This window comes from Anomaloglossus baeobatrachus, chromosome 5, assembly GCF_048569485.1.
Source record: "Anomaloglossus baeobatrachus isolate aAnoBae1 chromosome 5, aAnoBae1.hap1, whole genome shotgun sequence".
Taxonomy (NCBI): Eukaryota; Metazoa; Chordata; class Amphibia; order Anura; family Aromobatidae; genus Anomaloglossus; species Anomaloglossus baeobatrachus.
In genome coordinates, this window is record NC_134357.1 from 55498679 (window position 1) to 55723193 (window position 224515).

A 224515-nucleotide genomic window follows, 5' to 3' on the forward strand; every position below is an offset into this window, starting at 1 on the left:
CCAGACGCGCCGCTTATTGGACGGCGTCTCTGGGAGGAGTGGCCGACTGGGCTGGCCACCGCCTCTTGATGTATTACTATGTAAGCCGGAATGAGCGCACGCATGCGCAATGGGGTAATTCAGGACCTCTTGTGACCAGACCGAAAATTACATGCGCAGTGAGATCTTTGGAGACAGAGTAGCCAATGAATTCAATTGGTTGCTGGGTCCATGTGACCATGATTGGCGCCGGTTTTTAAACCCTGGACATCCTGTGATCTGGGCGCACAGCCATGGATGACATCTCTGTCCACATCTTTTGTTCATGATACTTCAGCCTCCTGATGATCCTTGTATCCTGAAGGGGAAACGCGTCGAGGCGATGTGAAGCATATCCTAAAGGGAAGTAATCATTTTTTCCTTCCCTTGGGTGTATTTTATTCACCTTTATATGCTTTTGTAATGTTTATCTGATTGTCTTTGGACGCTGCACTGTTTTGCATGCACCTGCCCAGATTGGGGCTATGCAGTGTCTATTAAGATAAGTTATATTGGTGATGATGTTTTCCATGTTTGATGGCCATAACATATCAGGACAGGGAAGGGCGTGAAATAATCGTCTGATGTAATAGTGTATACATTAATCTTGGGTGTGATTCCCTTAATCTGTCCTGTTTAGCTGTTCTCAATCTTTGGAGGCAGCTTGTAGTTTGACATATTGGGATTAATAATTACCAATTTTGTGTATGCATGAGTACTGTGGTTTGGCCATCAGGAGTGTAATTAAAATTTAATTCACTAAAGAGTTAGGGCTTAGTGAGGGTCAGCCGACGTGGAACGGGGGCGCCCAAAACAGTTACGGTGTCAAACCCTCCGTTGGCAGGTAGGAGCAAGGTCCCCTTTAGGGAAACTTTAGGGACCCCATATTTTCCAGCTCCTCCCCTCATGTGACCCTATGCGCACAATATCACTGGGTGTTTGTTCAATTTTAATAATATATTAATAAAGTTAGTCATTTTAATTGGAATTTGAGGTTTTTTCCGTTTACACATTTGAACTCAATCCAACCATATAGAAACTGTTTTTTCAAATTGTTCTATGGCGGGTTTCCTGTCTGGATCTGTTGGGGCAGATATTTGGCTGGAGGACGCAGTGCAGGCCTTCTCTACTGAGGACACCAGCGCGGGGTTAAATTCACCATCTTTAAGGAACACATTTAGAGACTTACAGGATCTCTATTCAGAGAACTTGAGGGCCTGGTGGGAGGTAAAAGCCCTAGAAAATTACATTAAACAAAATATTGTTCCGAGGGGGTTAAGAATAAACATCAATCCCGCCCCTAGATTACATGATCCCGAGTTTCTGTCCAATTGGGAGAGGGAATCAATAGCGTCTTCACTTAAATTTATGCAGCTGCTCCTCGATAAGGAAAAATTCAATTATAGCGAATCACTGACCAAATTGGACATCTTGAGGAAAAAGGCCCTTGATTTAAAAGGGGATCCTGATTTTGGGAGGAAAGAGGCCGCCCTACAGACTAGCATTGAAAAATATCAGGCGACTTTGAAGAAACGCAAGCATAAACAATTTTTGCGTGACTTCAACGATTTCAAAGACAAAAGAGCTTATAATTTTACAGCAACCACTGAGCCAAAACCATATACGGACGTCTCTTCCTCAGATCAAGAATATTCTGATACTGAGAGAACGGGATCTTCTTTTATTGGAGAACGTAGTAGAGGGAGGGGTTTTTCAAATAGACCGCCATGGAGACAGAGATGGCGGAATCCGAGAGGAAATTATCCCTCCTATGGTCCAAACATGGATTCAAGAACCTTCCAAGGTCCACCACAGTCCTCTACGGGCTCTACCTCATCTCATGTGCCCTCGTTGTCAGCTGCTCCCTCCTCCTCTTTTTTAGAGAAAGGGGTTCCCAATTCCTACAATCTCAGGAGTCGGGAACAGTCCAATCAAAGAACTTGAATGACACCCAGGTGATAAACCTCTCCTCATGCACACTAACGGGTGAAATGGTCTCTGTACTCAGAAGGGGGCTGTCTTTTGTGCCCACACAATCTTTTGATAAATTCGCTTGGACGAAAGACATCAACCTCTTCTGTAGGAAATTAAGATGGAAAAATTTTTTTAAAAATAATGACCAAGAGAAGTGTAGGCAATTGGGGATTGAGGTTTCAGACTGGGAGGGGGTGAATGTCCTAACGGACCTCCTGGAAGAGGGTGAGCGTCATAGGGGATGGGGACCATTTACTGATTTAAAAAATAAGAGCCAGAGGTTACCACCGTCTAGTGAGTTATCAAGCATTGATATTTTTTTGAAAGTGGTGGAGGATGACATCTCTAGAATTCATGGTAACATTGACATTTACAATCTCAATGAGGGGGAAAGGGAGGCCCTGCGATTACTTAAGAACAATCAGACTATTATTGTAAAGCCTTCAGACAAAGGCGGGAATCTTATAGTTATGGATCATGAGCCTTATCGTAGTATGTGTCGATCCCTTTTAGATGATCGGACTACGTATGGGATACTCAAAACTGATCCAACTAATTCTTATTTACTTGAACTTATGGTCATTTTGGATCAGGCTTTGGAAACACATCTGATTTCAAAAGATGAGCATGAGTTCATGTTACCGATTAAACCCGCAGTAGCAACCTTTTACGCACTCCCCAAAATTCACAAGGGGTATCCCCCACTTAGGGGGCGCCCTATAGTTTCTGGGGTGGGGTCAATTACCCAAAATGTGGGGATTTACATTGATAAAATCCTCAAACCCTTCGTCCTCACTCTGCCATCATATATCCGTGATACTTCGGACCTTCTCTTAAAAATCGATGGGGTTACTGTGGAGCCTGGGATGTTTCTGGCATCCATTGATGTGGAAGCCCTTTATAGTTCAATACCACACACAAAGGGAATAGCAGCAGTACAACATTACCTGCGGTCGAGGGCAGTGTATTTACAGGCCCACAACACCTTAGTGCTGGAACTCCTGACCTACATTTTGACGCACAACTATTTCGTTTTTGACGGCAAGTACTTCCACCAGTCCAGGGGCACTGCGATGGGGAGTTCTTGTGCCCCATCGTATGCAAATCTGCTCTTGGGCTTGTGGGAGGAAAGCGTCATTTTTTCCGATGACTCCCCCTGGTGGATCCCATTGATCCACTTTTGGGGGAGATTCATTGATGATATTTTTATTATTTGGTCAGGAAGTAAAATGGACTTCCATCGGTTCATTAATGAGATTAACAGTAATGAATTTGGTCTGGCATTTACAAGCGAAATTGATGAATCCTCACTTTCTTTTCTAGACATCTCCTTTTCCGTGGGTAGCGGTGGACACCTTTCCTCTAGGACACATAGGAAACCCACCTCAACGAATAGTTTATTGAGGTGGGATAGTTTCCATCCGACTCCCCTGAAACGTGGTATTCCAAAAGGGCAGTATCTCCGCATGAGGAGAAATTGCTCGAATAAAAATGATTTTTTCGATCAATCAAGAGATTTACAAAGCCGGTTTCGGAAAAGAGGTTACCCCGATGAGGTTTTACGGGGGGCCTTCAATTATGCCCGTTGTAGCGATAGAGAATCTCTCCTTCAACCAAAGGCAAAAAAAGAAAAGAGTGAGGACATCATTAGAGTCATCGGCACTTTTGATTGCCAATCAGAAAGGATTCACGGGATACTCCGGAAACACTGGGGAATCCTCCTGGCAGACCCTGATATCTGTGAAGATATTGCCCCCCACCCATCTATAACATACAGACGGGGTGTTTCGCTTAGGGACCAACTGGTGCACAGCCACTACCAGAGACCCACTTCTCCTGGGACCTGGTTGGATAGAAGACCACTGGGCTGTTTTAGATGTGGAGATTGCAAATACTGTAACTGGATTGTGCCTTCAAAAAGTTTTCTTAGCGCAAATACAGGTAGAAAGTATCCTATTAAAGACTTCTCCAACTGTAAGACCACTGGTGTGGTATATATGGCCACATGTAAATGCCCATTAAACTATGTGGGTAAGACCACAAGAGAATTACGCAGACGTGTCGGTGAACATCTGGGGGACATCAAACATAAGAGGGATACACCCCTGGCCCGACACGTCTGGGAGGTCCACCAAGGAGACAGTAAATCAATCTCTTTTGTTGTAGTGGAAGTCATCAAGCCTGGCCCTAGGGGGGGTGACTTGGACAAAAAGATTTTGCAAAGGGAATGTCGCTGGATTTACTACCTCAAAACACAAGCTCCGTTGGGGCTAAATGACAGATTAACATATTCCTCATTTCTCTAAAAGGTCCCCCTTACATTTAGATTTATAATTGGGTTTGGTCAGCCCTAATGTCGCTTAATTGTTAAACAGAATTTATTATTGATAGGATCCTCTTGGAAACCCCTCCGTCATTGCCCTGTGAAAGGGGATATACGGTTTATAAATATCTTTATCATTAGGTATTTTTCCTTGGTTATTATAGTCTCTCTCCTAGATCCACTTATGGGTCTGGACCTCTCATTAGGAGGGCTTTCTGGTCTGGTCAATATAGGGTTAACAGCATTAGTGGAGTGACCGGCGCTTTGCCGTTTCTCTCCCTTAAATAGACTGTTGGAGGAATGTGGCATGGGTGTCAGTTAAATGACATCTTGTGTCTACGTCCCCCTCTCGTCATGGTACCTTCTATGCGCACACTACTATATGGAACCTAGCGAGCATGCGTAGTGAAGCTCTTTAATTCCTGCCCCGGGGACGTCTCATTGGACGGCGTCTCTGTGGTGGCTTGTATAGGAGGAGTGACGGATTGGTTTGGCCTCCGCCTCCTGACGTACAGGTTAAATCACGATCCAAGCTAAGATAAGCGGACGCATGCGCAATGGGGTAACCCAGGTGCGCGACTTATTGGACGGCGTATATGGGGCGAGTTAGAAAGGGGTGGCCGATTAATCCGGCCACCGCCTCCCGACCTGTAGCCTGTATCGCCATCTAAGTTGGAATAGGGTAACCCAGACGCGCTGCTTATTGGACGGCGTCTTTGGGAGGAGTGGCCCACTGGGTTGGCCACCGCCTCCTGACGTATTACCATGTAAGCCGGAGGGAGGCAACTCAGACGCGCTGCTTATTGGACGGCGTCTTTGGGAGGAGTGGCCCACTGGGTTGGCCACCGCCTCCTGACGTATTACTATGTAAGCCGGAGGGAGGTAACTCAGACGCGCTGTTTATTGGACGGCGTTTCTGGGAGGAGTGGCCGACGGGGTTGGCCACCGCCTCCTGACGTATTAATATGTAAGCCGGAGTGAGGTAACCCAGACGCGCCGCTTATTGGACGGCGTCTCTGGGAGGAGTGGCCGACTGGGCTGGCCACCGCCTCTTGATGTATTACTATGTAAGCCGGAATGAGCGCACGCATGCGCAATGGGGTAATTCAGGACCTCTTGTGACCAGACCGAAAATTACATGCGCAGTGAGATCTTTGGAGACAGAGTAGCCAATGAATTCAATTGGTTGCTGGGTCCATGTGACCATGATTGGCGCCGGTTTTTAAACCCTGGACATCCTGTGATCTGGGCGCACAGCCATGGATGACATCTCTGTCCACATCTTTTGTTCATGATACTTCAGCCTCCTGATGATCCTTGTATCCTGAAGGGGAAACGCGTCGAGGCGATGTGAAGCATATCCTAAAGGGAAGTAATCATTTTTTCCTTCCCTTGGGTGTATTTTATTCACCTTTATATGCTTTTGTAATGTTTATCTGATTGTCTTTGGACGCTGCACTGTTTTGCATGCACCTGCCCAGATTGGGGCTATGCAGTGTCTATTAAGATAAGTTATATTGGTGATGATGTTTTCCATGTTTGATGGCCATAACATATCAGGACAGGGAAGGGCGTGAAATAATCGTCTGATGTAATAGTGTATACATTAATCTTGGGTGTGATTCCCTTAATCTGTCCTGTTTAGCTGTTCTCAATCTTTGGAGGCAGCTTGTAGTTTGACATATTGGGATTAATAATTACCAATTTTGTGTATGCATGAGTACTGTGGTTTGGCCATCAGGAGTGTAATTAAAATTTAATTCACTAAAGAGTTAGGGCTTAGTGAGGGTCAGCCGACGTGGAACGGGGGCGCCCAAAACAGTTACGGTGTCAAACCCTCCGTTGGCAGGTAGGAGCAAGGTCCCCTTTAGGGAAACTTTAGGGACCCCATATTTTCCAGCTCCTCCCCTCATGTGACCCTATGCGCACAATATCACTGGGTGTTTGTTCAATTTTAATAATATATTAATAAAGTTAGTCATTTTAATTGGAATTTGAGGTTTTTTCCGTTTACACATTTGAACTCAATCCAACCATATAGAAACTGTTTTTTCAAATTGTTCTATGGCGGGTTTCCTGTCTGGATCTGTTGGGGCAGATATTTGGCTGGAGGACGCAGTGCAGGCCTTCTCTACTGAGGACACCAGCGCGGGGTTAAATTCACCATCTTTAAGGAACACATTTAGAGACTTACAGGATCTCTATTCAGAGAACTTGAGGGCCTGGTGGGAGGTAAAAGCCCTAGAAAATTACATTAAACAAAATATTGTTCCGAGGGGGTTAAGAATAAACATCAATCCCGCCCCTAGATTACATGATCCCGAGTTTCTGTCCAATTGGGAGAGGGAATCAATAGCGTCTTCACTTAAATTTATGCAGCTGCTCCTCGATAAGGAAAAATTCAATTATAGCGAATCACTGACCAAATTGGACATCTTGAGGAAAAAGGCCCTTGATTTAAAAGGGGATCCTGATTTTGGGAGGAAAGAGGCCGCCCTACAGACTAGCATTGAAAAATATCAGGCGACTTTGAAGAAACGCAAGCATAAACAATTTTTGCGTGACTTCAACGATTTCAAAGACAAAAGAGCTTATAATTTTACAGCAACCACTGAGCCAAAACCATATACGGACGTCTCTTCCTCAGATCAAGAATATTCTGATACTGAGAGAACGGGATCTTCTTTTATTGGAGAACGTAGTAGAGGGAGGGGTTTTTCAAATAGACCGCCATGGAGACAGAGATGGCGGAATCCGAGAGGAAATTATCCCTCCTATGGTCCAAACATGGATTCAAGAACCTTCCAAGGTCCACCACAGTCCTCTACGGGCTCTACCTCATCTCATGTGCCCTCGTTGTCAGCTGCTCCCTCCTCCTCTTTTTTAGAGAAAGGGGTTCCCAATTCCTACAATCTCAGGAGTCGGGAACAGTCCAATCAAAGAACTTGAATGACACCCAGGTGATAAACCTCTCCTCATGCACACTAACGGGTGAAATGGTCTCTGTACTCAGAAGGGGGCTGTCTTTTGTGCCCACACAATCTTTTGATAAATTCGCTTGGACGAAAGACATCAACCTCTTCTGTAGGAAATTAAGATGGAAAATTTTTTTTAAAAATAATGACCAAGAGAAGTGTAGGCAATTGGGGATTGAGGTTTCAGACTGGGAGGGGGTGAATGTCCTAACGGACCTCCTGGAAGAGGGTGAGCGTCATAGGGGATGGGGACCATTTACTGATTTAAAAAATAAGAGCCAGAGGTTACCACCGTCTAGTGAGTTATCAAGCATTGATATTTTTTTGAAAGTGGTGGAGGATGACATCTCTAGAATTCATGGTAACATTGACATTTACAATCTCAATGAGGGGGAAAGGGAGGCCCTGCGATTACTTAAGAACAATCAGACTATTATTGTAAAGCCTTCAGACAAAGGCGGGAATCTTATAGTTATGGATCATGAGCCTTATCGTAGTATGTGTCGATCCCTTTTAGATGATCGGACTACGTATGGGATACTCAAAACTGATCCAACTAATTCTTATTTACTTGAACTTATGGTCATTTTGGATCAGGCTTTGGAAACACATCTGATTTCAAAAGATGAGCATGAGTTCATGTTACCGATTAAACCCGCAGTAGCAACCTTTTACGCACTCCCCAAAATTCACAAGGGGTATCCCCCACTTAGGGGGCGCCCTATAGTTTCTGGGGTGGGGTCAATTACCCAAAATGTGGGGATTTACATTGATAAAATCCTCAAACCCTTCGTCCTCACTCTGCCATCATATATCCGTGATACTTCGGACCTTCTCTTAAAAATCGATGGGGTTACTGTGGAGCCTGGGATGTTTCTGGCATCCATTGATGTGGAAGCCCTTTATAGTTCAATACCACACACAAAGGGAATAGCAGCAGTACAACATTACCTGCGGTCGAGGGCAGTGTATTTACAGGCCCACAACACCTTAGTGCTGGAACTCCTGACCTACATTTTGACGCACAACTATTTCGTTTTTGACGGCAAGTACTTCCACCAGTCCAGGGGCACTGCGATGGGGAGTTCTTGTGCCCCATCGTATGCAAATCTGCTCTTGGGCTTGTGGGAGGAAAGCGTCATTTTTTCCGATGACTCCCCCTGGTGGATCCCATTGATCCACTTTTGGGGGAGATTCATTGATGATATTTTTATTATTTGGTCAGGAAGTAAAATGGACTTCCATCGGTTCATTAATGAGATTAACAGTAATGAATTTGGTCTGGCATTTACAAGCGAAATTGATGAATCCTCACTTTCTTTTCTAGACATCTCCTTTTCCGTGGGTAGCGGTGGACACCTTTCCTCTAGGACACATAGGAAACCCACCTCAACGAATAGTTTATTGAGGTGGGATAGTTTCCATCCGACTCCCCTGAAACGTGGTATTCCAAAAGGGCAGTATCTCCGCATGAGGAGAAATTGCTCGAATAAAAATGATTTTTTCGATCAATCAAGAGATTTACAAAGCCGGTTTCGGAAAAGAGGTTACCCCGATGAGGTTTTACGGGGGGCCTTCAATTATGCCCGTTGTAGCGATAGAGAATCTCTCCTTCAACCAAAGGCAAAAAAAGAAAAGAGTGAGGACATCATTAGAGTCATCGGCACTTTTGATTGCCAATCAGAAAGGATTCACGGGATACTCCGGAAACACTGGGGAATCCTCCTGGCAGACCCTGATATCTGTGAAGATATTGCCCCCCACCCATCTATAACATACAGACGGGGTGTTTCGCTTAGGGACCAACTGGTGCACAGCCACTACCAGAGACCCACTTCTCCTGGGACCTGGTTGGATAGAAGACCACTGGGCTGTTTTAGATGTGGAGATTGCAAATACTGTAACTGGATTGTGCCTTCAAAAAGTTTTCTTAGCGCAAATACAGGTAGAAAGTATCCTATTAAAGACTTCTCCAACTGTAAGACCACTGGTGTGGTATATATGGCCACATGTAAATGCCCATTAAACTATGTGGGTAAGACCACAAGAGAATTACGCAGACGTGTCGGTGAACATCTGGGGGACATCAAACATAAGAGGGATACACCCCTGGCCCGACACGTCTGGGAGGTCCACCAAGGAGACAGTAAATCAATCTCTTTTGTTGTAGTGGAAGTCATCAAGCCTGGCCCTAGGGGGGGTGACTTGGACAAAAAGATTTTGCAAAGGGAATGTCGCTGGATTTACTACCTCAAAACACAAGCTCCGTTGGGGCTAAATGACAGATTAACATATTCCTCATTTCTCTAAAAGGTCCCCCTTACATTTAGATTTATAATTGGGTTTGGTCAGCCCTAATGTCGCTTAATTGTTAAACAGAATTTATTATTGATAGGATCCTCTTGGAAACCCCTCCGTCATTGCCCTGTGAAAGGGGATATACGGTTTATAAATATCTTTATCATTAGGTATTTTTCCTTGGTTATTATAGTCTCTCTCCTAGATCCACTTATGGGTCTGGACCTCTCATTAGGAGGGCTTTCTGGTCTGGTCAATATAGGGTTAACAGCATTAGTGGAGTGACCGGCGCTTTGCCGTTTCTCTCCCTTAAATAGACTGTTGGAGGAATGTGGCATGGGTGTCAGTTAAATGACATCTTGTGTCTACGTCCCCCTCTCGTCATGGTACCTTCTATGCGCACACTACTATATGGAACCTAGCGAGCATGCGTAGTGAAGCTCTTTAATTCCTGCCCCGGGGACGTCTCATTGGACGGCGTCTCTGTGGTGGCTTGTATAGGAGGAGTGACGGATTGGTTTGGCCTCCGCCTCCTGACGTACAGGTTAAATCACGATCCAAGCTAAGATAAGCGGACGCATGCGCAATGGGGTAACCCAGGTGCGCGACTTATTGGACGGCGTATATGGGGCGAGTTAGAAAGGGGTGGCCGATTAATCCGGCCACCGCCTCCCGACCTGTAGCCTGTATCGCCATCTAAGTTGGAATAGGGTAACCCAGACGCGCTGCTTATTGGACGGCGTCTTTGGGAGGAGTGGCCCACTGGGTTGGCCACCGCCTCCTGACGTATTACCATGTAAGCCGGAGGGAGGCAACTCAGACGCGCTGCTTATTGGACGGCGTCTTTGGGAGGAGTGGCCCACTGGGTTGGCCACCGCCTCCTGACGTATTACTATGTAAGCCGGAGGGAGGTAACTCAGACGCGCTGTTTATTGGACGGCGTTTCTGGGAGGAGTGGCCGACGGGGTTGGCCACCGCCTCCTGACGTATTAATATGTAAGCCGGAGTGAGGTAACCCAGACGCGCCGCTTATTGGACGGCGTCTCTGGGAGGAGTGGCCGACTGGGCTGGCCACCGCCTCTTGATGTATTACTATGTAAGCCGGAATGAGCGCACGCATGCGCAATGGGGTAATTCAGGACCTCTTGTGACCAGACCGAAAATTACATGCGCAGTGAGATCTTTGGAGACAGAGTAGCCAATGAATTCAATTGGTTGCTGGGTCCATGTGACCATGATTGGCGCCGGTTTTTAAACCCTGGACATCCTGTGATCTGGGCGCACAGCCATGGATGACATCTCTGTCCACATCTTTTGTTCATGATACTTCAGCCTCCTGATGATCCTTGTATCCTGAAGGGGAAACGCGTCGAGGCGATGTGAAGCATATCCTAAAGGGAAGTAATCATTTTTTCCTTCCCTTGGGTGTATTTTATTCACCTTTATATGCTTTTGTAATGTTTATCTGATTGTCTTTGGACGCTGCACTGTTTTGCATGCACCTGCCCAGATTGGGGCTATGCAGTGTCTATTAAGATAAGTTATATTGGTGATGATGTTTTCCATGTTTGATGGCCATAACATATCAGGACAGGGAAGGGCGTGAAATAATCGTCTGATGTAATAGTGTATACATTAATCTTGGGTGTGATTCCCTTAATCTGTCCTGTTTAGCTGTTCTCAATCTTTGGAGGCAGCTTGTAGTTTGACATATTGGGATTAATAATTACCAATTTTGTGTATGCATGAGTACTGTGGTTTGGCCATCAGGAGTGTAATTAAAATTTAATTCACTAAAGAGTTAGGGCTTAGTGAGGGTCAGCCGACGTGGAACGGGGGCGCCCAAAACAGTTACGGTGTCAAACCCTCCGTTGGCAGGTAGGAGCAAGGTCCCCTTTAGGGAAACTTTAGGGACCCCATATTTTCCAGCTCCTCCCCTCATGTGACCCTATGCGCACAATATCACTGGGTGTTTGTTCAATTTTAATAATATATTAATAAAGTTAGTCATTTTAATTGGAATTTGAGGTTTTTTCCGTTTACACATTTGAACTCAATCCAACCATATAGAAACTGTTTTTTGCTACAAAGTATTAACTTAAAGGGGACGAATAATATTGCATGCCCCAATTTTTAGTTATTTATTTTTTATAAAAGTTTAAAATAAGCAATACATTTTGTTCACCTTCACAATTGTGTCCCATTTGTGGATTCTTCACCATAAAATTAAATTCTTTTATCTTTATGTTTGAAGCCTGAAATGTGGGAAAAGGTTGAAAAATTCAAAGGGGTCAAATACTTTCGCAAGGCATTGTGTGTATATATATATATATATATATAAATTTTATTTTTTATTTTTATTATTTTTTTCAGGAGGAGGCAATTTGAACGTTTGCATTTTTTATTTTTTTTCCCATATTTTTTTAAATTTTTTTTAACTTTTTACTGTAGTTATTAGTCCACTTAGGGAACTTGAAGCTGCAATGATCAGATCGTATTGTACTATACACAGCAGTGCATCAGCACTACTATGTTTAGTGAAAATCACAATCTCTAATGGACGCCAGCTAAACGATCTCTTTCACAGGAATATCATTAGTGTGATAACAGCCCATTGGTGCCCCACAATCACGTCAAAGGCGTGCCAGTGGACCCTCAGAATGACGTGCCCTTCTGCCGGTGCATGTTAAATAGCAATATCAGAGATTAATTAACTGGTTACTTCAGCCATTATCTACCTTGAAAGATGTGGGCTCAGTGTCCAAGCCCGAATCATAGTCAGGGAGCCGGCATGCAGCACATGGATTAGGCAACATGTATCCGCTTTCAGGTTCCTTTTAGCTATGCTTTTGTATTATCTATGTAATGCAAAATACTTGCGACAAATTCAGCATGCGATATAGGTGTGATGCACTGCAGGACGAGCACGAGGTGGTATTATTTCTAATATTGGTCTTGGTAAATGAACAAATGTTGTTCAAGATACTGATAAATTAATATTTGTTACATGTATACAGATGAAATTTGGTAACCATATACGGTAACTATTATTTGGAGGTATATTGTACATAGGAAATCGTCTTATAGCTATATTACTTTGGACACTATATGTCTATTAAAATATAATTTTGAAGGGGAAGGTTTAAATTATTTTTTGGGGTGGAGGGGTAAGTCATACACCTTTTTAAAGGAAATCTGTCAGCAGGTTTTTGCTACCTTATCTGAGAGCAGCCTGATGTAGGCAAGGAGATTCTGAATGCAATAATGTATCACTTAAGCGGGCTTTACACGCTACGATATACAGTGCCTACAAGTAGTATTCAACCCCCTGCAGATTTAGCAGGTTTACACATTCGGAATTAACTTGGCATTGTGACATTTGGACTGTAGATCAGCCTGGAAGTGTGAAATGCACTGCAGCAAAAAAGAATGTTATTTCTTTTTTTTTTTTTTTTTTTTTAAATTGTGAAAAGTTTATTCAGAGGGTCATTTATTATTCAAACTCTCAATCCACCAGAATTCTGTTTGGTTCCCCTAAAGTATTAAGAAGTATTTCAGGCACAAAGAACAATGAGCTTCACATGTTTGGATTAATTATCTCTTTTTCCAGCCTTTTCTGACTAATTAAGACCCTCCCCAAACTTGTGAACAGCACTCATACTTGGTCAACATGGGAAAGACAAAGGAGCATTCCAAGGCCATCAGAGACAAGATCATGGAGGGTCACAAGGCTGGCAAGGGGTACAAAACCCTTTCCAAGGAGTTGGGCCTACCTGTCTCCACTGTTGGGAGCATCATCCGGAAGTGGAAGGCTTATGGAACTACTGTTAGCCTTCCACGGCCTGGACAGCCTTTGAAAGTTTCCACCCGTGCCGAGGCCAGGCTTGTCCAAAGAGTCAAGGCTAACCCAAGGACAACAAGGAAGGAGCTCCGGGAAGATCTCATGGCAGTGGGGACATTGGTTTCAGTCAATACCATAAGTAACGTACTCCACCGCAATGGTCTCCGTTCCAGACAAGCCCGTTAGGTACCTTTACTTTCAAAGCGTCATGTCAAGGCTCGTCTACAGTTTGCTCATGATCACTTGGAGGACTCTGAGACAGACTGGTTCAAGGTTCTCTGGTCTGATGAGACCTAGATCGAAATCTTTGGTGCCAACCACACACGTGACGTTTGGAGACTGGATGGCACTGCATACGACCCCAAGAACACCATCCCTACAGTCAAGCATGGTGGTGGCAGCATCATGCTGTGGGGCTGTTTCTCAGCCAAGGGGCCTGGCCATCTGGTCCGCATCCATGGGAAGATGGATAGCATGGCCCACCTGGAGATTTTGGCCAAGAACCTCCGCTCCTCCATCAAGGATCGTAAGATGGGTCGTCATTTCATCTTCCAACAAGACAACGACCCAAAGCACACAGCCAAGAAAACCAAGGCCTGGTTCAAGAGGGAAAAAATCAAGATGTTTCAGTGGCCTAGTCAGTCTCCTGACCTTAACCCAATTGAAAACTTGTGGAAGGAGCTCAAGATTAAAGTCCACATGAGACACCCAAAGAACCTAGATAACTTGGAGAAGATCTGCATGGAGGAGTGGGCCAACATAACTCCAGAGACCTGTGCCGGCCTGATCAGGTCTTATAAAAGACGATTATTAGCTGTAATTGCAAACAAGGGTTATTCCACAAAATATTAAACCTAGAGGTTGAATAATAATTGACCCACACTTTAATGTTGAAAATTTATTAAAATTTAACTGAGCAACATAACTTGTTGGTTTGTAAGATTTATGCATCTGTTCATAAATCCTGCTCTTGTTTGACGTTTGCAGGCTCTAACTTATTTGCATCTTATCAAACCTGCTAAATCTGCAGGGGGTTGAATACTACTTGTAGGCACTGTATCTAACGAGATGTCGGCGGGGTCACGTCGTAAGTGACGCACATCCGTCATCGTTAGTGATATCGTAGCGTGTGACAGCTATGAACGAGCAGAAATACTCACCTTCTTGTTCATCGTTGACACGTCGCTCATTTTCTAAAAATTGAACGTCTGGTTATTCAATGTTTCCGAGGCAGAACACATCGCTCTGTGTGACACCCCGGGAATGATGAACTGCCGCTTACCTGCATCCGGCAGCAAAGCTGAAGGAAAAAGGTGGGCGGGATATTTACGTCCCGCTCATCTCCGCCCCTCCGCTTCTATTGGCCGGCCGCTGTGTGACATCGCTGTGACGCCGAACATCCCTCCCCCTTCAGGAAGTGGATGTTCACCGCCCACAGCGAGGTCGTTTGGAAGGTAAGTACGTGTGACGGGGGGTTACTGCATTGTGCGACACGGGCAACAAATTGCCTGTGCCGCACAAACGATGAGGGCGGGTGCGATCGCACGACATATTAAAACGTGTAAAGCAGGCTTTAGATTACTGGGTGCAGCTGTTCTGACACAAGTTGAGAGAGCTTCCCCATCCATACCAGGCTCTCAATAGACAGTTAGGTGTCAATCACAACCGGGGGTGTACCATACTGCCATGCGTGCGACATTGTAGTCTGAGCAATGAAATGTCCTGCTGCTGATACAAACATATCATATAAACAACAGATCAAACCTTGACAAGACAGCCATCCCTGAATTCTATGTGTTAACCCTTGCAGCTTACTATCTTCAGCTTGCATATATAAAAGCTGTTGAAAGATTCCCTTTAATGTGTTAGAGTATGTGCCCATGAGCAGTAATAGCAGTGTTTTGGATGCAGCGTATTTCTGCTATGTCCAAAACACTGCATTGTAGAATAGAAGCACAGTGGATGGTATTTAAAGAAACCCTGTGCCAACTGTGCTTCTTGTTTCCTCAGCGAGCCGCAGCATTTTAGTTTATGCTGCGGACACGCGAGTGTGAACCCTGATTGTGGGCATGGGATGCTATGGTTTCTAGCGGACAGCATAAGCGGCCCAGTAAAAGAGGACACACTGCATCCAGGACATAGTATGTCCTGATCATGTGCACCCACCCTTGTCTGCCACAGGTGGAAGAGATAAGCACCCTGAATGAGAGGTCCCAACATTACAGAGAGTGAAGCAATGGTACAACCACAAATGGGAGCAAGAGGCTTATTTCTTTGAATGAACAGGGAATCTGCCAACAACTCAAAGTTAGACACTTAGTGTGAACAGAATCACATAGGTGACAGACAGATAAATGTGCGAAAAACTATGATGCTGTAACTGTGTGACAAGGGCTCAAGAATGAAAAATGGTAGACAATATCTATTGCATGGTATCAGTGCCAAGAGAGTTGACTGATTGAAGGGGCCCCTAAGGAGCCCTGTAGATATGTGACATGCTTTACTGTGAAGGAGAGAAAAAGACTGAGTCTGTGTTAAGGAAGTGCTGCAGACATGATTGCAAGCAGACTATCACAGATATAAAATTTCCACCGGGTTTCTACTTCTGTTCAAGTCATTTACATCTTAGACTTGTTGCCTTCTTGTCATGTGATGTTCAGCTCTGCACACACCTGCAGGCACGGCGTCGTCAGACACTGTTCACACCACTGAGTCTAATAAGCAACCTGAGGTTTCTTTATTGTTCAGCCAGAGCCGAGTGTCGGCTGGGTCAGGTTCACTGGTCTTCAGTTCTGCAGCAGTTAATTCCTGCAGAATTGTGAGCAGGACCTAAGAGCTCAGTTTGCTAATTAGCACATGCAACTCTCTCCTTCTTATTTAAAGCACGGTTTCCTTCCAGTATATGTCGATGATAGCTTCAGCAATTCCGGTCTTCGTGATTCTAATGGTGATCCGTGTTGAGTTTTTGAGTGGTGTGAGCACTGCCTGTTATGCGTTATTTCCTTCCCCTTTTCACTGTTCCCCTGTACACATATTGTCTCTCCTGTGTGTTCTGAGTGCTGTGTGTATGAGTTTCCATTCTCCCTTGTCTGTGTCTTTTGTGGGGTTTTGTCATTGTGTTTTCTGCACCGCCCTGAGGGAGTGGGAAAGAGGGAGTAAGATCAGGTCTCGGACAGGAGTTAGGGTTACGTTGGGGGCTCGGACCTGGCTACCATCAAGCCTACCTCCAAGATAAGGAACAGCGCATGGCCCTAGGGGCCCCTGTGCTGTCATTACATACATCGTGACACTTCTAGTGAGTAAAATTTACTAGTGCTTTTGTTATCCTGCATTGTTTTTGCCATCTCTGAGTGGGGAAATCACTTTGGACATTGAAGTCCAGTGTATCTGTGGCGCCCCTGACCTGGTCAGGCACCACTGAGTACTGCACCCATGCTGGGGACAGTACAATACAGGTAATCCAGAAGGCTGACCGGGGTGTGGAACACAGGCGCATAGTGATCAGGTCTCACACATGTACCCATGAGAGGACCCCTGGGGATCCCAGGAGGGGGAAAAGCCTTCACCTTCACTGGAATAGTGAAGGGGGCCAAAAGCCTCCATCTCCTCTCAAGGGGTGTGGTAAGAGAATCTGGTTGCTAGGTGGCGTAGGCAGGCACAAAAGGGAAAAGAGAAGGAGGAGTAAACAGTCTAGAGTCTGCAGCAGAGTGTGGAGGAGTGAGGAGCAGGAAAGTGAAGCTCAGACAGGAGCAGCAGTGAAGGTCCCAGATGTGAGCCAGGCAGTGCAGAGTCCAGGGAGCTCGAGTGAGGAGCAGTTCCCGTGGGCTGCTGTAGTCTGACAGCGTCCGCGCAGTGGCTACCGACGGGGGAGAACGGTCAACTAGGAGGGCTACCCGAAATCCATCTTCAGCTAGAGAGAGAGCAACGGAGTGGGAAGTAAGGAGACTGCTAGAGAGTACCAGGCCCAAACGGGCGGCAGATCCCGAAGCGGAGATAGATCCAGCTTTCTTTTGCTAAACCTGCCGGTGTGGGGCTCTCAAAGCCCACGCCACAACACCACAAAAGCCGCAGCCACGTAGCCACAGTTAGGGCCCATAGGTCACAGGAGGCAAGCAGCTGGAGTGGCCTGGTCCAGGCGACAAGCAAACGGCAAACGAAGGGGAGAGAGGCTGCAGCATCTTCCCTGGGTGACCCCCATAGGGACTCAAAGTCGGGGTTACCCCAAACCACCAAGGGCTAAGGAAGGCGAGTCAGTAGTCACCCTCACAAGTCAGCCTGAAGGACACCTGGTTCCCACTTGGTTCATCCCAGCTACGCCCGGGTCACTCACCCTGCCATCAATTGTGAGTAAAAACCCTGAAAGACATCCTGCCTGTGTTGAGTCATTCTGCGCCTTGTAGTTCTACACATCTACACAGGGCCCTGGGGCTTGCCTCACTCTCAGGAGGCTACTACAACTGGCTGCACCCACCATCAGCCCCAGGCATCCCTTAACCTGCAGTGGCGGTCCCCACTGACCGCAAATCTGAGAGTGGCGTCACGACAAACTACATAGAAGATTCTCCTACCTGTGACAAGATCCAGCTGCGTGGAGTCCCTGAAGGTAATGCACCGACACAACAGCGTTTGCGGGGCTCCACATCTGGCGTCACGAACAGGATTAGGACTAGACCTGTCCAGACAGGTGACCATGTGCCTGGGCGGTCCGCTTGAAAAATTGGAAGCGCCGCCATATTGCCACCATGAAAAGCGCGCTGAAAAACAACAGCAGCCCGCGCTGGGAGAAGTTACCGCCCACGAAGAGGTGGGGCTACCCAGAGATCCCCTGCAGAGTTCTGACCTCGCTTGTGAAGAGAGCGGAAGCGTCCAGAGACGGCGGGAAGGAAAGAGAGCCACAAGCCTGCTGCTGCAGAGAGAAGAAATGGAGTCCGGACGTGGGTACCCAGAACCAGGCTCTGCTGCCTGGTGGTGCCGGGAGCTTGCTATCTTCTGCGATCAGCTGGAGGCCAGGATTATGCGACAGCTCAGAGAGGAACGCATGGAGCTTCTGGAGATGGCTGCGGCGGTTCGGACCTACGAGGAGGGAGCCGCGCGACGCCTGCCAGATCGAGCGGCGACGACTCAGATCCCGATGGTGCCACCGATGGGTGAGTCCAGAGTTGCCCCGGCCAGCGCAAGTGCTCCGACCCCTGCTGCTACGACCGCGGTCCCAGAAGAGGCGCCTGGCGCGGCGACGCTGAGCGAGGCCGCAGCCACGCTAGGTGCGGCCCGCCAAATCCAGGCCGCCGCAGCGACACCCCGCCTGGCCCGCAAAGGTCCGACTGCCACGGCGATACTCATCCGTGCCGCAGGTGTGACGCTGACCCAGGCTGCCACCCTGCTGAGCCCAGTCCGCCAAGACCCCACCGCAGCAGCGACGCTCGTCCGAGCCGCAAGTGAGATGCTGAACCAGGCCGCAGCCCCGCCAGGTGCGGCCCGTCAAGCCCCGATCACTGCAGCGATGCCCAGCTCCACCTGCACGGACCCCATCGAGGATGCGACGCCAATTCAGACCGCGGCTGCAATGCCCAGTCCGGCCCGCCAAGAACTGGCCGCAACAGCGACGCAGATCCAGGCCGCCGCCACGCCAGGCTCGGCCCGCCAAGACCAGGCCGCCGCCATACAGGGCGCGGCCCGCCAAGACCAGGCCGCCGCCATACAGGGCGCGGCCCGCCAAGAGATTGCATCACCATTTACCCCGGCCTGCAAGGCCAGAGCAGACACCGCTCCCCAGCCTAAGGAAGTCCCTACTAGGAAATCCCTGATAGGTGAAGACTCCGCATACTGGCAGCTGAAGGCTGACCTGGAGGTGGTGGACCGATACATGATCCCTCCGCACACCCCTAAGGCAACCCCTGCAGCAACCACGCTGAAGAGTCCACCGCCTGGGCCAGCTGAGGAACACTCATCCCCGGCGCTGCCACGACCAGAGTGCAGCGAAGAACTAAGGGGGAGAGGAGGGCAAGAAGCTGAGGAGTTGCCCCCGGAGCCAGCAGCAGTGCTAGTCCCAGAGCCGGAGATGCTGCCATATTCCCGCTGGGACGAGGAAGACCTGACACCTCCTGCTGACGAAGAAGACCTGACACCTCCTGCTGACGAAGAAGACCTGCCCAACCGCCCTACCTGGGAGCTTGTAAGCTGCACTTCGCAGAATCCAGCCCGCAAGACACAGCGCCGCAGCAGAACTCAGTTTTCCCCTGCACCGCCATCCCCAGAGCAGAGAGATGACATCACGGCCAGAGACCTACAAGAAAAACGGTTCCTGAGAAGAGCCAAAGCACAGATCAGAGGACCCCTGCGTCGAGGAATTGTCGAAGATTTCAGCCTCAAATCAGGATACGGCTTTATAGTATCACCTGGTGTGAAGGAAGGGATTTTTGTCAATCGAAGGGATGTGAGAGCCCATTTGCCCAGAGGACACCCTGGAAGAAATTTGAAGATAGGAGACTCAGTGGAGTTCACTATGCATCAGGGAGAAAGAGGCTGGTATGCCCTAGATGTTGCACCATGTCCTAGAAGTCCTTGCAGAAGCCCTGCAGTCACAACAGAAGATGAAGACAGAGACACTGAAGAAGAAAGAAAATACAACGAACCCACAGACGAAGAAAGAGATCAAGAAACCAACAGGTGCCGCAGCCCTACAGGCCCAAGCCCTGGTATGGAAGAGTAGAGGAATCTGCATAAAGTAAAGCATACAGCAAGTTAAAGTTTTGAAAAGTTGGAAGTTTTGCAACGTTTACGTTTAAGTATGTGCCCACATAAACTTGTGTGAGAAAACCATAAACCTTAAGGCTATGAACTGGCTATAGCCACAAACTCTCGCAGTGTAAATAGTTACACCAGTGGCACCACCATCAGAGCCAGCCTGTTTAGGGGCTTGGCTCGTCTGCAACCAGGAGGAGCCCGTCCGTATATAGGGCCTTGGCTCGCCTGCGACCAGAGAGCATGCCTGTTTATGGGGCCTGGCTCTCCACCACAAAGAGGGTACCTGGTCAGCACCAACTGTGGAGGCCGCCTCTACATCCTGCCAGAAGCGGCTGAGGGCGCGGATCCACCAGGCCAGGTATACCCTGAAGACCACCAGCCCATGAAAGCCGCCTCTACATCCTGCCAGAAGTGGCTGAAGTCGCGGCCAACGTGAAAGGGTTTTGGGTGGGTTAACGGACTTGTGGGTGGAGGGTGGTGATGTATGGTACCTGGTGCTTTTAAAAATGTTTTACATGTTTTAATGTTTTATGCATTTTAAAATGTTGTCTTGCAGCCCGAGGACGTGCTGGTGATAACTAAGGGGGAATGTGGCGCCCCTGACCTGGTCAGGCACCACTGAGTACTGCACCCATGCTGGGGACAGTACAATACAGGTAATCCAGAAGGCTGACCGGGGTGTGGAACACAGGCGCATAGTGATCAGGTCTCACACATGTACCCATGAGAGGACCCCTGGGGATCCCAGGAGGGGGAAAAGCCTTCACCTTCACTGGAATAGTGGAGGGGGCCAAAAGCCTCCATCTCCTCTCAAGGGGTGTGGTAAGAGAATCTGGTTGCTAGGTGGCGTAGGCAGGCACAAAAGGGAAAAGAGAAGGAGGAGTAAACAGTCTAGAGTCTGCAGCAGAGTGTGGAGGAGTGAGGAGCAGGAAAGTGAAGCTCAGACAGGAGCAGCAGTGAAGGTCCCAGATGTGAGCCAGGCAGTGCAGAGTCCAGGGAGCTCGAGTGAGGAGCAGTTCCCGTGGGCTGCTGTAGTCTGACAGCGTCCGCGCAGTGGCTACCGACGGGGGAGAACGGTCAACTAGGAGGGCTACCCGAAATCCATCTTCAGCTAGAGAGAGAGCAACGGAGTGGGAAGTAAGGAGACTGCTAGAGAGTACCAGGCCCAAACGGGCGGCAGTTCCCGAAGCGGAGATAGATCCAGCTTTCTTTTGCTAAACCTGCCGGTGTGGGGCTCTCAAAGCCCACGCCACAACACCACAAAAGCCGCAGCCACGTAGCCACAGTTAGGGCCCATAGGTCACAGGAGGCAAGCAGCTGGAGTGGCCTGGTCCAGGCGACAAGCAAACGGCAAACGAAGGGGAGAGAGGCTGCAGCATCTTCCCTGGGTGACCCCCATAGGGACTCAAAGTCGGGGTTACCCCAAACCACCAAGGGCTAAGGAAGGCGAGTCAGTAGTCACCCTCACAAGTCAGCCTGAAGGACACCTGGTTCCCACTTGGTTCATCCCAGCTACGCCCGGGTCACTCACCCTGCCATCAACCCTGAAAGACATCCGGCCTGTGTTGAGTCATTCTGCGCCTTGTAGTTCTACACATCTACACAGGGCCCTGGGGCTTGCCTCACTCTCAGGAGGCTACTACAACTGGCTGCACCCACCATCAGCCCCAGGCATCCCTTAACCTGCAGTGGCGGTCCCCACTGACCGCAAATCTGAGAGTGGCGTCACGACAAACTACATAGAAGATTCTCCTACCTGTGACAAGATCCAGCTGCGTGGAGTCCCTGAAGGTAATGCACCGACACAACAGCGTTTGCGGGGCTCCACATATCCATACTTTAAAGAGTCCACCACACACACAGTCCATATAGTTTCATTGTGACTAGGAACTTAAAGTACAGTAGTTCTCTTCTAGTGCACATGCCACTAAGGTTTTGACAAACCAACTACATTTTTTTAGAGTGGCAGTATTCCAAAATTAAAGAAAAATATTGCTTAATTCACCCATTCAACCATTATTGCTTAACAAAGGCCCCAGTTGGACTTGAAGCATTTCAACAATAGGTAAATAAAATATCACTGTTTAGAAGTTCTGCCTCCAGTGCCCAGGATCAGTTCCACTAGTGATCCTGAGTTTTCGAAGCTCTGTTTTTTTTCCTCCTAGCTCCAAAATGCTGTGCCAAAAAATGTCAAATAATAAATACATTATTTTTTCATTATTATTATTATTTTAAAATAAAGATTCACTTTTTATTAATGCCATACTTACGTTCTTTAATCCAATTGTTATTTAGTTATTTATTATTGATCATTAGATTGTGTAGTAATTATATTGGAAGTACAGTTACTTAGAAAGCTAATTTGTGACCCAGAAAGTAACATTACAGGCAATCAGGGAATGTGAGCATCAAATAAATAAGACTTGGTTGTTTGTTTATCGAAAAATGAGGTGGGTCTCACTGGGTGGGCTCCCACCACCTCATCCAGACAATACAAGCTTGGGCTGTCTAATTAGACTGGTTAAGAGCCAGGCAAGAGAAGTCTTATTTGATCCATGGTGTCATTTCCCTCTTTCCTTAGCATCTCACGTATCTACATCCAATTTTCCACGTCCTCCTTTCATTATCCACTGTCTTAAAGTACTACTTGAAAATAATAATCTTTATTTCTATAGCGCCAATATAGTCCAAAAAATGTAGACGCTTCATACAATTTGTTCTTAAAAGGGGTTTCCCAAAAATCGAAAGCAATAAGCATCTGATCAATACATCATTACAAATAAGCTGAGCAGCAGCACTCAATGTCAAGCAGCAGCTGCAAAAGCAAACAGGATTCTAGGGTGTGTAAAAAGAGCGATTAGATACCGTGATCCCAGCGTATTATTACCCCTCTATAAATCACTTGTAAGGTCACATCTGGAATACGGGATCCAGTTTTGGGCTCCACATTTTAAAAAGGACATTCAGAATTTAGAGTCAGTTCAAAGGCGGCAACTAGACTATTACAAGGAATGGAGACCGCCCGTATGATGAGTAATGGAGGCCGCCTGTATGATGAGTAATGGAGGCCGCCCGTATGATGAGTAATGGAGGCCGCCCGTATGATGAGTAATGGAGGCCGCCCATATGATGAGAGGTTGAAAAAGTTAGATATGTTTAGCTTAGAAAAAAGACATCTCAGAGGAGATCTCATTTATATGTATAAATACATATGTGGTCAATATAAAGGACTGGCACATGACTTATTCCTTCCAAAGACAATACTAAGGACCTGGGGGCACTCACTGCGAGTGGAAGAAAAGCGATTCCGACAGCTAAATAGGAAAGGGTTCTTTACAGTTAGAGCAGTCAGACTGTGGAATGCCGACCACAAGAGGTAGTAATGGCAGATACTATAACAGCTTTTATATCAGGGGCTGGATGATTTCCTCACTACACAACATTGTTGGTTATGAATGACTTAGTGACCAAATGTAGAACTGGTGGAGGAAGGTGGAACTAGATGCACCTAGGTCTTTTTTCAAGCTAAGTAATTGTAACCGAAGCCTTTTTTCAACCTTAGTAACTATGTAACTATTTAACTATGTAATAAGCAGTGTGGACATCACAATGAATAGAATAGTTGTCATGGCTTTCAATAAGGTATTACCGTAATTAATATTTTTTTCAAAAAAGAAGGTCCAATTAGAAAACCCAATCAAAATTGCTAACTATTTTTAGAGATACTCCTTGATAAACATCTCTTACTTTAAAACCATGAAGGATTTTGCCTATAATTGAAATTAAAGGGAACCTGTCCCCAGATTTGTCCCTTCTAAACTGTGGCCACCACCAGTGAGTCCTTATATACAGCATTCTAGAATACGGTATATAAGAGCCGGGGCCGCTCTGTATAACATAAAAATCGGCTTTTATTATAGTTACCTGCAGGGCCGTCCGGTCCAATTAGCGTCGCTGGTTTCGGTCTGGTGCCTCCACTCTGCTGGTGATCGTTGTTCTCCTTGCTTTGTGTGGATGACACATTCTACATCATCCACAGAGTCCGCCATTGCACTCCTGCGCATGCGCACTTCTTTCTGCCCTGCTTCGGGCAAAGCAAAGTATTGTAGTGCACAGGGAAAGGTTAAAGACCACCCGCGCATGGGCACTACATGCGCCCACATAGGACATGTCATCCACACAAAGTAAGAAGGAGGATGGTGATCACAAAAAGATAGAAAACGCCAGACTGAGGCCACAAACGCCTGTTGGACCGGACCGCTCCACAGTTGAGTATAATATAGTATATTTTTTATGGTATACAGATCTGGGCACTAATATATACAGCATTATGGAATACTGTATAAGTACTTACTGGTGCTGGCCCTTATAGGGAACACATCTGGTCACCCGTTCCCTTTAAACTTACCGGCCTATAGTACAGTGTTAAAAATTGATCCAGGGACCTAGTCTGATTGCCGCATGTGGAGTCATAGAAGAATTTTTCAATTACTATAAGCAAATTTCATCTTCCTTATGGCATTTTTTAGAAAAGTGCCCGATTGCCATACTGAAAGTACAGCTCCTGGGAGAAAATTCATTTAATCTCTTCCAGGAGCCACCAGCTGTCAGCCATGAAGGTGTGCCGAAGCGGCTACAGTCACCACTCAGTACACAGTGAGCGGTGGCTGTAAACAAGCCCTGGTACTTTGACTGACAGTCAATAGCTCACACTTCAGTGCATCTGAGTAGAGATAACTGTCAGCTGGTGCCAGGGTGTGCTTACAGCCAATGCACTCAGTGCTGTGAGCAGTGACTGAAGCTGCACTGGCACGCTTATATGACTGAAAGCTGGCAGCTCCGAGGAAGAATGAAGTTAATTTTTTTCCCAGTAGCTGCACTTTCAGTACGGCAGACAGGCACCTTTCTAATCCTATAAATCTGCAGGTTAACTCTATACCTGTAGGTTAAAAGCATTACCTTTAGTACCCAAGAATGAGCTTGCTTAACTTTTATCCCAGTCTGTTGTATTGTTACATCTACGGCTAGTTTCACACTTGTGTTGTGCGGCATCCGTCGCATTGCGTTGTGTGATGGATGTAACGGATGCGTTGCATATAGTGGCACAACTGATGCGACGGATCCTGCAAAACAACGGAATCCGTTGTAGCTTTTTTTTTCAGCAATTTACTCAACTGAGCATGTGCAGTTGTGTAAAAACAGATCCGTCACAGGAATCCGTCAAATGATGGATTCCGACGGATTCCGCCACCATAGGCTTCCATTATAAAAATTAACGGACGCCGAAGGAATCCTGCACATTGCGTCTTTTTGACGCTCTGGGAAGCGCAGAAAAACGATACATGCTGCGTTCTTTCCGCCCGGCGGATGCAACGCAGCGTCGGCCGGAGGATACAACGCAAGGCCATCCGTCGCAATGCGTCATCAATACAAGTCAATGGGAAACAGCGCACATCCATTAATGGATGGATGGATCGCTGTTTCCCAAAGCGGCGGATTGCGACGGCTGCCAAACAACACAAGTGTGAAAATACCCTAAGTCCTTAGTGAAAATATTTGATAATATTAATTTTAAAATCTGTTAAAGAGTCGTAGTTTCATATTACTTCAAAAACGTTTTGAAGATTGTGCAAGGGGTTTGCAAAAAATAATAGCATGTCATCAGTAAAATTGCAGTCTGTACCTCCTCTGTCCCTCACTTGATGTATTTGAATACTTATTTTCCAATGCAAAAAACAGAGGCTTTAAGGCCCCGTCACACACAGAGATAAATCTTTGGCAGATCTGTGGTTGCAGTGAAATCATGGACATATTGTTTCATTTGTACACAGCCACAAACCTGGCACTGATTGTCCACAATTTCACTGCAACCACAGATCTGCCGCAGATTTATCTCTGTGTGTGACAGGGCCTTTACTCTTCTCTGCTTTCTGTGATGGATTTGTTATCTCAGATTAAATATTAACAGGCATTAGATACAGTACCACATACTTATCGGCAATGTTGTAATGAGGATTGCAAAAAAGTATGGAAGACTGACAGAATAATTTTTTTGCAAGATTACTCAAACAAATAGTTTGTTGCCTCTGTGGTGCCAGGGTTCAGTATGTGATCAAATAAACAAATTACTGGGGGTGGGAAGGTGATGTCTCAGCTGTCGATGTCCATGTGAGAACTAGCTACTGAATAAGTGGGAGATGGAAGCTCATTAATAATAAATTAAAAGAACATGCTACAGGCAAGGCCGCCACTAGCAATTTCAGGTCCCCATACTGGCAACATTTTCTGGCCCCCTTGAGACTCTGCCCAGGTTCCACCCCAGCTCCGCTACCACCCCTCAAACCTTCCTCAGTCTCACCGCTATGAGTAGATATATATATATATATATATATATATATATACTAGAAGGTGGCCAGATTCTACGCATCGGGTATTCTAGAATTTACGTATTGTGTAGTTCATGTATGATTTTTGTTATATATATATATATATAGAGATGTTGTTGTGTGTAGTTACCAAGTGTTTGTGTAGGGCGCTGTACATGTTCTGGGTGTTGTCTGGGTGTGGCGGGGGGTGAGAGCGGTGTTGTATGTGTGTTGCGTGTGTTGCGTTGTTTGTGGAGCGCTGTGTGTCTGTAGCGTTGTGTGTGTGTGTTGCGCGGTTTGTGTGTGTGTGGTGTGTTTTGGGGGGAGGTATGTTTTGTGCAATGTGTGTGTTGTGCGGTATGTGCGTATATTTGTGTGTGCCGCGGTGTTTGTGTGTTGGGTGTTGTGTGTGTGCAGCGTTGTCTGTATGTGTGGGTGTCTGTGTAGGGCAGTTGTTTGTGGTTCCCAGTGTGTGTGTGTGTGGTGTGTTGTGCAGTGCGCGCGTGTGTGTGTGTGTGTGTGTGTGTGCATCAGCCTCTCTTCTCTCAGCCTACCTCTCCCAGCCTCCCTCCTCCCAGCCTCCCTCAGCATCAGCCTCCCTCTCCCAGCCTCCCTAAGCATCAGCCTCCACCAGCATCAGCCTCTCTCCTTCCAGCCTCCCCCAGCATCAGCCTCCGCCAGCATCAGCCTCTCTCCTTCCAGCCTCGTCCAGCATCAGCCTCCCTCTCCCAGCCTTCCCCAGGATCAGCCTCTCTCCTCCCAGCCTCCGTCCTCCCAGCATCAGCTTTCCCCTCCCAGCCTCCCTCAGCATCAGCCTTCCCCAGCATCAGCCTCTCTCCTCCCAGCCTCAGCCTCTCTCCTTCCAGCCTCCCCCAGCATCAGCCTCTCTCCTTCCAGCTTCCCTCAGCATCAGCCTCCCCTTCCCAGCCTTCCCCAGGATCAGCCTCTCTCCTCCCAGCCTCCTTCCTCCCAGCCTCCCCCTCCCAGCCTCCCTCAGCATCAGCCTTCCGCTCCCAGTCTCCCCCAGCATCAGCCTCCCCATGCATCAGCCTCTCTCCTTCCAGCCTCCCCCAGCATCAGCCTCCCCTTCCCAGCCTTCCCCAGGATCAGCCTCTCTCCTCCCAGCCTCCTTCCTCCCAGCCTCCCCCTCCCAGCCTCCCTCAGCATCAGCCTTCCGCTCCCAGTCTCCCCCAGCATCAGCCTCCCCAAGCATCAGCTTCCACCAGCATCAGCCTCTCTCCTTCCAGCCTCCCCCAGCATCAGCCTCTCTCCTTCCAGCCTCCCTCAGCATCAGCCTCCCGTTCCCAGCTTTCCCCAGGATCATCCTCTCTCCTCCCAGCCTCCTTCCTCCCAGCCTCCCTCAGCATCAGCCTTCCCCTCCCAGTCTCCCCCAGCATCAGCCTCCCCAAGCATCAGCCTCCACCAGCATTAGCCTCCACCAGCATTAGCCTCTCTCCTTCCAGCCTCCCCCAGCATCAGCGTCCCCAAGCATCAGCCTCCACCAGCATCAGCCTCCCTCGTCCCAGCCTCCCCCTCCCAGCCTCCCCCAGCATCAGCCTCTCTCCTCCCAGCCTTCCCCATGATCAGCCTCTCTGCTCCCAGCCTCCTCCAGCACGCCGTGCTCCTCTGCCGACACTCACACACCCGATCGCATCCACTCACACACACCCGATCGCATCCACTCACACACACCCGATCGCATCCACTCACACACACCCGATCGCATCCACTCACACACACCCGATCGCATCCACTCACACACACCCGATCGCATCCACTCACACACACAGACACTGACGATATCGCACATACGCGCTTATACTCACAACATCCGGAGGTATCACATGCTTCTGGCCATGTGATCCTCCCGCAGGTCCTGGAAGCTAACAGCACAGTACCGCCGCCGAGAAGCAAGCGATATCCCAGGATGTTGTGAGTATGTGGATGCGATGTGATGTGTGAGGTGTGTGTGAGTGTGATCTGATTTGTGTGTATGTGTGTGCTGTTATGTGTGTGTGCTGTTATGTGTCTGTATTTTCCGCCGCTGCAGGACCTTGATGTGTGGATGCGATGTGATGTGTGTGTGATGTGTGTGTGAGTGTGAGCCGGTGTACACTGGTAACTATGATACACATCGGGTAACTAAGGGACCTTAGTTACCCGATGTTTATAATGGCTACCAGCTTTCACGGCCTCCGTCAAGATCCAGCATCGCAAGGTTATGTCTGGCGCTGCCGGGATCCTGACGAAGCCGGTGTAGAAGCAAGTGATATCCCAGCATGTTGTGATGTGGGAGGTGTGTGTGAGAGTGAGTGTGAGAGTGAGTGTGATCTGATGCGTGTGTGTGTACTCACCTGGGAGTCGCGGCTCCGTGTCAGTTGGGCCAGAGCGAGCGTGCATTGCGTGAGGGGGGCGGGGCCTGCAGAGAGCCGGGGAGAGAGGCCAATCCGTGTGGGGGGGCGGGGCCATGGCGAGCCCAGCGGCCAATCAGCTTTGTGTCACCGTAAGGACACAATTTCGGAGCATGACAGACAGACAGACAGACAGACAGAATAAGGCAATTATATATATATATATATATATATATATATATACACACACACACACACTGGCCAAAAAGTTATTCCAGAAAATGAGGTACACCCTTTACACTGCCCCTCTCCATAATACACCCTCTACACAATACATCCTCTATATCACCTCTCTCCATAATATCTCTCATACATTGCTTCTCTGTATAATATCCCCCTATACACACACTGCCCCTTTGCATAATATCACCCCATATACACTGCTCCTCACCACACTTTATTAAGAAATAAGTAGTGGGCAATGGAACTTAGAAAGTTAAATGGTCTAAGTCTTTGTGTAGAGCAAAAGTATTTTAGTTCCTAGAGTCCTGGCATTTTTTTATTGGTGTATAAGATTTATTATATTGTGAGCCCCAATGGGGACAGTATTGCCAATGTATGTAAAGCACTGTGGAATTAATAGCACTATATAAATGAATAAATTATTATTATTATTATTATTATTATTATTATTATGCATCTGAATTGGAAGGGGTCATCTGTGCTGGGGGAGAATATATAGGCAGAGGTAGAAAATTATTTAAGTAAGGAATAACATTGAGGACAAAGTAGAAAGAAAAAGGGGTACAGGAAGAAAGGGGCAGGAGTATGTCTGTATTTTAGGAGGAATAAAAGTGCAAAAAGAAGAAAGAAGATGAATCAATGCCTTCAAAATATGTTGCTAGAGAAAGATGTTATCATTACCATGGATGGTAAGAAGAACAAAACAATCAAATATGGAACAAATAAAGCCAGATACGTCACTTGAAGCAAGGATCACCAAGTTATGTCTTGCCACATCCCACGAAGAGAGAGGTTACTGGAGAAGGACATCATGGTTAGAGGTATAGAAGAGACAAGGCAAAGAGGAAAACCAGCAACCCTATGGCTTGATACTATCAGAATTACGTAGGAGAAGACCCTGGTGGACTAATCTAGCCTTGCACAAGATCAATATTCCTGCAGAGCGCTCAACCATTAAGACACTATGGCTCGAGATCAAGATCAAGGCCGTTAAAAAAAAGAAAAAGAAAAATCAGTGCAAGTGTAAGGCCTTGTGCGCACTAGGCGTTTTTGCCGCGTTTTTAGCGGCGTTTTTGTGCTGAAAACGCAGTGACATTGCTTCCCCAGCAATGTCTATGGGTTTTCAGAAGTGCTGTCCGCACACAGCGTTTTTTTGTAGCTGCGTTTTTGTGATGACCACAAAAATGCAGCATGTCAATTATTTCTGCGTTTTCCACTGCGTTTTTCACCCATTGAGTTCAATGAGATGTTCAACAACGCAATGAAAAATGCATATAGCCGCGTTTCTATGACTAAAAACGCAGCTATAAACGCAATGGGTGGGCAGTAAAGTGATGTGTACAGGAAGAGGATTCCTTCTGTTGGTAAACACAGAAGCATGAATCCTCCCGGTACCGCCACCGCTGCCTCCACCTCCCGTCCGGTGCCATGTCAGCTCCGTGCGGCGCCATGTCTGGGCGGGAGGTGGAGGCAGCAGCGAAAACCAAAGTGAACAGTAGAAAAATAAAAATAATGTCATATATACTCACCTGTCTGCAGGGTCCCGGTGCCATGCCCGCTCCCATCTCCTCCCGGTACCGCCGCTCTGCCTGTGTGCAGTCTCCCCGGGGCAGGACCTTGCTTGCAGGACCTGGCGGTGGATCACCTGATGCAGTCACCTGACGCATCAGCTGATCGTAATTCTCGCGAGGTCGCCGGCTTTTTCGCGCACGGCCGGCTATCAGCTGATTCTGCCGTCAGGGGATTTCATCAGCTGATTACCGGCAGCTGCTGCAGCGATGGGACAGGATCAGACTCTCATCCGATCGCTGCAGGAGCTGCCGGTAATCAGCACAGACGTGAGTATTTATTTATTTTTTTTTTTTCTACTGATGCATCAGCTGATTGTATAATCGGCTTTTATACAATCAGCTGATGTGTGATGTGATTCACGTAGTTTAACCTGACACATCATCTGATCGCTCTGCCTTCCAGCAAACCGATCAGATGATATTGGAACCGGATTGGACGGCGCGGGACCCTAACCCAGGATTACTGCGGAGGGGGGTTCTTTATTTCAATAAAGATGGAGTCACTAATTAATTGTGTTGTGTTTTATTTCTAATAAAAATATTTTTCTGTGTGTTGTGTTTTTTTATCATTACTAGAAATTCATGGTGGCCATGTCTAATATTGGCGTGACACCATGAATTTCGGGCTGAGGGCTAGCTGATAATATACAGCTAGCCCTAACTCCATTATTACCCAGCTAGCCACCCGGCATCAGGGCAGCTGGAAGAGTTGGATACAGCGCCAGAAGATGGCGCTTCTATGAAAGCGCCATTTTCTGGGGTGGCTGCGGGACTGCAATTCGCAGTGGGGGTGCCCAGAAAGCTTGGGCACCCTGCACTGTGGATTCCAATCCCCAGCTGCCTAGTTGTACCCGGCTGGACTCAAAAATTAGGCGAAGCTCACGTCATATTTTTTTTTTTTAATTATTTCATGAAATTCATGAAATAATTAAAAAAAAAGGGCTTCTCTATATTTTTGGTTCCCAGCCAGGTACAAAAAGGCAGCTGGGGGTTGGGGGCAGCCCGTACCTGCCTGCTGTACCCGGCTAGCATACAAAAATATGGCGAAGCCCATGTCATTTTTTTTTTCTTTTTGGGCAAAAAACTGCATACAGTCCTGGATGGAGGATGCTGAGCCTTGTAGTTCTGCAGCTGCTGTCTGCTCTCCTGCACATTGTGCGATGTGTCATTGGGATGGGCTGTGTTGTGTTATTAGCCCAGTTATGTGGCCCATGCATCATCAGACGAGCGCACATTGAATACCTGACAGATACCACTTGCATTGGCTACCACTCATTATTAAACTGGATTCTTTGATGTTGACGCCGCTGTAGCACCCACGGGACAGAGGTTAACTGTACTCTCCGCCGGTCCGGTGATGTCAGGTCTGGAATGTCACAGGTGGCCCTAGCCGGCTTCGTGGCACCAAGGTGTACAATAAAAGGGATGATGAGGAATGGATGGTGGATGGGAGTAGTTGTTGTCTCGTGACGCCACCTGCGGTATGTGGCCAGGGATTAGCCACCGCTGCGGTCGCTGTCCTCTGGGGCGGGTGATGTCGCAGATGGATAGTTCAACTTCCCGTAGGTGAAGCTAGGCCCCAGGGAGGATGATAGAGATAGTAGTGGCCGTTTAGCGCCGAAGCGCTGGACGATGGTGGCAGCAATAAGAGGCTAAGTTAGCAGCTGCGTGTCCAGGTCTTTTTACTCACAGTTCAAGTGCTTCCCTCAGGGTACCGGTCACTGCCGTCATGGGCCCCAGCTGATCCCGGATTCTTTGGAGGTCAGTACCGGTATGGTAATCTGTGGGCCCTTCCTTCTTTAAAAGTTGGATCCCCATGGCCTGAAGCTACTTGGGGACCCCGGTTCCTGTAGTGTTAGCTCCCATCCCATATGCAGATGACGCTGGTCCGTGATGGGGCCTGACCATGCTCACGACTCCGGGATCCTCTGTGCCACTGTGCTCCAGGATCTTATGGGGGCCAGAGGGACATACAATCCCCCTGTCCTGCAGATTCTGGTGGTACATTGTGAAGTCTGTGCCACCCTAGGGCTCTGCACCCTGCACTCACCGGTCCCGAGGGAGTAATGAAGCTCTCCCCTTGGTGACCGTATTAACCGAAAAACCCATCTGCTCTTGACCTCTCCTGCTGGAGAACTCTCAACTGTTGTGTCAGCTCCTAACTCCCCCTTGTGGCGCTCCTCCCCTGGTTCCCTGTCACTAGTGGGTGGCAGCCCCAATGTTTGGTGACTACCTTAAGAACCGACCCAATGGGGAGGGCAACTTGACTGTATGTATGAGATTGTGTGTAGTGGAACCGATACCAACCTCCTCTGGACCCAGGATGAGTACCGCACCTTAAGTGAGGTGCAGTACCCTGTGGCGACTGAAGCCTCAGGGGTACCACACCACCCCCTGATGAAGGCAATGCTGAAACACGTTGAGTTGTGTGCGAAATTATACACTGATAATGATGGTTGTAAGCATGCCCCAGCACTGACTGACAGACAGCTTTCTACTGATACACGGCTGTCATTTAGTGCCAAGGTATGATTGCATCCACTCTCAGTGCTGTGAGCAAAGACTGAAGTTGCTCCATTCATGTCTGCATGACTGAAAGCTGACAACTCCCATGAGAAATTCATGAAGATGGTGATTTAAATCTAAGTCTCCTGCCCCCGCTCATTCTTTAGTAAAACACAATTTTATGTTTTTCACCTGTAATGCCCCTTTTATTTGTTTTTTTCTTAATGGGTTTGGTATTGTAATATCTGAAAGGTCCAATAATTATAACCATGACTTATGTGTCCCACACCTTGGTTACATTATGCTGATGCATCCATTTGTATTGGTTCTTCAGTTTGACATTAATAGCAATATCAGACCTGAGAGGCCCCCTTTCATGTTAACCCTCTGAAAAGACAAAAGGTTACTCCCTCCTAGATAAAAAAAAAAAAAAAGATGTTCAAACTCAACAGGTGCCATGTTTTCTTGACCATGAAAACTGTAAAGCTGTGAATTAGACCTCAGGAGGCTTAGATGATTCCTTAGAGGAAAATACCATGACCGTATAGAATTTTTGTTTTCAGTGTTGACAAAGTTTGATCTTGATTAGTAGGTAAAATGTTCCTCTTTAGAAAAAGTTGGTTTATGTTTAATGGATCTGTATTTTATACATTTCCTTTAGTTTACCCACACCCCGCCTCTTGACCCACATCCTCTCATTTCCTTCAGTTGGAATCCTTTTTCAACTATACTGAGAAACAATTTTTTGTATCTATTTTCTATTTTTCGTAGAATTAATAACCTTATGTACAGGATGTATACCCTGATAAGTCTGGAGAACAATGCCTCATTTATCTGTAAAATTATTTTTTTCACATCAGCTCAACTAAGTTGCATTGCCAGAGGCAAAAGACAAAAGTATGGCTAATCCTATGAAATAAATGCAGTATTTTTAAACCATCTATGCACTATATATTGATTGAGCAAGAAATCAAATGACTACAAAATATGAGACGTGATTTTATTTTTCTTTATATTTTTACACAGGTTTATTATTTATTATGAGTCTATTGCATTCTGGTGTTGGGTTGAAGGTAATGATGCAGTATTCAGGACTGCCAGGTCTTATCTTGAATTTTCAGACTTATCTGTAGTCAAACAAATAAATGACAGATTATACATTATATAGAATAGTAGAGTAGTGTTGCATCATTATGACCTATACTAGCCAACATTTATGAATGGTTTTCTGGAGGTGTAATCTATATAGGCCACTCTCACACCCATATGACGACATCCACAAAAAAAGCTTATTGTAAAAAGAGGTTAAAAAAAGGCTTTTGTGAAATCTGGTATAATTACCAAGTATTCCAGAAGTCATATATATATATATATATATATATATATATATATATATATATACATACAGTATACACATACACACAGCGGTTGAATGAGTATTGAGAATGTCAACAATTTTCTAAGTAAATGTATTTCTAAAGGTACTATTCACATGAACTTTTCACCAGATGTCGCTACCAACCCCTCCAGTCTACGCGGGCAAATACATCGGACCATGTACCAAACCATTGATGTCCATAACTTAAGTTATGTATAATAATGAAAAGTGATACAGGGAAAAAGTATTGAACACCTGAAGAAAGAGAGGTGCAAAAAGCCATGGAAAGTCATGACCCCAGGTGAAATCTATCAGCAATTAGAAAGCAATCCTGCCACTTAGAGAAAAATAATATCAGCTTGCTTAACTGATGGCCCATGAAAAGGTGTCTCATTACCAAGGTGCCACACAAGAAACATCTCATGATGGGTAAAACCAGTGAGCTGTCTCAGGACCTTCACAATCTTATTGTTTCAAAACATACTGTTAACATTGGATACAGAAGAATTTATAAACCACTAAAGGTTCCAGTTATCACTGTTGGGGTCATAATACGGAAGTGGAATTTAATCATAAAGAGGCCATGACTAGGTGCTCATTTCAAGATTGCAGACAGAGAAATTAAAACAATTATCAGAAAAATGTGTCCAAGAGCCAAGAGACACCTGTGGAGAGCTACAGAAACCTGGAATCAACAGGTACAATTGTTTAAAAAGAAAGAACAAAAAAAAAAAAATAATGCAGTTAACCTCCATGACCTGTTTGCACACTGACCACAAAAGACTCCAAAGCTGAACTAATAGGATTTTAAATTTTTCTCAACAACATTTAGACAAGCCTGTGAAATATTGGTAGAGTATAGTCTGGTCAGATGAGACCGAAACTGAACTCTTTGGATGCCATAATACACAGCATGTTTGGAGGCCAAAAGGCACTGCATATCACCCCCAAAACACCATCCGTCAGTGAAGTTTGGAGATGGAAACATCTTGGTTGGGGGCTGTTTTACAGCATATGGCACTGGTAAACTTCAGATGATTGATCATATAAACAGTCCTAAATACCACACTAGGTGTATGACAGCTGAATATGCAATAAAACCCAAACCAAAGGTAAGTGTAGTACCCCAGGTAAAAAAGAGAATCATGCATGAAAATCTCAATATTACAAAATATTTAAAAAAACAATAAAAAAAACAAATGCTAAAAGACAAACAACAGGGATTGCCTCATTGAAGTATGGACAAATATAGTGAGACATTCTTGATAAAACTCTGATGCCATTTAACAGGATGATGAAGATGGAATGAAGGTGGACATTTTAGCAAGTTAATGATCCCAAACATACAGCATTAGTTTCAGAGAAATAAAATTAAGTCTCTAGAATGTTCCAGCCAATCACCTGACCTGAATCCAATAGAAAATTAATGGAAGGAACTAAAGCTCAAAGTCCATAGAAGGAGCCCACAGGAGTCTTCAGGATTTGAAGAGTGTTTGTGTGGAAGAATGGACCAAATCCCAGCTGAGCAATGCATGCGACTAGTTGCTCCATACAGGAGGTATCTTAAAGCAGTCATCACCAACAAAGGCTTTTGTTCGAAGTATTAAATAAATTTCAGTAAGCGTGTTCAATGCTTTTTTACTTTTTTACTTCCAGAAAACGAAAAGGATATAAAATTCTGATTTCACTATACTGGATCCTTTTCTCCCCCAATAACAGCTATCAAGTATTCTTGGGGTACCCCCAGACACAAGAGATCATCAGAATTTACTGAATCAGTATCCAACATCTGCTAACAGGGATTTTTTCCTACCTTTATACATATTAGGTTATTGGCTGATCTCATCATAATCTGTGACATTTATATAGTGTTTTGGACCATCTAGATACTTATGTGTCAAACAGAAAACACTGTTATAGAACTTTAATTGTCTGAGTAATTTACCTAAAGTGTAATATTATGTAGACAAATTGAAAATGATCCTATAGAATAGATCTTTTAAAATTAAGTGTGAATTTACTTACCGTAGCTGCAAGGATGGTTGTAATCTACAGTGGCCTGTTCATCTGGGGGACAAAAGGAGCCGCATTAGGTTCTATACTGTAATTTTATAGGGGTGTGTCTTAAGTTCTTAAATGGGTAAAATTGTGAAATAATTGTAAAAATTTGCCACTTTTCAATTTACCTTTTAATAAAAATCCTCTCTGTTCTCAAGACTGAAAGAATTTTTTAACTCTATAGAGTATAACCAAGGTTACCAGCCACCCTGCAGTCTTAAGGGGTTTTAGATGCAGCGGTATCGCTAGCGAGCATACCCGCCCCCGTCGTTTGTGTGTCACAGGCAAATCGCTGCCCGTGGCGCACAATATCGTTAGGAGCCATCACACGGACTTACCTGCCTAGCAACGTCGCTGTGGCCGGCGAAACGCCTCCTTTCTAAGGGGGCGGTTCGTGCGGCGTCACAGCGGCGTCACTAAGCGGCCGCCCAATAGAAGCGGAGGGGCGGAGATGAGCGGCCGTAACATCCCGCCCACCTCCTTCCTTCCTCATTGCTGGCAGCCGCAGGTAAGCTGTAGTTCGTCGTTCCTGTGGTGTCACACATAGCGATGTGTGCTGCCTCGGGAACGACGAACAACCTCAACAATCAACGATTTTTTGAAAATGAACGACGTGTCAATGATGGACGATTTGGTGTGTATCTTCCATTGTTAATGGCCGCTCGTTGGTGTCACACGCAACGACATCACTAACGATGCCGGTCGTGCGTCACGGAATCCGTGACCCCGGCGATATATCCTTAGATACGTCGTTGCATGTAGAGGGGTCTTTAGAGTGGCTGGTTTCCTAGGCATTGAGAACTTGCCACTTGAAAGTTTCATCCTTTAGAACCTGCTCGTGTATATCTGAAACTGGATGGATCACTGTATTCGGCCAGCTTCAGTGTTCCTGTGCTTCTCCTATGCTCTAGAAGCAAAGCTTTATCTGCTTGCAACTTGGGAAAGTTTTCAGTCTGGAGCTGTGGCTCAGCCAAGCCTTGGTCTGATCCATCAATTTTCAGGAGCTGACCATACTCCAGTAACCAGGAAGCCATGAGGTAGAGGAGCAATATGCTTCAGAAGATTAATCATGAGAAAAAAACCCTTTAAGATTTACCATCTCTTAGTCATTGAGTAAAGTTGAAGACCAACAGATGATTCGTCAAGTTCATCATACAACCCTACAGTTTTTACCCAGAAAAAGGTAAGAAACCCAATAATTCAGCACTAGCTTAGAAACAGTTTAAAATCTCGACAAAAAAAAATAGGCTTACCTGTCTCGTAATAATCGTAGACTTTTGCTGTAGCTGGTTTTAGATCCTTCACCTCAATGTCCTGCTCCACCGTGAAGGAGAGGTTTACTGGATTGTGACCAATCTATAAGGAGAGAATATTCCAAAAGCAATAAGAAAATAACTAATACATGCAGATGTTAACTTTCTTTGGAAATAATCTAATAAATAGACAGGACAGAAGGTCATGGGTTGAACTTAATGGACTTAAGTGTACCGTCAACTTTAAACGCTATGAATCTATGAAAATGATCTGTAATGTACTGAATGCACTGCTAGCTTGGCAAATCCAAAATTTTGGGAATTAGATTTTTTTGAGACAAGAAGGGGTTAAACAATATACATTATACTCACCTGACTCCCGACCTGGCAGATCCTTACTGGTTACTATAATTTGTGTTTTCATTTGTAACCCCTTTTCTCTCGGTTACCTATTATACTTTGAGGTTTTGAACATAACAAATCGAGTTTCGATTTGGGCCAATTTTATTCAGATCTGCTTACCGATTCTAGCGAATCTGTCCTAAACAAATTTCAGGAATGTCTCTCCTCTCTGTTACTAAACATTAGCATTTCTGGATCGTTGTTATGGAAGGATCTCAGATGTTCTTAGAAGGAACACAATGGCAAAATGAAAACTATAACAATGACGGATACAGACCTGGTCCATGTACAAAGTCACCAGGTCAGTCTGGATCTCACTTCTCTGTATTAACTTGTCCTTTTCCAGCTGTGAAAAAAAATGAGTGTTAGGACTAGGACAATGACAGGAACACAGTCATAACTTCAAACAAACCCGATATTCATCTTTTTTTGGGGTTCATCATTATTTCTACCTATGTGACACTTGTCTATCACATCTGGATTTTCATTGTAAGAGAGTGCAAAAACTGAATACATCAAGACCAAATTTAGACGTCCGTGGAACACTTTCAATGTAAGCTGTATGGACTGGCCGGGGCTCTCCCAAACCCAACTCATCAGCCACATAGGCATATATGAGGCTAATTAATTCCGGTAAGGAGATCCAAAGCCAGTCTGTATACAGACCATGTTTGATTTGGTCTAAAGCTGGAAATTTGACACAGTCCATAGACAAGAGGTCTACTGTTTCTGTCACAAAAAAAAAATCAGACCCTTTATGCTGACAATTACGGTAGTTATATACTATTATTCCTAAAATATTAAAGAAAAATATACATATTTTATTACTTTCTTTTACTATATAAACACTGAACTAAGAACAGAAATGTATTAGAAACTTTTAGGCTCTAAAATCTCTAACAAGATCCAAATCTACCTTGTGTAATTTATAATACTAGTTTCTATTTAAAGGCATTGTCCAGTAATTTTAGATTGATGACCTATCATTAGAACAGGTCATCAATATTAGATTGGTGACAACCAGCACCCCCACCACTCACCTATATCTAGTGTCAGCAGCGGCAGGTAGTGATCAGTTGCAGAGCTGCACAGCTTTGTCTACTGTTAATGGTCACAGGGATATGAGAGGATATTTAGTACCTAGTTGCGGCCACTCTGTAGCTCCACAGTTGATCACATTCTGCCACTACCGTCACCAGGAAGAGCTGATCCTTATAAAATTACTGGACAACCCCTTTAAAAGGTAGGTGGGTCTTTGGGCACCTTTCTACACATCACTCCTACTTTTGCCCACCCATAACTTTGCCTCTGTCATGCAATGACAAGCAGGGTTTAAGCAAGAACTAGGGAAATCCCCAGCAGGAGCCACGACACAGGGTACACAGTACAAGGCAGGCCCCGCCTCTAGGAAGAGGGGAGCGGTGACACCTCCTAATCTCACCTGAGGCTGTACCCTGCACTCCCTAACAGCACTATACAGGTTTCATTCAACCTGTAGTCGAGTAGGATACCTTGAACCCTAGCAAGCCCTGTATTCAATCTGGCTAGTGAGCAGGCCAGTGAGAGCACCAGTCCCAGCACTAGAAATAATACAACACAGGGGTAAATAGACAAACAAGGGAAGAACGACAAAACCACAAACTTGAATGCTGCAACAACACGGCTCCAACAACTGAATACTGGCGGCAGTAATCCAGCAGCTCCTAGAGACATGCGGTCTCCTGGGTGGTTACCAGAGATAAGAATCTATTTCCAGCAAAAGCTGAAGGATAGAGTGACTACTTAAAGGAGATGGGAGTGGTCACAACCATATGAGGTGATTTAGCTAGAGGCTGGTAGCAGGAAAAACTGACATTAACTCATGCAGTGCCAACAGAAACCAAAAACGTTTATATGCTGATCCACACAAGAATGGGTGAAGAACAGATCATAGAACCATCACACATCTGTCAGCAAGAGACACTCGTCACAGCCTCTTTCAGAACTTTTCGAATACCTTGCTTTAGAATATATTAGAATATTGAACAACAGGTCCATAAAAAAACTCAAAGTCCATTCTATGCTGCAGTGCAGCCATTTTCCCCATTTTTCAATAAGATCATTTCTATAACTTACTTTCCTAATTGTGAATTTTACAGGAATATAACCAGACAACATCTTGACTTCAATGACGGCCATGTTAGATTTCTCCCGAGTGCCGGTATAACTGTAAGCATAAAAATCCAGACATGACAAATATAGTATATTCATACATTCATTATAGGTTATGTTCTTTTTTGTTACCTAAAGGTTAGGCTGCCTTCACACATCCGGTTTTTGCTGAGCGGCACAATACGGCAGTTTGCAGAAAAAACGCAATAGTTTTTTTTGGCCTTGGTTGCGTTTTTTTCTGCATAGACTTGCATTAGCGCCGTATTGTGCTGCATGGCCTTGGTTGCATCCGTTTTTTGCCAGATATTTAGCCCACGCAGTGGCTGGATGGAACGTTGCCTGGCACTTTTTTTTGTGCGGTGTGAGACTGTGACCGGGGTTATCTATGACGGCCGGTATGTCTCGCCCCGGTTGTGCTCACTCCATGATAATCCACTATAGGGTTAATGCTGTTTTCCCTACAGGCTGAAGGGAGGGATAAATAGATTCAGGAACAAGGGCAGGTGTGCCGGGTGTGAGGGAGTGATCACATCTCCCTGAGTTCTCTGCCGGAAAGGCACATATGTACTATTATGGACTTTTTCTTTGGAATAAACCGTGTGCTGTGAACCTTGGTGCCTGGATCCCGTGTCTTCTGCAGCGCAGCCGACGACGCTACCTCACATATGGTGAATCGGCGGGCATGACAGCCGGTGAGGTGTAGCATTCATCCCTGGTGACCCAGCTGCGCATGTCCTGGATTCGAGCGGCTATACTACAGCCCAAACCCGGCGACGCCATGGAGGACATAATAAAGCATTTGGCTCAGGCTAATGCACAGCAGCAACAGGCTAATGCACAGCAGCTACAAACCAATGCACACCTGCTCCAATCCTTGCAAGTGCAGGAAAAAAAATTCCAAGAACAGATGGATCAGGCCAATGCACGTCAGCAGCAAGCCTTGCAATTGCAGGAAAAAAGGCACCAAGAACAGATGGTTCTCCTGGCCAAGTCGATCCGTGCCGGACCGGCAGCAACAACCCAGGGACCGGGTGACGACGGCAGCGTCCGGAAAGCGGTGAGACAAGCGTTGCAAAAGATGACCCCGGGTGATGATGTGGAAGCGTTCCTGGCGGTGTTTGAACGGGTGGCCGAGCGGGAAAAGCTGCCGACCCCGCAGTGGGCTGAGGTATTGTCACCTTATCTGACGGGGGAACCCCAAAAAGCATACCTGGACCTCTGTACCGAGGACGCCATTGACTATGTGACCCTGAAAGCCGAAATACTGGCTCGGTTGGGGGTGAATACCTATGTACGGGCTCAGCGGGTAAATCAGTGGTTCTATGAGGAAGCCAAACCCGTACGCTCCCAGGCCTATGACTTGTTACATCTTGTAAAAAAGTGGTTGCAGCCTGACACTCTGAGCCCGGCGCAAATGGTGGAAAGGGTAGTAGTGGATCGTTTTGTGCGCACTTTACCCGTCACCGTTCAACGGTGGGTCGGACAGGGTGACCCGAGTACCCTGGACCAATTAGTGTCCCTGGTAGAGCGGCATGTGGCTACGCAGGACTTGATACGGGACACTGAGACTTTGCGTACCGCCCGTCGGTCCGGCCCCTCCAAGCCTAGGGCCAAGGACCCACCGCTGACACCGGTGAGGGAGTCCGCTACCGTCCCGTCTGAAGCCGCACCCTCCGTCCCTGAGGTCCGGAAAACTATGTACCCTAAACGACAACTCGTCAAGGGGGTGTCCTTCCCTATTAGATGTTGGCGGTGCCAGCGGGTGGGACATATGGAAGCCCAGTGTCCACTCACCACGGAGCCCATGGATTGTGGGGTTACCCGGCGGGGTTCAATGTATGCTCAGGTGGTGTGTACCGCTGACCTGGTCTACCCAGAGACTGAGCCCCACTTGTGCCAAATTCAGGTGAATGGATGTCCGGTTACAGGCTTGTTGGATTCCGGAAGCTTAGTGACCCTTGTGCGATCAACCCTAAGGGCTAAAGTAAAGGCCACCGGACGTACCGTGGGGGTGGTTTGCATACATGGGGACCGCCGAGACTATCCCACGGGGATAGTCACCATCACAGCACCTTGCGGTCAGGTGCAACATGAGGTGGGACTTATTAATACTCTTCCCTATGATGTGATCCTAGGAAGGGATCTGCCCTATTTTTGGACTTTATGGAAGGGACCTCCTAAGTCCCCTCAGATATTGGTCAGTCCGGGACCTGAGCCCTACAATCCTGAATCCGGGACGCCTGCCGTAGGGGTCCCCATGATAGGGACAGGATGTGAACCTGATAGGTCACCCCTAGAGGTATTGGCAGGAGAGGCTGAGACGGTCGAGCCCATCCCGGAGTTGGAGGCGTCCCCGGATACGTTTGGGACAGCCCAACTCCAGGACCCTACATTAATACATGCCCGGAGTCGGGTGACAGTAGTTGACGGGGTGGCACAGCTGCCTGGTGCCCAGGTAAGATACCCCCATTTCGCTCTTAAGCAGGATTTACTCTACCGGGTAGATGAAATACGGGGCGTAGGGGTAGAGCAGTTGGTGGTGCCCCAGCCGTATCGCCGGCGGGTCCTCGACTTGGCTCATAAACACCTGATGAGTGGTCACCTAGGGGTCAAGAAAACGCAGGAGCGAATATTGCAAAGGTTCTATTGGCCCGGGATCTTTGGGGAGGTAAAACGGTTCTGCGAAACCTGCCCGGAGTGTCAGCTTACCGCACCCCTGACCCACTTTCGCAGTCCGTTGGTACCGTTACCCATTATAGAAGTCCCTTTTGAACGGATAGGGATGGATCTGGTGGGGCCCCTCGTAAAGTCTGCTCGAGGGCACCAGCATATCCTAGTGATCGTTGACTATGCCACCCGGTATCCAGAGGCGATACCTCTCAGACATACTGCAGCCAAGCTTATAGCTCGGGAGTTGTTTGCTGTGTTCTGCCGGGTGGGGTTGCCCAAGGAGATCCTTACGGATCAGGGGACCCCATTCATGTCTAAAGTGACCAAAGAGCTATGCCGGCTACTCCAGATCAAGCAGTTGCGTACGTCTGTGTATCATCCTCAGACGGATGGTTTAGTGGAACGATTCAATAAAACCCTGAAAACCATGCTCAAAAGGGTGATTTCCAAAGACGGGAAAGACTGGGATATGATGCTTCCCTATTTGATGTTTGCCATCCGAGAGGTGCCACAGGCATCCACGGGGTTTTCGCCTTTTGAATTGTTATACTGGCGACATCCCCGGGGATTGTTGGACCTGGCAAAAGAAACCTGGGAGCAGGAGCCCACCCCCCATAAAAGTGTGATTGAACACATTTTGGGTATGCAGAACCGCATAAGCGAGGTCATGCCAATTGTGAAGGAGCATTTACAGGAGGCTCAGGCCGCGCAAAGCGGCCGCTACAATAGACAAGCCACCGTGCGGACCTTTAATCCCGGGGATCGGGTGTTGGTATTGATTCCCACGGCAGAGTAAATTCCTGGCTCAGTGGCAAGGCCCCTACGAGATAAAGGAAAGAGTCGGGGTGGTTAACTATAAAGTGTTGCAGCCCGGTAGGCGGAAACCTGAACAAATATACCATGTCAACCTATTAAAACCTTGGCAGGAACGGGAAAACCTGATGGCTGTTTTTTCCCCACCTCCCTCCTCTTCGGGTCGTTCACATCCGGCTCCAGCAACCTCCGGAGAGGACGAACCGGAAGTAAGGATTGGAGAAGCCCTCACCAAGACACAGAGGCGAGAGGCCAGACGGTTGGTTCAGCAGAACCCCGATGTCTTCTCCGAGCTGCCCGGTAGGACCAGTCTGATACGACATGATATTGTCACCGAGCCCCACCTGAAGGTACGCCTGAAGTCATACCGGGTACCGGAGGCTCGACGACAAGCCATATCAGAGGAAGTAAAGTCAATGTTACGCCTGGGGGTCATCGAAAAATCCCGGAGTGAATGGGCTAGTCCGACTGTCCTAATACCAAAACCCGATGGCTCCTTAAGGTTCTGCAATGACTTTAGGAGATTGAACGAAATATCCAAGTTTGATCTCTACCCCATGCCCCGGGTGGATGAGCTGATTGATAGGCTGGGACAGGCGCGATATTTTACCACGCTCGACCTGACCAAGGGGTACTGGCAGGTGCCACTAACGGAGTCCGCCAAGGAGAAAACCGCTTTTGTTACGCCGGAGGGTCTCTTCCACTATGTTGTCTTGCCTTTTGGGTTACATGGCGCTCCGGCCACGTTCCAGAGGTTGATGGACTTAGTGCTGGAACCCCACCAGGCGTATGCATCAGCGTACCTTGATGACATCATTATTTACAGCTCCGATTGGCAGACCCACTTGGAACAGGTACAAGCGGTGGTGGACGCGCTTCGAACAGCCGGATTGACAGCCAATCCCAAGAAATGTGCGTTGGGACTCACGGAAGCCCGCTACTTGGGCTACGTGATAGGCCAAGGAGTGATTAAGCCCCAAATTAACAAAGTTGAGGCGATCCAGAAGTGGCCTAGACCCCTGACCACGAAGCAGGTTAGGGCCTTCCTGGGTATCGTGGGGTACTACAGGAGGTTTGTAAAAGATTTTGCGGGACTATCAGCCCCCTTGACGGACCTTCTCAAAGGCAATAAGTCCGTCATGGTGCGCTGGACTCCGCAGGCCGAGGACTCCTTCCGGGCCCTGAAGGGGGTCCTGTGCGGACAGCCCGTTCTTGTAAACCCTGATTTCCGGAAAGAGTTCATAGTACAGACTGACGCCTCGGAGGTCGGCCTGGGGGCAGTGCTGTCTCAGGTGGTTCAGGGGGTGGAACACCCCGTCACCTTCTTAAGTAGGAAGCTCACCCCTCCCGAGCGGAATTATAGCGTAGTGGAGAAGGAGTGCCTGGCGATCAAGTGGGCCTTGGAGTCCCTACGCTATTACCTGCTGGGACGTCAGTTTCGCTTGGTGACGGATCACTCTCCACTGGTCTGGATGAGGTCCGCCAAGGAACGGAATGCCCGGGTTACCCGGTGGTTCCTTTCTCTGCAGAACTTCCGGTTTACGGTTGAACATCGGGCCGGTAGGTTGCAGGGCAACGCCGATGCCTTGTCCCGCGGCCCGTGTTTGATGGCAGGAGTTCAACCCCGCACGCTTGAACTGAGGGGGGGGGGTATGTGAGACTGTGACCGGGGTTATCTATGACGGCCGGTATGTCTCGCCCCGGTTGTGCTCACTCCATGATAATCCACTATAGGGTTAATGCTGTTTTCCCTACAGGCTGAAGGGAGGGATAAATAGATTCAGGAACAAGGGCAGGTGTGCCGGGTGTGAGGGAGTGATCACATCTCCCTGAGTTCTCTGCCGGAAAGGCACATATGTACTATTATGGACTTTTTCTTTGGAATAAACCGTGTGCTGTGAACCTTGGTGCCTGGATCCCGTGTCTTCTGCAGCGCAGCCGACGACGCTACCTCACAGCGGCGAAAAAAACGTATCGCGCCGGATTTGTAATGCAAGCCTATGGACGCCGGATGCGGCGTCCCACAGCAAAAACCGCATCCGGCCGCCATAGGTTTTTGAGCCGGATTGAGCCGCACTGCAAAAACCGGATGTGTGAAAGCAGCCTTAGCAGTTTTGAGAAAAGTTTGCTTTTTGCCATTGTTTTTTAAGTAGATTTTGAGCAATTACTCTATATGGTGTAAAAGATTGAATAAACGCTAAAAAGAAAAAACTCACGAAGCATTGATAAGAATTTCAAATTTTGTCACAGGATGTTCCAGACATTCTCTTCTTGAGGATGATTTTACACTTAATGAGAAGGTGGCCGGACCTTTTGGAGGAGGGACATTGTATCTCAATACAGCCTGTGAGTTAATGGAATAATGTCAAAGGAGCAATTTCCCATAAAAAATGTTATAACATTTTATATCGGTTATATAAAAGTATGATATGATACTTGACACTGGCACTGTAATGAAGAAAACAGAACACTGCATATAATTGCATTAAAGTATCATCCATCAGTGAAGGAGTAATTTTCCGACTTATTAGGCCATGTTAGGCGGATTGATGAAGCAACATTGTTGATGCGTAACTATTAAATACAGTGCCTTGCGAAAGTATTCAGCCCCCTTAATTTTTTTTCAACCTTTTCCCACATTTCAAGCTTCAAACATAAAGTTAAAAATTTTAATTTTATGGTGAAGAATCAACAACAAGTGGGACACATGTGTGAAGTTGAACGAAATGTATTGCTTATTTTAAACTTTTTTAAAAAATAAAAAACTGAAAATTGGGGCGTGCAATATTATTAGTCCCCTTTAAGTTAATACTTTGTAGCGCCACCTTTTCCTGCGATTACAGCTGCAGTCGCTTGGGGTATGTGTCTATCAGTTTTGCACATCGAGAGACTGAAATTCTTGCCCATTTTTCCTTTGTAAACAGCAGGAGCTGAGTGAGGTTGGATGGAGAGCGTTTGTGAACAGCAGTTTTCAGCTCTTTCCACAGATCCTCGATTGGATTCAGGTCTGGACTTTGACTTGGCCCTTTTAATACCTGGATACGTTTATTTGTGAATCATTCCGTTGTAGATTTTGCTTTGTTTTGGATCATTGTCTTCTAGGAAGACAAATCTCCGTCCCAGTCTCAGGTCTTTTGCAGACTCCAACAGGTTTACTTCAAGAATGGTCCTGTATTTGGCTCTATCCATCGTCTCATCAATTTAATCATCTTCCTTGTCCGTGCTGAAGAAAAGCATACCCAAACCATGATGCTGCCACCACCCTGTTTGACAGTAGGAATGGTTTGTTCAGGTTGATGAGCTGTGTTGCTTTTATGCCAAACATATCGCTTGGCATTGTGCCTAAAAAGTTTGATTTTGGTTTCATCTGACCAGAGCACCTTCTTCCACATGTTTGGTGTGTCTCCCAGGTGGCTGGGAGACACACCAAACACTTTTTATGGATATCTTTGAGAAATGGCTTTCTTCTTGCCACTCTTCCATAAAGGCCAGATTTGTTCAGTGTAAGACTGATTGTTATCCTATGGACAGACTCTCCCACCTCAGCTGTAGATCTCTGCAGTTCATCCAGAGTGACTATGGGCCTCCTGGCTGCATCTCTGATCAGTCTTCTCCTTGTTTGATATGAACGTTTTGAGGGACGTCCGGGTCTTGGTAGATTTGCAGTGGTATGATACTCCTTCCATTTCAATATGATCACTTGCACAGTGCTTCTTGGGATGTTTAAAGTTTTGGAAATCTTTTTGTAACCAAATCTGGCTTTAAACTTCTCCACAACAGTATCACGGACCTGCCTATTGTGTTCCTTGGTCTTCATGATTCTCTATGTGCTTTAAACAAAACACTGAGACTATTACAGAGCAGGTGCATTTATACGAGACTTGATTACACACAGGGGCTTATTATCATCATCGGTCATTTAGGACAACACTGGATGAACTTTTGAGTGAGTTTGCTGACCTGAAAGTAAAGGGGATGAATAATATTGCACACGTCAATTTTCAGTTTTTATTTTTTTTTAAATAAAGTTTAAAATAAGCAGTACATTTCGTTCAACTTCACAATTGTGTCCCACTTGTTGATTCTTCACAATAAAATTTAAATTTTTATTTTTATGCTTGAAGCCTGAAATGTGGGAAAAGGTTGAAAAAAAATCAAGGGGGCCGAATATTTTCGCAAGGCACTGTATATCTAGAGCTCTTATTGGCTTTGCAAAAGAGCTTCCTAGATGTTTGCCAAGTCTCAGCTGTGCCTTCAAGAGTAGCTGAACTTTTAAACCAATGTTTCATAGAGTTGATCGGTGGTTGTCTTGGTCACCCCGATAAACCAGTCAACACATGGGGCAGAAGCACTCATCTTTTTTGAGCATGATCCAACTGAGTGGCCTATGGAATCAATGACTTTTGTTTAACCCCCTCAGAACTACACATCGTTATGCTTGTGGATATGCTGAGTTTAAGGGGTGCTTCACACACAGCTAGCTCGCTGCCGAGATCGCTGCTGACTCACGTTTTTTGTGACGCAGCAGTGACCTCATTAGCGATCTCGCTGTGTGTGACACTGAGCAGCGATCTGGCCCCTGCTGCGAGATCGCTGCTCGTTACACACAGCCCTGGTTCGTTTTCTTCAAAGGCGCTCTCCCACTGTGACACACAGATCGCTATGTGTGACAGCGAGAGAGCGACGAAATGAAGCGAGCAGGGAGCAGGAGCCGGCATCTGGCAGCTGCGGTAAGCTGTAACCAGGGTAAACATCGGGTAACCAAGGTGGTTACCCGATATTTACCTTAGTTACCAGCCTCCGCAGCTCTCACGCTGCCTGTGCTGCCGGCTCCGGCTCTCTGCACATGTAGCTGCATTACACATCGGGTTAATTAACCCGATGTGTACTGTAGCTAGGAGAGCAAGGAGCCAGCGCTAAGCAGTGTGCATGGCTCCCTGCTCTCTGCACCTGAAGCTGCATTCCACATCGGGTTAATTAACCCGATGTGTACTGTAGCTAGGAGAGCAAAGCTAAGCGGTGTGCGCTGGTAACTAATGTAAACATCGGGTAACCATACCCGATGTTTACCTTAGTTACCAGTGTCCCCAGCTTCCAGACGCCGGCTCCGTGCAAGCGCAGCGTCGCTTGCACGTCGCTGCTGGCTGGGGGGTACCTTCACACTTTAGCGATGCAGCAGCGATCCGACCAGCGATCTGACCTGGTCAGGATCGCTGCTGCATCGCTACATGGTCGCTGGTGAGCTGTCAAACAGGCAGATCTCACCAGCGACCAGTGACCAGCCCCCAGCAAGCAGCGACGTGCAAGCGACGCTGCGCTTGCACGGAGCCGGCGTCTGGAGCTTAGCTTTGCTCTCCTAGCTACAGTACACATCGGGTTAATTAACCCGATGTGTAATGCAGCTACATGTGCAGAGAGCAGGGAGCCGCGCACACTGCTTAGCACTGACTCCTTGCTCTCCTAGCTACAGTACACATCGGGTTAATTAACCCGATGTGTAATGCAGCTACATGTGCAGAGAGCCGGAGCCGGCAGCACAGGCAGCGTGAGAGCTGCGGAGGCTGGTAACTAAGGTAAATATCGGGTAACCACCTTGGTTACCTGATGTTTATCTTGGTTACAGCTTACCGCAGCTGCCAGATGCCGGCTCCTGCTCCCTGCTCGCTTCATTTCGTCGCTCTCTCGCTGTCACACACAGCAATCTGTGTGTCACAGTGGGAGAGCGCCTTTGAAGAAAACGAACCAGGGCTGTGTGTAACGAGCAGCGATCTCGCAGAAGGGGCCAGATCGCTGCTCAGTGTCACACACAGCGAGATCGCTAATGAGGTCACTGCTGCGTCACAAAAAACGTGACTCAGCAGCGATCTCGGCAGCGAGCTCGCTGTGTGTGAAGCACCCCTAAGTCTATGTTTGGAAATAGAAACAGAATCTCAGGTGTATAGGGTACACAACCCAAATTATCATGAAGGACATCCCATAAGAACACCTTACCATGACTAGATCAATAGCAACCACTGATGAATAGGCTCATTTTTCACAATTGGTTGAGTTCATATAATCAAAATTTTAGTTTTCTCCTCACCTGAACAAAAACACAACCATTTCCTGTTCCCGTCACAGTGTAGTCTTCAGGTACTTTAGATAGTGTTGCCCTTTGGAGTAGGAGCCGGTTATTCTTGTCCACGTGAAACTGTTCTAGAAATCCTGACTTGGAACTGACCGCCACATTCACATCTCCTTTATTAGAAAATGTCATCTCTCCATACTTGGCCATAGCCTGAAGAGCCACCACCGTGTCCTTCAAAAGAACAAAAAGGATTTAATTTACAAGTACAAGGAAGGATATACTAAATGTAACCGGCATATAGACAAACTTCTGATACATTATACATACATGACAGAAGGTATAATCCTTGGGATCACTAACTTTCTCAACCTCAATGTTGTCACAAAGAGTACATAGAAAAAAATACCCTGGTGATGTCATCAACTTTACAAGGCCATCTCCGACATAAAAACACAGCTTGGGGGTTCAAGTGCACAAATCAGTCTGATGATTGTGCCGCCCCCGTAGCAGCAGCCGGGCTGCTCGGATCTGGGTTCTCAGTGGCTCGAGGGTCTCCGGACCTGGGGTCGTGCGGCCATTCAAATGAAGGGGGGGCTATTTACAGGGAGATTGTGATAGAGTTTGTGACGCCACCCGTGGTATGCGGTAACTAGAGGGGGATACCGCCGCTGCCATTGGGGAGTACCCGGGTTGATGACGGGGGGAAGCTAGGTGTTGTAACCCTCCACGGGTAGGGGCATGCCCCGGGACTTTGTATAGGGTAAAGGCCGTGGGATGCAGGGGTCACTTGCGTACTCACTCAGTCCATTAAGCTGACACCGACAACTGGGTAAACCAAAGTTTTGTACACTGCTGCCTCTGAGGGGAGCTAGTTTCGGTGCCGTCCCCAATGGTGTTGCCTGGTGATCCATGATCTGCCTCCTGGCACTAAGTTTTCTTCTCTGGTGGTCCCGGTAGTGTGAAACTTGCCGGGTCCCACTCCCCACTATGACTAAGTGTGGGACCTTGCTCTCAGGGTTCACGCTTGGGATTTTCTGGACCGTTTTGAGTGGAAAATCCGATCTCCCTCGTTGCGCTAGTACCCCAATTTTGGAGCAGTTGGGAATGAATCTTGAAGGCTCCGTTCTCCACAGGTAAATTGTCAGGTTGCCTGAAGCTACTCCCCGACCTAGGGTCAACGTACCCCCTCGTGCCTTGGTCCCAGCCCGGTGATGGTGCAAGGCCGCCGGCTGTCCTCCTCGACAGATCCGTGCCCCTTGCCACGATCCCCTGCGACCGGGGTCCACTCCTCTAGGCCCATACCAACGTCTGACACCTAGACAGCTTCCAATGGGAGTCCCCACTCCCGACCTCCTCAGAGCTCCTTACTGCTCGAGGTCTACTTCCAGACTGACTACTCACTACACTCCTCACCTCCCCTTCCTGACCCCCCCCAGGTAGGAGACCCCTGGTGTGTTTGGTGGGTGTGATGCAGGGTGTATCTAGGACTTTTGATTAGCTGATGTAGGCAACACCATATGGTTAGGGACCCATAACCAAGAGGGAGGTGGGTACTGCACGGTAGGACAGAGTGTAGGATACCCTGTGACGTCCTGATAGTCCAGGGGCGTCACATGATCACACTGGTTCATGTGTCTTTTTCATAGGCAAATCAAGAGATTTATGAGCAAGCGTCAGAGATTCCTTCTTGCCTAAGTGGTACTACTTATTCTTGAGAAGTCTCTTTATAGTTCTAAAGTCTTCACCTATTATACCTGCATATTATATAAAGTTAGCTTATAAAACTACAGCGGGTCATACACATTAGAAAACAAAATCACTAGAGAATTTTATTTGAAACAATATTTCTTGTCTTCTGGACTAACCTCATGCCCCAGAAAAGGATTGGGCATGTAGAAATCCTTTGTTCACCAACAGAAAAAGTCCAATCATAGTTTATTTGCCCCTCCTTGTGAACATAAACATGTAGGCGCTTTCAACTCTACTATGGATGTTTACGATGGAGGCTGGTCGAAACAATTGTTGTCTGAAAGAGTGTTTGATAGACATCAACTGCATGTGTGGGAATGGCCAGCACTTTTGGGTTTTTTCACACTACAAATGAGTCTTCCATTAGAAGGATATATCGGAACTATTTTTGATGCACACTGGCATTGGGTATGCCAAATAGACAACCTTTTGGCACATGCAGAGAGAACATAGACCTACGGATACTCTTGTAGAGCATATACACATGTATGTATTTTACAAAGGTGATGAAAATACTACTTTAGCTTGTTGAGCTGGACAGATGGCCATGATTAAACCCTAGAAACTCAAACATTTCTTCAGCTTCAGTTTATATAATAAAAGCTTGCTGTGTTTGTGCTGCCCCTGCAGCGGTCGAACTGCTCGGATCCGGGGTTGCTGTGGCTCGAGCATCTCCGGACCCGGGACTTGCAGCCGCTCAAATGTAAAGGGGGTATTTACAGGGGATAAGAGTTCATGACGACACCACCCGTGGTTTGCGGTAAGGGGAATACCACCGCTGCCGATGGGAGTACCCGGGGGAGATGGAGTAGGGCAGCCACTTGACTTTCCCTCAACGGGTATGGGAGGCCCTGGGATTCTGGATGGTGGAGGTGTAGGGAAGAGCATAGTGCAGGTTGGACGCAGAGGAGGGCAGCGTTCTCACTCAGGCCGTTTTGGTATTGATGCGACCATAAAGTAAACTCTGACACAGAATTAAACCAAGTCTCTGGGTGCCGCTGCCACTTCAGGGGAGCTCGTCCGGGAGTCCGCTTCTGTTGGTATTGCTGATGGTCTGTAACTTTCCTCCATGCACTGTATTTAGATGTTCTGAGTGACCCCTCGGCTTGAAGCTGTCGGGGTCCCACTTCCTACTGTTAAGAAGCTGTGCTCTCGATGGCTGAAATTTGGGATTTCAGTGGGCCGCATAAGCTGGAAAGCCCTATCCCCCTCGTTGTGTTGGTGCCTCCAATCTCTGAGCTCTTGGGGAAAGTTCATAAAGAAACTATCCTCCACAGGTGAAATATCAGGTTGTGTGATGCTACTCCCTGATCTAAAGTCTAGTTTCCCGCCGTGCTTGGTACCGGTTCGGTTACTAGATACTCCGGTGCTGACCGTTCTCCAAAACTAAGTCTGAGTACCCTTCTCCAATACCCCGACTCCTCCAGTCCCAGACCACCATCTGCGACCTAGCCATAGTCTCCCAGGGAGCTAAAACTCCCTCCGCTCCTCCTGGTGTGCCTGACAGGGTGTGGTGTGAGGTGTGGCTAAGATTTGGATGCTGATGGAAGCAATACCAAAGGTTAGGATCCCAGAACCATGGAGGGTGAGTTCTGCATAAGGACTGTGGTGTAGTTCTCTGTGACACCCTATTAAGGTCAGGGACGTCACATGTTCACCAGCAAATAATTTACTTATCTTACCTGTGTAGAAGCGTAGCCTCCATATGCATTCTGCTGTTTGCTCAACCAATTCACAATCTGTGAAGCTTTGCCTATGTCTGGTGTTGCACCAGACAGAAAAGCCAGGAGAACATAGGAGGTCATCTCCACCTCTGCCGAGGGAGCCCGGTACCAGTATGAGACCTCAGAGGGAGGAGCAGAATCACGCTTCCAGTGTAATTGTCCATCTGTAAGGAGTTAAGCAATTTGTGAAATTCTTCAAAAGATATTCCATACAATAGGATTATATACTGCTACGTCTGTAATTTTGACCATAGAGAGATGACATATTAGTCATCTATATATATAATTGCCTTATTCTGTCTGTCTGTCTGTCTGTCTTGCTCCAAAATTGTGTCCTTACGGTGACACAAATCTGATTGGCCGCTGGGCTCGCCATGGCCCCACCCCCCGCACGGATTGGCCGCTCGCCTCGGCTCTGCCCCCCCACGGATTGGTCGCTCGCCTCGGCCTGGCCCCACCCTCCGCATGGATTGCCCGCTCGCCTCGGCCCTCCGCACGCATCGCCAGACATAACCTTGCGCTGCTGGGATCGTGACGGAGCCGGTATACGCTGGTAACCATTATACACATCGGGTAACTAAGGTCCCTTGGTTACCCGATGTGTATCATAGTTACCAGTGTACACCGGCTCCGTCACGATCCCAGCATCGCAAGGGTATGTCTGGCACTGCTGGGATCGTGACGGAGCCGGTGAACGCTGGTAACCATTATACACATCGGGTAACTAAGGTCCCTTGGTTACCCGATGTGTATCATAGTTACCAGCGTTCACCGGATCCCGGTACACATGTGCAGGGAGCCGGCATTATACTCCTCTCTCCCAAGGACTACTCCTCCTATTATAGTCCTCCTATTATACTCCTCTCTGAGTATAATAGGAGAACTATTATAGCATGGGGGATGGAGCACGATGGGGAGTGCGCAGCATGGGGGATGGAGCATGATGGGGGGTGCGCAGCATGGGGGATGGAGCACGATGGGGGGTGCGCAGCATGGGGGATGGAGCACGATGGGGGGTGCGCAGCATGGGGGATGGAGCACGATGGGGGGTGCGCAGCATGGGGGATGGAGCACGATGGGGGGTGCGCAACATGGGGAATGGAGCACGATGGGGAGTGCGCAGCATGGAGGATGGAGCACAATAGGGAGTGCACAGCATGGGGGATGGAGCACGATGGGGAGGGCGCAGCATGGGGGATGGAGCACGATGGGGTTGCGCAGCATGGGGGATGGAGCACAATGGGGGGTGCGCAGCATGGGGGATGGAGCACGATGGGGAGTGCGCAGCATGGGGGATGGAGCACAATGGGGAGTGTGCAGCATGGGGGATGGAGCACGATGGGGGGTGCGCAGCATGGGGGATGGAGCACGATGGGGGGTGCGCAGCATGGGGGATGGAGCACGATGGGGGGTGCGCAGCATGGGGGATGGAGGACGATGGGAGTGCGCAGCATGGAGGATGCAGCACAATGGGGAGTGCGCAGCATGGGGGATGGAGCACGATGGGGAGTGCGCAGCATGGGGGATGGAGCACGATGGTGGGTGCGCAGCATCGGGGATGGAGCACGATGGGGAGTGTGCAGCGTGGGGGATGGAGCACAATGGGGGTTTCGCAGCATGGGGGATGGAGCACGATGGGGGGTGCGCAGCATGGGGGATGGGGCACGATGGGGGGTGCGCAGCATGGGGGATGGAGCACGATGGGAGGTGCACACCTCCCCCCAACACACACAACACACCACACACACACTGGGAACCTCAAACACCGCCCTACACAGACACCCACACACACAGACAACGCCGCACACACACAACACCCAACACACAAACACCGCGGCATACATAAATATACGCACATACCGCACAACACACACATTGCACAAAACATATCTCCCCCCAAAACACACCACACCCACACAAACCGCGCAACACACACACACACAGCGCGACAGACACACAGCGCTCCACAAACAACGCAACACACATACAACACCGCTCTCACCCCCCGCCACACCCAGACAACACCCAGAACATGTACAGCGCCCTACACAAACACTTGGTAACTACACACAACAACATCTATATATATATATATATATATAACAAAAATCATACATGAACTACACAATACGTAAATTCTAGAATACCCGATGCGTAGAATTGGGCCACCTTCTAGTTTATAATAATTAGACATGAGCGGAACATTGGAAATTTCAATTCGCCGCTTACGCAAAATTTTCTTCCAAAATTCATGTCTCGAGTGAATAAATTCATGCAAATTACAATACAGAAAAGTTTGTAATTGCTAATAAAATACACTTGAATAAGAGGATAGAGAGAGAAAGAGAACTTCGCTGACCACAAGAACTTACCCTTTAGAAGAGAAAGAGGACCATCATGATTATAAAAGCTTACACTCTACAGGAGAGAGAGAGGACCCTGATGATCCGAAGCGATTACAATCTACAGAAGCGAGTGAGATAGAGAGAGGGAGAGAGAGAAGACCATGTTGGTTAAAAGAGCTTACACTTTACAAGATAGAGAGAGGACCCCACTGACCATAAGAGATTACACGCTACAGGAGAGAGTGAGATCCTGCTCGTATCCTGATCGTAAGAGCTGACACTCTACAGAAGAGTGAGGATTCCGCTGACCATAAGAGCTTATACTCTATAGGAGAAAGAAAGACGACCGACTGACCATAAGAACCTGTACTCTACAGGAGAAAGAGAGAGACAGAGAGAGGACTCCAGTGATCATAAGACCTTACACTCTATATGAGAAAGAAAGAGGACCGACTGACCACAAGAACCTACACTCATAACTCATAATCATAACAGCTTACATTCTACAGGAGGGAGAAGACTGTTGATCAAAATAACTTACAATTTACAAGATAGAAAGAGGACCCCGCTGACTACAAGAGATTACACTTTATAGAAGAGAGAGGAACAAGTTGACCATAACAGATTACACTCTACAGAAGACAGAGGGAGAGATAGGACCCTGCTGACTATAAGAGCTTACACTCTACATGAGAAAGAGAGAGGACCCACTGTCCATAAGAGCTTACACTCTACAGAACAGAGAGGAAACCGCTGACCATAAGAGCTTACACACTACAGGAGAAAGAGAAAGAGGACCCCACTGACCATAAGAGCTTACACTCTACAGAAGAGAGAGGAAACTGCTGAAAATAATTGCTTACACTCTACAGGAGAGAGAGAGACTTAACCAATGACTCTGGAGAAAGATAGAGGACCCCATTGACCATAAGAGCCTACACTCTACAGGAGAAATACAGAGCACCCCCTGATCATAAGACATTACACTCTACAGGAGAAAGAGAGAGGTCCAACTAACCATAAGAGCTTACACTCTACAGGAGAGAGAAGACTCTGCAGATTATAAGATCTTACACTCTACAGGAGAGACAGACTTAACCAGTGATTCTGGAGATGGAAAATGATTCTGTTGTACAAATTATGCTCCAATGTGAACCGCTCATCTGTGATGTCCCAGGTACTGACCTCCACGGTACAAGATGTGATAATCTGTTACATGTCATAGCTACAGGGCATTATGGGTAGGCCGCAAAGGCAACGCTAAATGATGTTATTCCACTGTGTTATGCTTCCGCAGTGTGGTAAATTGTGGAGGGCAAGTATTTGTTTTTCATTGCAAACAGCAAATCACATTTCAAAGTGTTTGACATGTAAATCATTGCCCATCTATACTTTTTCAGCAGCTGCAGGGTATACAGTACTAAACATTTCGAGGCTCCAGCTATGGGGCAACATAATACAGATCTCAGACATGGTACACCATTTTTTAAAATGTGACAGTTTTAATTCATTTTATTGGTGTACAGAAAGAGGTTCTGTAGCAGCTTTGGTGCATATTATTAGGAATAATGACATTTATTGCTATTAGAACATTTGAGGTTACGGTAAATAAACCCAGTCCTAATGGTTTTCTACGATCATGGTACTCCTCAGAGACGTCTCATATTCTTATAACTTACAATATATGGTAATTTGTCCCATAAATTAACCAGTATACTTGTGGATTTATATTTGCTCACCTCCTCGCACGGCTTTTTCCTCCAATTTTTCCATGAAAGATTCTCTGAGTTCAGTCTCTCCTGACAATGAGAAGGTGTAGGCCAGCAGAGCCTGGGTGTACACGTTGCTGACATTCACAGAGGCCTTCATCAGACAGGAGAGAGCATTGCTCAGTAAGGGATCCTGAGAGGAAATTAAAAAAGAACGGAAAATATTTAAAAGACATACATTTCTAATGTAACTGTACTAACAATGGATAAAATATTGTTAAATTGTACAAGTGGTTTGCCATGGTACTTCATGCCACACAATTACAGCCAAATTTTTCACATGGGGGAGGTTGAAAATGCATTAGTGATACGTCAAATTTGCTTTGTTCCCCCCTGCTTCATTAGGGGGGAAGAAAGCACATACTCACATTACATTACACATTACATGGTAACAACCCACATTGCTGTAGTAGCTAAAACCTAGGGTCTATGGCAAATATTATTATTATTATTATTTATTATTATAGCACCATCATTTCCATGGCACTTTATATGTGAAATGGGTGTACATAATAGGGACAAGTACAATAATCATAAACAATACAAGGCACAGACTGGTACAGGAGGACAGAGGTCCCTGCCCGCGAGGGCTCACAGTCTACAAGGGATAGGTGAGGATACAGTAGGTTAGGGTAGAGTAGGTTGTGCGGCGCTATATCAGACTGAGGGTTACGGCAGGTTGTAGGCTTGTTGGAAGAGGTGGCTCTTCAGGTTCCTTTTGAAGCTTGTCAAGGTAGGCGAGAGTCTGATATGTTGTTGCAGAGCATTCCAGAGTATGGGGGAGGCACGGGAGAAATCTTGGATGCGATGGTGGGAAGAGGAGATGAGAGGGGAGTAGAGAAGGAGATCTTGTGAGGATCGAAGGTTACGTGCAGGTAAGAACCGGGAGACTAGGTCACAGATGTAGGGAGGAGAAAGGTTGTGGATGGCTTTGTAGGTCATGGTTAGTGTTTTGAACTGGAGTCGGTGGGCAATGGGAAGCCAGTGAATGGATTGGCAGAGAGGGAGGTCAGGGAGTAGTGGGGGACAGGTGGATTAGTCGGGCAGCATAATGTAAAATAAATTGTAGGGGTGCGAGACTGTTAGAAGGAAGGCCACAAAGCAGGAGGTTCCAAGAATCCAGGCGGGAGATAATAAGGGCATGTCCTAGGGTTTTTGCAGCTTCTTGGGAAAGGAATTTACGAATCCGGGAAATATTTTTGAGTTGTAGGCGGCAGGAGGTAAAGTGGGCTTGGATGTGTGGCTTGATTACAATTTTATGATTCATTAATTTTTATTAGGCTTACAAATTTTGTAAATAAAACAGTTATAATAAAAACAAAATAAAACACATTGCATAGCATTACATCATGTATATGAAACACTAATAATATAAACATATCCAATAAAAGAAACAAACAAATAATAAAATATTAAAATTCGTAATTAGTTTGTTAAGAAAATTGTTGGACTACATCCATCTCCTGACATATTATTTGAAAATATTATACTATGATGATAATTTTAATACTTATTATCCATTGAAGCCACCCATGGTTCGCGGTAAGGGGAGTACCACCGCTGCCGATGGGAATACCCAGGGGAGATGGAGTGGGTCAGCCAGATGACGTTCCCTCTACGGGTATGGGAAGCCCCGAGACTCTGGATGGTGGAGGTGTAGGGGAGCATGCTGCAGGCCAGGCAGGGAAATTCAGGGGAGAGCAGCGTACTCACTCAGGCTCTATTGATGTTGGTGCGACCTTTAGGCAGACTCTGACACAGAAGTAAACCAAGTCTCTGGGTGCCGCTGCCACTTTAGGGGAGCTCATCCAGGAGTCCGTCCCGTGGGTATTGCTGATGGTTCTGGACCTGCCTCCATGCACTAAGTTTAGACTTTTCTGAGTTATTTTACGATAGAAGAGGCAGGAGGCACCAGAACCTAGATGGTCAATGGAATCTGGATTGATGGAGAACTTGACACCTGTTTTCTACCAATAAATGAGTGAAGGTGTGAATGACATCAAAGAAGTCCCATCTTTTCAGAATTATAGGACTGTGAAGATCAGATAAGTCCTAATTTGTTCACTTTGCAGCATTTTTCAATTGACTTTTAATGTGAATCTGTCACCAGATTTGTCCCCTATAAGCTGTGGCCACCACCAATGAGCTGTTATATACAGCATTTCAGAATACTGTATATATATTTTCCCAGATTTTGAAAATAACTCATCAAAACCCCCAGTGTATGCACAAGGCCTTAAACCAAATTGAGACCATTCAAAAAATATGATTTTAACCCCTCTTGCAGTAGTAAAATGTTATTGTCTCAAAACTACGGTACATTTTGGCTTGTAGTGAAATTATTTTCAAAACTTTATACCTTACCTGTCGAGATACATTGGCCTCCAAAATGGCAATAGTTATATAAGCAGAGAGAGAAATTTCATCTTCTACTCCTCCCTGAAATACAAAGTTAGGGGATTATCAATTTATTTTTTGGTTACAATACTATTTAGAAAAATGCTAAACGATACATGTATTCTTTTGTATTTTATGTTTTATTCATTCTTTACATAATTATGGAGTCAGTTATTTAGGCCTAAGATGCACAGCATGAAAATCGGAGAGAGTGTAATGTGATAAAACATCGCATTGCATTAGGACCAATATTACTCTATGTCCCAGCACCCATGAGCGATTAGTTCTCAGCCCTAATCGGACCGAGAAAACAATCGCAGCATGCTGCGAGTGTAATGCGATCCTTGTTTCTCTCACACCCATTCAAGTCTATGGGGCGAGAGAAAGATCTCACTGCACTCGCAGTACACCGGTGTAACGCGAGTGCAGGGCAAGAATGGCAATAGCCGGCAACAGAGGAGAGAGGGAGATTGTAAAAACATTAAAATTAATACATCTAGTTATCAAACACTTTATAATAGGACATATTATAAATGTTCACAATTCTGTCTATATTGGAGGGCATAGCTTATTGATAACAGTTCTTATAAGGAATAAATATTAAGGTATCTGTATTGAACATAGATAAATGCTGACATAGTATGATATATATATTCTATCTGGATTTTTCCAGGTAGAGTATTACATCATGTGTAACTGTTCTCAACAGAATAACCCTATATGGATTGGGACAGCTATATATATAGACACGGTGGGAGGGGGCAGAAGGCTCTCACACTTGCACATGTCAAAGCTGACCCAGGATCCATCCATCCATTCACCCAAGAAGTAAGACATGCCTGTCAGGTCTCCAGCATGACTCTATTCAGGAACCAAGGAAAGATGGATGAAGATTTCTATTGATTAGAATGGACTATTATTAACTCTTTACGTAAGCTAACGAAGAATATTATTTTTCCTTTCTGTAACTGAACTTTGGCAACCAATTTATTAGATACATCTATTTATTTTTCTACATTTTTTTGAAGTTTTGTCTTTCATGTGCCTTATCACGTAATTGAAGAAAAATATATTTAAGGGTATATTTTTAACAGAGATAAATCCCTCCCTCCCCCCGCAGCACTGATCCGCCCCTCCTCAGTGTCGGCCCGCCCCCCGCAGCTGTGGTCTGATTGCTTGATTGGACCTCAGTCACAGTGACACTTGCATGACTCTCGGCTCCCGCTGTGCTGCCAGCGTGAGCCAGGTGTCATGCAAGGATCACAGTAGTCCCCCGTGTGGCCCCGTCCTTACTGTACAACTCTCACCTGGACTGCTTTATGTGCAGAGGTCACTGTGTAGGGAGGTGGGGGGAGAAAAGATGAGTATTGTCAGTCTCCTAACTTTTTAATAAAAGTGTTTATTGTATTTATCCTTCCCTGTGTACACAGCACCAGGCAAAAATAATACAAATTGTGTATAGATGAAGATTATACCCACAAAATAACTTCACATGGTGAACTATATAGCCACATAGATGTAATGTTGTGAAATTAGCATTGCTTTTCCATGACTGGATCAGTATATTTCTAAATGTCTATACTTTTCTTAATTGACTCTTCAGGGAGGAAGGAGACGAACTCTAGCACCACTGATTAGAAGTAGCAATCCTAAAAGTCAAAAGTGGCCCTTTAATGACCCTATTCATATGACTTAGTATTTAGTATAGTATAGTATAGTTTAGTATAGTGTTTAGTATTTATGCCAGATCAGAGCCTCAATTTTCAGACACGGTGTTTGCTTGTGATTGCCCCATGTCAGGGCAAAGTATGAGATCTGATCTAGCTGTATGAGAAGCTATAGTGGGGTCTAAGGGGAAAACTTTTCTCCTTGCAAAACAATCTGTCTGCCTGTCTTATATCTGCAATGCTCCTCTGGGAAATATGCAAATTGTCTTCAGGGAGAATCTTCAGTAAGAAACAAGACAATTCTTCGTCTCCTTTCTAACTTGAGACAAAATGTCACGCTGTACTCTAAGATGTACAATAGCAGTACAGCGCAGTAATGTGGGACTGAGAGGATTCCTGAAACTATCTGAGAAGGTAGTTAGCTGGTAAACCACTAGGGGGCGTAAAAGTGGAGGAAACGTATGAGCAGTGAATTCCCTAGCAGTGGTAATATTAGTCAAGCCCACCAGATGGCAGTAGAATCGTCAGAAAGCCGTATCACAACATGAGGTCTTGTAAATACACAAGGGCAAAGTCTAAACGTAGTCAGAGGGAAGCAAATAGTCAGTAGCCGGGAAATCAGAGCCTAGAAGCGAGGGGGAATGGGAAGACAAGACAGAATAAAGGTAAACAGATAAGGAACGAACAGGGAGACAGCAGGAGAGACACTGATGGAAACAGACAACAGAGGAGGTTAACAGGTCAGGTGAACACGGAGGTCAGTAGGGGGCAGGGCAGACAACAGGTCACTCAAGAGCAGAACACAGCAGAGCCAGAAATATCACTGGCGAAGTCCAAGAGAAACAGTGCCCTAATAAAGCAGCCTGACCTCCAGAACGAGGCAGGAAGGATTAACCCCTAACGTGACCTGCATCAGAAGTGAAACTAAAAAAAAAAAGGCTCAGCTCCAGCTGAGCCAGGAGTCAATCATGACACAATATTAATATTTCCCAGAGGAGGATTGCAGCTATAAGACCCCTAACTGACAGACAGATTGTTTTGTCAGGTCTCCGAAAGGAGAAAGGTTTTCACCTCAGACTATACTTTTCTTAGTATTTTTCTTTTTATTATTTTATTTGGACATATACATTTTTATTACCTTAGCATAAATATATTTGAAGGTTATGCATTGTGTTTTTGCTGTCTATGTTATTTAAACCCTTGTGCTCCTTTCCTAAACCTAGTGATTATATGATTACTGGATCCAGAGGAGGAAGCACTCTCAGTGCTTCCGAATCTATATACATAAGCGTTTGTTCAGTGTTGTATATACAGCAATCAAGAAGGCAAACATGATAAAAAAAAAACATCTACCTTCTCTGTGGGTAGTCTGGCTGTGTGTGACAAACAGATCACAGCTTCTACAGCTGCACAGCTTACTGTAAGCTGTTTTCTCTGTATTGATGTTTTAGAACATCAGTGCAGAGTAAAGTGTGGGCTGACCCCAAATAGCTAAAGTCTATGGGTGGTCAAGAAGTAGTTCTAGCAAACCTGGCAGACTATTTATCAGAGAAAATATACTTTAAAGATCTGGCAAGGGACCATATCCTGAGACAAGACTAGTTCAGTTCCCCCCATCACTCTGTCCTCTGCTCACCTTCATGGCATTATTGAAGAGTCTGCCCACACTGCGGAAACATCCGGTGTCTTGCTGGATTTTCTTCAGCCAGGAGAAGGAGTGGTTCAGGTGACTTTCATCTATGAAGATATAGGGTCGAGCTTTGCTGAAGGACTTCACTACAAAACCAGTCAACCTGTAGAAACATATTAATTTCTATACAATAATAAATCTCAAAGAGTAACCACCACTTTAATTTTTATTTAATTAATCAGTAGTAGACATGTATATATGCAGCTGTGTGATATATCTTATCAGAGAAATCTGCTTAATTGTCCTCATCGAATGGCTCTTTCTATCTTAGCTCATGGATAAAATCTGTGTTCAGTGAAGACAGATTTTCTCATTACTGAGATAGGAGATGACAGTTGGTGCTTTCAAAATTCTATAAAACGGGAAAATCTAGAGGCCGAAATAGAGACTCTGCTGCAAGTTCTCTATTGTTCCAAATGTAGCAGAGAAAATGCAATATCAGACATAGAAAAAAGTCTGGAAACATCTAATCTATTATACCTCCTGTTAGTTAAAAAATATTTTCTTTTAAAGGTTGTCTGGGATATAAAAAAAACGGCCTCACTGCTGCAATTTGGTAATATCATAAAATAGAAAATCCATTGTTGCTTAAGGGGTTCCGTTGAGATTGGCACTGAAGACGTCATATCCATCATTCCTGTGACCTCTGCAGGAAATCACCTGCCTCAATGGTAATATTTATATACTAGAAGGTGGCCCGATTCTACGCATCGGGTATTCTAGAATTTACGTAATGTGTAGTTCATGTATGATTTTTGTTATATATATATATATATATATATATATATAGATGTTGTTGTGTGTAGTTACCAAGTGTTTGTGTAGGGCGCTGTACATGTTCTGGGTGTTGTCTGGGTGTGACGGGGGGTGAGAGCGGTGTTGTATGTGTGTTGCATGTGTTGCGTTGTTTGTGGAGCGCTGTGTGTCTGTAGCGTTGTGTGTGTGTGTTGCGCGGTTTGTGTGGTGTGTTTTGGGGGGAGGTATGTTTTGTGCAATGTGTGTGTGTTGCATGGTATGTGCGTATATTTATGTATGCCGTGGTGTTTGTGTGTTGGGTGTTGTGTGTGTGCAGCGTTGTCTGTGTGTGTGGGTGTCTGTGTACGGCGGTGTTTGTGGTTCCCAGTGTGTGTGTGGTGTGTTGTGTGTGTGTGTCTTGGGGGGAGGTGTGCACCTCCCATCGTGCTCCATCCCCCATGCTGCGCACCCCCCATCGTGCTCCATCCGCCATGCTGCGCACTCCCAAACGTGCTCCATCCGCCATGCTGCGCACTCCCAAACGTGGTCCATCCGCCATGCTGCGCACTCCCAAACGTGCTCCATCCGCCATGCTGCGCACTCCCAAACGTGCTCCATCCGCCATGCTGCGCACTCCCAAACATGCTCCATCCGCCATGCTGTGCACTCCCAAACGTGGTCCATCCGCTATGCTGCGCAGTCCCAAACATGTTCCATCCGCCATGCTGCGCACTCCCAAACGTGCTCCATCCGCCATGCTGCGCACTCCCAAACGTGCTCCATCCGCCATGCTGCGCACTCCCAAACGTGCTCCATCCGCCATGCTGCGCACTCCCAAACATGCTCCATCCGCCATGCTGCGCACTCCCAAACGTGGTCCATCCGCCATGCTGCGCAGTCCCAAACGTGCTCCATCCGCCATGCTGCGCACTCCCAAACGTGCTCCATCCCCCATGCTGCGCACCCCCCATCGTGCTCCCAGCCTCCCCCAGCATCAGCCTCCCCCTCCCAGCCTCCCCCAGCATCAACCTCCCCCAGCATCAGCCTCTCTCCTCCCAGCCTCCCCCAGCATCAGCCTCTCTCTTCCCAGCCTCCCTCCTCCCAGCCTCCCCCAGCATCAGCCTCCCCCAGCATCAGCCTCTCTCCTTCCAGCCTCCCCCAGCATCAGCCTCCCCCAGCATCAGCCTCTCTCCTCCCAGCCTCCCCCAGCATTAGCCTCCCCCTCCCAGCCTCCCCCAGCATCAGCCTCCCCCAGCAGCAGCCTCTCTCCTCCCAGCCTCCCCCAGCATCAGCCTCTCTCCTTCCAGCCTCCCCCAGCATCAGCCTCCCCCTCCCAGCCTTGTCCAGGATCAGCCTCTCTCCTCCCAGCCTCTCTCCTCCCAGCCTCCCTCCTCCCAGCCTCCCCCAGCATCAGCCTCCCCCTCCCAGCCTCCCCCAGCATCAGCCTCCCCCAGCATCAGCCTCTCTCCTCCCAGCCTCCCCCAGCATCAGCCTCTCTCTTCCCAGCCTCCCTCCTCCCAGCCTCCCCCAGCATCAGCCTCCCCCAGCATCAGCCTCTCTCCTTCCAGCCTCCCCCAGCATCAGCCTCCCCCAGCATCAGCCTCTCTCCTCCCAGCCTCCCCCAGCATTAGCCTCCCCCTCCCAGCCTCCCCCAGCATCAGCCTCCCCCAGCAGCAGCCTCTCTCCTCCCAGCCTCCCCCAGCATCAGCCTCTCTCCTTCCAGCCTCCCCCAGCATCAGCCTCCCCCTCCCAGCCTTGTCCAGGATCAGCCTCTCTCCTCCCAGCCTCTCTCCTCCCAGCCTCCCTCCTCCCAGCCTCCCCCAGCATCAGCCTCCCCCTCCCAGCCTCCCCCAGCATCAGCCTCCCCCAGCATCAGCCTCTCTCCTCCCAGCCTCCCCCAGCATCAGCCTCTCTCCTTCCAGCCTCCCCCAGCATCAGCCTCCCCCTCCCAGCCTTCCCCAGGATCAGCCTCTCTCCTCCCAGCCTCCCCCTCCCAGCCTCCCTCAGCATCAGCCTTCCCCTCCCAGTCTCCCCCAGCATCAGCCCCTCCCAGCCTTCCCCAAGATCAGCCTCTCTCCTCCCAGCCTCCTCCAGCACGCCGTGCTCCTCTGCCGACACTCACAGATCCGATAGCATACACTCACACACACCTGATCGCATACACTCACACACACCCAATCGCATACACTCACACACACACACACTGACGATATCGCACATCCACGCTCACACTCACAACATCCGGAGATACCACATGCTTCTGGCCATGTGATCCTCCGGCAGGTCCTGGAAGGTCACAACAGCGCAGTATCGAGGCCGAGAAGCAAGCGATATCTCCGGATGCTGTGAGTATGTGGATGCGATGTGATGTGTGTGTGAGGTGTGTGTGAGAGTGAGTGTGAGCCGGTGTACACTGGTAACTATGATACACATCGGGTAACCAAGGGACCTTAGTTACCCGATGTGTATAATGGTTACCAGCGTTCACAAGGTTATGTCTGCGATATCCCAGGATGTTGTGAGTGTGTGGATGTGATGTGGAGGTGTGTGTGAGAGTGAGTGTGATCTGATGTGTGTGTGTGTACTCACCTGGGAGACGGAGCGCCGTGTCAGTTGGGCCAGAGCGAGCGTGCATTGCGTGAGGGGGGCGGGGCCTGCAGAGAGCCAGGGCAAGAGGCCAATCCGTGTGGGGGGGCGGGGCCATGGCGAGCACAGCGGCCAATCAGCTTTGTGTCACCATAAGGACACAATTTTGGAGCATGACAGACAGACAGACAGACAGACAGAATAAGGCAATTATATATGTAGATACAGTTCATTAACAGGAATCTGTCAAGGGATTTTGTAGTACAATACTAATGTTATGTTTACATAGGGTTTAAGGAGACCTTTCAGGATCAGTAACTTTTATTATTTTATTACTCTAATTTATCCTGTTATCTTGCTGTAAGCTCCTGTTACGGGCAGAGAGGGGTTTTGGGGGGAACGTCACTCACCTGGGGGGTTCGCTGGCGCTCGGGTCCGGTGCTTTTGCTCCTCGGTGGCTCGAGCACGGGGCCGGACCCGGGGCCTCGAGCAGCGCCTCCTCGCCCACGAGTGAAAAGGGGGAGATTTGGTGGTGGGTTGTCGGTTGTGACGCCACCCATGGGGTTGTGGTGATGGTGGGCACCACCGCTGCTGGTGATGGGGGTTCCCGGGAGCGATGGCGGGGAGCAGCTGAGGTGGTGGCCCCTCCATGGGTAGGGGCTGGTGTCCCGGGGCCCGGTAGGAGGGAGCGTGCTGCAGGGCGCAGTGCTGCGGTGCGGTGCCTGATGGCACTATTGTACTCACAATTGAACCACACAGAGTCACTGGTAAACTAGAAACTGCCGGAGTCCGCAGCCTTCGGTACGGAGTGTGTTTAAGTCCCACACACGGTGCAGCAGACCCCTGTTCTTTCCATGCAGTCAGGTGCCTCTTTCTCCACTCTTTCTCTTTCTTTCCTCCTCGGCCGGGAACGGGGAGTCCACTCCCTTGCAATGATCCGGGATCTCTTTCGATACCGGCGGGCCACTACCCTGCCCTGGTCACCTCAAGTCCCTTCCACACTAACAGCCTGCCCCGGCCCTTTTGGAGCACGCTTCTGTAGCAGCCCGGGAGCTACAACTCCGGACTCCTCTCCTCTCCCTCTCCCCACACACTCTGCTCCAGCCCCTCCTCTGCTGCTTTGTTTTGCTCTTACCCTGGGGGGGGGGTGTTTGTCCTGCTGCACTGGTGTGGGATCAGGTTACCAAGGAGGAGAATGGCCTGCACTTTGCTGGATTTCTGCAGGCTCTGTGACACCCTGGTTTTGCCAGGGCATCACACTCCCACTCCCTAGAATTCACTGTCTTCTGCAAACTAGTCAAGTGTATGAAAATACAATCTGCATATTCACTCCTCCCCCCACTCAGGTCCAAGTGCATTCTCTATCACTGCTGAGGGGTGTGAGGGGGCAGCAGTGCAAATTCTGTTCAGATTTACTTTCACTGATGCCAGCACTGAGAGGTGGGAGGGAGGAGCAGGGCATATGCAGCTTGTATTTACATACACTTGACTAATTATTACTTCACACTGAATTCTATGGAAGTTACAACAAGATAACAGGATAACTTAGAGCAATAAAATGTACTGATCCTGAAAGGTCTCCTTTAGGCTATGTTCCCACAGGGCTTTTTTGTTAAGTTTTTTTCCTGACCAAAACCTGATTTTGTGGCAGGAAATCTCCTTTGAGTCATCTGCGTTTTTGGTGCGTTTTTGGTGCGCTTTTTATGCGTGTTTTTTAGTGGCGTTTTTGCTGCAGATTTGGTGCGGATTTGCTGCTTTCTTTCTACAAAATGGGTTGTATCAATGAAAAAATGCATCAAGTCTGCAGCAAAGAATTGACATGCTCATTCTGTAAAAACCTGACCAAAAACGCAGGTATTTGACAAAACAGTCATGAAAAAAACCCGATGAGTTTGTGTGTGTGTGCATGAGATTTCAGAAATCTCATAGACTTTGCTGGGACTGTAAAAAGCAGCTTTTTATTAGCATGGATTTGCATAAAACCAAGGCAAATATGTGGCTAAAAAACGCAGCAAAAACATACCAAAAAAGTCCTGTGTGAACATAGCCTATAGGGGTTGTCTGGGCTAAAGTGATAAGTCTGCGGTCACTCGATGTGACTTCAGACTTATGAATACACGCTGTGCACTGCAAGGATTCGCTGGTTTCTGATCCGTCAACGGCGGTCACGTGACTGCGATTGTGTGCTATGTATATTTACAGACAGAACCAGACTAGTGGGCCTGGCTTCGCTCTATACAAATGTATTGAGTGAGGCCTCGCCCACTGGATGGCTACATCTACTAGTTGGATGCGCCCACTCCATACACTTGTATAGAGCGAGGCTGGGCCCACTAGTCAGGTTCTGACCGGGAGCATGCATAACGCACAATGGCGGTCATGTCACCGCCGTTCCTGGCTCAGAAGCCGGTGAATCCTCGCAGTACACAGTGTGACTGCAGACTTATAAATTTAGCCCGGACCGCCCCTTTAATCCCTATTTAAAGATAACAATATTGTACTAGAGATTACCTGACAGATTCCCTTTAATACGATTCAATGATTAGGTACAGCAGACACTGAATAATGATCATGGGTCCATCTCTACAGTCCTGGCAGGGGCTATCAGAGAGGTAGCATTTGAATAGCAGGGAATGTAATAGATAAGTAATGGCTACTTTTTCCTATTTTGACCCATTTACGGCTGTTTAGCCATATTTTAAAATCCCAGAAATCCTCATTAACCCTCTTTAAATCCAACTCTGCAAATTCAACTATAGCAAAATAGACGAACCATGTGTTTCCTTCTTTGTCCCTCTTTCCAAAAGCGCTGTATGACCCATCGTCACGTTTGTATGTAAGCTGCCGCTGATACCCTGTGAAAAGCAAGAAATAAATCTTTATACTATATACATCTTCCATGTAATCCATATTCTACTGTGTAGGATTTGTATTAATGGAATTTATTGGCGTCGGGAAATAAAATGTAATACAAATCAATGTAGAATTTCTCACCGCTCTCCATGAATTTCTTGGCTTTGCTCTGGATTTCATTATTGAGTTGATGAGTTTTCTCCAGATATTGCAGGATGAAGATATTAGGAGCAAAGAGGACCATGTTCTGTTCTCCACATCCATATGGCATGGCCAGGAGACGATCAAGGTTCTGCATGGCCGTGCCCATGAGATCTCCTGCAGGGTGATAACACAACTCCTATATTACTATAAATGCTAAGATCATCAGTGCATAAACCTAGTCTGCATCTGCCCACTGTGCAGCCCCTCTTTGGTCCAGTGTCCTTCTTATTTTGCTTTGTCCCAAATGAGTGTTGTATATACAGATTTTGAAGCACTGGCAGTGCTTCCTCCTACTGTGCTAGTGATTATGTGATTGTTAGGTCTCAGAAGTAGTAAATAGCTGAATCTGAGAGGAGCAATGAAATAATAGGACAAACAAGACCTAAAATATAACATTTATTAGATATGCATAAAATGAGCGAAAGCTCATAAGGTGAGTAAAAACAGTAACAAGCACACAACCAATAGTGGTGCTATTGTGACGCCCTGGGCAAGCCAGGGGTCACAGGTCACAACATCACATGCACCCCACATTCCCGGCAGGTACACCTAGGCTAACCTAAAATCCTTGTTGCCTTCCTCCAGGGGCTGATGTCCACACCAGGGGGTGGGCCAGGCGGTTGGCTCCACCCACCGAGGAGTTCACAGCCCTGGAGGTGGGAAAACCAGGCAGTCAAGCTAGGGAAGTGAAGGAGTAAACAGTGAAGTGGTAGAGGAGGACAGTGACAGAAAAGTGTCAGTTAAGAAAGCCTGAAGTTTGTCCGGGTGTGTGCCCCGGAATGAGACAGCAAGGTCAGCAGACGGCGGTGATAGTCTGCAGGGGGACTGCTTGGAGGTTGCTGGAAGGACCGCGGACGGGTGGTGACCCGGTGGTACCGGAGCAGTATACGAAGAACAGTCAGCACCAGGGCAGGGGCCTTTCGGATCCCGGCAAGGCTAGGAGTCGCCATAATTTGCCAAATCCGTCAGTGAAGGGGACCTCTGTCTCCTAACAACCAAGTCCCGATTGAAGGCAACAGTCCGACCGTTAAGGGGAGACACCGCCACTGCCAAGGCACCAGTTTCCCAGGGCCAGCGCCTGCGGGCAAGAGAGGGGCTCCTCCGGCTCATGTCCAGGCCGGGGAGCGGGTAACCGGTGGGAACCCATCGCTACCAAAAAGACTTTACATAGGTGCAGGGAAGAGACCGTCACCGCTAACTGCAGGGAACATCAGCACTGTAACCGTCCGAGGGACCCGTCCAACCAGCCGTTTGTTTACCGAGAACTGTGTCGTGTTTACTGGCTGAGTGAGTACCTCCATGCCGTGCGGCACAGCGCTGTCCCTGCGCCCCTGCACCTCCACAGGCCCCATACCCGCCTGTCCACCATACCAACCCCATCACTGGGTCCCGGGACCACCAAACCCCCTACCCACGGAGGGGCAAATCAACAACTGGCTGCTCCATACCATCACTCCCGGGCTCCCCAGAAAGAGCAGCGGTGGTGTCCACTTAATCACCACAACTGTGGGTGGCGTCACGGACAATAAACTATCCCAAATCCCAATCCCCTTTCACTCACAGGCGAGGAGCGCCGCTCGAGTCCCCGGGATCCGGCCCATCGCTCGAGCCACCGAGCAGCAGCAGCAGCAGGCCGCAGCAGCCGCAGCGGCAGCCGGACCCGAGCAGAGGGAGAGCGCGGCGTCCCCTCCTCCGCCCGCGACACTATACACAGGGCATATATTAAAGCCCAAGTCAAGCCGCGGCACCTTTGAAATGGTTCACTATGACTAGAGTTGAGCGCGGTTCGTGGTTCGTGGTTCTCCAGTTCTAGGCTCGAGTGATTTTGGGGCATGTTCTAGATCGAACTAGAACTCGAGCTTTTTGCAAAAGCTCGATAGTTCTAGAAACGTTCGAGAACGGTTCTAGCAGCAAAAAACAAGCTAAATCATAGCTTGGTTTCTGCTGTAATAGTGTAAGTCACTCTGTGAATCACACTATTATCACATTTCAGTGTATAGTGTGCGTGAACAGCGCCTTCAGATGACTGCTGTTTTTTTTTTTTTTTCTTTTCTTCCTTCCCTAAGCGCGCGCGTCTTGTGGGGCGGGCCAGCATGTCAGCCAATCCCAGACACACACACAGCTAAGTGGACTTTGAGCCAGAGAAGCAACGGCATGTGTGATAGGATGTCCATGTCACATGTCCCTGCATTATAAAACCGGACATTTTCTTCCAGGACGTCATTATCTGCCTTCTGCGTCTTTGGTGTCAGACATCACTGTCGCAGCTCCGTCCTCCTGAGTCCTATAGCCGATACAGCTGTATGCGCTGCATACACAGCGTTAGACAGCTTAGGGAGAGCACTTTATAGCAGTCCTTTTAAGGGCTCAAACCGGCAGGGTCAGAGAGCCATAGGTGACAGGTCCTGCAAACAGCAACAGCGTCTGTGTAGCCAAGGTCAGGGATTTCCTCCCTGCATTTCACCATTAGGAGGGAATAGAAAGGCAGGCTTCCTTTCCTCTACCCAGAGCACCACAATCCTGCCACTGTACCCTCTTGTCCTCTGCACACTCCAACTCATTATAACTAAGCCATTATACTAGCAAACACTCAGTGTACCTAGTTGTATCCTAAACGTGGCTATTGTACTTTTGTTTATTCACAGTATTGGAACGTTATTTGCAGCACGTCTGCCTGCATTGCACACTCAAACTTTTTTAAACTCAGCCATTATACTAGCAAACACTCAGTGTACCTAGTGGCATCCTAAACGTGGCTATTGGACTTTGCTATAGTCCCACTAGTGCAAAGACATTTGCAGAGCACGTCTGCCTGCATTGCACACTCCAACTCATTATAACTAAGCCATTATACTAGCAAACACTCAGTGTACCTAGTGGCATCCTAAATGTGGCTATTGGACTTTGCTATAGTCCCACTAGTGCAAAGACATTTGCAGAGCACGTCTGCCTGCATTGCACACTCAAACTTTTTTAAACTCGGCCATTATACTAGCAAACACTCAGTGTACCTAGTTGTATCCTAAACGTGGCTATTGTACTTTTGTCTATTCACACTACTGCAAATCTATGTGCAGCACCTCTGCATGACAACCTCCTGCTCTGTTTTTAATAAGCTATAATGATAGCACAAAATACTGCCATTTAGTGGCATCATAGAACTGGCTGTTGTATTCCATTAGTGCCCCACTGGTGACAAGCTATTTCTAGCACCTCTACATCACACCCTCATGCACATTTTGATACGCTAATGTTATAGCAAACTCATGGAATTCATTGCTGCATTTCATAATTCGGAGGGATAGAAAGTCAGGCTTCCTTTAGCTTTTCCTTCTGTTCATAGACAGCATCTCCAAGACAAATTTCCCCTCCACGTCTAAGTGTGGAGAGTCAGCTAGTGCGCATGCGTGTGCCGATGTACCCCAGCTGAAGCATAATTACAGTGTTTCGCGTAGTGAGTATGCTCAGCCTGACTGTGTTATTCCTGACGCTAAGTCTTCTTTTCGGGATACAGCGCATGCTCCCACACTAAGTGTGAAAAGCCTCTTTGCACAGGTGCTTGCATTCCGTGCCGGGTCTAAGTCCTGTTTTGTGCCTAGACACCATGCTAAAGCTGATAGTCTTTTTTCAGAGACTGTATTTCATGCTACTGAGCATGCTCAGGCACTTCCTGCATCAGAGACTAGGTCCGGTAATGAACTCTTTGGCCCTGGCCCTGATGTGGGGGTCCCATATAGACCACAGGGCATCAGGTGTCCTCCCAAATAGCTTGCAGAGGCCCACACCTATGACTTGTCACCGCATTATTGATGGTCAGACGATGACTGGTGAGGTGTTTGGGTCATGGCAGCCATGAGGTCATAATTGAAGTTGCGTTTCCAAATAGGACGCTAGTTATGCCACTGATGACGTGTCACTCTACTTTTGTCTCCAGGAGGTGCATTGTGGTTCACCCTGGTTTGGGGCGGACCCAGGTTATAAAAGGGGCTGGAGCCAACAAGGAGGTGCGCAGTCTTCTATTATGCTCCGAAAGAGCACACCTCCATGTGTTGAACCCATTGCGGCTTTAGGCCAGAGGTAGGCAGGGATAGGGTGGTGGATGCAGGCCACCACCACAGTTGGTAACGCAGAACGGTTAAGACCAGCTCCTGTCCTAACAGTCCTGCTTGTGCAGCCCAGTGGCATTAACAGGCCTGCTGCTGCTGATGCGCCTGCTGTCCACAGGTGTGGCCCCTACGCACACGGTCAGCGTACTCAATGGCCCCTGTGTTGTTAACAGGGAGTTCCTGGGCTGGGTGGGCATGTGGACCCTGTGACGCTAACAGGGCTCACAGTCTCCAGATCCGAATGGCGTCTAACTCGGTTCAGGCTACTATTAGTTTCATAGCCACACAGCTCTGTATCCTCCACCAAACCTTCCAGTTGCCAACCTCTCCTTTTCCATCTGGGAGCACGGTGGACACTGACTGCTGATGGGGATATATACCTTTCTCTTTCTTTTCTTATTAATTTTCGTTATATAGCGGTAACATAGTATATACCACTTTATCCAAATCTGCCAGTCCCACTGTAACAGATGTTGTTTCTTCAGCAAATGTTACAGTTGCTTAACCACCAAATCCACGGACCAAAACTTTTTTCCCCTTTCCAACACACCTGTTCCCCTTTCCAACAGCATCTGTCCTTTTTCAACTCATTTTGGGATATGACCAAAAGTGCAACTGTGCAGGGACACCGTACTCAACGCCATCTCAGCACAGCAGCCATCCCTCGGTCCCTCCCATGTGGACAAGTAAAAGACCATTTCCTCCTATCCATGACAAAGCGTTGAGATTCACTCTGTGCAGCACTGGTGTTTAGTGGAAAAGTAGATCTAAGATTGCGTACCACATTCTGCAGATACTCCTGTATACGTGCGTCTATTTCTATGGCAGGAATTAGTTCGCCAAATTTTGTCTTGTACCGGGGATCTAACAGTGTGGCAACCCAGTATTCAGGATTACTTCAAATTCATACAATCCGAGGGTTATGTAGGTAGTGCAGCAAGAAGGCGCTCATGTGTCTTGTGCATCCAGGAGGACCAAGTCCTTGGTGTGTTGGTGGCAGAGAGGTGAGAATCGTGCATCCTTCCTCTGCCCTCTACCCACAACCTCGCACAACCGAAATGTGAGCAAGCTCTCACTCATCTGCTGAGTCTTCCATGCCCATCGCCAGTTCGTCCTCCATTTCTTCATGGGCTCCTGCACTTTCATCAACACTTTTTGCTGATACTATGCGCCCTTGTTAATCCCTCTCCCTCACCATGACTGCCGCATAGGTGCCGCTGACCATCTGGACCTCGTAGATCTTGTTATCCCTTCCGCATATGACTCCTCCTGTACTTCCTCCCCTTCCTCTTGTCCCAACACCTGACTCCGAATAATAATTACAGTGTGCTCCATCATGTAGATGACCAGAATTGTCACGCTGAGAATGACATTGCCAGTGCTAAACATCTTCGTCGACATTTGTGAACTGTGTAGCAGGGTGCATAGGTCCTTGATCTGACACCACTCCAGCAGCGTGATCTGCACCACCTCTTGATCAAGTTATCCCAGGCTATATGTCATACCGTATTTCAGCAGGGCTCTGCGGTGCTGCCACACACGCTGCAACATGTGCAGATTCCAATTCCTGCGTGTCGGAACATCGCATTTCCGGCGTTTAACTGCCAGACCCTAAGACTTCCGGAGTGATGAAAGTTGTGGAGCTGCTGTGTGCGCACGATGGAAGTGAGCACATAGCGAGCGTGCCCGCTGCACAAGGCCATGTAGGCCGTGATGGTGTTTTAAAAATTGCTGGAGAATCAGATTCAACACGTGAGCCATACAAGGCACGTGTGTCACATTGCCCTGAGGATGGCCCGCAGCCAGGTGTAATACTGCAGGTAACGGGATACGCAAGGACTGCACGGAACCACGGGGGTTAATCAATGCAAATTTAATAATGTATTGCACAACACAGGTGGAGGAATAGTGCGGGAAAGGAGGGGGAAGAAAAGCGGGAATGTGCACAGCAGTAGATATAATGCAATATACATACAACCACTTTGAATAACTTGTCAAGGATAGGAAGCCTCAGATTGTACTCCCAAAAGCAAAACACAGAAATCCTTATTAAACAAAAAAACGCAGAGTCCTTGTTATCTTACTCGTATAACACAGTGCAGTCTTTTCCTATCTGTCCCTAACTAAAAGTAGTGTGCACACTTAACTGCAGGTTTCAGCGTGGGGTACCTCGTCACCGTTGGGGCCCGTATTCCGCTGGCAGACACCTCTAAAGTTCAGTCTTTGTCCCGGGTCTGTAACTTGCACGTGCTGCCTGGCTCCTCGCTCCACATCCAGCCTCTTTGGATCTGTAATTTTGTAATTTGCACGTGCTGCCTGGCTCCTCGCTCCACATCCAGCCTCTTTGGATCTGTATCTTGGGGGAGACACCACGCAACACTCTGAGGTACTTGGACCTCGGAAAAACAGGGCAGACTGAGGCCTTCTATCTTACAGCCGACTCCAGCACACTCCTCTCTGCCAAAAACACAGCCACATGTAGACTCCTCCTCCTCCTGTTCTAGACTCAATCTAGTCACTTGAGCAGCAGGTGGCAGCATAACACAAGGAAGTCCACCAAACAGTCTTTTAACCTATATATATATATATATATACATATAAATGTTAACAGGTCTTACATTTCCCCCCCTCTTTAACCTCGGCCGTCCCGGCCGATACACTCCTGAGGCACTCTGCAAAGGGGCACACGGTGGCAACTCCTGCCCTGCTTCACAACCTGTTGCTTGGGAGCCAATGTCGTAAAACAGGATTCAGTGACAGAACACACAAATTCATCTGCCAAGTACCGATCAGGGGGAATACCAGCATTAGCCCGCTCAGTCCGGCGTGGCACCACAGCTAACTCGCCAGACGTCGGCGCCGTATCAGGGAGTACAGTATTCTCGTCCCCATCTCTGGAGATTAGTGACTCCTGCTCTGCAGGGGTGGCACCTGTGTCTTGAACGGATGGGGGTGTGGATCTCTCCCAGTCTGTTGGATTGGTCGGGGCCCGCCACCATTCTTCATCATCAGAGCCCTCTTCGAAGGTAACAGGAACAGGCACAGGCACCGTCTCCGGGGTACTTTGTCTGGTCCTGTCTTCTGAATAGCAGGGCCTCAGCATATTACGATGCAGGATGAGGGTGCCGCCTCTTTGCTCGCCTCTCACTTCGTATACTGATCCATGGGGCGAGATTCTTCTGATCACAATGTACGGCTCTGTTTTCCAGCGCTCGCTCAACTTGTGTCTCGGGTGTTTCTCTGCAACTAGTACTCTGTCTCCTGGTAAGAACGGGGTTTCACACACAGGTTTCCGCTGCGGGTGTGTCTTTTCTTGCAACCGCTTGGTGACAATTCGATGGATAGTCTCCAGCCGTCGACGGTGACAATCAACCCAGGAACCTACGCTCTGACCTTCACTGATCTCGGGGGGAGCTAGGTTCAGCTCTTCAATGCCTCTTCCGGCTCTTCCAAACAGTAGCACGTATGGGGTGTACCCAGTGGTGGAGTGGACACGATTATTGTACGCCCACACGAGTTCTGCGAGATAGCCGGGCCAGTGATTCTTACGATCATCCTCCAACGTGCGTAGCATTTGTAGGAGGGTCCGGTTAAATCTCTCGCAGGCTCCGTTGCCCTGCGGATGATAAGGCGTAGTCCTTGACTTCTGCATTCCGTAAATCCTTTGCAGCTCTCTCATGACACTGCCCTGAAAGCAAGCTCCTTGGTCAGAATGTATTCTTTTGGGGCAGCCGTACACCCGGATAAAGTCATCACTGATGGCTCGAGCAGCTGATTCAGCCGTCTGATCTCTGGTGGGCGTCACCACCGCAAATTTGGAGAAGTGATCTGTCATCACAAGGCAGAACTGATAGCCCCGGTGGGAGTGGCCAATCTTGAGATAATCGATCATGAGTACTTCCAACGGCTCTTTGGTTACAATAGTCTGTACTGGTGCTTGCTGTGGAGGAGCCTTACTTAACTCGCAGGAACGGCACAGTTTACAGGCCTTCTCTACTGCCCGAAGCATCTGAGGACAGTATACTATTCTTTGCAACCACTGGTAAGTCTTGTCCGGTCCGAAATGGGCTCCCTTCTCATGCGCCTCTCGGGCCAATGGTACTGCCATCTTCTGGGGTATCACTACTTGCCACCGTACTTCCAACTCTGTAGCTAGGTGCACCTTCCGATACAGCATCCCTTCTTGTACCGACAGCTTATCCCACTGGCTGAGAATCTGGAGGGCCACGTGTGACAGCGTGGCCCGTATTTCCTTTCTAGGCTTGCGCTGCTGGATCACCCACTCTTTCACTTGAAGCAGTTCTGGGTCAGATGACTGGATTTTCACCCATTCCTCTCTGGTTTGGCCAAGCAGGCGTGATGTCGTGCCCGACGTAATTTCCAGCATACGAGCCTCTACCACTTGAGCGGTGAATTTACTAAAGTCCGGAATTTCGTCTTCCTCCAACTGTTCATCTCTCTCCCCCACTGGGGCTTCGGTGGTAACACGAGAAAGGGCATCCGCATTCTGATTTTCATGCTTAGAGCGGTACTGCACATGATAATTGTATCTGGACAGTCGTGCCAGCCACCTCTGTTCCATTGCTCCCAGTTTGGCGGTGGAGATGTGAGCCAGGGGGTTATTATCCGTATAGACTTCAATTTGAGCTCCCGTGAGATATTCCGAGAACCTTTCGGTTATTGCCCATACTAGTGCCAGTAATTCCAACCGAAAGGAACTGTAATTCTCGGGGTTGCGCTCGGCTTCTCGCAACGTCCGACTTCCATATGCAATCACCTGTTCAGTACCATTCTGTACCTGGGCCAGTACTGCACCCAGGCCGTAGAGGCTCGCGTCTGTATACAACCGAAAGGGGAGGTTATAGTCTGCATAGGCAAGCACAGGGGCGCTAACCAGGGCCTCTTTCAATCGGTGTAAGGATTCTGCTTGTCTTGGTCCCCAGCAAATTTTCTGTGCTTTTGGTCCTTTCGCAGTGCCTCGGAGCAATTCGTGCAAAGGTTCTGCCTCCTTCGCGAAATCTTTGATAAAGCGACGGTAATATCCGGCTAGCCCCAGGAAAGCTCGAACCTCCCGCACTGTGCTGGGTGTGGGCCATTCTAGCACTGCTCTCACTTTCCCATCGGAGGGCTGTACGCCGGCTTCCGACACCTTGTGTCCGAGATATTCAATCTCTTCCTGAAAGATCCGACATTTTTTTGGTTTTAGTTTAAGCCCATGGGCCCGTAACCGCTGAAACACTTGGCCCAGGTTTTCTAGATGTTTCTCAAAGGTTGCAGAATACACTACTATGTCGTCCAGGTAAATCAATGTGGCCTCGAAGTTCATGTCTCCAAGGCAACTTTCCATGAGGCGCTGAAAGGTTCCTGGGGCATTATTTAGTCCAAACGGCATGCGGTTGAACTCGAAGAGTCCCATGGGTACAATAAATGCGGTCTTGGCCTTGTCTTTCTCTGCCACAGGGACCTGCCAATATCCGCTGGCCAGATCGAGGGAGAAGTAACGTGCCTTTCCCAACGCCGACAGGGACTCCTCTATCCGGGGCAGAGGGTAGGAATCACGAACCGTGCATCCATTAAGCTTGCGGTAGTCAACACAGAAGCGGGTAGACCCATCCTTCTTCTTGACCAGCACGATTGGGGCAGCCCATGGACTCTGACTTTCTCTTACCACCCCGCTCTTCAGCATCTGCGCCAAAAGCTCTTTTACCTCTTGGTAGTAGTTTGGGGGTATTTGCCTGTACCTTTCCCTGATCGGTGGGGCATCTCCTGTGGGTATTTCGTGCTGAATCTTGTCAGTACAGCAGAAATCTTCTGCGTGACGGGAGAACGTGGCTTGATTCTCCCAAATAAAGTCCTCTATGGCTTGGGCTTGCTCCGAATCGAAGGGGCTCAGGTCCACTCCCATCTGCCCTAAGATGACGCGACTGTTCCATTGATCAGTGGGTTTCTCTTTTCTTTCCATAGAAAGAACCCAAGTCCAGGCTTCCCCTGCCATGGGCTGCAATTCAATCGATTCTGCAGCCGCCACCTCTTCGGGCGCCAGGTAGACATGGGCCAGAACAACTCCCGAGGTCAAGGTGTAGGCCTGTTCACGGGTGTTCACGCAACGGAAAGGGACCCTTCCATTTCTTACTGTTGCTAAAGTGCGAGCCACCAACGGTTCGTCTCCGTTCTCTTCACCACGGTAAGGCTCCACCAACACCTCCATCCCCTCGAGTGTACGGTGGGCCCCGACTGGCAAGGTGAGGACTGTCTCACGATTTGGAGGTAGAGTAATTGTTGTCTGTCTTGGGACTCGAACCCTCCCCACCGGGTAGCGGCTCCCACCATTCTTCCACAGTCCTCGGGCACGGATAAGGTGTTGGAAGACCTTTTGGGCAGGCCTGTTAGCAACTGTCGTCTTCCAGTAATCACAGCCCCCCTTGTTGAAGAGCAACTGGTCTAATTCTTTCAGGACGTTCATGCCCACGATAGCTGGCACCTCTCTGTCGTACCGGCCCTCCGTTAACACAATCCCTTTTTTGCCTAAGTTCTGGCCACAGGCACGTATGTTCATCCACACGACCCCTACAACCGGAATGGGAAGATTGTTTGCAGCCCTCAGTTTGATATGTGCCCCTTTGTCAATGGATACAGTTTGTCCAAAATGTTGGTAGAAGAACTGTTCTGGCATGGTGGTCACTTGGGACCCAGTATCCATCAGGCATTTTACTTCTTTCCCTTCAAATTCGGCCGTGATCGTCGGCGTGCAGGCTGCTATATCTTCAGGGCGTTGGTTTTCTCTGAGCTCAGTTGGTCTCCCCGCCATGTGCCCATCCATGGAGGGAGGCACTAGTTTAACGGCGGTCTTTCTTGAGAAGTCTTCCTCTCCGGACAGTGTCGGAATAAATGGTTCCGATTTCCACAGTTCCAACACCGGTAGTCTTCAGCGGGTCTCGGTCGTCTCTGCTCGATCTGTCCCCTCTCTTCTTGATAGGTATGCGTGCGGGTATTTGGCCGCGGTGCTGTCGTTCTTACTTCTGACGCCGGGGCTTGCATATTCTTCAGCAACTCTTGTAGAGCAGTAACAGTCTCTTGTAACTGATCCACTTTAGCCTCAAGTTGGCTCGGTTCTCGGTTTTTCTCACCCGGGACTACCTTATGCATACAAACTTCACCCAAGGCGTTCTGCGGGTCGCAATTTTCAGTTTGTGTGCGGGAGACTGCTTCTTCCAATATTTCCTGGAAAGTTAGTTTTTTTTCTACCCTGAGCCGTTCACGGAGGGCACCTTTGATCTTGGGGTTATGTAATCCGCGGAGGAATTGATCTCGCAGGGTACGGTCAGCATAACCGGGGGTTTGTGCTAGCTCTGGCTCTGCTGTAAGCATTTGTCTCATTATTCTCTGGAGTGCATTTGCATACTGTGGCAGACCTTCTTCTTCACCCTGCAGCCTGTAGAACAGTTGCGCCTGTAAATCTCCTGCTTCTGGTTTCCCGCCATACACTCTCTCAAGAATCTTCACCACCTGCTCTAACGTCTTTCGTTCACTCTCAGGGCGCAATAAAATAGTCTCTTGAGCATGGCCTTCAAGGGCAATCAACAATATCTCCCCTTGATTTTCTGCAGTCACTCCTGCTACTCTCAACATGCCCCTCACTCTCTGCGGCCAGTCATGGAGAGGAACATTGCTGCCAGTAAATTTTGGTATATGGGTCAGCATAGCCCCCAGGGACAGCTGCCTTGCTGGTATTCCCCCATCAGGTTGTATTAGAACACCTCCATCAGCGACACCCCCCTGTCCGTCCATTGTTCCGTACCAGCCTGCGTATCCTGCCGACTACGCCAAATGTAATACTGCAGGTAACGGGATACGCAAGGACTGCACGGAACCACGGGGGTTAATCAATGCAAATTTAATAATGTATTGCACAACACAGGTGGAGGAATAGTGCGGGAAAGGAGGGGGAAGAAAAGCGGGAATGTGCACAGCAGTAGATATAATGCAATATACATACAACCACTTTGAATAACTTGTCAAGGATAGAAAGCCTCAGATTGTACTCCCAAAAGCAAAACACAGAAATCCTTATTAAACAAAAAAACGCAGAGTCCTTGTTATCTTACTCGTATAACACAGTGCAGTCTTTTCCTATCTGTCCCTAACTAAAAGTAGTGTGCACACTTAACTGCAGGTTTCAGCGTGGGGTACCTCGTCACCGTTGGGGCCCGTATTCCGCTGGCAGACACCTCTAAAGTTCAGTCTTTGTCCCGGGTCTGTAACTTGCACGTGCTGCCTGGCTCCTCGCTCCACATCCAGCCTCTTTGGATCTGTAATTTTGTAATTTGCACGTGCTGCCTGGCTCCTCGCTCCACATCCAGCCTCTTTGGATCTGTGTCTTGGGGGAGACACCACGCAACACTCTGAGGTACTTGGACCTCGGAAAAACAGGGCAGACTGAGGCCTTCTATCTTACAGCCGACTCCAGCACACTCCTCTCTGCCAAAAACACAGCCACATGTAGACTCCTCCTCCTCCTGTTCCAGACTCAATCTAGTCACTTGAGCAGCAGGTGGCAGCATAACACAAGGAAGTCCACCAAACAGTCTTTTAACCTATATATATATATATATATATATATACATATAAATGTTAACAGGTCTTACACAGGTTTGCATCATTGCCGCACACGGCTGTTAAGTCACCAACGGAGTCCGCTCCGGCAATTTGTACTCCAGTCGCCAGGTGACAACGTGTTCCTTTCATGCATAGTGCTGATGATGGGAGAGGAGTCGATGCCAGCGGCGCAGGTGGACGCAGGTTATGCTCACCCACTGGGCTGCATTACCTTGACAGATGCAGAATCTCTGGCTGAATGTAGCTGGTGGGTATCTCACAGATGAATTACCATCATTCAGCTACAACCAATGTGAAGACACCACACCCTTTTTTATGCCCATCCTGTCTGCAGACCACTGCCAGACATAGCTATGAACCTCTGGTTAATTTTACCCCCAGTTCAGTTTTATGATTTTGTGTGCTTGTTACCTGACTACTTTTCCTGCTTGCTGTTTATGTACCTTGTTGGCCGATCCGCATTTCACCTCTGCTTGTTTTCTGATTAAGTCATGGCCGTCCCATTCTGTTCCTGTTCCTCAATTAATGTTTTGACCCTGCCTGACTACTATTCTCTGGAATAGCGGTGTGACTCACATTTCCCATACATTTCAAAGTAAAACTTTGACCGCCTGATGGCATTGAGCTCTGCTGCCAGCATAGTAAGGAGGTGTGTGGTAGTCCTTGTGCGCAGTTGCAAGGAAGGGTGGCCTGACCACACAGGGTTTGCGCCAAGGTGGAGGACCCACACGAGGTTGAAGAGGCAGAAGCAGTGTATTAACTTCTACATACAGAACAAGGATTGAAACAACTCGTGGGGACGGCAAGACTTGTACAGCAGACCCTTCTCCATCTCTCACCATAGTTTGCCAGTGCCCAGTCAGCGACATGTAACGTCCCTATCCATGCTTACTGGTCCAAGTATCGGTGGTGAAATGCACCTGTTCACACACAGAGTTTCTCAAGGAAGCGGTGATGTTGTGTGCGACATGCTGGTGTAGCGCAGGCACACCTTTCTTAGAGAAGTAGTGGCGACTGGGCATCTGGTACTGGGGCACAGTGACAGACATAAGGTCTCTAAAATCCTGTGTGTCCACCATGCGGAAAGGCAGCATTTCGGTAGCCAACAGCTTACAGAGGGATAGAGTCAACCTCTTAGCTTTGTCTTGCGCAGCCATGCGGACCAAGTCCACGCTGTGTTTGTGGCATAGAGGTGCTAACCGTTCTTTCTTCCTCTGACATCTCCCCCCAACCTCTTTCAACTGAAATTTGACCAAGCTCCCCCTCATCTGCTGAGTCTTCCATGTCCATGGACAGTTCGTCCTCCATATCTTCATGTCCTCCTGCACCTTCCTCAACATCTCTCCTGCTACCATGCACCCTTGTTGATCCCTGTCCCCCATGGTCCCATGCCTGCCGCGTTGGTGATGATGAACGTCTGGACCTTGGTGATGTTGTTGTGTCTTGCGCATATGAAACCTCCTGTAGTTCCTCCCCTTCCTGTTGTCCCACCCCCTGACTCCGAATAGTGTTTAGCGTGTGCTCCAGCATGTAAATGACTGGAATCGTCATGATGATAATGGCATTGTCAGCGCTAAACATATTCGTCGCCATGTCGAAACTGTGCAGAAGGGTGCATAGGTCCTTGATCTGAGATCACTCCATCAGGGTGACCTGCCCCACCTCTGCATCTCGTTGGCCCAGGCTATACGTCATGACGTATTGCACCATGGCTCTGCGGTGCTGCCACAGTCGCTGTAACATGTGGACAGTTGAATTCCAGCGTGTCGCCACATCGCATTTCAGGCGATGAACCGGCAGGCCGAAAGACTTCTGGAGCGATGCAAGTCGCTCAGCTGCGGCGCTTGAACGGCGGAAGTGAGCAGACAGTTTTCGTGCCCTGTTCAGAAGGCCATCTAGGCCGGGATAGTGTGTTAAAAATTGCTGGACGACAAGGTTCAACACGTGAGCCATACAAGGTACGTGTGTCACCTTGCCCAGGCGAAGGGCCGCACCCAGGTTTGCAGCATTGTCGCACACGGCCTTACCAGGCTGCAGGTTGAGTGGAGACAACCATTTATGAAACTCGGACCGCAGAGCTGACCACAACTCCTCAGCTGTGTGACTCTTATTCCCAAGACATGTCAAGCTAAAGACCGCCTGATGCCGTTGCGCTCTGCTGCCAGCATAGTAATGAGGGTTGCAGGATTCCTTCTGCGCAGTGAGAACGCTGGTGGCCTGACCAGGCAGGCTTGGGGCGGAGGTGGAGGACCCAGATGAGGTGGAGGATGCAGAAGCAGTGGCGGAACTTGGACAGACAGAGGATTGACACACAAGTCGTGTGGACGGCAAGACTTGTGCAGCAGACCCTTCACCATCTATCACCATAGTTACCCAGTTCCCAGTCAGCGACATGTAACGTCCCTATCCATGCTTACTGGTCCAAGTATCGGTGGTGAAATGCACCCGTTCACACACAGAGTTTCTCAAGGAAGCGGTGATGTTGTGTGTGACATGCTGGTGTAGCGCGGGCACACCTTTCTTAGAGAAGTAGTGGCGACTAGGCATCTGGTACTGGGGCACAGCGACAGACATAAGGTCTCTAAAATCCTGTGTGTCCACTAGGCGGAAAGGCAGCATTTCGGTAGCCAACAGCTTACAGAGGGATAGAGTCAACCTCTTAGCTTTGTCATGGGTCGCAGGAAGTGGCCTTTTATTTGACCACATCTGAGGGACAGAGATCTGGCTGCTGTGTGTAGACGGTGTTGAGTAGGGTGTCCCTGGAAAAATGCAGGTTTGTGAGGAAAGTGCAGGCGGAGACATGATGTTGCCTTCATCCAACGTTGGTGCTATCGATGTTTGAGAGAGCTGTACACAATCACTTGTTTCCCCTTCCAAACCAACTGACGACCTACCAAGCAAACTGCCTGTTGCGGTTACAGTGGTGGAAGTTGTGGGTGGAAAAACAGGTGTGACAGCTGTCCCCACAGTCCTAGAAGATGACGAGCGCGCGGATGCACTGGAAGGGGCAGGCGGTGGATGGTTGGCTCCGCTAGGCCGCATTGCAGCACGGTGAGCTTCCCACCAGGCCATATGATATTTATTCATGTGACGATTCATGGAAGAAGTTGTCAAACTGCTGAGGTTTTGACCTCTACTAAGATAACCATGCCAAATGTTACAGATCACATAATTAGGGCGATCTTTTTTTATGTCAAAAAAGGACCAGGCTAGGCAAGGCTTAGAGGCCATGCGACCTGTTGATCCACCCCGAATAATGCTCAGAGGCAGAGTGTTGGCTGAGGATGCAGTTGTAGACGTGCTACCAGTGCTCCGACTGTGTCCAGGAAGGCGCAAGGTTACTTCGACGTCGGTTGCATCCTCCTCCACCGCCTCTGTTGACCTCCTCGAGTGTCTGACTGTGGGTTGACAGTAGGTGGGATCTAGGACTTCATCATCAATTGTTGTGTTTGCACTCCCCTCCCCCTCAGACAGAGCCTCTTCTTGCCCTGACCGAATATTTAAGTTGTCATCCCAATCGGCTATCTGCGTCTCATCTTCATCAGTATGTTCCTCATTGTCTATAACCACATTTGTTGGAAAGGCAGCATTTTGGTAGCCAACAGTTTGCAGATGATGAAAGTCAACCTCCAAGCCATGTCATGCCCTTCTAAAAGCATGTAAAACACAGCGAGGGGACTCCAACCACAGTCTCCCTCGTTTCCACTAACTGGGCAACACACACCCCACTTGACTGGCATCGGTTGAGCCCCCTTTTGAAAAAGAAAAAGATGCTTTGCATGAAGCACTCTCAAAAATACGCGTGCCTTTCCCGTCCCCTGGCTGACCCAGGGGAAGAAAAGTCCTCTGAGAGCCATGATTTGTTCATTTTGGGTCTTTTAGAAACACAGCGAGGGGACTCCAACCACAGTCTCCCTCGTTTCCACTAACTGGGCCACACACACCCCACTTGACTGGCATCGGTTGAGCCCCCTTTTGAAAAAGAAAAAGATGCTTTGCATGAAGCACTCTCAAAAATACGCGTGCCTTTCCCGTCCCCTGGCTGACCCAGGGGAAGAAAAGTCCTCTGAGAGCCATGATTTGTTCATTTTGGGTCTTTTAGAAACACAGCGAGGGGACTCCAACCACAGTCTCCCTCGTTTCCACTAACTGGGCCACACACACCCCACTTGACTGGCATCGGTTGAGCCCCCTTTTGAAAAAGAAAAAGATGCTTTGCATGAAGCACTCTCAAAAATACGCGTGCCTTTCCCGTCCCCTGGCTGACCCAGGGGAAGAAAAGTCCTCTGAGAGCCATGACTTGTTCATCTTGGTTCTTTTAGAGACACAGCGAGGGGACTCCAACCACAGTCTCCCTCGTTTCCACTAACTGGGCCACACACACCCCACTTGACTGGCATCGGTTGAGCCCCCTTTTGAAAAAGAAAAAGATGCTTTGCATGAAGCACTCTCAAAAATACGCGTGCCTTTCCCGTCCCCTGGCTGACCCAGGGGAAGAAAAGTCCTCTGAGAGCCATGATTTGTTCATTTTGGGTCTTTTAGAAACACAGCGAGGGGACTCCAACCACAGTCTCCCTCGTTTCCACTAACTGGGCCACACACACCCCACTTGACTGGCATCGGTTGAGCCCCCTTTTGAAAAAGAAAAAGATGCTTTGCATGAAGCACTCTCAAAAATACGCGTGCCTTTCCCGTCCCCTGGCTGACCCAGGGGAAGAAAAGTCCTCTGAGAGCCATGATTTGTTCATTTTGGGTCTTTTAGAAACACAGCGAGGGGACTCCAACCACAGTCTCCCTCGTTTCCACTAACTGGGCCACACACACCCCACTTGACTGGCATCGGTTGAGCCCCCTTTTGAAAAAGAAAAAGATGCTTTGCATGAAGCACTCTCAAAAATACGCGTGCCTTTCCCGTCCCCTGGCTGACCCAGGGGAAGAAAAGTCCTCTGAGAGCCATGACTTGTTCATCTTGGTTCTTTTAGAGACACAGCGAGGGGACTCCAACCACAGTCTCCTTCGTTGCCACTAACTGGGCCACACACACCCCACTTGACTGGCATCGGTTGAGCCCCCTTTTGAAAAAGAAAAAGATGCTTTGCATGAAGCACTCTCAAAAATACGCGTGCCTTTCCCGTCCCCTGGCTGACCCAGGGGAAGAAAAGTCCTCTGAGAGCCATGATTTGTTCATTTTGGGTCTTTTAGAAACACAGCGAGGGGACTCCAACCACAGTCTCCCTCGTTTCCACTAACTGGGCCACACACACCCCACTTGACTGGCATCGGTTGAGCCCCCTTTTGAAAAAGAAAAAGATGCTTTGCATGAAGCACTCTCAAAAATACGCGTGCCTTTCCCGTCCCCTGGCTGACCCAGGGGAAGAAAAGTCCTCTGAGAGCCATGACTTGTTCATCTTGGTTCTTTTAGAGACACAGCGAGGGGACTCCAACCACAGTCTCCTTCGTTGCCACTAACTGGGCCACACACACCCCACTTGACTGGCATCGGTTGAGCCCCCTTTTGAAAAAGAAAAAGATGCTTTGCATGAAGCACTCTCAAAAATACGCGTGCCTTTCCCGTCCCCTGGCTGACCCAGGGGAAGAAAAGTCCTCTGAGAGCCATGTCCACATTGTCAGTGGACAGACGCGTGTGCTTATCTGCCAGCAGACCACCAGCAGCACTGAAGACAGGTTCCGAGAGAACGCTGGCTGCAGGACATGACAAGATCCCCAAGGCGTACGTGGCGAGCTCAGGCAATTTATCCAGATTGGAAGCCTAAAATGAGCAGGGCTCAAGTTGCACAATAATGGAATCGATGTTTCCTTGCATATACTCATATATCTGTGTGTCCTCCTCTTTTTCCTTGTCCAGCTCTTTTGTTTTCACATGAGTATATGTCCTTGTCACTTTCCCATGTGTTGTGAGTTGTTTGTCACCTTTTGGACACCTTTGAGGGTGTTTTCTAGGTGTTTTTCTGTGTTTGTGATTGCCTGCCATTGTTTCCTATTGGCTCGAGTTCGGTTCGTCGAACGTTCGACGAGCCGAACTCGAACGGGAGCTCCGTTCGGCGAACCAACCTCGAGCCGAACCGGGACCGGTTCGCTCATCTCTAACTATGACACACGCTGTGTGCGTGTCTTGGGCATGATATTACTGCACTATCGGAAATATTTGAGCAGTACCCAAGGCCTTTCACCCATACTCCCCTGATGATTGATCCCCAAGAAACGCGTTGGGAGTGAGTGTTTCTGACATATATATGGAGTTTTTTCCTTCGTGGCATTCCTGTGGGATTTGAAGAGCTGATTGACAGCTCCCCTAGGAGACCTGAATAATCTTGTATAGTCGCCCTGCCACCTCTTCAGGATCTGGTAAGAATGTTCCCTATAGGGGATTTAATGATATTTTCGATTTCTTGATCCATGATAAGAAGCAGTTTTGGGACACAATTGCTCTCCACTGCGGCCCTCAGTTTTTGGCAATAAGGAGGTATGTGTTTCTATTTTTGTCTAATCATCCTCTGGGTAAATCATAGGAGGCTCCTTAGCTGCTCTGAAGGTTGTCACCTAGTGTAAAGGCTACTTTACACACTGCGATATCGGTCCCGATATCGCTAGTGTGGGTACCCGCCCCCATCTGTTGCGCGACACGGGCATATCGCTGCCCGTGCCGTACAACATCGCCCACAGCCGTCACACATACTTACCTGTCCGGCGACATCGCTGTGACCGGCGAACCGCCTCCTTTCTAAGGGGGCGGTCCGTGCGGCGTCACAGCGACGTCACTGAAACGTCACTGAACCGCCGCCCAATAGCAGCGGAGGGGCGGAGATGAGCGGGACGTAACATCCCGCCCACCTCCTTCCATCCACATAGCGGCCGGGAGGCAGGTAGGGAGAGCTTCCTCGCTCCTGCGGCGTCACACGCAGCGATGTGTGCTGCCGCAGGAACGAGGAACAACCTCGTTACTGCTGCAGTAACGAGATTTGAGAATGGACCCCCGTGTCGCCGATTAGCGATTTTGCACGTTTTTGCAACGATGCAAAATCGCTTATCGATGTCACACGCAACGGCATCGCTAATGCGGCCGGATGTGCGTCACGAATTCCGTGACCCCAACGACTCCGCATTAGCGATGTCGTAGCGTGTAAAGCCCGCTTAACTCTTTACCAAGGGTGGTTTGACTTGGGCTTTAATATATGCCCTGTGTATAGCACCACTATTGGTTGTGTGCTTGTTACTGTTTTTACTCACCTTGTGAGCTTTCGCTCATTTTATGCATATCTAAGAAACGTTATATTTTAGGTCTTGTTTGTCCTATTATTTCATTGCTCCTCTCGGATTCAGCTATTTACTACTGTTGCTACTGTGGATCCCCAGGGCATTTTGCTATTTTTGTTTTAGGTCTCAGAAGAAATCAGTGGCTGCTTGATCTTACACTCACGTAGACCCAGATCAGCTCAGCAGTGGACTCAATATTCTGAATTTACCCTGTAACTGGGGCCAACATACCACACTCAGTTACACTGGAAATCAACAATAAAAATGTATTTAAATATTAAAAATAATAAAAATGACCCATCAAAAATTTGTAGGACTTTAATAAAAGCATGATGTGTGGTATGAAACTAATGAAAAAAATATATGTATATAGATACAAAAAAAACTTGGGAAATGGGAAAAAAACCCACTGCCCCATCATAATACCTTTTTCTAGCCACACTCCCTAAGTATAAAAGAACCATATCTAATAAATAAAAATCATTGCTAGGTTACACAATTTAAAATGTATTTTAGTGGTTATTTGTGATCATAAAAGAAAAAATGTGAAAAATAGAAAATTTCCTTTTTTTCTTTACATTTTTCCATGATATCAGAAAAAATATTAAAACATACTATTTTTAAGAATCAGGGAATTGTTATAAATCCTGTACACATTTAGACATGTTCTCCGCTGAAAATTGAATGTAATTTTTTCTAGTTTACACCATGCTCTGTGAACCTTAAGGAGTATTCTCCAGCTGAAAGTTAAAAAATATTGAAAGACTAGGGTATAACTTTTTGATCCCTAGGGTCCGACTGCCATGGCCTCCAGCAATCCCATGAATCAGGGCTCTAAAGAGCACCGACTGAATCAAGCAGAGTTGATCATATGCACTACTGCTCCATTTATTTTAATAGCAGTGCTGAATATACATACATATGTGGTGCCCCTGGGCTTCAGGTGCCACAGGGTATTTCACCACTTTTCTGGGATAATATCTATCCTGGGTCAGGAGGGGGTTAACTTGCCAGTGCCTTCACAAAACACACAGAAACAACAGCAAGGTGCTTACTCACAGGGGGTTGGACTAGGTCAGACAGGGAAGTTAGCCATCACGAAGCATGGGACTTTCCCGATTGCTAGGACAGCCACTGGGGGTGGGCACCACATGGGGTAGAAGTAGGTGCAACAAACACACATAAAGCAGAACCTTCCTGGGCACAGCTTGGGAAAAAACCTAGCACTGACAACAGGAGTTAGTGTTTCTCTCTCTTCATGGACCCCTGGCTTGGAGCAGGAGGCTCGGCCTGGGTTCCATACAACAACCGAGGGACACTTTACTAAAAGACTTTCACGGGCACTGGTGGTGACCGCCGACTATCCGGGATTGGCTGGAGCCCATCGTGGCAGAGATTGGTACTCTAGGGTAGCGCCTGAACTACTTGTGAGTAAAAGACTTTGAACCGCAGCCCCTGCCTCTGCCTCTCCTTTACCGGCGCCGGTGCCCAGCACTGCGGTGCCAATGAGGACTACCACTATCCCCATCATCCTCCCCGAGGTAAACCCGCTCCACCTGTGGGGAGCAACACCATCCCTGTTCCACCCAACATCTGCCCCGGTGAGAGACCCTGCAGCGGCGGCCCCCATCGCTAGCCACGTACTACGGGTGGTTTCACAATCATCTAATTGACTTTCCTAACCATCACTACCTCCCCCATCCTCTATCCTGCCTCCCTACCACCCTCCAACCCTCCTTTCTAGACACCTTGCGGCAATGGAATCGGGCCAGGCCACCCCGTGATGATGCAGAGGATCTGCACCCCTGGCCCGGCAAGGAGTAGGTTAAAACAAATGTCCTGTGGGCTGCTACACATACACACACACACACACACACACACACACACACACATGGCTTGAAAATCTCCAATGCTCCCATTAAAAGGACTGTCAACACAGAATGACCAAGTATAGGTGCTCGGTGCATCATAGCATGGCCAAACATTTGTGTATCCTCTCTACTTATTGTTCTATCTTCACTCCTCCCTCTTCTTTGATTGACAGCTCTGACTTCATAGAGCCAGAGAAGGGCAAAGGCAGATGAAACACAAGCAGGAGGGTGCACTTAAGTCTTTGGCCATGTCATAATGCATCAAGCGTCTGTGCTTGGTTTGAACAGTCATTCTGTACTGACAGAGTAACTTTAATCGTGTGGTAGTACGCATGATCAACTACTGCTCGATTCAGCCAAGGCTTTTTCGACTCCAGCAATCAGAAAGCTATCTGATTTCCACTGTAGCAAATGACCAAAGAAATGTACAGCAGTTTCTGATGAATTTGTCGGCTGTCCCCGGCCCCACCTCCTCCCGGCTAGGCTTTACCCGCGTTTCAAAATGTTGGCGGAGCTGTCTGCTACTGCTGTAAAAATAGAAAAAGTGGTAAAATGTTTGTACAGTTACAAGTTAAGGAAACATTTGGCAACTTTTCAAACAGTTTTACACCAGAATTCTGACAAGAACTGTTTGATGAATCAGCCCAAAAAGTATCTTAGAAAGTTGCAAAACGTCTAATTTATACAATGATTTAGTTTAATTTACATAAAATTGGAAAACCCCTTTAACTGCCTATAAAACGTATTCAATACTGCAAATGATTGAGGTTAATAGATATAACAGCAGGTTTAGGGCCACTATACGCCGACATACAGAGATCTTTCCGATCCCCTCCCAAATTCATTGCACAACTTACCCAACACTGTTATATGAGCTCTTGCAGAATCCTCTAGAATATTATCTGGAATATTCAAAGATATCTCTTCCACTTTAGATTGGTCTGAAATAAAAAAAGATTTATAATAAAACATTAACAAAAAAATTCAAAATCAAAAACCTTAACATAAAGGGGTTTTCACGTTTAATTTTTTGTTTTAAGTCACCCAACATAGTCATCAAAATAAAAAAAAGACATAAAAACAAAACAATGCTGCCTATCATTGGCTGTATGCATCATTTCATCTGCCATATGGATATATGACTGTGGAAGCTAATTACTGGCCACAGCCGTGACAACGGGGAATTGATAAGGGGACTATAATTTAAACTCTTAACAATTGCCAAATTTTTAGGGAGAATACTATAATTATTCATTTTGAGATTCATAAGCAGCAGACACAGGAAAGTTTCCATTTATTTCCCAGATGTCATTTCTAAGTTGTAGAGATCACAAAAGGCAGGGGCAGTAGTTCTGTCCCATAATTGTGGAGATAAAGTTCCAAAGATTATTCCAAACAATAATCAGGATGCTTGAAAGCCATGAATACAGTACCAGTCTAGTATAAGGCATAGGAGAGGCTACATGCTGCACCACACAAAGCAGCATTCATGTCACAGACAGTGATACAGTATATGGGTAGAATTCCACTTGCGGGAGACTTGTGCGTATCTCACATCGCACCACCCGGCATGGCCTGACCTTTTTCCCAACAGGAGCATCTCAGCTGCATAGAAATACATGAAGTTGACCCGCTCCTGTCGGGAGAGAGGCAGGCCATGCTGGGTGGTGCGATGCGAGATACGCGCGAGTCTCTCGCAAGTGGAATTCTACCCTATGGCTGTTTGTGGTGTGGCGCCCTGGCCTAGCCAGGTCGTCACAGATAACATCCAAACACCCCCCACCCCGATTAGACAGGGACACCAGCCAAACAAAAACCCTTGTTGCCTCCCTCCAGTGTCTGATGTCCACACCAGGTGGGGCGGAGCTAAGCGGTTGGCCCCACCCACCGAGGAGTTCACAGGCCTGGAGGCGGGAAAAGTGACAGATAGAGTTTGGAGTTTGAGGAGTAAGCACTTGGGTGTCTGGGTTTGCGGCCCAGGCACTAACAGCAAGGTTGGCAGACGGTGGTGGCCGTCTGCAGGAGTGGTGGAGCAACGCGGAACCGTAGGACCTGGGACGGGCGATGGCCCGTCGGTACCGACCGGGGAGCGAAGTGAAGCCAGCACCCACAGGCAGGGCCATCGGACCTCGACCAGGCTTGGCGCCGCTGACAATAGTCAGATCCGAATGTGACTGGAACCCCAGGGGTTTCACAACAGCAAAAGTCCCGATTGAAGGCAACAGCCCACACCATGAGGGTATATAGCTACCGCCTAAGGCTAGAGACCCAAGGGCCAGCGTCTGTGGGCAAACGGGCTCCTCCGGTACCCATACACCGGGGAGCGGACTACCATTGGGAATCGATAGTAGTCAGAAAGAGAACATTAAGGTGCAGGGAAAGACAGTCGCCATCACCTGTCCGGGGAGAAGCACTGCAGCCGGCTGCAGGACCTGTACATGCAGCCGTTTGGTTTACCGAGGACTTTGTACCTTTCTTGCTGAGTGAGTACACCCGTGCCATCCGGCACCGCGCCGCTCTGTCCCTGCAACCCTGCACCTCACCGACCCTGCCTCCTCCCCACAACATCAAAGGGCCCCGGGACCACCGACCTCTACCCACAGAGGGGGAAAACAACATCCCAGCTGCTCCTTACCATCACTCCCGGGATCCCCGTCATCAGCAGCGGTGGTGCCTATCTTCACCACGACCCGTGGGTGAGGTCACGGACTAAATCCCCCAAACCAACCACCCCTCTCACTCACGGGCGAGGAGCGCCGCTCGAGTCCCCGGACCCGGCCCACCGCTCGAGCCACCGAGCAGCAGCAGCAGCAGCCGCAGCAACGCCGGACCCGAGCGTTAGCGAGAGCACATCAGCGACGGCGTCCTCCCCGCCCGCGACAGTGGCCCTACATGATATACAAGAAATTGGAAAGAGCCTGGAAAAGATGCAGTGAAAAACAGCTGAATACAGAAAAAGGAGATTTGCTATTAGCACCGAGGCAGAAATTACACAAGACCTTAGGATTGACAGCCGTGACATTAAGCATCAGGTCAGGTGTAACAGAGGAGAGTTCATAAATATAAAAATGATAATTTTCACACTGAAATTTTCTATTTCTAAGCTAATTAACAATTGAATAAGTTACTAATTATAAAATATTATAAAAATTTGCTGTATAGGGAAGATTTTAAGAAGTAGGAAGACCGACATGAAAGCCTTAACTGTAAAAACGTTAGGCTAGGGCTAAACGGTGACGTGTGTAGAAGGATGGTAGTTGTCTGACAAGTTGACTTGCCATTGCATAACTATTTTAGCTTTTTGATTTTGCCTGAAAAAAATAAAATAAAACAGCCAAGTAGATAACTTGTATGCAAGTTTCCTGTAGCACACGACTTGCACTCATGTCTATGGCAAGTGTGTCATAGACACATAAAGTGCGTCCAGTGACCATAAAATCCAAAATCTTTGGAAACAAATGTGACTGTCACAGCATTTTGCAGGTCACAACGCGATATAACGGAAGTTAATTGCATTCAATGATCCAATGTGTTACTACGTTTTCATTGTCGCGCGACACATGACGCTGTGTAGCTCTAGCCTAGAAATATAGATGAGTGTATTATTTTAATTAATTTCAAGGTTTGCTGTGCCATCTTGTAGCATCAGTATTTTATAAAAGAAAAAAAGGAATATTTTTAATACATTTTGTACCTTTTCCAACGTTTCTTAACGGGAGCCTGTCACTAGGAATTTAAGCTGTGGCCACCACCAGTAAGCCCTTATATACAGCATTCCAGAATACTGTATATAAGAGCTCAGGCAGCTCTGTATTATGTAAAAAAGACCTTTATAATACTCACCTAAGGGCGGTCTGGTGGGTGTCATTGATCTCGGTCCAGCGCCTTCTCTATTGTGTGCAGTTACCATCCTTTTTCCTGGCTCCATGTGAATGACATGTCCTATATCATCCACAAAAAGGCTCCATTGCACTCCTGCACACATACACACTTTTCTCTGCCCTGCTGAGGGAAGATCAAAGAATTGTAGTGCGCATGCGCGGGCAATCTTTGACCTTTCCTTGCACCATCACATTACAGTACTTTGCAGGGCAAATCAAAGTGCGCATGTGCAGGAGCACAATGGTTGAATGGGAAGCTGGGAAGGAGGACAGCGATGGAAGGAAGAGGGGAGGCGCCGGACCGAGACCAACGATGCCCATTGCACCCGACTGTTCCCCAGGTGAGTATACGGACAGGTCTTTTTTACATTATAAAGATCAGTCTTTGTCTCTTATATACAGTAGTACACAATGCTGTATATAAGAGCTCACTGGTAGTGGCCGCCTTTTATAGGTCAAAAACCTGCTGACAGGTTCCCTTTAAGAACTACCCTTTTTCAGACACTGTTCAAAAGGGAGGAATATCTTTGGCACATTTTTCTGTACTCCATTTTTGGTGGTTAATTTTTCAGAGCAATAATCGCCAAAATTATTTTGCATTTTGCTCCATTATCTCCCACAATGCATAACTGGATAATGTGATGTGATCTTACCTTCCTCTTTGATGCAGATCAGAGAGCTGTGCGATTTCTCCTCCAGGACACCTCCAGGCTGAGAATACCAATTGAGTAAACAATTATATATAAAAGACATTATTCCAAATTTACATCTGTATGTAAGAGGGTTAAACATGAGTCTGATTCTTCGGAAAATTAAGAACTACCACTATTTGAATCCCACTGTCAGGTTCCGAACTGTGTAGGGCTGATAAATCTTTTATTGGTAGCTATTGACCCTGCCAGTCAATATTCCTTAGGCCTCTTTCACACGTACGTGCCTCTGGTACATGTTTGGCAGTTTTTTCACGTACCGGAGACACGTACTCATGTAGACCTATGTATTCCTATGGTTTAGGACGCACGTAAGTTTTATGGCACGGAACGTGTGTCCGTTCCGTACTTACGTGTGTCCGTGTGTTTCTCACGCCGACATGTCTGTTTTATCTCCGGCATCATGGGTGTCACACGGAACGCAAACGGGTCACACGTAACACACACGGACCACACGCATGTGTTCCATGTGACACGTGCCGGAGAAAAGACATGTGTCAGCGAGAAAAAAAAAAACAAAACTTTACTCACCTTCTCCTGCCCTGTAGTCTTTGCCACTGCTGTCACCGGCGCTCATTGTGGTAATTGAATATTCACTTCACTGCGGCCGGAAGCAGCAGCAGTGGGGAGTTGGCAGATCCGGAGACTGAAGTTCAGCACCACGGACAGGAAAGCCAGGGACAGGTGAGTAAAAAGTTCCCGTTCTCCATGTGTTATCACGGATAACACACGGAGAACACACAAATAGCAATAAACACGGCTCACAGAGGGCAAAACACACCTCTGACACGTCCGTGAAAAACGTCCGTGGTTTTTCACGAACGTGTGAAAGAAGCCTTATTGATACTTCTTCAGTTAAAATACCAACTAGGTACTTAAGTTGCTTTTTCTGTATGTAATTATCTTTTTGTTATTACATATAATACCCAATACCATCTGATATATCATGTTGTATGAAACCCTCCGTGTACCTCCAGCAATGTACTATTGCTATTCAAAATAAATGACATTTCATTTCGGTATGCACAGCGATGTTTTATTTAATGCTAGCTAGCAAGTAGGAATGAGCAACAAACTTTATTAAGATGACCTAACCTAGGGCTTTAGAAAGGGTAACAGAAGAGCATACAACTATCTCCACCCTGATGGTGCAAATTGTCAAGCAAAAGCTTCTACAGGTGACTGTTTGGATGCAACCAACATTGCGGATATGTTGTGCTACATTGTGAGAGACACAAACATTGCCAGTGTGAAGAAGGAGCTGCTGACAGACACAAACACTGCCAGAGTGAAGGAGGAGCTGCTGACAGACACAAACACTGCCAGTGTGAAGGAGGAGCTGCTGACAGACACAAACACTGCCAGAGTGAAGGAGGAGCTGCTGACAGACACAAACACTGCCAGTGTGAAGGAGGAGCTGCTGACAGACATAAACACTGCCAGTGTTAAGAAGGAGGTGATGAGAGACAAAAAACACTGCCAGTGTGAAGGAGGAGCTGCTGACAGACACAAACACTGTCATTGTGAAGAAGGAGCTGCTGAGAGACACAAACACTGCCAGTGTGAAGGAGGAGTTGCTGAGAGAAACAAACACTGCCAGTGTGAAGGAGGAGTTGCTGAGAGAAACAAACACTGCCAGTGTGAAGAAGGAGCTGCTGAGAGAAACAAACACTACCAGTGTGAAGAAGGAGCTCTTGAGAGACACAAACACTGCCAGTGTGAAGGAAGAGCTGCAGATGAAATTGCCAGCAAGCTGACACATGTACAAGTGAAGTTTTGCAAATACAAGTAAAATATTTCAAGTATGAGACCATTATTATAATACCAGCTGTAACCATCAAGCGCACAAGCATTCCTGTGTGTAAAGTTCTTGAAGAGGGTGACCTATGTTTGCCTGCATTCATTGGGGGAACAATACTGATACCAAGGGGCACTCTTTTGTAAACTTTTGAAAGGGCATATCACCATTAGAGATGAGCGATGTTTGAGGTTCGCCAATTTCATGTTCGAGTGATTTTGGGGGGTGTTTGAGTCGTTCGACGAACTCGAGCCTTTTGCTAAAAGTTCGGTAGTTCGAGTTACTTTTGAGAACGGTTCGAGCGTGGCTTTTCACAGTAAGTATGTGCACACCTTTCATATCTGCATGCGTCCTGCATCCCCAGCACAATCCCTCTTTCTTTCCTACTCACCGATCACGGGCGTCTTGCTGCACGGCTATCACAAATCTCCAGCGGCATTTCCTCTTTTGAAAATGGCTGCCGCTTCATTATTCAATTAGTTATTCTGTGCTTTCCCCGCCCACTGGTGCCCATTGGTTGCAGTCAGACACGCCCCCACGATGAGTGACAGCTGTCTCACTGCAACCAATCACAGCCTCCGGCGGGCGGCTCTATATCGTGCAGTAAAATAAATAAATTAAAAAAAAAATGCGGTTCCCCCCATATTTGATACCAGCCAGGATAAAGCCACATGGCTGGAGGCTGGTATGGTCAGGATGGAGAGCACCACATTATCGGGAGCCCACCACCCTAACATTATCACCCAGCAGCCGCCTGGAATTGCCGCATCCATTAGATGCGACAGTCCCGGGACTCTACCCAGCTCATCCCGAATTGCCCTGGTGCGGTGGCAATCGGGGATAATAAGGGGTTAATCATGCCAGGTGTCTCCCCGAGACAGCTTCCATGATTAAACTGTAAGTGAAAGTAAAGAAACACACACAGCGAAAAATCCTTTATTTGGAATAAAAGACAAAAAAACACCTCATTTAACTCTTTATTAAAATCCCCAAACAACAATCCAGGTCCGAAGTAATCCACAGGACACTGTCAGCTCTGCTACATGAAGATGATAGGGGGGGCTCTGTGTCCTCTCCACGTAGCACCTGACGTGAGCCATGCTGTCACCAGACTTCACTCTGCAATGTAGACGTCAAGATTACCAAATCTGCCTATGTTTCTCATTAGAGCCAGTGGCTCAATGGATAGAGCTCCTATCTAAGAAGCATTAGGTCATGAGTTGCAGTCCCGGTAAAAGATTTAATTTATTTTTAATTTTAAAATATTTATTTATAATTATAATTTAATTTAATTATGCACTGAGGGGAGGAGCCAGACATCAGCTGTGAGCCGTGGGACACACCTCTAAAATAGGAGCAGTTCACGGAATGAGGCTGCATTGCTCTCTCTCTCTTTTTCTCTCTCTCCCTCCCTTTCTCTCTCTTTCTCTCTCTCTCTCTCTTTCTCTCTTTCTCTCTCCCTCTTTCTCCCTCCCTCTTTCTCTCTCTCTCTCCCTCTCCATCTTTCTCTCTCCCTCTTTCTCTCTCGCTCTCTCTTTTTCTCTCACTCTTTTTCTCAGTCTCTCTTTTTCTCTTTTTCCCTCTCTCTCTCTCTCTCTCTCTCCTCTCTCTCCTCTCTCTCTCTCCTCTCTCTTCTCCTCTTTTCTCTCTCTCTCTCTTTTCTCTCTCTTTTCTCTATCTTCTCTCTCCTCTATCTCTCAGACTTGGCGATGATCAGCTGATGCGGTCACCTAACGGAATCAGCTGACACTATAAGTCGAGCGGTGAGGCCGGCTTTTTACCGCCCGGCCAGCTAAACTATCAGCTGATGCTGTTGGATAGGAGTCTGCACAGAAGTGTGTAGTTTTTTGGGGTGATGATTGTACAAAAGCCATTTATACAATCAGCTGCTGTGTCATGTGATTCAGGCCCTTGAACCTGACACATCATCTGATTGCTTTGCCTTCCAGCAAACCGATCAGACGATATTGGATCCAGATTGGACAGCGTGGGACCCTTGACCCAGGATTACTGCGGAGGGGGGTTCTTTATTTCAATAAAGATGGAGTCACTAATTGTGTTGTGTTTTATTTCTAATAAAAATATTTTTCTGTGTTGTGTTTTTTTTTATCTGTACTAGAAATTCATGGTGGCCATGTCTAATATTGGCGTGACACCATGAATTTCAGGCTTAGGGCCAGTTGATAATATACAGCTAGCCCTAACCCCATTATTACCCAGTGAGCCACCTGTCACCAGGGCAGCTGAAGAGTTGGATACAGAGCCAAAAGATGGCGCTTCTATGAAAGCGCCATTTTCTGGAGCGGCTGCGGACTGCAATTCTCAGCAGGGGTGCCCAGAAAGCTTGGGCACCCTGAGCTGCGGATTCCAATCCCCAGCTGCCTAGTTGTACCTGGCTGGACACAAAAATTGGGCGAAGCCCACGTCATTTTTTTTTTTTTAATTATTTCATGAAATTCATGAAATAATTAAAAAAAAAATGGCTTCCCTATATTTTTGGTTCCCAGCCGGGTACAAATAGGCAGCTGGGGGTGGGGGCAGCCCTTGGCTGCCTGCTGTACCTGGCTAGCATACAAAAACATGGCGAAGCCCACATAATTTTTTGGGGGGGGCAAAAAACTCCTGCATACAGCCCTGGATGGAGTATGCTGAGCCTTGTAGTTCTGCAGCTACAGTGGCCGGGTGGCTTGCTGGGTAATAGTAAGTTAATACTAGCTTTGTTTTACTAGCTAGTATTAAACCAGAGTTTGACCCGGCCATTAAGAATCTCCAATAAAGGGTTAAAAAAAAAGACACCACACAGAGAAAAAATACTTTAATAGAAATAAATACACAGACAAACTTAGAGACTCCATGTTTATTACTCCCTCTCAGCCCCCTACGATCCTGCTCTTCTGTCTTCTTTCTCCTTCAACCCATGCAGCTCTGCTACATCAGACAGCACTGCATGGGAGGAAGAATGCTGCTGCTCCGTGCAGTCTAATCACTCAGTGTGTGAGCAGAAGCTGCGTACTGTAAGTGGTGACGTCACCGCTGACAGGCGGGTTACCATAGCAACGGTGCTCCGATCGCGTGATTCCTTGTGCCGCTATTTACCGGCTGTGACAGCTAGTCCCTGCATGTGGGCTGACTCTGTAAAGAGTGCCCCATGCAGGAACGGGGAGTCGACCATGTGCCAGAGCATTTTGCCGGTACACAAGATGCTTGAATGATCACCGCGTACCGGAGAGATGCACTGACAGGACCTAGCAATGACGTCTGGCCATGTGACCAATCTGTAGCCAATGAGATAATAGACACGTGACTGGTCACATGCTATTTTGACATCACGGTAGGTCCTATCATCAGTGCTGGTTACCGGGAGGACGCAGCGATTATCGGAAGGAAAAGCATTAACTGTATGTGTACATGTATAATGTGTTTTTATGTGTTTGTGTTTGCCTCCTATTGTTTTCAATGGGGTTGGAAAGGTTCGTTGAATGGTTTGTCGAACGTTCGTCGAACGGGGCCTCCGTTCGACGAACCGAACCGAACTCGAGCCTTCAGAGGCTCGCTCATCTCTAATCGCCATAATATCTGTTATAAAAGGGTCCTTTCTCCTTCTACGACATGATAAAAAAACAACCCTTTCACTGGTAATTTCAACCATAACATTTTGCTGTTCTTCTGCACTATATATTTTATTTTTAAAAATCACATCCAGATAAATAGCACTATAAATTGTTAGAATTCAAGACAGAATTTCCACCAGAAACCAGTAACCAATCTTCCTCCCTGAACATGGTCATATTGTTTTTTAACATGTACTGCTCCCCTTACTAAGATATACTGGTTGGTTCTACATTACTGTGGTATGATTTGATGCGCTTTCTCTCTCTCTCTCTCTCTGTATATACATTTTATAATATATATATATATACCGTATATATATATATATATATATATATATATATATGTATATAGACACATGTATATATATATATATATATATATATATATATATATATATATATATATATAAATATATATATATATATATATATATATATGTATTAGTAATTCTATATCATTATCGTTATTAGGATTTTTTAGCTAACTATTTATATTTGTATATTTATATTTGGTAATCTTGACTAAAACCTATAATATTTTTCAAATAGTCATTGTATATAAATAAGAAATTTGAATATTTTAAAACTGTTTCCCATTGCTAAAATGCCATAAGAAAGGAGTTGCCAACAAGACACTCCTGATTAAAAAAATATAGGACCAAAGAACTAAATCTAAGGGGCACTTTGCACACTATGACATCGCAGGTGCGATGTCGGTGGGGTCAAATTGAAAGTGACGCACATCCGGTGTCGCAGGCGATATCGTAATGTGTAAAGCCTTTTTGATACGATTAACGAGCTCAAAATCGTCGTAATCGTATCATCGGTGCAGCGTCTGTCATTTCCATAATTTGGAAATGACCGATGTTACGATGTTGTTCCTCGTTCCAGCGGCAGCACACATCGCTGTGTGTGAAGCCGCAGGAGCGAGGAACATCTCCTACCTGCGGCTCACACCAGCTATGCGAAAGGAAGGAGGCGGGCGGGATGTTTACGTCCCGCTCATCTCCGCCCCTCCGCTTCTATTGGCCGCCTGCCGTTTGACGTCGCTATGACGCCGCACGACCCGCCCCCTTAATAAGGAGGCGGGTCGCCGGCCAGAGCGACGTCGGAGGGCAGGTGAGTGCATGTGAAGCTGGTGTAGTGATAATGTTCGCTACGCCAGCTATCACTAGATAACGCAGCTGCGATAGGGGCGGGGACTATCGCTCTCGGCGTAGTGTGCAAAGTGCCCCTTAGATCCAAAGAAAGAAATCTTGATTGCTTTCACAAAATGGTAAAGTAGAATTATTTTAATTAATTTTAAACTCATTTTATTACCCGATTATAGCACCCTCACCTGTACAAGTACTGTCTTTACAATGGTGTCAGTTCGGCCTTGTTTAGGAACAACAGGGATCTCATTTCCACAAAATTCTTTAGTATCCAGAGCTTCTGTCTTTACAGTAATGTTAACATCTCCTAAAATAGATACAGATAATAAATCATGTACAACCCCATTTCCCAAAAAGTTTGGACTGTGTAAAATGGAAGGAAAGCCAGATTGCAATGATTCAAAAATCTCTTAAAGCCATATTTTATTATTTTATTTACAACAGAACATAGAACAGATCAGAAGTTGATCATTTTTTCATCTTTTTTTCTCATTTAACTTTAAGAAATTAATTCATTTCGAGCTTGATAGTACCAACACATCACAAAAAAATGTGATTCTACACCATGGCTATCAGTGTGTTGCATCCCCTCTTTTTTTTTTTTACAACTAAATGTGTCGGTCTAGTAATGAGACTGATTAATAGATATTTGGGAAGGGAATGTTGTTTGAAGTAGGATTCTAGCTACTTAACAGTCCGTAGTCTTTGTGTCGCGGGTGGAGGAGGGGACGCTGCGTTCTCCCACTGCTCGGGTCCGGCTGCTGCTGCTGCTGCTCGGTGGTGGCTCGAGTGGTGGGCCGGATCCCGAGGACTCGAGCGGCGCTCCTCGCCCGTGAGTGAAAAGGGGGGGAATTGATTGTGGGGATTGGATATTGTCCGTGACGCCACCCACGGTTGTGGTGATATTGGTGACACCACCGCTGCTCTGGACGGGGATCCCGGGAGCGATGACAGGGAGCAGCCTGGATGTTAGTTCTCCCCTCCGTGGGTAGGGGGGTTAGTTGTCCCGGGGCCCAGTGAGGGGGTAGGGATGGATGGCAGGCGGGTTACGGGGCCTGGCGAGGTGCAGGGTCGCGGGGGCAGCGCTGTGCCGCATGGCACGGTGGTACTCACTCAGACAATGATGAGGACACAGTTCTCAGTAAAACACACGGCTGGATGGACGGGTCCCACAGACGGCTGCGGTGTTTCTCCTCCCAGCAGGTTGATGGTGACTGCCTTTCCCTGCACCTGTGTAACGTGTACGGTTCCAATGGGTTCCCACCGGCAACCTGCTCCCCCAGCTTGGATGGGTGCTGAAGGAGCCCCTTTTGCCCGCAGGCTCTGGCCCTGGGAACTTTAGCCTTGGCGGTGACTGTGTTTCCCTCTCTCGGTTGAACGGTTGCCTTCTGACGGGACTTGGCTTCTGGGAAACCCAGGAGGTTCCCTTCGCTAACGAATTTGGCAAATTCACGGCGACTCCTAGCCTTGCCGGGGTCCGTAAGCCCCTGCCGGATGGTGCTGGCTTCTCTTTGCGTACCGGTCCGGTACCGCTGAGCCACCGCCCGTCCACGGTCCTTACGGCAAGCTCTAATAGGCCACTCCTGCAGACGCTCACCACCGTCTGCCAACCTTGCTGATCCGTCCGGGCCACACACCCGAACCAACTTCAGGCTGCTTAACTGCCACTTTTCTCCTTCCACTTTCACTTCCAAACTAATCTCTCTGCCTTACTTTTCCCGCCTCCAGGACTGTGTACTCCTCGGTGGGCGGGGCCAACCGCCTGGCCCACCCCCTGGTGTGGATATCAGCCCCTGGAGGAAGGCAACAAGGGTTTGTGTCTGACTTCGGTGTGCCTGACCGGGAGTGTGGGGTGTGTTGGTGTTGTTCTGTGACAACCTGGCTTGTCCAGGGTGCCACATTCCCCCTTAGTAAAATGCAGACTGTCCGCGGGCTGCCCGTCCATCACCGGTTTTATTTTCACAAACTGGAAAAGATAAACGGTAAAATAGGTTACAATTATAATAACATCTTCCCACATCGGGAGGTACTTTACTTAAACATTGCTAAACGGTAACGGCTTCCGCTCTCTCCCACCCAAGTAACCTGGCCCTGATGCTGCCCCTAAGCAAACAGGCAGCACCCCTTGACCCCCAGTCCAGCACAAGTTACCCGAGCGGGTTCTGTCCTTTTCAAGGGACCCACGTCCATGGGGAACCCCTGAAACCCCCAGAGGATCGCCACCGGTTGCGGTAGTGGCGGGCCTGGGCCAACACTTCCCTCCAGGCCCATCCTCCAAATCAGCCTCTTCGGAGGCGGTTACGGTAAAGCCATAAAATAACATTTTTATTTACATACCACAAGTTCGTGGTTGCCCTGCCAGTTCTCGGGCTTGTCCGTAGTAGTTTCTACGCAGTGGTTTGTAAGAGGTCCCAACGGGGACCAGTTGCCGGCAACGACCGGTGCAAATCAAGGCTTCAATCAGGTGAATCTTCGGTTAATCATTCACTTATCATTCATTTTCAACTTTTAACGGTACTTTCAACACATACAGACACAATTCCCCCCCTTTAAAGAGTGGTTTCCCTTTACCTAAGTGGGGGTCTACCTAGGTTAGGACGAGTGGACCTCCGGGATCCGGTGTCAGTGGTGACAGGCAGTGGGGCAGAGGGAACAATCAGTTCCTCTTCCCTGCTATCATGTGGGGCAGGCGGAGGCATAGGGGAGCTGGGTACAGGTTCATCCCTGGGCACTGGCTCATGGTTGACCACTTCCATCACTTCCTCATCCACGGGTTGTGGGAACAGTATCACTGGAAGAATCACCGCGCCATTCTGTGTAGGCCAGTCTGCTGGAAAGTCACCCATTATGGTGTGGATTACCTCTTTTGCCTTCTCCGACGGTCTAGGAACCGGAGCTTCAGCCGCTGCCCTCAATGCTGGTGGGCACCTCTTTATATGGTCCCGGGAAACCATGGCCAAAGTGCCCCCTTGGTCACGACTGATCTGGTAGGCCTTCCCATCTTCCCATCCTGTGGGCTGTATGACATATGGGGTTTGCTCCCATTGATCATCCAGCTTGAGGGTCCTCCTCTTTCGCTTCAGCACTACATCTCCAGGCTGGAAAGGGCCAGCAGACGCCTTCTGGTTGAAGCGCTGCTCCTGTTGTTCCCAACTCCGACTCAAGTTCTTCTCAACATACTCCAGAATTTGTCGATACTGCACCCTCCGCCGAGTGTCCAATTCAGCTGTCGAAGGGAGTGCTTCTGGGGCTTCCAATCCCATGTCCAGATCCACCGGTAGCCGGCCGGGGCGAGCCCTCATCAGGTATGCTGGGGTGCATTTCGTTGAGCTGGAAGGGATATTGTTGTACATATCGACCAAGTCAGGTAGCTTCTCCGGCCACAGGTTCCGCTCTTCTAGCGGCAACGTCTTGAGGAGGCCCAGGACCAGGTGGTTCATCTTTTCACACATGCCGTTGGTTTGGGCATGGTAAGGCGTGGTCCGGATTTTCTTGCAGCCGTACAACTGACAAAATTCATGGAATACATCTGCTTCAAAGGCCGGGCCTTGGTCAGTAAGCACCTTCTCAGGGTATCCATGTGGTCGGCAGAAATAAGCCTGGAACGCTCTAGCGGCGGTACGGCCAGTTAGGTCTTTGACTGGGACAACCACCATGAACCTTGAATAGTGGTCTACAATGGTTAGAGCATAGGTGTACCCACTTCGGCTGGGGGTGAGCTTTACATGGTCCAGGGCAACCAGCTCCAGGTCCGGGTGTAGGGGCGCCTTCTGGCTGGCCTCATCCTTCCTTCTCAGCGTGCAAGGGCCACACTCTCGGCACCAGGCCTCTACAGATTCCCGCATTCCACTCCAATAGAACCGCTCTCTCAACAGCATCTCTAGTTTCTTCCATCCGAAGTGTCCAGCACCATCATGGTATGCTTGCAGGACGGTGGGCACGTTAGCTTGGGGAATCACCAACTGGCGGATCTTCTCATGAGTCTTCGGGTTAATCAGCTCAAGGTACAACTTCCCCTGGTGTAGATACAGCCGGGTCCGTTCTCGCCACAGGCGTTGGGCTTCGGCTGGGGCGGCAGGGTCTATCCCAGCAGCGCCTTGTTCCACCAAGATCTTGACTAGGCGGATAGCGGGTGCCTGGTCCTGGGCTTCTTGCCACTCCTGACCGGGCAGCGGGTCCAGGTTTACCCGTTGTTGATGGACATGCACCTTCTCAGTCGGTGGCTGATGAAATGCGGGCAACTCAATCTCTTCGAGGTCGTCATCCTCGGGCCCTTCTTCCAACAGGTGGGGCATCCGAGAGAGTGCATCGGCATTAACGTTGACACGGCCAGCCCTGTACTTGATGTTGAAATCGTAGTTGGCTAGCCTAGCCACCCACCGCTGTTCCAACGCGCCCAGCTTGGCTGTGTCCAGGTGGGTCAGTGGGTTATTATCCGTGAAAGCGGTAAACTTAGCCGCTGCCAGGTAATGGCGGAACCGCTCGGTGATAGCCCACACCAGTGCCAGGAGTTCAAGCTTGAAAAAGCTGTAGTTCTCAGGGTTCCTCTCAGTCGGTCGAAGCCTTCGGCTAGCATAAGCAATCACTTTTTCTTTTCCGTCTTGGACCTGGGATAGGACTGCCCCCAAGCCTACATTACTGGCATCGGTATAGAGGATGAAGGGGTGGTTGTAATCAGGGTATGCTAGGATTTTTTCTCCGGTCAGGGCCGCTCTCAGCTGACGGAAGGATTCCTCATGCCTTTCTTCCCACACCAATGGGGCTCCTAGGGGTCTACCACCTTTGGTCTGTCCCACGAGGAGGTCTTGCATGGGGGCGGCCATCTTCGTGTACCCCTTAATGAAGCGACGGTAATACCCCACTAGGCCTAGGAACTGCCTCACCTCTCTCACCGTGGTCGGCCTCAGCCAGTCCTGGATGGCGGAGATTTTCTCAGGGTCAGGGGCGACACCCTCTGCACTGACCACATGCCCTAGGTACTGCACTCTGGGTTTCAGCAGATGACACTTTGAGGGCTTCAACTTCATCCCATATTTGGCAAGGGACGCGAACACCTCGGCTAGGTGCTCCAGGTGGGCTTCATATGTCTGGGAGTACACGATCACATCATCTAGGTACAGCAGAACGGTCTCAAAATTGAGATGCCCCAGACAGCATTCCATCAGCCGTTGGAAGGTTCCAGGGGCATTGCACAGCCCGAACGGCATGCTATTAAACTCGCAGAGTCCCATAGGGGTGGCACATGCAGTCTTCTCTCGGTCTTCTGGCGCCACAGCCACCTGCCAGTACCCACTGGTGAGGTCAAGGGTGGAAAAATAGTTAGCGGTTCTCAGCGCAGCCAGAGATTCCTCAATGCGGGGCAGAGGGTAAGCATCCTTATGCATTATCTGGTTAATTTTTCGGTAAACCACACACATCCGCATGGTGCCATCCTTCTTCTTAACCAGTACCAACGGGGCGGCCCAGGGACTACAGCTGTCCCTAATAACCCCTGCCTCCTTCATGTTCCTCAACATGTCCTTGGCACATTGGTAGTGTGCAGGGGGAATAGGCCTGTACCTCTCTTTGATAGGGGGGTGCTCACCGGTGGGGATATCGTGTTGGACCCCTTTAATCTGCCCAAAGTCTAGGGGATGTTTGCTAAAAACTCGCTCATACTCCCGAACCACCCAGTATACCCCTTCTTTGTGATGTGTAGGGGTATCGTCAGTGCCTACATGTAGCTGTCGGCACCACTCGTCTAACTCCCCTTGGGGTGGGTGAGTGCTGGCAGTAGGTGGTGAGGTTGGGGGAACGGCCTTGCGGATGGTGTGGGGATCCAGAGTGAACAACTTGGCAAGGGTAGTGTACCGGGGAAGCCTGACTTCTTCCTCCCCGCAGTTCAGCACCCTTACGGGCACTCTCCCCTTCTTTACATCTACCACCCCTCGGGCGGCCATTACTGTGGGCCAGTGTTCAGAAGGCATGGGCTCTATCATGGCGGTGTAGTCACGCCCCTGGGGCCCTACCGCTGCCCTACACCAAATCATCATCTCGCTCCTGGGAGGTACAATCAAAGGGGCAACATCCATCACTCTCACCCCACCAATCTCTCCTCCTGTCGAGTTCACATGTTGGCGGTACATCAGGGCTCAGATCTCACGCTGCACAGCTCTCTGTCGGCTCCCCGCCGCCGTGGCGGCCAGCTGCTGCAGTAGGGTGAGCACATCACTCATACAGTGCTCCATTACGTTAGTCCCTAGCACTACCTTCGGGTTAATTCATTATCACAATCATACCCTGGTCTTGCAGTTCAGCTCATCCCACAGTCATGGCCACTTGCTTGTACCCCACTTGGGTCAATGGGAGTCCATCAGCAGCAATCAGTGTCATACTGGCATCTGGGGGAGCCAGTTCGTCTTTTCCCCAATACCGTTGATACAGTGTGTATGGTATGGTGGTTACCTGTGATCCAGTGTCCAGGAGACCCATCACCGGTATGCCGTCCACAGCCACGGGGATGATGGGCCGGGCCCCGATGTACCGGTCCTGCCAGTCTGGGGGGCCATGGGGTTCTACTCCTGAGGATTGGCCCGTGGCCCCAGGGTGTCAGGTTTCCGGGTTTTCCAGTCCTCTTTTGAAAGAGCTTGCCCTCGGTTAACATGGAGTTTTATGTTCTGTTGCCCTACTTCCTGTCCAGCTGCTTAAAAGGCCGCCTCTAAGCCTAGTCCAGTGCCTGAGTATACTGCTTGCTGTGTGCTCCTGCTTTGCTGCTGCTGCTACTTGATTACCTTTGGATCCTCCTGAAAATCTACCGACCGACTCTGGACCATACCCGGTTTCTTCAAACTGTGCCCGGACTCCGTCTGCCGTCTTTGGTCAGCACGTCTGCCCGGTTTCTTCCGGTTCATAACCATTCTGGACTTTCATCCCGTACGGACACTTCTGGACTTTACCGCTTGCCCCTTGTGTCCCGGCTGCGGCGCATTTAGGCCTTCCGGGGTTGATTGCCGGACAGTCCCTGTATAGGGGTTCGCTCTGGTGGTCTCCCTGGGGGAGTCCGGTGCGTGGCCCCGGGAATCCCCTTCGCTCCGTTTCGGAAAGGTATTTTCATGTGTTTGTTATACTGTGTATTTCCGTTGTGTATCTACCGTGGTTACATATCATAAACATCTTGTACCACAAACTCGTCTCTGGCTGTCATTGCCCTAACGCTATCGAAATCCTCAAAACATACAATAGTATTACATTATACTCAGGCCACTAAGAGGATTTCGCTGGGGCAATGACTGAGACACGAGTAGATCAGCTCTTTTCTATGATTAACTCCTTGCAGCAGGAGATGGAGGTGGTGCAGACTAAACTTAGAGATGTGGAGACACAGCTGGGCCATGATCACCAGGTACTGGGTCCGGCTATACAGGATTTGCAAGTCAGAGTGGAGGCTCAGGAAGCCGGCCCCACTACGTCCGTATCAGCTGCCGGTATGCCTAGGTTACCCCCATTCCGTTTCAATGGTGACCGTAGTCAGTTTCGTGGATTTGTGAACCAATGTATACTGTTTTTTGATGTACATGCTGATTATTACCGTTCTGACCGGTCCAAGGTGTTATGTATAATTATGTTATTAACCTCACGAGCACTGGCTTGGGCTAATCCTATGATAGAGAACCGGGACATCCGTTTAAATCACCTGGAGGACTTTCTGACCGCAATGGCACAGATGTTTGATGATCCGAATCGCCGTGCTACCGCTGAATCGGCTCTCCTTTCCTTACGTCAGGGAAAGCGTTCTGTCGTTGAATACGCCACTGAATTTAAGAGGTTAGTGGTAGACACCGACTGGGGAAACAATGCATTATTGTCTGTTTTCAGAAAGGGTTTGTCCGGTACCATCAAAGACGAGTTAGCCCGTTCCGAATCTCCAGGGGATTTTGAACTGTTTCTCCAGCACTGTGTGCGTATTGATACCCGCTTGACGGAACGTAGACAGGAAAAATGGGCAGCTGTAAAAAGTGTGAACAACTTTGCATTTCCTTCCAGAGAACCCGCTCTCAGGACGCCACGGGAGGCCGAGGACGTTCCTATGCAAGTGGACTCTCTGCAAAAGCGAGAGACCAATGAACGTCGCGAACACCGGCTCCGTGAGCGTTTGTGTTTCTATTGCGGTCAATCGGACCATTTCTTGATCGACTGCCCGAAACGTCCGAATCGCCCAAATAAGGTATTGGCAGCCATGGCAGAGTGTGACAACACGGACGCAGAGTCCGATATCTCTGAGGCAAGCGGACACTTGGATGCGGTATTTCCCTTGACTGTAATGTCAACCTCACCGAAGGACTCGGAAGGGAAATATACCCATTGCTCGCTCCCCATTCAGATCCGGTGGGAAGGACAGCTAATACCTACCTCTGCAATGATCGATTCTGGGGCAGGGGGAAATTTCATGGACTCCTCTTTTGCCAGGAAACACGGTATCCGGACTCAGCAAAGATCCTCACCGGTTACCATGGAGACGGTTGACGGATCTCCGTTAATCTCTGGACCAGTTGATCGGGAAACCGTACCGCTAGAATGCGTCATGAAGCCAGGTCAGCAGGAGACCCTTGTTTTCATGTTAATTTCTTCTCCTCATTTTCCGATTATTCTAGGTATTCCGTGGCTACGGTCTACAAATCCGGTCATCGATTGGGAAACTAAGGAAATATCCTTCCCACCGCAGAGTATTCCGACCATTAGTCCAACTGTTCCGGTTCCAGTAACACCGAATGCGGAAGGCACTGTACAGGTACCTGTTCTACCCCCGGTGTATAATGACTTTGCGGATATATGCGACAAAAGAAAAGCCGATCGGCTTCCCCCGCATAGACCGTATGATTGCCCCATAGACTTACTCCCAGGGGCGGAGATCCCGTTTGGTCATGTCTACCCGTTGGCGGCACCTGAGCTAGAAGCACTAAAGGAATACATTGATGAAAGTCTAGCTAAGGGATTTATTCGTCCGTCTACCTCACCAGCAGGGGCACCCATCTTTTTCGTGAAAAAGAAAGAGGGGACTCTGAGACCCTGTATTGACTACCGGGAACTGAATAAAATAACTATCCGGAACCGGTATCCGTTACCGTTGATTCCTGAGCTATTGGAGAGGGTCCAACAGGCAAAAATATTCACCAAATTGGATCTCCGTGGGGCATACAATCTACTCCGTATACGTCCCGGAGACGAGTGGAAGACCGCGTTCCGATGTCGGTATGGACATTTTGAGTACCTAGTGATGCCTTTTGGACTTTGTAACGCTCCCGCGACTTTCCAACATCTAGTTAATGATATTTTTAGGGATATCATGGACCAATTCATGGTGATTTATCTGGACGATATCCTAATCTTTTCTGATTCCCTACAGGAACACCAGGAACACGTCAAGACCGTACTTACCCGGCTGAGGGAAAACCACCTGTACATCAAACTGGAGAAATGCGAATTCCATTGCTCACAAATACAATTCTTAGGTTATGTCATCTCTCCTCAGGGACTGAACATGGAGTCTGGCAAGATACAAGCAATTCTAGACTGGCCGGAACCGGGGAACATCAAAGAGGTACAACGCTTTGTCGGTTTTGCCAACTTTTACCGACGTTTTATCCGTAATTTTTCAGAGATCGTTCGTCCCATCACTCTGTTAACCAAGAAAGGACAGAAGTTTGTGTGGTCCGCCCAGGCCCAGGAAGCTTTCCATCGTCTCAAGGTTTGTTTTACCTCAGCGCCTATATTGGTACATCCGAATCCCGCACTTCCCTTTATCGTGGAAGTCGACGCTTCCGACTACGCATTAGGGGCCATCCTTTCTCAAAGGACTGGGGACAAGAGTCTCTTACATCCGTGTGCTTTCTTTTCCCGCCGGTTGTCCCCTGCAGAAAGGAACTATGACATTGCGGACAAGGAATTGTTAGCGATTATTTCCGCTTTCAAGGAATGGAGACACCATTTACAGGGAGCCGCGCAGCAAGTGATAGTACTCACAGATCATCGTAATCTGGAATTTCTTAAGTCTGCCAGGTGCCTGTCTCCACGGCAAGCCCGTTGGAGCCTATTCCTTAACCAGTTCAATTTTGTCGTTACATACCGTCCAGGTTCACGTAATGGGAAAGCCGATGCCTTGTCCCGAATCCACGCCGTGGACTCCGTACCTGGAACCCCGTCTCAGACCGTGTTATCGGATGCCAATTTCGTTGGAGTAATCCAGGACCAGGACTTGTGGAAGGACATCAAGCTGGCCTATGATGGTGACGTATTTCTTGCTGCCCCCCCGAATGATGTAACTCTTGTTCTTCGGAATGGTGTGTGGTTGAGAGAGCGACGCATTTATGTCCCGGAGGCCGTAAGACTTCGGGTTCTCAAGTTGGTCCATGACTCCGTGTTGGCTGGTCATAGGGGGGTACAGAAGACGCAGGAATTTCTGAACCGTTTTTTCTGGTGGCCTACCTGTTTAAAGGATGTAAAGGACTATGTCCACTCATGTGTGGTTTGTGCCCGGTGCAAGGTCCCTCGTGTGGCTCCTACAGGACTCCTCCAACCGTTACCCGTGCCATCTCGCCCTTGGGGGTCTATCTCAATGGATTTTATTGTGGAGTTGCCCGTCTCAGACGGTCACAATACCATTTTAGTGGTGGTGGATCGGTTGACTAAAGCTGCTCACTTTATTCCGTGTGCCGGTCTTCCCTCAGCCGCAGAGACAGTGGATCTGGTTATCCAGAACGTATTCCGATTGCATGGGGTACCAGATGAGATCATCTCTGACCGGGGCGTGCAGTTCACGTCTAGGTTCTGGAAGGGGTTTTGTACGGCACTCCAGATTGATGTCTGTTTGTCTTCTGCATACCATCCTCAGACAAATGGGCAAACCGAACGGACCAATCAAACCCTGGAACAATACCTTCGCTGTTATGTCAGCCATCTGCAGGACGATTGGTTGAAGATGCTTCCGTTGGCGGAGTTCTCGTATAACAACACTCAAAGCAGCTCCACTAAGGTAACGCCCTTCTTTGCTAACTTGGGTTACCATCCGACTATTTTGCCTAGGTCACCGGTTGCGGTCTCAGTGCCTGCGGTGGAGGACAGATTGACAGAGCTACGACAAAATCTGGAGGTTCTGAAGGACACTGTGGCTACAGCTCAGGAGCGTTACAAGAGGTCGGCAGACGCTCACCGGAAACCGGCACCCATGTATAAGGTAGGGGACTCTGTATGGTTGTCCACCAAGAACCTGAGATTGGGTGTCCCTTCGCAGAAGCTGGGACAAAAATTCATCGGTCCGTTCAAGATCACCGGGATCGTGAGCCCTGTGGCCTGTCGGCTGCGGTTACCGCACCATCTAAAGGTACACCCGGTCTTTCATGTTTCTCTCCTCAAATCCGTCTCTCCCAATACGTTTCATGGTCGTGTCATGCCTCCTCCTCCGCCTGTGATGGTCGACGGCGAGGAACAGTTCGTGGTTGAGGACATTATTGACTCCCGGCTCCATCGTCGTCGGCTTCAATATCTGGTACGTTGGCAGGGGTACGCCCCCGAGGACGATTCCTGGGAACCGGTGGGTAACATTCGAGCACCCCGGAAGATCGCTCAGTTTCATCGACGGTACCCGGACAAGCCGGGCCCTGACCCGGTTAACATGGAGTTTTATGTTCTGTTGCCCTACTTCCTGTCCAGCTGCTTAAAAGGCCGCCTCTAAGCCTAGTCCAGTGCCTGAGTATACTGCTTGCTGTGTGCTCCTGCTTTGCTGCTGCTGCTACTTGATTACCTTTGGATCCTCCTGAAAATCTACCGACCGACTCTGGACCATACCCGGTTTCTTCAAACTGTGCCCGGACTCCGTCTGCCGTCTTTGGTCAGCACGTCTGCCCGGTTTCTTCCGGTTCATAACCATTCTGGACTTTCATCCTGTACGGACACTTCTGGACTTTACCGCTTGCCCCTTGTGTCCCGGCTGCGGCGCATTTAGGCCTTCCGGGGTTGATTGCCGGACAGTCCCTGTATAGGGGTTCACTCTGGTGGTCTCCCTGGGGGATTCCGGTGCGTGGCCCCGGGAATCCCCTTCGCTCCGTTTCGGAAAGGTATTTTCATGTGTTTGTTATACTGTGTATTTCCGTTGTGTATCTACCGTGGTTACATATCATAAACATCTTGTACCACAAACTCGTCTCTGGCTGTCATTGCCCTAACGCTATCGAAATCCTCAAAACATACAATAGTATTACACAGGGGTTGCTCGTTTAACGGACACCGTCGGGAGTAGTGGCCGGGTTTGCTGCACCTGTAACAGATTGGGGATCCATACCGTGAGTCATTGGCCCTTCGCCGCTGCGTCCAGGGGACGTCCTCAGGGCTGTCGGCGAGCTGCATCTTCACCGGAGCCTGGGATCTGGTCGGAGGCTGGAGTGCGGCGAGGATCTTAGTGAGGTCCCCATCCATGCGGCGAACCTGAGCAGCGAGTTCTTCCATCGTTCCGCTTGGGGCTGCAGGCACTGGAGGTGCTGGTGGGGTAGGGGCCACCACAACGGGAGCAGTCTCAACCAGCCACGGGGCTGGCTCAGGGGCTACAGATGCAGGGGGTTGCAGAGCTTTGATGGCCCGTTCCTTTAATACGGAAAAGTTCACATCAGGGTGTTCTAGGGCCCACAGCCGAAGGTCCTCTGAGGACCTCATCCCCTGCACAAACTGCTCACTTAACATTTTGTTACTGTCCGCACTGTTGATGGTGTCCACCCGCTTCAGTGTGCGGAGTGCGGTTTGCAGGCGCAAGGCATAGTCCCGAATGCTATCTGCGGGCCGTTGCCGGCATTGATAGAACTCCATCCGCAACTCTGCCTCAGTACGGGTCTCAAAGGCGGTCTGCAACTTCTCAAAGATGGTGGCTACAGAGGACCGGTCCCCCTCGGCCCAGGTCTCCGCCTCTTGCTCAGCCGCGCCGGTTAGCTGCCCCATCACTAGCGCTGCATGTTGCTTATCAGTCAGGGGGTACAGCTCTAGTAGCGGACTAAGCTTTTTCCGGAAAACCTGCAAGGCATCAGGTTTCCCATCGTACTGCGGTAGCTAGGCAGTTCCGGGCACATAGGGCAGAGAGAACGGCATCACCTGAGCGAGAGCTGGGGCCGCGGCGCCCCCCGCCAGCGCGGCCGGGACCTGTGCAGGCCCATTCCCATCTACGGGTGCCCCCACGACTGCGTCCGCCGCTCCTCCAGCGGCTTCGTCGGGCGCAGACATCTTGTTTCCGGCTCCTCCTCTACTGGGGCGGGGCTTCGGCCTTCGCGCCTCCACTACTCGAGGAGACGCTCGAGCGGGAATTTTTCGCGCCCAAGATGGCGGCTTCTCCAATTTTTCGGCCGGACACCTCCGGCGGTAACAAGGCGCACCTCTACCAGACGGCAGAGCGGTAAGATCCTGTTCGTGACGCCAAGATGTCGCGGGCGGAGGAGGGGACGCTGCGCTCTCCCACTGCTCGGGTCCGGCTGCTGCTGCTGCTCGGTGGTGGCTCGAGCGGTGGGCCGGATCCCGGGGACTCGAGCGGCGTTCCTCGCCCGTGAGTGAAAAGGGTGGGGATTGATTGTGGGGATTGGATATTGTCCGTGACGCCACCCACGGTTGTGGTGATATTGGTGACACCACCGCTGCTCTGGACGGGGATCCCGGGAGCGATGACAGGGAGCAGCCTGGATGTTAGTTCTCCCCTCCGTGGGTAGGGGGGTTGGTTGTCCCGGGGCCCGGTGAGGGGGTAGGGATGGATGGCAAGCGGGTTACGGGGCCTGGCGAGGTGCAGGGTCGCGGGGGCAGCGCTGTGCCACACGGCACGGTGGTACTCATTCAGCCAATGATGAGGACACAGTTCTCGGTAAAACACACGGCTGGATGGACGGGTCCCACAGACGGCTGCGGTGTTTCTCCTCTCGGCAGGTTGATGGTGACTGCCTTTCCCTGCACCTGTGTAACGTGTACGGTTCCAATGGGTTCCCACCGGTAACCCGCTCCCCCAGCTTGGATGGGTGCTGAAGGAGCCCCTTTTGCCCACAGGCTCTGGCCCTGGGAACTTTAGCCTTGGCAGTGACTGTGTTTCCCTCTCTCGGTTGGACGGTTGCCTTCTGACGGGACTTGGCTCCTGGGAAACCCAGGAGGTTCCCTTCGCCAATGAATTTGGCAAATTCACAGCGACTCCTAGCCTTGCCGGGGTCCGTAAGCCCCTGCCGGATTGTGCTGGCTTCTCTTTGCGTACCGGTCCGGTACCGCCGGGCCACCACCCGTCCACGATCCTTACGGCAAGCTCCAATAGGCCACTCCTGCAGACGCTCACCACCGTCTGCCAACCTTGCTGATCCGTCCAGGCCACACACCCGGACCAACTTCAGGCTGCTTAACTGCCACTTTTCTCCTTCCACTTCACTTCCAAACTAATCTCTCTGCCTTACTTTTCCCGCCTCCAGGACTGTGTACTCCTCGGTGGGCGAGGCCAACCGCTTGGCCCACCCCCTGGTGTGAACATCAGCCCCTGGAGGAAGGCAACAAGGGTTTGTGTCTGACTTCGGTGTGCCTGACCGGGAGTGTGGGGTGTGTTGGTGTTGTTCTGTGACGACCTGGCTTGTCCAGGGCGCCACATTTGCTTGATTTTTCATTTCATAATGTGGCAAGTGTTTTCTATTGGTAAAAAGGTTCGGACTGCAGGCACCCATTCATCACAGAAATTCTTCTTCTGCAAATGCTATTGTGATTAATGCAGTATGTGGCTTTGCATTGTCTTGCTGAAACATGCAGGGTCTTTCCTGCAATAGATATTGTCTGTATAGGAGCATATGTTGTTCTATGAAATGCTTAGCACTGATAGCGCCTTTCAAGGTGTACAAGCAACTCATGCAATTGGCACCCATGCACCGCCTCAGAATGCTGGGCTTAGGATTAGTGTGCATGATCATAAGTGTCTGCACATTCGGTCATGCGCTCTATGAAGCCAGATGTACGCGTCCCGGCTTTAGAGAGGTCTAGTGTGCCATAAGTACTGATCATGTGCACTGATGTCTGAGGTGGTGCAATGCATACAGGTACACGCGTCACCACTGGGCAATGGGCATTGAATAGCATGTTAGTACGCCCTTATGGAAATCCTAACATGCTAAGAGGGCGGAATGAGTGCAGGAACTAACGCCCTTGTGACTAGTCCCTGCGCTCAATAGCGTATCATTATAAAGGATCTTTAAAAATATTTTTTCTAAAGATCTCTTTATCTATGCTACTAGATACAGAGACACTTAGGCAGGGATTAGCAATATACACCCAGAACTGCTCGTGGTTCTGGGTGCATATTGCACCTGACAAGTTCCCTTTAAAAGGTAAAGTTATCAATTTATGCATGACTGATGGGAAGTTATCAGAGTGGATGCTACTCTATTTTCCTCCTCTATGATGGCCATTGTTCATATGCAATACAAAGACATGAGATTGCCTTGCTGAGGCCATGTAGCTTGATCAATCCCAAGTACTCAATGACAGAATAAATTCCAACCTTGACATCTAATGCAATTGGCCTGATTGTAACCCTATGGTGATCTACGTGTTGTGACTATAAAGCATAGATTACCAGCTCCCATCATACCCAGTTTGGAGGCTTTCAGGTTCCAGTAGAAGGTTTTGCTCTCATCTGCACAGATACAACTGCTATGTTCACAGTCAGCACAAGGCGTCTCTTCTAACTCTTCGGTGGTCTGCAGGGTGGTGCGCACCTGGAAAATAAAGGTTTAACAACGGTAAAAATCAGAAATAATTAATCTTGAGTTTCTAGCCTTGAACAATTTTTATCTAAGGCAGGGATAAACTGGCCAAGGAGAAGACCCTGCAATGAGCCAGAATTAGGTACGTTTAGCAATTGTTGAGGTATAGAATTTGATAATTTGGTGACCTTTGACAATTACATGGTGTCAATATCTCATCTTTCTAAAAAAAAGTTTACAGTTTGTGTTGTCACATGCAACCTGTCAGTTTAATTTATGCCAGAAAATTGGCGCATTTTATAACCAAAATATATTCCCACTCATAGCAGGAGTATATATCAGATGTGCCATGTGAACAGCCTAAACAAGTGCCAAATTCATTAACAAGTTTGCTTTTCTTAAAGGGAATATTCAGAACTAGTTTATTTTTTTTTACCATTGGCCTAAAAACTAACCAGCAGGTAGTTGATAACTATCTGCCTTTTCTACCCGCCTCCGTGTCAGAGCAGTCACAGACCACTTCTATTTGCAATTTAGCTGCTCCAAGTCAACAAAGCAGCTTTTCCTTTCCAGGCAGCTCTGTCATTCGAGTCTGACTGTTTAGGTCACGTTGACTGACAGCCGACTCTCTGTAGTTTGGCAGCAGGGAGCCACTATCAATCAGCATGACATCGGCAGTAACACTCCATCAACAAAGCAGAGTGAAAGAGAAGCTGCTGCTCTGTCGATGTGATGTCAGCGGAAGCAGCAAAATCACTGGCGGGGCGGTCTATGACCTCTTTGTGCCGACAGAGATCAATGCCAGGCAGAAAGGGAACGTAGTTATCAACTACCTTCCTCTTAGTTCTTAGGCTATGTGCGCACAGTGCGTTTTTCGAGGCGTTTTTGCGCGTTTTTCGGGTGCGTTTTTGGCCTCAAAACTGCAGGACTTTGCTTCCCCAGCAAAGTCTATGAGATTTCATTTTTGCTGTCTGCACACATCTGGTTTTTTTACCTGCGTTTTTGAGTTAAAAAAAAAAAATGGACATGTCAGTTCTTTCCTGCATTTTTCTGCGTTTTCCCCCCATGCAATGCATTGGAAAAACGCAGAAAAACGCAGAGATCAAAAATGCAGCAAAACGCAGCCAAAAACGCACCAAATCGCGGCAAAAACGCATGCGTTTTTATGCGTTTATTCGACACAGGTGCGTTTTTGTGCGTTTTTAGCGACCAAAACCGCACAAAAACGCAGCGTCAAAAAGACGCAGTGTGCGAACCTAGCCTTAGGCCCTTTTATGCATATGAGATTCTCAACACAGGTTTATAGAACCTATATCTATTCTACTGCACCTGGCCCAACTGGTTCCTGTACAGACTTAGGCTATGTGCGCACGTTGCGTACAGTCACTGCAGAAATTTCTGCAGCGATCTGAAGAGCACATGTGCGCTTTAAATCACTGCAGAAATGTCCGTAGGGAAAAAAAAAAAAGCCGATTCCATGCGCTCTGCCTGCAGCTCCTGCCATAGACAGAGCCGGCAAAGCGCACGGAAGAAGTGACATGTCACTTCTTAGAACGCAGCGCTTTGGCAGTAGCCGAAGCACTGCGCTCTAAAACGCCACGTGCGCACGGCCCCTGCACAATCTCCATAGATTATGCAGGGGACGCAGGACACATGCAGTTACGCTGTGCTACAAAGCGCAGCGTAACTGCATGAATTACGCACACGTGCGCACATAGCCTAATATTCCTAGCTGCAATGTCTCTAGTGGCTCCTCCACAGGCTGGAATATCCCTAATCACAACAGTAGCAAACCTCACTTTGGACCTGGCTGCATAAAAGTTTGTCAAATTGTTCCTCCTACATGTTTAGCGAACAGAGAGAGATAGCAGAGCACTATAACCTTGGCTAGTAATAGCATGCAGAAATAGGCAAGGACCCAAGGTGTGGAAACATAAGCACATGCACTAGTGAAACAAGGTAAAGTAGTAACTACCAGAAGAATAGCCTCCTACAACCTCACTTTAACAGGAGAAAAGTGTAGGGTAGATCGGTGAGACAACAAGCAGATGATACCAAGATAGTCTCTCCTTGGCAGTGGTACTGGAACTATGAAGCAGGCTCCACAAAGGAATATAGCCAGCAGAGAAGACCAGCAATGTGATAGGACAGAATGAGCAAATGAAAACACCTGGTGACTGAAAAACCAACAGAATACAAAGTTAAAAGATAAGCAGCACTTGGACAGGGACTGAACATGCTGTGACTCAGTGGAGAAGGAAGCCTATCACACAGCACAAGTGGCGGGATCAAAACACTGTTGTACAGTGTTCAGCGTTTCACTTGTTGGGTATCATGGAGGCGTCGGACTCAGTTCACACTGCTGAGTCTGACAAACAGACTGGGATCACTTAGTTGCACAGCAAGTCATGGATGTTGGCTGGTTCTGGCTTCACTGCTCTCCAGTTCAGCAGGAGTTAATTCCTGCTGGTTAGTGATCATCTGCTGGGAGCTCAGGCTGCTGATCACCAGCTGCCTTCACCCTTTATAAGGCCCTGGATACTGGAGCTGAATGCTGGATATAGCTTTGCTCCTCGGTTCCTGTGGTTATCCTGTTGTATGGTGATCTACATGTTGCGGTTTTGCGTCGTATGCGAGTCATCCAGCTGTGCATTAATTCCCTACCCCTTTTGCTTTGCTCCCCAGTTCACATACTGTCCCCCTTTTTGTTTAAGTGCAGTGTGTGCAAGTTTTCATTTACCCTTATCTGTGCCTACTTGTGGGGTTTTGGTTTTTGGGTTGCTGGCCCACTCCCAGGGTGGGGGAGAGTAGTATCAGGGCAGGGCTCGGACAGGAGACAGGGTCACACTGGGGGCTTTAACTTGGCTACCATCAAGCCTACCTTCAAAATAAAGGACAGCCCAAGGACCCGAACCTTAGGGTCAGCCTAGGAGCCTCTGTTCCATCCTTATATACCCCGTGACAATCCTGGGGCATGATAGGCCCATAGTAAAAAAAAAAAAAAATAGTCCATTGTAACCACTTTAATGTATTTGGTATATCTCACTCCAGGAGGTTTTGGACCAAATCTTAAGTAAGAAATGCTAGTCTTGATGTACGGCCACTTTATACATATTATGAACAATGGAAATAAATGGAAGTTGATACAATATAGTTAGTACATTTATTTATGTGGTGGGCCCCGGCTTTCTCATTCCACCTCCAGTTTCATGATCCTCTTCAGGCATTGGACTGACCCACCAAAGGACTAAGGGGTGCTTCACACATAGCGAGATCGCTACCGAAATCGCTCCTGCGGCACGGTTTTGGTGACGCAACAGTGACCTCATTAGCGATCTCGCTGTGTGTGACACTGAGCAGCGATCTGGCCCCTGCTGCGAGATCGCTGCTCGTTACACACAGCCCTGGTTCGTTTTCTTCAAAGGCGCTCTCCCGCTGTGACACACAGATCGCTGTGTGTGACAGCGAGAGAGCGACAAATGAAGCGAGCAGGGAGCAGGAGCCGGCATCTGGCAGCTGCGGTAAGCTGTAACCAGGGTAAACATCGGGTAACCAAGGTGGTTACCCGATATTTACCTTAGTTACCAGCCTCCGCAGCTCTCAAGCTGCCTGTGCTGCCGGCTCCGGCTCTCTGCACATGTAGCTGCTGTACACATCGGGTTAATTAACCCGATGTGTACTGTAGCTAGGAGAGCAAGGAGCCAGCGCTAAGCAGTGTGCGCGGCTCCCTGCTCTCGCGGTTATGATCGCTGCTTCGGCTGCTGTGTTTGACAGCTAAGCAGCGATCATAACAGCGACTTACAAGGTCGCTGTTACGTCACAGAAAATGGTGACGTAACAGCGACCTCGTTGTCGCTGTCGCTTAGTGTGAACCAGCCCTTAAACAAGGGTTTGCAATCATTGAGGTCTATCAACTTCTTGGGCTTGATTAAAACTAATAAAATCTTGAAAAAAAAAAAAAAAGAAATAAAAATGAATGGGATCTTGTTCTATCGAGAGGACTGACTGTATACTACATGAATATCATTCTGACACTATATGGAATATTATATCCACACGAGTCTTTGTCATGATTAACCCTTGCTTGCACTTAAAAAAAGTTATACTTTATGCATTGTCACTCTATTTACCTTTATACATTGTTTTAAGTAGTTAAAGACTGAAGCCTTGAGGGTAAATGACTCTCCTCTGATAACAGAATATGGAAGGGTAAGATCCACAAAGAATGGTTGGAAAACTCGTAGTGATGATGAAGGAGAAAGACCAAATCCATTGGGTCCCAAACAAATGGCTCCTGCGTTCCAGTCAGTGATGGTATCTGGAGCCTTTTGGTGGATTTCACTTCTGCCAGAATCTCTAGATTAAGCAAGAAAATTGTCTTATTTTCCAGTAATATTATTACAAGTGATTTAAGTTGGTTTCCCTACTGCAAGAAGTAAATTACTAAGCATGTCTTAAGTGGGCTTTACACGCTACGATATTTCTAGCGATTGCTAGCGATATCGTACGCAAAAGCATCCGCCCCCGTCGTGCATGTGACTCGCCCACCCCAGGGCTATGGGACACCCGGTGCCGGGCCGGACTAGTCCGGTGGTAGTCAGTGGTGGCTGGGCCCGGCTCCGTGGCCCTGGTGGGTGTCAGTTGAATGTGTGGCTTGGTTGTTAAAGGGTGTTCGTGACGCCACCTGTGGTATGCGGCTATTAAGCCGACGCTGCTGTGTGAGGCCTCCGGGATGATGTTATAGCAGCAATGGTAGTACTGCTCCCCACAGGTGGAGCAATGCCCGGGGCACAGTTGGTGCTTGTAAGTGTCTATGTAGGTGGAATAACAGAGACGAGTCCAAGGTGCAGTTCCAGTTCTTTTACTCACTGTTTCTGTCACACTTGCAAGGACCCTCAGACTGCTGGGACCACTGTCAGGGACCTCCGCCTTCTGGGTGATTCCGAGCGTGAAATCCGGTTCCCTCTCTTTAGTGTCCCTTTTTCTGCTGACTTCACTAGCCTTGCCTTAGGTAGATGGACTTGGCTTGGCCTCCATTACAGCCTCCAGGCTGGGGGGTCACCTGTCGGCTGATTTCCCCTTTTCTGAAGATCTGCTCTGGGTTCTGGCCCTGGGAGCTTGCAATTCCCTGGGCCTCGGTTTTTACTGTCTGGAGACTGTCTTTTCACTCCTTCAGTGTCTAGGGACCGTCCCCCTGTCGCAGCTAGTCGCTCCACCGATGTCACTGTGGAACGGGCCACCGCAGCCTGCAGCTACCCGTAGCGCCTCTGGGCCCTCGGCAGCGGTACCCAACAAGGACTGCTCGTGGCACCTTACAGGACTACCCGTGGCCCTGCGACTCCTTCTTCTCTTCTCGTCCTACATGCTCACTCCTCACTCTCCCACTCCCTGAGCGAACTGACTAAACTTCACCTTCCTGTCTCTGTCTGCTCTCTGGTGGCTCCTCCCACCTCCCCAGTTGCTAAGCTACCACCCTATGGGAGCAGGGATGGGTCTTACAGCCCCTCTCAGCATGCAGCATGGGAGGGTTGCCTGCCACTTTCCCTGGTCCTGTGTGTCCCTAGCAATGGGTGTAGTGTGAATTTACCAGGAAACCGGAGTTCACCCTCTTCCTCTCCCAGAATGGGGCATCACACCGCAGATGGGGTGCAATGACCTGTGGCGACGGAAGCCTCAGGGGCGCCACACTCCCCCACAGCAAATCCCAGCACGTCCTCGGGCTGAAAAACAACAAAAACAAATGGGAGACACTGCAAAAACATTTTTATATGCAATAACATAAACAGTAAAACATTTCTTCCCTTTATGGGAGGCACATATCATGAACGTTGCAAACTTCTTATAAAGAAAACTCTAAGTGTGCACTTCCAGTCCGTTGCACGGTTCAGGCAAATCCCCCATAATTCTGGTAGGGGGCACAACGGGTGCAACTAATTACATTCTTGGCTACTACAAGTCCAGTAGCCCGTCAGTTCGTTTCAAACAAACAAAGTAACATCTTCGACCAGCCATTAAGTCCAATGGCCTGGTTGCATCAGACATATCAACAACATACCAGCCATTAAGTCCAATGGTCTGGTAGGACAGAAAACACATACACCACACACCAGCCACTAAGTCCAGTGGCCTGGTACGACATGACACCTAAACATTCACCGGGGCCCACATTCCAGTTCAGTGGCCCGGTAGCACTTAACATGGGGGGGTGACGTCTTCGCAAAGAATCAGGGGCAGCACAGTAGGAAAGGGTGTCATCTTCGAAAAGAATAAGGGGCAAAACACAAGGGACTTCTTCAAAAAGAATTAGGGGCTATGTACAGTTCGGCAGCTCTTCATCTTCTTTGTTCTCTAGATGTCAGGATCCCACTCCGGCACGGCTCTTGGCAGCAGGTCCACTGACGAGATCATCGTCTGGGTCCCTTGGGCACTGGTCCCTGACCTTCTGCGCTGTCCCGCAGCCTGGGTTGGAGTGGGGCTGCCGGTAGGCGTTGCACGGCGCTGCTGCAGGGGGCTGCTTGTCTGCAGGGGGCTATTGCTGTGGTCTCTGGGGCCCTGCTTTGGCCGGGCGCCCTGCATCACACGCGCCATGGAGATCCTGGTCTGCGTCTCCTGGGTTACTGTTGTAGGCCGGCTGCAATGTTCTGCGGCCTGAGTCTGTCTGGAGGTGGCGCTGCTGCTTGGGGAGATGCTGTGCTCTTGTGCTGTGCGGCGCCACTCTGGCTCTGCTGGGGCCGCTGCTTCCTGCACAATGCGCACATGCAGCGCATACCACCCGCGGTCCCCCATCAGCCGGGTATACTCCACTTCATCACCCAGCTTGGCGTCGCGGCCTGGGTGGCCTCTGGGCAGGTGTTCCTCAATGTCTCTCCGTGCTACAAACACGTCCTTGCCCAGGCCAGGCTCCCGGATGAAGCCCCAGCCACCTTTCTGCCGGAAATCGACTACAGTGCCCCGTTTTACTGGGCACTCAGCTCCCTTCAGGGCCTTCCTGACCTCTTCCTTGGAGGCCAGATTGGCGACTTCCCGGGCCCTCCTTTTCTCTTCCCGGAGTTCCCGCTCCTGCTGGTACTCGACCACCAGCCTTTGGCACGTCAGCTCATTGGCCAGGGGTGTTTCCTTGGGGCGCAGCGGCCGCTGCAGTCCCCTGGTCTCTATGGGCGCCGCGTCCCAGTTCACTCCCGGGGATGCCATTCCCAGGAGGTTCACAGGGGGACTCGGCAGGGGGCCCACTAGCGGTTCGGGGGTCATCCCACCCCAAGCTCCGTCCGCGGGGGTCTCAGGCGGGCCTCCGGTGCTCCATCGGGCTTCCGCGGGTCCGGCGGGGGAGGCCAGAGGGTCGGTGAAGTGACTGGTCAGGGGCGCGTGGCGGGGCCATGGGTCCGGACGGATCGGGGTTTCAGTTTGCTCACCCTTTTGCTGCTCCGCGGCGTCCATCCACCGGCCCAGGCCTTCCGGTATCAGCGGTGCCCCTCTCCACCGGTCCGCTTCCACTCCCACGCTGCTCAGCCTCCGGGTCAGGGCTCGCACTTCCTCTCTCAGCAGGTCCAGCTCGGGGTCCTCTCCTCCGGCTCCTGGGGCACCTCGCTGCAGCTCCTCCGCCATGCTTCCGGCCTGGGAGATGCTGCCTGGAACACTGCTCGAGTGCTCGACCACGCCACTCGGCTGATCCCTTTTCCTTCTTGGAGGCGGGGCCGGAGGCTGTACTAGCAACTGGCGCCAGACTGGCGCCCAGCCCATCACGGCCGGTACCGCTCCGCTTAGTATCAGGTACATTTTCTTTTTCTTTATCGGTTGATCGGTCGTTAAGCTGTTTCTGCCAGCCGGCCAGCTTATTTGGTCACCACTTCTTTTTCTTTCGCTTTCTATGGCGGACACCGCTTCGCGCGCTTTTCTTGGACAAGGGGGCGGGGCTTCTCTTCGCGCCCTTTCTTCTTGCACGCCCCCCTTCTTCCCGCTTTCAGCAGCGCTAATGGCGGCGGTTTCTCGACAAAGTACACAGTTCTTCAGGCGCACAGTACCCGGTTAGACCGGGCACGAAATCCTGTTCGTGACGCCAAAAGTTGACTCGCCCACCCCAGGGCTATGGGACACCCGGTGCCGGGCCGGACTAGTCCGGTGGTAGTCAGTGGTGGCTGGGCCCGGCTCCGTGGCCCTGGTGGGTGTCAGTTGAATGTGTGGCTTGGTTGTTAAAGGGTGTTCGTGACGCCACCTGTGGTATGCGGCTATTAAGCCGCCGCTGCTGTGTGAGGCCTCCGGGATGATGTTATAGCAGCAATGGTAGTACTGCTCCCCACAGGTGGAGCAATGCCCGGGGCACAGTTGGTGCTTGTAAGTGTCTATGTAGGTGGAATAACAGAGACGAGTCCAAGGTGCAGTTCCAGTTCTTTTACTCACTGTTTCTGTCACACTTGCAAGGACCCTCAGACTGCTGGGACCACTGTCAGGGACCTCCGCCTTCTGGGTGATTCCGAGCGTGAAATCCGGTTCCCTCTCTTTAGTGTCCCTTTTTCTGCTGACTTCACTAGCCTTGCCTTAGGTAGATGGACTTGGCTTGGCCTCCATTACAGCCTCCAGGCTGGGGGGTCACCTGTCGGCTGATTTCCCCTTTTCTGAAGATCTGCTCTGGGTTCTGGCCCTGGGAGCTTGCAATTCCCTGGGCCTCGGTTTTTACTGTCTGGAGACTGTCTTTTCACTCCTTCAGTGTCTAGGGACCGTCCCCCTGTCGCAGCTAGTCGCTCCACCGATGTCACTGTGGAACGGGCCACCGCAGCCTGCAGCTACCCGTAGCGCCTCTGGGCCCTCGGCAGCGGTACCCAACAAGGACTGCTCGTGGCACCTTACAGGACTACCCGTGGCCCTGCGACTCCTTCTTCTCTTCTCGTCCTACATGCTCACTCCTCACTCTCCCACTCCCTGAGCGAACTGACTAAACTTCACCTTCCTGTCTCTGTCTGCTCTCTGGTGGCTCCTCCCACCTCCCCAGTTGCTAAGCTACCACCCTATGGGAGCAGGGATGGGTCTTACAGCCCCTCTCAGCATGCAGCATGGGAGGGTTGCCTGCCACTTTCCCTGGTCCTGTGTGTCCCTAGCAATGGGTGTAGTGTGAATTTACCAGGAAACCGGAGTTCACCCTCTTCCTCTCCCAGAATGGGGCATCACACCGCAGATGGGGTGCAATGACCTGTGGCGACGGAAGCCTCAGGGGCGCCACACATGCGATATCGTGTGACCGCTGCTGCAGCGAACATTATCTCTACGGCAGCATCACACGCACTTACCTGGTCGGCGACGTCGCTGTGACTACCGAACAATCCCTCCCTCAAGGGGGAGGTGCGTTTGGTGTCACAGCGACGTCACCACAACGTCACTAAGCGGCCGGCCAATCAAAGCGGAGGGGCGGAGATGAGCGGGACGAACATCCCCCCACCTCCTTCCTTCCTCATTGCGGGCGGGACGCAGGTAAGGTGAGGTTCCTCGCTCCTGCGGTGTCACACACAGCGATGTGTGCTGCCGCAGGAACGAGGAACAACATCTATAAACAACCATTAACAATTTTGGTTTTAGGACGACCTCTCCATGGTGAACGATTTTCACCACTTTGGAGGACGTTTAAGGTCGCTGGTAAGTATTACACGCTGCAATACTGTTAATGACGCCGGATGTGCGTCACTAACGATGTGAGCCCGACGATAAAACATTAACGATATCGTAGCATGTAAAGCCCCCGTTAATCAGTGGCGGTTCAGCAATTTCTCTGAAGGATCTTTTATGCCTTCATTCATGAGATCACTGTTGTTCCCATTGGTCAGACTTCTGCCAGGCATGACATAACGGCATATCCAAGCCCATAAAGTCACAATTTAATATAATTCCTGCTCAAATCCACTAATGATGTTGTTTAAAAGTTTTCCTTGGTTTCATATAAATGAAACCTTAAGGGGTACTTTGCACACTACGACATCGCAGGTGCGATGTTGGTGGGGTCATGTTGAAAGTGACGCACTTCCTGCGTCGCTCTCGACATCGTAGTGTGTAAAGCCTAGATGATACGATTAACGAGCGCAAAAGCGTTGTAATCGTATCATCGGTGCAGCGTCGGCGAAAACTATAATTACGCCAATGCGACGGTCCGATGTTGTTCCTCGCTCCTGCGGCAGCACACATCACTGTGTGTGAAGTCGCAGGAGCGAGGAACATCTCCTACCGGCGTCACCGCGGCTCCCGTTGGATATGCAGAAGGAAGGAGGTGGGCGAGATGTTTACATCCCGCTCATCTCCGCCCCTCCGCTCCTATTGGCCGCCTGCCGTGTGACGTCGCTATGATGCCACACGGCCCGCCCCCTTAATAAGGAGGCGGGTCGCCGGCCAGAGCGACGTCGCAGGGCAAGGTGAGTGCATGTGAAGCTGGCGTAGCGATAATTTTCGCTACGCCAGCTATCACCACATATCAATGCTGCGACAGGGGCGGGGACTATCGCACTCGGCATCGCAGCATCGGCTTGCGATGTCGTAGTGTGTAAAGTACCCCTAAGTTGATATGATAAAACATTATAGAGCGTTCTAATATACCTTGGTCCCTGTTACATCAGTCACAAATAACACACTGACAGGTGAAATGAATGACTGATTAATATTGAATGGTAGGATATATTAGGCAGCAAGTCAACAGTCAAGTCTTTGATATTTTGGTGTTGGAAGCAGGAAAACTAGGGATGCAAAAGGATTTGGGTATTAAGGGTCAACATTAGAGATGAGTAAATTAGTTCAAGGCAAATTGAATTGAATCTCCTAATCCCATTTTTGTTATGCTTCCGTTTGCCTACATCTGGTCCTCCATATTGATCTATCCAACCTCTTCATTCTTTTGGCACAGCATGCGCAACATCCTTTCCGGCTCGTCTAACATCTTTATTCTTCAAGACTTTGGATGTCACAATGCACATCATGAATTTGCCATGTTCTTTGCTGAAGGCGCAGAGTAAATATGATAGAAGAGCCGTAGAAGATGCCGCACATGGTGTTGAAGGAACGGGGGACTGCTGCGTCATGAGAGCTATCAGGTATTTTTTTCAGTTTGCCTTTATTACGCTTTGTAGTCTTTGTATAGTTGTTATGATATACCAAAAAGTGATCCAAGGAAGGACAACTGATGATCAGAGTCATGTGCTTTCAAAGACCATTGATTAGAAATGAAGACTAGCCTACTGTCACACTGTACAAAGGGCTGGTAAGACGTAGTACAGCGTATTCCCCACTAGGTGGCAGCAGAGTAGTGCAGGAGAGTCAAAGTAACACTGTAACAGAAAGACAGCTGAAGTATAGCAGAGTAACTTCAGCAGGTAGTTAACAGGCAAACCACCAGGGGGCATTAGAGTAGTCAAACAGCCAGGGTCTAGCCAGGAGAGTCAAATCACAGCAAAGGGAGAATCAAAATAAAGCCAGAAAACATTACCAAGTCAGAAGTCGGCAGATCAGGTATGCAGAGGGAAATACAAACAACAGACAGGAGCGGGAAGTCAGGGACTGGGATAGACGGACGAACGGAGGAGGGTACAGGTCAGGGCACAAAACAAGGAGTCAGATCAAACAGGAAATCTCACCAGAGCAAGTCACAGGCTGCAGAGCAAAACTATAACTAGCACAGGATTGCAGGTTCAGAGACCAGATATAGTGTCTCCTCAAACCAGAACAAGGCTGATGGGAGTTAACCCCTGACATGACCAGACCGGGTCTGAGAAACTCTGGAGTGGAGAATACCAGTCCTGGATCATGATACCTATCTGGATTAACCTGACAGTAGAGTTGTTGTAGTATAATTGGCTGACAAGATTGCAATTTTTCATCTGTCTACAGAATAGAGAGGGTAAATCTGCAGGAATACCTTTAAGAAAATAGATCCACCAAAGATATCCATATCCATAAAGGCACATGGTTGAATATAAAGTTCCATCTGAACAAATCCTAAAATGTCTGGATCAGTATTCTTTGTGACGTGCCCACGGGGTCTTGGGAGTTACTCATCACCGGGCCCGTGTAGGTTTGGGGATGTCACAGCGGCCTGGCCTGGTTCCGTGACCCCAGCGGTGTCAATAATAATAATAATAATAATAATTAATAATTTTATTCATTTATATAGCGCTGTTAATTCCACAGTGCTTTACATACATTGGTAACACTGTCCCCATTGGGGCTCACAATCTAGAGTCCCTATCAGTATGTCTTTGGAGTGTGGGAGGAAACCGGAGAACCCGGAGGAAACCCACGCAAACACGGGGAGAACATACAAACTCCTTGCAGATAGTGTCCTTGGTGGGATTTGAACCCAGGACCCCAGCGCTGCAAGGCTGTAGTGCTAACCACTGAGCCACCGTGAGCGGGGATGGGGATGTGGATAGTAGTTGTTTGTGATGCCACCTGTGGTGTGCAGCTAAAATAGGAGCCGCAGCTGCAAGAGGTTTCAATACAAAAAGAAAAGGATGGAGGGCACTCACTGTATATAAGCAGTAGAAAACTTGTATTTATTTGTTACATGGAGTAGGCATAAAAAAGGGGTGGAGGGGAGAGGGACTGACCACACACGGATGACAGCTGTTTCGCACCATCCAAGGGACTTGTCAAAGCGCCAATTGCCAGTGCGAAACAGCTGTCGTTCGCGTATGGTCAGTCCATCTCCCCTCCGCCCCTTTTTTATGCCTACTCCATGTAACAAATAAATACAAGTTTTCTACTGCTTATTTGCGGTGAGTGCCCTCCGTCCTTTTCTTTTTGTATTGTACTGCTTCTTAGCCTTGCTGTGCGGTGCACCCCGTTTGGCAGTTCCATGCTAGTGGGAAAAATCCCCCTGCCTATCATGACAGGTGTTTTTCTGCTTTGATTACTGGCTGGAGATTGTGCCCGGTTTCTTCCTTCTTGTTCCTCCGATAGCTGCAAGAGGTTTCCTCTGAGGGCAGATGTTAGTGCAGCTAGGTTGGTACAGCTCTCCACAGGCAGAGCTCAGGCCCACAGGGAGGTTGGGAGTTGTAGTCTCCTGCTGCTGTGCAGCTAAGGCGCGGGAAGGATTGGATGACACAGGGGTTGCAGTTAAAGTACTTTACGCACTGAGATGTCACCGCTTTTGGACTACTGGACTCCGCTCTCATGGGCTCGAGCTGATCCCGGATAGTTCGAAGGTCAGGGCCAGTACTTCTTTCCGTGAGTCCTTCCTACCTGCACTGTGTTGTGTGAGTCCCAGTTGCTTGAAGCTACACTGAGACCCGAGTCCTTGGACTGGCTCCGTTCTTGTACCATATGGCAGGCAGTGCAAGTCCCTTACTGGTGCCACTCTGTTGTCACAACTCCTGGGTCTATATGCTGCTGTGCCCCAGACATTTTGTGTGGGCCAGAAGACTTGAAATCCTTTGCCCGGTGGATTCTGCTGGTGGGACGTGCAGTGCCCACCAGCCTAGGGCTTCGCACCCTGTTCTGTGCGCCCAATCCTGAGGGGGCTGTGGTGCAGCTTTCCCCTCAGCAACCGTGTTCTCCCACATCTCACTTGTTCCCTGTCTGTCACTGTTCTGAGTGTCAGTGTCTCTCTTTCTCCCTCCTTATAAAGAATGGTCTGGCTCACAATTATGGTGCTCAGGAGAAAAATAATCCGTATATAGAAAAAACTCCGGCACACTATGTGTTATCAGTTATTATTTATTTATTTCCATATTCGGATATTCAGATATAGAAAAACGTAACGTTTCGGCTATTGCCTTCTTCACAACTGAAATATATGACAGAAAGTAAAATACAACAAGAAAAGAAAAAGTCAATACCAATATTCATTCATATTCATATCGTAGAAAATATAACAACAATTTTTTATCCTTTATTACCTATATGGTATTTGAAGTAATATCTAAGAAGAACGTTGGACGTATATCATTTGTATCTGAAAAGATAATAACAATGCCCACATTTTAGGAATCACAGAAATCATAAGAATACCCTAATATATACTTGAAAGTAAATGTCATATCTATTGTTGAGGTTATAAAGCATATCATAACTGTCAATCAACACTTTCACCAACATATCGGAAAATAAAGAAACATTTTTTACCTTCCTTTTGAAAAAAACAATGTATGATTGTAATGCCCACAAAGGGAAATGGTATTGGATCGCTATAAGACTGAAAAACAGAGTGAAAAGAACACTATCAGTATATCAGATAAAGGGAATCAAAAAAAGCGCATAAACAATGTTTGTGATCCATTAGGAGAAAGTGCCGGTCAGCAAAGGGTTAACAAAGGAGAAGGACATGGCATACCTGTTTAGCCGAGGATCAGCGGTGGAGTGAAATAAAGTGACCACGCTGGGGTTTAAATGTGCTGAAGGGGCGGGCATAATTAGACAATTTCCTGTGTTTGTGGAACGCATAGAGACGAATGACACGCAAGCCGCGCGTGCGCTGTGTACCCGGAAGTGCGCGCATGCGCAGAAGTGAAAATCGAGTATAAGTGAATTACGGCGCCCAGATTGTCATTATGAAACAAGGGATATTAAGTGCGCATCTGAAAAAGAAAAAAGGGGAGATAGATAGGGCTTTTAAGACCAAAATGAAATGTGTATGAACAACATTAATGAAATAATCTGCATACTATCAAGGATAAATTAATTTCATCAGTATGGGTGTCAATACATATTAACGACTTCATGTATATGTGGTATATCCACATGTTTATGCACACACATATATACACACATACACGTATATATATGCGCATACATGTGTGCATACACCCATATATTTCTAATGTAACGTATGACAACACATATCATATATGATAATATAAGACAGCCATGACATAACTGTATATGTATACATATGTGTGTAAGACATTATGTCAGTACGCACACATGTATACCCATAATTCACATCATCACACAATGAATATATATATATACATATATATACTCCCACATATTTTTAAGCTGTACAAAATTCTCCAATATTAATAAAGACCATAAGCTTAATAGTAAGATAGAACGGACCCCATATCAATAATTCTCGTACTCTCTATTAAGTCCAAAAGGGGAAAGGGTATTGAGGGTGTGGATCCAATAGGATTCCCTTTCTTTTAGTTTCTTAATCCTATCACCCCCACGTCTCAAAGGAGTTATATGTTCCAAAACTTGAAATCTCATCTGGGGAATTGTATGTCCGCACTGGATGAAATGGTGCGGAATGGGCAACATAACCAACTTGCATCGTATAGTGGACTTATGTTTCCCTATGCGGTCTCGGACATGCTGGGTAGTCTCCCCAACATATCCGAGACCGCACGGACATTTGATCAGATACACCACATATGATGTGTCACAGGTGAAAAAGTCCTTAAGATAAAAGACCTTTCCAGTGCGAGGATGGGTACATTGATTTCCTTTAATGATATTGGAACAGTGAGGACTGTGTAAACAGGGGTAATTTCCTTGTTTGGGTGTAGATAAGAAAGTTTGTCTCGATTTAACAATATTTGACCCTATATCCGCCCTTACCAATATATCTCTGAGATTAGGAGAACGTTTATAGCTAAAAAGAGGTAAAGATGAAAATTCGGTTATTTGTGGATAGGAATTATGTAGTATCTGCCAGTGTCGAAGAATGATACCTTTTATAATAGGATGAAAAGGATGAAATGTGTTGACAAAAGTGATAAATGGTCCTACCCTTTTAGATCTAGTAATAGAGCTATAACTAGAATGGTAAGCAGAATCTACTATAGATGGAGGATAACCACGTTGTAAGAATTTATTGGACATTTCCTTATGTCTTTTTAAACGTTGATCCTGAGAAGAAACAATCCTTGTCACTCTTTTATGTTGAGATATTGGTAATGCATTTTTCAAATGTCGTGGGTGGCTGCTAGTATAATGTAAAAGACTATTACGATCTGTCGGTTTCACATAGATATCTGATATAATGTTGCCACTTGGATTTATATTTACACATGTATCAAGAAAATTAATACTAGATGGATCCACATGTTGAGTAAAGGATAAGCCATCAACTCTAGTATTAAGATGACAAAAAAATTCATCAAAAAGTGAATGGGGACCTGAGAAGACGATAAAAATATCGTCAATGTATCTTTTGTACATTAAAATGTGATCAGAAAATATAGGATGATTGTATACAAATTGGGATTCGAAATGCGTCATATAAATATTTGCATAAGGTGGTGCAACATTTGAACCCATAGCCGTTCCTTTAGTCTGAAAATAAAATTGATCTTGAAATAAGAAACATTTTTTGTGTAAAACAATCTCCAACAGGTCAAGACAAAATTGTTTTTGTAGTGAGGAATAATCACTGTAGCATTCCAAAAACCACGACACGGCCTGTATACCAAGATCATGTTGTATACTAGTATACAAGGAGTTAACGTCAAGAGTGACAAGGAGTGTATCAGAAGGAAGTGGACCCAAGGATTGTAATTGATGTAAGAAATCATCTGTATCTCTTAGATATGAAGGAGTCTTAGATACTAACGGAGTAAAAATACGATCAAGTGTGATAGCCAAGGGTGACAATAATGAATCAATTGAAGCCACTATTGGGCGCCCAGGCGGTTGCCATAAATTTTTATGCACCTTGGGCAAGGTGTAAAACACCGGTGTAACTGGATTTACCTTATTTAAATAACTAGCCAATTTCGTGTCAATGACTCCATGAGTAGAATAATAATGAATTTTGTCCAAAATTATTCTTTTAATGTCACCAGAGGGATTTTATCGTCTTCTCAGGTCCCCATTCACTTTTTGATGAATTTTTTTGTCATCTTAATACTAGAGTTAATGGCTTATCCTTTACTCAACATGTGGATCCATCTAGTATTAATTTTCTTGATACATGTATAAATATAAATCCAAGTGGCAACATTATATCAGATATCTATGTGAAACCGACAGATCGTAATAGTCTTTTACATTATACTAGCAGCCACCCACGACATTTGAAAAATGCATTACCAATATCTCAACATAAAAGAGTGACAAGGATTGTTTCTTCTCAGGATCAACGTTTAAAAAGACATAAGGAAATGTCCAATAAATTCTTACAACGTGGTTATCCTCCATCTATAGTAGATTCTGCTTACCATTCTAGTTATAGCTCTATTACTAGATCTAAAAGGGTAGGACCATTTATCACTTTTGTCAACACATTTCATCCTTTTCATCCTATTATAAAAGGTATCATTCTTCGACACTGGCAGATACTACATAATTCCTATCCACAAATAACCGAATTTTCATCTTTACCTCTTTTTAGCTATAAACGTTCTCCTAATCTCAGAGATATATTGGTAAGGGCGGATATAGGGTCAAATATTGTTAAATCGAGACAAACTTTCTTATCTACACCCAAACAAGGAAATTACCCCTGTTTACACTGTCCTCACTGTTCCAATATCATTAAAGGAAATCAATGTACCCATCCTCGCACTGGAAAGGTCTTTTATCTTAAGGACTTTTTCACCTGTGACACATCATATGTGGTGTATCTGATCAAATGTCCGTGCGGTCTCGGATATGTTGGGGAGACTACCCAGCATGTCCGAGACCGCATAGGGAAACATAAGTCCACTATACGATGCAAGTTGGTTATGTTGCCCATTCCGCACCATTTCATCCAGTGCGGACATACAATTTCCCAGATGAGATTTCAAGTTTTGGAACATATTCCTCCTTTGAGACGTGGGGGTGATAGGATTAAGAAACTAAAAGAAAGGGAATCCTATTGGATCCACACCCTCAATACCCTTTCCCCTTTTGGACTTAATAGAGAGTACGAGAATTATTGATATGGGGTCCGTTCTATCTTACTATTAAGCTTATGGTCTTTATTAATATTGGAGAATTTTGTACAGCTTAAAAATATGTGGGAGTATATATATGTGGGAGTATATATACATGCTAGAAATAGGAGGAAACCCCTATGGCTAAATAGAGCTGTAAGGGAAGCAATAAAAGAAAAACAGAAAGCCTTAAAAGAATTAAAGAGGGTAGGTAGTGATGAGGCATTATATAATTATAGAAAATTAAATAAAATATGTAAAAAGCAAATTAAGTTAGCTAAGTTTGAGACAGAGAGACTCATTGCGAGAGAAAGTAAAAATAATCCTAAAATATTCTTTAACTACATAAACAGTAAAAAACTGAAAAGCGATAGTGTTGGCCCCCTTAAAAATAGTCTTGGTGAAATGGTGGAAGGGGATGAGGGTAAAGCCAACCTGCTGAATGACTTTTTTTCTACGGTTTTTATACAAGAAAATGCCATGGCAGATGACATGACCAGTGATACTATAAATTCACACTTGAATATTACCTGCTTAACCCAGCAGGAAGTACGCCGCCGCCTCGAAATCACTAAGGTTGACAAATCTCCGGGCCCGGATGGCATACACCCCAGAGTACTACAGGAATTGAGTTCTGTGATAGATAGACCATTATTTTTAATCTTCTCAGATTCCTTAATAACAGGGTCGGTACCGCAGGACTGGCGCATAGCAAATGTGGTGCCAATATTCAAAAAGGGGACAAAAACTGAGCCGGGAAATTATAGGCCGGTAAGTTTAACCTCTACGGTTGGTAAAATCCTTGAGGGTTTCTTGAGAGATGCTATATTGGAGTATCTCAAGAAAAATAACCTTATGACAGAGTATCAACATGGGTTTATGAGGGATCGATCCTGTCAAACTAATTTGATCAGCTTCTATGAAGAGGTAAGTTCAAGTCTGGACCAGGGAAATGCAGTGGATGTTGTGTATATGGACTTTTCAAAAGCTTTTGATACGGTGCCACACAAAAGGTTGGTACATAAAATGAGAATAATGGGGATAGGGGAAAATATGTGTAACTGGGTTAAAAACTGGCTAAGTGATAGGAAACAAAGGGTGGTTATTAATGGTACGTACTCGGACTGGGTCTCAGTTCATAGTGGGGTACCACAGGGGTCAGTATTGGGCCCACTTCTTTTCAACATATTTATAAATGACCTTGTTGGGGGCATGCGGAGTAGAATTTCAATATTTGCAGATGATACTAAACTCTGCAGGGTAATCAATACAGAGGAGGATAATTTTATATTACAGGGAGATTTATGTAAATTGGAGGATTGGGCTGAGAAGTGGCAATTGAAGTTTAATGTAGATAAATGTAAGGTCATGCACTTGGGTAGAGGAAATAACATTTATGATTATGTACTTAATCGTAGAACACTGGGTAAAACAGACACAGAAAAAGACTTGGGTGTATTGGTGGATGGTAAACTTCACTTTAGTGGACAGTGTCAGGCAGCTTCTGCCAGGGCTAATAAAATAATGGGATGTATTAAAAGAGGTATAAGTGTTCATGAAAAAAATATAGTTCTACCTCTGTACAAGTCACTAGTGCGACCACACTTAGAATACTGTGTACAATTCTGGTCACCGATATATAAGAAGGACATAGCTGAACTGGAGAGGGTGCAGAGAAGAGCCACCAAGATTATTAGAGGAATGGGTGGGCTGCAATACCAAGACAGGTTATTAAACTTGGGGTTATTTAGTTTGGAAAAACGAAGGCTTAGGGGGGATCTAATCACAATGTATAAATATATGAGGAGACAGTACAGAGACCTTTCCAAAGATCTTTTTACACCAAGGCCTGCGACTGGAACACGGGGGCATCCACTACGTCTTGAGGAAAGAAGGTTTAATCATAATCACAGACGAGGATTCTTTACTGTACGAGCAGTGAGACTATGGAACTCTCTGCCACATGATGTTGTAATGAGTGATTCACTACTAACATTTAAGCAGAGCCTGGACGCCTTTCTTGAAAAATGTAATATTACCAGTTATGTATATTAGATTTTATGACAGGGTATTGATCCAGGGAACTAGTCTGATTGCCGGATGTAGAGTCAGGAAGGAAATTTTTTCCCCATTGGAACTTGTTTGCCACATTGGGGGTTTTTTTGCCTTCCTCTGGATCAACATGTTAGGCTACAGGTTGAACTAGATGGACTTAGAGTCTCCCTTCAACCTTAAAAACTATGATACTATGATACTATGATACTATGATATGTATATATATATATTCATTGTGTGATGATGTGAATTATGGGTATACATGTGTGCGTACTGACATAATGTCTTACACACATATGTATACATATACAGTTATGTCATGGCTGTCTTATATTATCATATATGATATGTGTTGTCATACGTTACATTAGAAATATATGGGTGTATGCACACATGTATGCGCATATATATACGTGTATGTGTGTATATATGTGTGTGCATAAACATGTGGATATACCACATATACATGAAGTCGTTAATATGTATTGACACCCATACTGATGAAATTAATTTATCCTTGATAGTATGCAGATTATTTCATTAATGTTGTTCATACACATTTCATTTTGGTCTTAAAAGCCCTATCTATCTCCCCTTTTTTCTTTTTCAGATGCGCACTTAATATCCCTTGTTTCATAATGACAATCTGGGCGCCGTAATTCACTTATACTCGATTTTCACTTCTGCGCATGCGCGCACTTCCGGGTACACAGCGCACGCGCGGCTTGCGTGTCATTCGTCTCTATGCGTTCCACAAACACAGGAAATTGTCTAATTATGCCCGCCCCTTCAGCACATTTAAACCCCAGCGCGGTCACTTTATTTCACTCCACCGCTGATCCTCGGCTAAACAGGTATGCCATGTCCTTCTCCTTTGTTAACCCTTTGCTGACCGGCACTTTCTCCTAATGGATCACAAACATTGTTTATGCGCTTTTTTTGATTCCCTTTATCTGATATACTGATAGTGTTCTTTTCACTCTGTTTTTCAGTCTTATAGCGATCCAATACCATTTCCCTTTGTGGGCATTACAATTATACATTGTTTTTTTCAAAAGGAAGGTAAAAAATGTTTCTTTATTTTCCGATATGTTGGTGAAAGTGTTGATTGACAGTTATGATATGCTTTATAACCTCAACAATGGATATGACATTTACTTTCAAGTATATATTAGGGTATTCTTATGATTTCTGTGATTCCTAAAATGTGGGCATTGTTATCTTTTCAGATACAAATGATATACGTCCAACGTTCTTCTTAGATATTACTTCAAATACCATATAGGTAATAAAGGATAAAAAATTGTTGTTATATTTTCTACGATATGAATATGAATGAATATTGGTATTGACTTTTTCTTTTCTTGTTGTATTTTACTTTCTGTCATATATTTCAGTTGTGAAGAAGGCAATAGCCGAAACGTTACATTTTTCTATCTCTTTCTCCCTCATCTGGTCCTGGGACATAATCCTCCAGCCTTCCATCCCCAGAACCTCTCTCCTGAAGCTCTGCTTCAGTCTTCCTCCTCCGTCTGTCTGAAACTAGCTGACGCACACTTCCTTCTCCCTGTTCTGCTGCTGGCTCCACCCACTTACTAGCTGGCTGTGTGTGTGTACAATAAACTGTGACCTCCTCTTTACCTGGGATGAATACTACACCTCCGCTGAGGTGCAGTACCCTGTGGTGACTAAAGCCTCAGGGGCGCCACATTTTTACAGGCCAAAGTGGAGATGTTTTGCATTTGCCCTGTCCCAGGTTTTGTAAAAACCAAGCACAGTAAATCAGAACAAACTTTTTTCTACTGTCACGATGGGAGTGCACAGATGGTGATTAAGGCTGATTTTGCAGCCACAAAACCTGGGAACTTTGCAATTATAGATTCCTATGGAAGCTGTATGGGTGTCCTTAATTTTTCACACATTGCGTCTGCATTTTGGCCAAGTTTTTGGCAAGTAAATAATGACACTGTCACACATGGACTAGCCAAAAGTCTGGCATGAAGCCAAACACACTTAACAAGGGTTACACCATGACAAACAAGGGGTACACCAGGGATGCTTTAATAACGTTGGCGCCTGGGTCTAGTGAGAGGGAAGATGGACACCTCCTCCACTTATCTGCCGCTGTACCCTACACTCCTATCCAGTCCCTATACAGGTTACTTACTTGTCACCAAGCAGGAACCTGAAGCCCTGAGAGACCCTACAATAGTCCCTGGCTAAGGAATGGGCAGGTAAGGGATGCTAGCCTCACTGCTGCACTGAAACAACACACCAGGGAAGGAAGAAAGACAGGGGGAAAACACTACAAATGCTGCAGTCAGAGTGTTTTAGCAGCTCCTTCCACCTCCTATCCAAGCATCCAAATGGCAAAGAGAATAAACCAGCACCCTGTGCTGGTAGCAGAGGGTATGTAAAGGGACTGAGATCATTATGAGACTTCTTGCTGGCAGAGAATACTGACATTAACTTTCTCTTCCCCAAAGAAAAGGAAATACAATTTAAATAGCAGAGTCTCACAAGGGCAAGTGAGACTCAGACCCAGAACCTGTCACTAAACTCTTATAGCAGAGAGATGACCATACAGATAATTTGTCATGTGTTGCTGTTGATTTGAGGTTGTGTTACCCTAATTTTAATACTTTATAAGGACCAGTTTTTTCTATTATGTCCTGTTATTTAAAACCATTGAATGCAAAGAGGGTGTACTTAGTTTTTCTCATAACTGTATTTTAATTGACATTTTAACATTCAATTGAAGTGAATGGATCAAAGCTACTAAACCATATACAACCTGTAAAATTGGTATTTTTCTTGGACAACCCTTTGTTTATCCTGTAAAATCCCTTATGCGGGCGTCTCACGAGACGATATATCGTGCGATCGCACGAGCGAATGCACCCGCCCCCGTCGTTTGTGCGTCACGGGCAATTCGTTGCCCGTGGAGCACAAAGTCGTTTACCCCCGTCACACATACTTACCTGCTGAGCGACGTCACTGTGGGCGGCGAACATCCTCTTCCTGAAGGGGGAGGGACGTTCGGCGTCACAGTGACGTCACACAGCGGCCGCCCAATAGAAGCGGAGGGGTGGAGATGAGAGGGACTTAAACAACCCGCCCACCTCCTTCCTTCCGCATTGCCGGCGGACACAGGTAAGCTGTGTTCATCATTCACGGGGTGTCACACGGAGCGGCGTGTGCTGCCTCGGGAACGATGAACAACTGACGCGGAGAAGGAGAAACGATTTTATGAAAGTGAGCGATGTGTCAACGAGCAACGATAAGGTGAGTATTATTGCTCGTTCAACATCGCTCGTAGCTGTCACACGCTACGATATATCAAACGATGCCAGATGTGCATCACTTACGACGTGACCCCACCAACATATTGCACAATATATCGTCTCGTGAGACGCCCGCATTAGACTAAAAGAACTGAGAAAGAAGGTATAAAGCAATAGGTGTCTGAATAGTTTTCTTTATGAGTGACAGTCTAGTATGTTACTAAAAGTACATTTATATATAGACTTTAGTCTACAACTTACCCAAGAGCAACAAGTTCCCAAATCCAGGTCTCGGGGAAATATGCTCTTACTTTTTCAGGTTCTTTTGGCTCTGGTGATAGATCATTTTCTACAGTTATGACTTTAGATAGCGGTGTAGCTAGAGGTGTTGACTTGAATCTACGTCCATTGCGGGTTTTCCCTTAGAAATAAAAACACACAAAAGTTTTAAAAAATTAAAATACTGGACAGGCCATCAATATGAGATTAATTGGGTTACGACCCCTGAGAACTCCACTGATCAGCTGCCAACATCTCCAGCAGCGGGGCACGGCATTTTATCTCCCAATGATGTGAAAACTGCCTACCTGAAAACATCTCTAAGGCCTCTTTCACACGTCCGTGAAAAACCACGCACGTTTTTCACGTACGTGTCAAAGGTGCGTTTTGCCCTCCGTGAGCTGTGTTTATGGGCTACGTGTGTTCTCCATGTGTTATCCGTGATAACACACGGAGAACGGAAACTTTCTGCTCACCTGTCCCTGGCGTCGCTGTCCGTGGTGCTGATCTTCGGTCTCCAGTACTGCCGACTCCCCACTGCTGCTGCTTCCGGCCGCAGTGAAGTGAATATTCAATGAGCATAATGAGCGGCGAGTGACAGCCGCGGCAGAGACAGGAGGGCTGAAGATGAATAAAGGGTTTTTTTCCTTTTCTCAAACACGTGTGTTTTCTCCGATGCGTGTCACACGGAACACCTCCGTGTGGTCCGTTTGCATTCCAGGTGACACCTGTGATGCCGGATAAAAACGGACATGTTGCCATGAGAAACACATGGACACACGTATGTACGGAACGGACACATGTTCCTGTGCGAAAATACATACGTGTGCCCAACCTCATTGGAAAACATAGGTCTACGTGTGTACGTGTCTCCGGTACGTGAGGAAACGGACCAAACACGTACCGGAGGCACGTACGTGTGAAAGAGGCCTTATAGTGGTTGGAACTAATTGATGAACACATCAGCCCAGCACAGTGCCATTGTGGGGAACTGTACTTTATGTATTGTTGACCTAGATTCTACACTTCAGTGGAAGGGGCAGGACTTGGCCATAAGTGGGCTGCTGTGTTCCACACTGTACATCACTTAGTTTTGGCCACTGTTGGAAAGTTTTGCAGGTGTTCATGACCCCAATAGAATGACAACATGTTATTCCTGGGCAACTTTTAATCCTAATTTAAACTCTATATGTTTAGCCTTCTCAATCCCAGGCTCCTCTTTTGCTCCTGGAGTCCCTGCACAGGGTCCCAGAGCCATCCAATAACTGAACATCTTCAGTAGTGATGAGCGAGTACTAAAAAGCTCGGGTGCTCGAGGCTCGGGCCGAGCATCCCAAGATACTCGTGTACTCGGCCCGAGCACCGAGCCCAATGTTATCCTATGGGAGACCCGAGTATTTTTGTGAAATGACCCCCCGGAAGCATGTAGAAACCCTAAAAATGTCACAAAAGTCTCAGAAGAGTGCTCAAATGACATGGCAACAGCATGGGGAAGACCCCTTGAAGCATTTATCACTCAAAAGTCACAGCTGTGAACAATTTTGTCCGAGTTTTACGCCTTTTTTACGGACTCACCAGAAAACCTTCCAAAATGACACCAAAATGAATTTTCATGGCGGAAATGTTAAGGGCACATACCCAATAGTGAGATAGAGCTGGTGTATGTTACTTTTTGAGATTAATACATGAAAGATTTTACGTGAAAACCTTGTGTGGCACTCCGATGTCCAAAACGCACGTTTTGTGTTTTTTACTAACGATGTCGGTCATTTTTTTTTTCATTCTATCTCCCGTCGGTCGGTCTCGCTCTGTCGGTCTCTCTATGTCTTGTCTGTCCCCCTCTCACAGTTTGTCGGTCAGTTCCCCCCCCCCTCTCTCTTACTTACCGTTCCCCGATCACCGGCGCGGCGCTGCACGGCTGTTCATTGTTCACTAAACTCCGACGGCTTTTCCTCTTTTGAAAAAGCCGGCCGCTCATTAATCAATCTCGTATTCTCTGCTTTCCTGCTTTTCGGCGCCTATGATTGGTTGCAGTGAGACACGCCCCCACGCTGAGTGACAGGTGTCTCACTGCACCCAATCACAGCAGCCGGTGGGCGGGTCTATACTGTGCAGTAAAATAAATAAATAAATAATTAAAAAAAACGGCGTGCGGTCCCCCCCAATTTTAATACCAGCCAGATAAAGCCATACAGCTGAAGGCTGGTATTCTCAGGATGGGGAGCCCCACGTTATGGGGAGCCCCCCACCCTAACAATATCAGTCAGCAGCTGCCCAGAATTGCCGCATACATTATATGCGACAGTTCTGGGGCTGTACCCGGCTCTTCCCGATTTACCCTAGTGCGTTGGCAAATCGGGGTAATAAGGAGTTAATGGCAGCCCATAGCTGCCACTAAATCCTAGATTAATCATGTCAGGCGTCTCCCCGAGATTCCTTCCATGATTAATCTGTAAATTACAGTTAAAAAACACACACACCCGAAAAATCCTTTATTAGAAATAAAAAACACTAACAAAGTCCCTCATTACCAATTTATTAACCCCGACAAACCCTCCATGTCCGGCGTACTCCACAGTCCTCCAGCGTCGCGTCCAGCTCTGCTGCATGGAAGTGACAGGAGCTGCAGAAGACACCGCCGCTCCGGTCACCTCCACGCAGCTAATGAGATGAGTATAGCGATCAGCTGAGCTGTCACTGAGGTTACCTGGATCCAGCGGTGGATGCAGCGGTGGCCGCGGGTAACCTCAGTGACAGCTCAGCTGATCGCGCTACTCACCGCCGCTCCGGTCAGCTCCATGCACCAACTGAGGTGAGTATAGCGATCAGCTGCTGTCACTGAGGTTAATCGCGGCCACCGCTGGATCCAGCGGTGGCTGGGAGTTACCTGACTGACAGCAGCTGATCGCGCTATTCCCTTCATTAGCTGCGTGGAGGTGACCGGAGCGGCGGTGTCTTCTGTAGCTCCTGTCACTTCCATGCAGCAGAGCTGGACGCGACGCTGGAGTCCGTGGAGTACGCCGGACATGGAGGGTTTGTCGGGGTTAATAAATTGGTAATGAGGGACTTTGTTAGTGTTTTTTATTTCTAATAAAGGATTTTTCGGGTGTGTGTGTTTTAACTGTAATTTACAGATTAATCATGGAAGGAATCTCGGGGAGACGCCTGACATGATTAATCTAGGATTTAGTGGCAGCTATGGGCTGCCAATAACTCCTTATTACCCCGATTTGCCAACGCACTAGGGTAAATCGGGAAGAGCCGGGTACAGCCCCAGAACTGTCGCATATAATGTATGCGGCAATTCTGGGCAGCTGCTGACTGATATTGTTAGGGTGGGGGGCTCCCCATAACGTGGAGCTCCCCATCCTGAGAATACCAGCCTTCAGCTGTATGGCTTTATCTGGCTGGTATTAAAATTGGGGGGGACCTCACGCCGGTTTTTTTAATTATTTATTTATTTATTTTACTGCACAGTATAGACCCGCCCACCGGCTGATTGGGTGCAGTGAGACACCTGTCACTCAGCGTGGGGGCGTGTCTCACTGCAACCAATCATAGGCGCCTGTGGGCGTGGAAAGCAGGGAATATGAGATGGCTGTGTACAGAGCACAGCGCGCCCGCCGGTATAAAGGCTCGGTCACGCTGTGCGGGCCGGCCAATCACTGCAATTCCACAACTAACAGGGCTGTGGCATTGCAGTGGTCTGCCAGCCAATCCCTGCATGAGGGCTGGCTCTCAAAAGAGCGCCAACATGCAGGGATGAAGACCACGAGTAAAGCACGAGTATTGCAAAATTACTCGGTACCCGCCGAGTAGCCCGAGTACAGTGATACTCGTGCGAGTACCGAGTAGTAACAAGCATACTCGCTCAACACTAATCTTCAGCATTAATTAACACAATGCCATGAAACTATGAGCCTGAGGATGCTGGATGCAATGGCAAGCAGAGCTTAAAAGGCATAGAGTCCATTTGAGGAGAGGCCTCATCAATAGTGTGGCCTGTAATACAAAGAAATAGTCTGTTGTCTTGAAGCAGCAGAATTGCTGGCTGGAATAGTGAGTGAGCCCTCTGAGCTGGTGCCAGGTCGAACAGGCAGGCCGTCAGCAACTACCTAAAGTTAGTTTTTAGGCTCATAGAAAAAAATAAAATGATCTTGGATAACCCCTTTAACTTCTTGAGCACTGGCCATAGACTATACATTTCCAGGTGGTCCCCGTTCTATTCTGCAATTACATTCTAAATACGGATGAGCAGACCGTACAGCATTGTAGAGATTGGAGTCTGACTGATTGAGTCTTTGGACAGGAGGCTTTTAAGCAGGTCACAATGTAAGACAGTTGTCTTTATTGCAGGTAACAAGTTGATTAGGAGTGTCTAAGGGTACCTTCACACTTTAGCGATGCAGCAGTGATCCGACCAGCGATCTGACCTGGTCAGGATCGCTGCTGCATCGCTACATGGTCGCTGGTGAGCTGTCAAACAGGCAGATCTCACCAGTGACCAGCCCCCAGCTAGCAGCGACGTGCAAGCGACGCTGCGCTTGCACGGAGCCGGCGTCTGGAAGCTGCGGACACTGGTAACTAAGGTAAACATCGGGTATGGTTACCCGATGTTTACATTAGTTACCAGCGCACACCGCTTAGCTGTGTGTGCAGAGAGCAGGGAGCCGCGCACACTGCTTAGCGCTGGCTCCTTGCTCTCCTAGCTACAGTACACATCGGGTTAATTAACCCGATGTGTACAGCAGCTACATGTGCAGAGAGCCGGAGCCGGCAGCGTGAGAGCGGCGGAGGCTGGTAACTAAGGTAAATATCGGGTAACCACCTTGGTTACCCGATGTTTATCTTGGTTACAGCTTACCGCAGCTGCCAGACGCCGGCTCCTGCTCCCTGCTAGCTTCCTTTGTCGCTCTCTCGCTGTCACACACAGCGATCTGTGTGTCACAGCGGGAGAGCGCCTTTGAAGAAAACGAACCAGGGCTGTGTGTAACGAGCAGCGATCTCACAGCAGGGGCCAGATCGCTGCTCAGTATCACACACAGCGAGATCGCTAATGAGGTCACTGCTGCGTCACAAAAAGCGTGACTCAGCAGCGATCTCGGCAGCGAGCTCGCTGTGTGTGAAGCACCCCTAAGTGTCTGTAGGAGCCAAAACTCTTAATAGTTGGTAGGGGATCAAATACTTATTTCTCTCTGCAAAATGCAAATAAATTTGTATAATTTATACAATGTGATAATACTATGTGGCCATAGACTGTTCAGCGGCGGCTCCAACTACGCAAGTGGCGTCATGATATAAACTCTTTCAACTCCCCTGTAAATAAACCCCTTTTAAAAGCTACCCCCAGGGTCACGGAACTGGGCAATGGCCATAGCACACCCATGACACAGCAACCCCATACATATACAGTTAGGTCCAGAAATATTTGGATAGTGACACAAGTTTTGTTATTTTAGCTGTTTACAAAAACATGTTCAGAAATACAATTATATATATAATATGGGCTGAAAGTGCACACTCCCAGCTGCAATATGAGAGTTTTCACATCCAAATCGGAGAAAGGGTTTAGGAATCATAGCTCTGTAATGCATAGCCTCCTCTTTTTAAAGGGACCAAAAGTAATTGGACAAGGGACTCTAAGGGCTGCAATTAACTCTGAAGGCGTCTCCCTCGTTAACCTGTAATCAATGAAGTAGTTAAAAGGTCTGGGGTTGATTACAGGTGTGTGGTTTTGCATTTGGAAGTTGTTGCTGTGACCAGACAACATGCGGTCTAAGGAACTCTCAATTGAGGTGAAGCAGAACATCCTGAGGCTGAAAAAAAAGAAAAAATCCATCAGAGAGATAGCAGACATGCTTGGAGTAGCAAAATCAACAGTCGGGTACATTCTGAGAAAAAAGGAATTGACTGGTGAGCTTGGGAACTCAAAAAGGCCTGGGCGTCCACGGATGACAACAGTGGTGGATGATCGCCGCATACTTTCTTTGGTGAAGAAGAACCCGTTCACAACATCAACTGAAGTCCAGAACACTCTCAGTGAAGTAGGTGTATTTGTCTCTAAGTCATTAGTAAAGAGAAGACTCCATGAAAGTAAATACAAAGGGTTCACATCTAGATGCAAACCATTCATCAATTCCAAAAATAGACAGGCCAGAGTTAAATTTGCTGAAAAACACCTCATGAAGCCAGCTCAGTTCTGGAACAGTATTCTATGAACAGATGAGACAAAGATCAACCTGTACCAGAATGATGGGAAGAAAAAAGTTTGGAGAAGAAAGGGAACGGCACATGATCCAAGGCACACCACAGCCTCTGTAAAACATGGTGGAGGCAACGTGATGGCATGGGCATGCATGGCTTTCAATGGCACTGGGTCACTTGTGTTTATTGATGACATAACAGCAGACAAGAGTAGCCGGATGAATTCTGACGTGTACCGGGATATACTTTCAGCCCAGATTCAGCCAAATGCCGCAAAGTTGATCGGACGGCGCTTCATAGTACAGATGGACAATGACCCCAAGCATACAGCCAAAGCTACCCAGGAGTTCATGAGTCCAAAAAAGTGGAACATTCTGCAATGGCCAAGTTAATCACCAGATCTTAACCCAATTGAGCATGCATTTCACTTGCTCAAATCCAGACTTAAGACGGAAAGACCCACAAACAAGCAAGACCTGAAGGCTGCGGCTGTAAAGGTCTGGCAAAGCATTAAGAAGGAGGAAACCCAGCGTTTGGTGATGTCCATGGGTTCCAGACTTAAGGCAGTGATTGCCTCCAAAGGATTCGCAACAAAATATTGAAAATAAAAATATTTTGTTTGGGTTTGGTTTATTTGTCCAATTACTTTTGACCTCCTAAAATGTGGAGTGTTTGTAAAGAAATGTGTACAATTCCTACAATTTCTATCAGATATTTTTGTTCAAACCTTCAAATTAAACGTTACAATCTGCACTTGAATTCTGTTGTAGAGGTTTCATTTCAAATCCAATGTGGTGGCATGCAGAGCCCAACTCGCGAAAATTGTGTCACTGTCCAAATATTTCTGGACCTAACTGTACGGCCCGGGACCGAGTACTTCATAGCCCTGGGGCGGCACAGCAGCTTTCAAACGCCGGAGGGGGGGGCCCTAGACGGGGGGGTAATGTTACAGTTCGGGATCTTTCTGAGTCCCGAACCGGTCCAGTACTATCATTGACTCCCACATTGGGATCGGTCGACTCTGCAGCGCCATCTGTCTGTCGCTCGAGGTGTCGGGCTGACAGGCATCAGGTGGCTAGAGTCTTCTACCGTTCTGAGCCTAAGCACTCATTTAGCACTACTGTGCATGCTTCTTCAGCCACTAAGTGTGGGATTACTGCTATTGAGCATGCAGGTGACGGCATCGCTGATGCGGCAGCCGCTGATTGGCTCGCTGTAACATCAGCGATGACGCGATGGCCGCTGATTGGTCACGGTGACATCAGCTGTGACGTGGCAGCCGCAGCTTGGCGGCAACCGGCGCCATTACCACATGCCATGTGTCACGCTCCCCGGGTCCTCGGTTCCGCTCCCCGGGTCCTCACCCCCGCTCCCCGGCTCACCTGCCACGCTCCCCGCTCTCCAGCCTCCGGTGCCCGTCCTTCCCAGGCCCCCTGGTCTCCGATCCCGGCGCCCGACGGCTTCCCAGGCCCTGGCCGACTCCCCTGCGTCCTCCTCTCAGCTTCCTTCCCTGGCTTCTGGCACCCGGGCGGCGCGCATGCGCATTAGGGCGCGCGCGCGGTCACTGACCCTTTCTTAAAGGGCCAGCGTCCATTAACAGGAAATGAGGCTAAACAGGTACAGGGTATAAAGGGGGTTATTGTCCAAGGGGGCGGGGCCTGATCTTCGTGTTTCCTAAGCTAGGAGTCAGGTCTCCTGGTGTCTCTGTGCATATACTCACCTATCTCTCTTGTAGAGCCGTGCCTGCCTCGCCATCCAGTCCTGCCGTATCCTGAACCCCGAACGCTGTCCATCTGCCATCCTGACAGTCCGCACCATCTCGGATCCCTGCGGTGACCCGTCATCTCGCTCCAAAGGTTCCGGACCCCGCCTGACATCATCTCGGCTTCCGAACCTGAGCTGCGTCACCCGGACTACCACCCGTGACTCCGTGGTCCCAGGGACTTCTCCGCTATACTCGTGTGCACGGACTGTTCTGCTGTTTATAGTGTTCCAGCTACCGGACTCTCTACTACCATCTAGGAGTTCGGCCCAGTGGATCCACCTCCTGGGTCTGCCCGTCCACCTGGCCGTGACAGTAAGATCAGGCCATGGATCCCGCTGCAGCACTAGCAGCCGTACAGGAGGAACTCCAACGCCAGCGTGAAGTCCAGACCCGCATGCTGCAATTCATGTCTTCTGTGGACGCCCGCCTGAACACGCTACAAACGGCAGTTACGACTTCAACATCCCGGGCTTCCACTAGTCAATCCACGGATCCAGCTCCTGTGGCGACTTCTTCAGATACCACCAGACTTCGGTTGGCTTCACCACCCCGGTACGCCGGAGACCCCAAGACCTGCAGGTGATTCTTAAACCAATGCTCCCTCCATTTCACGCAGCTGCCGCATTTGTTTGCCTCCGACCAAGCCAAGGTCGCCTTCATCATGTCCCATCTAGAGGGTGAGGCACTGGCGTGGATGAACCCCTTGTGGGAGAAGGGGGATCCTGTGACCACGAACATCCAGGACTTCCTGCAGGCATTCCGTGGTACTTTTGATGAGCCTGGACGCGCCTCCGCGTCTGCTTCGTCTCTTCTCCGCTTACGTCAGGGGACTCTGACGGTGGGTCAATACGCGATCCGGTTTCGCACCCTGGCCTCAGAACTCGGGTGGAACAACGAGGCTCTAACCGCCGCCTTCTGGAAGGGACTCTCAGGGCGAATTAAAGACGAGCTGGCGGGTCGTGACGTACCGACCACCCTGGATGCCCTGATTGCCCTAGCGACTCGAGTGGACATTCGCTTTCAGGAGCGATCCAAGGAAGTGTCCCGTGAGAGACGTCCAGTACGGCATTCCTCTCCTCCGCAGAAACCCTCCGTACTTCAGTCATCGACAGCTGGGGCTCGCGTCCACGAGCCCATGCAGATCGACCGAGTGCGTCAGTCTGAACAACGTCGAGCAGAGCGGCTCGCCAAGGGTCTCTGCTTTTACTGCGGTGAGGACACACATCTGCTACGCTCCTGTCCAGAGAGGCCGGGAAACTCCAAAGCCTAGGGTTGGTAGGAGAGGCCACCCTAGGTGCTGGGACTCTCTCTGACCCGGTTACATGGACAGTGCAAGTGACAACGGGAGAGACGCGGTTCACGGCTGATGCCTACCTCGATTCCGGGGCAGCAGGCAATTTCATCCAGCAGGCCACGGTGGACAAGTACCGGGTGCCTGTTATTCCACTCGACAAGCCCCTAGTGATTGCCTCGGTGGATGGGAGACCCCTCTCTGACACCATCTCCTGGATCACCAGGCCGGTCGAACTGCGTATCGGTGCCCTTCACACCGAGAACATCGCTTTCTACGTTCTCCCACACATGTCCCACCAGATCCTGCTGGGACTGCCATGGTTGCGGACACACGAACCATCAGTTAGCTGGGGCACTGGCGAAATCACCCGATGTGGCTCTTCGTGTCATGAGAGGTGCCTAAAGTCCATACAACCCATCCGACGACCTCCGGTTCCAGAGAACCTACCGGGGCTGCCCTCGGCCTATTGGTCCTTTGCAGATGTCTTTGATAAAAAGGAATCCGAGGTACTGCCGCCACATCGTCCATACGATTGTGCCATCGACCTGCTCCCAGGAACAACACCACCACGAGGACGCATATATCCTTTATCTCCAGCCGAAACAAGGGCCATGTCTGCTTACATCTCAGAGAGCCTGGCAAGGGGGTTCATTCGGAGATCCTCCTCTCCTGCTGGAGCAGGTTTTTTCTTTGTCAAGAAGAAAGAGGGCGACTTACGCCCATGCATAGACTACCGGGGTCTGAATCAAATCACCGTAAAAAACAAGTACCCTCTGCCGCTCATTCCCGAATTGTTTGACCGGCTTAGAGGAGCTCGTGTGTTCACCAAGCTGGATCTTCGGGGTGCTTACAATCTGGTACGCATCCGCTCTGGTGACGAATGGAAAACCGCGTTCAATACGCGCGATGGACATTATGAATACTGCGTGATGCCCTTCGGCCTGTGTAACGCTCCTGCCGTCTTTCAAGAACTGGTGAACGACGTGTTCCGGGACCTTCTCTACATCTGTGTGGTAGTGTATCTAGATGACATCCTTATCTTCTCTCCGGACCTCCAAACCCACAGAGAAAACGTACAGCTGGTTCTACAAAGACTGAGAGAGAATCGTCTGTACGCAAAGTATGAGAAGTGTGTCTTTGAGCAGTCTTCTCTCCCCTTTCTGGGGTACATCATCTCTGATACTGGACTGCAGATGGATCCCAAGAAGGTCTCCGCCATTCTCAACTGGCCTCCTCCTTCTGGACTGAAGGCAATCCAACGCTTCCTGGGATTCGCCAACTACTACCGCCAGTTTATCCCTCACTTCTCTGCCTTGACTGCTCCTCTCTCCGCTTTGACTAAGAAGGAGGCTAATCCAAAGGACTGGTCACCTGCGGCTGACGCCGCGTTTGGCTCTCTGAAGCGGGCTTTTGCTTCCTCTCCTGTACTCCACCGTCCGGAGTTAAACCGCCAGTTCACCTTGGAGGTGGATGCCTCCTCCTCAGGAGCCGGAGCAGTGCTCATGCAAAAGTCCTCCTCCGGGAAGATGGTGACTTGCGGATTCTTCTCCAAGGGCTTCTCAGCGCCTGAACGCAACTACACCATCGGTGACCGAGAGCTCTTGGCAGTCAAACTGGCTTTGGAGGAATGGCGCTACCTCCTGGAAGGTGCAGTGTACCCCGTGATTATTTACACGGACCACAAGAACTTGGAATACCTACGGTCCGCTCAGCGTCTGAACCCACGGCAAGCCAGGTGGTCCCTATTCTTTGCCAGGTTTGATTTCCAGCTTCACTTCCGACCCGCGGACAAGAATGTACGCGCTGATGCCTTGTCCAGGTCTTTCATGCCCATGGAGCAGGAGGAAGAGACTACCCAACCCATCATTTGTCCTAGTAAAATCATTCCGGTGGCCCCTGTCACCCTGGCCCAGATACCGCCCGGGAAGACCTATGTCTCCGAGGTAGACAGGGAAAAAGTGTTTCACTGGGGTCATGCCTCGAAAACAGCCGGTCATGCTGGTCAGAAAAAGACATGGGGTGCGATTGTACGTCATTATTGGTGGCCATCCCTTCGCACGGACATCGCTGCTTTTGTATCCGCCTGTTCCTCTTGTGCCAGGAACAAGACGCCCAAACACCTCCCATATGGCCGTCTTCTGCCTCTGCCGATACCCTCAGTTCCGTGGCAACACATAGCAATGGACTTTATTACGGACTTGCCATTGTCCTCCGGACACACAGTCATATGGGTCGTGGTGGACCGGTTCTCTAAAATGGCCCATTTCGTCCCTATGGCTGGACTGCCCTCTGCTCAGGAACTCGCGGACGCCTATATACAACACATCTTCCGCTTGCATGGCTTTCCATTACACATCGTATCCGACAGAGGAACTCAGTTCACCTCCCGCTTCTGGAGGGCTCTCTGTAAACATCTGGGAGTGACTCTGGACTTTTCATCTGCATACCATCCTCAGTCTAATGGCCAGGTAGAGAGGGTCAATCAAATCTTGACCTCTTTCTTACGTCACTATGTTAACGCCCATCACGACGACTGGTCCGCTCTTCTTCCTTGGGCTGAATTCTCCCACAACCACCACATCAGTGAGTCGTCCTCCAGCTCTCCCTTCCATGTCGTTTACGGACTTCAGCCTTCCATCCCATTGCCTGTATCCCCTTCTTCGGATGTCCCTGCTGCAGATACAGTAGCCCGTGACTTTGCAACCATTTGGGACTCTGTCAAAGCGTCCCTTGGGCGTGCTTCCCTGCGGATGAAAAGACACGCAGACAAGAAACGTCTGGACCCTCCGTGTTTCTCTCCTGGAGATCTCGTCTGGCTTGCTTCCCAGTACGTCCGCCTGAAGATACCATCATACAAGCTGGGTCCTCGCTACATTGGGCCGTTTAAAGTCCTCAACAAGATCAATGAGGTCTCCTACAAGCTACAGCTCCCGGCCACGATGAGGATACCCAACTCATTCCACGTCTCCCTGCTCAAGCCGGTTGTCCTTGGTCCCTTCTCCGCTGCTGCCAGTCCGGCTCCTCCACCTATTGCCGATGACGACATCTATGCGGTAAGGGATATCGTGGCCATGAAGACCGTACGAGGTCGACAGTTCTTCCTGGTGGACTGGGAAGGGTATGGTCCTGAGGATAGGTCCTGGGAGCCCAGGGAGAACGTGGGCACTCCTCTGATCCGTGCCTTCATGTCCCGGTTGCGGGGAGGGGGGCGTGGGGGGGGTACTGTCACGCTCCCCGGGTCCTCGGTTCCGCTCCCCGGGTCCTCACCCCCGCTCCCCGGCTCACCTGCCACGCTCCCCGCTCTCCAGCCTCCGGTGCCCGTCCTTCCCAGGCCCCCTGGTCTCCGATCCCGGCGCCCGACGGCTTCCCAGGCCCTGGCCGACTCCCCTGCGTCCTCCTCTCAGCTTCCTTCCCTGGCTTCTGGCACCCGGGCGGCGCGCATGCGCATTAGGGCGCGCGCGCGGTCACTGACCCTTTCTTAAAGGGCCAGCGTCCATTAACAGGAAATGAGGCTAAACAGGTACAGGGTATAAAGGGGGTTATTGTCCAAGGGGGCGGGGCCTGATCTTCGTGTTTCCTAAGCTAGGAGTCAGGTCTCCTGGTGTCTCTGTGCATATACTCACCTATCTCTCTTGTAGAGCCGTGCCTGCCTCGCCATCCAGTCCTGCCGTATCCTGAACCCCGAACGCTGTCCATCTGCCATCCTGACAGTCCGCACCATCTCGGATCCCTGCGGTGACCCGTCATCTCGCTCCAAAGGTTCCGGACCCCGCCTGACATCATCTCGGCTTCCGAACCTGAGCTGCGTCACCCGGACTACCACCCGTGACTCCGTGGTCCCAGGGACTTCTCCGCTATACTCGTGTGCACGGACTGTTCTGCTGTTTATAGTGTTCCAGCTACCGGACTCTCTACTACCATCTAGGAGTTCGGCCCAGTGGATCCACCTCCTGGGTCTGCCCGTCCACCTGGCCGTGACACCATGTAGCTTGGGCCAGGGAGGCGGCTATAAAAGGTCCGCAACCACGCCCATCAGCACGCAAGCATCATTGTCTATGCCTGCAGCTCAGTGAGCAGATTGTGCTGCATGTATGCTTGGGTTCCAGCGCCATGTTTCCTGCAGTGCTTGTGGCAGGTATGTGTGTGTGTGTGTGTGTGCGATAGGACAGAGTTAATCAGGGCTAGGCACCGGTACAGAGGTATTCGTATCTTGGTACACCTGTGTCTTGGCACGGTGAGGGTCAGTCTTTGTCCTATCAGTCCTTGGGTAACCAGTAATGCCAGCTGGGTAGCCCACCCAGTCTGACGTGCCCCATACGCACGTGACCAGTAGTCTGCAGTGCCTCTGGCAGACTTGTGTGTATTTGTACCAGTCCTCGGGTGCCCAGTGACGCTAACTGGGTAGCTCAAGTGGTTTTCACGTGCCCTGTACGCACGTGACCGATAATCTACAGTGCCTGTGGCGGACTCATGTACGCTAACCAGACTATGCTATCAGTCTATCGTGCGCCCTTCGCACGTGACCGTTTCAGCATCTATGTCTTGGTTTCCCAGTGATGCTAACTGGGTTACCTCTCGGTCTGACCTGTCACTACACATATGACCGATACCTGTTTGGTTTTCCTCTTGGTCTGACACGGGACCAATACCCGTGTACCTGTGAAGCTAACAGAGACATGCTACACGTTGGGGTGTGCCCTTAAACATCCCCTTCATTCTCATTTGGGTTCTCCTTAGTTGCTGTATCCATCCACCAGTCCTGTAGTAGCCTTGTCATCTGCCTGGTGGACTTGGGGCGACGATTGGCATCATATTATTTTATATCCAATCGTCCCCTTTGTAACACAAAGCTTTTATATTTTCAGTTGGTGTGCCATCATTTCCTTTTTCTCCAGTATCTAAAAAATCATGCTAAAAAACAAACAAAACACACTTAAAAAAACAAAACCATCCCCAGTCCGAATTATTGTTTGTATGTCCAATAGATGAAAAAATATTTCCGCAGTAAAGGCAACATAAATTAAAATGTCTTAAGTGGTCCGTTGTGGATGGAAAATAAACAAATAAAAAAGGGAATAGACATTTTTCTTTAACTTTATATTTTTCTCTAATATCAGCAAGAAAAATTAAATAAAAAATTTAAAAATAACCCCCCCGAAAAAAGGCAACATTTTTTATTATATCTGGACGAAAATATTTTTTAAAGCCGTTTAAATCGTATGCACGCTAAAAGCTGAAAATGTATCTGATCTGGTCATAAATTGGTTAGGTATTGGCCATGGTCATGACCAAGTAAAGCAAAATCTGCTGCAACATGTTGCAGGCCATTATCTCACCCGCTGTACCCTCATATTTACATCCTGGAACCTCCCCTCTTCCAGGAACAGGTAAAAAAAGAATGCTTTCTTTATCACTTCATTGAGGGACACAGCTTAAACATGATCTCCTGTGTCCTCCAATAAAGGCTCCAAGAAAAAGATTTGATGGTGAGTACCCAAAATCTACTTTTCTTTATCGCTTCATTGGGGGACACAGGAGACAATGTTTAAGCTGTGTTCCCTAATGAAGGCTCCAAGAAAGAGATATTACGGTGAGTAGCCAAAATCTACTTTTCTTTATCGCTTCATTGGGGGACACAGGAGACAATGTTTAAGCTGTGTTCCCCAATGAAGGCTCCAACAAAGGGATATTACGGTGAGTACCCAAAATCTACTTTTCTTTATCGCTTCATTGGGGGACACAGGAGACAATGTTTAAGCTGTGTTCCCCAATGAAGGCTCCAAGTAATAGATTTTACGATGAGTAGCCAAAATCTACTTTTAATTTAAGGAAAGGAATCTTGAAAATGGAAATTCTGTACTTGGATTTTAGAATGAGTGAAAATAATAATTTAGTAGCACACACAAAAATACACTATTTCTCCTTTCATCTACATTATATAGAATGTTTCCAAAATAATTGTTATAACTTACCACCACGAAGATACCGAAACCAATTTTCTTTTTCCTCTGTTTCAGGTTCAGGACATATAACAGGCTTCTTAATCTCTGCACTTGTTGCTATCTTTAAGCGAATGGCCTATGCAGAAATGCAAAGTAATGTGACTTGGTCATATGCAGGCACTGATAGAGATATGAGGAAGGATCTTTTTAACAATACAACTACTTTTTAGATGAACATGTATTTTCTTGGATTTAAAAAACAAAACAAAAAACCTATTTATAGGGGTTTTCCACCAATGGGCAACCCCAATTTAATAAATCCAGTTCCCTATATAAAAATGCACTGCATAGGCTGCTTTCACACCTCCGGTTTTTGCCGTGCGGCACAATACGGCGCTCTGCAGGAAAAACGCAACCGGTTTTGTTTTGCCGCCGGTTGCGGTTTTTCCTGCATAGACTTACATTAGTGCCGTATTGTGCCGCATGGGCTTGCGTTCCGTCCGTTTTTTGCCGCATGTGGCAGATTTAGCCGATGCGGCGGCCGGATGGAACGTTGCCTGGCACGCTTTTTTGTCCGGCAAAAAAAAAAACGCATCGCTCCGTGTCCGGCCGATGCGGCGCAATTTGCAATGCATGCCTATGGACGCCACATGCGGCGTCCTGCGGCAAAAAACGCATCCGGCCGCAGCATGCGTTTTTTTCCACTGCGCATGCTCAGTAGCCTGCCGCAAGTGGCCAAAACCGGATGGGCCACATGTAAAAAACGTATGCAAAGGATGCGGTTTTATCGCCGCATCCGTTGCATAGGTTTTAGAGCCGGATTGGCCGGCTCTGCTAAAACCGGAGGTGTGAAAGCAGCCATACTCATCTCACTCAGTAACACCGATCCAGTGATGTTGGTGCCACCATTCCCGGAACGTAACGTAGCATTGTTGTCTCACGTGCCAGCTGCAGAAAATGAGCAGCTGCTCGTCAGCTACAGCTCATCAATACCCTGTCAAGGTGATCATCCATTCTACAAGTAAAGGCTGCGGCTGAAAAAATGGCTGTTAATTGGCTAAAGCCAGCACATGACTCAAGTATGTAATGTAGCAAATGTAATGGCGCCACTGAGAGGTGAGTATATGGTGCATTTATTTATTTTATATAAGGAACTAAACTGATTAAGCTGAGGTTGTCTAGCTGTGGACAGCTTCTTAAAGTATACCTTTCCGTCATGTATTAGGAAACAGAGAGTACAGAGATACCAAGGGTTTAGAAATTTATGGATATTTTGTAAAAATAGGGCAGTTTTTCATCCTTTCTTGTAAATATTTTGTAAACTTTGCCAGTTGTATTTTCTGGTTCTGCTGTTGTGCTGTTGTCTCTGCTAGGGTTCTGATTTTTTTGTTCTGACCCCGGATTGTTATTTGACTTTTCTCTGCTCATTCCCTGTTCTAGTCATGACCTCCTGCCTACCTACCTCAGACCGTTACCTGACTATATCTCTGTTTTCTCCTTGAACCTACTACATGCTCCTCTGGATTTCTGACCCTCGGATAATGACCTGACTTCGCCTCCGTTTACTCCTTGTGCTCATACGTGTCCTCCCATTACCAAACTCCAGCTTTCCTGACTATTTTTCCATCCATTTTGCTTGTAAGTAGTGACTGCATCACACTTGCTGCAGCCTCTTTCCCTCCTCTGCATGCTGATTGCTATGATGATTGATATGGATGCGTCATCCACATAGCCTGGTGAAATCTTGCACATGTGAAGACATCGATTGCTCATAAGTGTGCATGCACAAAATGGCGAGGGGTCTGTGCAGGCACTATATTTTTCCTGGTGATGTCCGTCATCCACAAACCTGGGCAAAATCTCACACCTGACCCGATACCTCACCAGTTCATGCATACTCACTAATGTATTAACTTGTGCCTGCAGTTGGGCAGCCCAAAGTGCACCTGCGCAAGCCTGTGATGCACCTGCGCAGGTGCAGGATTTCACCAGCCTATGTTGATGATGCAGGAGGCATCATCCACGTCAATCATAACAAGAGGACGGTGATCAGCATGGAGAAGACGGACAGACACTGCAGCCCACTACTGTCTGTGTCCACCACTTATTGGTTTGTTAGGCTGTTGGCGTGAACTGAAACCTCATTAAATAAAGTTACTATGAGTTTGCTTAGTGTCATGCTGATATTTGTAGTAGTCCAATCTAACATTATATGGAGCTGTCACAATATTTCCTCTACTGACCCAAAGTGTGGAGCTATTGCATTTTGGAGGAATGAGGTTCAACTGTTTATTTAAGCTCGTGGCCTTTAATGTTAATGATCACAGCCAAGACAATTTCCTGCTTTAGATCTGGATCAAGTACATGGTCTACTTGAGCTTTTTCATGTAAATCTACACTATACAGTATACAGTAAAGGAAATAATGTGATCCCTTGCTGATTTTGTAAGTTTGCCCACTGACAAAGACATGAACAGTCTATAATTTTAAGGGTAGGTTAATTTTAACAGAGATAGAATATTCAAAATAAAATCCAGAAAATCGCATTGTATACATTATATAAATTTATTTGCATTTTGCAAAGAGAAAAAAGTATTTGATCCCTCTGGCAAACAAGACTTAATACTTGGTGGCAAAACCCTTGTTGCCAAGCACAGCAGTCAGACATGAACCTTCTACAATTTTAAGGCTAGGTTAATTTTAACAATGAGAGATAGAATATCCAAAATAAAATCCAGAAAATCACATTGTAAAAATTATCTAAACTTATTTGCATTTTGCAGAGAGAACTAAGTATTTCATCCCCTACCAACCATTAAGAGTTCTGGCTCCTACAGACACTTAGATGCTCCTAATCAACTCGTTACCTGCATTAAAGACAGCTGTCTTAAAGGGAAGGTGTCGCGGATTTTTATAATCCAAACAATGATTCCTTGTAAGATAACATGAAGTTATAATGTTATCTTGCAATAAATAAAGATGTCTTTCAGTTTTTATAATCTTTGAAAGCTGGCAATGGGGGCTGCCATGTCACATTCCAAGTTCTAGCACGACAGTACAGCCTCAATTTACAGCACCTCATGGACATAGGGGATAGTAGTCGGATTCCGACCCCTTTAGTTCTGTTACTACTCAAATGGTAACGCCTATGTGGGCTGCCCAATTCCCAGCCGTGGGTGGGTTCAGCCGCCATTTTTCCATAGCCCACGCTTTTGGCTGGGCTGTATTTTTTCCCCCTACCGCCAGGATCTGAACAGGAACAAGCAGCACCAGCTTCCTAACAGCTCCGCCTCCTAGAGTCCTAGAGAACAGAACCAGCTTTACCGACGGCTGAAGATCAGCGTTGATCGGTTGAGGGGCGGCGCTGATCTGTGGAGCAGCGTTCATCGGTGGAGGAGCGGCGGCGTGCAGCGGGGGAGGAGCAGCGTTGATCTGTGTAGGAGCGGCGGCGTGCAGCGGTGAAGAAACGGCGCTGATCGGTGGAGGAGCGGTGGAGAAACGGCGCTGATCGGTGGAGGAGCGGTGGAGAAACGGCGCTGATCGGTGGAGGAGCGGTGGAGAAACGGCGCTGAGCGGTGGAGCAGCGGTGAAGGAGCGGTGCTAATCGGTGGAGCGGCAGCCTGCACCTGAAGATAATAAACCACAGGAGAGTGACTCACCCATCGGTAAGTAATACTGATATACAATTGACAGATAACACACATATACTGTTACACATCTACACAGACAGATCAGAGCCCCCACATATATATATATATATATACACACACACACACACACACACTGTGGTTAGAGCCCCTTCCCCTTATATATAAATATGCTCCATCCGCCATGCTGCGCACTCCCAAACGTGCTCCATCCGCCATGCTGCGCACTCCCAAACGTGCTCCATCCGCCATGCTGCGCACTCCCAAACGTGCTCCATCCGCCATGCTGCGCACTCCCAAACGTGCTCCATCCGCCATGCTGCGCACTCCCAAACGTGCTCCATCCGCCATGCTGCGCACTCCCAAACGTGCTCCATCCGCCATGCTGCGCACTCCCAAACGTGCTCCATCCGCCATGCTGCGCACTCCCAAACGTGCTCCATCCGCCATGCTGCGCACTCCCAAACGTGCTCCATCCGCCATGCTGCGCACTCCCAAACGTGCTCCATCCGCCATGCTGCGCACTCCCAAACGTGCTCCATCCGCCATGCTGCGCACTCCCAAACGTGCTCCATCCGCCATGCTGCGCACTCCCAAACGTGCTCCATCCGCCATGCTGCGCACTCCCAAACGTGCTCCATCCGCCATGCGGCGCACTCCCAAACGTGCTCCATCCGCCATGTGGCGCACTCCCAAACGTGCTCCATCCGCCATGCGGCGCACTCCCAAACGTGCTCCATCCGCCATGCGGCGCACTCCCAAACGTGCTCCATCCGCCATGCGGCGCACTCCCAAACGTGCTCCATCCGCCATGCGGCGCACTCCCAAACGTGCTCCATCCGCCATGCGGCGCACTCCAAAACGTGCTCCATCCGCCATGCGGCGCACTCCCAAACGTGCTCCATCCGCCATGCGGCGCACTCCCAAACGTGCTCCATCCGCCATCCTGACATCCTCTGCGCTCCTTCCTTCCTCTGTGTCTCCGTGAGCTCCTGTAAGATCAGCTTTCATCTCTCCTGACATCCTCTGTGCTGCTGTGGACGTGCTCCTTCCTTCCTCTGTGTCTCCGTGAGCTCCTGTAAGATCAGCTTTCATCTCTCCTGACATCCTCTGTGCTCCTTCCTTCCTCTGTGTCTCCGTGAGCTCCTGTAAGATCAGCTTTCATCTCTCCTGACATCCTCTGTGCTGCTGTGGACGTGCTCCTTCCTTCCTCTGTGTCTCCGTGAGCTCCTGTAAGATCAGCTTTCATCTCTCCTGACATCCTCTGTGCTGCTGTGGACCTGCTCCTTTCTTCCTCTGTGTCTCCGTGAGCTCCTGTAAGATCAGCTTTCATCTCTCCTGACATCCTCTGTGCTGCTGTGGACCTGCTCCTTCCTTCCTCTGTGTCTCCGTGAGCTCCTGTAAGATCAGCTTTCATCTCTCCTGACATCCTCTGTGCTGCTGTGGACCTGCTCCTTCCTTCCTCTGTGTCTCCGTGAGCTCCTGTAAGATCAGCTTTCATCTCTCCTGACATCCTCTGTGCTGCTGTGGACGTGCTCCTTCCTTCCTCTGTGTCTCCGTGAGCTCCTGTAAGATCAGCTTTCATCTCTCCTGACATCCTCTGTGCTCCTTCCTTCCTCTGTGTCTCCGTGAGCTCCTGTAAGATCAGCTTTCATCTCTCCTGACATCCTCTGTGCTGCTGTGGACGTGCTCCTTCCTTCCTCTGTGTCTCCGTGAGCTCCTGTAAGATCAGCTTTCATCTCTCCTGACATCCTCTGTGCTCCTTCCTTCCTCTGTGTCTCCGTGAGCTCCTGTAAGATCAGCTTTCATCTCTCCTGACATCCTCTGTGCTGCTGTGGACGTGCTCCTTCCTTCCTCTGTGTCTCCGTGAGCTCCTGTAAGATCAGCTTTCATCTCTCCTGACATCCTCTGTGCTGCTGTGGACGTGCTCCTTCCTTCCTCTGTGTCTCCGTGAGCTCCTGTAAGATCAGCTTTCATCTCTCCTGACATCCTCTGTGCTCCTTCCTTCCTCTGTGTCTCCGTGAGCTCCTGTAAGATCAGCTTTCATCTCTCCTGACATCCTCTGTGCTGCTGTGGACGTGCTCCTTCCTTCCTCTGTGTCTCCGTGAGCTCCTGTAAGATCAGCTTTCATCTCTCCTGACATCCTCTGTGCTCCTTCCTTCCTCTGTGTCTCCGTGAGCTCCTGTAAGATCAGCTTTCATCTCTCCTGACATCCTCTGTGCCGCTGTGGACGTGCTCCTTCCTTCCTCTGTGTCTCCGTGAGCTCCTGTAAGATCAGCTTTCATCTCTCCTGACATCCTCTGTGCTGCTGTGGACGTGCTCCTTCCTTCCTCTGTGTCTCCGTGAGCTCCTGTAAGATCAGCTTTCATCTCTCCTGACATCCTCTGTGCTCCTTCCTTCCTCTGTGTCTCCGTGAGCTCCTGTAAGATCAGCTTTCATCTCTCCTGACATCCTCTGTGCCGCTGTGGACGTGCTCCTTCCTTCCTCTGTGTCTCCGTGAGCTCCTGTAAGATCAGCTTTCATCTCTCCTGACATCCTCTGTGCTGCTGTGGACGTGCTCCTTCCTTCCTCTGTGTCTCCGTGAGCTCCTGTAAGATCAGCTTTCATCTCTCCTGACATCCTCTGTGCCGCTGTGGACCTGCTCCTTCCTTCCTCTGTGTCTCCGTGAGCTCCTGTAAGATCACCTGTATAAAACACTCCTGTCCACAGACCCAATTAATCCATCAGACTCTAACCTCTACAACATGGGCAAGACCAAAGAACTTTCTGAGGATGTCAGGGACCTGCACAAGGCTGGAATGGGCTACAAAACCATAAGTAAGACGCTGGGTGAGAAGAAGACAACTGTGGGTGCAATAGTAAGAAAATAGAAGAAATACAAAATGAGTGTCAATCAACATTGATCTGGGGCACCATGCAAAATCTCACCTCGTGGAGTATCCAGGATCATAAGGAAGTTCAGAGATCAGTCTAAAACTACATGGGGGGAACTTGTTAATGATCTCAAGGCAGCTGGGACCACCATCACGAAGAAAACCATTAGCAACACATTATGTTGTAATGGCTTAAGATCCTGCAGTGCCTGCAAGTCTCACTGCTCAGGCCCATGTGCAGCCGGCCCATCAAAGTTTGCCAATGAACACCTGGATGATTCTGAGAGTGATTGGGAGAAGGTGCTGTGGTCAGATGAGACAAAAATTGAGCTCTTTGGCATTAACTCAACTCGCCATGTTTAGAGAAAGAGAAATGCTGTCTATGACCTAAAGAACACCGTCCCCACTGTCAAGCGTGGAGGTGTAAACATTATGTTTTGGGGGTGTTTCTCTGCTAAGGACACAGGACTACTTCACCCCATCAATGGTACAATGGATGGATCCATATACCATAAAATCATGAGTGACAACCTCCTTCCCTTTGCCAGGATATTAAAAATGAGTCGTGGCATGGAGTGGCCTAGCCAGTCTCCAGACCTTAATCCCATAGAAAACCTATGGAGGGAGCTGAAGGTCCAAGTTGCCAAGCAACAGCTTCAAAATCTTAATAAAATTAGAGATGATCTGCAAAGAGGAGTGGACCAAAATTCCTTCTGACATGTGCGCAAACCTAATCGTCAACTACAAAAAAACGTCTGACTACTGTGCTTGCCAACAAGGGTTTTGCCACCAAGTATTAAGTCTTGTTTGCCAGAGGGTTCAAATACTTATTTCTCTGCAAAATACAAATACTGTATTTTTCATTTTAAAAGACACACTGGATTATAAAACGCAAATCAAATTTAGTGGAGGAAAATAGGAAAAATAATTTTTAATGTTATAATGAGGGTCCGTTTTATAATCCTAGTGCGCCTTAATCCTAATGCTCAGCAGGGGGGAGGGGCGGTGGTGGAGCGGCTCATGAAGGTCACAGGAGACAGGGTAGGCGATGCTGGACTTCAAGAAAATGAGAGCGGAGGCGCCGTGTGTGCAGATAGGACTCTGCGGCCATTTTCTTGAAGTCCATCGCGACAATCTGCGCATGCACCGCCTCTGCAGCCATTTTCTTGAAGTTGATTGCATCAACTGCAGGTGATTTAATGGGATTGGCAGTCAGCTCAATGCACCCGCCACCGAGACACCTTTGCAGCCCGCACGCTCGCCCGCCAATCAATGCCATCAGCTCACAAATCAATGCCGCCTGCCACAATACCCCTGAGTGCGTCTTGTGACCCTGTCTCTTATGATCCCACTCCACCTCCACCGCCCCGGTAAACCATATCCATTTTGTAAGACGCCCCCATTTTACCCCCAATTTTGGGGGAAAAGAAATATGGATAACTTATATAATTTGTACAATGTGATTTTCTGGATTTTATTTTGGATATTCTGTCACTGTTAAAATTAACCCACCCTTAAAATTATAGACTCTTCATGTCTTTGTCAGTGGGCAAACTTACAAAATCAGCACTGGATCAAATACTTATTTCCTTCACTGTATAAGCGCCACAGTTTTGTTGTGACCCTCAATTACTTTGTATCTTGTTAGGGTACTTTTAGATGAGTAGAATGAAACTTCATGTAATTTTGCCTTCATTTGATCCCATATTTTACCTTGAACAAGCTGTCTACATCCACACTGTCTTCTTCCTCTTGAAACCAAGGTCTTCTTGACGGCCTTCTAATGGACTGACGAGGGTGAAAAGAAGAAAGTGGGTGGAAAGGACCATATTCACATCTCTCTTCATCTTCCTGGATACGATAATCATATCTTCCAAATTCAACTGAAGGGAAGACGTCAAAAACCTTGGAAACAAAATTCAAAAATGGAAAATGTTATAAGTTTGAACAGCAACCAGAATAGAAGCCTACTGCATGAGCACATTTATCTACTGGTGTCTTCTCTCCACATATTACTATCCCAGTCCTAGGTGGATGTAGAATATACCTTGACATATCCATATACACATTCACCGGAATATTAATATTATATATCTCCTTTCAGTTAAAGGGAATCTATAACTGCAGTAGATTGATGTTGTAATATCTCTTCAGGTCATTAAAGCAAAAAATACTGGGACAATTGACTAAACAGAACTATGAGAAAACCCAGCAGACTCCTAATGTGGATCCCTGGCTTCTCCGGCTTTCCCAGAAGTGACTGCTAGCTGTCTGATTGGGGAAATGGAGGGAGTACGTCATACAAGTACACTCCATTTTTTAGCACATATTTTATCACAATGGTACAATAGTTTTGTACAAGTTGAGTTATTAGAACACTATTCTAGGCTTTACTTGAGAGTCTCACTGGATTAATGAAGCTGGTACTGTATGTTCTTTGGAAGGCTCTGCAAAACATTACGGCACTATGCGCACGTGAATAACCGAGCAACACAGGGATGCAGTCTCAAGGTTTATTACTCACTGTAGCAGGTTCCAGGGTAACATGACATGCCAGTGACTGCCTTTGGAGTGCTGGGGTTTCACTGTGATAGGCTCCAGTCGATCCCGGGTAGTTTTGAGGTCAAGTCCGGTGCACCTTCCTTAAGTGTCCCTTCTCTGGCCGACTTCCTGCGCTTGCTACGCCCTCCTGCCTTGCACCCTCACTCACTGAATCCTGTGCCAGTGCCTGTGGACCTTATTGGGGTGGCGTGAAGCTCTATCCCTTGGTCCTTTTGGGTCACCTTCCAGCAAATTCGTGTGCGGGTGTGTCTGCGGTACTCGAAGTCACCTCAGCCGTTGGTTTTGCTAGCGGAGCTCATAGGTTCTTCTCCTCTAGCCTAGGGGCCAGTCCCCGTGTTGCGACCTAGTCCTTTCACCTGTAGATTATGTGTGGAACAAGGCCACAAGAGGTTATCTCCCGTGGTCTCTAGGACCCTCTCTGTCTGTGCCCAGGCCGAGCTGCACCAGCTCCAGGCCACCAGTCTCTGCTCCTCACTTGCTGACTCTACACTTCACACTGTATTCCCACTTTTACTATTGTGTTCCCACTCCTAAGACTCCAGCCCCCCAGCCTGGCTTCGGGTATAATTACGCCCTTGCCATGTCTGATGAGGTGTTTCTGAGCCTGGGTGTTGTGCTTATGTGTGAACTGGTTGTGACCTCCTCCATACCCAGGATGCAATACCACACCTCTGGATGAGGTGCAGTACCTCTGTGGTGGCTGAAGCCTCAGGGGTGCCACACTTCCCCATAATATCCTGCAGCTTACAATATCATATTCAGATTATCTGTGAACCTGAGTTATGAGAGATCAGGGGTCTAGCTGGGGGAGAGACTGGCTATTTGTATAGCAGAGTTGGATTCCATCTCCAGATTTACCGCATTAATGTATTTTACAGATCTTATTGAAATTAAATGTCTTTTTTTTTTTGAGGTGGGAGGAGGTTTCCCTTCTCTTTCTCTCTCTAAATATACAGGGGGTGACACATAACCAATTGGCTAAGTAAATATATTTCTAAAGGTGGTATTGACCTGAAATTCTCACTAGATGTTAGTAACAACCCATCCAATCCATACAGGAAAAGAAATCAAACCATAGATGTCCATAAATTAAGTTATTTGTAATTGTTGTGATCTGAGACTGGATTGGCATATTTGTAATTCAACCACTAGGGGTATCAGAGGCAGGTAGTATAGGCAGGAAAGCCAGAGGTTGGTACACAGGAGCAGCACTATGGTAATGGAGCATTAACAGGTAGCATGGTCAGGGGATAGCGAGAAATAGTTAGACCTCTTTCACACATCAGTTTTTTGCCATCAGGCGCAATCCGGCGAATTGGAAAAAAAACAGATCCTGCACCTGATCCGTGTTTTGCTCATAGACTTGTATTAGCGCCGGATTGTGACGCATGGCCTCACGTTTCATCCGTCATATGACGGATCCGATAAAAATTGTCTGTGTGGCCACCGGAAGCAACGTCCAAAGGAACGTTTTTTGGGACTGGTGAGAAAACGGAGGGCGACTGATCCGGTGTCTTCCGTGTTTTTTTGCAATGGAAGCCTATGGGTGCCGGATCCGTCGTCATCCGGCAAATGACGGAATTGGGCGACCGATCCGTTTTTTGTTTCTGGGCATGCCTAGACGTTGTGTAAATTCACTTCTGATCAAAAAAAACCTCACACTATCGCACTCTCTCTCTCTCCCAATAACCTTTGGCCTGAAGGGAAAAAATGATACGGATCTGTTTTTTTACTGGATCCGTCGCATCAGTTTTACCACATTCTGCGATGGATCCGTCGCATCAGTTTTACCACATTCTGCGATGGATCCGTCGCATCAGGCACAAACCGGATTGTGCCTGATGGCAAAAAAACGATGTATGAAATAGGCCTTACAGCCGTATCGTATGAAGATGCAGCACGTAGAGGGAGCGCTCGACTAAAGACTTGGAACTTAATAATCTCCGCAAAAAAGGGAATGCAAGTCCAGGTTTAAATAGGGTGTTCAATCATGAAAACACAGGGTGGTAGTATTTGGGTAAGCATGTTGGTGTGCGTGGTGTCCCAGATTCTGTGGTGAAAAAATTTCCTATTTCCTTGTTGCGGTTGTGGAGTTTACCCCTGTTGTTTTGTAGCTTCCTTCTCTTATGTTTTCTCCTGTATCTCTTAGGGGTACTTTGCACACTACGACATCGCAGCTGCGATGTCGGTGGGGTTAAATCGAAAGTGATGCACATCGCCGCTATCGATATCGTAGTGTGTAAATCCTTTTTGATACGATTAACGAGCGCAAAAGCGTTGTAATCGTATCATCGGTGTAGGGTCCGACATTTTCATAATTGCGCTGCAGCGATGGTACGATGTTGTTCCTCGTTCCTGCGGCAGCACACATCGCTGTGTGAGAAGCAGGAGCGAGGAACATCTCCTTGCCTGCGTCACCGCGGCTCACGCCAGCTATGCGGAAGGATGGAGGTGGGCGGGATGTTTACGTCCTGCTCATCTCCGTCCCTCCGCTTTTATTGGCCACCTGCCGTGTGACGTCGCTGTGACGCCGCACGACCCGCCCCCTTAGGAAGGAGCCAGGCCGCCGGCCAGAGCGACGCCGCTGGGCAGGTAAGTCCATGTGAAGCTGCCGTAGCGATAATGTTCGCTACGGCAGCAATCACAAGATATCGCTGCTGCGACGGGGGTGGGGTCTATCGCACTCGGCATCGCATGCATCGGCTTGCGATGTCGTAGTGTGCAAAGTACCCCTTATTGTCTTCACCTATGTGTGTGCATGCTGTTTGACAGAGTTTTGGTTTTCCATTGTCTTTCTATATCTGTGACTTTCATTACACACATGTCCCATTCCTCACTGGGGAGAGGGGGAAGGAGAAACAGATCAGGACTGGTCAGGAGCAGGGCCAGGAAGGAAGCTCAGGCATCCCCACCATTAATGGTATCCCTGAGAATAGGGATAGCATAGGGCCCCCTAGCTTGAGGGACAGCTTAGGGACCCCAGTTCCCCGCTATCTCAGAGTCATTGTGACAAATACAGTCAGTGTTAGATCTCCCCTGAAGTTTAGCAAATATCCTGAACAGAGAATCAGCCTTGCCATTCCTTAAACCAGGCTGATAATAAATTATAATATTAAATTAGACAACCTCTTAGCTGTAATGATGATTTCTAGATTTTTGTGTTCAGTAAGGACTGTTACCGGATGATTGGTACCTTCCAAAAGATGTCTCCATCAAGAAAAGGAGACTTTAATAGCTAAAGGTTCTTTATTTCCTATGTCATAATTCTTCACATGATAAGAGAAAGGAATGCACATGGATGTGTGGCGCCCTGGACAAGCCAGGTCGTCACAAAACAACACCAACACACCCCACACCCCGGCTAGGCACACCGAAGCCAAACAAAATCCTTGTTGCCTTCCTCCAGGGGCTGATGTCCACACCAGGGGGTGGGCCAGGCGGTTGGTCCCGCCCACCGAGGAGTTCACAGTCCTGGAGGCGGGAACAGGTGGTCAGATCAGTTTTGGAGGTTGAGGAGTAAAGTGGCAGTGGAGGAGACTGACCGTGTCCGGGTGTATGGCCCGGGCACAAACAGCAAGGTTGGCAGACGGTGGTGACCGTCTGCAGGAGAGGCCGATTGGAGTGAACCGTAAGGACCGTGGACGGGCGGTGGCCCAGCGGTACCGGACCGGAGAGCAAAGAGAAGCCAGCACCATTCGGCAGGGCCTACGGACCCCGACCAGGCTAGGAGTCGCCGTAAATTGGTCAAATCCATTAGCAAAGGGAACTTCCGGGGTTTCCCAGCAGCCAAGACCCGATTGAAGGCAACAGCTCAAACCGTAAAGGGAAACACAGTCACCGCCAAGGCTACAGTTCCCAGGGCCAGAGCCTGCCGGCAAAAGGGGCTCCTTCAGCACCCAGCTTGGGAGCGGGTTACCGGTGGGAACCCATTGGAACCATATACACTACACAGGTGCAGGGAAAGGCAGTCACCATCAACCTGCCGGGAGGAGAAACACCGCAGCCGTCTGTGGGACCCGTCCATCCAGCCGTTTGTTTTACCAGAGACTTTGCATTCGTCATTGGCTGAGTGAGTACCACCGTGCCGTGCGGCACAGCGCTGCCCCCGCAACCCTGCACCTCACCAGGCCCCGTAACCCGCCTGCCAACCATCCCTACCCCATCACCGGGCCCCGGGACAACCAACCCCGTACCCACGGAGGGGAGAACCAACATCAAAGCTGCTCCCTGTCATCGCTCCCGGGATCCCCGTCAAGAACAGCGGTGGTGTCACAACCTCACCACAACCGTAACATCACCAAACCACCCCCTTTCACTCACGGGCGAAGAACGCCGCTCGAGTCCCCGGGATCCGGCCTACCGCTCGAGCCACCACCGAACAGCAGCCGAACCCGAGCAGTGGGTGAGCGCAGCGTCCCCTCCTCCGCCCGCGACAGATGAATCTTGCATCTTGTCTTCAACTTGCTGAGACAAAATGTCTCACAGAGTCTGAGGCATCTACTTCAATAACAAATGGCAGTTCAGAATTTGGATGGACTAGTAATGGTATAGCAGAAATAAAAATAAAAAGTCTTTAGTTTGTCAAAAGCTGCTTGCGCCTCTGGAGACTAGAAAAATGCTTTGGTTCTCTTAGTGGGTGAAGAGATTGGTCAGATAAATAAATATATTATATATATATATATATATATATATATATATGTGTAAAGAAAGAAAGAAAAAAAATATGGGGTCCGTCTTATAATCCGGTGGTGTCTTACTGGAGGGTGGCGGCAGCCGTGATGGAGTAGCGCGATGCTGCGGGCGGTGCAGCGTGTGTCCCAGATGCTCTTTGCAAGCAATGTGAAGCAGTAGTAAGCTCCAGAAACTGTCGGTGGTGCGGGCATCAAAGAAATGACGCCCGGGGTCAACACATGCGCAGATTGAGTTAACAGCTCAATGACAAGCCGAGATCATATCTGTGCACGCGCCACCTCCAGGTGCCATTTTCTTTAAGTCCGCTGCTGGGAGATCAATGGGCCAGAGGTGGCACGTGCTCAGATGATATCTTGAGCTGAGAGCTCCATCTGCCTCCTGTGACCCCTCTCCAGCACCACCCCCCCCTCCGGTAAGCTACAGTTGGCTTAGAAGACACACCCCTCATTTTCCTCCCAAATTTTGGAGAGGAAAAGTGTGTCTTATAATCTGACAAATACTGTATATATATATATATATATATATATATATACATATATATACATATACACAGTGCAGGTCCAACCACTGTGTCTTTGTAGAAAAGGTGAACGGATGGACTCTACATGGCTGGTTCCCACCGTGAAGCATGGAGGAGGAGGTGTGATGGTGTGGGGGTGCTTTGCTGGTGTCACTGTTGGGGATTTATTCAAAATTTGAAGGCATACAGAACCAGCATGTCTACCACAGCATCTTGCAGTGGCGTGCTATTCCATCCGGTTTGCGTTTAGTTGGATCATCACTTATTTTTCAACAGGACAATGACCTGAACACACCTCCATGCTGTGTAAGGGCTATTCGACTAAGGAGGAGAGTGATGGGGTGCTATGCCAGATGACCTGGCCTCCACAGTCACCAGACCTGAACCCAATCGAGATGGTTTGGGTGAGCTGGACCGCAGAGTGAAGGCAAAAGGGCCAACAAGTGCTAAGCATCTCTGGGAACTCCTTCAAGACTGTTGGAAAATCATTTCCGGTGACTACCTCTTGAAGCTCATCAAGAGAATGTCAAGAGTGTGCAAAGTAATAATGAAAGCAAAAGGTGGCTACTTTGAAGAACCTAGAGTATAAGACATATTTTCAGTTGTTTCACACTTTTTTAAGTATTTCATTCCACATGTTTTAATTCACACTTTTGATGCCTTCAATGTAAATGTACAATTTTCAGAGTCCTGAAAATAAAGAAAACTCTTTGAATGAGGTGTGTCCAAACTTTTGGTCTGTACTGTATATATATATTTATATATATATATATATATATATATATATATATATAGACTGTATATATACCCACACACAATGTATATAGTTCTCTTCTCTCAGGTCTTAACAAAAAAATGAGTGTTAAGGCCCCTTTACACACTGAGACTTTCTAGCGATCCCACCAGCGATCCCAACCTGGCCGGGATCGCTACAAAGTCTCTGGTGAGCTGTCAAACAGGCAAACCTGGCCAATGACGCAACAGCGATCCGGACCTGCAGAGCGACCTAGCTAGTCATTGGGGACGTTGTAAAGCAGCTTTTTGAAAGGGAAGTCGCTAACAAAGTCGCTGTAAAGTCCTTTTACACACTGAGACTTTGCTGCACAGCGGGAAACAAAGGACCAAAGAATGGTCCTGAACGATTTGTAGCGATCAGCAACTTCACAGCAGGGGCCAGGTCGCTGATGTGTTTCACACACTGCAATGTCGCTGGGGAGGTCGCTATTACGTCACAAAACCGGTGACGTTACAGCGATATCGTTTGCGATGTTGCAGTGTGTGAAGCCACCTTTAAGGCCACTTTATACACAGAGATAAATCTGCATCAGATCTGTGGTTGCAGTGAAATTGTGGACAATCAGTGCCAGGTTTGTGGCTGTGGACAAATGGAACAATATGTCCATGATTTCACTGCAACCACAGATCTGCCAAAGATTTATCTCTGTGTGTAAAGTGGCCTTTAGACTTGTGTTTTGCAAGCAATGCTCAGTATTGCAATTTCTGGCTAATTTATTCAACGAAATCAAGATTTTGGAGACAATTTGGCAACGCTGGTGAATTTCAATTTCAAATCATCTGTTCATCTTTAGTATACACACTTGCTGTCCTATAAATCACATCACTCACTTTGTCAGCAGTCAGCTCTTTCTCTGGTTTCATCAGTACCACACTCTGATCCACCACCCTCAGACCACAGAGAGATCCAGGAGCAGCCTGAACCTGGAGAGACACGTCTGATCCGGGAAGAACTTCATCTGGGGAAAACTCAGTTGATACCTAAAAAAAAAAAAAAAAATCAGTATTGCAGACTATTGTACCATACAACAAAGGGGTTATCGAGGAGTTTTGTCGACTGTTGTGCCCATCACCAATCACTGTTGAGGCCATCACTGATCACTGCCGGCACAGAGCGGTCACAGACCAATCCTGACAGTGATTCAGCGGTTTCTTCTGATGTCAAGTCAACGAAGTAGCGACTTCTTTTCTGCTCTGTTCTTTTGACGGGCGTGGATGCCGATGTCATGCTCATTGACAGCCTGGTCCACTGCCTAACTGCAGAGAGCTGGCTGCGAATCAGCATGACGCCATCAGTCATGCCCTGCGATAGAGTTGCTCTGTTGACTTAAAGCAGCTGAATTGCTGGCAGGCAGGGTCAGTAACCGCTTTGAGCTTGTGCCAGGTACAAAAGGATGGTAGTTGCCTTTCTTAGTAACTACCTCCTTGATTGTTTTCAGCCTAATAATAAAAAAAATCCTGGATAACTAGACACAGCATAGGAGCAATGTTGGGAAGCCTGTGCTATCTTACTCATAATGTCAGAGAAGAGGAGAGGGGCCTGCAGCACTAAGGGAAAGTAGTGTGCTGCCAGAAAATACAGTTTTCCGATAGTAGGAGGAAGAAAGGGGTTAAAGTTACCGAGTTGCCGTGTAAGCATGAAGGCTAGAGGTTGAACGAACAGTGATTATAACAGACAACAGTCTTATTTACTATACATGAATCTATACTGTGTATAATGTATTATGTGGCCAATAACAATCTAATATACAGTTAGGTCCAGAAATATTTGGACAGTGACACAATTTTCGCGAGTTGGGCTCTACATGCCACCACATTGGATTTGAAATTAAACCTCTACAACAGAATTCAAGTGCAGATTGTAACTTTTAATTTGAAGGTTTGAACAAAAATATCTGATAGAAATTGTAGGAATTGTACACATTTCTTTACAAACACTCCACATTTTAGGAGGTCAAAAGTAATTGGACAAATAAACCAAACCCAAAAAAAAATTTTTAGTTTCAATATTTTGTTGCGAATCCTTTGGAGGCAATCACTGCCTTAAGTCTGGAACCCATGGACATTACCAAACGCTGGGTTTCCTCCTTCTTAATGCTTTGCCAGGCCTTTACAGCCGCAGCCTTCAGGTCTTGCTTGTTTGTGGGTCTTTCCGTCTTAAGTCTGGATTTGAGCAAGTGAAATGCATCCTCAATTGGGTTAAGATCTGGTGATTGACTTGGCCATTGCAGAATGTTCCACTTTTTTGCACTCATGAACTCCTGGGTAGCTTTGGCTGTATGCTTGGGGTCATTGTCCATCTGTACTATGAAGCACCGTCCGATCAACTTTGCGGCACTTGGCTGAATCTGGGCTGAAAGTATATCCCGGTACACTACAGAATTCATCCGGCTACTCTTGTCTGCTGTTATGTCATCAATAAACACAAGTGACCCAGTGCCATTGAAAGCCATGCATGCCCATGCCATCACGTTGCCTCCACCATGTTTTACAGAGGATGTGGTGTGCCTTGGGTCATGTGCCGTTCCCTTTCTTCTCCAAACTTTTTTCTTCCCATCATTCTGGTACAGGTTGATCTTGATCTCATCTGTCCATAGAATACTTTTCCAGAACTGAGCTGGCTTCATGAGGTGTTTTTCAGCAAATTTAACTCTGGCCTGTCTATTTTTGGAATTGATGAATGGTTTGCATCTAGATGTGAACCCTTTGTATTTACTTTCATGGAGTCTTCTCTTTACTGTTGACTTAGAGACAGATACACCTACTTCACTGAGAGTGTTTTGGACTTCAGTTGATGTTGTGAACGGGTTCTTCTTCACCAAAGAAAGTATGCGGCGATCATCCACCACTGTTGTCATCCGTGGACGCCCAGGCCTTTTTGAGTTCCCAAGCTCACCAGTCAATTCCTTTTTTCTCAGAATGTACCGACTGTTGATTTTGCTACTCCAAGCATGTCTGCTATCTCTCTGATGGATTTTTTCTTTTTTTTCAGCCTCAGGATGTTCTGCTTCACCTCAATTGAGAGTTCCTTAGACCGCATGTTGTCTGGTCACAGCAACAGCTTCCAAATGCAAAACCACACACCTGTAATCAACCCCAGACCTTTTAACTACTTCATTGATTACAGGTTAACGAGGGAGACGCCTTCAGAGTTAATTGCAGCCCTTAGAGTCCCTTGTCCAATTACTTTTGGTCCCTTGAAAAAGAGGAGGCTATGCATTACAGAGCTATGATTCCTAAACCCTTTCTCCAATTTGGATGTGAAAACTCTCATATTGCAGCTGGGAGTGTGCACTTTCAGCCCATATTATATATATAATTGTATTTCTGAACATGTTTTTGTAAACAGCTAAAATAACAAAACTTGTGTCACTGTCCAAATATTTCTGGACCTTACTGTATAAAGCTGAATGTGTGTATGTATGTGTGTGTGTGTATATGTGTGTGTTTGTGTGTGTGTGTGTGTGTATGTGTATGTCCGGGATTGGCATCCGCACCGTCGCAGCTACAACCACAAAATTTTGCACACTCACACGTCTGTACCCCGAGAGCGTCATAGGCTATGTTTTGAGGGGAAATTTTAACCCCACGCTTTACAGTTCACCAAAAAACCTGCCTCCATTAAAGCGAATGGAGCTGGGAGCCACAGTGCAGCCAGAACTTCAGAAGAATGCGCAGCCACGCCCTTATATGGAATGTTGGCATGTCACAATGCAGCCAGGAAAACAGACAGACACAGACAGGGAAAGAGGCAGACACAGACAGGGTAAGAAACAGACATAGACAGTTTAAGAGACAGACACAAAGAGACAGACACAGACAAAGAGATAGACTGACAGGGAAAGAGACAGACAGGGAAAAAGAGGGAAAGAGAGAGACAGGTTAAGAGACAGACAAAGACAAAGAGACAGACAGACACAGGGAAACAGATAGAGAGGGAAAGAGACAGACAGAGACAGACAGGGAAAGAGACAGACAGAGAAAGTGACAGAGATAGCTAGACAGACAAGGAAAGAGATAGATAGACAGACAGGCAAAGAGATTGAGACATATGGAGAAAGAGACAGAGACAGTCAGAGACAGACAGGGAAAGAGACAGACAGATAAAGATAGAGAGAGACAGAGATATATACAGAGGTGGAGACAGACAGAGAATGGGAGAGAAACAGAGAGACAGTTATTATCCCGGGCGTTAATATATTCTATTTATACATTCTATCCCGGGAATGTTAATACATTCTATTTTGTTAACAGCAGTTATTAACCCGGGAGAAGCCGGGTAGTACAGCTAGTCTAATATATAAAGCTCAATGTGTGTGTGTATGTATGTGTGTATGTCCAGGATTGGCATCTGCACCGTCTCAGCTACAGCCACAAAATTTTGCACACTCACACGTCTGGACCCCGAAAGCGTCATAGGCTATGTTTCGAGGGGAAATTTTAACCCCGCGCTTTACAGCTATTCGCCAAAAAACCTGCCTCCATTAAAGCGAATGGAGCTGGGAGCCAAAGTGCAGCCAGAACTTCAGAAGAATGCGCAGCCACGCCCTTATATGGAATATTGGCGTGTCACAATGCAGCCAGGAAAACAGACAGACACAGACAGGGAAAGAGGCAGACACAGACAGGGTAAGAAACAGACATAGACAGGGTAAGAGACAGACACAAAGAGACAGACACACACAAAGAGACAGACTGACAGGGAAAGAGACAGACAGGGAAAGAGAGGGAAAGAGAGAGACAGGTTAAGAGACAGACACAGACAGGTAAAGAGACAGACACAGACAAAGAGACAGACACAGGGAAACAGATAGACAGGGAAAGAGACAGACAGAGAAAGAGAGGGGAAGAGACAGACAGAGAAAGAGACAGACAGGGAAAGTGACATAGATAGACAGACAAGGAAAGAGATAGACAGGGAAAGAGATTGAGACAGAAAGAGACAGAGACAGTCAGAGACAGACAGGGAAAGATACAGACAGAGAGAGAGAGACAGGGAAAGAGACAGACAGACAAAGATAGAGAGACAGAGATATATACAGAGGTGGAGACAGACAGAGAATGGGAGAGAAACAGAGAGACAGTTATTATCCCGGGCGTTAATATATTCTATTTATACATTCTATGCCGGGAATGTTAATACATTCTATTTTGTTAACAGCAGTTATTAACCCGGGCGAAGCCGGGCAGTACAGCTAGTCTAATATATAAAGCTGAATGTGTGTATGTGTATGTGTGTATGTATGTATGTGTGTATGTCCGGGATTGGCATCTGCACCGTCTCAGCTACAGCCACAAAATTTTGCACACTCACACGTCTGGACCCCGAAAGCGTCATAGGCTATGTTTCGAGAGAAAATTTTAACCCCTCGCTTTACAGCTATTTGCAAAAAAACCTGCCTCTATTAAAGCGAATGGAGCTGGGAGCCACACTGCAGTCAGAACTTCAGAAGAATGCGCAGCCACGCCCTTATATGGAATATTGGCGTGTCACAATGCAGCCAGGGAAAAAGGCAGACACAGACAGGGTAAGAATCAGACATAGACAGGGTAAGAGACAGACACAAAGAGACAGACACACACAAAGAGACAGACTGACAGGGAAAGAGAGGGAAAGAGAGAGACACAGACAAAGAGACAGACACAGGGAAACAGACAGACAGGGAAAGAGATTGAGACAGACGGAGAAAGAGACAGAGACAGTCAGAGGCAGACAGGGAAAGAGATAGACAGACAAAGAGATAGAGAGAGACAGAGAGATATATACAGAGGGGGAGACAGACATTATAATTACATTTCTATCTATTTGTTTTGTGGTTTTTGTGTGCAGAACATATTTTTGTTAATACATTCTATTTTGTTAATAGCAGTTATTAACCCGGGTGAAGCCGGGTAGTACAGCTAGTATTATATATTTTGACACAATTTAGACTTTAAAGTCTACTTACTTTATTCCTGAAACATTTAAGAATTTTGAATTTTGCAGTGTCGGCTAACATTTCTCCATTAGGCAGAATGATGTACACTAGAACATGGAAAATCTTAGAAGTACCTGCACTTAAAGGGAGGTTTAAAGTAACTCTTCCATAGAGATCTGTGATAGAAAAAGAAATATATATTGTTTTTATACTTAAATAAACACGTTACCCTAATTGTTTGTAAAATGTGCTGATTCTTATGGGTTTCATGTTAAGTGGGCTAGGCTTTCTTGCATATCTTATTATGGTGCGATTCTACCTTAGAAAAATTGTTTTAAGGTAGAATACAAACCTCACAGAGGCATGCTGTCATTACTGATGAGAGCGCTACCAACCTGGGAACAGGGCTAGTGTCAGCACTCGGCGCACCTGGGCAAGTGCTAGGGCCCTGGAAAGTTGGAGGAGCCCACTCATCATCATTGAGGGGAAGTGAACAGTTCTGTGTCCCCTGGGAAGAGTTCTGGGGACTGCAGTGCTTGGGCTGGCAGCAACACTTTCCTGGATGCCGGTCCTTTAAACCTGGCACTTGCAACCAGCGTTCAATACTGAACACTGTGTGCTTGTACGTGTACTGAAGTTAATGTGTGGGTGGAGCTAGCATGTGATATACTGCGCTCCTGTCCCACAGATGAAGAGAGAGAGAAGCACCAGGCATCGTCTCCCGAGCCCCCCGTCTCCTCCCATCTAGCTGTATGGGCCCCCCAAACCTGTATGCCCCTTCGAGATTTACGAGTCCCCCAGAGCTGTATGTGCCCCCCAGAGGTGCATGTGCCTCCCCAGGGCTGTATGTGCCACCACCAACCTGTATGTGACCCCGCCGCCCAGAGCTGTATGTGCCCCCCCCCAGAGCTGTATAGAACCTCCCTAGAGCTGTATATGCCCTCAGAGCTTTATGGGCCCCCCCATTATTATGTATACCTCTCAATAATGTGTATTTCCCCCAGTAATGTTAATGCCCTGCTTTCGGCTTCCCCATTTTAAAAATAGCTCCAATATGTCTGTGCGTATGTATGATGTCTATATCTATGTATGTTAGTGTATATGACTGTGTATACTTATGTCTGTTTCTATGTATTTTTGTCAATTTGTCTTCAAATACGTATATGTATGTATGAATGTATGTGTACATATCAGTGTATGTGCGTGACTGTGTGTGCATGGGGCCCACTGAGACTCTTTCCCCTGGGGCCCACAAAAACCTCGATCTGATCCTGCCTGGGAAACTTGATATCACACTTATCCAAACTTTTCTTAAAGACATTGATTGGAAAATGTTATTGAGGCAGCCGTGTATATCATGATTGTTTGGGTTCTGTATAATTGCATAATTTGGGCACCATATGATATACCATAAGGGAAGCACATCCAGTACTTTATCACAGAAGGCATTGCCACATAAGGGCTTGCATAAGGTGAAGGAAAGAGCCGGCTCCGCATGGGCGCCACTCTCCTTCACCAAGGAGACTCATTGTGCAGACATGATTTTGGGCGGGGTGCATGACACTTGCTTGCTGCCATGGGCCGGTGCTCATTACCCCTGTTGCCAGTCATCGATGCCTTCGGGTAGTAAGACATGCAAAATCAGAGTTCACTTGGCCAAGTTTCCTTTTATTTTTCTCACTGTTATGACAGACATGTCCTTCCTTTCTCTCTTTGTGGGGTACTACTCTTCATTCTGTCCCCCCGCTATTTTGAACCTTGTCCTCATCACTTTGGGGTCTGCACCTCCTTCCCCCTAATACCACACACTTTCATTCCCTTCTGTAGCCGGGCAACTCTTTAAGCCCGCCGGGGTGAGCCATAGGTTCCGGACCTCCTGAGGTTACCTCGGGGTTCCCTGACTGGCCCTAGCACCAAGGTAATGTCTTCTCACTTTGAACCCACTTCTCAACTGATTCCTCTGGAGCAACCTCTCCTAACCATACACCCTGCCACCTGTCACTCCTCCTTTTTACTACTTTAGCCCTATCTTATCTAACATGTTTTCTAAAACTCATTTCACAGCCGGCTAAGGCTAGGTTCACATTTCCGTTGTTTTGCATCAGTTACATGCGTTGCTTGACGCATGTGACTGGTGCGTTGTACAACGGATGACAAAGAACAGAAATCATTGTCGGACTCCGTTGTGTGCGGGGGGCGGAGCGCAAGGTGGCGGAGCCGAGCGGGGCCGTGGCGCTGAGGACGTCAGTGCCGCGGGGACTGCAGGGCTGGGGACGTGTGAGTGTGTGTGTGTGAGTGTGTGAGTGTGTGTGTGTGTGTACACATGCGGAGTGCGGGAGAGGGCGGAGCCGAGTGCGGAAGTGTCGGCCTCCTTGCACACGTATCCATGGTAAATATCGGGTAACTAAAAGCAAAGCACTTTTTGCTTGGTTACCCGATATTTATCTTGGATACCAGCGTACACCGCTTAGCGCTCGCTCCCTGCACACGTTACCAGTGTAAATATCGGGTAACTAACCAAAGCACATTGCTTGGTTACCCGATGTGTATCCTGGTTACGTGTGCAGGGAGCCAGAGAGAGAATGCGCAGCAAAATCCTACGGATTGCGCTGCTCAAAAAACATTACAGGCTGCGTTGCTCCCGCCCGGCGGTCAGTTAAAAAACGACTGACCGCGATGCAGTGGATGCAACGCAGCATCATCAGTCGCAATCCATCACTAATAGAAGTCTATAGGGAAAAACTTGATTCCTGCAAAATATTTTGCAGGATACCGTAATTCCTCAAGGCGACGGATTGTGACTGATGCAAAACAACGGAAGTGTGAACCTAGCCTAAGGCTAGGTTCACATTTCTGTTGTTTTAAAGGGAACCTGTCATCAGAAATTTGGCTTTCAACCTAAATGTTTCCCCCTCTGCAGCTCGTGGGCTGCATTCTAGTAAGGTTTCTATACTTTTTGTGCCCCCTTTTAAACCAAAATAAATACTTTATAAAACTGTACCTTTCGGTTTGAAAATCTTGCAAATTGTCCATGGGGGCGGGCCGTGTGGCGTCCGTTGCTGTCACTTACGCCGTCCCCCATGCTCAGAATCATCCCTCAGGACGCCGCCCACTGCGCCTGAGGTCCCGTGCACGTCGGGACACCTGGTGATGTGGTCGCACGCACAAGAGTATGGGCGGCGCTGTGATGGCATCGCAAGTGCGCGCCCATACTCTCGTGGGCGCGCTCTCCCCTCTGTACGTCGCTCAGATCCTCTCCGCTTCTCCTGTAGTGGCCTGCTCCGCTCCTCCCATCTATTTCCTGCTGCAGGGTACGATGGGAAGGAGGTGACGTCGGGCCGGCGCAGAACGCTGGAGGCAGTGGGGAAAGGGCGGGCACGAGAGTATGGGCGGGCACTTGCGATGCAATCACAGCGCCACCCATACTCTCATGCCTGCGACCACGTCACTAGGTGTCCCGGCGTGCACGGGACCTCGGGCGCAGTGGGCGGCATCCTGAGAGATGATTTGGAGCATGGGGGATGGCGTAAGATACAGCAACGGACGCCACACGGCCCGCCCCCATGGACAATTTACAAGATTTTCAAACCGAAAGGTACAGTTTTATAAAGTATTTATTTTGGTTTAAAAGGGGGCACAAAAAGTATAGAAACCTTACTACAATGCAGCCCAGGAGCTGCAGAGGGGGAAACATTTAGGTTGAAAGCCAAATTTCTGATGACAGGTTCCCTTTAAATCCGTCAGGTCCGTCAGCAACGGATCAGTTGTTTTTTAGATGTCAACTGAAGCAACGGATGTGTTTTTCACAGGATTCCTTTAACAGGAATCCTGTGAAAAAAACTGATCCGTTGCGTCTGTTACATGCGCTGTGCGTCCGTTTTTTGATGGATCAGTCATGATCCGTTTGTGTTTGGGACAGCCCAGTGGGTGCCAAACATGCTGGGCATGCTCAGTAGAGCATGATGGAATCCAGTGCTGGATTCCGTCGTAAGACGGATTACGACAGAATCCAGCACCATAGACAAACATTACAAGCTTGACAGATTGCGACGGATTCCTGCGCGGTGCGTTAATTTTAACGGCCCGAAAAATGTTACATTCTGCGTTGTTGCCGCCCGGCGGTCAGTCCAAAAACGACTGACCGCGGCGCAGCGGATGCAACGCAAGGTAATCAGTCGCAATCCGCCACTAATACAAGTCTATGGGACACAACGGAATCCGCTAAACAAATTGCGTTGTTTACCAGAGCCGCGGATTGTGACTGATACAATTTAATGGAAATGTGAACCTAGCCTAACCCGACCAAATGGCAGCATTTGGTAACCTGATAAACGGTTCTGCTGCAACCGGGACCTATTCTCTAAAAAAACCTTAAATATCAACACATATATTTATATTATTCGACATAGGACAGTTATATCATGGGGGCACCGCCCACCTATTACTGAGGCACCAACCACCCGTATGTCAGCCCTTATGTGGCAATGCCATATGCATTGATATTTAGCCAAAATGTTTGGTCACTGAGAAATGTTTAAAATTTGTAGACCTCTTCAGATTATGCCTTCTCTTACCTTCATTAGTGCTGTCAGTTTCAATTTCCACAGTTCCAGAATCTTTAATAGTAACTTGGGAAACCAACTATAAAAATATAAGTCATAGAATGATGGTGATAAACATAAGAATAATAAGCAGGGTGATGAGGGGGATTATATATTGATATTCTGTAGTAAGATGATGTGGCCTCTTCAAGGGAGCTTCCAAAATGCTCCTACTGAAACACGCTAATCACTCCCAACTTTAACACTGCTTATAGCTATACACAGGTTAGGTTCATTTAGCCAGTGTATAAAGGGCAATTAACGAATGGGTCTATTATTAAATATAAGAAAGTTAAACACTTGTTGTGCCTACTTTATTAAGCATATAGGCCTTGATTCATCAAGACTGGCGCTTTTAATGCCGGTCTTGATGAGGGGTGGAGTGGAGTGTCTCAAAGGGGCATCACAAATCTTACTCCAGTCTGTGATTGGAGTAAGGCCGGCTTTGCACACTACGACATCGCAGGTGCGATGTCAGTGGGGTCAAATCGAAAGTGACGCACATCCGGCGTCACTTGCGATGTCGTAGTGTGTAAAACCTTTTTGATACAATGAACGAGCGCAAAAGCGTCGTTATCATATCATCGGTGTAGTCTCCGACATTTCCATAATGCCGGTGCAGCGACAGGTATGATGTTGTTCCTCGTTCCTGCGGCAGCACACATCGCTGTGTGTAAAGCCGCAGGAGCGAGGAACATCACCTTACCTGCCTCCCGGCTGCTATGAGAAGGAAGGAGGTGGGCGGGATGTTTACATCCTGCTCATCTCCGCCCCTCCGTTGCTATTGGCTACCTACCGTGTGACGTCGCTGTGACGCCGCACGGCCCGCCCCCTTAGGAAGGAGGCGGTTCGCCGGCCAGAGCGACGTCGCAGGACAGGTGAGTGCATGTGAAGCTGCCGTAGCGATAATGTTCGCTACGGCAGCTATCACAAGATATCGTACCTGCGAAGGGGGCGGGGACCATCGCACTCGACATCGCAGCATCGGCATGCGATGTCGTAATGTGCAAAGTACCCCTAAGATTTGTGGCATTAAGAACAACGCCACTCAACATGATGTTGACAAGCAGGAATTGCCACGCTATAGTTCTGCCCATTTTGTTGTAGAAGGCTGAAAATGAGTGTAAAATTTTCTGCAAAATTTCAAAGCTTTTTGCTGCAGAATTCTGGGCTATAGTTTCAAAAATGTATATTTAGCTCTATTGTAAATTTATTTTCTGGAGAAATTTCTTATGGGCTAGATGTCTAGAAGCACATCATTATTAGTCTCTACTTTGTCATCATTTAGCCTCTTAATGTCTTTCGAAAATACTTGCACTCACAATATACTTCTCTTATGACTTCTTTATTTCAAATTTTGCATATCCATTCAATATTTATGATGCGTTTTGGCTTTACAACTTATAGTCTTCTTTAGATATATTTGAAGAAGGCTAAAAGTTTTAAAGCCAAAACGCATCATAAATATGGAATGGACATGAAAAATTAGAAACAAAGAAATAAGAGAAAGTATATTGTGAGTGCTAGTATTATCTGAAGACTTGTGTAGGGGGTCACTGACCCATTACTTTTGGTACCACCTGTGGAGAGTGCGCCCTGGAATTTTGAAGTGTAGTTAGCCTCTTAATGGTGATATTATATAGACCACACATGGCAGAATTATCTTGACACTATACAGTGCAATTTCAGAGGGCAAAAATTAAGAATTAAAAATTTCATCAACGAGATCCTGCTTTGCTTGTTGCTTATGCCAATTTTTACTTGCTTTACTTATTACTATTATTTTAGTAATCCACAGATTGGCAATTGATAGCACAGTCTGACAACTCAATTACGAAAGCTTCCTATAACTTAGATGGCTATTGACCGAACCAACATTTGGCCATTAGCCATCTTCCAGTACTCTCCTATACATAGTAGAACTCATCCGAGGGAATGCTCATGTGAAATCTATGGAAAAGCCGTTGCCATGCATCTCTGGCAGCAGCTTATTTTTTCAAAAACAAAAGGCTCGGCAGTCCAAAATCGGACATGCTGGATCCTTCTGTACCCAATATAATCTATCAGGTGATATTCCAGTGGCCCCAATGCACAATAGACTGTTGGCTGAGCCCGTGATATCTTTTTGTTTTGCTTAGAAGACTTGAATGTTACAAACCCGACCTCAGTGAAAGAAGCAAATACATGATGAAATAGCACTCACCAATGGAAATAGAATCATGGACCTTATAGGATTACTGTTATGATTCAGGTTTGTATCGGCTGCTGTGGTTTGATTATTTCACTCAGCTCCGGCCTGGTCATGTCAGGGGTTAACTCCTCCCTGCCTCACTCCAGTTTTCGGAACACTATATCCTGGTACTGCACCACCAGTTCAGTGCCAATGATAGTTTATGCTCTGCAGCATGTGTTATTGGCTCCAGTGAGTTACCTGACCTGTCCTGCCACCCAGCTACCTTGCTCTGACCTGTACTCTCCTCCATTTATCAGTCTGTCACTATCAATGACTACCCGCTCCTGTCTACTGTGTACCCTTCCCTGTCTGTCTTATCCCGCTCTCAACCTGTTTGTCCTCCTGCTTTGTTTGTACTTAGACTTCCCGGCATCTGACCTGTATCCTTGTTCCTAACTTAGGCACCGTCACTCCCACTGTTGCATCCGTGACTTCCCGGCTTCCGATCCTCGGCTATCACCTGAAAACAATTTGATTATCCCTGTGCTATTGACGAGACCTCCTGCTGTTGATCTGGTTTATTGACTAGTCTACTGCCCTCTGGTGGTTTGCCTGCTAACTGCACTCTGAAGCTACACTGCTTGTAGCTTCAGTGCCTCCTAGTACAGTGTAACAATTACATGGAACCTAAAAAGGTCTATATAGATAATGTACGGTAGAGAACACAGTGAAAAGCAGAAATCTACCAAAGGGATTTGTACTGCATGCATACACTTATTAAAGAAAAATTCCAATGTGAGCTTGTTATTTCTACACCACAGGGCTGATCAATAGAATCCTTGTTTTTTCTGCAATAAATTCCAGATCTTGGCCTCTATGCTTTATCAAATAATCACTGAAAAAAAGATATTGATGTCCTGGATAAAAATATTACCGTAATTACAACCTTATAGTTCAAATGTCTCACCAAGTAATGCAGGGACAATTTTTGGACCTCATTCAGTTCTGTACGACTAATGATGTATTCCACATTTATAGCTTCATGACCCTCACATGGGAGAACATGGTCCAAAGAATTAAGTTTCAAGTAGCTCTTGCTCCGAGAGTAGAAGGCAGTGACACGTTGTGAAGCTTTACCATATTGAGGCTGATATCTACCAAAAACAGATGGTTTCTTCTGCAAGTCTGTTTGAGCCTAAAACATATATATATTTTTAGATTTACTGCAAAAAATTCTAAATGTCATGTCATTGCTCACTTACCATTGAATTTTCAATATTTAGCATATCAAACATCAACTCTAACTATAAATATGTGAAATGGTTATTTTAGCTACATTAATACAGTCCTAAGGGCTAATTCATTATTGTACTTGTGGGTTTTTTTACATAGGTTTTGGTGTTTTTCACCTAATTTTCATTTGCACCTATAGGCCGCTTTACACGCAACGACATCGCTAACAAGATATCCCTGGGGTCACAGAATTGCGACGTCATTGCGTGTGACACCTACGAGCGACCGCTAATGAGCAAAACTACTCACCTAATAGTTGATCGTTGACACGTCATTCCTTTCCCAAATATCATTGCTGGTGCTGGACGCAGGTTGTGCATCGTTCCTGAGGCAGCACACATTGCTACGTGTGACACCCCGGGAACGATGAACAGCAGCGTTCCTGCGTCCTCCGGCAACGAGGTGGGCGTGTCGTTAATGCGGCTGGTCTCCGCCCCTCCGCTTCTACTGGCAGGCTGCTGTGTGATGTCACTGTGACCGCGCACGAACCTCCCCCCTTAAAGAGGTTGTTCGCCGGCCACAGCGACGTCGCTAGGAAGGTAAGTACGTGTTACGTGTACTACCGATATTGTGCGCCACGGGCAGCAATTTGCCCGTGACGCACAAACGACGGGGGTGGGTGCTTTCACAAGCGACACCGCTAGCGATGTGGCTGCGTGTAAAGCACCCTTTAGAGTTCTTTTACTTGCACTTTTTTCAAGCTCTATCTTATATGTGATCACTATATATATATATATATATATATATATATATATATACAGTTAGGTCCAGAAATATTTGGACAGTGACACAAGTTTTGTTATTTTAGCTGTTTACAAAAACATGTTCAGAAATACAATTATATATATAATATGGGTTGAAAGTGCACACTCCCAGCTGCAATATGAGAGTTTTCACATCCAAATCGGAGAAAGGGTTTAGGAATCATAGCTCTGTAATGCATAGCCTCCTCTTTTTCAAGGGACCAAAAGTAATTGGACAAGGGACTCTAAGGGCTGCAATTAACTCTGAAGGCGTCTCCCTCGTTAACCTGTAATCAATGAAGTAGTTAAAAGGTCTGGGGTTGATTACAGGTGTGTAGTTTTGCATTTGGAAGCTGTTGCTGTGACCAGACAACATGCGGTCTAAGGAACTCTCAATTGAGGTGAAGCAAAACATCCTGAGGCTGAAAAAAAAAGAAAAAATCCATCAGAGAGATAGCAGACATGCTTGGAGTAGCAAAATCAACAGTCGGGTACATTCTGAGAAAAAAGGAATTGACTGTTGAGCTTGGGAACTCAAAAAGGCCTGGGCGTCCACGAACGACAACAGTGGTGGATGATCACCGCATACTTTCTTTGGTGAAGAAGAACCCGTTCACAACATCAACTGAAGTCCAGAACACTCTCAGTGAAGTAGGTGTATCTGTCTCTAAGTCAACAGTAAAGAGAAGACTCCATGAAAGTAAATACAAAGGGTTCACATCTAGATGCAAACCATTCATCAATTCCAAAAATAGACAGGCCAGAGTTAAATTTGCTGAAAAACACCTCATGAAGCCAGCTCAGTTCTGGAAAAGTATTCTATGGACAGATGAGACCAAGATCAACCTGTACCAGAATGATGGGAAGAAAAAAGTTTGGAGAAGAAAGGGAACGGCACATGATCCAAGGCACACCACATTCTCTGTAAAACATGGTGGAGGCAACGTGATGGCATGGGCATGCATGGCTTTCAATGGCACTGGGTCACTTGTGTTTATTGATGACATAACAGCAGACAAGAGTAGCCGGATGAATTCTGAAGTGTACCGGGATATACTTTCAGCCCAGATTCAGCCAAATGCCGCAAAGTTGATCGGACAGCGCTTCATAGTACAGATGGACAATGACCCCAAGCATACAGCCAAAGCTACCCAGGAGTTCATGAGTGCAAAAAAGTGGAACATTCTGCAATGGCCAAGTCAATCACCAGATCTTAACCCAATTGAGCATGCATTTCACTTGCTCAAATCCAGACTTAAGACGAAAAGACCCACAAACAAGCAAGACCTGAAGGCTGTGGCTGTAAAGGCCTGGCAAAGCATTAAGAGGGAGGAAACCCAGCGTTTGGTGATGTCCATGGGTTCCAGACTTAAGGCAGTGATTGCCTCCAAAGGATTCGCAACAAAATATTGAAAATAAAAATATTTTGTTTGGGTTTGGTTTATTTGTCCAATTACTTTTGACCTCCTAAAATGTGGAGTGTTTGTAAAGAAATGTGTACAATTCCTACAATTCCTACAATTTCTATCAGATATTTTTGTTCAAACCTTCAAATTAAACGTTACAATCTGCACTTGAATTCTGTTGTAGAGATTTCATTTCAAATCCAATGTGGTGGCATGCAGAGCCCAACTCGCGAAAATTGTGTCACTGTCCAAATATTTCTGGACCTAACTGTATATATATATATATATATATATATATATATATACATATATATATATATACAGTTAGGTCCAGAAATATTTATATATATATATACACAGTGTATATATTTGTCATTGCGAGCAGGGTTTGCAATTTTTGCAGGTGTTTTCTGCTGGTTCATCAATTGCTAATTTTCAAAAGAAGCTGAAAAATTATTTTGCTCAAAAAGAGCAATCTTTTTGTCGCAAATTTTGCAAATGGGGGACTTTTTTTAATCAGTTTTCATTTTGTGCCAAATTTATGAACCACTTGCAGCATTTTGAAAAATTTTGCCCCCAAAAAATTAACAGGTAAGAAGACAGAAAATGAAAATTGACTTAAAATATGCAATTTAGGGTCTGCTACTCTTTTAGTCTCCTTTCCTTCTATGGTTTTCCAAATGCTTTCTGTTGATTCAGCAATAATTTTGCTCAAAATTAGACTGCAGTCCACCCTTGGAGTGATTTCATGTACAATAGACTTTTTTTGGGGGACAGGCTGTGCAGAATTTCTCTAAAAGTGTGATTTTATTTATTTATTTATTTATTTTTTTGCACTAAAGAGTCACAAAACAGTTTTAAGAAAAATAAGAGCCATTTTAATTTTGTGCAAAATTTATGAACCACTTGCACCGTTTTGAAATATTTTTCCCCCCCAAAATCAACAGATATAAGAAGACGAAATAAGGGAAGTGACTTTAAAAGAAATGGAATTCAGGGTCGGTTACCCTTTTCATTTTTTTTCGGGATACAACATCAATAGAGGGCTGTGACGTTTGCCCAAGTCACAAAACAAAGTAAAGGGAAAGATATATAACAGATTCCTTTCACTCTCTTGCACAGTATATGTTCTAGTGAATTCAAATATAATATTCTGTAAAATTTGGTCTTCTGTATTTATTAAATAAATATTATTGCTAAATATAAGGGTATGATTGAACCTACGGCTGATGAATATGTATACTCATACCGTCAGGACCATGGTGTCCTTCCAGTCGGTTGTGTTCAGAGTAAACGCTACTTGTCCATTTTCATCGGTCACTAAGTTCTGACCGTCCGACTCATATTTATGTGTCAGATAAACCGTAGTGTTTGGTTTTGGCACACCTCCAGCATCCTCCACTTTAATCTGGAAAAATATATCATAATAAATGGAACCTTAGTCTGACCTTCAAAACATGATACATGAGAAAAAAGTGACTCACCGAACCGCTGTATGGGATGCCAGGCTTGTAGTTAGTTTCAGCATTTAGAAATGATATTTTATTAATGACATTGGTTATGCTGGTTTGACTGGTTGATGATAGCTCCACCCCTATGTAAAGAGAGAATATTGGGAAAAACATTCTATAATGTATCATTTCAGTTTTTATTTTTTCAAACTTCATTATAATCATTAGGCAGCAATATGTTATTGATTCCGCAATCCAAAAAAAGACTGATGGCTCATCCCATTTTTCTAATGTGAACAGGTGCAAACTAAACATGAAACATAGCAACAAAAAGGAGACAGTTGCACTCTGTAGTGCTAAAATGTGGAACAATGAATATGGGAATATAGAGAATAGAGATGCATTACTACTATGAAAAACATGCAAAAATTGAGATGCTTAGTGCACAAAAATGGCCAGTTTCATGTGAGCCCAACAGCCAACGGCAAGGTGACCCCTCCTCGTTGGGTTACTATCAAATTAATGCCTCTTTTTGGGTTAAAAAGCCTACAATTTATGGGCGGACAGGAGGTTGAAAATGGAGAATTAAAATTATCCAGTCAGATACTCTACATAGAGGCATAACACAGAGGAGGATTTTCAGTTCAGGGCTGGCAAGTCATAGGACAATGGCAGGAGAATGTATTCTTGGACGTGATGGAAAGGAAATTCCTTTAGGGATAGCAAAATATTGATTAAGAAGAACTGTCCACTTAAACAGATCAGATTGCATGTTATAGAGCCTGAGATTCATGACAGCTCCTGGATATAGTAGACTTTGTGCCATAAGCAATTTTAACTTTTTATGAGAAAACTTAAGAAAACTGATGAAGGAGTTAGAACAACTCGGAACACATTATGAATGAAAATCCTCTCTTTCTAATCTCTTGATTTACCTGTTTTCTCTACACCAACAAACGCCACGTTCTCCTTATTTTTCCTTCTGTGACTGGGGTGGTGCAGCAGCCACATCCTACCATTCCTCAAGTCCTATGCAGTGTTGTTCTTGAAACTTACACAACCTTACCAGGTGAGCGGCTCACTTGACTGTCTATTTTTCAGTGTTATGCCACCGATTTCACACATAGAAGACCCTTGCTGCCTATTCCTTCACTCCTGGCCTGGATATGACTACTTTGTCTGCACACTCAAAAAGTTACATAAAGTAAAGCTAACTTCTGTCACTGACTATATAAAATCATACTGTCATTTGAGCGTTTCCATTATTGTTATATAGAAATAACAGTCCGTTTGCAGTGTAATAACACAGTCAAGGGGGCCTTTAACAGTTTAGACTAATAAGACTTACCAGTCCCGTCCTCCATAACAGAAGCAGCACCTTTCAGATCCTCTGTCATACCAGTTTCATTGAACTTAAAGAGTCTAGACTGGACAACAATCGTATGACAACCAGATCTGTCCAACTGTGTGAAATAAAACAGCCATTGAGATAATATAGCTATATGAAGTGCCATAAAAACCATAAGGATACATCTGCCGGCTGCAATTTCACCATACTGCTGGGATTCCATTGTTCTTGCGATATCTTGGTACATACTAAGCATTTGGTAAAGATTTATCACAAATTAAACAATTATTGCACATCTACAACTTACTTCTCAGACCTCCACATCTCAAGAATAAGGCCCCTTTCACATTGTGTTCCGAACTCCCTTTGGTGGTCTCGTCGGGGCTTCTGTCTGAATGGGTTTCGGACGTATGTGCCGATGTGGCCATTGACTATAATGGTGCAGACAGAGTCATTGTTTGCTCTATCGTGCATCATTTTTGGAAGTATATGCTTTTTGGAGTCAGATACCCAGACGTAGTATATTACATCTGGGTGTCTGTCTCCAGTAAGCGTATATTCCCAGACGGAAGCCCCAACAGGACCTCTGAATGGAAATCAGAATGCAATATGAAAGGGGCCTAAGGGAACTTGATTGCCTTTCCAATTTGTATTGTGAAGTGGAGGGGGAATGGGCAGTGGGTTTTGCATGTACATGACTCTCCTTTTAAGTCAATAGAAGTTACACTTAACCAAGCCATTGGATGCTTAAGACACATAGGTCGCATTGCCTGTTGGACCAACTGCATCTCTTCATAAAGAACCAGGTTTTTGGAAATATAATGATCTAAAAATAAGACACATCACCAATGCAAGCTGGGAACAAGGGGTTAAACAAATGTGGGTATATTGGTTTCAATTATAAAAAAACGGATGTCTGCATGAGGCAACCCCCAAGAAATAAGAACACCAGCAACATTGCGGATACTCTTTACTAGATATAAGTATATTGAAGTCATATCAATACCGGGTACCATATATTCAACACACCTACTCCTTGAAGTACTTCAAACCACTTTCTGGACAACCCATTTTTAACTAACCCCCCCCAACATTTATGTACCTCCTGTACCGGCGCCGAGTCTCACTGGACTCTTATGACATGGATATACCACTATTGTGCTAATACGCACTTACTACTTTGAGTGAACCTTGGATAAATGGAAGAATAGACAAAAAGCCAATAGTAACCTCTGATTTGCTGCAGGGCTCACCCGGCCTAGAGAGACCCACTGGAACAATGCTGGTATGGGATGTGAATATTTTGTGTTTTTCTTTTACAAGGGGTACTATTTTATTTAAAAAGGGGCTGTCCAGATAGTGTATACCCCCGCCAGGAAAATTGAAAAATAATAATATATAAATCCTGATTAATTATACATGTATGCCTTCATGTCTAGTTTTTACGTCTGTTTGTTGTTTGCGCTTTTTTTTTTCTAGTTTACACCTTTTATAAAGTCCATTAAATATGTGTTCCCCTGTTTATTTTTTAAATATGCAATAGAAGGTGGGCTACGGATTTACCTGGGATTTACCAGATTTGTTTGGTTGATTCATCAATTATAATCTGAAAAATTGCTATATTTTGTCAAAAATATACTTCTGTCCCTACTTGGAGTCATTGTAGGTACGACAGACATTGTAATGCAAAAACGTTGCGACACTTTAGCAGAAAATGTAACTTTTCTTTCTAAAAAGTTGTAACACAGGTTAAAAGATAAAAATAATGAGCATACTTAAAGAAAATGCTAATGATAAATCGGGCTCTTGTTTTGTTAAAAATAGACATATTCTGATAATAATGTGTCCCGCCTTTGGGAACACCAGCAATCCAAAATAATGTAGGAAAAATTGTTCTATATTTCCGTAGCGCCACCTCAGGAAAGTTAATGATTTACAGCAAAGTCAATTAAAATCAATTGGCTGTCCTTGTTCTTAATTTTTCTTTTTCAGACATTTGTGAAAATGTAATTTAATTTACGGTAACTCCTTAACCCCAGGGCGATTTTCCATTTTTTTTTCATCTTATTTTTTGCTCCCCTTCTTCCCAGAACCATAACTTTATTTTTCCATTGTACTTTTAAATGAAACAATACGTTTTACCATATAGTGTACTGGAAAAAGGCAATTCAAATTCCAAGTGTGCTTGCACAATTACTTTCAGGGTATTTTATTCACCATGTTTGCTATATGGTGGTAAAACTACTATCAGTGTGATGCCTCAAGTCGGTACGAGCTCATAGATACCAAACATGTATAGGTTTACTTTTATCTAAGGAGTTAAAAAAAAATCTGAAATTTGTTAAAAAAAAGTGGCACACTTTTTGCATCATTTTCCGTGACCCATAGCGCTCTCAGTTTTCAGGATCTGGGGCTCAGTGATGTCTTATTTTCTGCGCCTCGAGCTGATGTTTTTAAAGGTACCATTTTTACATAGATGATACATCTTGATCGCCTGTTATTGCATGCGCAGTATTTGTGATGACCAAAAACGTAATTTTGGAGTTTGAAATTTTTTTTGCTGCTACGCCGTTTACTGATCAGGTTAATATTGATGTTATATTTTGATAGATCGGGTATTTCTGAATGTGGCAATACCAAATGTGTGTATATTTTTTTAACCCTTTAATTTTCAAAGGGGTGAATGGGGGGTGATTTAAACATTTATTTTTTTTATTTTTCTTTAATTTTTTAAAACTGTTTATTTTACTTTTTTTTAGTCCTAGGGGACTATAAAGATCAGCAGTCTGATTGCTTGTTAATTTTTGTTGATCAGAGCTGCACAGCTCTTATCAGCAGAAATGCTCATCTCCTGTTACAGTCGCCGCACTCCTGGCTGTAACAGGAAGTGAGTTATGATAGCAACAGGAGTCATCACATGACCCTGTGCTACCATGGCAACCATAGGCTATTCATGATTGCATCACACGGCCGCCAATCGCAGAGGGGAAAAACGATTTCTCCGGCGCTACCATTTACATCGTGCTGTCACATTTTGACAGCGCAATCTAAGAGCTTAACAGATGTGGGTGGATCACCTGTTAGCCGCACATGTCTGTTGTGCAAATTAGCAGATATATGCGGCGCTCACCGCCGGCTCATCGCAGCAGCCAGCAGTGATTACACTGACATGAGCTAGGACATACCCAGTATGTCCAATGTTGGTAAGAGGTTAAAAATAGTTTACGATCCCTCTATGAAATTACTTTAACACGTAGTAATGATTAGAGATGGGCGAATAGTAAAATATTAGGGTTCGGATTATGCTGTCCGAATACCTAATACTATTCCAGCATTCGTCATGGATAACAAATCTAATGCAAGTCAATGTGAACCCAGTAAAATATATCTTTGTACCGTGTTAGCCAGTAGAGATAAAAAAAATTTGTTTAAAAGAACAGAGTCAAATCTGTCAAGAAAAATGCTCGCGCTCACCATTGACTTACATTAGGTTTGTTATTTGTGACAAATACTGGAATAGTACTAAACCGTACTACAAAAGTAGCAGAAAGGTGGTATAACAATGGCCATTAATATCAATTATGGTGAGAATTTCTTTTTTTATTTTGAGGTTTTAAACTTTATAACATAAAATATATGACCTCACCTTTCCACTGAAATTAGCACATATAGAGGGGGGTTCTTGTGGATTCAACCTCCACCTACGATATCGGGCATATTCACGACAAACAGAAGCAGTAAAATTCCCCTGAACTGGTTTCCCATATGTGTATCTAAGAGATTAGAAACATTTTTTAAGAATTGATAACACTCAACAACTCGTATATATTTTAAAGACCTAAAAGGTACATAAATGGAATATGAAAAAGAAATGGCAAAAAGCATCATGTTATGAAAAAAGTAAAATTGCTATTTAAAGAACCTTGAATAAGAAATATTTTATTATTATATTATATACGTGAAAACATTTTGTCTGAAATTCTGGTTGGCTCTGCTTGTATAACCACTCTGTCACAATGTGACTGCAGGATAGCGAGGGACATTGGGCTAATACACCGTGTGCAGAATTATTAGGCAAATGAGTAGTTTGATCACATGATACTTTTTATACATGTTGTCCTACTCCAAGCTGTATAGGCTGAGAGCCAACTACCAATTTAGTAAATCAGGTGATGTGCATCTCTGTAATGAGGAGGGTTGTGGTGTAATGACATCAACACCCTTTATAAGGTGTGCTTAATTATTAGGCAACTTCCTTTCCTTTGGCAAAATGGGTCAGAAGAGAGATTTGACGGGCTCTGAAAAGTCCAAAATTGTGAGATGTATTGCTGAGGGATGCAGGAGTTTGAAATTGCCAAACGTTTGAAGCGTGATCACCGAACAATGAAGCGTTTCATGATAAATAGCCAACAGGGTCGCAAGAAGCGTGTTGGGCAAAAAAGGCACAAAATAACTGCCCATGAATTGAGGAAAATCAAGCATGAAGCTGCCAAGATTCCATTTGCCACCAGTTTGGCCATATTTCAGAGCTGTAACATTACTGGAGTATCAACAAGCACAAGGTGTGCCATACTCAGGGACATGGCCAAGGTAAGAAAGGCTGAAAAACCACCACCTTTGAACAAGAAACATATGATCAAACGTCAAGACTGGGCCAAGAAATATCTTAAGACTGATTTTTCAAAGGTTTTATGGACTGATGAAATGAGAGTGACTCTTGATGGTCCAGATGGATGGGCCAGAGGCTGGATCAGTAAACAGCAGACAGCTCCACTCTGACTCAGACGCCAGAAAGGTGGAGGTGAGATACTGGTATGGGTTGGTATCATCAAAGATCAACTTGTGTGACCTTTTCGGGTTGAGGATGGAGTGAAGTTCAACTCCTAAACCTACTACCAGTTTCTAGAAGACAACTTCTTCAAGCAGTGGTACAGGAAGAAGTCGGTATCGTTCAAGAAAAACATGATTTTCATGCAGGACAATGCTCCATCACATGCATCCAACTACTCCACAGTGTGGCTGGCCAGTAAAGGTCTATAAGATGAAAAAATAATAATTATAATTTTATTCATTTATATAGCGCTACTAATTCCACAGCGCTTTAATGACATCGCCCTCTTGTTCACCTGATCTGAACCCCATAGAGAACCTATGGTTCTTCATAAAATGTGAAATCTACAGGGAGGGAAAACAGTACACCTCTTGGAACAGTGTCTGGAGGCTGTGGTGGCTGCTGCACGCAATGTTGATCGTAAACAGATCAAGCAATGACAGAATCTATGAATGGTAGGCTGTTGAGTGTCATCAGAAAGAAAGGTGGCTATATTGGTCACTAATTTTTGGGGATTTTGTTTTTGCATGTGAGAAATGTTTATTTCTAAATTTTGTGCAGCTATTGGTTTACCTGGTGAAAATAAACACGTGAGATGGGAATATATTTGGTTTTTATTAAGTTGCCTAATAATTCTACACCTTAATAGTTACTTGCACAAACAGATATCCTCCTAAGATAGCCAAATCTAAAAAACCCCACTCCAACTTACAAAAATATTAAGTTTTGATATTTGAGTTTTTTGGGTTGATTGAGAACATAGTTGTTGATCACTAATGAAAAAAAATCCTCTAAAATACAACTTGCCTAATAATTCTTCACCCAGTGTACTGTCCCTCACACTGGGGGACCCTAGGCTAAATGTGAGGTGATTACTAAAGCTGGTGTCACACACAGCGACAACGACAACGACGTCGCTGCTACGTCACCATTTTCTGTGACGTTGCAGCGACGTCCCGTCGCTGTCGCTGTGTGTGACATCCAGCAACGACCTGGCCCCTGCTGTGAGGTCGCCGGTCGTTGCTGAATGTCCAGCTTCATTTTTTGGTCGTCACTCTCCCGCTGTGACACACACATCGCTGTGTGTGACAGCGAGAGAGCGACGAAATGAAGCGAGCATGGAGCAGGAGGCGGCACTGGCAGCTGCGGTAAGCTGTAACCAGCGTAAACATCGGGTAACCAAGGGAAGACCTTTCCCTGGTTACCCGATATTTACCTTCGTTACAAGCCTCCGCCCTTGCTGCCAGTGCCGGCTCCTGCTCTGTGCACATGTGGCTGCAGTACGCATCGGGTAATTAACCCGATGTATACTGTAGCAAGGAGAGCAAGGAGCCAGCGCTAAACAGTGCGCGCGGCTCCCTGCTCTCTGCACTGTGACATGTAGCTGCAGCACACATCGGGTTAATTAACCCGACGTGTACTGTACCTAGGAGAGCAAGGAGCCAGCGCTAAGCGCGGCTCCCTGCTCTCTGCACATGTAGCACAGCGACGTTATGATCGCTGCTTCTGCTGTGTTTGACAGCTAAGCAGCGATCATAACAGCGACTTACAAGGTCGCTGTTACGTCACCGAAAATGGTGACGTAACAGCGACGTCGTTGTTGCTGTCGCTTAGTGTGAACCCAGCTTAAGAGTCATGATACTAAGGACTGAAGAACAGTTGAAAAAACTGATTTTAAACACTGAAGATGTCAACTTCAGGGTGATACTGAAAATGTAACTTTAGCATGTATAACAAAAATTTAACCCTAGAACGCATACCTGGGGCCTCGCAGGCCTGCTAGGTCATTTGTTTTCTATGGTAGATTGAATTGCTTGCGCGTTCTAGGGTTAACACATCATGTTCCACGAGCGAAGCCACTGTGATTTTAATAGTAATAAATATAAAGAAAGCCCAGAATGTACTAAAAGTGTTTAGAGTACTTTTGGACTCACTTGCCACAAACTTGAACTGGAAACTGGTCACTGTTAAATAGAACATATTTAGGGAAATGGATATCAACCTCAAATTTTGGAAGTACTGAAAAGACATAACAAACACAAAAAACTTTAAAGAGGATATCTATGTATAACTTTTAATTTAAAGGACTGTCAAATTGGAAAATAACAAATGCACCAATACTCATTGTCCAAGGGCAGCCAAGTAGAGGCAACGCTGGACCTGGAGAGTGGTGGGTTTGTTATTTTTTTATTGCAGTCTTGTGGTTAATTAAAAGTTAAATCTGGACAATCCTTGTAAGCAACCACATGTTAGATATTTGTCAAAACGTTTCCTCACCAAATGGCTCCATTAGTAGAGAGAAGAAACTGTGGAGAAAAGTGCGCAAATAGTATCTTAACCCAAAATCCAAAAAGGTGAGTGTAGGTGTGTACACTAACTTGGTGGGGTTGTGAAAGTCACAGCTCCTGTATCAGCAATGTGGAGGGTGAACACCTGCAGCCCTGAAGGAAACCATATAGACAGAAGCAAGGAGAATCAGGTTTTTTTGTCGAGCTATCCCCAGGAGAGCGATGTTGATTAAATATTCTCTTTATTCTATTCACAGGTCAGGTCAATATGTTTCAGAAATCGCAGTCTCCTTCATCAGGACATCAGAGAAAAGACATCAAGAATATTGATGTACTTTCTCTGTTGTCCTGATGAAGGAGACTGTGATTTCTGAAACGCGTTGACCTGACCTGTGCATAAAATAAAGATAATATTTAATCAACATCGTTCTTCTGGTGATAGCATAGCAAAAAAACCTGATTCTCCTTGCTTCTGTCTAAATGGTTCCATTGGGAGGCCTTCCTCTTTTACCCACTGTACCAGACTGTTCTTAGATAGGTCACACTGAGAGGCACTCTACTGTGTGCACATGACCTTCATAGTTCCGTATCTCAGTTTTAGTGGATTCCCGTGCTCAGAGCCTCAGTAACCTCCCTCCTTTTTCTCTCAAGGGAGTGTCTTTCCTTCTTTTTCTCTGTGCTTCTCCCTTCCATTATCTCACCTCTGGCTAATCTTTTCCTTACTATTTATATACATGCACTCAAGTATTTGTGCTTATGATGATTCTTCACGTGCCTTGTTAATGAGATTTTCTTTGAAAATCAATAAAAATTAGTAAATGAAAAAGTTTCCTCACCATATTCCTCTACAGAGAAGGTATGGGATGTGCCTTTCAGTTTGATGGAATATTCCCCCAGGGTGGGCTCAGAGGACAGAGCGAGAGAGAGATCAGCAATCCCCTGATTGAGCGTCACATTTAACCATTGACCAATCCTGTTTTTCTCTGGGTCCTGAAAGGATCAAGTACAACTGAACATCGATCAAACTTTTAAATTGACATTCTTTAACTGTCAACAAAGATGACTTATTCTAAAAAAATAAAAAATACATCATATACAAGTACACAAATCAAAAATATTGACATGTTTCAGTTTCTAACCATATGATTGTCACAGTTGTCTCCCTGCTGTTTTGAGACTAGTGACAGCCTTAGGACTGGAGCCTCTCTTCTCCATCTAGACTACTCATTTAAACAAAGTTTCCTTTCCTTTGGGGTCTTATGAGTTAATTTAAGTTTTTATTGCCAGCAGCTATGAGCAGTACAGGTCAACTGTTGCTGCTTTGAGCCCACGCCCATTTAGGTTAAATACTGGAGTCTTCCCAGCAGTCCTTGCTGCTGTTAGAATTCATTTCTACTTTGGCCAGCCTGGTGGAAGGAGCTGCTGAGGAATTGTCCTGTGTCCATGCTACTTTAGAGTCTGTCTGCTGCTGTGAAATTTGGTGTTTTGTATCTTTCTGTGTATTCCCCTGTCTGTCTTTTCTTTGCCTCCGTGTTTATTAGTGTAGTGGCGAGTCTAGTGTACTTGTCAGCCTACTTACTAGGCAGGGTGAGTTTAGGGCCAGCTGAAGGTCCTAGGTATCCTGCTCACCGACAGGTTGAAAGAACCTACCTGTATAGGGATGACAAGGAGCTCAGGAGTCAGCTTAAAGTGAGTTCAGGAGGTGCCCCCTCACCCCTCTCCCTAGTGGCAGGGACCTTCATTGTATCGTGACCCCAGTGTTTCCCCCATTTTGTTTGTGATGATTCAGACCATGCTCATTGGTCTGAACACGTGTGTCACATTATAATACGAACAGCCCCCTACTCCGTGCGTGACAATGATCTATGCACGTATGACTTACATTATTGCTGTTACGCTAATATTATTTCTTGATACATTTTCTTACCTGTACTTCTATCACAGGGATCTAAGGAAAAAAAAAACAACTTTATTTTCTTTTAGAAATTTTTCAGGTTCTTAAAGTTAACACGAGTCCTGATATGCAAAATGTAACTATTTTAAGTTTTCATATTTCATGTACGTTTGCAGTCACACTGTATGGGTTCCCGGCATTGTCCGGACCACTACTTTGTCCATGTGCATAAGGTCTAACACAAATCAAAGAAATATGCTTTTTTTATCTTTTCTTTTTTTTCTGCTATCATTTACTTGAGACTTACCAAAATATTTTCTGGTTTGAAATCTTCATTAATGGACAGAATTCTGAAGTTTACTGTGATAAACAAAATAGAGTTATTAGAAAAGCCTATTAAAAAGGATGACCAGATATTTCTTGAAAAGCCCTAAAGTGTTTGTCTCAGCATAAATATCTGTAAATGTGATCATACATTACCACGCATGCTGATGATGACATTATCTGCCTATTTATAAGTTATAGAAATCATATGGAGCAACTGTCCCCGTATGAATAGGAAAGACGATGGTGCCAAATTATGTGATAAGCAAAACTTCTTACTGCCTTTTACGACTTATTTTGGATGAACTGGTCAACATGATCTTTTTATACAGGGACGTAGACTAGAAATGAGCGGATCAAACAAAATTTCAATTCGCCAGATTTTGTGAATTTTCCAGGGAAATGGCACCAAAGTTATTTTCTGTGAATTGAACATTCTTCATTATACTGTGGAGCAGTGATGTCAAAATCAAATACACAGAGTGCTAAAGTTAAAAACTTGGACAAAGTCGTAGGTCAATCTAGTCTCGGGCACCACATAGTCCTCCATACAGCATAATGACCACCACATAGCCCTCTACACATAATAATGGGCCCCATATTGTGCTCTACACAGAATATGCCCCCCACATAGTCCTCCATATAGAATTTAGCCCCACATAGTTCTCCTTACAGAATAATGGGCACCACATAGTCCTCCATACAGAATAATGGGCACCACATAGTCCTCCATGCAGAATTTAGATCCTCATAGTCCTCCATACAGAATTATGGGCGCCACATAGCCCTCCATGTGGAATAATGTGCCCCACATACATCTCCATACAAAATAATGGGTCTCACATAGTCCTCCATACAGAAAAATGTGCCCAAGATAGCCCTCTATACAGAATAATGGGCCCCACATAGCCCTCCATACAGAATAATGTGCCACACATAGTCTTCCATACAAAATAATGGCCCCACATAGCCCTCCATACAGAATAATGGGCTCCACGTAGTCCTCCATACAGAATAATGTGCCCCACATAGCCCTCCATACAGAATTATGGGGCCACATAGCCCTCCATACAGAATAATGGGCTCCACGTAGCCCTCCATACAGAATAATGGGCCCCACATAGCCCTCCATACAGAATAATGGGCCCCACATAGTCCTCCATACAGAATAATGGGCCGCACATAGTCCCCCATACAGAATGTCCACACGGTTATGCGTGTGTAATGTGATGACGCATGTCTTGACATCATAATCTTACACAAACTAGGGATTTCAGTATGACTGGTGGTGATAAGAAGATGCGACAAGGACCGGACGGGGGACAGTGAGGAATGGAGGGGCTGGAGATGTTAGCGGCCTTTTGGCTACTTCTCTAATTAGTGCTCTCTTTCTTGGGATGTCAGTTTAGGTGGATGGCCATGTCTTGGTAGGTTTGCAGTTGGGCCATACTTCTTCCATTTTTGGATGATGGATTGAACAGGACTGAATCAAATGTTAAGAGCTTGGGCTATTTTTACAACCTAACCCTGCTTTACTGATATCCACAACTTTATCCCTGACCTGTCTGGTGTGTTCCTTGGATTTCATAATGCTTTTTTATACTTAATGTTCTCAAACAAACCTCTGAGGCGTTCTCAGAACAGCTGTAGTTATACTATAAATTACACACAGGTGGACCCAACTTGCTAATTTAGTGACTTCTACAGGTAATTAGTCACTCAGGATTTTAGTTAGGGACACTGGACTACAGGGGACTGAATACAAATGTTCACATTTAAATGTTTTAAATATTTAGAAAACTAGGTATCATTTTAATAACAAGGAGGACCCTCTAAATGCTATTAGGGTACGTTTATTTTTCTTCTCACCAGTTTGTCCTGGTTTGTACACGGCTTTGTCTGTCTGGACTAGAGTTTTGGAGCGCAGCTTCTTAACCAGAACTTTATTACTATTAGTAACTAATTCCCCTGTACTGTTAATAGATATCGTTAATGTCCCGACCGACACATCTTCTTCAGGAATGGGAACCTACAGAAATAAAATAGTATAAATATGTCAGCTAAAAAAATGAAGAAATTATTACTATTTACAAAGCAGCTCAATATTTTATGACTTTGACTAGGCACTAAAATCTAGCATCTTTACGACTTTTTTAGCAATTCAGTTTCATTAAAAAAAAAATCCCTGTTCATAATGTTTGGTAGAGATTTTGGATGGCATTGAGGGCGGTCATGCTTTAAGTCTTGTCCTTTAGGTGTCTAACATAACAGTTCAGGAAATACAGGTTCATCTCAGTAAATTAAAATATCATCAAAATGGGAATATCAATACAAAATGGGAAACACATATATTATATAGAATCATTACACACAGTGGGATTTATTTCAATTGTTTATTTTTGTTAATGTTGATGATTATGGCTTACAGCCAATGAAAACCCAGAAGTCAGTATCTCAGAAAATTAGAAAAATTACCACAAAGCACCTGCAAAGGCTTCCTAAGCATTTAAAATGGTCCCTTAGTCTGGTACAGTAGGCTACACAGTCATGGGGAAGACTGCTGACTTGACAGATGTCCAGAAGGCAGTCATTGAGAAAAGAAAAATAGTAGGAGCGAAAGGCACTCACCGGAATGGCTGTGTCAAAAACCTTTTATTCCATCGACAGGTTACAAGTGTAGGCACACGGGGGGGGGGGGATACACAGAGCACGTCGCACGACGGCCGTTTCGCGTCAGAAGGCATTCATTGACCCACTCCACAAGGAGGGTAAGCCACAAAAGGTCATTGCTAAAGAAGCTTTATCCAAACATATTAATGGAAGGTTGAGTGGAAGGAAAAAGTGTAGTAGAAAAAGGTGCACAAGCAACTGGGATAACTGCAGCCTTGATAGGATTGCTAAAAAAAGCCCATTCAAAAACTTGGGGGAGATTCACAAGGAGTGGACTGCTGCTGGAGTCAGTGCTTCAAGAGCCACCACACACAGACGTATCCAGGACATGGGCTACAACTGTCGCATTCCTTGTGTCAAGCCATTCATGACCAATAAAGATGGATCCCCGGCACAGAATGTCCATAGAAGAATGTAGAAGTAAGAATAAAACTTCAAATTTATTCCAGAAATTTAAAAGAGTAAAACATAAATCTTCCGATCAAAAGAGGAGGAGTTATGTTTTAACATAACAATGCAGATGGGCTGAAGGCTGCTATCAAAGCACCCTGGGCTTCCATAACACCTCAGCAGTACCAGAGGCTGATCGCCTCCATGCCACACCGCATTGCTACAGTAATTTATGCAAAAGAAGTCCAACCAAGTATTGAGGCATTTACTGCACAGACTTTCCAGTAGGCGTCAACATTTCTGAGTTTAAAATAACTTTTTCAGTTGGTCTTATATAATATTCTAATTTTCTGAGATAATAACTTTTGGGTTTTCATTGGCTGTAAGCCTTAATCATCAACATTAACAGAAATAAAGACACAAAATAGATCACTCTGTGTCTAATGACTCTATATAATATATAGGAATAGATCCCTTTGTGTGTAATGACTCTATATAATATATAGGAATAGATCCCTCTGTGTGTAATGACTCTATATAATATATAGAAATAGATCCCTCTGTGTGTAATGACTCTATATAATATATAGAAATAGATCACTCTATGTGTAATGACTCTATATAATATATAGGAATAGATCCCTTTGTGTGTGTGTAATGACTCTATATAATATATAGGAATAGATCCCTCTGTGTGTAATGACTCTATATAATATATAGGAATAGATCCCTCTGTGTGTAATGACTCTATATAATATATAGGAATAGATCCCTCTGTGTGTAATGACTCTATATATTATATAGGAATAGATCCCTCTGTGTGTAATGACTATATAATATATAGGAATAGATCCCTCTGTGTGTAATGACTCTATATAATATATAGGAATAGATCCCTTTGTGTGTAATGACTCTATATATTATATAGGAATAGATCCCTCTGTGTGTAATGACTATATAATATATAGGAATAGATCCCTCTGTGTGTAATGACTCTATATAATATATAGGAATAGATCCCTCTGTGTGTAATGACTATATAATATATAGGAATAGATCCCTCTGTGTGTAATGACTCTATATAATATATGCGTTTCCCTTTTTGTATTGAATAACCGAAAAAAATTAACTTTTTTAGAATATTCTAATTTGAGTTGCACTTGTATAAATCCCACAGTTTCTCTACAGGGTGGCCCAAAGGTAGGTGCAGGAATGTTGCAATATTGTTAAGGTACCGTCACACTAAACTTACCAGCGATCCCAACTAAAACTCAACTTGATAGGGATCGCTGGTAAGTTGCTAGGAGGTCGCTGGTGAGATGTCACACAGTCAAACCTTAACAACGACGCACCAACGATCCTGAGATCCATAAACAACTTGTACAACAACATCGTTGGTCACTGAGACCTGTCACATTGAACGATTAACAACATATAGGCGTGCATCTACGTGCCTTTTTCGCGCCCCCCTCCGCTCCTATTGGTAATCGTAAGTGTGTTATATGACTGGGCGGTGACTTCCTGTGTCTTCCAGCCAAAAGGTTCTGGATTGCAGATCACAGTAGAGTCCTCAGGGTTGTGATATGCAGACCGCTAGCGGGATCGCTGCTGCAACGCGGTTTATGTCGTTTGTGGACGCTCGTGAGAAGTGAGACCTTTTGCTTAGTTGTGACCACCAATCGGAGTTGAAGAGGGCGTTGTAAAGGAAAGGCTAAACTACGCCTGCGTCGCTGAATTCTGAATCGCCAACTAGTTGCTGGTTGTTGATAAGGTGTCAGACATGTTGCCCAGCGGGACACCAACAACCAAAAATGGCCCAGGCCATTCAGCAACAACCAGCAACTTCACAGCAGGGGCCAGGTTGTTGCTGGATGTCACACACAGCAACGTCGATAAGAGGATCGTTGTTACGTCACAAAAAGTGTGACTCATCAGTCATCAGCGATGTTGCTTAGTGTGACGTGGCCTTTAGAAGAGGTTTTGAGCTTTTACCAGAGAAAACAGTGTTCAACAATTGTAAATGTAACAAACAAACAAGGTAGTAAAATGCAAAGACAATTCTTTTGTTGTGTCAGTCTGTATGTTTACCCATATAATTTGCATACTGCTATCCTGTGCTGTATTTTTCTCATGGAATTTCCAAAGATAACTGATGACCTCTTAAAGTCCACTCTTACCTGGAGGCTGAGGCAGGTAAATATAATGTCTTGCTGGAATTTTTTTTCGATGAGCGTGGTGTTCTTATTGTTCAGATTTAGAGATATTTTCAGGTCGCTTTCTCCTTCTGTGTTCTTCAGCTCTAAACAGATGTTTTCTGAGCGCTGGCTCTGTAGCTCTGATGGGAAGATGACGGCATAGTGCCTGGCAGGGATGACATAGAACATAGGATATCAATATAAAGAGGATGAGGAGCTAAGGGACAGCAGAAAGGTGAACATTTTTGAAGATTTATGGTTACTATTCTGTCCTCTGTCATGGCTGATAAGATTAGGGAAGTTGAAGCATTAAATTAAGCTGGCCATAAAGATTAAAAGGAGATTGAACACTTCAGCCGATCATTCGACTCACAGTCATTTCAACCGTCCCTTTCATAAACAGGAGCGCTCATTCAGCCGAGTGATCTTGTGTTTTCTATGAGAAAGCCGCCTACTGACATGTTGGCCAGTGGCTTATCTTCAGAAAAACAATGTGATCAGCAATCTGAAATCGGACAAATATAATCTACATTTCCTCCAACCATACACATAGCCCCTGTTTACAGAAGAAGCCCCCCATAGCCTCCTACATACAGTAGGAGCCCCCATAGCCTCCTGTATACATTTCTGAACCCCCACATAGCCTCCTATACACTTTGAGCCCCCACATAACCCTGTATTACAGTATGAGCCCCCACGTAGCCTTCTATATACATTATTGAACCTCAACATAGCCTCCTATATACATTTATGAGTCTCCACATAGCCCCCATATACATTATGAGCGTCCACATAGCCCAGTATATATATTATGAGCCCCCACATAGCCCCTATACACATTATAAGCCCTTACGTAGCCTCCTGCATACATGCAAACATCCCATGCGCATCCCCCAAAACACCACATAATTACCTCACTCCCATTCCACCAGTGTTCTACGTGGTCTCTGGTGATTCACGCTCGGCACAGCACACGCGATGTTTTGACATCATCACGTCTGCTGTGCATTGATTGGTTGAGGATGGAGATACCAATGTGTTCACCACTGTCTGCATCCTGTAGATGTGCAGGCACCACATTTGATTGAGCCCTATTCCGGCATCCATAAATACGTCTAACAGGTCAGTTTTTCACATACATCCCCTTGAGAGAGCCATAGAAGCGAAACGCGCGTCAAAGTTAAATGGAGGGTCCTCTTTAATATTGTGGGTAAGTTATGCACTAGGCATTTTTGGATATACATTAGAATCATGGGCTATATGTCTCACATCTGTTGATCCATTTGCCCATTTATCATTATTTAAACCTTTTGGGGGACCCATCCTTTTTTCCTTTATTGGGTATTCTTCCTTTTTCTACCTAAAATTATGATGTGATTTGTATGTTTGTTTTTAATATTTCAATACATTTTTTGTTTATTCTGAAGTGAATCTTTGCCCTGTAATAGAGTATCAAACTGTGTAGTTGTTTATATGCTCACAATCCCATAAACATGTAAAAAGGGGTTACACAACTCTAAAATATTTTTTTATCGAAGGATTGATTAAAAATAATATATGGACTTAACTTCTAGTGCCTCTGCGGATTTACTTAATAACACTTTGTGAGAAAAAAAAAAATAAATTGAAATCCTCAAAATTGCTGTTTTTGTTGTTTTATTTTTTTGGTTTTTTTTTAACTTAGGCCCCGCCCCTTCTGGTCACATGGGTATGACCTCACCACAGGTCCTGAAAGTGAGATGTTACATTGATTGTATAATAATTATGCTAATTCCAACAGGGGGAGGGGGTAACTATGAATACCCCTCAGATATTATCTGATCCTCAGCTGCTGTCACTCAAGAAGCTGCCGAGTTTATAAACTTTAATTTCTTTGATTTCAAAACCTAAACATCCAAGCTGACCACTACAGGTATGTATAGAATCAGCCTGAAAACCAAAATCCTGGTGATTGTTTCCTTTAAGTCTATGTAGGCATGGAGTTGTTTATAGTAGAAGTGGAGGACCCCCTGACAGAGGGGGTGGAGGGGGGATGAAGCACCCCCTTGCATTATCAAAGTGACATGTTTGGAGCTTAATGGGTGGGTGTGATACCCGTCTTGGTGGGCATGGCCCAACAGGCAGCCCGTATCAGCTCACACCTACCAAATATGCCTCTTTGATTAAGCTTCACCCCCCCCCCCGCACTGTCCGCGGGTGTTACCCACAGAACCCCACTTCTATTATAAACAACTCAAAAAAATCCGTCCAATATGCAGGTACCCTATAAAGTATCATGATTTTTACAGACCACAACATGCCTAAAGTGGGCTTTACACGCTACGATATCGCTAGCAATTGCTAGCGATATCGTACGCAAAAGCACCCGCCCCCGTCATGCATGCAATTTCGTGTGATCGCTGCCGCAGCGAACATTATCGCTACGGCAGCGTCACACGCACTTACCTGGTCGTCGTCGTCACTGTGACTGCCGAACAATCCCTCCCTCAAGTCGTCACCGCAATGTCACTAAGCAGCCGGCCAATCAAAGCGGAGGGGCGAAGATGAGCGGGGCGTAACATCCCGCCCACCTCCTTCCTTCCACATTGCGGCCGGCGGCAGGTAAGGAGACGTTCCTCGCTCCTGCGGTGTCACACACAGTGATATGTGCTGCCGCAGGAGCGACGAACCACATCGATAATCAACCATTACCGATTTTTGGTTTTGGGACGATTTCTCCATGGTGAACGATTTTCTCCATTTTTAAGGTCGCTTAAGGTCGCTGGTCAGTGTCACACGCTGCGATATCGTTAATGACGCCGGATGTGCGTCACTAACAACGTGACCCCGACGATAAAACATTAACGATATCGTAGCGTGTAAAGCCCCCTTTAGATGTACTGTTTTTAGAAAGTTTTATAACCAAAAAACTAAATTTTGTCGTCGTTTGGAGCAATTTTATAACCTGTAGATGACATTCGCATAGTAAAAAAAAAAACAGAAAATAAAATCCTGGTCTTTGCACACAGTATATCCTCACTCCTCAGAAGGTTTCTCTTTCAAGGATCGCACTTAACTTTAAGAAGGGCAGTGAGCCCCATAGGGGTGAGCAGGCCCATGACGATCGGGAGGGTGCAGGGTAGTAAGGAGTTAAAAGGTTTTGGTTGGGGATGAGGTAGATAGATGGGGGCATGGGATTGGTGGTTGGTACTGGAGGGGGGATTGGTGGAGAGCAAGGAAGGGGTGGGGGCGTAGTTTGAGGTATAAAGAGAATGTAAAGTGTGTTACCTCCCCTTTCGTCGCTTGAACTTTGTGCTCCAGGACGTTTGTGCTGCAGCCACTGCGATGGCTGACCTGGCTGCTTTAATGGACTTAGTTCGTGGGGCTGCTGAGGTCCTGGGTGCTGATGTACTACGGGATCAGCTGGCGGCGGTTTGCGGTGCTGGAGCGGTGATTCCTGCTGCTCCTGCGCCCGGGCCTGTTCTACGTGCTCGGCGGTCACGGCCGCCGGTGCGCTACTCCCCCAGTGGAGGGGGGAGAAGGAGATCAAGGAGCCCCTTCGGGGACCCTCCGGCACGAGGGAGCCCCGCGTCTGCTGTGGTGGAGCTGCCGGCTGCCGGGAGGAATCCTCGCCGGAGATCCCGCGGGTCGGAGGTGGGCGGAGCTTCGGCGAGGCCTACTTCCGGTCCGCGGCCTGCAAGGTCCCGGAGCGGAGTAGCGGCAACCCCCGGTGATGTGCGGGCCGGGGGTGGAGCCCAGCGTATCGGATTGGCGGTGGAGACTCCCTGCAGACGGCAGGGGAGCGACTCAGGACGGATCGTGGAGGTGGAGTGCGGCGGCGGGCAGAGACGAGCGGGAGAAGAGTGCGGCGGCCCGGCGGGCATGGTGCGGTCCCGGATTACGGTCCCCTCCGGCGAGGATCGTGCTGGGGGGGGTTCCCGGCGTTGGTCAGAGGCGGGACGGCAATCCCGCAGTCGGCAGGGAGGGAGCCCAATGAGCAGGGAGGACGCAGCAGCGGCGCAGCAAGGATACCGGAGGCCAGCAGGGATGGACGGCGGTACGGCGCCACGTCGTGCCAAGAGACTGAGGTCCAGCAGGAGGCGTCCGGAGGAGCGGGGTGCGGTGACCGTGGGGGTCGACGGCCGCCAGGTGCGGGCTGTCCCCTCGCTGGTCCCCCCTGTGGCCGGCAGCGGCAGTTCGGACTCCGGAGGGGATGAAGAGTCGATGACAGCGACAGGCCGGACGGAGCGACAGCAGGATGATCGGGGCACGGCTGTGCCAACGTCGGTGCAACGGCAGCCTGGTGAGCGAGCGACAGAAATGTTTAATGCTGTGTGTAGTGCGGGTGGGGGAGGGGGTTCCTCCGCGGGAAGTGTTGCGCAAGGGGCGAGTGCGGTCAGTCAATCTGGTCTACCGGGCCCGGAGTTTTGGAGGCAGCTTTTGGGGGTGTTGCAGGGGTTGTCGGCGGAACGGGGTAGTCGAATTGGGCCTGGGGCTCCGGTGGGGGCGTGGGTGGCCCCCTCGGAGGTAGTGCAGACAGAGGCGCCGGGGCGTGAGGTTGCGGCGCGGGACACTACCGCGGCGGTAGATGCGGGACAGGCGGCCGGTGGGGTGGCTGCCGTGGGTGCGAGTAAAGAGGCGGAAAAGGAAAAGGAGAAAGAGGATGAGGTTGTGCGGTTGGATGATAGGGCGCGGAGTGAAATTTATGTGTGTTTTGAAGGTCAGTTGGGGGTTCATTTAAAAAAGGAAGTGAGGGACAAGATTTGGAAAGGGGAGTATGTGGAAATTTTTTCCCTGCTTCCCCTGGAGAAGTTTAATTTGGATAAGGTGAAGCCCAGTGATACAAAAAAGGAGAAGGAGGATGAGGAAAAACGGAGGTATAGGTTGATCCCGAGGACGTTTACCAATTGGCTGCAGGCCTTTGCGATCTTGGCTAGCGTGATTGGGGAAAAGGAGCCGGAGCATTGTTCCGCTCTATTCGGTTATATGGACGCGATAGGGGAGGCGTATAGAGTATACGGCGGATTAGGGTGGTTAAGATATGATGAACAGTTCCGGCAACGGAAGGCTCTGCGGCCTGGTGTTCAGTGGGGACACAAAGATATTTCTTTGTGGATGCGGCTAATGACGGCTCCGGCTCAGCCCTTTCGAGGTGGTGCCGGGAGCCCGGGTGCGAGCGGCGGGTCCCCGGCTGGACAGAAAAAGGGGGCTTGTTGGCAATATAACGAGGGCCAGTGTAAGTTCGGGGCCTCATGTCGTTTCAAACATGAGTGTTCCGGATGTGGAGGTTCTCACTCCCTGGCAAGGTGCTTTAAGAAAGGAAAAGGAAAGGCGGGGGAGGGGTCTGGAAAAAGGGAGGACGCCAGTGAGGGTAGAGGCGATGCTTCCCTATCTAAATAGGTACCCGGACGTTAGAGCGGCGGAATTGTTGGCACGTGGTTTTACGGAAGGTTTTCGGATTCCGTTTGATTCTGAGGCGCCGGTGTTTCGCCCGGGGAATTTGAGGTCCGCAAAAGAACATCCAGCGGTGGTGAAGGAAAAGCTGCAAAAGGAGGTGGAGTTGGGGAGGATGGCGGGTCCATTCCAGGACCTGCCATTCTCCAATTTAAGGATTTCCCCCCTTGGGGTGGTGCCTAAGAAGGAGCCGAACAAATTTCGGCTCATCCATCATTTATCTTATCCGGAGGGATTGTCGGTGAATGATGGGATATCAACAGAGTTGTCGGCAGTTTCTTATGTATCCTTTGATAAGGCATTGGAGCTGGTAAGGGCTGCCGGGCGGGGGGCCCTAATGGCAAAGGCGGATGTGGAAGCAGCTTTTCGTTTACTTCCGGTGCACCCAGAGAGTCTTCATCTCTTGGGGTGTATGTGGGATGGGGAATACTATGTGGATCGCTGCCTGCCGATGGGCTGTTCCATTTCGTGTGCACATTTTGAGGCATTTAGTACCTTTGTGGAATGGGTAGTCAAGGACGTGGCAGGGGTCCATTCAGTGATTCACTATTTGGATGACTTCTTTTGCGTGGGTCCGGCGGGCTCTTCGGTTTGCTCCTTGTTGTTGTTTACGTTAGAGCGGATTGCGAGGAGCCTGGGTATTCCGTTGGCAAAAGAAAAAACAGAAGGGCCGGTGACTGCTCTATGTTTTTTAGGTATTGAAATTGATACACTGGCAATGGAATGCCGTTTGCCTGAGGGGAAGCTTCTGGATTTGAAGGCGTCGGTGCGGTTTTTGTATCAGGCCAAGAAGGTGCGTTTGCGGGACTTGCAGTCAGTGCTCGGGAAATTGAATTTCGCTTGTCGCATCATGCCGATGGGGCGGATCTTTAATAGGAGGCTGGCAAGTGCAACCGCGGGGGTAAGAGCTCCGAATCACTTTGTCAGAGTGACAAAAGTGATGAAAGGGGATTTGTTGGTTTGGGAGAAGTTTTTGGACCGGTACAACGGTCAGACGCTTTGGATGAGCAAGGCTTTGTCCAATAGCCAGTTGGAGTTGTATACTGATGCGGCTGGAGCGACAGGTTTTGGGGCAATTTTTCAGACGCACTGGTGTGTTGGAAAATGGCCAAAGCTTTGGGTGGAAACAGGTCTGGTGAGGAATTTGGCGCTGCTGGAATTGTTTCCCATAATTGTAGCAGTGGAGTTATGGGGCCCCGTTTTTTCCGGAAGAAGGGTTTGCATGCATTGTGACAACATGGCGGTGGTGCATTCCATCAATGCGCTGTCTGCAAAATCCCCGCCGGTTGTGGGGTATTTAAGGCACTTGGTGTTGCGTTGTTTGGAGTTGAACATTTGCGTGGTGGCTCGGCACGTGCCAGGGATTCGAAATGAGGTGGCTGACGCGTTATCACGGTTTCAGTTTTGCAGGTTCAGGAAGCTGGTGCCGGGAGCGGACGCGGATGGAGAACCTTGCCCGGACGGGCTGTGGGACCTGGCATCGGTGTAGCTTTTGAGGGGATTAGGAGATCGGTGTCTGAGGCTACTTGGTGCCGATATCAGGCGGTGTGGAAGGAATGGGCAGAGTTGGAAAGTAGGGACTTCGTGGAGTCGGGTTACAAAGACCGAGTGTTGGGGGTCCTGATGTTAATTAGTGGGGATTTTTCGGCAGGTCGGTCCGTTTCGGTGATGGGTGGCAAGCTGGCGGCATTGGCCTTCCTGTTTCAGATGCAAGGGGTCCGGGATGCGACTAAGGACTTTCTGGTGCGGCAGGCAATGAAGGGTTTTCGGAAAGGGGCCCAGTCACGTGACATGAGGCGGCCGGTGTCATTGCCTTTGTTGGGGCGTTTAGTGGGATGTTTGGGGGAATTGTGTTCGTCTCCTTTTGAGAGGGGGTTGTTTTCGGTAGCTTTTGTATTGGCGTTTTTTGGGGCCTTTCGCATTGGTGAATTGGTCAGCCCGACTAAGCAAGCAATGGGCGGTTTGATGATGGAGGATGTAATGCTGGGGGAGGATAGAGTGGAATGTCGGCTTCGTTTTTCGAAGACGGATCAGAGGGGGCGGGGGCGCTTAGTGGTGTTGTTTGCGTTACCGGGACACCAACTGTGCCCGGTGGTACAGGTTTCGGAGTTTCTAAAGGTACGCGGAGGTTACCCGGGCGTTTTCCTGCGGCATGCGGACGGATTGGCCTTGTCGCGTTACCAATTCATTGCGGTGCTGAAGATGGCATTAGCTCGGGTGGGGGAGGAGCCAAGTGAATACGGGTCTCACTCCTTCCGGATTGGGGCGGCAACGGAAGCCGCCAGGTGGGGTTTGAGTGAGGATTGTATCCGGCGGATTGGGAGGTGGGAGTCTTCCAGGTTTCGCTTGTACATTAGGCCTCATTTGGTCAGATGATGATTCGGGGTGGGGGAATTCCTGTTTTGTGTTTTGATGCTGGTATGTGACAATTTTTCTTGGCTGTTGCTGTTTTATTCGTGGTGTTTATATTTTGTAGGGCCATGCCTTGTGTGGATCCTCGGGCACTCCTACGTGTATTGGGGAGCGTTGCGGGCGGATGTGTGTCACGATGGTCGGCAGCTTGGAGTGTCGGTGACGGAGGCCCGAGTAAAGTGGCTGGGAATTCGGGGCATGACCTGGGGTAGGGTGCGCCCAGAGGTGGCTTATTATAGCCGTATGGATCGTGACCCGGATGTGTTAATTTTACACGTGGGTGGGAATGATTTGGGAGTAAGGTCGGCAAGGGAATTGAAAAGGGACATAAAGTTGGACCTGTTACATTTGTGGAGGGCGTTCCCGGGCATTGTGATCGTTTGGTCGGACATCATAGCTCGGATGCAGTGGCGTTTTGGTAGGTCGGTGGACCGTATTAATAGGGCTCGGAGTAAGCTGAACCGGGCAATTGGCAGGTTTGTGGCACGGAATGGTGGTTTGGTGGTGCGGCATAGAGAATTGGAGGAGTCCACGGAACAGTACCTAAGGGGAGATGGAGTTCACCTGACTGATGTGGGTCTGGATTTATGGATGTTGGGTTTGAGGGATGGCCTGGAGCAAGCACTTGGGGTGTGGGGGGCCCGGGCCAAGTAAGGTGGTCACTTGGCCGGTCTGTGGCGGGGGGATAGGTCCGTCTGAGAGGTTGGGAGTACCGACAGTCGGTTTGTTGGTACGAAGTCGCTCAAGGGGAGTGGCTTCGGAATGGATGGGAACTTGCAGGCGGAGGTCCTGCAGGTTCTGGGTGGGGGTAATTAACGATGGAACGTTATTACCCCTCACCTTGGGCCGGTTGGTCACGGCCGAGGTGGTCCTCTGGGCCGGTTTGGAGGTTACGGCCGGGGGGTTAAGAATGATGGTTGTTTCCCTCTCGGATGGATCTATCGGTGGTTTTGGTTATAAGGGTATATATGTATAAAGGTTATGTTTAACAATGGGTGGCATGTTGAGCCACGAGTTTGGTATACATATATACGGTTAAATAAAAGCTGTGGCCATTCCTTGCAATAAAGTCGTAGTTATCGTCTTTATTTAAGTAAATAGGGTATGGGGGGTAGAACCTGTTAACCTGCTTATCCCTTATAGATGCGTCAAGAAGGGCAGTGAGCCCCATAGGGGTGAGCAGGCCCATGACGATCGGGAGGGTGCAGGGTAGTAAGGAGTTAAAAGGTTTTGGTTGGGGATGAGGTAGATAGATGGGGGCATGGGATTGGTGGTTGGTACTGGAGGGGGGATTGGTGGAGAGCAAGGAAGGGGTGGGGGCGTAGTTTGAGGTATAAAGAGAATGTAAATTGTGTTACCTCCCCTTTCGTCGCTTGAACTTTGTGCCCACCCGCCCGCCCTTATTATATAAAAAAAAAAAAAAAAAAAGGGAGAGTAATATATACAAAAAAAAAAAAAAGAACTACAAAGGGGGTGATGGCTTTTTGTCAAAAAAAAAAAAAAAAAAAGAAAAAATGTTTGTTTTGATGTCACAGCGGGGGGATAGGTCCGTCTGAGAGGTTGGGAGTACCGACAGTCGGTTTGTTGGTACGAAGTCGCTCAAGGGGAGTGGCTTCGGAATGGATGGGAACTTGCAGGCGGAGGTCCTGCAGGTTCTGGGTGGGGGTAATTAACGATGGAACGTTATTACCCCTCACCTTGGGCCGGTTGGTCACGGCCGAGGTGGTCCTCTGGGCCGGTTTGGAGGTTACGGCCGGGGGGTTAAGAATGATGGTTGTTTCCCTCTCGGATGGATCTATCGGTGGTTTTGGTTATAAGGGTATATATGTATAAAGGTTATGTTTAACAATGGGTGGCATGTTGAGCCACGAGTTTGGTATACATATATACGGTTAAATAAAAGCTGTGGCCATTCCTTGCAATAAAGTCGGAGTTATCGTCTTTATTTAAGTAAATAGGGTATGGGGGGTAGAACCTGTTAACCTGCTTATCCCTTATAGATGCGTCAAGAACTGAAAACTAAGCAGTATCCACTTCTATTAGTAAGAAAGCAATTATTGCAGAAAATCTGTTTCTTGGTGCAATTTGCGTTATCAGCCGACATGCATTTATAATTTTGTGAAATCTACAGTAATGTACTATATAAAGTCAAATAAATTCTACTTACAACTTTGCTTCAGACACTGGTAGGATCTGCAATACGACTATCCCCAAACAGAAGATCCAGTGCCCCATTGTTAATCGTGAACAGGACAGTGACTCCTGTGTGTGACCTTTTCAACATTTTCTAATATTTTTACACCCCCGGACAGTCTTGTTGTGCGCACAGGATGGACATTGTACAGGAACCAGGCACAGCAAATATTTGTTAAGCACTGATTGGTCAAGTAAAGGCCTTGAAAAGATTTCTCATAGATGGAACAAAGCTTTTTGGTCCTGGCTTTGAACTGTTTAACCCCTTGAGAACAGCACAATAGAATGGCATGCATTGCAGTCCACATAAGACGTTATCTATACCATTATGCTGGACTGTTTAAAGCAAATCTGTCACCAGGTTTTTGTCTGTAATCTAAGAGCAGCATGATAAGAACCAACATTGGACAAAAAAACACAGACTAAAGAAAAAACTAAATTCGAGAAATATTTAGGATATGTTCACATAGTGCATTTTGATGCGTTTTTTTCTGCAGCGAAATCTGATCTCTTGGCACTAACATGCTGAATTTTGTAAGCTTTTTTACTGCATTTTTTTAGGCGTTTTAGGTGTGTTATTTGTGGACAGTATTTGTTTAAATAAAGTTAGTTTCATTCACCACAAAAGCAGCAAAACCCAGCAAAAAACGCAGCTGCTTTTTTCCACTCCGATTGCCTTCAATGGTGAAAAAACTGCAAAAATGCTGAAAGAATTGACATGCTGCATCTTTCAAAATGCAGCAGGTTTCCATTTCAGCCAGGAAAAAAAAGCAAGCGTGTGTGAGTCTATATGTGCAGATTTCTGAAATAGCTTTTGCTGATACTGTAAAAAACAACTTTTTATTTGCATTTATTTGCGGAAAACCAATGAAAGTATCATACAAAAAAGACACAGCAAATAAGCAGGAAAAACGCAACTTACGAACATGGACTCAACTCATAACAGAGAGCTCTGAAGCAGTGCAAAAGCACCCTTCTATATCAAAGCATGACTGTAAGGCTGGAATCACACGAGAGTATGGCATCCAATGTGAGAGCATCGGTTGCGATATGCTAATGACCCTCGGCTCAGGCTCTGCTGCGATCGTGAGCCGAGTGTCATTCGAATGTGACCCGATCTTGCGATCGGGTCACATCTGCGAAGCTGTAGGCGGGCATTGCAGAGGAGAGGGAGAGGTTAATCCCTCCCATCTCCTCCATTGTCAGCCTGTGCGTATATCGCACTGCACTGGGATAACATCCGAGTGCAGTCCGATGTATCTCTCGCACCCATTCACTTGAATGGGTGCGAGCGAGGGATAAGGCTCTCGCAGAATATCGCAGCATGCTGCTACTTTTCTCGCATCCAGAATGTGGATGCAAGAAAAACTGATCAACTGCTCTCCCTCATTGACTAGCATTGATCAGAGTACAATGTGAGATTTTCTCACTTTGCACTCGTCCGATTTCAGCACTCATGTGAGCATACCCTAAAGGTAAGTAACAGAATGGAAAGAAAACCTCAGTTAATGAGAACCCCCCCAAACAGAATTTTTAGCAAAGTGCAACAGTACAAAAACAGCAACAGCCATACCCCCACAAGCCATAAATGAACCAAAGACAGACCACACTGTCGAGTACCCCAATGTACATGTTGCATATAGCTATGTTGGGGTACTGGGACAATGCCCTTAGACATGTTTTATAATAAAAGCTCACAAATGGCACTCGTGTGTTTAATGAGTGCATGCGAGCTTCCCGTGTCCCAGAAGTCCCAAAGCGCATGTCAGATCTGATTAGACACAATGCAAAGGGAAAAGAGACCATGTTTTCAGTGCCTGCATTATGTCATTTTGATAAAATCCCTGTATTCTCATTTGCAGATCTGGCAGTTCTCTGAATGCTGTGGGAGGGATCATGCTCTGGTTCTGTATGTCAGAGTACATGTTGGCATTCATGGTTCCCTCAATGAACTGTAGCTCCCCACAGTTGGCAGCACTCACGGAGCCCCAAACCATAACACTTTCACTACCATGCCTGACTGTAGGCAGGACGCACTTTGTACTCTTCACCTGGCTGCTGCCAGACAAGCTTGACACCATCTGAACCAAATAAGTTTATCTTGGTCTCATCAGACCACAGGACATGGTTCCAGTAATCCATGGCCTCTGTCTGCTTGTCTTCAGCACTGCCTGCCATACGGGACAGGAACGGAGCCAATCCAAGGACTTTGGTCCCCGTGTAGCTTCAAGCCACAGGGACTCATACAATACAGCGCAAGTAAGGAGGACTCACAAAAGGAAACACCGGTTCCGGCCTCTGAACTAACCGGGATTGGCTGGAGCCCATGACAACGGAGTCCGGCACTCCAGAGGCAGTGACATCTCAGTGAGTAAAGAACTTTGACTGCAACCTCTGTGTCTTCCAATCCTTCCCACGCCCTACCTGCGCCTCAGCTGCATGGCGGTAGGAAACTACTACTCCCAACCTCCCTGGGGCCTGAGCTCTGCCTGTGGAGAGCTGTACCAACTGAGCTGCACAACCATCTGCCCCAGAGGATACCTCCCGCAGTGGCGGCTTCCATACTAGCCGTAAACCACAGGTGGCGTCACGAATAACTACAATCCCCATCATCATCCCCTATTTATTGACACCGCCGGGGTCACGGAACCGGGCCTGGCCAGCTGTGACATCCCACCTCCTACACCAGCCCGGTGACGAGTAACCCCTCGGACCCCGTGGGCGTGTCACATGACCCTCGTCTGATGCTCACAGCGGAGGGTCATAAGCATATCGGTTCCGATGCTGTCGCATCGGAAGCCATACGCTACTGGAATAGTACCATTACACAGAGAAAAGGGGGAGAGCAGAGACAGGTGTCAGACCTTGGAGCAGGAGTTCTTACCGGTGAGTCGAAATTTGGCAGAACATTTACTTAGAAAAAAACAAAGAGAAAAATTGTATGAAAAATACCCTGAATAATAATGAATAAAATGCAAGTCATTAATAGCAAGGTACTTAGTATATACATTTTTGCAAAAAGGTAAGAAGCTGTCCCACCTCGTCAAGGTGTACCCGTCTGGGAAGGTCCCTAACCAATTAAAGTTAAAACCATTATATATACCTGACTTGTTACATTTTTGCAAAAATGTATGTACTAAGTACCCTGTTTTTAAGCACTTGCATTTTATTCATTATTATTCAGGGTATTTTTCATACAATTTTTTCCTTTGTTTTTTTCTTGTCTAGAGGCTGATATTTACATGCTTGGAACGTTGCATGTTTACTGTTTTTTTTTGTTACAGCTCAGTTTTTTTGTGTTTTTAGAACACTTAGTTAAATGATTTACAGACACCGGCAGCAAAATGGTGGATAATTTTTAATGAAGATTGATTATACAGTATGTTGCATAACGTTACATTTAGGAAATAAGTGAATAATAAAATAAATTAGTGAAGATATGTACATAACCTTTAATTTATTCATCTCAGTTTATTATATAGCATATAGATGGCTTAAAAAATCTAGACATTCCCACCAGTAGACACCAGACCTGCAGATGATGCAAACTAGACACAGCTAATATATTTTTAGCTAATATTTAAAGGATGGTGCGGGAGAAAATAGCTGTGTGATTTTGGCAATCAGCTTATCTGATATGATTAATACAACATGAATGAATTACACATGATTTTGGGAGCAATGTGGTGACCCTACTTCATATTGTACAATGTTTTACCCACAATATTATGTAATTGTTATTCACATTTTTCTCTGATCCATTCCCAAACATATAATTTTGTAAAGAAAGTGAAACTCGCAAAAATGGAGAAAAAACAAAATTTAACTGCTCCCATGGCCAAATTGTGCCAATTGTGTGTGAAAATGTTTGCTGAACAAACCTGGAGGCAGCATGTTACTAATGACAGTGGCTTTGCGGGAATCACATTTCATGCCATGTCCAAGGACTTGTGATTAAATAAGATTTTAATATACAGAATATCACAAAAGTGAGTACACCCCATCAAATGTTTGTAAAAATATTATATCTTTTAATGGGACAACACTGAAGATATGACACTTTGATACACTGTAAAATAGTCAGTGCACATCTTGTATAATCGTGTACATTTCTTGTCCTCTAAATAACTCAACAGACAGCCATTAATGTCTAAACCGCTGAAAACAAAAGTGGGTACAGACCTAGGAGCAGGTGTGTTAACATTCAGTGTTATCGCTCACACACTCTCTCATACTGGTCACTGGAAGTTCAACATGGCTCCTCATGGCAAAGAATTCTCTGAGGATCTGAAAAAAAAATTGTTGCTCTACATAAAGATGGCCAAGGCTATAAGAAGATTGCCAGAACCCTGAAATTGAGCTGCAGCATGGTGGCCAAAACCATACAGCGGTTTAACAAGACAGGTTCCACTCAGAGCAGGCTTTTACATGGTCGAACAAAGAAGCTGAGTGCACATGCTCAGCGTCAAATCCAGAAATGTTCTTTTCAAAATAGACGTATGTGTGCTAGCAGCATTGCTACAGAGGTTACAGGAGTGGAGGGTCCGCCTGTTGGTACTCAGACCATACGCCACACATTGCATTAAATTGGTCTGCATGGCTGTCATTCCAGAAGGAAACCTCTTTTAAAGATGGATGCACAAGAAAGCCAACATTTTTTTCAAGACAAGCACACTAGGACATGAATTACTGGAACCATGTCCTGTGGTTTGAGGAGACCAAAATAAACTTATTTCATTCAGATGATGTCAAGCCTCTGTGGAGAAGAGTACAAAGATAAGTGTGTCCTACCTACAGTCAAGCATGGTGGTGGGAGGGACATGGTTTTTGGCCGCATTAGTGCTGCTGGCTGTGATGAGTTACAGTTCATGGAGGGAACCATGAATGCCAACAGGTACTGTGACATACTGAAGTAGAGCATGATCCTCTCCCTTCAGAAACTGGGCCGCGGGGCAGTATTCCAGCATGATAACAGCCCCAAACACAACTCCAAGATGACCACTCGTTTGCCAAAGAAACAGAGGGTAAAGATGCTGGACTGGCTAGATATGTCTCCAGACCTCAACCCTATTGAGCATCTGTGGGAACTCCTCAAACAGAAGGTGGAGGAGCGCAAGGTCCCTAACATCCACCAATTCTGTGATATCGTTTTGGAGGATGGAAGATGCTACAGCAGCTCCTGTGAAGGTTTAGTGAACTGCATATGTGGCGCCCTGGACAAGCCAGGGGCCACAGAGCACAACACCCACACACCCCACACTCCCGGTTAGGCACACCGAAGTCAGACACAAAACCCTTGTTGCCTTCCTCCAGGGGCTGATGATCACACCAGGGGGTGGGCCAGGCGGTTGGCCCCGCCCACCAAGGAGTTCACAGTCCTGGAGGCGGGAAAAGTAAACAGTTTAGTCTTGGAGGTGAAAGTGAGAGGAAGGAGTGGAGCAACTAACTTGGTAGTGGAGCAACTAACTGACAGCGTCCGGGTGTGTGGCCCGGGCGGTACAGCAAGGTTGGCAGACGGTGGTGACCGTTTGCAGCAGTGGCCTATCGGAGTCTACCGTAAGGACCGTGGACGGGCGGTGGCCCAGCGGTACCGGACCGGTACGCGAAGAGAAGTCAGCACCATCTGGCAGGGGCTTACGGACCCCGGCAAGGCTAGGAGTCGCCGTGAATTTGCCGAATCCGTTAGTGAAGGGAACCTCCTGGGTTTCCCAACAACCAAGTCCCGACAGAAGGCAACAGTCCAACCAAGAGAGGGAGACACCGCCACCGCCAAGGCAACCGTTTCCCAGGGCCAGAGCCTGCGGGCAAAAGGGGCTCCTCCAGCCCATATCCAAGCTGGGGAGTGGTTTACCGGTGGGAACCCATTGGAACCATCTACCGTACATAGGTGCAGGGAAAGGCAGTCACCATCAACCTGCCGGGAGAAACAACACCGCAGCCGTCTGTAGGACCCGTCCATCCAGCCGTGTGTTTTACCGAGAACTGTGTCCTCATCATTGGCTGAGTGAGTACCACCGTGCCGTGCGGCACAGCGCTGCCCCCGCGACCCTGCACCTCATCAGGCCCCGCAACCCGCCTGCCATCCATCCCTACCCCCATCACTGGGCCCCGGGACAACCAACCCCCTACCCACGGAGGGGAGAACCAACATCCAAGCTGCTCCCTGTCATCGCTCCCGGGATCCCCGTCCAGAGCAGCGGTGGTGTCACAACCTCACCACAACCGTGGGTGGCGTCACGGACAATATCCAAATCCCCCCACAATCAATCCCAAAATCCCTTTTCACTCACGGGCGAGGAACGCCGCTCGAGTCCCCGGGATCCGGCCTATCGCTCGAGCCACCACCGAGCAGCAGCCGCAGCAGCAGCCAGACCCGAGCAGTGGGAGAGCGCAGCGTCCCCTCCTCCGCCCGCGACACATACCCAAGAGCGTTAAGGCGGTGCTTAAAAATAATGACAACAAACACAAAATATTGACACTTTGGGCACAATTTGGTCATTTTCACTTAGGGGTGTACTCACTTTTGCTAGCAGTTTAGACATTACTGGCTGTGTTTTGAGTTATTTAGAGGACACCAAATTTACACTGTTATACAAGCTGCACACTGACTACTGTACATTGTATCAAAGTGTCAGATCTTCAGTGTTGTCCCAAGAAAAGATATAAAAAAATATACAAAAAGTGAGGAGTGTTACTCACCATTGTGATATACTGTACTTATATTTCCAATGGCCTCAACTAGAAAAGAGCAGATTAATCTGCAGACGATTGAGTTTGATTTGACATTACTGAAATACATAATTTCACACAAATTCAAACACTTTGAGATTTAATTTGCAGTTTGCAAAAAAAAGCCAAAACCGCTTGCCCGCCTCAATTTCCCACACTGCTGAAGCATGAGAGAACGGCGTAATGTCTTTTGCATGGCTGCGTAGCCTCCTCGGCAGCTATGGCATCTTGTGGATTATCATATCTTGTATTGTGGTGGTCATTACTGGGGCCATTACAGATCAGCGGTTCACAGTGGAGCACAGTCAATGGTTAAATCCCTCTCTTCTGTAAAGTGTAGACTCTTAAAGGGAACCTGTCAGATGCAATATGCACCAAGAAAAACAAGCAGTTCTGGGTGTGTGACGCCCTGGCCTATCAGGTCGTCGCAGGGTATTGTGCAATCTGCCCTTCTGCACAGTATCCACTCCTCCTTGGTTACGGGTCCTGGTTCTTTGGTGTTGCTAACAGCTTAGCCAATCAAAATCCTAGGAACACTTTACACTTTACCCACCAGACACACCATTGGGGGGCCTGAAGGGAATAGGGCCGCCCACTTGGGGCGTTGGTGAGGGGAAAGTGGTAAAGTGACAGTTGAGCAAAGGAGTTGAGCAAGGGAGTAGAGGAAGAAGGAGGCTGAGGTGACTCTCTGTGAGGGAGAGGTCACCGGCCTGGAGCTGGGCTCCTGAGTACTAGGTGGCAGACGTTGGTCTGGGCCTGGTAGGAGCTGGAACCCCGGTCACAGGAGATTGTGTCAAGGGGCACGGACTGCCAAGGAGAGCAGCCGGCGACCTTGAGCTATCACCGGGCAGGGGCCAGGATATGACGGGGTACGTGGACCCTAGGCCAGAAAGTAGCTTCTCGCGTTCCGGTAGTTTAACTGACGGGGGTGAACACTTAAAGATTCATCCCCAACTCGCTCCAAAATCGGGGTACTAGCGCACCGATGGGATAGGACTTTCCCAATACAGTCCAAAGAAATCCTACGCGTGAACCCTGAGAGGAAGCTCACTCCGTTAGCCATACGGGTGAGCGGGACCCGAAGAGCTTCACACTTGAGGGTCCAAAGAGAGACAAAGGTGCCAAAGAAAGGGCCACAGGCTAAAAGCAACACCAAGGGCATGGACCCAAGCGTTTTCCCTACAAGCTGCAGTGGTGCTCAGAACTCTGGTTTACAAGCCGTCGGTGTTGTTATTCCTGGACTGAGTGAGTACACTGAAACCCTTTTCTATCCCCAACGGCACCCCAAGCACCAACAATCCAATGGGCCCGAGGACACAAACCCCCTACCCACAGAGGGGTTAAACATCTTGCTGCTACACCATCGTCACCGGGCTCCCCAACAGCAGCGGTGGTCCCTCACATTACCATGCACCATGGGTGGCGTCACGAACTTTCTAACCCCCTTGTACATACGTCCCCCTTTCTTTTAATTCGATTGTCCGTGCGGACCCCCTGGATCCGGAGACCCCTCAAGCCACCGCACTCCGGTTCCAAGCGGCTCGGCCGCTGGCACGGGGGCGGTACAGGTGCATATTGCTAATCCCTGGCTAATCATGCCTGTATACACTAGCATAGATCAAGAGATCTTTAGAAAAAGTATTTCTAGAGATCCTTTATGATATGCTCGGGGACTAGTCGCAAGGGCGCTAGTTCCTGCACTCATTCCACCCTCTTAGCATGGTAGCATTCCCACAGGGGCGAGCTAACATGCTATTCAACTCAGCATCATCAGCGGTGAGGCACGTGCCTGTGTTCGGTGTCACCGCTAATGAGAATACCGGGCACTTCTGATCATACGCAGTATGAAGCAGGGAGTACGAGTTCCAGCTTCAGAGAGTTCTAGGCGCGTGACCGGAAGTGCCAAGACTTCTGATCAGTGGTGAAAACAGACACCGGTACAGGCGTCACCGCTGGTGGTGCTGCATTGAATAGCATGTTAGCATGCCCCTGTGGGCATGCTACCATGCTAAGAGGG

At 47.2% G+C, this 224515-nt stretch overlaps 1 protein-coding gene across 1 annotated transcript; it reads right to left on the minus strand.

Annotated features, from left to right (window-relative positions):
• Positions 1–36415: 36415 nt before the first annotated feature.
• On the minus strand, positions 36416–215811 carry LOC142312619 (alpha-2-macroglobulin-like). Its single transcript, XM_075351614.1, has 36 exons — positions 215744–215811; positions 205714–205897; positions 202346–202505; positions 200460–200512; positions 200186–200206; positions 199095–199248; positions 197905–197989; positions 194786–194912; positions 191140–191254; positions 189825–189934; positions 189590–189748; positions 185866–186093; positions 182699–182765; positions 178155–178300; positions 173038–173187; positions 165351–165542; positions 157148–157253; positions 141895–142054; positions 122600–122825; positions 118355–118481; positions 102927–103048; positions 96122–96179; positions 92445–92528; positions 69657–69833; positions 69436–69517; positions 63288–63444; positions 59952–60026; positions 57558–57720; positions 53432–53637; positions 50016–50231; positions 46150–46277; positions 40415–40505; positions 38577–38645; positions 37898–38000; positions 36612–36653; positions 36416–36531 (listed from the first exon to the last, which is right to left on the minus strand). Exons 1-36 carry the CDS (start codon positions 215809–215811, stop codon positions 36416–36418), a joined length of 4527 nt encoding a protein of 1508 aa, XP_075207729.1.
• Between the last annotated feature and the right edge of the window lie 8704 nt (positions 215812–224515).

Bases quoted from the DNA above. Each gene is read 5' to 3' on its own strand.
- LOC142312619 (XM_075351614.1), bottom strand. From the start codon at position 215,811: ATGGGGCACTGGATCTTCTGTTTGGGGATAGTCGTATTGCAGATCCTA. The intron at 200,513-202,345 runs GTGAGAAGAAAA...TGTTTATCACAG, and splicing joins GTACAAACCAGGACAAACTG to TAAACTTCAGAATTCTGTCC. The intron at 40,506-46,149 runs GTGAGTTTTTTC...TTATGCTTACAG, and splicing joins GAAATTCTTATCAATGCTTC to TTATACCGGCACTCGGGAGA.